Source organism: Hyperolius riggenbachi, chromosome 2 (assembly GCF_040937935.1).
Source record: "Hyperolius riggenbachi isolate aHypRig1 chromosome 2, aHypRig1.pri, whole genome shotgun sequence".
NCBI classification, from domain to species: domain Eukaryota; kingdom Metazoa; phylum Chordata; class Amphibia; order Anura; family Hyperoliidae; genus Hyperolius; species Hyperolius riggenbachi.
In genome coordinates, this window is record NC_090647.1 from 358907853 (window position 1) to 359196210 (window position 288358).

At 43.5% G+C, this 288358-nt stretch overlaps 2 protein-coding genes across 4 annotated transcripts; one reads left to right on the top strand and one right to left on the bottom strand.

Moving 5' to 3' along the window:
* Window positions 1-9253: 9253 nt before the first annotated feature.
* Window positions 9254-137622, bottom strand: LOC137546808 (bile acid receptor-like). The gene is made up of 11 exons (XM_068269682.1): window positions 137426-137622; window positions 46722-46851; window positions 42897-43256; window positions 27921-28061; window positions 26169-26308; window positions 24027-24134; window positions 23551-23650; window positions 22050-22178; window positions 17788-17907; window positions 12953-13066; window positions 9254-10152 (listed from the first exon to the last, which is right to left on the bottom strand). Exons 2-11 carry the CDS (start codon window positions 46813-46815, stop codon window positions 9914-9916), a joined length of 1545 nt encoding a protein of 514 aa, XP_068125783.1. The 5' UTR covers window positions 46816-46851; window positions 137426-137622; the 3' UTR covers window positions 9254-9913.
* Window positions 137623-225247: 87625 nt separating this feature from the next.
* On the top strand, window positions 225248-271248 carry SIKE1 (suppressor of IKBKE 1). 3 transcript variants are annotated; one of them, XM_068265569.1, is made up of 6 exons: window positions 225248-225320; window positions 255071-255231; window positions 257959-258064; window positions 260444-260586; window positions 266498-266611; window positions 270179-271248. In XM_068265569.1, exons 2-6 carry the CDS (start codon window positions 255073-255075, stop codon window positions 270278-270280), a joined length of 624 nt encoding a protein of 207 aa, XP_068121670.1. In that variant the 5' UTR covers window positions 225248-225320; window positions 255071-255072; the 3' UTR covers window positions 270281-271248. The 3 variants fall into 3 exon arrangements, with proteins under 3 accessions (XP_068121670.1, XP_068121669.1, XP_068121668.1); XM_068265568.1 differs by lacking the exon at window positions 225248-225320 and adding an exon at window positions 252826-252924; XM_068265567.1 differs by lacking the exon at window positions 225248-225320 and adding an exon at window positions 252919-253009.
* The last annotated feature ends 17110 nt before the right edge of the window (window positions 271249-288358 follow it).

The following is a 288358-nucleotide window of genomic DNA, read 5'->3' on the forward strand; positions in this document are numbered from 1 at the left end:
TCAGTCAGGGGCATCTCTAGCTACCTAAAACTTGGGGACACCTCAAGCTACTTAGTATTGAGTGTGCTTTTTCTTACCTTATACTAAGGGGTACCTGTGGCTACCTACACCAGGCAGGGGAAATAGAGGAGAGGTGAAAGTTGGGCCAGCAAGCACAATTGCTGTGAAGTGGAAGATGAAGTCTAGGGTGCCAGAACATCCGTGCCTATTGGCTCCTGTGATGTAAATCCAGGCCTGATTCCCGTTATGGTCTGATACAGCCTAGGTGAGGGTTACAAATCTCCTCTATCGTCTCTAATATCAGACAATTTTTAGGTTGTGGGGTCACTTTTTACAACCAATGTTCTCCCGTATTCTACAACACCATTGTTAGAAACTGCAGTTTTCACGGAGGAACAGAACCCCCCACCCCCATTTACAAATGATATTGTGATGATCTGCTCAGCTGGCTGCACAGGCAGACAGCTGTTTGTCCATTCCTCTAGTCTGTGGGCTGCAGGTCTCTGGAACAGAGACCTGTCTTTCCATTGCAAGTTTCTGGTCTGTTCTCTTGCTGGGGAATTTGCACACGTTCGTTATGCAAATCCCCTACCTGCCTTCTTGATGACTGGCACTATAAGAGCTTTATGTTTCCCAGAATGCTTTGCTGGTCATTTCCTTTCCATGGTCTGTTCCTGATGGACACTGCTGGAGTGTCAGCCATTGGTATCTAGTATAGTTAATTCCTGGGGGTTGCTTTAGGCTCCCCTTCTAGCCCAGTCAGGTTGTATTATCTGTATTGCCTGTTCTGTCTTGTCTTGCCTGTTGCCATTGTCCTGCCCCAATGGTGGTTGACAGGAAATGGTTCTGATCTCTGTTCTTGGAGTATAGCTGGTGCAGCGGTTGCTACCAGCTATCTCTTCTGTTCTGTCTCCTGGGATCGCGCTAGCTACTTTTCGCTAGCGCTGGGGATCCTTCTGTTCTGCTACTCTGTACCTGGATCACGCTAGCCACTTTTCGCTAGTGCTGTGGATCCTATCTCTCGTTTGTCCCTGTTTTCGTGTGTCTGTCTTGTCCGCTACGCTTGCTGCAGGCTCGGTGAGGTAACCGTTAAGCAAGCGCTCGCGTCCTCTGTTTCATGTTTGTCTGTTAATGGTTAGTTAGGCGTGCTTGTCTCTATTGTGCTTATCACGTGGAGATCGCGCATAACCACGTGCACTGTTGCGAATGAGTGCGGTGTTCGCGGTTAGCTAGCGTTTGTTATTTTCCGTATCTCCTTATTGTATTTGCTGTTCCTTTGCTACCCTCGTATTCTATTCTGATCTGCCTTGTGTCACGTCTGGCGATCGCACCTCTCGCGATCGCGTTCCTATTTCATATCTGCTGTTGTGTGTGCGCGGTCGCGGGGTGGCGACTGGATTGGCGCACACACATACAACCTGTCCCTTTGCTCAATCTCATTCGCAATCGCCTCTCTTGCGATTGCGTTCTGCGCTTCGTACAATTCCTGTCTGGCACTTGTGGAGGTACAGAGGATTGGTTCCTCTGCACTCCCCAGCGCCATCTGCCGACAGGAATTTCCCTCTACAGGTGCGTAGCACCTTTTGCTGGGTGCCTGCAAATATACGCTTGTGGAGGATTTCCGCCGTGTCAGCGCACGCGTTGTGCGCTGATCACGGAGAAAGTTCCACAATCGTTACAGATATATACATTTTTAACCATCCATATTTATTTGTATGATTATTTACATAAAGCTAATCTATTTCACATATATCTTAAACATTAAAAAAACTGTACTTCTGCTTTAATGTTCAAAAGCAAGCAACAAAGTAAAGACCATGAGGAGTCTGGGTTTTATTCTGAAAGACCAGGCAGCAGTCTCCATACTTTACTTGAGTGTTTGAGCTGCACACATTCCACAAAAGACATTATTATTATTAGAGCCATAACCAGTAAAGCAATACGGCCTAGTGCACACCAGAGCGGTTCGGCTGCGTTTTGCGATTCGCTTACGGCTGCGGATACGCTTAGGTAATGTATTTCAATGGGCTGGTGCACACCAGAGCGGGAGGCGTTTTGCAGAAACGCATACTCCCGGGGTGAGGCATTTTTTAGATTGTGGATGCGTTTCTGCCTCAATGTTAAGTATAGGAAAAACGCAAACCGCTCTGAAAAACGCCTGTTCAGAGCAGTTTTGCTGGAGTTTTTGTTACAGAAGCTGTTCAGTAACAGCTTTACTGTAACAATATATGAAATCTACTACATCAAAACCGCTACACAAAACCGAAAAACGCTAGCTGAAACGCTACAGAAAAAGAAGAAAAAGCGTTTCAAAATCTGCTAGCATTTTGCGGATCTGCTAGCAGTTTTTGGTGTGCACCAGGCCTACATGTGCATAGTTAACATTTTGCTACTTTATACAGATTTCATGTAGTTGCATTGTCTGTAATATTTATGGGCATGTTGAAGGTCTTCATCAATTTAAGTATAACATATAATTTAGGTGTGAATGTGTGCGTTTAGGTTGAATCATTCTGAGTTAATAGAGCATACAGAGTTGCACAGATATTCATGGGCGTCCGCAGAAAATTTTCCAGGGGGGGGCAAAAAGTGGGGAGTTAAAAATTTGGGCTGGAGTTGTGTGGAAAAAAATGGAGCTACGCCGAAAAATGGGTGTGGTCATGAACCAGAATGTGGGTGTGGTCGTGGGTGGAGACAAGTTTACATGAACTAAGCAATGGTGGGACATTAGATTAGGACAGTGGTGGCGAACCTTTTGGAGGTCGAGTGTCCAAACTGCAAAGTCACTTTACTATCACAAAGTGCCAACAGCAATTTAAACTAAATACAAACGTTTTAACTCATACATGAACATTATGGAAAATTAAGTTGAAAATAAACTGTGAAGATAAACAATTTCATCCATCGTACTCCTGAAAAAAATTATTCATTTTTTTTAGAACCTCCCAGTTTCATTTTCTGTTTTAAAAAGCAGAAAAAGTAGGTTTAATGCTATTGTCTCATATGATGATGATTCAGCTTTTTCCATAGTCTCGCAGTTAGCAATCATGTGACCCCCAACAAGACAAATTCAGCAATCATGAGGCCCCCCCCATCAAGACAAATTCAGCAATCATGAGGCCCCCAACATGACCAACTCAGCAATCATGAGGCCCCCAACAAGACAAATTCAGCAATCATGAGGCCCCCAACAAGACAAATTCAGCAATCATGAGGCCCCCAACAAGACAAATTCAGCAATCTTGAGGCCCCCAACAAATCATGAGGCCCCCAACAAGACAAAGTCAGTAACCATGAGGCCCGCAACAAGACAAATTCAGCAGTCATGAGGCACATAAATAGACAGCTTTTCACATAAATAGGCAGAATGCCCCCTTAATATGTAGACACCTCTCACCTGGCAGCAGTTCCCCAAAATACACTCAATCTGACAGCAGTGGTTCCCCAAAAATAGGTAGCCCCAGGTCTATAGGTGTCCCCAGAATAGGTGGCCAGCGGTATAGATGTCCCCAGAACTGGTAGCCAGGGGTAGAGATGTCCCCAGAACAGGTAGCCAGGGGTATATGTGCCCAGTATATGTAGGCAAGGGTATATGTCCCAGTATATGTAGGCAGGGGGTATATGTCCCAGTATATGTAGCCAGGGGGATATGTCCCAGTATATGTAGGCAGGGGTATATGTCCCAGTATATGTAGCCAGGGGTATATGTCCCAGTATATGTAGGCGGGGGTATATGTCCCAGTATATGTAGGCAGGGGTATATGTCCCAGTATATGTAGGCAAGGGGTATATGTCCCAGTATATGTAGGCAGGTGTATATGTCCCAGTATATGTAGGCAGGGGTATATGTCCCGGTATATGTAGGCAGGGGTATATGTCCCAGACAGTATATGTAGGCAGGGGTATATGTCCCAGACAGTATATGTAGGCAGGGGTATATGTAGGCAGGGGTATATGTCCCAGTATATGTAGGCAGGGGTATATGTCCCAGACAGTATATGTAGGCAGGGGTATATGTCCCAGACAGTATATGTAGGCAGGGGTATATGTCCCAGTATATGTAGGCAGGGGTATATGTCCCAGTATATGTAGGCAGGGGTATATGTCCCAGACAGTATATGTAGGCAGGGGTATATGTCCCAGACAGTATATGTAGGCAGGGGTATATGTAGGCAGGGGTATATGTCCCAGTATATGTAGGCAGGGGTATATGTCCCAGACAGTATATGTAGGCAGGGGTATATGTCCCAGACAGTATATGTAGGCAGGGGTATATGTCCCAGACAGTATATGTAGGCAGGGGTATATGTCCCAGTATATGTAGGCAGGGGTATATGTCCCAGTATATGTAGGCAGGGGTATATGTCCCGGTATATGTAGCCAGGGGGATATGTCCCCAGAAAAAGTGGCCATGTGTGCAGGAGGAGGGGAGCAGCGGAGAGAAGAGGGAGAGCTATGGGCACTCACCTTAGGGGGCTCTCCCTCCCTCTCTCGCTCTCCCCTCCGGAGTCCGGAATGAAGTGTGCAGCGGCTGGCGGAACTTACCTCCTCTCGTCGCACGCGCCGGATGGATTAGCCGCTACTCTGGCCTGATCCAGACCAGAGTGCGGCACCAGAACTTCCGGCGCAGGAGCGAGAGGAGGTAAGTTCCGCCCACCGCTGCCAGCCGCTGCACACTTCATTCCGGAGGGGACAGCGAGGGAGAGAGAGACCCCTAAGGTGAGGGAAGGGGGGGGAGACGTCCGCCCTTCCCCACTGTGCCCATAGCGCTCTCTCTCTTCTCTGCGTGTTCCCCTCCTGCTGGCTGCACGGGCACGCGGCCAGGGGGGGGCAGCGGGCGGCCAGGCTCGGGCAGATGCCCGGTTTTGCCATATGTGCGGATGCCCATGCAGATATTACAGAAGCAAAGCACCATCTGTATAGAAGTAGTGATCGGAAGCAGACTAGCTGACCTGATGTGGCAGTTTTGCAATCTCCTGGATAAACCCATTACAGTAATATCCCTTTATAGTAAACTCCAAGGGACCGGTCAAAGTAGTTTACCATATCAGAAGTTTACTATGTCAGAAATTGTCATACTCATGCACATAAAGTATACTTTAGTACTGTATCTTTATTCATTCAGAAATTGGGAGTCATTTTTTGCTTTCAATGCATCAGTAAGCAAGCACAGACAGTATCGAAACTAGATTCACAATGCACAATAATCATGCAACAGCTTGCACAGGACAGGAAGCATAGCTCTCACCAGTTAATGCAGGTCTAGTACTTATAGCGTGTTCCCCTGTGCTCATTTCTGTGCAGCCTGGATGATACTGAAGCGTTGCAGCCATGCACAAGCAAGCAGAGCCGGGAAAAGGTCCTCCAGCACCCAAGGCTGAGACACCAAAGTGCTCCCCTCCAACCCTTCCACCCCAGCCGTCACACACTGGGCTTGATTCACAAATCCGTGATAACTGATATCACGGCCGCGCTAGCGTTTTGTGTGCGTTACAATGCACATAATGTTTTTTCCCGCGCAATCACAAATTTTCACGTGAAATCGTGGCCGATTTTACACGAAAATTTACATAAAATGTTACGTGCGCCATAATGTGCGCAAAACGCTAGCGCGACCATGATATCAGTTATCACGGTTTAGTCAATCAAGCCCACTGATTGCTATTAAAGTAAGAGTCGCCCCAGGGCCCCCAACACCTTAATCTCTAGTTATCTAGCTTGCAGTCCCTGCTATGTATCCCTTTTTTATTTCTATTTGCTTCAAACACAAATGGGGAATGATAGCAGAGTGAGTTGTGCGCCCTCTCCTACACTGGACCCTGAGGCTGGAGCCTCTCTCGCCTCTGCCTCAGCCCGGCTCTGCAAGAAAGTCACAGATGCCAGGCAATTCCCTTAGTAATTAGGCAACAGCTTACACAGGAAGCAAAGGCCCCTTAGTAATTAGGCAACAGCCTACACAGGAAGCAAAGGCCCAGAGTAGTGTGCAGATAGTGAGCAGGCTACAAGCGGCTGCTAGCCTGCCCACTGACCATGGCCCATCTCCGACTGACATATGATGCATGCGCCCACCCACTTTCCACTATAGCTGGATACAAAATACCAGGGGACAAAAAACAAGTTCACATAACAGAAGTTCTATTATATCCGGAAGTTTTTATACCACTCCTATATACTTATAATGTTGCTTGGTAGGGACCTGGACATTTAGATAGTGATTTTAAAGCCCAGCTCCAGACAAACATTTTGGCATGCTAGAGAGCAAAGGTAGGTTTTTATTGCTGTCTTGGTTTGTGTTTGTAGAATTTCACTCAGTTCCCGTTCCTTTTACTGGTGTTACTAAAGTCAGAAAGCAAGTGAAATCTCCTCAGCAGAGACACACCAATAGAGAATATGTTTTCTTCAAGAGCAATGGTTTAGATTATCTGTCAGTTTTTTTTATTGCTTTCTGAGTCCTGGTTGGTGGTATTTTATAACTCGGTATACCAGGTTTATTATGAAGGTCAATAGCAAACAACAGGTACAAGTAGTCCCTGGTTAACAAATAAGCTAGGGACTCCAGGTTCATTCTTAAAGAATACCACAACTGACATGTGGCATAATGAGATAGACATGGGTATGTACAGTGCCTAGCACACAAATAACTATGCTGTGTTCCTTTTTTTCTTTCACTGCCTGAAAGAGGTAAATATCAGGTATGTAAGTGGCTGACTCAGTCCTGACTCAGACAGGAAGTGACTACAGTGTGACCCTCACTGATAAGAATGTACCCCTTTTTTATCTCTTTCTTGCTCTCAGAAGCCATTTTCTTCTAGGAAAGTGTTCTATAGTTGGAATTTCTTATCCGTGAAGGTCACACTGTAGTCACTTCCTGTCAGGACTGAGTCAGCCACTTACATACCTGATATTTACCTCTTTCAGGCAGAGAAAGAAAAAAAGGAACACAGCATAGTTATTTGTGTGATAGGTACTGTACATACACATGTCTATCTCATTATGCCACATGTCAGTTGTGGTATCCTTTAAAGAGAACCTAAACTGAGAGGGATATGGATGTTTCCTTTTAAACAATACCATTTCCTTGTCAGGCCTGCTGATCTCTTTGGCTGTATCAGACACCTGAAACAAGCATGCAGCTAATCCAGTCTGACGTCAGTCAGAGCACCTGATCTGCATGCTTGCTGAGGGGCTGTGGCTAAAAGTATTAGAGACACAGGATCAGCAGGAGAGTCAGGCAACTGGTATTATATGAAAAGGAAAAATCCATATTCTTCTCAGTGTAGATACTGAGCAGCTTTTAAAAACACAATTTTCACTTACCTGGGGCCTCCCTTCAGCCCACTGTGGGCTGCAAGGTCCCCCGGCGTTCCTCCTGGCTCCTCTCCCGGTCCAGCAGGCGGCTCCATTAATCGGCGTCTTCTGCCTGAAGTCGTCCTCGCCCCACACACTACGCATCATCGTGCCGGCCACTACGTGTCATCATGCCGGCTGGCATGAGAGTCCTGAGCATGTGCGGTTCAAAGTTTGAGAACCGTGCATGCGCATGACTCGCACGCCGGCCGGCTTGATGACGCGTAGTAGCCGGTGTGATGACGTGTAGCATGTTCAGCTGGGATTCATTTTGTGTTTTTAAAAGCTGCTCAGTATCCCTTTAACCTGAATCTGTTCCTAAGTTGAAATACTGTGCTATCTCTGTCCCCTGTACCCCCCCCCCCCCCCCTCTGTGCCTCAAGAGTCTCCCTCTGTGTCAGCTCTGTTACCTCGTGCCTTCAATGGTCCCTTTTGCCTCAGCTCTTTGTCACCTTTCTCCCCCTGTGCCCTCAGTGTGCAGCAGCAAAATGTAATTGTACCGGTTTTAAAAACCATTTTTTGTTAGAATTTTTTCAAATCAATTTTCTCAAAAACTACAGCCTTTTTGACAAAAAAAATTCACTTGTTACCACAGAAACAAATTTCACATAATCAGGCAGTTCGTATCAGCGGGTCAATCGTAAGTCGGGTGTTCATAAGTTGGGGACTATCTATACAGTGCAATTATCAAAGAAGGCACATAAATTTGACAGTAAGCGATGACATAGCAGTGTCTTGGTATGAACATAGTAAAAATACAATGAAAATAGAAAAATACAACAGTCTATGCCTTACCATCCCGTAAACGTCTCAGTAAAAGTAGGAGTATGGTTGGTGGCATTTTTGCTTCCTGTTCCGATCGTGGATGTCACAAAGCACAGAAAATTAAGGAAACTCTTTCTAAGAGGTACACAGACAGTTATAGCAAACTGACAAAAATACTAATCTTTCCTTACTTACACAGTCAAGAGTTCGGTGCCCAATGCTGTACAGATGCCTCGCTAACCTGCATGCTAGCAACGCATTCTGTTGCTATGTCGGATCTTTAGGTTTCAACTGGAGATGGGGGATCTCCTGTATACACGCTAGATCAGGCATGGGCAAACTTGGCCCTCCAGCTGTTGAGGAACTACTAGTCCCACTCCCACAATGCATCGCAGGAGTCTGACAGCCACAATCATGACTCATAAAGGCAAATGCATTGTGGGATTTGTAGTTCCTTAACAGCTGGAGGGCCAAGTTTGCCCATGCCTGCGCTAGATACTTGCCCAATGCCGTGCCTTTTGGCTGCCATGGCAGAGTTCAATCTAGTGTGTGTACATTGCTTTAGTACGAGGCTTTTCTCAATTCAGGCTTATATTGTCAGAGACCTGACATCCTCAAATCACTGCTACTTTTTAATGACAAATAGGTAATTTATCTAACTTGTCATTACATCCGAAGAATATCATATGGTGGCTGTTTACATCACTTTATAAACAGATTAATGACAGGGTAAGTAATCTGCTGTTTTGCCATTATAAAAAGGAAGATGTGATTCAAGAAGGCTACGTGACGTGGAGATGGGTGAAGTGAACGAGGCATGGAGGAGGCAGTGGAGAAGGTGATTGATGGCTGAAGGTGGGAAAAGGAGGCTAGCGACAATCAGATTGTTGCTAGCCTGTTGCTGGTTTTGTGGGGAACAGCAGAGCCCAGGAGGGACTGGCAGCAGTACCAGAAGGACAGAGAGAGAACATGCCTCTGTGTCCTATAATCTATTTACAATCCACCTTGGGTACTCTTTATGGTGCTTTTAAATATATTTGTTATTGACAGGAGAAAGAGGTGACATTCTAGGAAATGTACAGTTTCTGCTACCAGGCAGGGAACAAACATTGAATGAACTGATAACGGATCTAATGAAGCCTTTTACAAGTTAACATATTTTTTTAATTTGCCACTAGATATCTATTTGGTAGGCTACCATGGTTATTGAGTGATTTTTGCATTTGTCTAACATTTGCAACAAGTAAACATGGCTGCTACAATGTACAAAACTACACCATACATATGAACACAATTTGTAACCATTAATGCAAAATGATAGAATATGCTATATTTACAGTATTGTGCTCATTCTCATATTTAAATATGTAAAAATGAGAAAAAAAGTGTATTTCCTATCAATGTACTGTATATTTCAGTAAAAGTGAGGTACAGTATGTCAGTTCAGATCTATTCCTGGATTTGTTACCACTGCCAGGAAAACAACTATAACCATAGTTTTTGTATGCCATTTAAATGATTTTGGGTCTCTGTTTATTCACATTCTATTTAGCATTCTATAACCATTACAAATATTTTAAAGATGAAAACTTTTAGTGATGGCAGTGTCCTTTTTTTCATTCAACATTTTTTGGTCTTAAAAAAATAACTGCACACACAAGGTTATTAACAGTAACCCGTTTTCCTTTGCTTAAAAAAACGTGCTTATTCAAAAAAATGTTTTCATTGAAATGCCCAGCAGTTTAAGAGATAAATTAGCAACAGTAGGTATTCAGTCTAAAAGTAATCTTCACTCTGCAGCTCATTGTAGGTCCCAGGCACCATAAATTAGGGAGGCAAGTTTGCTGTCTCTCATTTTCCATGATATCAGCACTTCTGAGTGGTTGTGGTTAAGAGTCCTTAGTTCAGTAAGGCGACCAGTTAAACGTGCAAAATGTTGTGGATTATCAGGGTGATAGATTTTGGAATATTTGTGTAGGATTGATAGAAGGGGCTCCTGCAGTTTATCAACACAGAGTTTGTTTTTTAAAAATGGACGGTCTGTTGAAATAAAATGTCATTGAAAGATCATTAATAAATGTAAAATACAGCATACGGTTATATAAATAACCTTACTTGGCTATGGTCACTGTACATGTCAGATATGACTGAAGATATCACAGCTTTACAGCAACAGTGTTACTGCAGAAATTAAAAACATGATTGCTGCCTGAAGGAGGTGCTTTAAAGCTTATCTGAAGCAATGCTAAAAAGAAGTTAGTTGCTCACCTATATAGAGGGAAAGCTCTGGATCACATAGAGCCTTCCCGGTCCTCTGTCCGTGTTCTCTGTCCACTGCTCTCCCCTGACAAAGTTATTCAACTTGTCAAATACACCTATGAAGGCTTCAGAAGTAGGGATGGCCCTCATGGAGAAGCATGTGATCAGTTTGATCAGCTGATAGATTTGTAAGGTTCTGATTTACAGCTCCTGATCATGTGTTAAACCAGGAAGTCATCACTGCAAGTCAGTACCTTACAAATCTATCAACTGATCAAACTGATCATGTTTCTCCATGAGTTATCCTAATCAGGGCCATCCCTATTCAGAAGTACTCACTTCCCTGAGCACTTCTGAAAAAGAGTGGGTCTGTAGGGAGCATGTATGAGTACTTGGGGACGCCAATGCTTCTGAACCCTTCCGAGGAGTCGCAAAGACAGAATTTCAATGAGGGAGAGCAGTAGACCAAGGGCATGGAGGGAGGACAGGGAAAGATCCTTGGGATCCAGAGTCTTCCCTCTACTTTCATCCTCATTTCAGAATTGCTTTCAAAACTCAACCATGAATGTTTTTTTTTCCACAATTTGAAAGTATGTTTAATAACTTTTAACAAAATAAAAACGGGATTCTTTAGCAAGAAGGAAACACTTTGGTCAATGCATAGATTAAATGGGAAGTCTAGTAGCAAATTTGTTTGTTTTCAGGCTCTAAGGCTATGTTCAGATGACCATCTAAAATGGCATTTGCATGTATTTGCAAGGACTAATGAATGCTGTCTAAGCACCTCCATCAACTCAAATCTTTACAGGTAATGGTGAAGTTCAGACAAGTGTTTGTGTTTGACATTTTCAAGAGCAGGTTTGGAAACCATTGGATGCAATTAATATATTTGGCTCTGTTGAGAATGGAGCTGAATTTCTTCTAAAGTGTGAACTTATACTTTTATAGCCTTCTGGAGAGCAACTAAAAAAATGATCCACTGAGCATAAACCCTCACCATTAACTACTTGCTGTCCCTATGATGTAAAAATAAGTCTCTGCACTCTTCTTCCTACAAAATCTTTGATAACACTGTTTATTTATCTCTGACCTGATTAAATCACTACAGAGTTGTAATATAATGACAGCAAACCCCCTCTCCTCCTCCCAGGGAATACAAAGGCAGAGTTAATTAGTAAACAAGTGTAAAATAGACATTCCAGGAGAAGACAGTAGCAGATTGTATTATTTTATTACTTAATTGTTACATTAAATACATTATCAAAACAAATGAACTGTTTAAATAAACAGTAGGGATAGACAAAAAAAATGTGTGTGCTAAATGTACAATAGAACTGTTTACATTAAAGCTATAATGTATGAAAATGGATACATTGTGTATTTTTTCACTTTTTCTTCTTATTTTCCCTTTAAAATGCATAGAAAATAAGGTAGTTACTAATAACAAATATCAGCCACAAAAAGCCTTATTTGTCCTGAAAAAAAACAATATATAGATCATTTAGTTGTGATAATTATTGATGAAGTTATTGCCAAAGTAATCACAGCTGAGCTGAACTGTGAAAATAACCAGGGTAGTGAAGTGGTTAAACACTCAACAAATGTGGCAAACATTAGGGAAATGGTATTATGCAGGAGAACAGAGGCACCAAAAGGATAAAAGGAAGCTAAATGACCTTAAAAACCAAATTCTTGGTAAATAGAGGAGGTAGTGGTGGACTTACCTCCTCCAAGTAGACACACAACGACTTTAGTAAAGACAGTCAATATATTTTATTTATGAACTACAAATATGCAACGCGTTTCGCAGGTTGGATTCTGCTTCATCAGGCAATAACAACGGAGCAATAGCATATGTGGTCAGTAGAAGAGCCAGGCACCTCTGCCTGGCTCTTCTACTGACCACATATGCCATTGCTCCGTTGTTATTGCCTGATGAAGCGGGATCCAACCTGCAAAACGCGTTGCATATTTGGAGTTCATAAATAAATTATATTGACTGTCTTTACTACAGTCGTTGTGTGTCTACTTGGAGGAGGTAAGTCCACCACTACCTCCTCTATTTACGAATAATTTGGTTTTTAAGCTCATTTAGCTTCCTTTTATCCTTTTGGCGCCTCTGTTCTCCTGCATAATATTGAGTCCACCCTGGGTGGAGGGTTGAACCCCCTTTTTTCTCATCTACAGAGAGCGACTTCTTATTCCTGAGTGGGATCAGGAAAATCTCCCCACCTGCCTTTATAGTGGTTGCCTAATGGTAACCCTGGTTTATGAGTATATTAATATTTACTCTATCTAGTAACCATTTACCAGTACATATTACACTATTGGGGCTCTTGGTGTTCCTTGTTTTTATTAGGGAAATGGTGTGGGAATTTAAAACATAACATAATAGTCTTATGTCTGATACATCATGACATTTTGCAAACAACTCAATATGACAAAGCTTTTTGTGGTTTAGTAATTTTAAATTAAAACTCTTTAATCAACCAGTGTACCAGTTTTGTTCTTCCAGACATTACTTTGATGTCTTTATTATTTTGCAAAATAGAAAAGAAAAGAGGAAAACCTGTTGACGTACCTGAAAAGAAAACTGTTATTGCTGAAAGTAAAGCATATTCTGTTTCAGTCACATTAAGAGATCCCATGCTTCTAAAGAAATTAAACAATGGAGTAATAATCTCTTCTGTGATATCTAGAAGATAAGCACAAAACAAACAGCACACAAAAAAATTAAAACACCTTACAGAATTATGAAGAATAGATAATTTGTGCTTAAAATAGTTAAAGGAACACTATCGATTAACATGTTTTTTTCAAGATAGGAATTGTTTGGGAAGTGCTGCTAAGTACTGGTGTATACATTTCACTGGCAACCTCTTACGGTTATCAAAATACTTTCACATTTTACTGACGCCAAAACTGATGGCAGAATGAGCCATGAGGGGAGGGGGAATTCCCCTCGCACCTCATCTGTTAACCCTGTGTGTGAGAGAAAGGCACTTAACCATCATATACTATTTTTACTTTACAGCTACGTACAGATCTTTAGTGAATTGGTAAGGACTTAGAAGAAGGGCTGGCCCTACCATAAACCCACCTTAAAGTACCCCTGAACGGGGTTTTGAACAATATACTTTTATATTGTTAAATCTCTGGTGCTGTGATATACATCCCAGCACCATCATCCTCCTCTCCAACTCCCCTTCTGTCCCCTGCTCTACTAAGTCTTCGATGATGGGCTGGGTGGAATGGTCAGTACTTCCTCTCTGCCTGTTGTTAGCGCCGCCCCCTGCACTCGTAGCTTATCGTTCCAGATCTGAGTACCGCACACAGCGTGCAGGGAAGCTGCGCTAAGTGGGGGCTTGTGGTAACTAGGGTCAGAACACTAGGGTGGGAAGGAGGCCGCAGGGAGGGGGGAATCATGTAGCTAGCGCTAGGCTAGCTACATGCTAAAAAAAAAAATTAGGCTTAAAAAACCTCTCGCGGCCGCGCAGCCGCAGAACAATTGACCGCCAGGAGGGTTAAATGAATTTGATGATCTTGATGCCATGATACTCACAGTACAAATCCTTAAAGTGGATCTGAGATAAAGTTTTATTTATTGCATAATTGTGTTCCTTTCATATAGTTTATAGGGCATTCCTCAAGCTAAATACTTTTTTTTTGTTTTGTTTTAAAGAGAATCTGTACTGTAAAATTCTTACAATAAGACGCATACCATTCTATTCATTATGTTCTCCTGGGCCCCTCTGTGCTGTTTCTGCCTCTTCCTGCTGCAATCCTGGCTTGTAATTGCCATTTTTATGCATTGTTTACAAACAAAAGGCATAGCAATTTGATACGCTGAGAGTAGCTTAGTGTGTGAGTCATACAGAGTGTGCAGGGGGCCTGGAGAGGGTTTGTATAGCTTCTGCCAATGACAAGCAGTGCAGCACATTCCACACATTCCAGCCTCAGCCGACAGAAAAGAGAAGATTAGATCATATAACAGAGATAACACAGCCACTGTGCAAATAGGAAAGGCTGCATTAAGACAGAGCACATTAGAACAGCTATAGGAACATATAGGATAGAAGAAATATAGGATAGAAGAAATAAGGCTAAAAATTTTGTTACAGAGTCTCTTTAATACTCTAATTCCCTATAAACAAAACAAGCCTTGCCCACAGCTTTTTCACAATGCCTTGGCACTGTAGCAAAGGCTTGTGGGAGCTCAGTCTGGGCAGGAGGAGGTTACTAGCCATTGATTTCAGAGGCAGAGAGGAGGAGGAGAGGGGACTAAATTTACACACAGGCAAGCTGATAGCATCTCCAGCCCCCAGCCTGTGACAATGTGACAAACAGAACATGGCTGCCCTCATTGTATCACAGGAATAAATAATCATAAACTTTTGAAGCTGTCATTAGCTAGATTTGCTGTGTAAACTATCTAAACTTATATAGTTATATAGACAAGTTACTTGCTATAGTTAGTTTTTCATTTCGGATCCGTACATAGTCATGGTTTCAGGGCTGGTTTACACTGAAGGTGTTGCAGTGATCTTTAATGTACAACTTATGCACAGCACAGGTGAAAGCATTTCTTCATGTTTCCCATTGGGTCAGTTTACATACCTGTACACTTGTTTTAGCTGAAAGATTTTCACAACTCACTGCTGCATGTATTTTAGGGGCATCATGGATCCAGTACATACAAAAACAAAGTTTTCGGTTAAGGGGAACCTTAACTGAGAGGGATATGGATGTTTCCTTTTAAACAATACCAGTTGCTTGTCAGTTCTGCTGATATTTTTGGCTGCAGTAGTGTCTGAATCACACTCCTGAAACAAGCATGCAGCTAATCCAGTCTTACTTCAGTCAGAGCCCCTGATCTGCATGCTTGTTGAGGGGCTGTGGCTAGGCAACTGGTATTATATTAAAAGGAAAAATCCATATCCTTCTCAGTTAATTTGCATATATTCAGCAGTGATGCACTGGGAGACATCTCAAGCTCACTCCAACCTGAATTATCGCACATTCTTTCTGTTTTAAGAAAGCAAACTTTTTCAGTTTAGGTTCCCTTTAAAGAAATCCTAATAGGGCCCTTTTCCACTAGCAATCGCAATCACAAACGCCAGCAATTGTGATTTTTCATTCATTTTGTATTGCGATTTTTCATTTGCATTGCATTATTACTCTTATTAAAATCGCTCCAGGAAGCGATTGCGATTTGCAAATCAAATCACTATAGTGGAAAATATTTCTCATGATTTCTATGATAAAGTAGCAACCCCAGCGATTTAAAAATCACTAGCCATTTGCGATTCAGCTGTGCAGTGGAAAAGGGCCCTAGGAGGGGAAGGCTGTGGATCCTAATGAGGCTTCCCCACCCTCCTCACCCAGCTTGATCCTGTGCTGGGACCCCTGGACAAAAAACAAAGCAAAAACAATCTCCGTTGCCACTGTGTGCAGACGCAGTATCAGCCTCCTGCTTGGGCTCCAACGGAAATAGCTGTGTCCAATCGGGTCCGGCTATTTCCGCCAGGAAGCCAGTAGTGTGCGCACCCTGGCAAGGGACTGTGGAGATCTTTGGGGGACCCAGCACTGGATCCTCTCTACTGTGGAGCCCCCCTTTAGGATCGGGAGGCTTCCCACTCCCAAGGTATGGAACCCCCTTTTTTCACTATAGATTCATTTTAAGTGTTTATAGTATTATTTTATACAATGCGAATATGCAGTAAAGGCTAGTCCTTTACTATTTACTATACAGTATGTCCATCTGCGATTGACCACTAGGTGGTGGTATAGTAACATTACTCTTACATCTCAAGAAACTAGGTTTTTGATCACAAAGAAAATCATCTTGTTTATTTTGCTAAGAACAGTCATTTACTACTATTTTATCATTATTGTGTATAAAGAAACATCATGTTTGCTGTGACCCTAATTTCTAATACAATTTTGAGTGATTCAGTATTGCTTGTAGATAACAGTGTCTTAAAATGTTAAAATTAAATAACTTCATTTATCAATATTACATATGAAATTATTATCATATTGTTTATAAAGAATTAGCATATTAAACAGTTCTGTACCATAATTAATAGTTATATCTTATATTAGTTACAAATGATGACACAGGAAGAGCCTGTTTAACAGGGATTATAGTCTGAGACCTCATACCCATGATGTAATACAGGTGACCATGCGTTATACAGGAACAGCACCTGCATTTATCTCTGTTGTAGGACTGTCCAATTCACAGCACTGCACTGCGTTGGGGGCAATGCACTGCTGTATTCAGCAGTGCATTGCTATAACTCACTGCTGTGTAACATATAAAATTCTATATTGTTTACAACAGATACCATCTTTGTACTTGTTCTATGGGCTATATCCTAGGAGTACCAGACTGCCTATTTATCACTATATTGACACTCATATTTGTCCTTATGGCAGTATCCTAGAAGTGAGTACCAGGATCTGCCTATTGTTCCCTTCTGGTGTATAATAAATAATCCTAACATTTGTATAGTGCTTTTCTCCTGTTGGACTTAAAGCGCTCGAGAGCTGCAGCCACTAAGGGCCACCCTGTAGTATTAGGAAGTCTTGCCAAAGGACCTCTTACTGAATATGTACTGTTCCCAGCCAGTATATTAGAGATATCTTGTCTTCAACATTTGGTAATTACCGGTAGTGATTTTCATTATCCTCAGACTCAGTGTCTGACATTTTTTATAAAAGAATAAATCGGTAGTCGAGATAAGAGATTATTAAGGCCTGTACCCTCTACGCAGTTTTTCCAACGATGACCGGCAATTTTTTGAGCGACGAGTAATCACTTCCATGATCTTGCAACGTGGGTACAGGCATGCGATTATGCAAACGACATTTAGCAATACGAAGCAATAATGAACAGCTTGGATCTTTAAGATCCCCAGCATCTCCACATTCACTACCGCGATCGCTGGACTTCCCGTTTGCGCGCAAGTTACGACATGTGTACCCACCACCCGGAAGATATACCGTGGAACGCTCGTCGTCTGGGGGACGTCACTGAATCCATCTTCCTCCGTTGGGTGGTGAATATTCAGCTTAAGAGTTTGTAGCAGGAGATTGGGGCTTCCTAAAAAAGGAAGGCCTGCATATTGGCAATGATGCGCCAGAGGAAGAATCTATAGCTGTTCTGTAGAGAAAAAATGACTGCACAACAATACAGTTACATTTATACAAGCGGTTTCAAATGTGTGGAAGGTGGGGAAGTAAGACATCAACAGAAACGGGGTGGTTAAACAATTCGGTCTGATAGTCCTGACTGATTTTTGGTTAGGATGGCACAAAAAAAGACTACATCTATACTAAGATTGCTGAAACACTAGAGCATGTGTAGTCAGCCACAGGATTCTAAGTAGTAGCCACAGAATAATATCAAACCTTGGCTAATCTGTGGAATATTGTGTCGCGGTGGTACTTCTAGAGAATAAACAGGACATCTGTCAAAATCCTGAAGATTTTGGTAATATTCCGTTGTGTGGTTCTGGTATCTGACAACACCTGGAATAGAAAAATATGTTCATATTTATTTTCTTAAATTGGTTAAAGGAAACCTGACATCAATAAAAACAAAAATTATATATATAGATAGATAGATATACCTGGGGCTTCCTCCAGCCCCCTTCAGGCTTATGGGCCCCTTGCTGTCCTCCTAGGGCAGGGGTCCCCAAACTTTTTCGGTCAAGGCCAGGTCAACATATTTCAAACTGCTGGGGGGCCGGAACATACATAAACTGATGTTGAAAAACATGACATTGAATCTAGGTATTGATTCCCTTCCAGTCATGCCTGGAGGAGAACTCCCAGCAGCAGCCATTCAGTCATGCGGCGCCTGAAGAACATCTTTGTGCACCAGACAGTGTAGCATACCCAGGTGACAGTCTGCTGTCCAATTGGACAGCAGTGTCACCTGGTGCAGAATTGGTTGGAAGCCAGCAAATGACTGCTCGCTGGCTTCTACAGTATGTGGATGGGTGGTGCCAGCACTGCTATTCTATATGCAGGGCGCCAATATTTAAAAGGTGCAGGGAGCTGCATCTATAACTTATACATTTTGTGTTTGGGTGGCCAGTGAAAAAAGCCTCAGCGGCCGTAGTTTGAGGACCACTGTCCTAGGGTGTCCTCCGCTAAGATGCTCCCGGCGACGGGAGCGCGTGCAGCCATACTGCGCATGCGCCAACTGGACCAAACTGAATGAATTACCAGACCACCTAGCCGAGGATCCAAGTGGCCTGGGAGGACGGCAAGGGACCAATGAGCTTGAAGGGGGCTGGAGGAAGCCCCAGGTATGTATACATTTTTTTGTATTGATCTCAGGTACACTTTAAAAATGTATTCTGTAAGATTTCTAGTAGGAGAAGTAATATATCACATTTATTCTACCTGACTAATATAATGTGGAATGTTATGCTAAGCAAAACTGTTACCTTTCCCTCACAAGCTCTGAACTTTATTTACTGCCACATTATGGGAACATACCTTATACAGCAAATATTTGATCTGACGGAGGGCATAGTCATAGATGACAATGCAAGGATTCTTCAGGCTCAAATTGGGAAAGAGCGGTAATCTGCCTTTCTACAAACAAGTTCAACACTCAGTGAACAATTTCAAGGAAAAATGGTAAGAAGTTTTGAATCAGGGTGATACAATTTATTGGCTAACTTAGTGATAAATAAAAAGTGAGCTTTATCTCTTAGTTAGCCAATAAATGGTATAATCCTGATTCAAAACTTCTTGCTTTTACTGAAGGCTAACACGGTACAACACTCAACTTCTTCTACAAGGTAATATAGTGACTGGGTAAAAGAAGTGGGGTGAGCAGCAGAATACTGGTTTGATGCTGCATGACTGAGTACAAAGCCAGAGTAGTGGCAGAATCAATAGGCACTTGTTGAAGCCTACTTTGACCTAAATATTTGTACAGGTAGTCCCCGACTTACAAACGCCTGACTTACGAACAGATTCTGTGTTGCCATGAGAACAAGTCAAAACAATTTTCAAATTGGACTTTTAAAAAAATCAAAGAAAAAATGGTTTTTAAACTTGTGTATGCAGGTAGGCCTAGTGCACACCAGAGCGGTTCTGCTGCGGTTTGCGATCCGCTTGCGGGTGCGGATCCGCTTGGGTAATGTATTTCAATGGGCTGGTGCACACCAGAGCGGGAGGCGTTTTGCAGAAACGCATACTCCCGGGCTGCTGCAGATTTTGGATTGCGGATGCGTTTCTGCCTCAATGTTAAGTATAGGAAAAACGCAAACCGCTCTGAAAAACGGCACTTCAGAGCGGTTTGCCAGGCGTTTTTTGTTACAGTACGAAGCTACAGTCCCTATCTCGTTCGTTACCTGGGGACTACCTGTATTGTGGGATAGATATCTTTAGCTGTTACCTAATTTCTGTGAGCGTTTTAAGGTTTAACTACAAGTGATTTTATTGGTTTTCTTGACAAAAGTTTAAATTAAGTCAGTCCGTAGCACTTTAAAAAACGAACAATTTCGACTAACATCGATCTAATGCTCACATCTGATTAAACTATCTCATGTACAAAAGGGGCCCATACACCTAATGATTTTTCCGCTGATATACAGCAGATTCGATCACTGTGATCGAATCTGCTGTGAAGTCGTTCTGCAAACACTGACAGAATAATCGATTTCCATCCAAAATCAATCGTTCCCATCGATTTGTCCGAAGATTTTTCCTCAATCGCCGGCAGGTCGGGAGTGTGTCGATAGCGGCGTTCGAATGCCCGACGACCGAAGCAATACGGAGATACATTACCTGTTCCGGCCAGCACGACTCCCCTGGTCTCTGCTGTCTTCTTCTCCGCTCTGGGCTCCAGCACTGCAGCTTCACTGAACTTCCTGTCCCAGCAGGAAGTTTAAACAGTAGAGCGCCCTCTACTGTTTAAACTTCCCCTGGACAGGAAGTTCAGTGAAGCAAGCCAGCCGGACCAGAGACCAGTGTGGAGAAGAAGACAGCGGACACCCGGGGGAGTCGCGCCGGCCAGATCAGGTAATGTATAGCTGGTGGGCAGGCGGCAGCTCCACAGATTGTGATCGGTTTCATGCTGAAATCGATTCACAATCTGTTTGCAGTAAAGGCAGCCATACGATCCCTCTCTGATCAGATTCGATCATAGAGGGATCTATCTGATGGTCAAATCTGATAGCAAATCGACCAGTGAATGGCTACCTAAACAGTAAAAACTGCTCTGGGGATCACTAGGGTTGGTGTCACGTGGTGCAGTAACCCAGGGCCTGGCCAGCAAGTTTTTTTGGGGGGCTGGACAAACTAAAGTTATACACCTGCTCTCATCCTCCCACAGTAAATTTAAGTAACCTTTGAACAACCTCCCCCTGTAATCTTTGTGTGCCCTCAGTCCCCCCTAACCCTCTCCAAAATGCAATATCAGGTAAACTTTGTGTAAGCCCCTCCACCAGACACATACATGAAGTTATCCTGGTGATGGGGAGGGGGCCCCGACTTCTCCCTCCTGCAGTGAGTGGAGGACGTGATACACGGCACAAGTAATGGAAAACCCTGCATTAAGCACATCCACTGCGCTACTCTACCCAAAGAAGGGGGCCATAGGAGGAAGGAAGTTGGGGTCCCCCCTCGCTGTCTGCTTTCCTTCCCTGTCTGGGAATCCCAGTCACATTCTCAGGTCACTTCTGCCTTGCCTTGGTGTCACCCCTTCTGAGGTGACACCTGGATCGGCCCACGCCCCCGTACGACTTTTAGGATGCCTCTGTCTTCTCCCTATGCAGCAAAAGTTCCCTGTGTAAATTATGCACTATGCAGTCAAACTAGAACAAAATACTCTTTCAAACACATACAACTCCAAATGCTTTAAAAACATATTGCACACTACAATCAACATCTACATTCACCCTAGAGAAAGTCAGAAGTGGCAAGAACAGAGAGTGTATTAGTACCAACCTTTAAATGCTGCATGCTTAGCTGCTGTGCTGATCCTTTAGCTTATTCAGATGTGCAGTGCACAGCACTACTCAATGCATAGCAATGTATTATGTCAATTGCCTGTGCAATGCATTTTCAACCCACTCAATTAATAGGAAGTTGTACAGGAGTAGGAATACACAAAAAAAGCAGCTGACAGAAATACCTCTCAAGCCTTGTACACGTGTATGAGCAATGTTGTCAGCAAGGGATTGTTGAGCAACAGTGCAGGACCAACACTGTACAGGCTCTAGGCTACCTACAAGTTCTGTTGCTATGGGGGGAAAAGTGGGCTGATGGAGTGGTGTACAAGTAACACCACACAGTGTGGGGGTTGAGTGAGGAGAACAAAACAAATGGACATCTCGATCCACTTGGTGGCCAAGGTATCAGTGCCCTTGTACGCACACTAGATTCAGAGTTTTATTTAGCGTGTGTGTGAGGTTTTACTGCACAGTATCAGAAGCAGATTGCAATCATATAAACAAGCTCCAGGCTGAGCAATGGTTTTTGTGATGCCTTTGGGTTGAGTGACATCATACAACAGAGGTAAATGCAAGAAAAAAATGCAAAAGGTGAGCATTTTCTGTGCTTCTTGTAGGTGCATAACTCAGAAAATAAATACTGAATCTAAAAGGTCAGGGGGAGTGATTGGGATTTAGTAACTGTATAGTGCTTACCTTCATTATGTGGAAATAAACATCCTGATGCTTGCTGATTATACATTTGTGCTGCACGCAAGAAAGTTGCTTCAACTGTTGAACCCTTAAGTAGAGCAATCTGATCATTATGGTCTAGCATTTCAAAACCTACAATGAGAAAATATGTTTAGGAACACCACACTGACATAAATTGTTTTGCTTTCCAGTATAGGGTACGATGCATGCTTTAAGCTCACCAATAGTGTACATAAACTTTTTAAACTACTAGTAACCCTTCATAATCTACTTACCTTATTGTAGCTCTGTTGTTCTACACATGGCCTCCAGTCATCGCACTTGGTTCCATTTCCAAAAAGCAGATTTAACTGCGGGCATGCAACTCACCGATGTGACCATCTCCTGACCGCTGATGCAGACTTAAAACGGACCTGAAGTAAAGTATGCATTATAGTTAATGTAATCCTCATTGTACACTAACATAGGAATGTAGGATCGGTGATTGAATGGGTAAATAATTTGCCTATTTAGGCAATGCTACCATGCCGGTTTTTGCCCAAAGCCCACCAGAGAAGTCCGAAGCTCTGTGGCCATTCCCCTCCTGTGTTGCCATGGCCTTCCCCCCAACTCAGCAGCTGCCATCATGCAGAGGCTGCCAAGCTGGGAGCAGGCTATGGCACCACAGGTAGTGGTGGCCACAGATCTCCAAACTTCTTCAGCCAGGCTTCAGACATGACCACCATGGCAGTTTTGTCTCTGGGTGGCGGGATTTAAGAATAATGTCCATTTCCTGGTGAACAGGTGAGTTATTTACCGATCCTATGTTAGGGTACAATAAGGATTACATTAACTATAATGTATATTTTACCCTTAGGTGTCTTCAACAGTAGGACTTTGGGACAATCATGCACTTCTGCTACCCAAAAGAAAAGCAATACAGCAGCTCGTAGAGCACACAGAGTTACAGTTACATCTTAAAGGTGTTCTGATGGCTATTTTAAACAACAAAAACTGACACTTTCCTAGGGCTACTACCGGCCCCCTGCAGATAACCTGTCCTGCGCCATAACTGAAGAATCTGTTCCCCCGCCACCAGTCACCATCCAATTATTAATCTAACTAGACGAATGCAACTGATTCTGTGTGGCTGCCGCTCGCATCTCTGGGAGTTTCCTGCACAGGCGCAGTATAAGAAAACTTCGTATTGCGTCTGCGCGGAAAACTCCTGGAGGCGGGAGCAAGGATGCGCACGGCAGAGCAGGTGCAATTGCATTTGTCTAGTTAGATGAATAATTGGACGTTGACCGGAAGCGGGGAATGGAAGATTCTTCAGTGACAGCACAGGACAGGTTATCTGCAGGGGGCCAGTACAAGCCCCAGGTAAGTGTCAGTTTTTTGTTTTTTAATTTGCCCACAGAACCCCTTTAAATTACATGATCTCTAAATATCACCACCATTAAGGGCTTGATACCCTAGTTTATCAGAAACAGCTATGTCCCATAACATAAGAGGACAAACACACCTGGGAGTCTTTTGGTAAATTCCACAAGCATTTGCGCATGCATCACTGCAGCTTCTGAAATATAGTAGAATATTTCTTCTGGGCTTGAGGATTCTTCTAGCTGAGTCCAAATCAACAACAACAAAAAAGATGTAAAATGCATTTGTGTTTACCTAAGTGTAGATAATAATAATAAAAAATATTGTAAAAAACAAAACAGATAAAGCATGGGTAACTGACCAGGTAAGGTACTACTGTATTTTTACTCAGGCTATAGGGCAGGATGTCCCTCCTTGGATGATGTCACTGCCCTAATCAGGAAGTATTTTATTATCACTGTTCTCTGGAATCATCATTTTCCTACCTCTACATCAGCACTACTTGCTACCAAAAGCCAGGCAATACTTTTTATCCTATGTTGCGAGTTTAGTTATGTATACTAAATATCTTGCAGATAATGTCAGATAATGTCAGATATTATTATAACAAATACTTACAAATAGCTTATGATCATCTAGTGAGCTACCAAACTTTTGGTAGGCTGTAACTATGTGATCAATCAACTTGCAGTCCTCAGAGGTCAATTCCAAACGAGGTAGAACCTGCTGATTAAACACAATTACTTCATAAATATCTGCATATAATAATTACGGTAGCTATATGAAAATAACAAAATGCATACACCCACGGGGTAATAGTTATCGTCAAGTCAACTAAAATAATGGTTTGGACATTCCAATGGGACTGTGATTTTGGATTATTAGATTATAAACTCCTGTGGGGGCAGTTAATGACATGACTAGGAACTATGTAAATTACTCCACAAAATGTTGGAAATACAGTGTATAAATTATATCATACAGTAATCATAACAATAATGTAGTGGTGACGGACCTCTCTCCTTTATAGTACTTGCTGATAGATCTGTGCCTCTGTAGTCCAATACTCTTTATACTTCAGTTACCATTCATATGCTACACTACACAGCCCCAGCTGTAGCCCTATTTTATATCCAGTAGCATAACTATAGCAACCGCAGGGGCTATGGGAACCCACTCCTCCTCCTCCTCCTCCCTCTTCTGCAAAGAAGCACAGTGGAGGAGCAGTGTATTATCTTTACCTGCTGCAGTACTGATTTGGGTCTCCATATCTCCTACTCCTGATGCATGTCACATGAACAGGAGCCAGAGGCTTTGACAAAAGGGGATAAAAGGGGATCCTAGGTGACCCCAAAACAATTGTTGGTTCCTTAACATGATGAATATATGGTACGCTTTACTGCTACTAAGAGGTGTGTCAATGTTTTTGCATTTTTTTTGCCATCTTTCATAAAAGAGTGGCCCACATTGTATGCATTTGATGATAATGAATAGCAAGGAGCATTTTTAGAAAAAAAAGAAGGTTGTCACAATTTGGCATTCTAAGTTTTTCAACGCAGGAAACTGGTATCTTATTGGCTCAGGGAACATATATTCTCTTTCACCAATTAGTGCTGCAGCAGATAGTGCCGGATTTGTATACAGGAGCAAGGCCAATTGTGCAAGTTGTGCCTTAGCTACAAGACCTATATCTACGTCTTCATCGAAAGTAGAAGAAAAAAGTGTGTTCCTGCGCTGCTGTAACACTTGATGGCAGTGAAGATGCTCCCAGGTGCTGCTCCAAGCGCTGGGTGGCTCCAGCAATCTGTGCAAGTGAAGAGAAGAAACAGGAGCGCCTCTCTGGTGCATTAACGTTTAATTAGAGAAATAAGCGCATTAAAATTACACTTACAGTGTGTGAGAACAGATATAGCGTGTCTCAAAGCCTGCCGTCAGCTCCTCTCCTAGCTCTCTCGCTTGGCCAGAGCGAGAAGCGCGATGGTGCGATGTGGAGCGAAGGTCTGGTGGGCGGGGCTTCCTCACGCAATGGCGTCTGACGTCACGACGCGTTTCGGCGTTTGACCACACCTTCGTGGCCAATACTCTTTATACTTCAGTTACCATTCATATGCTACACTACACAGCCCCAGCTGTAGCCCTATTTTATATCCAGTAGCATAACTATAGCAACCGCAGGGGCTATGAGAACCCACTCCTCCATCTCCTCCTCCCTCTTCTGCAAAGAAGCACAGTGGAGCAGTGTATTTTAATGCGCTTATTTCTCTAATTAAACGTTAATGCACCAGAGAGGCGCTCCTGTTTCTTCTCTTCATCTACGTCTTCATGGCTTAGATTAAGTCACAGAGGACGTAGATATACTGTACTGGTGGATAAAGTGGTTAATGACTACATACATTTGACAGTCTGGCACCAGGGAATTGCATTGTATATTTACTCTCACCAGTGAATTGTGTTATACTTTGTTCCGATAGCAAAGAGTGAGATTATTGCTGACACAAAATAAGGGTAACGGACAATGCAACTTCTTATAGTGCCAAGAAACCCAGAAGCAGGAAATTTGGGCACCGGCTAGTTGCGGACGCTTGGGTGCCCACTGTTTGTAGCAAAAATTTGCATTACGAGAGACCCCAACTCCAATATTAATCTGCGGCCAAATATGGGCAGCTATGATGCCCAAATTTCTGAGCAGCCTTTTTTCATGTATGCAAAAACCTTCATCAACCTATTTATTAGTGCTGTAATAACGAACCTGGTACTTACTTTGGATGATTTTGTAGTTGATGTTACTTGTCTGCTGTCACTTCCATCATCTTCCACTTTCACATTACAGAATGCTGAATTGTTTTGCTTACAATTTTTCCGGAGTCTTTTTGACTTGCATTGCACTTCAGTCAACAAACCTAGCACAACATCCAAAATATTCTCATGATTAAAGTTGTAATTAAATAAGCACGCTGTAGCTCTAACTGTAGGCTGCCATATATTTATGACAACACGTTTATCAAGTTTAAAAAAAAATCAGTGTAAAGTATAATAATAGGGTTTAAATATTTAAGTATTCAGTTGACATATGGGGCTTGATTCACTAAGACAAATAGCATGCCTTATCAAAGTTAGCATGCTTTATCAAAGTTAACACGCCTTATCAGAGTAGCATAGCGAGTGTTACGAACCCGCAGGTGCTCAGGGCAGGATGAGTGGAGCTCTCATCATTGCCAATTAGTAGGCATAAGTTCTCTATGCTACTCTGATAAGCCGTGTTAACTTTGATAAGGCGTGCTAACTTTGATAAGGCATGCTATTTGTCTTAGTGAATCAAGCCCTCAATATCCCTCTGTCTTCCTCTCTTTCTCTTTGTAAAATTATAGTAGTAAAAAAATGTTTTTGTACCATGTTAGCCAAACAAATTATTTATTTGTAAAATGGAAGTTCAGTTCACAGCAATGTCCTTGCTGTCAAAGGGAAAAAACTGAGAAGAAAAAATACACATAACAGAGCACCAAGAAAAATGTTAATATTGGTACTGAACTTAACACCCCTCAGTCCATACTAAACTTACCACAACTCAGTCAAAGTTACAATTATTTTCTACCCTATTCTATTTAATATTTGTATTGAAGCCTATCTGCATCATTTTTCTCTACCTACCACTCTATCTAACATTATTCAGGGTCCCAACCCCCACCCCAGACACTCAATAGATATCTTTAGAGCTGTATTGATGACATCACACTTGGGCTATTTTTGGCAGGAAACGTTCCACATACGCCATTTATCCTTTTCTTTCAATGCTTCTTGGAAGGTGAGGGGCACTCATCTCATTTCTTTCAATGGTGGTGGGTGGGCTCAGTAGGGTTGATGCAGAAGACAAGGTACAGGGTTGTTCTGGACTTTCTGCTTGAAGTTGGATAGGATGCTTGCAAATCAGTCTCTCTCCTGATGTCTTTATGAAAGGGTGGCACGTGCCAGGAAAGAGGTGACATCAGGACATTTCAGTCTCAGTGCGGATGTTAATAAGAATAGGAGGGTGAGTATGTACAGGGTTTTGAGAGTGAGGGTTCATCTTTGGACATGCTGTCAGAGGCAGGAGGGAGGCTTAAAAAAAATTAAATTATATTGATATTATATGTCTAGTAGGGTAAGAAATGTTAGTGTTATCACTTCTTCCTCTATTAGGGTAAGAAATTCCCATACAGACAACAGTTTCTTGCCTAGTCCAACTCCATTCGGAATCGGAACAGCGTTATGAAGAATTCAGATCAGAACTCGAATTTGAACTGATGCAGACCGCAGCGGGCGAGTTACTGACTGTTGTTGCCGCCACTATGCGCTGCCTTCCGCATTGCTTTACAGCAGATTAGTCAGAACTCATTTTTATTCTAACTGGAGGATACACTGGTGGCTACATTAGGATCTTTCTGCTTTGCAACATTATAACAGTATTATAACAGATTGACCTTGGACCTTGTTTAATTTTAGTATATTTTTTATTTAATTTCTTTTGAAACTCACATTCCGCAAGCATGCCAACTGCCTTGCATTTCTTGAGACGACACTCTTGACACTTCCTTCTCATGTACATATCCATTTCACAGTGTCCACCATTTTTACATCTGTATACAGCATTTTTGGTAATACTACGACGGAAGAAACCTGGAATATTAAAATAGTTTATATCAGTCAAGCAACAATAGATAGATTAAATGTTTTCAAATGTAATTCCAAAGACATGTGCGCCCTCACTTGGGCTAGAAACACCCCTTTGGTTAACAAACACAGTCTTTAGCAGGCCGGCTACAGACATTACAAGTATTTTCACAAGCTGTATTATACAGACATATCTGTTTGTCCTGTAATCCTCTTGTTGGAGTTCACAGCACCCAGAGTGCATTACACCTAGCATTAAATCAATGAATACTGGACATCTTTTGTGTTTTATGCAATACAAATATATTGGTCATTAATCTTGTTGTCAGGAACACTGTTGCACCCTGCTTCACCGGCTGGTGTTATCACGAGTCACCAGCAGGTGGCTCTGCTATCCCTGCTATGTTACCTGCAGTTTCCAGTTTCACCACAAGATGGAGTATCACTGTCAGGAACACTGTTGCACCCTGCTTCACTGGCTGGTGTTATCCCGAGTTACCAGCAGGTGGCTCTGCTATCCCTGCTATGTTACCTGCAGTTTCCAGTTTCACCACAAGATGGAGTATCACTGTCAGGAACACTGTTGCACCCTGCTTCACTGGCTGGTGTTATCCCGAGTTACCAGCAGGTGGCTCTGCTATCCCTGCTATGTTACCTGCAGTTTCCAGTTTCACAACAAGATGGAGTATCACCTTTTGGGCATGTCTCTGATCAACAGGTGTTCTCCTAGCAGTTTACCATTTCCTATTTAAGACAACCACACCCCTTGCAGGCTTGTCAGATCTCCAGTTAGCTTGGCTTCTGTTGCCTGGTACATCTTCTGATACTCTGTTCTGCTATCTGTAATCCTGATCTGCCCGTGTATGACCTTAGCTTGTTCTCCGACTTTGATTGTGTTACCTGATTCTGTCTGCTCTGTACTCGTTAATCCTGATCTGCCCGTGTATGACTTTAGCTTGCTCTCTGACATTGCTCCTGTTACCTGATTGTGTACCTCAATTATATGAGTATTGTGATACTGTATATTTTGTATATAGTTTGCTAGTCTGCTGTGTGTTTGTGGGACAGATTACTGTTACTTATATGTATATAGCACAGTTCATTAAAAGCACAGTTTCACTTTGTATCCAGACTTTTGTACATGCTGCTAAACGTGATAACCATATATCTTGTCTACAGAAGTCGTAACACTTGTCTGTCTCAAAAGAGATCAGAGTATATAGAGCGAGCCTAGTAGTTAAAGGGGCACTACAGCGAAAAACTGTAAAATTTAAAATATGTACAAACATATACAACTAAGAAGTACATTCTTTCCAAAGAAAAATGAGCCAGAAATTACTTTTTTCCTATGTTGCTGTCACTAACAGTAGGCAGTAGAAATCTGACAGAAGTGACAGGTTTTGGACTAGTCCATCTCTTGATAGGGGATTCTCAGCAAGGCTTTTATTCTTTATAAATATATTCCTGAAAAAGTATTTAAATAATGATGCTGGCCAGCTTCCCTGCTCCCTACACAGTTTTTTTGGCAGTTGGACAGAGCAACTGCCATTCACTAAGTGCTTTCTTTTGAAAATAAATATATCCCTGAGAATCCCCTATAAAGAGATGAAGTAGTCCACAACCTGTCACTTCTGTCAGATTTCTACTACCTACTGTAAGTGACAGCAACATAGGAGAAAAGTAATTTATGGCTCATTTTACTCTGGAATAGAAATGTACTTTTTATTTGTATATGTTTGCACATATTTTAAATTTTACAGTTTTTCACAGTAGTGCTCCTTTAACCACTTGAGGACCTAGGGCTTTCTACCCCTTAAGGACCGGCCACTTTTTTTCCATTCAGACCACTGCAGCTTTCACGGTTTATTGCTCGCTCATACAACCTACCACCTAAATGAATTTTGGCTCCTTTTCTTGTCACTAATAAAGCTTTCTTTTGGTGCTATTTGATTGCTCCTGCGATTTTTACTTTTTATTATATTCATCAAAAAAGACATGAATTTTGGCAAAAAAATGATTTTTTTAACTTTCTGTGCTGACATTTTTCAAATAAAGTAAAATTTCCGTATACATGCAGCGCAAAAAATGTGGACAAACATGTTTTTGATAAAAAAAAACCCATTCAGTGTATATTTATTGGTTTGGGTAAAAGTTATAGCGTTTACAAACTATGGTGCAAAAAGTGAATTTTCCCATTTTCAAGCATCTATGACTTTTCTGACCCCCTGTCATGTTTCATGAGGGGCTAGAATTCCAGGATAGTATAAATACCCCCCAAATGACCCCATTTTGGAAAGAAGACATCCCAAAGTATTCACTGAGAGGCATAGTGAGTTCATAGAAGATATTATTTTTTGTCACAAGTAAGCGGAAAATGACACTTTGTGACAAAAAAAAAAAAGTTTCCATTTCTTCTAACTTGCGACAAAAAAAATGAAATCTGCCACGGACTCACCATGCCCCTCTCTGAATACCTTGAAGGGTCTACTTTCCAAAATGGGGTCATTTGTGGGGTGTGTTTACTGTCCTGACATTTTGGGGGGTGCTAAATTGTAAGCACCCCTGTAAAGCCTAAAGGTGCTCATTGGACTTTGGACCCCTTAGCGCAGTTAGGCTGCAAAAAAGTGCCACACATGTGGTATTGCCGTACTCAGGAGAAGTAGTATAATGTGTTTTGGGGTGTATTTTTACACATACCCATGCTGGGTGGGAGAAATATCTCTGTAAATTACAATTTGTTAATTTTTTTTACACACAATTGTCCATTTACAGAGATCTTTCTCCCACTCAGCATGGGTATGTGTAAAAATACACCCCAAAACACATTATACTACTTCTCCTGAGTACGGCGATACCACATGTGTGGCACTTTTTTGCACCCTAACTGCGCTAAAGGGCCCAAAGTCCAATGAGTACCTTTAGGATTTCACAGGTCATTTTGAGAAATTTCGTTTCAAGACTACTCCTCACGGTTTAGGGCCCCTAAAATGCCAGGGCAGTATAGGAACCCCACAAATGACCCCATTTTAGAAAGAAGACACCCCAAGGTATTCCGTTAGGAGTATGGTGAGTTCATAGAAGATTTTATTTTTTGTCACAAGTTAGCGGAAAATGACACTTTGTGAAAAAACACAATTAAAATCAATTTCCGCTAACTTGTGACAAAAAATAAAATCTTCTATGAACTCGCCATACTACTAACGGAATACCTTGGGGTGTCTTCTTTCTAAAATGGGGTCATTTGTGGGGTTCCTATACTGCACTAGCATTTTAGGGGCCCTAAACCGTGAGGAGTAGTCTTGAAACGAAATTTCTCAAAATGACCTGTGAAATCCTAAAGGTACTCATTGGACTTTGGGCCCTTTAGCGCATTTAGGGTGCAAAAAAGTGCCACACATGTGGTATCGCCGTACTCGGGAGAAGTAGTACAATGTGTTTTGGGGTGTATTTTTACACATACCCATGCTGGGTGGAAGAAACACCTCTGTAAATGACAATCTTTTGATTTTTTTACACACAATTGTCCATTTACAGCGGTATTTCTCCCACCCAGCATGGGTATGTGTAAAAATACACCCCAAAACACATTGTACTACTTCTCCCGAGTACGGCGATACCACATGTGTGGCACTTTTTTGCACCCTAACTGCGCTAAGGGGCCCAAAGTCCAATGAGTACCTTTAGGATTTCACAGGTCATTTTTGTTTCAAGACTACTCCTCACGGTTTAGGGCCCCTAAAATGCCAGGGCAGTATAGGAACCCCACTAATGACCCCATTTTAGAAAGAAGACACCCCAAGGTATTCCGTTAGGAGTATGGTGAGTTCATAGAAGTTTTTATTTTTTTGTCACAAGTTAGCGGAAATTGATTTTAATTGTTTTTTTTCACAAAGTGTCATTTTCCGCTAACTTGTGACAAAAAATAAAATCTTCTATGAACTCACCATACTCCTAACGTAAAACGTTTGGGTGTCTTCTTTCTAGAATGGGGTAATTTGTGGGGTTCCTATACTGCCCTGGCATTTTAGGGGCCCTAAACCGTGAGGAGTAGTCTTGAAACAAAAATGTACTACTTCTCCTGAGTACGGCGATACCACATGTGTGACACTTTTTTGCAGCCTAGGTGCGCTAAGGGGCCCAACGTCCTAATCACAGGTCATTTTGAGGCATTTGTTTTCTAGACTACTCCTCACGGTTTAGGGCCCCTAAAATGCCAGGGCAGTATAGGAACCCCACAAGTGACCCCATTTTATAAAGAAGACACCCCAAGGTATTCCTTTAGGTGTATGGTGAGTTCATAGAAGATTTTATTTTTTGTCACAAGTTAGTGAAAAATGACACTTTGTGAAAAAAAAAAAATCAATTTCCGCTAACTTTTGACAAAAAATAAAATCTTCTATGAACTCGTCATACACCTAACAGAATACATTGGGGTGTCTTTTTTCTAAAATGGGGTCCGTTTCTGGGGTTCCTATACCGCCCTGGCATTTTACGGGCCCAAAACCGTGAGTAGTCTGGAAACCAAATGTCTCAAAATGACTGTTCAGGGGTATAAGCATCTGCAAATTTTGATGACAGGTGGTCTATGAGGGGGCGAATTTTCTGGAACCGGTCATATGCAGGGTGGCCTTTTAGATGACAGGTTGTATTGGGCCTGATCTGATGGATAGGAGTGCTAGGGGGGTGACAGGAGGTGATTGATGGGTGTCTCAGGGGGTGGTTAGAGGGGAAAATAGATGCAATCAATGCACTGGGGAGGTGATCGGAAGGGGGTCTGAGGGGGATCTGAGGGTTTGGCCGAGTGATCAGGAGCCCACACGGGGCAAATTAGGGCCTGATCTGATGGGTAGGTGTGCTAGGGGGTGACAGGAGGTGATTGATGGGTGTCTCAAGGTGTGATTAGAGGGGGGAATAGATGCAAGCAATGCACTGGCGAGGTGATCAGGGCTGGGGCCTGAGGGCATTCTGAGGGTGTGGGCGGGTGATTGAGTGCCCTAGGGGCAGATAGGGGTCTAATCTGATAGGTAGCAGTGACAGGGGGTGATTGATGGGTAATTAGTGGGTGTTTAGGGTAGAGAACAGATATAAACACTGCCCTTGGGAGGTGATCTGACGTCGGATCTGCGGGCGAACTATTGGTGTGGGTGGGTGATCAGATTGCCTGCAAGGGGCAGGTTAGGGGCTGATTGATGAGTGGCAGTGACAGGGGGTGATTGATGGGTGGCAGTGCCAGGGGGTGATTGATGGGTGGCAGTGCCAGGGGGTGGTTAATGGGTGGCAGTGACAGGGGGTGATTGACAGGTGATCAGTGGGTTATTACAGGGAAGAACAGATGTAACTAATGCACTGGCGAATTGATAAGGGGGGGTCTGAGGGCAATCTGAGCGTGTAGGCGGGTGATTGGGTGCCCGCAAGGAGCAGATTAGGGTCTGATCTGATGGGTAACAGTGACAGGTGGTGATAGGGGGTGATTGATGGGTGATTGATGGGTAATTAGTGGGTGTTTAGAGGAGAGAATAGATGTAAACACTGTGCTTGGGTGGTGATCTGATGTCGGATCTGCGGGCGATCTATTGGTGTGGGTGGGTGATCAGATTGCCCGCAAGGGGCAGGTTAGGGGCTGATTGATGGGTGGCAGTGACAGGGGGTGATTGATGGGTGGCAGTGACAGGGGGTGATTGATGGGTGATTGACAGGTGATCAGTGGGTTATTACAGGGAAGGACAGATGTAAATAATGCCCTGGCGAATTGATAAGGGGGGGGGTCTGAGGGCAATCTGAGCATGTAGGCGGGTGATTGGGTGCCCGCAAGGGGCAGATTAGGGTCTGATCTGATGGGTAACAGTGACAGGTGGTGATAGGGGGTGATTGATGGGTAATTAGTGGGTGTTTAGAGGAGAAAATAGATGTAAACACTGCGTTTGGGTGGTGATCTGATGTCGGATCTGCGGGCTATCTATTGGTGTGGGTGGGTGATCAGATTGCCCGCAAGGGGCAGGTTAGGGGCTGATTGATGGGTGGCAGTGACAGGGGGTGATTGATGGGTGATTGACAGGTGATCAGGGGGGATAGATGCATACAGTACACAGGGGGGGGGGTCTGGGGAGAATCTGAGGGGTGGGGGGGTGATCAGGAGGGGGCAGTGGGCAGGGGGGGAGATAAAAAAAAAATAGCGTTGACAGATAGTGACAGGGAGTGATTGATGGGTGATTAGGGGGGTGATTGGGTGCAAACAGGGGTCTGGGGGGTGGGCAGGGGGGGGGTCTGAGGGGTGCCGTGGGCGATCTGGGGCAGGGGGGGGAGAAATCAGTGTGCTTGGGTGCAGACTAGGGTGGCTGCAGCCTGCCCTGGTGGTCCCTCGGACACTGGGACCACCAGGGCAGGAGGCAGCCTGTATAATACACTTTGTAAACATTACAAAGTGTATTATACACTTTGTATGCGGCGATCGCGGGGTTAACATGACGGATGACGCGATCGCTCCGCCCATGCCCTTAAATGGACCGCCGCCTCTGTGGGTGAGCCGGTCCTTAAGGGCTCCACTTCCCGGCCACCTCTGTGCGTTAGGCGGTCGGGAAGTGGTTAAAAGAGAGAATAAAAGAAGCACCCACTTATTTGTGCATAATTGTTTGTTCTGAATCCATAAAGGAGGGTAAAGCCTCATACACATGCTACAGGGAAGAGGCTGATAAACCTGGTTGGGGCTGTCTCTGCTGAGAATCTAACGTGTACAGCCTCGCTGATGCATTGCCAAAGACTGAGAGTGCAGCACCATCTCAACCGAGTGCCTTCCGCCATTGTCCCTCCTCCTGCAATAAGCAACAGAATGTGTGACAAGGCTGTAGCCTTGTGATGGGTCGGTACAGCACTAGTCCGAACTGTTGCCTGTGAGTGACATTCTTTGTGTACTGTATGTGTACGCACCTTAACTGTTCCTCTTACGTTTGGCTAAAATCAAAATAACTGCCTGAAAACATGTTACATCTAATTGTTTCTGTAAGTATTAGATCTGATTTCACCCCAAATACACTAGCACAAAATAAGCAAATTAAATGAAACAAAAACCCAACATTTTACAGCCCTATATTTGGGGCTTTGTCAAGGGTTTAAACTGCATACAATGAAAGGGTACGAGCATGACTTGCAGCCACACATTTTCATGCAATCCAATATCCCTACTACATTACAGGAGCAGTTTTGGGATAGAGGTCAGTTAGGCAATCACTATGTTTTTTTGGAATATGAGAGGAAACTGGAGCACCAGGAGGAAAACCGCACACGGGGGGGAGGGCACATGAACGCTGCACATAGGGCTTGAAGTATAATATCATTCTGCAAACTAGGCCTGGATTTAGCTTGCTTGCTACTTAAATGCAAAGGTTTGTTATCCTCTTCTGTGTCATATCTGACTGCAGTGAGTTTTGCTGAAAGTGAAATTGTGGTCAGCAGTAAAAAAAAAAGTGTTTTTCTAATAAATTCTGAATAGACTGAATTTACTTAGTATAGTTCTCAGTGTGAGCATGGGAATAGGAGTGCAGTCACATAAACACTAATATACTAAATTTCAGGAGCCCCTGTGATCCAATTTGACCAAGGTGAGACTGCAAATGTTTGTCTGCTTAAAGCAGGCAACTTTTCGTGCATCCAGGCAGGTCTGCAGGATCACTTACATTCTCCTGGGCTCTCCAGCTCAGAAGAACATTATTAAACTAGACCCTAACTATTTCTGTAACGATCGGTGTAACACAGAGCGGGTCTGATTATTGGTGATCTGCAGTATCACCAAGAATACAGATACATACCCGATTATTGATGATCTGCAGCATCACCGATAATCAGATATATTACTAACCTCTGGACACCTGAGAGATATGAGTGTTTGGTGCAACAGTAATACTTTGAGAACAATACCAGGAGGACAGGTACAAGGCAGTAAGGAATACTGCTGGAGTAGTATCTTTCCACAGCCTGAGACTCTCCCGTGGGGAGGAGTCAGACTGGGAGAGGGAAGGACCAGAGCGTGAGTGACACCAATAGAAGGATGCCACTGACTGATCTGTGAACTATCTCTTAACTGTAGACAAGATTCGGTACTTCGCTATATCTGATACTCTGTTGCCAAACCCTGCTTGCCTTAGGATTACCAAATCAGCCTCCTGTCTTTGTACCTTGTATGTCAGTGTGTTGCCGACCTGGCTTGCCCGACCTTGAGAGCTATCTCCCAAGGTCGGGCAAGCCAGGTCGGCAACACACTGACATACAAGGTACAAAGACAGGAGGCTGATTTGGTAATCCTAAGGCAAGCAGGGTTTGGCAACAGAGTATCAGATATAGCGAAGTACCGAATCAGTGAACAGAAGAGTGGTCAGGAAAGCAGAAGGTCATAACAGATAATAAACAATGCCTAGTCTTGGGTGTGAGCTCCGTGATCATCAACACCCTGGAACTAGTCTGAAGTATAACAGAATGGTAACACAAGTCCCTAATCTTTGGGTGTGAGGTCCTTGATCATCAACACCCTGGGACTAGTCTGAAGTATAACAGAATGATAACACAGATTCCTAATCTTTGGGTGTGAGGTCCTTGATCATCAACACCCTGGGACTAGTCTGAAGTATAACAGAATGAAAACACAGATTCCTAATCTTTGGGTGTGAGGTCCTTGATCATCAACACCCTGGGACTAGTCTGAAGTATAACAGAATGAAAACACAGATTCCTAATCTTTGGGTGTGAGGTCCTTGATCATCAACACCCTGGGACTAGTCTGAAGTAGAACAGAATGATAACACAGATTCTGACAATAAGGTCTGAGTGCTTCCACGTAGTGATCGCAACGGCAGACAACCAGTGAATGACCAGCACCCAGTATATATAGTACAGCGCTATCCAGCGCCTCCCCTAAGTGCTGGACCAATGGGAACTGGTTGCAATGTCAGCTGACCGGCTTGGTCAGCTGACTCTCTTCTGGCTGTCATAAAAGTTCTGCCTCTCAGCGCGCGCGCGCGTCCTTCTGAACCTGTGTGGACTATCAGTCCCAGCCACACCAGACATGTCTTGCGTACCACCCGCCGCGCTGGACGCGGAATCCGCCGCACCGCTATCAAGGCATGCGGTGGTTTCCCCGCGTTGGGCCATACTAGCAGTTGTAGGCCCACGCGTGCAGACCGCCGCGTTGGACGCGGAAACAGCCGCCTTACTCTGAGCGCACGTGGCGGCTTTTCCGCGTTTTCTCACAGTACCCCCCCCCCCCCCCCCCTTGAGGAGTGGACTCCGGACAGCTCCTACCCGGTTTCTCAGGATATAGGGCGTTGAACTCCCTCTTCAATTCATCCGCATGCATGCGGCACTCAGGTACCCATGTTCTTTCCTCAATGCCATAACCCTTCCAGTGAACCAAATACTGTACCGAGTTCTGTACAATACGTGAGTCTAAAATCTTTTCCACTTCATACTCAGGTTGGTCATCAACCATCACAGGAGGAGGAGGAGTGGAATCTACCTGCACTGCTGGCTTAAGCAGGGATACATGGAATGATCTCACACCCCGCATACTGGCAGGAAGATCAATGGCATAAGTAACATTGTTGATTTTCCTGGTTACAGGGAAGGGACCCACGAATCTGGGTCCTAGCTTGGGTGAAGGCTGTTTTAGGGCCAAATGACGAGTGGACACCCAGACCAAGTCTCCTGGCTGAAACTTCCACTCTATGGAACGTTTCTTGTCAGCTTGTCCTTTCTGACTCTGGAAAGCCTTCTCTAGATTCTTTTTTACCATTCCCCAAATGTCTTTAAATGACTTTTGCCAAGCCTCCAGAGCTGGAAACGGAGTAGAGGCCACTGGCAATGGGGAGAACCTAGGCAACCTTCCTGTTACCACCTGAAATGGAGAGAATCCAGAAGAAGAGCTTTTCAAATTATTGTGTGCAAATTCTGCGAACGGCAAAAACTTGACCCAATCAGTCTGTGCATCCGCCACATAACATTTTAAAAACTGTTCCAGAGATTGATTAATTCTCTCGGTCTGACCATTGGTCTGTGGGTGGTAGCCCGACGAAAATGAAAGTTCCATGCCCAACTGATGACAGAATGCCCTCCAAAATTTAGAAAAAAATTGGACTCCCCGATCTGACACTATATTCTCCGGAATACCGTGTAGCCGTAAAATATGCAGGACGAAAAGATCGGCCAATTCCTGGGCCGAGGGGAGTCCTTTCAGGGGCACGAAATGGGCCATTTTACTGAATCTGTCGACTACCACCCAAATGACCGACATGCCCTCAGACTTTGGGAGTTCGCCCACAAAATCCATGGACAAATGGGTCCATGGTTCACTCGGGGTGGGTAAAGGCTGCAATGTTCCCACAGGTGCCTGACGGGCGGGTTTACTTCTAGCACACACTGCACATTCTCTCACATACTCCTTGCAGTCAGTTGCCAATGAAGGCCACCATGCACACCTAGCAACAAGGTCCTGTGTTCTGGTGGCACCAGGATGTCCAGCATTTTTGTGGGAGTGGAACATCTGCAAAATCTGGAGACAGAATGGCAACGGTACAAACATGACCCCTTCAGGCTTTCCCTCAGGGACATCCTGTTGGAAAGGACTTAAGGTTTCAGTCGAGTTCCTCCAGGTCTCTGTGGCTGCCAACACCACTTTCTGTGGGAGAATAGTCTCTGGGTCTGAGGGCTGTGCTGTCTCTGGCTCGAAACATCTGGATAAAGTGTCTGCTTTAACGTTTTTATAACCCGGGGTATATGTGATTATAAATCTGAATCTCGAGAAAAACAGTGACCACCGAGCCTGTCGGGGACTCAATCTCTTAGCCCCCTCGATATATTCCAAATTTTTGTGATCAGTGTAAACTGTAATCGTATGTTCTGCTCCCTCTAGCCAATGAAGCTAATTCTTCAAAGGCCAATTTAATGGCTAGGAGCTCCCTGTTGCCTATATCGTAGTTTTTTTCTGCGGGTGAAAATCTACGAGAGAAATAGGCACACGGGTGTAACCTTCCCTGCAACCCAGAACTCTGAGACAGCACAGCCCCTACCCCAACCTCTGAGGCATCTACCTCCACAATAAAGGGATAGGAGATGTCAACGTGTCTTAAAATGGGTGCAGTACAAAACAATTCCTTCAGGGTGGAGAAAGCAGCAAGGGCCTCGGAGGACCAGTGGTTATTATCTGCCCCTTTCTTTGTGAGACTGGTAAGGGGTGCGATTACTGTGGAGTACCCCTTTATGAACCTTCTATAGTAGTTAGCAAACCCTAAGAATCTCTGGAGAGCCTTCAGACCCACAGGCTGAGGCCACTCCAGAACAGCAGAGACCTTGGCAGGGTCCATAGAAAGGCCCGAGGTAGAAATAATGTACCCCAGAAAGGTGACAGATGTTGCCTCAAAAATGCATTTCTCCAATTTGGCGTATAACATGTTTTGTCTTAGCTTGTGCAACACAAACCTGACATGATCCCTATGCTCCGAGAGGTTGGCTGAGAAGATTAGTATATCATCCAAATATACCAGGACACATTTGCCCAAAACCTCTCTGAACACCACATTAATGAGTTCCTGAAAGACGGCCGGGGCGTTACACAACCCGAAGGGCATCACCAGGTACTCGTAGTGCCCATCGGGTGTGTTAAAGGCCGTCTTCCATTCATCGCCCTCTCTGATCCGTACCAGGTTGTATGCACCCCGCAAATCCAATTTTGAGAAAATCTTAGCATTGGTGGCCTGAGTAAATAAATCGTCTATCAAAGGCAATGGAGAGCGATTTTTTTTACTGTGAATTTATTCAGGCCCCGATAATCAATGCACGGCAACAAAAAAGAAACCTGCACCAGCAGGCGACCGGGAAGGGTGAATGAACCCTTTAGCTAAGTTTTCACGGATGTATTCCTGCATGGACAACTTTTCGGGCCCAGATAAATTGTAGAGATGACCTCTAGGGGGCATACAACCAGACCGGAGATCAATCGGACAATCGAAAGGGCGGTGTGGAGGAAGTTTATCGGCCGATTTAGGACAAAACACGTCCGCAAACTCAGAATACTGATCTGGCAATCCTTCCACATGAATCTTGGTCTCACCTAATGTTACCTTCGCTAAACAATGATGAAAACACTGGGAAGACCAGCTCATTAGCTGACCAGTAGCCCAGTTAATCTGAGGTGAGTGAAGTTGTAACCAAGGCATGCCAAGAATGATTGTGGAGGTTGTCATACGTAACACAAAAAAAAACAAATCTTCCCTATGCAACACCCCGATAGCAACCCTGACTTCTGGAGTCTGTGACAGAGGACTGTTACTCTGCAAAGGGGAATCATCTACTGCAGTAACCTGTATCTGAGGTTCTACCGGGGTGACCGGAATACCCAATTTCTTTGCAAATTCAAAATCCATAAAATTTGCTGCTGAGCCTGAGTCAATGAAGGCTTCAGTGACTTCAGACCTATCTCCCCATGAAATGGTACAGGGAAGAAGCAAACGTTTATCATCTAGGGGTAACAATTGCTTGCCTAGGGTATTACCCCCGACTACACGTAGGCAGTAGCGTTTCCCGACTTCTTAGGGCAATTCTGTACTCTATGACCCCCCTCTGCACAATAAAGACAGAGACGCTCTGAGATTCTGCGTTTCTGCTCCACTTGAGACAATTTCGACCGACCAATCTGCATTGGTTCTGGTGGAGGTGAAGCGGGTGGAAGTGGAGTTACTGGGGGAGCAGTGTGGGACACCATTCTTACATGATTTTTACCCCGGGTCTGTCTCTGATATCGCAAACGGCGATCTATCCTGATGGCCGATGAAATAGCTTCATCGATGGACTTAGGTTCCGGCTGACTTAACATAAGATCGGAGACCTCGTCTGACAACCCTGATAAAAAACAATCTAAAAGGGCAAATGTGTCCCACCTGGCCGATACTGACCATCTCCTAAATTCAGCAGCATAATCTTCAACCGGACTCTTGCCTTGACGTAAAAGTTTGAGCTTCCGTTCAGAAGTCGAGGCAATGTCTGGATCATCGTAAATTATAGCCATAGCTTTAAAAAATTCCTCTACAGAGGTCAGGGCCTGATGACTGGTGGGAAGGCTATATGCCCAGGTCTGAGAATCGCCAGATAACAAGGTTTTAATAAAGGTAACCCTTTGGGCCACAGTTCCTGAAGAATTAGGTCTTAACTCAAAGTATGATAACACTCTACTTCTAAAATTTCGGAAGTCAGATCTGTGACCAGAAAATTTTTCAGGTACAGGCATACGTATGTCTGTGCTAAGAGGAGATCGCATATCCTTCACAGCCGTCTGGAGGGTTTGTAAAGATCCAGACAAAGCGTCCATTACCGTCTGGTGACTGCCCAGCACGATATTGATGTTTTCCACCGAAGTGGAAAGTGTGCCCAGACGGCTGGTGAGTGCATCCATTTGCATTTTTTGGTCTGCCGTTCTGTAACGATCGGTGTAACACAGAGAGGGTCTGATTATTGGTGATCTGCAGTATCACCAAGAATACAGATATATACCCGATTATTGATGATCTGCAGTATCACCGATAATCAGATATGTTACTAACCTCTGGACACCTGAGAGATATGAGTGTTTGGTGCAACAGTAATACTTTGAGAACAATACCAGGAGGATAGGTACAAGGCAGTAAGGAATACTGCTGGAGTAGTATCTTTCCACAGCCTGAGACTCTCCCGTGGGGAGGAGTCAGACTGGGAGAGGGAAGGACCAGAGCGTGAGTGACACCAATAGAAGGATGCCACTGACTGATCTGTGAACTATCTCTTAACTGGGGAGATAGCTCTCAAGGTCGGACAAGCCAGGTCGGCAACACACTGACATACAAGGTACAAAGACAGGAGGCTGATTTGGTAATCCTAAGGCAAGCAGGGTTTGGCAACAGAGTATCACCGAATCAGTGAACAGAAGAGTGGTCAGGAAAGCAGAAGGTCATAACAGATAATAAACAATGCCTAGTCTTGAGTGTGAGCTCCGTGATCATCAACACCCTGGAACTAGTCTGAAGTATAACAGAATGGTAACACAAGTCCCTAATCTTTGGGTGTGAGGTCCTTGATCATCAACACCCTGGAACTAGTCTGAGGTATAACAGAATGATAACACAGATTCCTAATCTTTGGGTGTGAGGTCCTTGATCATCAACATCCTGGGACTAGTCTGAAGTATAACAGAATGATAACACAGATTCCTAATCTTTGGGTGTAAGGTCCTTGATCATCAACACCCTGGGACTAGTCTGAAGTATAACAGAATGAAAACACAGATTCCTAATCTTTGGGTGTGAGGTCCTTGATCATCAACACCCTGGGACTAGTCTGAAGTATAACAGAATGATAACACAGATTCTGACAATAAGGTCTGAGTGCTTCCACGTAGTGATCGCAACGGCAGACAACCAGTGAATGACCAGCACCCAGTATATATAGTACAGCGCTATCCAGCGCCTCCCCTAAGTGCTGGACCAATGGGAACTGGTTGCAACGTCAGCTGACCGGCTTGGTCAGCTGACTCTCTTCTGGCTGTCATAAAAGTTCTGCCTCTCAGCGCGCGCGCGCGTCCCTCTGAACCTGCGTGGACTATCAGTCCCAGCCACACCAGACATGTCTTGCGTAGCACCCGCCGTGCTGGACGCGGAATCCGCCGCACCGCTATCAAGGCATGCAGCGTTTTCCCCGCGTTCGGCCATACTAGCAGATGTAGGCCCACGCGTGCAGACCGCCGCGTTGGACGCGGAAACAGCCGCCTTACTCTGAGCGCACGCAGCGGCTTTTCCGCGTTTTCTCACAATTTCCTTTTGATTGATCACTTACCTTTACATCCCTCACAAGTAAGTGCATTATAGTGATAGCCAGATGCTTTATCACCACACACCACACAAAGCTCTTCATGCCCTTTCATCCGGATATTGGAATGACTAAATCTGGGCCTCTTCATAGTAGGATACATTTCTTCTACACTGTGAGTCATGTTGGCTGGTTTACTGAAGTCACAGGTGCTAAGGACATACTGCCCATCTCCGTATGTGTTCTCCAGACTGTATGCACTGTAATGGCACTGAGATGATGGAGATTGCAACACAGGAGAGTAAGGCACATTGCTGTACTGACAGTATGGAGTTGCCTGGAAGTCTGAGTCCGGGAGTTGATAATTAATGTGCTCTGGAAGAACATCTGTAAAACAAAAATGGAAAAGTTTGGCAGTGCACTAATTTTACTGATCACATTTGGCATAGCCATAATTGAGATCCTACCCACCATTTTCTGTCAGCCAATGCAATAAAGGATGTGGGATTTTAAGCTGTCAAATTGTTCCAGATTTAGTTGCATCTCTTTACAATAGTAATGCGATTAAGCCTCTAGTCTAGTCATGTGTACCTCTCATCACATTGACCTGCCTATTTAACCTTTTTTTTTTAAAGACACTGGAGAGGATGTGGGAATGGTTAAATTCATTTTTTTACACTTGAAGCTCACCTGTAGTGCCGGCCACAGGGTGTTAAAAGCTGAACTAGATCTTTTAGTAGTAAAGAGCAATGATCCCTAAGAAAAACAATGTTCTATCAAAGCACCTTTATGTATTTCAAATATTTTCACAAGCTTCATAAAATTGACATACCAGCAATTACTGTTTGTGCAGATCCCTGTTGTTTTTCTCTCTCTCCATACACTTCACATTGTTACTAAGAAAGCTGCCTTGCTGAGATGGGAATAGTTACCCCAAACTGTTGTGTACATGTCTAAAAATCGCTTCATTTGTGAGCATTCCCCCACCCTGTGAAATAAATGTTTCATTTCTGTAAACTAGACAAGCTTTAGAGGTGTGGAAAATGCAACATATTTTGGCCCATATGCTATTCACTTTATCACCTGAGTTTTCTCCTAGGTGATAATTTTAAACTTGCCAATAAAATGCCTTTTTAAGCCACCAGAAGCCAAGAAAATACTCGAAATAATTTTGAAAGTACTTTTTCACCTACTTTTTGGTACTTTTTTAGTTGAAAAGTGCTGGAAAGTTATGTTAAATCGAAGATGAAAATTATCTCCTAGGAGATAACTCAGGAGAAAAAAGTTAATTGCATATGGGCCATGGGCTCATATTTAATTCACTTTTTCTCCTAAGTTTTTCATATTCGGTTTAAAAAAAACTTTTCAGCACTTTGCAATTGAAAAAGTACCAAAAAGTGGTTGAAAATGTATTACCAAAATTATTTTGGAGTATTTTCTTGCTTGCTGATGACTTAAAAAGCATTTAATTAATAAGGTGTGAAAATATCACCTAGGAGAAAACTTAGGAGAAAAAGTGAATTGCATATGGACCATGGGCCCACATGCAATTCACTTTTTCTCCTAGGTGATATTTTCACAATTTGTTCATAAAATGCCCTTTAACCTCCTTATGGTAATCACGAGTCCAGCTTGAGGTGGACAAAAACATGCCAGGAGCGGTAACCCTGAGCTGAAATCATGGTAGCTGCCGCAGGTCTATGCAGAGCAATGCAGCGGGCATTTTTCACTCACCTCACAGGGGATCCTAACATCTTCTTCCTCTCCTCCAAGGCTCTGCTTCCCTCCTAGTAAGATCGCCGTCTGTCATCATGACAACAGCCAGCAATCTCACTATAGGGTTACAGCGCCGCCTGGAAGATGGAGAAAAAATGCAGCACTGGATCCCAAGGAGGTGAGTTAGTGGGTATGGGTATTATACCATACAAGATCACTGTGGCAAAGTGCTAGTGATTTTTCTAGCGTTTTCTGATCCCTAGTGTGAATGGGCCCTAAGTGATGGTTTTTAGTGGCATCACCTATTTATTTTTGTCCTAAGCAGCCCAGTTGCCACATACAGAAAACATTTCTCATGGAGCTGTAACGCTGTTTTAATTCGATGTGAACTTTATACGTGTAACATGATTTCTTCCAGACCACACAAGCCTGTTTTATTTTTTATCTGTCTTTAAACTATGCATTTTCAGCTTCCAGAGGATAACACCAGAACATCTAAATTCCTCAGGAAGAAGCAATTAATGTTCCACAAAAATGCAGCTCTAGACACTAATCTAAATGTGTGCAGTACAGTTATGCCCTGTTTATAAAATAGAATACAATCTACAGTATAACCAGTGACATAAAAAACTGTACCAACAGTGCATTATTTCTTGTGGGGTGGCCAACCTCGGAAGCCATGGTATACAAATATAGGCAACATAGCGTATAATAATAGTCAATGAAATATTCGACCATGTCCCATTCTTTGCCACATTATTTGGAAACAAAATTGTATATTTTGCTCTTGAGCAAAATATATTCAGTATGGTATGATGTTGTTTTTGGTCTGCTTAAAGGGAATCTGAAGTGAGAAGCATATGATGACCATAGTTATCTCCTTTTAAACAATACCAGTTGCCTAGCAGTCCTGATGATCTTTCTGGCATCAGTAGTGACTAAATCACGCACCTGAAACAAGTGTGTGGGTAATCTAGTCAGTCTTCAGTCAGAACCATCTGATCTGTATGATTGTTCAGGGTTTATGGTTAAAAGTATTAAAGGCAGGACAGCCAGGCAATCTGCATTGTTAAAAAGGAAATAAATATGTCTGCCTCCATATCCCTCTCATTTCAGGTGTCCTTTATGGACACACACTTACCTGATAATGATGGACAGGTTGCGAACATGCAAAACCCACCTAGATAATAATCTTACCCATCTACTAAGACATACATGCTTATATGCCTTCAGGATGCATTTCTAAAGCTGGCTATGCATGGAACAGTCCTAGACTGGGTTTTTACAGCTTTGAGGATAACTACTGCGCCACCTGATTAAGCTAGAGGTCAAATACAGCCTAAGTAGACATCTGGCAAACATGAATTGAAAATAACACAAGCACATAAGTTCATGTTATTTGATTATTTGCATTAAATAACAGTAGGGGCAGATTTCATGGATAAGTGCATGTTTGTTTTTTTTTAAATAGGTAGAGCAGAAGAGGTAGAAATAACAAAGTGATCAGGTACTTTCTGCAAAAATGTCTATGCATTTCTGATGTTCACAGCAGATAGCAACTTTTTTAAAAGCAGTCAATTAAGGTGTCTACTGCACAGAATATACATTCCTTTCAGCATAACACTGAGACTGCATCACAGATACCACGGACCCTACTGGAATTGCAAAATGTTGTGAAAGAGGTGTCTGATGCTGTTCTGTTTATTAAAAAAAACTGAAGCATTTAAAGAACCCACTTGGTAAAGATCAATTAATCAAGTTCTTTTGATTAGCAGCACCTGGGTAATTACTTTAATAATCATTACTTACTTTACCGTGATAATTCTTAGGAAGTGTACTTAATTTTTCACACCTTGCTTCTGAATTTTAAATTAATGCTTGCAAAAGACATGATGAATCTGCTATGCGTATTTGTTCTTCTGAGTTTGTATTCCTCTAATGGACCCCAACATTTTTTTTTTATTACATTCTGATAGAAACCAAACCTTAGATTTGGAAGTGGGTGTACTTTCTTTTTTTTATCACGGCTATGTATACTGTATACACATATATAGTCTTATTTGCCAGCTTATAATTATACCACTTATCAAAGTGTCAAATGTTATCACATATTTCTTGTTTGATAAATTGGCTCACCATAGTAAGGCAGTGGTTCAGCAAGACAGTATGCATCAGAAACTGTTACATAGCTGTTTGCCATAGTCTGCTCCAGTCCTTCCCACTGTCTCATTAACCCTTGTTAATTCACCTTCGCTGTAGAGAAATCCTGAAAGAAATGAAATGTAGAAGAAATTCTAGTTTAATCCTTTCATTGTCTGAATTTATTACAATAGCATTACCATAGATCATCTGTCTAAGGTTGTTTTCCCTCATATGATTTCACTTTACATTCCACAAGTAACAAAAATAGCACAAGTAACCTCCCGTTACTCGTGCTATTTAATCAGTGTGCCTTAATTTTAAGACTCTACATGCTACGCGCACTAGTGGCAGCGTATCATGCGTAATTAACCTCAGCCACAGGAGCGCACTCTCAGTGCACGCTATGCTGCGGTGGTGCAGCATAGCGAGCGCTGGTAACTTACTTCTGCTATTTGCCAATAACGGGCGCTCCCCTCGTCCCGCCCGTGCTATTTGCAAGGTAATAGAAAAGACTGATTAAACTGGTTTAAACACTATGTTATTTTTATTATTTCAGCCTATGTTAATCCCACTCATTATAAGGTGTTCAGATTCACAAAAAGTCTTTACTCACAAAAAGTTCTTAAAGTACACCCACCTGTTCTTTAAATTTAGAGCAATTCACATCCTTAAAACATAAAATCCTAAAAGTTTCCAAAGCTCAGCATATTTCCAACAACTAACTCAAGTGGAAAGGTACTCACCAAACTCACATACTATTTTGTGGTTGATAAATAAATTAAGTACCACATTCTCCCACTCCCCTACATTCTGTTTTAATATTTTTATTGAATCTTTTAATTGTCAATAAACTGAACATTACATGACATAAACCAAACATGAGAGATACAGTCATCCAAAACCGTAATAATGAACCTCCAAATGCCTGTATGATTATAATACAATGATCAGGCAGAAGAACTGTCTCATATACCTGGCCAAGCTTCCGTTTTGTAATTACTAACTGAAACTCCCCCTTACCTACCAGCAAGACTCATGAGGGGAATATAGTACATAAGAACTTTATCATAAGGGGCCATTTGTTTTTTTTCTATGCCCTAACTATGATCTGTTTGGTGGCAACCAGAATAAAATGAGCAAGATGCATTTGGTTTCTTGACAGAGTATCTATATGGAAATGCAATAACGCTGTCCAAGGATCAAGTGGAATATCTTTATTGAACATATGAAGCAAAGTTGTCCGCACTCCTTCATCATATTAAAAATTCAGATCTTTATTCAATCGTCATTAAAAGGCACATGTACCATGTCTACATGGTACATGGTACATGGCAGCAGTAGCTACGACTAAGGACCCAGGAGGGTCGGTAACGCGTCAGCTCTTATGCTGGCATGTACCACTGTTGTACCTTTTAATGATGATCGAAAAAAATATGGATTTTTAATACAATGAAGGAGTACGGATAACTTTGCTTCATATGGTTGTTAGGAGTGGTGTTCCTGTCTCCTGCACCCTTCTACACACAGCACAGTGATATGTGGTGAGGTGGAGCAGCTTCTTTTTCTACTTATCTTCATTGAACCGCTGTTGCAGCAACCTGAAGATCCAACATCTGAAGGTGGCCACACACCATACAATTTTTTAAATATCTGTTCAATTTAAGAATTGCAATCAATTTTTCTGACTGATTGTAACATTTCAAAAATCTGACCAATGTACCACACACACCTATGTTCAATTTTTCCCCAATTATGATAAAAATGATTGGATACTCTGACAAAATTGCTAGGGTGTGTATATTAATAAACCGGCAATCTAACACACACCATACAATCTATAGAAAGATTGAAGAAAAATATCTGGCATTCCGGATCGATAAAAATCGAAGAAAACGAGAAATCCGATCGGATTTTTCAGTCGAATGAAAAAAAAAGCTTTCGATTTTTTCGGGAGATACGATCGTTTTTATCGAATTACTGTGAAATCGGATCATTTTATTGTATCGTGTGTGGCCACCTTTACAGCTTCAGGCATGACCGAGGGTGGAGCAGATCTCCCTTGAAATTGCAGAACTGGAAACAAGCCTAGAACCTGCGCCTGGCGGATGCATCAACCTGGGAGGCACCCAATACAATTGCATGAGCATTTTAAATAAGACCTCACTGATTGATAGGTTAACTGAAATATGAGAGACCGTATTCAAAACTTTTTGCCAGTCTTCCTTGGTATGCTCTTTAACATCTTTCTACCACTTAACGGGCCATATGCAATTCTCTTTTTCACATGAGTTTTCTCCTAGGAGATAATTTTTCATCTTTGATTTTAACCACTTCAGGATTCTGCGTACGCTTAACTACGCCCCTGAATCCTGAAGTGGTTCCATGTCAGTTCACGGAGGGTGTCTCCGTGAACACCCTGCGAGCCGCCAATCGCGGCTCGCAGGGTAAATGTAAACACGCGGGGAAGATCTTCCCCGGTGTTTACATATATACGGCGCTGCTGCGCAGCAGCGCCGTAGAGGAGATCGGCGATCCCCGGCCTCTGATTGGCCGGGGATCGCCGGCATCTGATAGGCTAAAGCCTATCCTATCCGGCGCAGGACGGCTTTCCGTCCTGCGCCGCACACGGGGGACGGGAGAGGGAGGGAAGGAGGCAGAGGGAGGACTAGTGCTGCGGAGGGGGGCTTTGAGGAGCCTCCCCTGCTAGGCACATGTGAGCGGCGGCGATCAGACCCCCCCAGCAGGACATCCCCCTAGTGGGGAAAAAAGGGGGAGGTCTGATCGCCCTGCCTGATTTCTGATCTGTGCTGCGGGCTGAAGAGCTCCCGCAGCACAGGTCAGCCAAACCACCCGGAATCCGGAAGTGGTTAAATAACTTTCCAGTACTTTTCAACTAAAAAAAGTACCAAAAAGTTGCTTAAAAAGTACTATCAAAATTATTTTAAGCATGTTCTTGCCTTCTGGGGGCTTAAAAGGCATTTTATTGACAAGTTTAAAAATATCACCTAGGAGAAAACTCAGGTGAAAAGTGAATTGCATATGGCCCAACATGTGAGGTGCTTACAATTAGAATCAGGGGTGATAAGGTGTAAATAGAGTGCCGAGGCTATGCCTTTTCTTAACCTGCTGGGCGGTCTGGACGAGCTCAGCTCGTCCAGTACCGCCGGAGCCTGCCGCTCAGGCCCTGCTGGGCCGATTTGGCTCAAATAAAAAGCAGCACACGCAGCCGGCACTTTGCCAGCCGCGTGTGCTGCCTGATCGCCGCCGCTCTGCGGCGATCCGCCGCGAGCAGCGGCGAAAGAGGGTCCCCCCAGCCGCCTGAGCCCAGCGTAGCCGGAACAAAAAGTTCCGGCCAGCGCTAAGGGCTGGATCGGAGGCGGCTGACGTCAGGACGTCGGCTGACGTCGATGACGTCACTCCGCTCGTCGCCATGGCGACGATGTAAGCAAAACAAGGAAGGCCGCTCATTGCGGCCTTCCTTGTTTATTCTGGGCGCCGGAGGCGATCGGAAGATCGCCTCCGGAGCGCCCTCTAGTGGGCTTTCATGCAGCCAACTTTCAGTTGGCTGCATGAAATAGTTTTTTTTTTATTTAAAAAAAACCCTCCCGCAGCCTGCCTGGCGATCTTAATAGAACGCCAGGCAGGTTAAAGAGTTCTCCAAACACTGCCTTTCAAAAATAGTAAGCACAATTGGGAAGCCGCTGGCGTTGTATACCAACGTAGAGATCCAATGCCACAGTTGTATGTCCCGTAAGCGTTCTGTTTCTAGTTTCTCTAAAATGTTCCCAGCTCAGATTATCAGTTGCATCCACTAGGTGCTTATCTAGGCAAATACTTTTGGACCCCCACCACCCAAAATTTCCAGGGGATTCCGCCCTCGGGGGAACATGAGATTGTCCATAAGTGGCAATAATGGGTGGGAAGGGGATAATAGTTTCCCAGAATATTTAAACAAATCCCATGCAGAGAGACAATGATGGAAAAATCACATGTAGAGAGACAATGACGGAAAATCACCCCAGAGAATAAGTCCTGTTCCAGGGAGGAAGCCAAATGGGGCATTGAACTAACTGGGGGAAGGGGTGGCTGTTACTGGGATTTCCATAATAGCTCAGTGACCATTCTCTTGCTTTCCATTGAATGATAGGATCCAAGACCACAGATGAGTAACCAACACAGATAACCTCATTCATTATTCCTCAATACCTGTGGTGCATTAACATAAAGATGATCTTTATCATTGAAAGCAATTGTAAAAAAAAATACTGGTTTCCCAGTAGTAACAGAAATTCAGTGTACTGCCCTCTGTTGCAAACATGTTGTACATAGGTCCTAAAGAGAGCAATGCATAATTTTTTATATTCTGGAGAACCTTGATGATACAGTCATAGAACCCATGTACTACAGAAGGATCTCTTCATAATTCCTAAGATTACCATCCTATATAGATAAATAATTCTTTAATGGATGGGATGTCTTGAGTTGTCCAATTATATTATATGGTATGCGCCTTTTTGTTGTGTTGAAAACAAAAAGTTGCATCCACTGGTGCTTATCTAGGCAAATACTTTTGGACCCCCACCACCCAAAATTTCCAGGGGATTCCACCCTCGGGGGAATATGGGATTGTCCATAAGTGGCAATAATGGGTGGGAAGGGGATAATAGTTTCCCAGAATATTTAAACAAATCCCATGCAGAGAGACAATGATGGAAAAATCACACGTAGAGAGACAATGACGGAAAATCACCCCAGATAATAAGTCCTGTTCCAGGGAGAAAGCCAAATGGGGCATTGAACTAACTGGGGGAAGGGGTGGCTGTTACTGGGATTTCCATAATAGCCCAGTGACCACTCTCTTGCTTTCCACTGAATGATAGGATCCAAGACCACAGATGAGTATCCAACACAAATAACCTCATTCATTATTCCTCAATACCTGTGGTACATTCACATAAAGATGATCTTTAAATAATTCTTTAATGGATGGGATGTCTTGAGTTGTCCAATTATATTATATGGTATGCGCCTTTTTGTTGTGTTGAAAACAAAAAGTTCAGTGATTACAAATGTATGACTTTATCTTTTGAATAAGATGCCCCATGGTATTAAATTGCAGTTGGAGGATCTGTATTTAAACCAAGGTTATATCCTATTTTGTGATCTACTAGGTGACCTCTTTAATAGTAGTGCTAACTGAAGAAGAATCTAATAAATAGATAATTGGATCCCTTTAAGTGGGTTCCTGTGCCTGCTCAGTCTACGATTCTCAGTCTAATAAGCAAGAAGAAACACAAGGACACCGAGAGCCCAATATGGTGTAGTATGTATTGGAATTGGGGGAGGAAGATTAAAGGTAAGTATAGTAATACTCACAAACCAGGGTTACCTCATAGGCAACGACTGTAATGGCAGGTGGGGAGAACAACCCTGTCCCCACTCAGGATTAAGACGTTGCTCCCTGTAGATAGGAAGAAACGTGAAGATTTCTGCCCTTCCACCAAGGGTGGACTGGTATCGAGTACAGGTGAACGGAGGCGCCAACAGGATAAAAGAGTATAAAAAGTTTAAAACATGGAAGTGGTGGAGGTGCTTTCCAAAGGACACAACAACAAGCACGTTTTAACATATAACAAAAAGATTTTTTCATACAGATTTTTTCAGGCAGTCAGACAATGAAATAAATATGGTAGCCTCCATATCTTTCCTATTACAGTTGTCTTTTAAGTGTTCAATAAATTGAATATTTCTTACTATCCTTCCTCTACCGAAGTAAGATTGTTTATTTTACACTGCTTTCCAGCTGTTCACAATTATTTGGGGTGCCTCCTCCTACCTATCTAGTTTTTTTTATTTTAATGTTTGCTATGCTATTTGAACATTTAGTCAGGAGTCAGAACTAACAGTATTACTATTGAAGTTAGATTCTATGCAGGAGAATCTTCAGAAGCTAATCATTGTGGAATTGTTGTTGCAGCCTTGCTGTGGGGGTGGCTGATGGTCATTAAAATTACAGTTTTGCAATTATATTAAAAGTCTGTAAATATCTTCCAGATAATAAGCCAAAGACACATTTTTGTACTCATGCCAAGATGATTTGTAATTCCGGCTTGAGAAATAGAAGCATGGAGGAAGTGGTGATGTATTTTAAAAAATGTCATATTTCAGATTTTTGTAAATAAAAAAAAAAATCTTTCCCCATGCATTAAGATTTTCACTGTTAGAAAGGTCTGCATGTTAGCTAGCTATAACATCTGTGACATTCTTTAACCATTTCAGTATTTTTCACCTTATGGACGAGAGGAATTTTCCCCTTTCAGTGCTCCTCCCTTTCATTTATCACTACTTATCACAAAGAAATGATCTATACATTGTTTTTTTCCGACACTTATTAGGCTTTCTTTGGGTGGTACATTATGTTAAGAATTATTTTATTCTAAATGCATTTTGACAGGAATAATACAAAGAAAAATGGAAAAAAATAATTATTTCTCAGTTTTTGGCCATTATAGTTTTAAATTAATACATGCTACCGTAATTAAAATCCACACATTTTATTCGCTCATTTGTCCCGGTTATTGCAACGTTAACATTATATCCCTAGTATAATGTATGGTGACAATATTTTATTTGGAAATAAAGGTACATTTTTTCAGCTTTACATCCATCACTAATTTTAAGCCCATTATTTAATAATAAGATGCCCTCTTGACATACATATTATTATTTTTTTTCCCTAAAGTCAGTAGGTATATTTTACTATCTGGCCACAAGATGTCCCCGTACTTTGTGTGCTACATAGGATACAATATATTGTTACATTGTAACTAGGGGAAGTGACGTAAGGTTTCACTGGAAACCTGCGTACAAAGTGCCGGCGGGGAGATTCATACATTTAACGATTGGGCGGCGGAAATTATGTAAGAATAAACACTGTTTTTGAACAAAAACAGTGTTTACTCTCGGCGGTAATGTACGGATTAGCACAGGGGACAAAAGTCCCCTGTGCTAATCCGTACAAGAGTAAACACTGTTTGTGTTCAAAAACAGTGTTTATAGGGGGAGATTTGCAGCCAATCTCCCCCTACTCCCGGTAACAGCATGATCACGGGCATTTGCCCGCACAATCGCCTGCAAACCCCCCAAATTGCAGGGACGTGACTAGTGTGTCCCTGCGCTCTAGCTGCTGCGGACGTGAAGATCACGTCTGCGTGGCATAAATGGTTAAATAAGCACCCTATTTTCAAAATGTAAAATCAGGATCACCTTAGTTTATGAGACATCAATTCTGCACGCTCATTCTTACTATTTACTTAAAGGAAAACCAGTGAGAGGTACATAAACACTGCCATATTAATTTCCTTTTAAGCAATACCCGTTGCCTGACAGCACTGCTGGTCTATTAGGCTATGTAGTGTCTGAACCATACCATAAACAAGCATGTGGCTAAGTTTGTCAGATCTGACCATAATGTCAGAAACATCTGATCTGCTGCATGCTTGTTCAGGGTCTAAGGCTAAAAGTATTATAGGCAGAGGATCAGCTGGACTGCCAGGCAACTGGTATTGCTTAAAAGGCAATAAATATGGCAGCATCCATATACTCTTACTTCAGTTTTCCTTCAACCACTTCAGGTTCCGGGTTTTTTTTAAGGTTCCTGACAATTTTGGCATATAAGCTGTGTGTCACTATTGATACAGCAAAAACTTTTTATTACTTGTGTCAACAAAGTGATACAAATATTGGGTTTTTTTTTCAAAACATTCTATGCTTTCCTAGGGTAATATTTTTCCCAAGTATTTTTTTATTTCACAGGCACTTTATTGAGGAAAATTAGGCGTAAATGCAAAAATTATTATAAGTTCATGTTTTTCCCTTCCTAATTTATACATGACAAGTGCCACATTTGTAAAACACCTCCAAATACATTACTCAGTTTGTCTTGGTTAAAACAATACCATACATACCATATTTCATCACTAGTTGGGCATGTAGCGTACCATTATCGCCAGCCTGTGCATCTGTAGAGATTGCATGCGATCTTTATGGAGTACAGTTTGGGGACACCAACGCTGTATAGATGCATTGCTAGACAACAACACCTCGATGCATCTATATAGCGTTGGGTCCCCGAGCTGTCGCCCTAGTGATCGCATCCAATCGCTGTGGGTGGCAGTCATTACAGGTATCCATGAATCTTAAAGAGAAATTCCGACCAAGAATTGAGCTTTATCCCAATCAGTAGCTGATACCCCCTTTTACATGAGAAATCTATTCCTTTTCACAAACTGACCATCAGGGGGTGCTGTATGGCTGATATTGTGGTGAAACCCCTCCCACAAAGAAATTCTGAGTACGTACTCTTGGCAGTTTCCTGTCTGTGAACCTTGCTGCATTGTGGGAAATAGCTGTTTACAGCTGTTTCCAACTGCCAAAACAGCAAGCAGCAACTACATCACTTGCCAGAAGTAAAAATGTCACCATGTAATAAATGTCAGGATGTTAATCAGGGATTTAAAATATTTTACAATGGGCAAACACTGACTAAATCATTTATACATAATCATTGTAAAAATGAAGCACTTTTTTTTATTACATCATTTGCACTGGAGTTCCTCTTTAAGGCCAAGTATAGGTGACACAAAGGGATTATTAGTCTGGGAGGGGTTAAAACTAAAAAAAAACCACTTTATTTTGTAAATGGGCTCATTGTCCATGTAATTAAAAAACAAACGAACAAACAAAAACTTTTTTTCCTCCTAACTTTTTGTGAATGATTGCTGGTTGCAGCAATCATTCAATATTGAAAGAGTGAGTCTCACGTCCCGGAACCTGTAGAGTAGCTAGTTTGGATGTGAGACTCACGTCCAGGAACCATAAGTGGTTAAAGTATATCATAAACATGTATGCCCACTGAATTATTACAATCTTAGCGCTAGACCAAAATTATTTCAGCTTAGGTTATATTGCTTCAATTAAAAAAAATAAAATCAAATAAAATGTGGCCTCTATAATGATGACATCTGTCACCACCTTCCTCTGGATCAATTCAGATATGTTATATGCACCGCTATACTGTACCATTTTTTTAAATTTCTGGTTGAAATTGATGTACAGATATATTTTTCTATGTAATTGTTGCCTTAGGGCTCTTTTCCACTATGAAATGCGATCGCGATTCCGATCGCGATTCCGATCGCGATCGCAATCGCGTTTCAATTTCCACCATGCGAATGCGATTGCGATTGAGCTACTATACTCATTATAGTACAGCTCAATCGCATACAAAACGCGGCAGGACGACGATTGCGCTTTGACCAAAATCGCATCGCAATCGGATCGCACTAATGGAAATTGCTGCTGCAGTTTCCATTAGTTTAATGTACCTTGCGATTTGCGATTAGAAGCAAATCGCAAATCGCAGGGTAGTGGAAAAAGGCCCTTAGGTGTCAGAACTCACTAGCTGACTTTCTACACGTTTTAATTATGTCCCAAAATAAAGGCATCTCTTCTTAAAATGTACACACCAAATTATTATTTACTTGGTATAATAGATGAAGATAAGGCTGTAATGTCTAACTATGACAAAATATTGATACATTTGTTATTTTTGTATGCAATCAAGTGGAAAGACCAATAAAGAATTTATGATTAGATGTAACATAGATAAAAAAAAGTATTCTCCTGTATAAAATAACATACAGTATAAAGTTGGAGGGTGTATAACCATATATCATAAAATTTACAATAAATTGTTAGAAATTTCTCAGGGTTGACAGATTTCAATGGATGTTTTGCCCATTGGTGTGACAATTGACTGCTGTTCAAGTATGCTATGTTATGACCTGATGTTGCTGAATGTACATCTACAGACACTGTTTTTTTAACTTGCCCTCAAGATTTGATTGTAACTCTTTCATAGTTAAAACTCAATAAAAATAATTTTTCAGAAATATGAATAAAACAGTAGGAGGAGCTTGACTGCCAGTGAGGTGTATTCACCAATTACAGTTCCCATATCCCAGTTATTACAAATTACCTTTAAGTTATATAACTGAAAAAGCTATACATACCTATTATTAGGCTGTATATACTACTTAGCAACTCCATCTGCCCACCTGAAAGTTGTCTGCTCTGTATGTGTTAAGGACACAATTACCTTTTATTGCACTGGAGGAACATAGCATAGAGTGACAGTGTACAGTACAGTTCTATGAAACTTAGCCTTTGGTTTGGAGAAGTGTGGCTGAGTACCCATGTAATTGAGATATATGTTGCCAGTATGGCCAGATTGTTGGGGTTCCCGGGGTCTAAAATATGCATCCAGAATTTGATTTTGTAATTACCAATGGAGACTAATATTTTGAAACCATAAAGCAGTGATAGAGTACCAAGTTCAATTCCCAAAAGGTACACTATGCATGAAATTTGTATGTTATCCCCATGTCTGCAGGGATTTCCTATTGCCACTCTGGTTTGCTACAGTATCCCAAAATACTGTCTTCTGTCTGCCCGGCACCTTCCACTTGCTTGCCACGGCAGATTCGACCAGGTAATTATATAAATATGTATATAAAAAACGATTTGGGGAAACTTAAACTATTACCGAGCAGAAAATATCCCACAATAGGTACCATAGTTTTCTAATGGCAGTTGCACCCTAATATATAATGATGTAGGTGCAAATGCTATATCTAAACTTTTTATATCTAAAATTCACAAAAAAGCCTACGTTTCACCCTAAGATGGGGCCTCACCAGGGGGTGTAAAGAATATAGTGCAAAAGTAATCAGTGAAAACATTACAAACACAATCAGTACAATGTCATTCTGAGCTGACTGACTCCTAGTATTCTGGTCCAGCTGATTTATATACCAGATTATACATTGAGATGTATGCCAGAACTAGCTTGTAGTCATCCATATCTTCCAGTTGTAGTGCTAATATTTTCATTCCAGAAATAAGCAATAAGTGATACTCTTTTTAATTAATGTGTATTAAAAGTTAAGTTTGAATTGGTCTCAGGTTCAGCCTAGTCTACATACAGGGAAATGTATTTTTTTTGTTTATAATTAGTCAGTCATGTGTGTGTTTGATAATTACAGAGTAGAAATTATAATCCTAAATATCTGTATGTTTAAACAGCCATCTATATAGTGTTGAACTCTTTTGCTAAATCATATGAAAGGAAAGGGTTTTATTACATAATAATGATTTTTTTAGCTCTGAAAAAACAAAGGGTAAATATTCTGGAGAGTTAGGGATACAAGGTGGACCAAATGGCAGTTATCTTCCCGTATTATGTTTATGTTTGAAAGCAGTCATATCTAAGACCCCTGAGAATGTTTATACACAACTCTTCTACTGTTGGCTAACTATGAGAAACACTCTTGAAATGGACAGCACCAATTAGACAAATGAACGGCTGTCCATTTGTTTTAATTACCAGCATTTATATGCAACATGATGTGCATCATTTTTAACCTCTTGCTGTTTGTCTTTCTGTTTCGCTGAGCTTCAGGGTTCCTCTGAACAATAAGGAATGTTTTTCTACCAGGAACATCTTCACTAATCAGATGACCTGATGGTAATGAATTCTCTTTGCCTCCTACTAACTGGCTGTTTAATCTCTCTTTATTAGATTATCCCTGAGGGATATTGGAAGCAGTTGTAGTTGCAGTTATAATGTTTGTAGAAGCAGAATACTTACAGTCACACATCCCTTGAGAATGGGAGTTATTTCAAAGGACATAATTCTGCTGAAGGCAGATTGAGTTAAATAACGATGTATTTGGCATTAAATAAAGTAAGGTTAAATAAGATGAACTGAGGATAAAGAATGTTCGTGGGGGGTCTTTTGTAATAAAACTTGGGTCAGCATCTTTTGAATGTGATCATTTATTTTCAAAATTCCCAAATACAAATACTTTGAACACAATAATTGTACCAATTTAGGATTGTTTTGACTATTTCCTATATAAATATAAATTATGGTACTAAGGCAATGAGAGCCATCATGAGGGATTAAAGTATATTGTGAAATTTTAGACATAGGAAAGCTTCAAAGAGCTAGAATAACCTAGACATGTCTTACATTATATGAAGAAATCTGTTAATGTGTGTAACGTAAAGGCCCATACACACGTCGGATTTCCGCGAACAACGGGTCGTTTGAACGTCCCGTCGTTCCGTCGTTCGCCCGCTAAATCCGGCGTGTGTACAGGCTGTCGTTCGCTTGATAAGGGCGAGTTTGAGCGATCTGCCGGGCGGTTCGCTCAAACTCACCCTTATCAAGCGAACGACAGCCTGTACACACGCCCGATTTAGCGGGCGAACGACGGGACGTTCAAACGACCCGTCGTTCGCGGAAATCCGACGTGTGTATGGGCCTTAAGTAAAAAAAACTACCGTGGCAATGACATCACGCTGTGGGAGGGGTTTCACCTCAGTATCAGCAACTCAGACCTCCCTGATGATCTATTCGAGAAAAGGTAAAGATTCTCGTGGGAAAGAAGGTATCGGCTACTGATTGGGATGAAGTTCAGACCTCAGTTAAAATTCCTCTTTAAAGCCAATGTAACCCCGCTGCTAAAAAAAGAAACCAGATACTTACCTAAGGAGAGGGAAGGCTGTGGGTCCTAATGAGCCTTCCCTCTCCTCTGCCGGTGCCCTCGGTGCAGCGCTGGCTCCCCCGTTCAAAGCCCCCGCCGCGGGGGACTTTGGAAGTTTTCGGGAGCTGAGTCCTCCCGAAGACAGGCGGCTCCATACTGCGCATGCGCGATGACGCGATAGAGGGCGCTCACGTGTGTAAAGTGTGGAGCGGGCCGTCTTAGGGAGTACTCGGGCTCCCGCAGAATTTCCGAAGTCACCTTCTCCGGCCGAAGGAGCAGTATTTGACCAATTTAGTCAAATACTGCTCCCGGGGACAGCACAGCACCGCGGGCACCGGGAGAGAAGAGGGAAGGCTCATTAGGACCTAGAGCCTTCCCTCTCCTTCGGTAAGTATCTGGGTTCTTTTTTTTAGCAGTGGGGTTACATTGTCTTTAAGAAGAGACATGTCAACAACTCAATTAGAATACCAGTAAGTCATATGATGAAGAATGGAAAGATCTCCAATATTTTATTGTGTCCACTGGAAATATTTCATTCAATCTGAGATCAATGAATTGACTACTACCTTCCTGGAATTTCATATCAATAACAGTGTTAAAACTTTGTTTGCTTTGTTATTGCTTCCTGCATATGGCATTCTTACTGTAGCTTTGGGAATCAGGCTAAAAGATACATAAATATGTTACATTTTGGTTGGCTTTCACAACTTTGAATAAATAATCTGGGCAACAGTTTTGAAAACAAGTGATGTATAAACATGTTGTTCAGCTATAAATGAGCAGCATGTGCTGTTCTATAACGAGGTGAGGAGGGATAACAAAAGGGGAGTGAATGAGCGGTGTCCTGCGGCATGGGAAAGTAAAGTACACAATACAAAATAAAATGCAAAATATTAGTATAATAATTCATACACTCAATTAGATGTGCTTAATTAAAATGCAGCTTAACCTTTCGAAAGTTTTACCATGGGTGACCAGCCCAACAATATTACTGGTATTTATAGCCTAGCTCTGATGGACAGCAGTTTTGGCCAATTAAGAGGAAAAAATCTTTGGTACGGGTATATTTCAAAAATTAGACCTTCTGTATGGTCTGTAATAGTACCAACCAGCAGCATAACTATGTGGACCTGAAGAGTTTCCCCACTTATGAAAGGCAGCTTCCTTGCATTGCTAAGGGGTTGATAATATCCCTATTATACAGCACAGTTCACAATCACAAAATAGCACTTTCAAAAACATTTTATAAAATTGATTTTTCCACAAAAAATCGGGCTTATTCTTAAAACAGATCACTTTCAAACAGTAGGTTGAATTGTTCTTGGTCTCTTAATAATGCCCCTATTAGTTTTTTCCCAGTGTATGTGCAGTGAAATATCTCTCATTATTCCATGTAAAAGACACATACGGTGATATGCAAATTACAGTGCTGTTGTAATAGTGGTACACTGTTGACCGTTCCACTGAGGCGAGCGTAACCCTTAGAGTGCAGAGTCTAATGCTGGGAATACACGGTACAAACTCGACCGAGCCATTACATGGCTCGATTGATAATTTCCGACATGTCCAATCACCCGCCGGATCGATTCCGCGCTCGAGACTGCGGGCGTGGAAAAAGATAGGGAAAATGAGCAGAAGATAAGAGAATCTCCCGCGGGGACGAGCGGGAATCGATCCGGCAGCATAATCGAGCGGTACAAACGTACCGTGTATCCCCTTTATTAGTGACCACAGGTCTTCACCAGATCACGCCACAAGGAATGATGAACTTTGCTGCCTAATGCCCACCAGGTTGCACTCCAGAGTTCCCTAACAGTAGTTAGGCGAACATGTGACATCCAAGTGTGGAGGAGGTTCAGCGGGATTTCTGTAGATGTAATCGTAGTCATACAATCTGATATCAGGGCAGGTAACAAGATTCACAAACCATTAACATGCCAGAGTCAGTACAGGCAGAGTTCAATCAGTGCCAGATACAATCAAGGTTCAGGGCAGGCTGCAAGGTTTAAATGTGATAGACAAGCTGAGGTTGGTACAAGCAAAGTTCAATCAGAGTCAGAAATGTCCTGTTGGGACGGCTTGTTCATGCTCTGTATGTCATCACGCGGATTAATGCGCGTGTACAGCACACTGGCGAAGCACGGTCACAAGCCGCCCTGAGAGAACATACTGCGCATGCACAGCACAGTATTTCCGTGGCAAAGGTTGCAGGAAAACCACTCAGAGCACAACGAAGGCATAGCAGTTGAACTGAGACTGATGCCAGGCCACGGGAGGTGCGTTAAGCCTATGCACACCTCCTCACATACACACAGAGCATAATTTTTAGAATTTAATAAGGACTAAGGTATCCATTAAAGTATATACATACCAGCATAATCAATAAGATCTCCATACACTATATGGCCCCTATTGTGCCTAGCCTCCCCTCTGTTTTGATGCTGTAGGCCCAGTTCACAGTTCTGAGTGGTTCCAGTTGCAGTGGGGTGCATACACTATCCACTCCATGCACCCTCTTGGATCACGCTTCCATACAGCTGTGCAGAGCAGCTGCAGCTGAGTGCATCCTGCTAATGCTCCTTTCAGAAACATTCGAAATGTAGACAAAGAAGCAGAAGGGTGCACCAATGTCCTCTGTGAAATCTCACCTTTTAATCCTCTAGATTAGATCCATACACAGGGGATTAACATCAGCGTATACATTGGTATCATTGCATATACATACTGATGCTGGTAGCGGTGGTAGCGGTGGTAGCGGTGGTCTGGTGGGTGCCTAGGGTGTGAAGGGGATCGGCGACGGCCGTTTCGCGTCCAACAGGACGCTTGGTCACGCTGCGTTCCACAATGTGAGCGCCCGGCGAGCCTCCGGGATATCGCGGGGAGTAGCCCCCTCCTGTACCCCTTACTACAAAGCTTTCCATCCTGAATTGACAATTTTAAATCCAAAAAAGCAATCTCTTCATCATTCATTTCTGCTGTAAACTGCATATTTATCTCGTTTATATTCAAGTACTGTAAAAACTGTTCAAATTGCTCATTAGATCCAGACCACACCACCAGGACGTCGTCCACGTACCTCGACCATTGTCTGACGTGTCCACGGAATGGGTTCTTGTCCGTAAGCACTGCAGACTCCTCCCACGCCCCCAGGAAGAGGTTTGCGAAGGAGCACGCCACAGGGGTCCCCATGGCGGTGCCAGCGGTCTGTTGATACCAACGTCCATCGAAAAGGAAGGCGTTGTGTTTAAGCACAAACTCTAAACATTCACAAAGATACTCAATATAGTCGTCGTCCTTATTTGTACGTTTCAAAAATTGTTTCACCGCCGACACCCCCAGGTCCTGTGGAATACGGCTATACAGACTGACCACGTCGATAGTGGCCAGTCTGTCGCCCGGGACCCATGTGGTGCGCTCCACCATACGCAAAACCTCCAATGTGTACCTCAAATAAGAGGGTACCCCCCTCAGAAGGGGGCGCAGGAGATGGTCGAGGTACCTGGACAACCTCTCAGTGAGAGATCCACAGCCCGACACTATGGGACGTCCCGTTGGAGCGGTCATGGATTTATGCATCTTCGGTATGTAATACCATACCGGACGTCTGGGAAAAGGGGGTAATAGGTCGCACCCCAATTTCTTGGGGAGAAACCCTTTCTCTACCCCTTTAAGTAAAAGGGATCTTAACTGGGATTGGAAACGAGGTGTTGGATCAGCAGATAGCAGGCAATAGGTGGATTTGTCATTAAGTTGCCTTTCAGCTTCCTGTCTGTATTGATCCACGGACAGGATCACAAGATTGCCACCCTTGTCTGCACTTCTGATGATTAGGTTCTCATTATTCCTCAACCACTCCAGTCCTGCCCTCTCACTCCCTGTCAGGTTTGATTTGATATCTTCATATATTTCGGCTTTGATGTCTTTGATTACACAATCAAAAAACAAGTCGATACTCGAACCAGGATACTCGAACCTTTAGACGTAGAGTCCGACGAGGAGGAAGGAATCGATCCAGAAACAAAACAGAGATCGGTCCATTGGGAGGGGATGCAGAATGTGAAACAAAAGAACAAGAAACGAAAAGCGATGAAATAGTTTGTCATACAAACAAGGACGAACTACAGGTTATTAATATATCCGGTTTTGACATTCCAGAATCCTGTACTTCCCTGCTCAAGAAAGGCCTGAAATGATGACGGGGAAACAAACTGAGACCTTGGGTTTCAGCCCATCGATTCAATGGGACCCCACAGATGAGGAACTGGCCCAGGCGATCGATGAGCTGTGGCCTGATGATGGCCTTTGGGGGCATTTAGACCCCATTAGTGGAGACTACTTGGAAATAGGGGATGTAAGCACTTTTAGAGCATGCAGATCGGTACAGCCTTTCCCAGTAAGTCCTGGTTCGAGTATCGACTTGTTTTTTGATTGTGTAATCAAAGACATCAAAGCCGAAATATATGAAGATATCAAACCAAACCTGACAGGGAGTGAGAGGGCAGGACTGGAGTGGTTGAGGAATAATGAGAACCTGATCATCAGAAGTGCAGACAAGGGTGGCAATCTTGTGATCCTGTCCGTGGATCAATACAGACAGGAAGCTGAAAGGCAACTTAATGACAAATCCACCTATTGCCTGCTATCTGCTGATCCAACACCTCGTTTCCAATCCCAGTTAAGATCCCTTTTACTTAAAGGGGTAGAGAAAGGGTTTCTCCCCAAGAAATTGGGGTGCGACCTATTACCCCCTTTTCCCAGACGTCCGGTATGGTATTACATACCGAAGATGCATAAATCCATGACCGCTCCACCGGGACGTCCCATAGTGTCGGGCTGTGGATCTCTCACTGAGAGGTTGTCCAGGTACCTCGACCATCTCCTGCGCCCCCTTCTGAGGGGGGTACCCTCTTATTTGAGGGACACATTGGAGGTTTTGCGTATGGTGGAGCGCACCACATGGGTCCCGGGCGACAGACTGGCCACTATCGACGTGGTCAGTCTGTATAGCCGTATTCCACAGGACCTGGGGGTGTCGGCGGTGAAACAATTTTTGAAACGTACAAATAAGGACGACGACTATATTGAGTATCTTTGTGAATGTTTAGAGTTTGTGCTTAAACACAACGCCTTCCTTTTTGATGGACGTTGGTATAAACAGACCGCTGGCACCGCCATGGGGACCCCTGTGGCGTGCTCCTTCGCAAACCTCTTCCTGGGGGCGTGGGAGGAGTCTGCAGTGCTTACGGACAAGAACCCATTCCGTGGACACGTCAGACAATGGTCGAGGTACGTGGACGACGTCCAGGTGGTGTGGTCTGGATCTAATGAGCAATTTGAACAGTTTTTACAGTACTTGAAAATAAACGAGATAAATATGCAGTTTACAGCAGAAGTGAATGATGAAGAGATTGCTTTTTTGGATTTAAAATTGTCAATTCAGGATGGAAAGCTTTGTAGTAAGGGGTACAGGAAACCCACAGCTACAAATGCCATTCTGCATGCGGATAGCTTCCACCCTAAACATGTGAAGAAGGCTATTCCTTACGGTCAATACCTGAGGTTGAGAAGAAACAACAAATTGGACGACGACTTTGAGAGGCAGGCAGATGAGCTTACGGACAGATTTGTAAAGAGGGGGTACGACCCAGGACAGTTAGAGCAGGCAAGACATCGAGCAATGGGTTCAGATAGGGCTAATTTACTTGCCTCACGTTCACCTTCGATTACTCACCAATGGCAGGGAGGATTAGAAAATCTATCTTTTCACATTGGGGAGTGATCTCGGGGGACCGCGACCTGGTACAGAAAGTTGATGGGCCACCAAGAGTGGCTTTTAGGAGAGCTCCCACACTGAGAAATCTGCTAACAAATAGTGAGTTTGCCCCCCCAAAGGGTACCACTTGGCTTGATAGGACAACTCTGAAAGGAAATTATAAGTGTGGTAATTGTGTATACTGTCCCATGCTCCTCCCCCGAAAAAATGTACAGGTGGGTAAGGAAATCTTCCAGATCAAATCTTTCCTATCTTGTCAGACCGGTTTTGTCGTCTATGTCTTATTTTGCCCCTGCAGATGTTTCTATATTGGCCAAACAACTCGCCCCCTTAAAGTTAGAATTGGTGAACATTTGAGTGTAATGAAGTCTGGGAAAGGCTGTACCAGGCTATACACCCATATGAATGAGTTTCATGGGGGTAAGTGTAACGATGTGAGGTTCATAGCTTTGGAAAAAGTTGAGATGCCTAGAAGAGGGGGAAATAGGGAGCTGATGCTCCTAAGAAGAGAAACCTGGATTATATTACAAACTGAAGCGATGGGCCCTCTGGGTCTCAACGATAGGATCGAACTTTCATGTATGTTGGATCCTTGATTTTTGAGTGGCAATTGGTTAGGATGTTCGAACATCTGTATTAATGCTCTGTACTTATGTATGTTCTGGCCCCTTCTGATGCTGGTTTCAGTGGATGTCCGTTATATGTCCACATCGGGGTCTCTTGCTGACATATTTGGCCCTTTCAGTTCCAAACCACAGGACACCCGTTGATATAGGGAGTCTATAATGACTAACGCTGGGTCAATTTTCCTAGTTGATTTTTTTCGTGTTTGGGTTTTTAGATTGGGACAGATCCCTGTGTTTAATCATACAGGGAAAGTCATCATGACTTTTTACGCTACCCTTTATAAATTATTTTTGGGAGCGGAGGTAGGCGGAGACCCCACTGTGGACATTGATGAATTGTGTTTAAAATCCTGGCCACTATCCATCTTAGGAAGTGTATAAACAACATGGTAAATATCTAGTCATCTGTTTCTTTATTGGCCGTCCTAGCTATTTGTTTTTAAAGGTGTGTTATTTTAATCACTACACTGCACATTTAATACACTTCTCTGAGACGTGGGGGGCGCTGGTGTTTCGAGTATGGGGAATGGATGGGCATGTACAATTCAACATGCCCATTGCATCCGTTTGGACGCACGAGCGCATTAGTGGATATGGACATAATGATGTCCCCATCTAGTGGTTGTTTTCTATATCCTTTGGATGCGTCTATTTATATGCATTACGTTTGCGCATGAGCGCCATCCCCCAGGCTGTTACCGGAAATGCTTCCCCCACGTCTCAGTTGAACTCCTATGACGCCGACGATTCCCCCGGAAGGGGCGGGGCTACTCCCCGCGATATCCCGGGGCTCGCCGGGCGCTCACATTGTGGAACGCAGCGTGACCAAGCGTCCTGTTGGACGCGAAACGGCCGTCGCCGATCCCTTTCACACCCTAGGCACCCACCAGACCACCGCTACCACCGCTACCAGCATCAGTATGTATATGCAATGATACCAATGTATACACTGATGTTAATCCCCTGTGTATGGATCTAATCTAGAGGATTAAAAGGCGAGATTTCACAGAGGACATTGGTGCACGCTTCTGCTTCTTTGTCTACATTGTTGTTATACCCTTCTTTCCATGAATATTGGTGGAGCACATGTCCCAGCATCCCTCGGATTCCTTTATAAGGGTATTGGTAGCAAAGAGAAAGGAGGCCAGGCTCAATAAGGCATCACACAGTGTCTAGAGATCTTATAAATTATGCAGGCATGTATAGTTATTAACAGTTTTTCACCTCAAGTTTTATAACTAAATAACACAAGATAATGGGCAAATAAGCAGATAACAGGTGCAAGACTTGCTCATGCGTTATTTGCTTTCTCACCAATTTTTACTTCATGCGTCATATAATTAACAGACTTTAAGTTACGATTATTAAGACTTTAAGTGTATAAAGTTTTACTTTCATGCATCCATTTTTCCTTATGTGTAAAATGTCATGAATAAATCCACAGCATAATGCTGGTTAAGGCCCATACACACGTCGGATTTTCCCGAACGACGAGTCGTTTGAACGTCCCGCCGTTCAGTCGTCCGCACGCCAAATCGGGCGTGTGTACAGTCCGTCGTTCGGGTGATAAGACTGATTTTGATCCATACCTTTTTGTGATGCTGAGATTGCACACACACATAGGCCTCAATTCACTAAGCTTTATCAAACACTTTATCAAACGTTTGATAATTTACCTCATAAGTAAAATCTACTTTTGAATTCACTAAGGTGTTATAGAGTTATTGAATGTTTTATCGATAAAACGTTTAATAAATCTATAACACTTTAGTGAATTAAAACTAGATTTTTCCCATGAGGTAAATTATCAAACTTTTGATAAAGTGTTTGAAAAATCTTAGTGAATTGAGGCCATAGCGGGAACTTGATTGATTTGAACCCAATACTCCTGATGATGCCTAACCTTAGCACCTAAGGACCCTGCACATTCATAACACTAAACACCTCCACCTCCTAAACCTAACCTCCAAAATTTTCGCTGCCATTAGTGGCAATACTAAAAACTGCTATTAGTGGCTATGAATGGTAAGTAGTGGCTATTAGCGGTTAAACAGCTGCTATAAGTGAATAGGGATGATCAATGATATGAAATTTGTATTCAAATATATGCAGCTTAAAAATGGACCAATCAATTTAAAAATGGGTGGGACTTGATTGGTCCATTTTCAAGCTACATATATTTGCATAAAAATGTACATAAATGTGCATAAACTCGGAAACAGTTGCATCTCATTGATCATCCCTATAAGTGACTATAATGGCAAATACCGGCTATAAACCTTGGGGACTTTCGGGCGCCCAAATGACCAATTATAGCTGCTAATCGCAGCTTTTAACATTGCCACATGTTGGTGGTGGTGGTGCCATTTTTAACAGGACAACTCTGGCATTCTTTCTACCTGTTGAAGGTATGCGATGGATGCATTGTTGAATAGAGACATTTACCAAAGACTTTACTGCTGTACTGGGGCAAAGCAGCTGGGAAAAGAAGAGAAGCAGCAGGGACAAAAGGGCATCTTCCTAGGGTTATACCACCTCTTCATCCTACAGGTCAGTTTGCTACAACTGTGGAACATAAATGAGCATGCAAATGTATCATCTAAGAAGAATCTGCATATTTCTGAAAACCCACTTGTCGCTAGCAGTAAGAACATAAACGAATGAGGCTTTGCATAACAAAAACATAACAATAGTAATACCTATACTTCTCATGTATATGTGGAAATCAGAAAAGACAATTTCGTTTTTAGCTGATCTGCTGTACCGATGTGAACTGTTTCTTTCATTACCAATCCTAGCAATGAAGCAACTTTTACATTCCATAACTTCAAACTTTTTTAGGTAAGGGCCCGTTTCCACTAGCGAATGGGAGCCAAAGGGATGCAACACGGCTACTCATTACTTCCGTTCCAATTCGCATCACTTCCACATCTCCAGAGGGCTCAACCCTCTTTCATTAGCCTGATGAAAGAGGGTTGAGCCCTTTGAAACGCGTTGCCTGGATAGACTAATATTTTTACTTTTGATCCGTACAGCAGCCTCTGTTTTTTCCCGCTTGCACACAGCCGCACTGGCAAATTGCTAAACCGATCTCACCGGCTGTGTCCCGCTTGTGTAAGTTCCACAGACTAATGCAGAGCCTCCTCTGACAGGTACATCACCAAGGAGCATCTTAGCTCCTGCTCCAGCCGCCTGCGATGTAATTATTTCACCTCGGCAGAGTGGTGTGGAGCCAACAGCAGCCTCAGCCATTATACGCACTCTTCCCACCCACGAGTGCCTGACAGTGCAGCCGCCTATAGCGGCATCACAGCACTCAGGCTAGGTGGAAAATATGCCAGAGCAGCGGCTTGCCAGTACAGTTCTGAAGGAGGCTATCATCTGCACGCCTTGCTGAGGAGGACTTCTGACAAGACTTGGTCCCCGGTCCAAGAGGGACAAAGCCTTTCTGCTGGCCACCCTGTATCGGACAGCCAGCCACAGATCCAGGTGAGAATATTCCTTGGCTGGCTGGCCATTTTTATTGGATGACAACCTGAGTGTGCTCTTCCCACTCCTTGTTTTTTCACCCATCCCTTCATCCCACTGTCTACTAACAAATATATGGAGGCATTTGACTACTCAAATGGTCAAAGCTTACCTGTCATGAAAGTAAAACAAACATCTTCCACAGTGCTTTACAGAGTACATAATAATGTCACTGTCCTCAGAAGAGCTCACAATCTAATCCCTACTATAGTCATAGTCTAATGGTCTTTAATGGTATTTATAATGGTATTTATATAGCAGTGTAGGTATTTTTATAGTACTGACATTTTCTATTACACTTTTAAGAGTAAATGTTCATGTTACTAGCTGTAGCTCAGTACTTCAGAGAAGCTCGTAATCGAATCCCTACCACTATCATAGTTAATAATTTTCCTTCATGACAGCGTGGTGTTAACCCTTCCGCATACTATTTAACAATAAACAATATGGTACTTATTTGGGAGCAGTTGGGCGTTAACCTTTAACAATGATTTTACAGTATATTCTTAGTTTCTGCTGCCAGTTTTTATAGGTTTGCATACACTATATTAAGCAATTGATTATTAGTTCTTTACTGAATAAATAAATGTAGCAGACTGGAAACATTTTGTAGCCACCAAAATGTAGGAGAGATAAATACCAAAAACTAATTGTTGAACAGGAAATACAGTGTTATAAGTTATAATACTATACTATAATATCTTAATATGAGGGCTTTCTGGAAAGGCTGAGTAGGCTATGACCTGGGTGCATTGTTAATAAACACTACCGTACCATAGTATGTTTCAGTAATCAATGGTCTACTGGAGAAAAAAGCCTAACCACCCATATAACCGCCTATATAGTTAAAACCAAGAGGGAACTAAAGAAACATATTAAAGAACATGTAAGCGACAAAAAGAACAGGAATACCGAGAACCCACTAGCTGAACACTTTATTATGGAACATGGTGATTCACTGGTAGGTTTCAAATTTGCTGGAACCCACAGACTAAACATTTCATCTCGTATTGGAGACTGTGATAGGATCCTTTACCAAAAAGTAGCATATTTGATGTATTTGCTCAATACAGTAGCTCAATGGGGCCTCAATAATGAACTTAAACTTAACGTTTTCTTGCAAAGTACTGCATTTACCCAGTTCCTGGTGCATTTGAACAATATTGTTGGACTCTCGCTAACAGAAGTATGAATTTCTATTGAATATATATTCTATGGCCATTTTTTAAAGTACCTGGTGATGTCATCTGTGTTTGATAGGCTGCCAGGTGACTAAGGGGTACATAGGCATCATATGGGTGACTCTGCCCACACCCTGACAAAGTTCAGGAAGTGACCGAAGCGTGCCCGTGAGTGGGACTACTGCTGCATGCTGCTGGCACCACCAATCAACCACATTCTACTTGGGCATCTGTGAAAAGATGCATCAGCTACACCAGCCATGGCCTCTACTGTTGGGCCTTGCAGGATGGGAGTGGTAAGAGTACACCTGCACAATACCTCAGCTGATTATAGCTTGTGCCACTTTGCTAAGTTGGGGATAATATCATCTCAAGTACCCCTTGACATATATTCACACTTGCAGTTGTTAGGAGTAATTAATACATGTGTTTCAAGGCTTTTCAAACATTTGTTTAAGCTTTTATTTAATAAAAAAACTTATTTATGCTTATTTATACCTAATTAATCATTTCCTAAAATATGTTGAGAACCTAGGGCCTAGAGGACACAATCCACATTAGAAGGTTGCTACAAATGGGAGAAGTGGTATCCTACAGATGGACGAGCAGGATAGCTGCACATGAAATAAAGAGCACATGGGTGGGGATCTGAAAATCGATATGCTGGCTGCACATGCAAAACCCTTATTATACTGTATATATAAAAAGTGGGCTTTTGCACACAGGGGGCTCCGCAATAAGAAAAAGGTAGCACAAGAAATTTGAATCTAATACACATGAATGTTCCAAATGGATCCATATGCAGTAGCCACGAATGGAAGGCTACTCTATATGAAAAATATGAAAAAAAAGGAGACCTCATGCAAAGGAAGCAGGAAGCTGATCTGTGTGAAAGAGGGGGCTGATGTACTTGAAAAAGTTCACTAACATACAAGGTGCGGGCGCTGCTGCAAAAAAAGAAAGACTATACTGTACAGGGAAGAAGCAGTGGCACAACGCAGGTCACCTAAGTTAGCAAAAATCTGGGCATGGTTCCAATCCTGACTTTGAAATGGAATGGTAAATGATTTATACACCTCAGCCAAACTTTTAGCAGTCTGTCTCTATTTATTCCTTAAATTTTGTACATGTAGCTCTGGAAAACCTTGTATGTAAATGAATGAGTAAACTTTAAAATGCTTTAGGAAAAGGAAGTTTTAGCATCAGTCAAGTTTATCACCACCATGCTGTGCACTGTAAACACAATGGCAAACTGGGAATCAATACAAGCTTAACTTTATCTGTCTGATAGGGAAAGTGGAAGGAGAATCAGACAAAAGTCAGTTTGCAAATTCAAATGACCACAGAGATACAATAATGTTAGACAGATAAGAAAGGCAGAGTTTGACACACTAGTATCTGAGCACTAAAATCTATAAGATTTAACAAACAAAAATAGTTGAAATAAAAAACAACAACAAACAATAACAAATTTTAACATTTTTGTAAAGCAATCCAAACAAAAATATATGTGGGAAGTTCTGTGTTTCCAAACAACACAGGAATGTGCACACCATCCAGTATGAAGAAGACTACAACAACAACAAGTAACATTTGTAAAGCGCTTTTCTCCCGTAGGACTCAAAGCGCATAAGCATGGCTCAGACCATCGTGGTACAGAGGAAGAATTTTATAAGTCCGGAAATGCCAGGCTAAACAGGTGGCTTTTCAGTCTGGATTTGAATAGCTCCAGGGATGGTGCTGTCTTTACTGTGTGTGGCAGGGAGTTCCAAAGAGTAGGGGCAGCATGACAGAAGGCTCTGTATCCAGATTTTTTGAGGTGCACTCTGGGAGTGACCAAGTTTATAGAACTTGCTGATCTGAAGTTGTGAGAGGTGTGGTGCAGCTTCAGCAAGTCCTTCATGTATCCAGGGCCCAGATTGTGCAGGGATTTGAATGTCAGCAGTCCAATCTTGAAGAATATTCTCCATTCTACCGGTAGCCAGTGCAGTGAGCGAGGGATCGGTGTAATGTGACAGTGGCGAGGCTGGTTTGTTAGCAATCTGGCAGCAGGATTCTGCACTAATTGCAGGCGACGCAGGTCCTTTTTGGGGAGGTCAGCATAAAGGGCATTGCAGTAGTCCAGCCGTGATGTGATGAAGGCGTGAACTAGGGTTGGAAGATCTTCTGGGGGAATCAGATGTTTAATCTTTGCAATGTTCTTCAGATGAAAGTAGGAAGATTTAACTACAGATGAAATTTGGTTTCTGAAACTCAATTCCCCATCGATTAATATGCCAAGGCTGCGCACAAGGTTGGAGCTGTTTATGTCTGAATTCCCAATCGTGATTGGTGTTGCTTTAGGATAAAGCTGTTTTGATGGCGAGCGCTGGCTTTGGACAAAAAGGACCTCAGTTTTGTCAGCATTCAGTTTCAATCAGTTATCAAGCGTCCATGCCTGTAGCTCAGCTAAGCTAATTTATCTAGAATAAAATAGCAGGTAGGGTAAACCGTCAAAACCAGATAGACCCTGATTGGGTGCTCCTACAGATCCTCCACTGTCTCGCTGTGGGCAGAAATGGAGAGACCATATGTGATAAAATCCTAAAATTGTTCCTTTAAGTCCGTATAGAATTCCTGTTTCGATACATCCAGACGTTGGGTTATCACTACATGGACTGGACTATGCGCACAAGGTTAAGCTCACCCTCCAATTGACTGTGATAGCTGACTCTCGTGGCTCGGTGATGTCCGGAACATATGCCACCCGCTGCCTGCTTCTACGATGCCGTTCCCAGCCACACACGCAGCGTCACACATAGACCGGTGGCTCACTTCCGATCGAGCAGTGGGTTAGCGCGACGTCACTTCCTCCTCTCTTCTGTGCTCCAACCCATAATCCAATTTACTTCCTTGCGTACCACTATAGCCCAGAGTCGCTTGATGAGTGTACATGCGGCGTTTAGAGTGGTTAGGAAATAAAAATATATATTCTCGTATCCAAAAGGATGATTGGGGCGCCCCACACTACAAGAATAAAGTTCAGATTGACATGTTTCGATAGAATATACGTCTATCTTCCTCAGAATCACTGGATTATCACTGACCAGAAGTCTTTTATAGTCCATCGCTGCAATCTCCTCCCTTCCATCACAAGGAGCATTCCTTAAAGTGATAGTATCCCATACTTGTTTCAGTCTCTTGGCATAGCAATTCTACCCTATATCATTATCATGCCCACCATGGGCTCTTCAGCTGTTACAATGGATAATAATATTATCGCAGAAAAAACAAAAACCTTACAAAAAATGTTATAAAAACATATAATATGATTATAATTATAATAATTATAATAAACTCACAATTACTATAGGAACCAGTATACTCATACAGGAACCAGGGTACTCATTAGCACTTACATACCAACTATACAGGTGGGACAATACAAGGGTTTCACAATAACCTGCCCTCATAAGGGTTAAGGTCCGTACACACGCCGGACTTTAGGCAACGACGGGTCCGTTGTTGCCTCCCGCTGGGTGGGCGTGCCAGCGACAGTCCGGCGTGTGTACGCTCTGTCGTCAGACTGATACGGCTGTTCCTGAGCGATCCGCCGGGCCAATGTTTATGAATAATCCTACTGATCTGTTTACTATGTGCTCCATACTTCAGGTTAAGTTTTAAGGAATGATCAACACTCAGTAGATCTTCCCCTCTATTCTTTTTAGTTAACAGTTCCTCTCGTGCCAACGATTCCACTTCCTTTCTAGCTACTTCGATAATTTTTTCATTATAGCCCTTATCTTTAAATTTTGATGTTAGGGCTATTACCTCATTTTGATATATTTTGTCTTCAGTGCAATTCCTTTTCAATCTTATAAATTGGCCTTTAGGGATATTATTAAGCCAAGAGGGCAAATGGCAGCTAGTAGCAAGAATATACCCATTCACATCCATAGGCTTTACGTAGGTGCATGTTTTTATAGATCAATCTTCTATGTAGATATTCAGATCCAAGAAATTTATATTCTCCTGACTGATCGTAGATGTGAATTGTAGATTCACGTCATTATTATTCAGGCCATTCACAAATGACACTAGGGAGCCTTCAGTTCCCCTCCAGACGAGCAGGACGTTGTCTACAAATCTTTTCCAGAGGACGAGGTCCGCGCCAGGCCCCCCACGGAGCATTCCCAATGGGCCATGAAGAGATTAGCATAACCCGGCGCGAACCTCGTCCCCATCGCCGTCCCGCTCGTCTGCAGGAAAAACTCCCCCTCATACTGAAAATGATTATGGGTGAGGATGAATCTAATAGCATCACGGATAAAGGTGGACTGTTCCTCCTTTATTGTACCATCTTCTCTCATGAACTGTTCCACTGCTCTTATCCCATCCTCATGTTGTATACTGGTGTATAGGAAACTGACATCTAATGTTCCAAGAAACCATCCCTTTTCCCACTTTATATCCTTCAGAATATTCAAAGCATGTCTAGAGTCCTCCAGGAAGGCCGGTGTAGTCCTCACATACTTTTGGAGGAACGTGTCTACATACCTATGTGCTGTGTGATTGTTAGTCAAGCAGAGGATTGACATTACCACGATATGGTCTCTTGTTTAACATACAATAAATATAAATAGTTTACTATATATACTCAGCGCTCCTATTTATTAGTTTTTATCAAAATGCTGGGTACAACCAAATGGGAGGCAATTCGCTTTATTGCAAAACTTGGTTGAACTGAAGATTTTGTCATTTCTATGGTCGTAGTTCTTTGTCTCTAAAACTGTCATCAAAAACTGAAAATTTCTACCAGCATTAAACCAACAAATGTTAATTCACATAATTTCCTTTCAAGTTTTCAGAATTTAAGTTTATTATTTAGGCATAATAAAGAAATGGATCAAGTATAGGTATCATCCAGTTCTGTATCATGCCTGAAGAAGAAACTTGATATTTTGAAAGCTTTCAAGAAAACTATGTATGGTTATACTTTCACTCAAAATATTCAATCTAGGCGGTAACCAGTTTGCAGACTCTGCATCCGCTTCAGACTGGGTATGGGGTTTTCAGGTTACTGTCAAATTGATCTCTGAATGGAGCAGTCAAGCTCTGCTTCATGGGAACCGATTCACTACTTTCCAGATACCCAGCTCCCATTTTGCTTTGCTTTGTAAGAACAGCAAACCTGACTGATGCCACTTGTGAAATTAGCAGCCATTATAAAAAGGAGTCTGAGGTCTGGTGGTCTGCACCAATTAACAGTTAGGACATTAAGGAATCATACATGTTTATAAGCCACAAAATACTCTTAGCTATAAAATTAACAACAACAGGACCATTTCATTTTGTTGCTCCCTGGACTTGGGTTACAAGGATTTGTAAGTTGTGTCTTTATGTTAATTAATGGACTGATAAGCTATGATATAGGTCGGACCATTGGTTAGCTTTAAAAAAAATTCTGGCAAATGCGTAGAAACATTTACAATGTGTGCATGATAAGAACGTTTTAGTTCTGAAATGACTGAATAAACAAACAGTTTGCACATAATGTTAAATTATGCTTTACCAGAAGCACATTCCGTGCTGTGGGTTGGTATCGAGGCAGAGATAAGACAAGGAATTTGGCTAGCTCCGAGGACAGCCTGAAATTATGGAATGGAAGCTTAATAGTGAAAAAAGTGCATTGCTGCTTTATGACTGGAATAGAGTTTCAATAAAATCACCTAAAAATGGACCTCCGTACCAAACTTTTTATAGCATACCCCTGTCAGGAAAAACATTCCCTCACTTCCTAGAGACTAATTCACTTATTGTCATTCACTAATGACTAGAACCGGATCACCCACAAGGCAACCTAGGCCCCATAGTGTTGCATTGCATCAAACAGCGCAATTCTGCAATTCAGTCAATTTTCTGTGGACTTCATGCTAAAAATCTATTTAATACCGATGTTGTGTGTGGTAGGAATTAATCCCTCTGCGATCAGATTCCGATACGAAAGGGATTGATTGTTTTCCCACATTGAGTGTATAAATGTATGACTAGTTTAAAACTGTTCATCGAGCAACCTGTTTCTCTTCTTCCCCCTCAGACTAATCAAATATAACATATGGGGCAAGGGGCTTCAAGAACAGTTTAAATGACAAAAAAAATTAAAAGGCAGAACTTTATTCTGTTCAGTGCCCAATTATAGAAAAAACAAGCACGAACAAAAAAAGAAACCATGAGACCACATTCACAGTGGTGTCCTGCACCACGGTGTGACGTTCACAGTGTGGCAGGAGCATTGCAGTATAATGGGTTCGTAACACACTGCATGTAGTGCATACTCGCTAAACGCACGTGTTAACAGCAAAAGTGAAGTATGCTTTTCATTGATTGCATGCTTCACTGTATGTGACGCAACCCGAGGATAACCTCTGGCACCACTTTCCCAATCTGTTGCATTGCGTACCTGTTGCTATGGGTAATGCAACACAATGGGCACTGGGAATATGGCCTTAAAGCCTGGGTGCCCAATAGGTCGATCGCAATCTACCGGTAGATGACGATTAACAAAGGTTGCCCAAACTTTTGCATCCCACTGTATTCACTAGGCTTGGAGCTGGGGGGAAGGGGAGAGGAAGAATACTGTGACTGCCTATGTTCAGTATGCTGCGGGGGGAGGGTGTTGTTAGGTAGATCTCATGGACGCAGCGGTTTTAAAAGTAGCTCGCGAGCCGGAAAAGTGTGTGCACCCCTGCCTTAAAGCATAATGTAAAGTAAAGTCTGCTTTTGGTGTTTGCTGCAGCTTGTTTTTGGTGTCCTGTGTTTTTTAGTTGCTTATTTTTGGTGTCCTGTACTTCCCATTTGCCAATGGCATTTTGTTTAAAGTGACTGTCATTTAACGCAATTCATCAATTGTAATGCTGATTATAAATTGCATAGAGAATACTAACAACATAATAGGGTTAATTTACTATGAAAGCATAAACTGATGTTTATGGATTTAATAAACAAATACCAGCCACATGCATCCATGCAGAGGATGTGTACATGGTCTGCAAATTGATTCCCTGCTATCACTATATTGCTGGCAATGACTGCCATGTTTGGCATTGCTTCTTTGTAAGCCCTTGTCACCAGTGCAGACTGATATTCCCCAGGGAATTCACAAGCATGGGGTCCCACTTGCTGAGCTATACATGCCCACATGGTCCATAATATTATAGGGTATTTTGAAATAGCTGTCACAATGTCAAATAGGTTGTTTACGATCAGGAAAATTATCAGATTCTCCCTGCTATTGATTGTTTTTCTGGTCTACTGTACTGCACCACACAATATTTCAATATCACCACAAATTACTCTGTAGTGCTGCTTGATACAGTACATGTACCACTTCTGTATATGGCCTCTCAACGCTCCCGTCATTCTCAATCATAATAAAAAAAAACGCCTTGAGGATAAAAGAAGAAGAGGATGACAGAGACATGTATAGCCAGCATATGTGAAGCCATGAACATGCCTATGCAACAGCTGAAAGAGGCAGTGATTGATAGACACAGCTGAGCGTGCAAAAGTACATATAGTCATGAAGAGTCTGAGTCAATTAAACAAATGAAGAAGAGGAGGAGAGATATTGGGGGCAATGTAAATAGTAGTGCTATAAAACAATCAGTTGCTGTATATGACACATGTTTTCTTCAGGTTCTTGCTGACATATGACGATAGTAACAAACATTATGTATACAGCAGAAGTCTGATTGTAGAGGTCATAGTTCAGGTTTCAAGTATTTAACAAAAATGTGTTGTTGTGTGTTTTTATTAATCAGTTCCATAAAGCTATCATGGTTTTTTGTTTATTAGATTTAATTATTCCATGATCATTTTCTGGTTAATTTTTGTCACAAACCTGGGAGTAGTGTTTGAAACCATGGAAATGCAGTTGTTCAAAGAGCAGCGAATTTGATTTGGGAGGTTAGTTTCCCTTATTTTGGGCTATATACAACTGCCATTTTACACTCTGACTGTAGCTGCTGTGAAGGAGAGAGCTGTACTGCTATTAGGGAAAGCGTTATTTAGGCCTTTGTTCTGTGTCGCCAGTGGAGTTTCTTACTGCCCCAGTACCAATTCACCATCTAAATAACCCCAAGAGCCTTTCTAAAGGTTGTTTTTTGATCTTGTGATATTGCTGTTCAGTGTGTCCACACAGTGCACTTTAGCTGTTGCAGACAAGTGCAGTCAGTGCTTAGTGCTACAGTAGTTTACCACTCTAAGGGCTGTTTTTCTTTTTCTTTCTATTGTTATATTGCATTTCTGTGTGTCCAGTGCACCTATCAGCTGTTAAAGACAAGTCTGGTGGTCCTAATAGTGCACTGACTTCATAAATCAATCACCCTTGTATGGGCTGTTTTTCTTGCTATTGTTATATTGCAGTTTTGTGTGTCCAGTGCACATGTTAGCTGTTGAAGACAGGTCTGATGGTCCTAGTAGTGCACTGACCATAACCCAATAATCCTTCACCAACACTACTGGCATCTAGAATCCACTACTGCCCCCTGTATACGGCCTCAGGGCAGAATCAGTGTTTATTTGGTCACCTAACTGTCATTGAACTACCTCAGCCCGACCAAAAGGGCTGGAAAACTGCAATATCCTGCACTCCCGTGAACGTGCGCACAAGCACGGTGGCCACTACAAAAAGTTTGCCACCGAGAGGACTAACATTTATGTCTTGGAGGTGTCAACTAGCAAAAACAAAGATTTGCTCACCTGACATCACTAAAGTTCTTTGCAGTTGTTTGCAGTGCATTAAACGCATTCGTCTGTCAGGATGTGAACTGGGCCTAACCCTTACACTAAAAAGGGGAGGAGAGGGGAGGAAGAGGTAGGATACCATCAATTATATCCTTTTAGACCAAAATATACCCTGACCCACACTATTGTTTATAGCAATCAGTCATGTGACAAGGGTCAATTGTGATCTAGAGATGGCCCGAACATCAGATTTTCGGCTCGCAAACTTCTGCAAAAAGTTCAGTTCGCAGGAACTTTTGCGAACCGCAATAGACTTCAATGGGGAGGCGAACTTTGAAAACTAGAAACATTTATGCTGGCCACAAAAGTGATGGAAAAGATGTGTCAAGGTGTCTAACACCTGAGTTTTTTCAGTGACTAGAAGAGGGGGAAAAATTTTCAAAAAGACCTTATAGTTTTTGAGAATAATTGATTTTAAAAATCTCCTTCTGACCGCCGACTTAAACACCCGCTGACTTTAGCGATTAATAGCAATATAGCAAAGCCCCTTAAAAAGCTAGAAACACCAAAATTGCTGGGAGTGTTAATTAGAACAGTGGGAACAAGAGGAAAACAATTTTTTTTCAAAAAGACCTTATGGTTTTTGAGAAAATCGATTTTAAAGTTTCAATGTAAATTCTCCTTCTGACCGTAGAAAAATAAACCCCCGCCAACTTTAGCGGTTAATAGCAAAGCCCCTTTAAAAGCTAGAAACACCAAAATTGCTGGGAATGTTAACCTCTTGCCGACCGCGTCACGCCAGTAGGCGTGGCCGCGGCGGCAGCCCCAGGACCGCCTAACGACAATTGGCGTAAAGTCCTGGGGCTCTGTTTTGCAGGAGATCGCGCGCAGGCTGCGCGCGCATCTCCTGCTTGGGGGGCGGAGCTCCGCCCCGCCTTCAGTCTCCGCTCGGGAGACTGTTAGACGGCGTGATCGCCGTCTATTTACTCTGTGCAGCGCTGCGATCAGCAGCAGTGCTGCACTGGGGACAGCCGTGTGACACGGCTGTCCCCCTGGGAGACAAGAGAGCGATCGGCTCTCATAGGCAGAAGCCTATGACAGCCGATCGCCGTAATTGGCCGGCTGTGGGGAGGGAGGGAGCGAGGGAGGGAAGGGATTTAAAGGAAGAGGGTTTTTTTTTTTAAAAAAACGGCAACACAAATATTTATTAAAAAAAAAAATAAACATGGGGGGAGCGATCAGACCCCACCAACAGAGAGCTCTGTTGGTGGGGAGAAAAGGGGGGGGGAATCACTCGTGTGCTATGTTGTGCGGCCCTGCAGCTTGGCCTTAAAGCTGCAGTGGCCTTTTAAACTAAAAATTGCCTGGTCACTAGGGGGGTTTAGCCCTGCAGTCCTCAAAATGTTAAGTGGAATAGTGGGAACAAGAGAATTTTTTTTTCAAAAAGACCTTATACTTTTTGAGAAAATCAATTTTAAAGTTTCAAAGAAAAAAGAGTCGATTCATTAAAAAAAGAACCGATTCATTAAAAAGAATCGGATGATTCATGAACTGTTAGTATAGCTTAGAATGCGTCCTGAGCAGGACGTATAGCTGCCAGCTCCTGCTGTCTCTCCCCATCTGCCTTCACCTGTCACCCTCACCTAGGCTGGCACCCGCTGCACCCATGGGGATTCAGGTTCCAGGTGGGGCAGTAAAGAAATGTCATATCTGCAAACATCAGAAACATTCCATGTTTGGGGCATTTTTATTAATCATTAAAGAATAAGTGACACTCATGCTTACCTAGAAATAAAAAACACAAATATAAGTAGATAAATACTAGTTCTACTTACATAACAGATGTGTTGCACTGTCCACGTTATGATTCCTGTGAATTTTAAAAGGGAAAGCATAGAATCCTATTCTAGACAGTTTCCATCTTGGTTACCTTTGTATAAAGCTAATCCTGACATCATTTCCTCCCTTACTCTTTTTTTCTACTCTTGCTAATTGTTTATTTGTTACCCGCCCTCCTCCCAGAGTCTTCAGACACTCCCACTGAGGTCTATACTTGGAAGTGCACAGTCTTATGTCATTAGAAGGCGGTGGAAATAAAGGGAAGAGGAGGAATATATTATAGATTTTTTTTTAAAAACAGCATGTAACTGTTTTGCCAGGCAATGGCAATTAAAGGGCCAGTGCTCCTAAGGTATGTATGGTATGCTCCAAACCATAACAGCAGAAAAAGTTTTGAATGCAGGATTAGCATCTTTATCACTTAATACACTCAGACCAGCTGCTGTTAAAATGTGATTTTTATGGTGACGATACCGCTTTAAGCATTAAATGAGGTGGGTGTGTAATATGAATGCGTGCTGTTATTAATCTCTGATATCTGTTATTCAAAATCTTTTGTTATCGAATGTTAGCAATTCACCAATGTAAAATCTTAATTCATAAGTTACAAACTGTCCATTTTCTATGTAGGAAAGTAATCAAATGTATATATTAGATGCTCATATATAATTACAATGTCCAGCATCTGAATAAGAGAATGAGAGTGGAGAGACTTGAAAATGAAGGAATAGTCTCTAACATATTTATAAAGACTAATAAAACCAGTGTCGGACTGGGAGTGGGAAAAACAGGAAATCCAGCTGCTGGCCAAGCAGCAGAAACCATGGGCCATATGCAATTCACCTTTACACCTGAGTTTTTCTCCTAGGTGATACACAATTTGTAAATAAAATGCCTTTTAAACTGCCAGCATGCAAACAAATACATAATTTTTACAGTATTGTTTCATCTACTTTTTGGTACTTTTTAAATTGCAAAGTGCTAAAAATTTTAAATAATCAAAGATGAAAATAAATCTCCTAGGAGAAAACTCAGGAGAAAAAAGGAATTGCATATGGCCCCATGGGTTATCTCTCACAATAGAAACCTGCAGTGAGGGCCAGTGCACACTAAAAACCTCTAGCAGATCCGCAAAACGCTAGAGGTTTTTGAAGAAAATTTTCAGAGTGATTCTAGGCATGTGTAGAGAGCTTTTCTAAACATGCCTAGCCTTTTTTTGGAGTGTTTTTGTGTAGCAGATGTCATATATTGTTACAGTAAAGCTGCTACTGAACAGCTTCTGTAACAAAAACACCTGGAAAACCGTGCTGATCTAGTATTTTTCCAAGCGGTTTTCCACTTTCCTATACTTTAACATTGAGGCAGAAACACCTCAGAAATAAAAAAAAATGCTGCAGCCCCCGAGTTTGCGTTTGTGGAAAAAACGAACCGCTCTGGTGTGCACCAGCCCATTGAAATACATTACCCAAGCAGTTTTCAAACAGCTAGTGTTTTTAAATGTGCTTCAGAACCGCTCTGGTGTGCATCAGCCCTAAGTCTTCACTGTGAGCAGCAACACCTGATTACTGCTGCTTGGCCAGAAAGTGGATTTCCTCAGCTTTTCCACCTACCAGTCTGACAATGAAAAAAACGACTTTGCCGTAGTTACCGGTAATAAGGAACAATTTTTGCTTTCTATCATGGTAAGTCACATCCAGAGTTGCTGGGGATTAGTTGGATGGATCTGTTGCTTGGTTATTGGGTAGGAAGCTTCTCAGCCGGACACTGTAGGGGAGAGATGGTGGACTGGGGAGGCGAAGGGGTAGAAGGGAGAGATAAAGCAGGTCGGGGTTGCTGAAGAGAAGATGAATTGGTGCAAGGGGCATTTTCTTGTTTTTTCACGTTGTAGAAACTGCATAATTCATTTAAAAAATATTTGTATATGCATATAAAACACGTGCCTGCACTACAATGTTAACATTAACACTGCAATAAAAATATTGTGAAGTTTGTTGTGGACCATTGCTTGACATTTATCTGGTGGTTAGCGCTTTCGCCTTGCAATGCTGGGTCCCCGGTTCAAATCCCAACCAGGTCAACATCTGCAAGGAGTTTGTATGTTCTCCCTGTGTCTGCGTGGGTTTCCTCCGGGTACTCTCGTTTCTTTCCACATCCCAAAAACATACAGATAGGTTAATTGGCTTCCCCCTAAATTGACCCTAGACTACGATACATATACTACTACACAATACATACATAGACCTATGACTATAGTAGGGAGTAGAGTGTGAGCTCCTCTGAGGGACAGTTAGTAACAAGACTATATACTCTGAACAGCGCTGCGGAAGATGTCGGCGCTATATAAATACTAAATAATGATAAAAAATAATAATAATTTAGCTCCTACTTTCAATATGAGAAACATGTTTGCCTTGCAAATTCTTTCACATTTCTGCAAAAGAGTAACATATTTTTTAATAGTTTACAAATTCTATGTTTAAATAACTGAATTATAAAACACTCACCATCTCAATAAAACATGCTGTTTTACAGCTTTATCTTGACAGCAATCCAAGCTGCTGGAATTAGGAAGTTGTAAATTCAAAAAGAGACGGTCTATTCAGGAACGTAATTTACATGTACTGAAGCAGTTGGTTACTGAAGCACTGCACTGCTTCTAACTTGCACCTAATACTGGATATAAACAGTACTACATAGAACACAACCAAAAAATATTTAAAAAATCTTTTTATTTTAACTTAAAGTGGACCTGACCTCTTGCACAGGACAGAAGGATAACAGAGAAATGCACCCTGTATGTATTAAGATAGTTTAGCCTGTCTAATTTCCCCTCATCTGTGTCTAATCACTAGTTGTAATTTAATCTCTCCCCAGTGTCACCTGAGTGCCACTGGCAAAGATGGCAGATAAGCTCATTTGAAAGCACAGGAAGTTAACAATATGTCTACTTCCAAAGCAGGAAGTAGAAACAGTGCAGATTTATTGCAGGATGTGTATCAGCTGTAACAAATGAGAGGAAGTTCTGAGTTCAGATCCACTTTGAATGCTGAATTTCTTTACCAAAATCATGATTGATTGTTAAAATGAAAAAGTGTCTTAGCAAGATTACAAACTATAGTACATATTATGTGAAATCATATCAAGCTGGTATTGGGAAGCTGATTTTGCGAATCACCAGATTAGGATTCATTAGTAGCTCCTGTTTACTGTGAAGTTGATAACTTCGGGCCAGATTTTGATTGTGTCTCTAAGGTAGAGATGTGCCAAGTCTTCCTCACCGGTGAAACTGGCTCAACTCCCAATATCTGGGCCCAATTTAACAAGAACTGGAAGTTCAAGTTCCTGAATATTTTAACATAAACATGTGAAAAAAGAAAAAGTGTTTTTGACTAATAAACTAACTGAATAAAGGAATTTAAATACATGTGCAGACATAAAGTGAGGAAATAGAGCACATGTATCCTTCCCATTGGTCTGTATTAATAAACCACGAGGCCGGGCTGAGGCAGAGGCGAGAGAGACTCCAGCCTCAGGGCGCAGTGTAGGAGGGGGCGCACAACTCACTCAGCTATCATTCCCCTACTGTGTTTGGAAGCAGAGAGAAATAAAAAAGGCGATACATGGCACTTTGGTGTCTCAGCCTTGGGACTTTGGTGTCTCAGCCTTGGGTGCTGGAGGACTTTGTCCCGACTCTGCAATGTTTGGGGTAAATTCAGATAAGCAACAGCAGATATTTTAAATTTGAAAAGGGGCTTATAAGGTTCTGTGGGGAAAGGACATTTAAAGGGAACCTGAACTGAAAAGTATATGGAGGCTGCCATATTTATTTCATTTTAAACAATACCAGTTGCCTGGCAGCCCTGCTTGTCTATTTGGCTGCAGTAGTGTCTGAATAAAACCAGAAACAAGCATGCAGTTAATCTTGTCAGATTTGACAGGAAAATTAGAAACACCTGATCTGCTGCATGCTTGTTCAGGGTCTATGGATAAAAGTATTAGAAAAAAGGGTCAGCAGGACTGCCAGGCAACTGCTATTGCTTAAAAGAAAACGTCACTGAGCCAGATACCGGTGCTGATTGCAGCTAAACGGAGGACCGTGGGAGGATGGCGAGGGACTGACATGTACTTATGGACCTGGAAGAAACCCTGAGTTAGTAAAAAAAAATTATCATGGGGGATCTCTGGTTATCTTTAACTGACCAAGAGGTCAAATACACCTTTGAGAGTCCACATGAAGGCTTCAAAAGTACTTGCATCCCTAAATACCAAAGACAAGACGGTCCGTACCCCACATGCGCGAGCCCAGGCTCACACATGCACAGTGCGGATCTTTGGAAGCAAGTGCTTCCGAAGCCACTTGAGGAGTGCTGCATCAGGCAGTACAAAGCTAGCAGATGCAATGGTGAGATCATTTAATATTATACTACTAAGACTAGCCGAAGACCTGGCGTTGCCCGGGTATGTATTTGGCTGTTGTTGGCTCTGCTTACTTTTTCTAACCTTAACACACAAACATACAATGACCAAGTTTGTGAGCTTTCAGGTTCCATAGCATCAATAATTTACATTTTACCATAGAAATAAAACAAATCTGATTGGCGGTTTGTGGCTTTGCCCTTTTTCTGAATTTGAACCCCAGTCACCCAATGACCGACAGTACCAGGTTTGAGGCCTCTGCTATTAACAGTGTAAGAATGGCAACAATTTAAATATTCCCCTTGAAAATCAATAGATCAATAGGTTAATTTTGATTGGCTGTTGTAGGCTCCAGCCACTTTCCTGGGTATTTATCCGAGTCACCCAATGACCAACTGTGCGAAGTTTAAAGAGAAACTCCAACCAAGAATTCAACTTTATCCCAATCAGTAGCTGATACTGAGAAATCTATTCCTTTTCACAAACAGACCATCAGGGGGCGCTGTATGACTCATATTGTGGTAAAACCCCTCCCACAAGAAACTCTGAAGACCGTGGTACTCCTGGCTGTTTCCTGTCTGTGAACCTTGTTGCATTGTGGGAAATAGCTGTTTACAGCTGTTTCCAACTGCCAAAAAAGCATGCAGCAGCTACATCACCTGCCAACAGTAAAAATGTCACCGTGTAATAAATGTCAGAATGTAAATCAGGGATTTAAAAGATTTTACAATGGGCAAACATTGACTAAATCATTTATACATAATTATTGTAAAAACGAAGTACTTTTTTTTGTACATTATTTTCACTGGAGTTCCTCTTTACAAACACTGCCATTAAAAGTGTAAGAATGGCTTCAGTTTACATTTTCTCAGTGAAATGTGTGTTTGGCTCCGCCCACTTTTTGTAACTGCGACACACAGTTACTCAATTACCAAGTTTGTGAGCTTTCAGGTTCCTGGCATCAAAAATGTGTGAATGGAAGCATTTTATCCAGCAAAAAAAATCTGACTGGCTGTTTGTGGCTCCACCCCCTTAGTGAATTTAAACTCCAGTCACCCAATGACTGACTGTGGCAGGTTTGAGGACTCTGGCATTAAAGAACAAGCGACACTCATGCTAACCTAAATAAAAAACACATATATAAGTAGATAAATACTACTTCTACTTACATAACAGATGTATTGTGCTATCCACGTAATGATTCCTGTGAATTTTACAAAGGAAAAGCAGAAAATCCTAGTCTAGGCAGTGGCCATCTTGCCAAGCTAATGCTGAGATCATATCCTCCCTGACTCTTGTTTCCCCCCCTCCCTTCTCTTGCTCATTGTGTATTCATTAGCTGCCCTCCTCCCAGAGTCTTTTTTTTTATTTACGCATCCAATCACTGAGTCACCTCAGCCTTGCTTGTAAACACAAGTGATCAGCTAGGCAGGGAAATAAAAGGAAGAGGAGGAATATATTATAGATAAAAAGAACTCCCAGCATTCAAAAGAACTCCCAGCATTTAACTTTTTGGCACTGTTTGGCACTAGGGCCAATGCTCTTAAAGTATGTGATAACTCCAAACCATAACCGCAGAAAAAGTTTTGAATGCAGGATTAGCAACTTTATCACTTAATACACTCAGACCAGTTGCTGTTGAAATTTGATTATTATGGTGACAATACCGCTTTAACAGTGTAACAATGGCAGCAGTTTAAATGTTACCCTGAAAATCAAAAAGTGAATTTTGTTTAACTGTTGTAGGCTCCACCCACTTTCCTTAATATTAATCCCAGTCACCCAGTGTTCAACTGTGCCAAGTTTGAAAACCCTGAAATAACAGTCTAAAGGTGCCCATACATTTTACAATTTTTCATTTTTTTTTCGATTACATAATTTAGTTCGATTATTCCGTTAGATGGAATATAAAGATTTTCCAGCATGTCCGATCAGATTTTTCTCGAAAAAACGGGATAATCTATGGAATTTCTTGATCGAAAAAAAAAAATATTTTCAACTTTCATTCAATTCGATCGTTTCGAATAAACAGGAAAATCTAAAGTTTTTATTGTACCGTGTATGGGCACCATAAGAATGGTTGCAGTTTACATTTTTTTCAATTTATTTATTTATTTATTTAAGTATTTATATAGCGCCGACATATTAAGCAGCGCTGTACAGAGTATATTGTCTTGTCACTAACTGTCCCTCAGAGGGGCTCACAATCTAGTTCCTACCATAGTCATATGTATGTATCGTGTAGTGCATGTATGGTCTAGAGCCAATTTTTTTGGGGGGGAAGCCAATTAACTTATCTGTATGTTTTTGGGATGTGGGAGGAAACCAGAGTGCCCGGAGGATACCCGCGCAGACACGGGGAGAACATACAAACTCCTTGCAGATGTTGACCTGGCTGGGATTGGAACTGGGGACCCAGCGCTTGCAAGGCGAGAGCGCTAACCACTAAGCCACCGTGCTGCCCCAATGAAAACAAATTGCTGAAATTTGATTGGCTGTTTCATGCTCATCCCACTTTCCCCAATTTTTCCCCCTCGGTCACCAAGTGACCAACTGTGCCTAGTTTCGGGACTCTTCATTACTGTAAAGGTGCCCATAGATGGTACAATTTTTCATTTTTTTCAATTAGATAATTTAGTTAGATTATTCTGTTAGATTGAATATAAAGATTTTTCCAGCATGTCCGATCAGAAAAAACGAGATAATCGTTAGAATTTCTTGATAGAAAAAAAAATATTTTCAACTTTCATTCGATTCGATCATTTAGATTGAATAAACGGGAAAGTCGAACGTTTTTATTGTATCGTGTATGGCCACCATTGGAATGACAACCTTTTACATTTTTTTCAATTGATGTGAATGGGTGAAATCTGATTGGCTGCTTGTGGTTCCCCACAGGTGTGCAGGGAGGACATGAGACCCCCAGAACATATCATCCCAGGTAGCAAGGGATCTGTAAACCAAGTTTTGTTGAAATTGGTCAAGGCATTTTTGAGTGATCGCGGCACATACATACATACATACACACACATACGTGAGAAAACGCGGAGAAGCCGCCGTGTGTACTGGCGGCAGGGCGGCTGATTCCGCGTCCAGCGCGGCGGTTTCCGCGCAGCAACGCATGTCTGAGTCGGCTGGGATCTCTGGTGCACCTGGATGGAGAGCTACGCACGCGCGCCAGAAGTCAGGACCTTTATGCCAGCAGGAGATGTGTCAGCTGATCAGGATGATCAGCTGATTCCTGCTGGACTCCTGATTGGCTGAGTGGCTCGGGCGGGGCGGCAGAGTCCTGCAACTATATATACAGCTTGCTTGTCAGTTGCTGGTGGACTGCCGTTGCGATCACTACGTGGAAGCACTCAGACCTTAGTCAGATCCAACAGTGTGTTTGAACCAGGAGGACCTGGGAATTCACACTGAGCCAGATTACTTGTGTTATTATTCTGTTATACTTCAGACTAGTTCCAGGGTGTAGAGACCACGGACCTCACACCCAAGACTAGGGAACTTGTGTTATTATTCTGTTATACTTCAGACTAGTTCCAGGGTGTAGAGACCACGGACCTCACACCCAAGACTAGGGAACTTGTGTTATTATTCTGTTATACTTCAGACTAGTTCCAGGGTGTAGAGACCACGGACCTCACACCCAAGACTAGGGAACTTGTGTTATCACTCTGTTATACATCAGACTAGTTCCAGGGTGTAGAGACCACGGACCTCACACCCAAGACTAGGGAACTTTTATTATCACTCTGTTATACATCAGATTAGTTCCAGGGTGTAGAGACCACGGACCTCACACCCAAGACTAGGGAACTTGTGTTATCATTCTGTTATACATCAGACTAGTTCCAGGGTGTAGAGACCACGGACCTCACACCCAAGACTAGGCATTGTTTGATATTTGTTATGACCCGTTGCTTTCCTGACTATCCCTCTGCTTTCTGATTCGGTACCACGCATATCTGATATCACGTTGCCAAACCCTGCCTGTCTTGGATACCGAATCAGCCTTCTGTCTTTATACTTTATCTGTCTGTGTGTTGCCGACCTGGCTTGCTCGACCTCGAGAGCTATCTCTCTCCACTTAAGAGATAGTCTCCAAGATCAGTGACTGACATCCACCTTCAGGTGTTACTCACTCTCTGGTCCTTCCTACCTTCAGCCTGACTCCACCCCTTGGAGAGTCTCAGGCTGCTGGAAGGTTGCTGCACTCTCCATAGCAGTGTCTTCTGTACTGCTTAGGGTCACCTGTTCATCAGGTGGGTTGCTCAAAGTCATACTGTTACACCAAACACTCACCATATATGTCTGGAGGTGTCCAGAGGTTAGCGCTATATCTGTATTATTGGTGATTCTGCAGATCATCCATAATCAGGTATAGATCTGTATTCTTGGTGATACTGCAGATCACCAATAATCAGATTCTCTCTGCGTGCGGACACCGATCGTTAAACACATATAATTTATATATATATATATATATATATATATATATATATATATATATATATATACAGGATCTTCTCAAAAAATTAGCATATTGTGATAAAGTTCATTATTTTCTGTAATGTACTGATAAACATTAGACTTTCATATATTTTAGATTCATTACACACAACTGAAGTAGTTCAAGCCTTTTATTGTTTTAATATCGATGATTTTGGCATACAGCTCAGGAAAACCCAAATTTCCTATCTCTAAAAATTAGCATATTTCATCCGACCAATAAAAGAAAAGTGTTTTAAAACAAAAAAAGTCAACTTTCAAATAATTATGTTCAGTTATGCACTCAATACTTGGTCGGGAATACCTTTGCAGAAATGACTGTTTCAATGCGGCGTGGCATGGAGGCAATCAGCCTGTGGCACTGCTCAGGTGTTATGGAGGCCCAGGATGCTTCGATAGCTGCCTTAAGCTCATCCAGAGTGTTGGGTCTTGTGTCTCTCAACTTTCTCTTCACAATATCCCACAGATTCTCTATGGGGTTCAGGTCAAGAGAGTTGGCAGGCCAATTGAGCACAGTAATACCATCGTCAGTAAACCATTTACCAGTGGTTTTGGCACTGTGAGCAGGTGCCAGGTCGTGCTGGAAAATGAAATCTTCATCTCCACAAAGCTTTTCAGCAGATGGAAGCATGAAGTGCTCCAAAATCTCCTGATAGCTAGCTGCATTGACCCTGCCCTTGATAAAACACAGTGGACCAACACCAGCAGCTGACATGGCACCCCAGACTATCACTGACTGTGGCTACACTGGACTTCAGGCATTTTGGCATTTCCCTCTCCCCAGTCTTCCTCCAGACTCTTGCACCTTGATTTCCGAATGACATGTAAAAGTTGCTTTCATCCGAAAAAAGTACTTTGGACCACTGAGCAACTGTCCAGTGCTGCTTCTCTGTAGCCCAGGTCAGGTGCTTCTGCCGCTGTTTCTGGTTCAAAAGTGGGTTCATGCTTCCATCTGCTGAAAAGCTTTATGGAGATGAAGATTTCATTTTTCAGCACGACCTGGCACCTGCTCACAGTGCCAAAACCACTGGTAAATGGTTTACTGACCATGGTATTACTGTGCTCAATTGGCCTGCCAACTCTCCTGACCTGAACCCCATAGAGAATCTGTGGGATATTGTGAAGAGAACGTTGAGAGACGCAAGACCCAACACTCTGGATGAGCTTAAGGCCGCTATCGAAGCATCCTGGGCCTCCATAACACCTGAGCAGTGCCACAGGCTGATTGCCTCCATGCCACGCCGCACTGAAGCAGTCATTTCTGCAAAAGGATTCCTGACCAAGTATTGAGTGCATAACTGAACATAATTATTTGATGGTTGACTTCTTTTGTTTTAAAAACACTTTTCTTTTATTGGTCGGTTGAAATATGCTAATTTTTTGAGATAGGACATTTGGGTTTTCATGAGCTGTATGCCAAAATCATCAATATTAAAACAATAAAAGGCTTGAACTACTTCAGTTGTGTGTATTTGAATCTAAAATATATGAAAGTCTAATGTGTATCAGTACATTACAGAAAATAATGAACTTTATCACAATATGCTATTTTTTTGAGAAGATCCTGTAGATTAGTTAATACTGAAACCTTGTCTAATACCTAATGGTGTAAAGTGGTAAAAGTGGTAAGATACTGATTTACCTCATCTGAATCAGCTTCTAAAGGTAATTTAACCCTCTATGCTACCAATAATCCTCTCCTGACAGATTCCCTCCAGTGTTCATTTAACACAGTAACAACTGAGTCTAAATTAGATGAAAAACACCATAATAAGTGTCCCATCAGATGCAGAATAACTGCACAGTAACAAAAAGAAAAGATCATCTGTATGGGCAAGGAATCAAACCAATCAGGCAAAAATAAAGCTGAACATAATCTTTATTTAATACACTAAGACAAAAAATGGATAAAAACATTTAAAATAGGGTGACACCCACTGGGAGACTCTGATACGATATTTGGATAACAATCAATCAAAACACCATGTAAAATACAAGGAGTTGGAATGTAGCACCAGACAGAAATAACAAATAGAGCAAGCTACACCTGCCATCCAGTGTAAGAAAATCTGTATACACAGGAGCAAAAACAATCTGAAGTAATAATTTAATCATACAGCGAAGCGATTACAAGGCACAAAAAAACCTCTTAATATAGTAATGCACAGTGCTTGTATTAAGCAAGGAAAAAGAACTGCCATAAGAGCGCTGTTTGATAAGATAAGGTGCAGCCAAGAAAAAATGTATATACGATTACCTGCTGGTGCTTCAGTATCAGTCAATTGGTCCCCGAGTGCGCCCCCTGAGGGGCGCACTCGGGGACCAATTGACTGATACTGAAGCACCAGCAGGTAATTGTATATACATTTTTTCTTGGCTGCACCTTATCTTATCAAACAGCGCTCTTATGGCAGTTCTTTTTCCTTGCTTAATACAAGCACTGTGCATTACTATATTAAGAGGTTTTTTTGTGCCTTGTAATCGCTTCGCTGTATGATTAAATTATTACTTCAGATTGTTTTTGCTCCTGTGTATACAGATTTTCTTACACTGGATGGCAGGTGTAGCTTGCTCTATTTGTTATTTCTGTCTGGTGCTACATTCCAACTCCTTGTATTTTACATGGTGTTTTGATTGATTGTTATCCAAATATCGTATCAGAGTCTCCCAGTGGGTGTCACCCTATTTTAAATGTTTTTATCCATTTTTTGTCTTAGTGTATTAAATAAAGATTATGTTCAGCTTTATTTTTGCCTGATTGGTTTGATTCCTTGCCCATACAGATGATCTTTTCTTTTTGTTACTGTCCCTCCAGTGTTCAGTCATCATCATATGCCAGAAAAGTACTTTTAGGGCTTGTTCACATTAGGGGCGATTTCGGGGGGTATTTTTAGCGCTGGCGATTTTAAAAATAACCTTAAGGCTCCCTGCACACTGCAAATCCGTTTTGCAATTCCGATTCAGCATGCAGTAACGATTAAAAATCGGAATCGGATGTAAAAACCGATTAAAAATTGGAATCGCATGCAGTGTGCAGGGAGCCTAAAAGCGCTAGTGCAACACTAACTTATGTGAGTATTCTCACATAAGCGATAAGCTTTCTATCCAATTGCAAACGCGGCTCCTGCACCATTTTCTGAGCGTTTGCGATTCAATAGAAAGGATAGGGAAATCGCTAAGCGCTTGAAAAAGTGCTTTGAAAAGCTATTTCCCCAGCGCTTTCAATGAATAAATACATTGTATTTATTCATTTCCGGGCAAAGAGTTTACTTCCTAACTGACGTCAGAAAGTGAAAAAAATATTAATACACAAAAGTGCTTAGAAAAGCGCTTTTTTAAGGGCAAATTGCTCTGAGAGCACTTAGAAAAGCACTTTCAAAATCAATCCATAAATCGCTCAGCGCTTGCAATAGCACTGGCGATTTATAATGTGAACAAGGCCTAACTCAGCTTGGATCACCAGTAGGTTTGTGCAGGAAATGAAATAGTATGTATACAGCTAAGTCACCACTGACATATGATAACGGCAAAGTTAGAATATTTCTGTGTGTAACTGCCACAAACGTTCAGTAGGAATTATACATCTCATTCATATGTACCATTAATTGCAGCGTATCTGTTAAGGAGTTCAGCATCAGCAAGACAGTGCATTACTCTACTCACTTCTGCAGGGGCGTTTTTAGGCATAGACATTCCAGGCCACTGCCTGGAGTGCCATTGGTCCTGTGAGGCGCCATACCCCTGATTAAGCCCCGCCCCAAACTAATCCTCACCCCTTCCAACTATACCACACCCACAGGTGTTTGTGCCTCTTTCTGTCCTCTTGTGCCACCTCCAGTCCCTCTGTGCCACGCCGGCCCCCCTGTGCATCCAGTGATGGATTAAGGTAAAGTGGTGCTCTAGGCAATAAATTACTTTGAGGGCCCACCCTTGATGGTCACCTAACTTTTTGGCAAGGTTTGTTGGGGCTAGCCTAGGCCCTAGGTACCTGCCTAAGTAGTCTTGTGGATGATTCAGCTCTCTGCTTCCAGCTCTCCCTCTGTGCTTCCCTCTGTCACACTGTGCCTCCTTCTGTCCCCCATTGTGCCTCCTTCTGTCCTCCTTATTGCCTCCCCCTGTTGCCTTGTCTCACTATAGTACCTGAGTATAGCGCAGCAGAGCTTAGAGCTGTGATCTAACCTCCCCTCTGGAGTCCTGTTCTGTGCCTCTGCAACCATCCTGTCTGTTTTCTGTTCCCTCTAGTACTGGCTCTCCTCATGTAGCGTGTAATCACACTACATGCAGTAGGAGATGCTGAGCACTAGAGCGAGTAGTGAGCGGAAAGGTGGAAGCAAAGCACTGGAGAGGCGAGTGCACAGCTTCTGCTGCGCTATTCTCTGCATTTACATACTAAGCTGGGGGAGTGCAAAAAGGGTGTGTGGAACGAAATGCGACAGGATAGGTAAGATGTGTGTATCTCAGGCACTCCTTGTATTATGCTTCCACCGTATACGACATGGTTTACATTCTTGTGCGTGTGGGTGTTTTTTTTTCTTGGCGGGGGGGGGGGGGGGGGGGGGGACACAGAACTGCTTGCCTGGTGTGACAAAAAGAAAGGCTAGAGGCACCCCTGCACATCTGTGCAACCAAAGTTGTGTGATCAGATACAGCAGTATCTTTGGTGACATTCTTCTGTAATGACCCATATGTGCTATAAGGAAGAATGATCTACTGTATGTGGATTGTATATATTTAGATTAGATCACAAAATACAACATGACACATGAGATTGTATGTCTGATGGCTCATTATTTCACACTGTCCTGGCTACTGCTTGGGTTTCACTTTGTACTACTAACTACTGCATTATTCACCACAAGAATGTGGAGAGTTTTTACTCTCAGTCATTAGTTTCCTGTAATGCCTCCTACTGAATTTCATCCCCCCTCATGTTGTTGCATCATGTTTCTTCTAACCTTTACGGTTCATCCCATGCTCTCAGATATGAATTCAGATGCCATTCATATAGTGTGTGTATTTTATTGTTTTATTCTTAGGGAATCACTGCCTCTAAGTGATACAGCTGTTTTTCACATATTTACAAGCATCAGATAAAGATACATTACATTAACACATAAAGCAGTAGTTGTGCATTTTCAGATGTACATGACTAAATTGAGATGTTTTTCTTTAGCATAGCTGCAGTGTTTCTTAGTTCAGCAATCAACAAATCAGTTTTACTCACCTGGGGCTTCAACCAGCCCCCCTGCAGCCATCCTGATCAGATCCTCCTGTCCCCCGCCGCCAGCTACTTTCACTTCGCCGACAGGCCTGGCCACGTGTCTCCTTCGTGTAGGAGACGCGTGCCCAGGACTGCACAGGCGCAGTAAGCCTGTCTGCCAAAAATGAATATAGCTGGTGGTGGGGGACAGAGCATCAGGGGGCGCTGTATGACTGATATTGTGGTGAAACCCCTCCCACAAGAAACAAGAAAAGTACGTACTCTTGGCAGTTTCCTGTCTGTGAACCTTGCTGCATTGTGGGAAATAGCTGTTTCCAACTGCCAAAAAAACATGCAGCAGCTACATCACCTGCCAACAGTAAAAATGTTCACTGGAGTTCCTCTTTAAGGATCCCTTTAATGCTCAAATGCGGGGATTCTTTTTCTGAATGTATTTATTAGTAAAGTAATTTATATTTTTAAAGCAAAAAAAAAAAACGCTACTGAATCTTGGATATGTGAGCTAAATCTTCAATCAATAGTTCAAAACAAGTCTGGGTTTTGGGCATTGGAGGCTTAAAGAGAAACTCCGACCAAAAATTGAACTTTATCCCAATCAGTAGCTGATACCCCCTTTTACATGAGAAATCTATTCCTTTTCACAAACAGACCATCAGGGGACGCTGTATGACTGATATTGTGGTGAAACCCCTCCCACAAGTAACCCCTCCCACAAGAAAAGTTCGAACTTTTGTGGGAAATAGCTGTTTACAGCTGTTTCCAACTGCCAAAAACCATGTAGCAGCTACATCACCTGCCAACAGTAAAATGTTCACTGGAGTTCCTCTTTAAGCTGAATACTAACATGAAGATGGATCGGGGAACCTCATAGTGATGCCTCCTGACAAACGAGCGCTTCCCAATCCATCTTCCTACTCATGGGAACACGTATCAGCACGCACGACGGGCGCAAATGGAAGGTCAAACAATTGTGGCACTTAAAAATCCAATCCTCCGTGACAGTCGTAGTTGCCGCATGTCACAAAGCGGTGTTCGGTTAATTGTGCGCATATACCCATGTCACAAGATCACGGAAATAATCTCTCATTGTGCAAAAAAAAAACCTCCGGTCATTGGAAGAATCACGCAGAAAGTCGCAACATGGGTACGAGCCTTTACAGAAACTTTGGCCATGGCATGTGTTAGTGTCTGGCAGCTCCAATCCGGTTGGGCTCTACACATACCTGTAGTGCAGTTCAGCACATTTGTTCTTATTTTAATAAATGGAAAGCACTTTCCGTTTGTGTTTTTTTTTCTATTGTTTTAAAGCATATCAAATTGTATCAAAAACATGGTAGTTTTGCAGCAAAATGTTTACTGCGTGGACCAGAAGTCTATTGTTCCTGGATCTCTTTACTGCAGTTATGCTACATTAACTGCACACTTCCTTCCCCTCATTACATTCAATTAAAAAAAAAGCTTTATTGGCAGGACCAAATACATTTAGTGTTGCCAAAGCAAAACAGAGAAATGCATAGGAGAGGGTGGTTGTGGGATTATGGGGGTGTGTAGTGTATAGGGGGCAGTAAATGGGATATACAATCCATGGGGTATCATGTTCCTCCCAGTTGGTGGCAGGTAGTGACATATCGGGCAGCTATTTGTCCCGTTGTTTCCTTTTCCCCCAATAGAGTTTCCTCTCCTCATCTGTGGAGCTGAAATCAAAGATGTGGGCAGAGAGACTCTCCAAGGTGAAATCAGAGATGTGATTGGAGAGTCGTAACTGCTGCAGTGTCTCAGGAAGTGGGCCTCATCCTCTAAACCCCCCTGCTTACACTGCCTGTGCAGTCTCTCCTCTTGGGGCTTCCCTGTCTGTCTGTGCCACCCTGACTCCATCTCCAGGCTGTGGGCGCTCAGGCAGTACAGACTCAGGGTCTGTCTTTCTATGGAGTAGTGTAACGTTTCCAGATATGGAGCCAGTGTTTAATCCCTCTGCAGTTATTGGTAGACGGTGAGTTTCTGGGAGTTTTTTATGTCGCTTCTCCATTCCTCTAGGTATTGCACCTTGTAGCTCTCTATAATCCCTTTTATTTGGGCTTTTTTTAGGATGTGTGGGATGCGCTGCTGATAGCGTGGCCTGGGCCCCATGACTCTGCAAGACTTTATGGTGGTATGTGCTGGGGCTGCTGCTCTGCATGTCCACCCAGTATGAGAGTGCTATATGCTGGACAGCCAGCCATAGTGACAATCAGCCCAGTTTTGCCCAACAAGTTTAGCATGAAGTGCTGTGATGGACTTGGAGGAGATACCTGCCAAACTCGAGCTGGAGGCGTCTGTTGGGCTGGAAACCCATTTTGATTGGTCAGGGTAGATGACCAGGGCCCATACCTCACAGCCATAGAGTAGGATTAGGGTAATGATGCTGTCAAATATTTTACCTATACTCTCACTAGTGGTTTCAGGTGGTACAGTTGCCTTCTGATTGCTTAAAGGTTGTTTACTTCAGGGCCTCTACTGCTGGCTTAAAGCCCCTTGATTGGTTGAGATCCAACCCTGTGTAGGTATAAGTGTTGATTGTCACCAGTGTGGATCTGTTTGATGTAAATGAGGGGATGGGGGTTTCATTTAGGTTCTTTCCCTAGAACACCACCTCTTTTGACTTTTTGGGGTTGATGGGCAGTGCCCATGGAGTTCAGAACTGCTAGGCTATCCTGTAGGCTCCTCTCTGTTAGGGAAAAGTGCAGGAAATCATCTGCATACAGCAGGCACGTTTCTCTCACTCTAAAGTCATCTCCCTGCTGATATGATTTTTAGGGTCAGGACACGACTGCTTTTCCTGAGAAACCACAAATTCCTCCTGATTACAGATACCACATAGGCTGTCAGTTGGGAGAGACAGTTGGGGGGTATGACCTTAGTGGAGAAAGCTGTTGCCTCATCCCTTCTACTGCTCTGACCCCACTCATATCTCATACTACTCATATCAACAGTGGGGTCATGTATTCTGGAGCCATGCTTGAGGAAATCACAGGACTGAAAGATGCAGATGTTATTCTATGAAAGCAGTTTGTTAAAATCAACATCTCGTTCTTGTCAACTAACATCAGCTCTTAGATATTGTTAGTGTGTATTTATATACGACTGACATCTTCTGCAGTGTTTTACAGAGTGTATACAGTATATCTCACTAATATTATAAATGCGAAAGTTCGGATGTTTGTTACTCAATCACACAACAATGGCTGAACGGATTTGAATGAAATTTGGCACACACATAATACATTACCTGGAATAACAGATAGGATGCTTTTTGTCCCCATAACCAAAAAGTGGGTGGAAACAAATACAAATTTTACTGGGAAAATGTAAACTGCAGCCATTCTTACACTGTTTATGGTAGGGTTCTCAAACTTTGCACAGTTGGTCATTGGGTCACTGGGGTTAATATTCAGAAAAGTGGGGGGAGACACAAACAGCCAATCACATTTGTTTTATTTCAATGCAAATTATTGATGCCAAAGACCGCAAAGCTCACAAACTTGGTCATTGAGTAATTGTGTGGTAGAATTAGAAAAAGTAGGTGCAGCCAACACCCACCAAATACATACCCAGGCAATGGCTGGCCATCAGCTAGTATAACGGAAAATTGTAAACTTACCTGCAGGTAATTTTCCTTTCCTGTTTAACTCCATGGCAGCATACTACGGGGTTAGTCCCGCCCCCTAACCCCATCAGGACTCGTTACTATAAATTTTTGCTCTGCCCCCTCCATCTTGCTTTTTTTACTAGTCCTCCTATACACTGTTATTTAACCTGGGTGGGTCCTCCGTATGCTGCCATGGAGTTAAACAGGAAAGGAAAATTACCTGCAGGTAAGTATACAATTTTCCGTTTTCCTGTCAAACTCCCTGGCAGCATACTACGGGGACTTGACTAGCTCATCACATAAGGGAGGGACAAAGCTTTGATGTATAATGTATTTATTCACAATTTCATCATGTGCAGACTAAACAATCTACTGTCCTAAGCTTGCAACGGAAGATAACACTTCTCTTCCAAATTGCGCCGTAGATAGTACTCCTGGATCAACTTTGTAATGCCTTATAAAGGTATTTGTTGAGGACCAGTTCGCTGCGCGGCAGATCATCTCCGGAGAAACTTTAGCGAAGGCCGCCCACGAGGAAGCAATTGATCTCGTCGAATGCGCTGTAAACTCCTGCGGTGGATTCCTGCCCATACTGCTGTATGCAACTTTGATCGCCCTCACCAGCCAATTGGAAATTGTTCTTACGCTTGCCGCCTGACCCCTTCTATAGCCGCCTGGGATGACAAATAGTCTCTTTGTCTTGCGGATGTCTGAGGTTCTGTGTATATATAACCTTAGAATCTCTGGAACGTTGAGAGACTCAGGTTTGTCACTGTCTGGGTTTAGGAACTGAGGAAGATTCCATTCCTGATTTACATGAAAGGAGGTTGCCACCTTGGGAAGAAATTCATGCATAGGCCTCAGGGTTACTCTATCGGTGAAGAATTCGATAAAAGGTGGCTCGCAGCCTAAAGCCTGCAATTCCGATACTCTGCGTGCTGACGTTATGGCGGTAAGGAATATAGTCTTTAGCGTTAGGTTCTGCAAGTTACATTCCGCGGATGGTTCGAACGGTCTGGTAGATAGTCCCTTTAAGACCACAGGTAGATCCCACTGTGGATACCAGTTTCTAATTGGCGGTCTGATCTTTGCAACTGCCTGTACAAACTGTACCACTAAGGGGTGTACAGCCCATCTTGTTGATGTTAAAGCTGATATTGCTGATATCTGTACTTTAATCGTTCTTAAAGCAAGCCCCAAGTCTAAACCCTTCTGCAAGAATTCCAATATGTTGTTCACCTGTAATGAGGCTAAACTAAGTTGACTCTCTCCTAAGAATTCGAGGAACTTTCTCCAAGTCCTGTGATATGTCACATTTGTAGAACCTCTTCTTGACTTAAGTAGTGTTTCAATCACTGCTGTAGAGCAGCCCAAGGAGACTAGTTTCCTCCTTTCAGCCTCCATGCCATTAAATTGAGAATCTTCGGGCATGGGTGTAAGAATTCTCCTTGGTGTAACATGTCTTTCGTGCATGGCAATTTCATGGGAGGAGCAGTTGCTAGGGTTCGCAGGAGCGGAAACCAGGGCCTGCGCGGCCAGTATGGTATCACTGCTAGAACTATTACTTGTTCCTTCTGGATTCTCTTTAGTAAACGATGGATCAGCGGAATCGGTGGGAACACATAATTCAATTTGCAGGTCCATGGTGCTGTCAATGCATCCCATCCAGCTGCTTGAGGGCATCTGTGCCTGGAGAAGAATAGATGACACTTCGTGTTGGAGGAGGTCGCCATCAGGTCCATTGTGGGGGACCCCCATTTGTCGCATATTTGTAGAAATATCTTTTGACTCAGTGTCCATTCCTTGTGATCTATTCGCTTGCGACTCAGACCGTCTGCTAGGTGATTCTGCACTCTCGGGATGCGAATTGCCTGTAGCAATGCTAGGTTGCGCTGTGCGTAATTCATTATGGGAGTTACTTCCTGCATCAGAGTCTTGCTGTGCGTTCCTCCTTGATTTTGGATGTACGCGACTGCCGTCGTATTGTCCATCTTCAATATCACATTCGCTCCCTTGATCTCCCCGTGAAAGAAGATTAAGGCCTTGAATGCCGCTCATAGTTCTATTATGTTTGCTGAAATCTTTTGCGTATGTGTGGTCCATTCTCCTTGTGCCACTCTGTTGTCCATATGTGCTCCCCATCCCCATTGACTGGCATCCGTGGTTATTACCCTTGCCTGAGGTGGTGTGATATTGTGATGGTTGCGTAGGTTGGTTTTGTTCCTCCAAGAAAGGTATCTGGAACTGTCTTACATTCCACTTCGCCCATCTCACCATGGGGATTGCTGCTGTCAGTGTCCCCAGAACTGACAGGCACTGTCTGGCCGAGAGTATTTCCCTGCTCATGGCTGTTTCCACTCTTCGCAGAATTGTTTGAATCCTTTCCTGAGGGAGTCTGACTGCATTTTGTACTGTGTCCAGCTCCGCTCCGAGAAAAATCAAGTTCTGAGATGGAATCAACTTGCTCTTTTTTCCAATTTACTAACCACCCGAAATACTCCAGGGTGTCTAGTAAAATTTTCCTGTGACTTAGCATTTCTTCTCTGGAGTTTGCGATAAGCAATATATCGTCTAAATAATGATGCGCCCGGAGTCCTTGCTGTCTCAGTAATGCTATCACTGTTATTAGGACCTTTGAAAAAGTTCTGGGAGCCGTACAAATGCCGAACGGCAGTACCTTGAACTGGAAATGGTCTTTTCCGACTGAAAAGCGAAGATATTTCTGGAAAGTGCTGTGGATAGGGATGTGCAGATACGCATCGGAGAGATCTATTGATATTAACCAGTCCTCCAACTGTATGGATGGAATTATACTCTGTAGTGTTTCCATTTTGAAGCTGTCTTGACGTATATGTACATTTAGTGACCTTAGGTCCAGCACTGGGCGCAGCTCCCCTGTTTTCTTGGTGACAAAAAAAAGGGGTGAATATAGGCCTCTGTATTCTTCCTCCGGTCTCACCCTTACTATAGCCCTCTTGAGAATCAACTCTTCGATGTATTGGATAAGAATGTCCCTTTTCTCTTGCGACCTTGGTATTTCTGTTTTGACGTAATGACGCCGAGGTGGCTGTGAGATGAACCTCCATGTATGACCTTTTCTTAATGTCTCTATCACCCATGGGTCCTTTATTTTCTCCGCCCAGAGATGGTAATAGTTCTGGAGTCTTCCGCCAACTGGCTCCAACTGGGTGGGCTTGTTCTCAGAAAGACTTTGTGCTCTGAGCCGCACCGCTTTCTTTGCGCTGTTTGTTAAACTTTGACAAGGTTGATTGTGCGGACTGCCATGGTCTACGAAAGGGCTAATTGCCTCTTGATGCTTTATAGTCCCTGGACCTGAACTGAAATTGTCTCTTGTCTCCAGGACGCGTCCTCCTTTGTTTCCTGTCTTGAGGGAGCAACCCAGACCTACCTCCTGTCACCCTAGATATCGCTGTGTCCATTTTAGCCCCAAATAAGTTGGACCCGTCGAACGGAATTTTACACCAGGCCGCCTTCGAATTAGGATCAGCATTCCAAGGCCTTAACCACAGTGCGCGCTTAATAGTGACCGTATTCTGGATACCTCGGGAAGCGCAGCGAATAATGTCAAACGCTGCCTCGCCAACAAAGTCTGAGGCTAAACGGAACTCATCTAGGGCTGCGAGGAGGGTCTTTGGATCCACCTCCGCCTGGATTGCTCCCTCCAGATTGTCTGCCCAGGTTCGAATGGCACGCGATACTGAGGTTAGAGCAATTGCTGGTTTGCATACTGCCCCTATGTTAATATGTGCCCTCCTCAACTCAGAATCCATTCGTCTGTCTAAAGCGTCTCTAAAAGAGATTGAATCCTCCAATGGGAGAGTCACATGTTTCGCTAGCCGCATAACGGCTGCATCGACTGTGGGTGGCGTTTCCAGTTGGGAAATTAGGTTCCCCTCTACCGGATATAGCTTCGATAGTCGATTGACTAAAGGGGCCTTTTTGTCAATCTTGGACCATTCGTCTAAAACTAACTCGTTCACCTCATTCATTATTGGAAATCCTAAAGGCTTCTTCTTGAGATGTGGGAAATAGCGTTTTTTACTTGGGGGTTCCTCTGGTTCCTCCCACTCAATTGCCTCTCTTACCGACTTTACGAAGGGAGGAACAAGAGCGAAATCAAATCCTACTGCTACTCCGTCTTCTGCTGTAAGGTCTATGGAAGTAGTTTCCTCCATATCTCTCAGGTCGGGTGCTGAACTAGTGCCTGGTAATTGCTCCTTTAATGATTGCTGTACTATTTCACGTATTAGTGTCGGTAAATCCTGATACTCTTCCTCCTCTGTGGGTATTGTGTAAAAACAATTTGCGCAGACTAGTTTCCCCGGTATAGTTGCGTCTCCACATGCCCAACATTCTTTTGGAGTTTTGTGGGGTTTGCTACTCCTCTCTCCCCTATGATCTCTTTGAGAAGACTTGGAGGATGCTTTGCGGCTACTGGAAGTTCCCTCTTCTGGCTGTAAGAGGCTAATGCACACAGAAGAGAAAAAGAGAAAAAGAGAAAAAAAAAAAAGGATTTGTTCATTATTTGAACTTTTCCCTGCCTCCAAAACTAAGAGGGAAAAAAAAATAAAAATCTCAAAAACCCTTACCTATCGTTAGGTTGCTGGTCATTTATAGGGGCATCGGACCTCTCCATATTTCACTGCAATTCTGTTAGAAAACATAACCGCAGAGAATACAGATGTGATGGTGTAAACGGGCAAGATACAGCAAAGAATCCAAATCCTATAATCTCACCTGAGGCAAAATGCCTTGTAATGTACTCAGGCTGGACGGCTGTTCCAGGGGCTGGACCTGTGCTAGGAAGCCTGCCCTGCAATACACAATATAAAGCTGCCATTGTAGCTTCTTACAATCTGTCCGCAGCCTCTCTTCCCCCTTACATGCCAAGTGTTTGAGACTCACCGCACCAGCGTCTTGCATCCTCTCCAGCCGCCAGCAACGCTCCATCGAGCCGCACGCTGAAGTAGTCTCCGGGCGGAACGCCCCTTCCGCGTGCGCATGCTCAGTGCGTCCGTACGGCAGGCGGAAGCGGTGGGGTTGTTGTTTCCGGAACGTCATCCAGTCATCCGGCGTTGAAGCGTCTAAGCGCTTCCGCGTTCCTCACCGGAGCGCACACCATCTACCCGATGCCCCTTCAAGTCTTCCGCCGCATTGCAGCGTACTTGCGCCCGATCTCCGCCCCAGAAAGACCAGCAGAAAGAGGGGCACATCCCGTATGGCTCTCCTTTAGAGGCACTTAGCGGGGCATCACGCCGGAGGCAGAAGCGTGGCGGCTGTCAGGAGAACAGCCAGGTAAGGTTAAAAAGGTATACAAAAAAAATATTCTATGCCATTCAAAAAAAAACGAAGAAAAAAGAAAAAATACGCTAAATAAAACGTAACAGTCCTGAGGGTAGGACGGAAAAAAAAAGCAAGCTGGAGGGGGCAGAGCAAAAATTTATAGTAACGAGTCCTGATGGGGTTAGGGGGCGGGACTAACCCCGTAGTATGCTGCCAGGGAGTTTGACAGGAAATATATATATATATATATACTGTATATATATATATAGTCATGTTTTTAACGGCCTCTGAAAGGAGCTCACAATCTAATCCCTACTATAGTTATAGTCTAGTGCCCTTATTAAAGTGGATGGTCAGTTTTTGCAGGAAATGAATTGTCTTATTTGCATGTGTATGGGATGTGAGAGAAAGCCTCCGTGCCCAGAGGAATCCCAGGCTAATACAGAAATGTAACAGTTTTAATTTAAAGGTGGATAAGTGGTCCTACTGTGTGGGAATATAGGATAAGCTCTGCCAGAAGCACCTGGTGCACCATGCCGTACAGGCGGTAGCCTGGAGCACTGTGCGGGGGTGGAGGCACATCCACGGGGGTGGGGACACCGCAGTCTAACCCCCCCCCCCCCGCCAGATGATGCCCTACCCCCCCGAGGTGGTGAACTGGCTTGCGGAGTCTGATATGCCAGTTCACCAGCCGCAGCCCGCAGCTCACCTCTCTAGCCTGCAAAGTCTGTGGGATCTGGCAGCAGAGCAGGGCTATGGGAAATTGGCGTCTGAAGACCTTGATTCACAAAGCCGTGCTAACTGTTTAGCACGGGTGTGCTAAACAGTTAGGACATGAAGTGCCGTTTGCGGACTTTTGCGCGCGCAAAGTGCTGCGATCCGCGCGAATCGCGGCACTTTGCGCGCGCAAAAGTCCGCAAACGGCACTTCACGTGCTAACTGTTTAGCACACCCGTGCTAAACAGTTAGCACGGCTTTGTGAATCAAGGTGCAATTTGCACGCGCAAAAGTCGGCGATCGCGCGATGTTTAGCACACCCATGCTAAACAGTTAGCTTTGTGAATCAAGCCCTTACTCTTCCTGGAAGCATGGGAGTTTTGCAGCAGGACTTACTTCAGGAAGATGATCAGGGATATAAGCGCTGGAGGCCTGGAGAGGAGTCTTCTGTTAGGTGAGTAAATATTTTTCTTTACAGGTGCCTCACTAGCACCAGGCTGATTTGGGGGCATTAATGAAGGGGGGGGGGGGACAAAAAAGAGGAGACTAAACATGCATAATTTTCTGCTGAAACTGCAGTAATGCTGCATTACAGTAAGTGTATTTTCTCGTGAAACAATACTGCATTATGATTATTTTATGGTGAAATGCTGCCACATTACAATTATTTTCTGGTGAAACGCTGCCGAAATTATGATTATTTTCTGGTGAAACGCTTCCACAATACGTGTATTTTCTAGTGAAACGCTGCCGCTTTACGATTAATTTCTGGTGAAACGCTTCCACAGTACGTGTATTTTCTGGTGAAACGCTGCTGCAATAATTGTATTTTCTGGTGAAACACTGCCGCATTACGATTATTTCCTGGTGAAATGGTGCTGCATTATGATTTTTTTCTGGTGAAACGCTTCTGCAATTAGTGTATTTTCTGGTGAAACGCTGCCACAATAAGTGTATTTTCTGGTGAAACGCTGCCGCATTACAATTATTTTCTACCAAACGCTGACGCATTATGATTATTTTCTGTTGAAAAGCTGCCACATTATGATTATTTTCTGGTGAAACACTGCCGCATTACGATTATTTTCATGGGGCGCCATGGTGGGGGGGGTGGGTGGGGGCGGGGGTCGGTTTTTTTGCGCCACAGGTTTTCTAACCTGGAGTGACAAAATGAATAGAGGCGCCCCTGAGCTCTGCAATTCAGACACTTGTTGCACTTGACAACCTACATATTCTGGGAACATAACTTTATACTGATCACGCTGGTGGCACTGGCAATATCATTTTGGGAAGATCTAACAACATAGTCTTTGATGACAAATTGATGGTCAAATACAATTATGGTTGTCTTATCACTACCTGAGCCGCCAGTTTCTTCTTCTTAACAGTATCATAAATTGTTGGGCTACCAAGCCTGATGACCCAATAGCAGCTACAAAGATCACAATAGTATTTGTGCCATGAATTCATGTTTAGTGAAAAACAAAGACATTCTATCGTATCTCAAATGCAAGACAGTGAACATGTCACTGCAGCAGAGAGATGCAGCACAGGGAAGCCTGAACAGCAACAATCAGAGCCAGTAATGTCACAAATCAACTTGATCTTGTATTAGATTGAGGCAGAAAGTACTTTGTACTGTGTAATATTTACAATTCCTGCACAGCAAAGTAAAGTGAGGGAGTGTGCGGAGGCAGTGCAGAAAAGTGATGGATTTTTTGGCATCCTGTTATCTTTAACAGCAAATATTTGTTTGAAACATAAGCAAGTCAGTGAATCATGACACTGTTATCTTGCTGATCAGCTACTCTAGCTGAGTACAAAGTCTAGATTTTTGCAAAAGCTAGTAAATGGAATTTTTCATTTGTAAAAATGGCCCCTGATTTCATAAGCCACTCTGTTTAATGATTGTTCTTGAAATGATCATCCTATGTTATGGACTCTATGATTTTATTTAGAAAGATAATACATAGAAGTGGCACAAACAGATACAGTATTTAACACTGCATTTGCATTGTACAAAGTCAGCATGATTTCTTCTGGATGTCATATATGACTTAGGAATGAAATAGTAAGGATGTATTTGTATTCTTAGAGCCCAGGTCCACACTGATAAAAATTACATCTGCAGAAAAAATGGATATTATTCTGTGTACTGAAAGAAATTCCTATGACAATAGCATTCTTGAATAGTAGTTAATTAGTTAGTACTCTAGTCTTGCAGCTCTACAGTCCTGGATTGAATCCCACAAGAGTCACTATTTGAATAGAATATGTATGTCCTGCCCATGTTTGGGTGGCGATTCCTGGCTCCTCCTACTACATTTCAAATACATACAAGTGAGTTAATTGACTTCCCCCTAAAGCTTGCCCTACGAAATCACAACTTTCCCAAGGAATGCTATCAATCAATAAATGAAAAAGGGCCTTTTAGTTTCTCATAGATTAGAGTCAATGTTCTTATAACATCTAATCAATTTTCAACTGTTATAGTGTATGGGCAGGATTGTTTTTGAATCACAACTTATTATTATTTAGTATTTACAGGGGCTTAGCAATAGGGGATGCAGAGATTGTGACCGGGCACTACCTCAACTACAGTATTAGCTCTCTATTGGTCACTTCTATAGATACTTTGAATAGCGTTAATCATTAACAAACTGTTCCCAATTCCCTTTTTGCACCTCTGACACTGTAGTTGTTATTGGGAGGTTTTGGTGCACCGTATCAATTGTTATGTATAGAGTGCTTGGGGGGGGGGGGGGGGGGCGCATTGTAAAACTTGCACAGCTCCTTAGCTACACCACTGAGTATTTATATAGGGCCACGACTTTCTGCAGCACTTTAAAGTGGCTGGATAGTGTACTGGTTAAGGGCTCTGCCTGTTCAGTAAGTCAGCACCTATTTAGTAAGGAGACCTTGGGCAAGACTCACTAACACTGCTACTGCCTATAGAGCGCATCCTAGTGGCTGCTGCTCTGGTGCTTTGAGTCCACCAGGAGAAAAACATGATATAAATGTTCTGTGTCTTGTCTTGTCCCTCTGGACCCACTGTCACTGCTGCTGAGAATGACTGAAATGGAGTGTCATGGTTGTCCTGCATGATCATGTGCACTACCCACCAGACCACTGCTACCCCTCCTGTTTTTCCACAATCTGAGGACAGATGTGCCCACATCCTTTCAAGTTCGGCATATGCCATGTTCAATAATGCTATAATGTGAGTGTATGAATTCCAGCCAGGGCACTATCGGCACTGAGTTTGTATGTTTTCCCTGTGTCTGCGTCACAAATTTCCATACACTGGCCCCTATTCAATTAATATTTTCTCCTGGGTTTTCTCCTAGATGATATTTTCCCATCTTGCAAGTAAAATGTTTTTTAAGCTACCAGGAAGCAAGAAAGTAATTTTGATAGTATTTTCACATACTTATTGCTACTTTTTCAATTGCAAAGTGCTGACAAGTTGTTTTAACTTCTTCCCAACCGCCTAACGCCAATAGGAGTCGGGAAGGTGCAGCCCCAGGACCGCGTGAAGTCCTGGGGCGGGGCTTTACAGGGGATCGCAGGGTTTTGTAGGGGATAGCTCCGCTTCGTCATCAGTTTACCATTTATCAGTTAGACAAAGACTGTTAGACGGCGAAACTGCTGCCATCTATTTACATTATACAGTGCTGCGATTTACGGCAGTGCTGAACTGGGGACAGCCGTGTCACTCGGCTGTCCCCTGGTGAAGCCCACAGAGCGATCGCTCTCATAGGCTGATGCCTATGAGAGACGATCGTGGGGATTAGCTGGGGAGGGAGGGAGGGAAGAGGGTTAAAAAAAATAGTAAATTTTATTACAAAAATAATAACAAATACATTTAAAAAATGTATTGTGTGCTAAGTTGTATAGCTCTGCAGCAAGCTATTAAAGCTGCAGAGCACTAAATTGTAAGAAATAGCCTGGTTACTAGGGGGGGGGGGGGGGGGGGGGGTTAAACCTATGGTCCTGAGCTGGTTAAAGAGAAGATGAAAAATTATCTCCTAGGAGAAAACTCAGGAGAAAAAGGTAATTGAATAAGGGCCACTGAGTTGTATCTTAAAATCAAACTTCAGTCAAAAATATATTTTGTTAGTTTCTTTATCATGGAGGAAATGTTATGGTTGTAAATACTGTCTCAGTTATGGAAGCCTGTCTTCGCTTCCAGCTCCTGCAACACCCAACAGTTTGAGGCAGAAATCAAAACTCTTGTACAGTCTACAATACAGCATTTTTATTCTTGACTCTGTGGCCCATATGCAATTTACTTTTTCTCCTGAGTTTTCTCCTAGGAGATCATTTGTTATCTTCTCTATAAAATTACATTTCAGCAATTTGCAATTGAAAAAAATACCAAAAATAGACAAAAAACAACTATCACAATTATTTGAGTATTCTCTTGCCTTCTGGTGGCTTAAAATACATTTTATTTACAACTTTTGAAAATATCCCCTGGGAGAAAACTCAGGAGAAAAACTTAATTGCATATGGGCCTGTATCTGTTGGAGCAGTTTACATCCAGATCCTGTTCCAGTGACCAAGTATTATTGGGACTTGTGACAACTGAACAAAATTCTAGCCCAAGTTTACAATTTTTCCTTCTGCTAGGAAGTTGCCTATCTTGGAATGTATGCTGTAAGCAGATGCTAAATTGAAAAGCTTGTATTGATTTCAATTAAAGGATACAAAAGAGAAATGGATTACACATAATGATGCCTGATTGCTGCATATAAACAAACAGGGGACGATATTCTCATCCTTATATTGAAGATAGGATTGTGCATATATAAATCCATGTCAGTCCTCTCTCCTAGCTTGATCAGACCAGTAAACTAACTAACTCATACACATACAATATAAACATGGAGCAGGTAATTGTCGCATGACAAAAATAGCACTAAATAGCGCTTGCTGGGGCTACCCGCTATGTGAATTGCAGCTACCAATAGCGGCCGTGAAGCACCCGCTATTAGTAGCCGCAGTTTGCATAGAGGGCGGCCCTGGCGCACACTATTTAGTAAGTGTTCATTTTTTGTTGCGGAGGGGTTTAAGGTTAGGTGCCAGGGTGGGGGTTTGTTGCAAGGGGCAATATTAGTTGCTGGGCGGAGGGTTATTAGTTGCCCAGGGGAGGTTATTAGTTGCCCACCAGGGGAGGGTTCAGTATGAGAGAAGGGAGAGGTTAGGTCATGGTGAAATATCTGCAAATATTACAGATATTTCACTATATCAGTTAAAGTGAACCTCCAGACGAAAAATCTACTCAGCAGCACTGAAAAGGCTTGGTGTTTCTTTCAACAGTTTTACAGCATCAGAACTTTGTTTTTTTTTTTACATAAGCCTTGTTTTTAGCTGCACAAAAGCTAAGCTCCGCCCCATCAAAGAAAACTGCCCAGGCATTTTTCCCCAGATGCTGTGCAAAGCATGATGGGATTTCCTATGTTGTTATTCACGTTGCCTAGCAACTGGGAGGGGTGATCAGCACACAGGACAGTTGGAACTGTGCCTCATGCTCCCTGTCACCTCCTGTCAACCAAAAAGATGGCTGCCCCCATGAAATCAAACATTTGTCTGTTTTTTTTAAACAGGATGGGTAAGAGATTATATTACCTATCTATTTTAATTAACTAATGTAACTTAATGACAGTATGTTTGTTTATGCTAAAGTTCCTCTTTAAGTAGTAGAATATCAGTAAATTTACCGATATTCTACTACCACTATAAAATGCTCCCTTAAAGGAGAACTGTAGTGAAAGGTATATGGAGGCTTCCATATTGATTTCCTTTTAAGCAATACCAGTTACCTGGCTATCCTGCAGATCCTCTGCCTCCAATACTTTTAGCCCTAGACCCTGAACAAGCATGCAGCAGATCTGGTGTTTGACATTTTTGTAAGATCTGAAAAGATTAGCTGCTTGCTTGTTTCTGGTGTGATTCACACTACTGCAGCCAAATAGATCAGCAGGGCTGCCAGGCAACTGGTATAGCTTAAAAGGAAATCAATATGGCAGCCTCCATATACCTCTCACTACAGTTCTCCTTTAAACCACTAAATAGACCAGTTTTATAAAAATTTAAAATGTAGAATACATTCCTCTGTACAAGCGCAGATTGTGTGAAATGGTCATAAGGCTCCTGTGCCCTGCACCCACCGCAACCGCCAGCCTGCATGGATTGGTATGTGCACACTATTCCTACAATTGTTCCTGCTTAGGTGAATTCACACTATGTGCATGTTGCACAATAAATAAGCCCATGCCGTTTCTTCGCATCCTTATTCCACAGATCATTACTCTATATCAGGGATGTCAAACTCAAATACAAAGTGGGCTAAAATTGATCACTGGAACAAAGTCATGGGCCAACCTCAATGTCTACTGGCCAACTTCCTCCCTAGTGTCTAATGCCCCCCCTCCAACCCCTATACAGTTCCCTGGTGTCTAGTGGTCCTTCACCCTCCCCTACACAGTTCCCTGGTGTCTAGTGATCCTTCCTCCCTCCCTTCCCTATACAGATCTCTTGTGTCTACTGGCCGTCACCCTCCTCGATACAGTTCCCTAGTGTCTACTGCTTTCCCTCTCTCTCCCCCATATGGCTTCAGTGGTGATCTAGTGCTTCACTTCCAATATAGCTTCCCTGGTGGTCTAGAATGGGACAAGCATAATGCAAAGTAGGGAAACCACTTGGGGGCCAAATTTTATGGCTCTGAGGGCCGGATTTGGCCAGGGGGCGGATTTGACATGTACGCTCTATATGGTCAGAGCATGCTGGGGCAGCCATCCAGCTCTGCAGGTATCAACAACTGCTATTCTAAATCAACCTGTCTGTAGCTGCAGTGCCAACAGTCTCTTAGTATCTATTAAGCCTTTATTTATTTTAAAACCTAGATATTTTTGTTTGTTAGAACTCCAAGCAATTCATCTGGGTTCATCAGGACCCCATAAATATAAACAAAGCTACACTGCAGTCATCACGAGACTGCGTCACCTTAGGACTCCAATTACTCCTCATGGAGCTGCTAGCTTCGCACCCATCATAACTAAAAGACTGACTGATGCAGGGGGATCTATTATGTAAACAGCAAAGAAAGTGAACACAGCTACTGAAGATCAAAAGACACATGACTTAATATCCACCTGTGAAAAGCTCCTAGTCAAGCAGACTGACTAACTCTGACATTTGTAGAGTAGGCTGCTGTGTAGACAGCAGTGTGAGATTTTAGGCGCATTTTCCTTTTGACGACCATTACTTTTATTAATAGGCATAAATTACAGTTATAATTTTTTTAAATAACAATATATATATATATAAATATATATTTCAATTATTCTCAAGCCACTTTATTAATTAGCTAGATGGTTAACGTGATGATTAGATGCTTAATTAGATGGTTAATGTGATCACGTATGAATACCTTCTATACCCGTGTAAACCCTGCCCCCTGGTCACATAAAACAAAATAGCATAGAAAACACAAAATAGCATAGTAAAAAATAAAAACACTGATATAAAACATGCAATGGAAAAATATATATATCTTGCCTATATGATAAAAAGTTGTCAGTTAGAAACAATTTCTTCATCTTCATTCTTACATCTTCGAAGGAATAGAAAACCTAGAGAAATAAGTTAAAAACCAAACTTTATTTGAATCCTTCAGGAAATAGGTCCCCAGCTCAAATTTCCAATATCACCCTCTCTCCTAGGCCCACAAATCCTCTTATAGCCCTTTCAGGGAACAAAATGTGATGTGGTAATGTATTGACATGTGTAATGTAATATTCACTTGGCAGGCGAAATTTCGCCTTGCTATTAAGAGACTTAGCCACTATAGAACCAAATAGGCGCACGCACTTGCTGGTCGCTTAGCAACCTATACACAGAGCGGGGAAACTTCTGGAAACAGTGTGAGAGGCCACGCAGGCGCAGAGGACAGCATGGCGCACGAAATAGGCTGAGGAAACTAGTTATAACCGGTTCTCCTCACATCGCAGTGAGTCAGTCAGGCAGCGGTGAGCGGAGGCCCGCAGAGCAGCAGCCATAGCAGCTACCTCAAGATGCCAGATAGGGACCCGGCGGCAGCTATCCGAACACAGAGAGAGGCAGCATATTAAAGAGCGAGAACATGGTGACAGCTGGAAACAGTTAAAGAGACTCTGTAATAAAAATAAGTTCCCCTGGGGGGTACTCACCTCGGAAAGGGGAAGCCTCTGGATTCCATCGAGGCTTCCCCCGTCCTCCTCCGTCCCACGGCGGTCTCGCTGCAGCCCACTGAATGCACAGCTGACAATTTGTCAGGTTGTGCAATATTTATCTGTCTCTGTTGCAGCGGGGGCGCTGTTGCAGCTCTCAACTTGGAAATAGGCGGAAATAGCCAATCTCAGTCGTTCTGCTGCACTGTGCAGGCGCAGGAGACTTGCGCCTGCACAGTAGAGCGGACCCGACTGGGGTCGGCTATTTCCGCCTATTTCGGAGCCAAGAGTCACTACTGCGCCTGCGCTGGAGCCGGGAAGGTAAATATTTACATGCCGCTGTTCGGAGGGGCAGCCGAAGACCACCGTAGGACACAGGAGGACGGGAAAAGCCTCATTAGGATCCAGAGGCTTCCCCCTCCTGAAGTGAGTACCCCACAGAGGAGTTTATATAGTTACAGATCCTCTTTAAAGAGACGCCCAGAGCCAGAACCAAAGATAGAGCAGAGAGAGGCTATAAGCCACATGAGTATGATTGTTGCTTCTTCATTGTGCCACAGTTCAGAATCAGAGTAGTAGTCCACAAGGACGAAAAGAGCAGGAATTCAGTGTTAATTGCCTGAAAAGAGTGACAGTTAACCACAGTATACTGAATTGTTTCCTCTGATCAAGGTGGCTGATTTAAATCTGCCTGTCTGTTATGAACTTAAAGAAACAGTAACCTCTTCATGATAAACAGTTTAGTTCTGCAATACAGCACTGTAATTGCCTGAAGAATTAAGACTGTACCCAGGTTACATCCCAGTTATTGTGAATTATGTTGCCAGAGAGTGAATAGCCTCCATGAGACCCCTTAGTTGATGTGTAAGCTCAGCCGCCAGTTGTGATTGGGATTCTGAGACATTTGCCTGTCAGCCTGTATCAGTCCCTCAGTCTCTGTACCAACAGCCTAATATTAAAGTGAATAATAAGTGATAAATGCTCTACCTAAGTGCAAGGCCTGTGAAGAAGAGAGAGAGAGCGTTTAAGATAAAGAAAATCTGTCAGTTAGACACAACAAGGTCTGTTAACCTCCCAGCAGAAAAAGAGATGTTACTCTGCATCCTGTGACAGTAAAAGAACTACAGTAAAAGGAAAATAGCACCTGATAGTGAGAAAGAGTCAAACAGGAATTTATATTCAAGTGTTACACTCGCATAAGCTGGAGCTTTATTTAAGTATGGAGTCTGAATAGCATAAAGAAAGATTTGTCTTACTAGAAGAAGATATTGGTGCTATACCTGGGTTCATTTGTTTACTTTGTTTTTTTATTTTTTTTTTATTTATTTGATCCAGTATTGGTTTTTTTTCAGTTATTTTTATTTTATTTCATTATTATTTTATTTGGGGCCATAGTAAAGAGAGAACGAGAGTCTGAGAAATCCTTTGAACCAAAGAGTGGAATTTATTTCAGTGCCATCAACAAAAAGTGGAAGTTGTTTCAATACCATAAAGAAAGAGAAATTCTAATACAGAAGGTTTTGCTGAATTTAGCTTGGACTTGGTAACAAGGAACAGAGACTGCTTAGAACTGAAGTTGCTCAGTAGACCTGTTTCTGCTCAAGCCCTATACACCAGCATATGGTACTGTGATAACCAAATGTTATATTGAATAGTGGTTGATGAATGTAAAAGAAAGATAGAACTGTTGTAGCTCATTCATTTGTAAAAAGTGTTATAAGTAACCTGAACTTCATTCTGCAGCTTCTACCGGTGCACCGGCTGTGAAGAGGAGAAGAGTTAAAGGGGTTCTTTCACGATAAAAGTAGGCAGTTAAAAAATGTGACAGATGACAGGTTTTGGGCCAGTCCATCTTTTTAAGGGGGATTCTCAGGGCTTTCTTTGTTTTCAACAGCATTTCCTGAACAGCAGTTTAACTGCCAAAATAGCAAGATACCAGCCGGCCTCCCTAATCACTTGCACACTATTATGTCAGTTAGATTTTGCAACTGTTGTTCAGGAAATGCTGTTGAAAACAAAGAAAGCCCTGAGAGTCCCCCTTAAAAAGATGGACTGGCCCAAAACCTGTCATCTGTCACATTTTTTAACTGCCTACTTTTTTCGCGAAATAACTCCTTTAACTGACACGTGATGTGAAAAGAATATATGTATACGTTTTGAGAGTTGTTACTGGTTGAGTGTAGCAAACGTTGGAGAAGCAGCCGAGGTGAACAGCGCTACCACCGCAGCTGCCTCTAGCTCCCTGTCTAGCAATGTATCCGTGTCTCAGGCATCTAGCACGCCGAGGACGGGTCTGTCAGTTGCACATAGGGTTGCTTTGTCGCGTGCGCGCACACAGATAGGACCTTTATGCGGGGAGGAGGCGCGTCAGCTGACCGGCCGGTCGGCTGAGTCAGAGGAGACGCTCACCGCTCCTCATTGGTTGATAGGAGGGGGCGTGCCTGAAGGGTCTCCTCTGCTTCAAAAGCCTAGCTGAATCACTCGCAACTTGTCTGCTGTTACGAATACTCTGTGTTAGCGCTCAGACCCTTAGATAGTTCCGGTGTGCTTTGATCCGTGAGGAAACCGGGGATTTCACACAAGATAGGAATTGTTTGATAGCCTTAAGAATCTAACGTTACTGTGTTATTATTTGTGCATGACTCTGGCTCGTTCTGACTACTCTTCTGCTCAGTGACTCTGTACCTCTGCCCATCTGATCTTGCTGCCGACTCTGCTTGCTTATACCTTCTGTCTCTGCCTCCCGATTTTGTACTGCATCTGTCTGTCTGTTGCCGAACCCGATCTGTCTGACTACTCTACTTTCACCAGAGGGCCTTTGACTCTGGTAAGAGGCACTGTACTGTTAGTACCCACCAGCTCCTCTGGTGAGGTATTGCCAAACCTATCAGTACTACTGTTGCACCAATCACTCATTGCGTATTGTTGTCACATCAGCTTCCTATATACCAGTATTATAGGTGATTCTGCAGATCACCATATAATCAGGTATATATCTGCATTATAGGTGATACTGCAGATCACCCAATAATCAGAATTCTGTTATTTGCTGACACAAATCGTTACATTGAGTAGTTACCAGTTGATCATTGTTTAGGTCACAAATAAATTCTTGATATTCGCATTTACGTCAGTGCTTGGTGGATTCCTCTCAGCCGGGGCAAAACAAGAGATAAATCAGGTTACACTCTCCTACCCTTGAAAAGGGAAACCACTAAGATCTTCCCCATGTGTTCTCAAAAATGTTTGGAAACATTAGAAAAGGCTGCTGTATCCCCCTGTAGTGTTCAGCAATTGTCAACTTTAATTGATAAGTCACACAACCAGTGGAAGAGAATTCCAGGTGAACCTGTGAAGCTCTAGTGAACTCTGGAAAATAATGGTGGGCATCCATAATATTGACACTTTGGCCACAACTTTGTCATTCTTCACTTAGGGGTGTACTCACTTTTGTTGCCAGTGATTTAGATATGAATGGCTGTGTGTTGAGTTATTTGATGGGACAGCAAATTTACACTGTTATACAAACTTTACACTGACTACCTTACATTAAAAATATATAATAACATGTTTACAAAAATGTGAGAGGTGTACTCACTTTTGTGAGTCACTGTATATATATGTGTGTGTGTGTGTGTGTTTTTAAGCTACTGGAAGGGTTAATACTCTATATACACTCACAAGCTAAATGATAAGATTCCTGTTGCCTACTGAAGTTGTCAGACTGTGTTCAGCTAATATTAAGCTGTGTAAGCAATGCACAAAATATTCTGCTGTATTGAGGGATGAAGCAGAGAACTTTCTCTACTTTGTTTGCTCAGTAATTGCTTAATTGCAAGGTATTCTGATCATTTGTGATGCTGCCAGCAACCTTATCAATTAGTTGCAGTGAAATTTAAATATGCCTTGGAATGACAATAAACCAGTCTTTTTATGATCAGAGCTCCAACTGGTTGCTCTGCTTACAGCCGCAGAACTGCCCTTAGTGTGAAAAGTAAATCTTGAATCTGATCAGTGGTAAACCAAGGGGGAGGGTGTACCTCTGTACTTCTGCCATTTTTACAGCAGTTTGGCTGAGAGCTAATAGCTGGCCACTATATATATGGTTGGTCTGTAAGTAGTGAAAGGGAACCTTAAAGTGGACCCAAACTAAAAATACAAGATTTCAGAAATAAAATCTATTTTCTAAATTATAATAATAAATAGCAGCCTTTTTTCAGCTGCATGATGACAAATATAAAATATTTTACATTTATTGGAGAAACCCCTTCCATCCTTTCATATTGCCGGAAAATAATCTGGCAAACTGGTGGAGTAGATGGTGTCCAGCAAAGGAGGAATTGCTAATGGCTGCCACCTGTATAACCCTAGTTATGCAAAGAGGTGGGTGAAAAGCATGCACTGAAATGCTCATAGGCTTGAAGGAGTGTTTATTTATATTTGTATGTGTCAGAGTGGTGCAACTAAATATTTTGAATTAAAAAAATTTTTGGTTTGGGTCCGCTTTAACTGTAAAAAAAATGAGTAAAATTTTACGCATTACACCTGTAACGCGTAAACATGTACTTGTTGGTGTCTGCAATAGCTTCCTGCACCAGCAGGGATGTGTAAAAACTTGGCGGCCGGCCGACTCCCAGTCGGCAAAAACGAAACTAGCTGGCAGCGGGGCACCAGAGGAGCAATGAGTGACTGCGGCTGCAGGGGGCTGGTAGATGCCCCAGGTAAGTAAAACTCATTTTTTTTTTACAATTAAGGTTCCCTTTAAATGCATGATCATGTTCCACACAGATTACCCCACCAGGATTCTTAGGTTTCTTAGAAATTTGTCTCACTGAAATAGATATTCTGAAATAATATTCATCATTTGTATATAATACAATGTTTAATGTTAAAAGCAACACATCACTTCAGTGCTACATTTGTTACAGGTGTATTTCAGTATAAATAATAGCATCACTTAAAGGGCACCAGACATGCTAGGCAAATGGAGCCTGCCTTATTTATTTCTGTCAGTCCTGCTGATCTCTTTGGCCGAAGTAGTGCTCGAATCAAATACCTGAAACATGCATGTGGCTAATCTAGTTAGACTTCAGTCAGAGCACCTGAGCTGCATGCTTCTTCAGAGTATATGGCTAAAAGTATTAGAGGCATAAGATCAGCAGGGCATCTAGCAGGCCATTTGCAATGTTTAAAAGGGAATATATTGTATATACAGTATATCAGCCTCCACAAGATGGCACCGTGAGGCTGCCTCGGCTCACAGGGCTCCTGGAACTTTTGGGGTTTTTTTGCTCCTTTTTCCTTCATTTTCCTTTATTTCTTTCACCTAGTCTTTTGTGAGCTCGGCTGTGGACCTTGCTGTTTGTGGAGGTTCGTCAGTCGGCCCGGCTCCACGTGGCCCCAGTCACCTGACCACCGGCCCGGCTCCATGTGGTCCCAGCAACCCGACCACCCAGCCGCCCGCACCTGTGTCCCCCTCTCCATCAGCTCACTCTGCCGTCGCCGCTCGCCCTCTGCTGCAGCTACGTGTTGTACCACCAAAAATCTGCAAACACTACCCGAACGGCAAACCTTGGTTCTCCAATAAACTTCTGCATCTGCGCAAAAGCAAGGAACTGGTGTTCAAGTCTGGCAACCAGGAGGAGTATAGGAGGGCAAAAAACATCCTAAACAAGGAACTGAGGGCTGCCAAAAGGAACTACACTGTAAAACTGGAACAGAACCTCTCCTCAAGAGACACACAAACTGCCTGGAAGGGGCTCAAGGATGCTACGAACTACAAGCCCCCTCCGCAGCATGCAACTCCCAGCACCGAGCTCGCTGAGAACCTCAGCAAGTTCTATTGCAGATTTGAGAGTCCAGCAAGGTCCCCAGAGCCTCCGGCCACCTCCTCTGACTTAGAACCCCCACATCCAAGCCCACCCCCCCCCCCTCCTAGCGGTGTATGAGGATGACGTCAGGAAACACCTGTCAGGGTTTGATGCAAGGAAAGCCTCAGGCCCAGATGGAGTGTCACCAGCCTGTCTGAAAACCTGTGCACAGCAGCTTGCTCCCATTCTCTCATCCATCTTCACCAAGTCCATACAGGAAGGCAGGGTCACTGCTTGCTTCAAGAGGTCCACAATCATCCCGGTCCCCAAAAAACATGGTGTCTCAGACCTCAACAATTTCAGGCCGGTGGCTCTCACCTCGGTCATCATGAAATCCTTTGAAAGCTTGGTTTTGCCTTTCCTCAAGCAATCGACTGAGTCCCTGCTGGACCCGTTTCAGTTTGCATATAGAGCAAACAGGTCTACTGACGACGCCATAAATATCTGCCTGGAGCTTATAAATGAACACCTTGACAGACCTGACTCATACTCCAGGATCCTTCTACTCGACTTTAGCTCGGCGTTAAACACCACCAGCCCCCTAATACTTCAAGAAAATCTTGCTGCCCTTGGGGTCCACCCCACCCTCCGCCTCAGGATCATGGACTTCCTAAGTAATAGATCCCAGGCCGTCAAGCTGGACACTATCATCTCCCAACCAAGGACCACCAATACAGGGGCCCCTCAAGGTTGCGTACTGTCGCCGTTCCTATTCTCCCTATACACTAACAATTGCAGGTCCACCGCGGACTCCGTCAAAGTCCTCAAGTTCGCTGACGACACCACCATCGTTGGCCTCATCTCTGGTAATGATGAGCAGGAGTATCGCCACCAGATTGACAGAATTTGCCACTGGTGTAGGGAGAACGGGCTGGTCCTCAACACTACAAAAACGGTTGAGATGATTGTCGATTTTAGGAAACGCGCCACCACCCCACCCCCGATCAGCATTGATGGCACGGTAGTTGAGAACGTCCCCTGTGCACGCCTCCTTGGCACGACAATCTCTAAGGACCTGACGTGGAAAGCCAACACTACCTCAATCCAGAAAAAAGCCCAGCAGAGGCTATTTTTCCTACTCCAACTAAAGAAGTTCGGTATGGCCCGCGAGCTTCTGACGAGCTTCTACACTGACACAATTGAATCTGCCCTCTGCTCCTCCATCCTGGTCTGGTATGCTGGCTCCTCCGCCAGCGACAGACACAAACTGCAGAGGGTCATCAGATCAGCAGAGAGAATCATCGGGAAACCACTCCCCTCTCTTGACCAGATTTTCAACTCTAGACTGCGCTCCAGAGCTCAAAAAATCGCTAATGACCCGTCCCACCCAGGTTTCCGCTTCTTTAGTAGGCTCCCCCTAGGCTGGAGATTCCGATCCATCTACACCAGGACCACAAGGCACAGGAACAGTTTCTTCCCCTCAGCCGTAAACTATCTGAACTCTTAGAACCCTCCTCATCCAACCACGACAAGTGGTGTCTGGTAGCACCCAGCCTGACCGCACGGCTGCACACTTCATATATACGTGTTCAAATGTGTCCAAATGCTGTAACTGTATCCTTTATATTGTCTGTCTGCTTACATATATGTATCGTTATGTCCTGCTCGTTCTCACACTAGCCCTGTACTTGCCAAAACCAATTCCGGGCATGGCCCAGTCGTGCTTGGCGAAATAAAAGATTCTGATTCTGATATCCCATCACTTGCAGATCTTGCAGAATATCTTGCATTTGCAGTGGTGTAGCAATAGGGGGCGCAGAGGTTATGACTGCATCAAGGGCCCTTGGGCAAGAGGGGCCCAGATGGGCCCTCTTTTAGCCATAGTATTAGCTTTTAATTGGTTTTGTGCTGGTAATAATCCCTTCTAGATATGCTTTGAATAGTAGTAATCATTAAGTAGAAGCAGAAAATCTATTCTACCACTTGTCATGGTTAAAAGGATACCCCATACATGTCATCTGATAACTTTCTGGGCATCTAGCATGCCATTAATGACATTAACAAAGTGTCCAGGTGGCTTTGGAGAGGCCATTTCAAGGATTTTAGCGCTATACTTTGTTTGCATGGCCCCAGAAGAGTCTGGACAGCAGAAAAGGGACACAAATGTCACCATTATGGAAAGCTAACAACCAAGGCTAGTCAAAAGTGGGTATTTTGTAAACTACCCACTCATATAATTTTGCTGAAACTTTCCCAAGTTTGATCATAATTTTAAAAATTATATTTTTTTTTCATATTGGATTGAGCTTGTCACTACCTATTTTTTATGTGACAGGGGTTCAAGCTTTAAGGCACATCAAAATTTATTCTACAACTCATTATTAATAAAAAGAGGTCATATATACGTCATTTGATAACAAACTGAATGCACAGCAAACCATTATTCTCAAGGTGCGCCTATGGATTTTTTGCAAGCCATTTTTGCAGTAATTGTTACGGCGTCATTCTTTGTTTGCATAGCCCAGAAGAGTCAGGGCATCAGAAAAAGGCCACAAATGTAATCATTGTTGAAAAATAACAATCAGAGCTATTCAAAAGTGGGTATTGTGTAAGCTACTGACTGGTGCAGTTTTGCTGAAACTTTCCCAAGTTTGATCATAATTTTGAAAATTATTTTTTTTCATGATGGATTGAGTTTGCCCCTACTTATTTTTTATGTGACATTGGCCCAAGCTATAAAACACCTCAAAATGTATTCTACAACTCATTATGATTAAAATGAGGTCACATATAGGTCATTTAAAACAAAGTGGATGAACAGCAATCATTTATTCTCAAGGTGCGCCTATGGCTTTTTTTGCAGTTCTTTTAGATAGGGACTGGTTAGTGTTAGGAGTAGGTTGTGGGTGTTTAGGGTTAGGAGTAATTGAGGGGTGGTTAGGCTAAGGCATAGTTAGATGGAGAGTTCAGGTGAGAGGGTATGGTGGGTGATAGCAGAATATCACTTAAATTATTTATATTTTACTATAGTGGATAAAATAGTAAAATTACTGATATTCTATTACCATTATTTAATGCCCATTACCGTCATTTCTGCACCAACTTTGGTGCGATTATAGATATGCCCTGATTATGCTTAATGCTAACTTTCCCCTATCTATGCTGGATAGTGTACTGGATAGTGTACTGGTTAAGGGCTCTGCCTTTGACATGGGAGACCAGGGTTCGAATCCTGGCTAGGTCAAGTACCTATTCAGTAAGGAGTTCAAGGCAAGACTCCCTAACACTGCAGGGTGGCCTCTCGAGCGCGTCCCAGTGGCTGCAGCTCTTGAGCGCTTTGAGTCCGACAGGAGAAAAGCGCTATATAAATGGTCAGATTATTATTATTATTATTATTATTATTATTATGCCTAACCCCAGCCACCCCACACAGACTCCTAACACTAATCCTCCCCAATCTATAACTAACAATAATAGGTGCCTCCATAGGCACCCATGTAAAATGATGCTAATAGCAGCTATAACAGTAAATTTGGTTGCCAGAGTCACCCAATAAAATAACGGGCACCGAGACTGCCCACTATAGAAACTGAAGTTATAAATAGCGGTTGTTGTGGCGCCCGCTATTTTTATATTTATAGCGGCTGTATTTATAGCAGCAGTTTCTAGAGGGGGCGGACCCGTCGATATTTTATTGGGCGATTTTTGCACCCAAATTTACTGTTATAGCCGATATTAGCGGCAACTTACATGGTGCCTAAGGCAGCACCCAAATTTATCTTTATTCAGATTTGAGGTAACAGAGAACTGCTGTGAGAGAGACACAGTTAGAGAGAGGCCACACTTGTGTCTGTGGAAAACACTGGCGTTTTCCAACGGTCAATTTTTTACGTGCTTTTCGCGTTGTTGCACCAGCGTCATCCACCATAGACTGCCAGCACCTGCTAGCAGTCTATGGGAATTGTACGCGCGTTACGATTTGATGTGGCCAGGAAGCTGTTTTTTTACTCGTGCGAATTGCGGCCCAGAAAACGAAAGTGCGCTTTTACCTAACATTGTTGCTTGTTTTTATGAATGTTATTACTAGCTTTAACAGGCGCCATTCAAATATAAGCTAACTACTGACGTGAAGATGGACCGGGTATTAGTGAAGAACAGCGATCGATAACCGATCCATCTTTACCACCATAGTAACAAAGGCGCAAAGAATCATTTAATCGCAATGAAATTATCACGGTCGCTCAGTGATCTGTCATGACAGTTGCAAATGCTGCACGTCGCTAAACATTGTTTAATTAATTTTTGTTAAACGATATTATGCAATATTGCAAAAACTATAATTCAATGCTAAAAAGTGATAATCTGCGCTGACTGTTACTATCTTTATTACAGTAATGTGAAGAAATCGCCCGCCACGAAAAAAGTGGCCGCAAACATCGCAGCGTGGGTACGGATATTCAGACAGACCAATACCAGATACACAACAGGAATACAAAGTACAAGGCACCTTTTCCTGTGACTCATCTAATCTGATATACCTGATTATGTGTGCAAAATGCCCCAAAGGAATTTATGTGGGAGAACCAAGACAAACTCTATGTGAGTGCATGAACCACCACAGGTTTACTATTAACAGCAAAAAAAAAAAAAAGATAATAAAAATATACTGATCTCCCATTACACACACATTTCTGTTTATGTGGACACAGTTTAAGCAATCGTCTTGTCACTGTATTAATGGGTGGCTTCAATTCGCACAAAGAGAGACTAACACAATAAATTAAATTTATATATTGGTTCAAAACTGTAGAAGAAGGTTTAAACAAGGACTCTAAATTCTTGTGCTGGTTCGATGGGTTTTAAATGCCACAATTCTTTTCACTTTTTCATGTTTTATTTTATATGCTGGTAAGATGGTGTTTAATGCCACTATACATTGTATTTTATATGTTGGGAAGATGGGTTTTAAATGTCACAATTCTCTTTAGTTCATAACAAATAGTGTATGTAACCTGCCCTGTCATGTTTGAACTCTGGATTTACGAGTTCTCCCCATCTCCCTGAATCCGTGTTATGTGATGGTTTAGCAAACTAGGAGTCTTATCTACTTGTCATAAATAAGCCAGCATGCCTGTTGTGAGACCCTACTGAAGGGACAATTAAGGCATCTAATTACATTTATTTATGTTTGCAAAATGTTTCTCCTCTGCATGCCCTGTGTGTATAAGCTGTCTTTTTTTAACATCTTGTTAATATGCAGGAACTAAGTTCGATGAAGGCTTATTAGCCGAAAGCTTACTTTTTATTTACCTCTAAGTTAGCCAATAAATGGTACCGTCCTGATTTAAAACATCTTGCTAGTAATCATTACCAAACTGTCCTCCATCCACTTCTTGCACCTCTGACACTGTGGTTAGTAGGTTTTGGTGTGCCGTATCATGTTTTATGCACAAAGTGCTTGGAGGTGGGGGTAGCAATGTACTATTTGTACTGAGGCCCAAAGTGCCTTAGCTACACCACTGTGCACTCGCCTCAGGTATCCTTTAAGTTCAAACACTAAGTTACTGCAACCACTGCATGGATTGGTTATTGTACTTCAATTTGTAATCCACAGAGTGTGCTGTTCAATATACCAATACACATATTGTTAGAACTGCTAAAGGTTTCTTCCAGCAAGCTAATTATCTGCTACATATGATGGGTGCTACATAACTGTAATATTTTAAATGTGATTAGTTTTAAATAAGAGGTAACAACATTAATTGAAATATATAGTTGACAAATGTAACAACATACAAGGAATTCATTGATTAATTCATTCCTTAACCACTTAACCCCCCGCGGTATGAATTTCTCCGTCCCTTTTTTCCCCCCTAAAAAACCAGGGACGGAGAAATACGTACTTTCCGCGCTACCGCCGCTGTCTGCGCTCCCACCGTTCGTGCGCGCGTTTCTGCCGCTCGTGCATGCCGCCGCCTGCTCACCCGGAGATCAATGAACGGGAAAATCCATTCCCGTTCGTTGATCTAAGCCCCCGCAATGATCTGCTGCTTCTTTGAGAAACAGCGCGATCATTGTGATTTACCCAGCCTCGTACTGCTTCCTGTAAGCGTCCTTCTGGATGCTTACAGGTCGCATGTAAACAAACACACTGTGGCCATCTTGTGGCCAAATAGTAAAACTACACCCTAAAGAATTTTACATATACAAACACATTACATTTACACAATAAATTAACTTATTACCTCCCACACTCCCCAATTTATATTTTTTTGTGATTAAAAAAAAAAATACAATAAAAAAAAAACATAAATAGTTTAATAGGGACTGAACTTTTTTAATATTTATGTCAAGAGGGTATAACACTGTTACTTTATAAACTGCGGGCTTGTAATTAGGGATGGATGCAAAACTGAAAAAAATGCACCTTTATTTCCAAATAAAATATTGTCGCCAAACATTGTGATAGGGACATAATTTAAACGGTTTTATAACCTGGACAAATGGGCAAATACATTTCATGGATTTTAATTACAGTAGCATGCATTATTTAAAAACTATAATGGCCGAAAACTGAAAAATAATAATTTTTTCCCAAATTTTTTCCTATTTTGCCATTAAAACACATTTAGAATAAAATAATTCTTGGCATAATGTCCCACCTAAAGAAAGCCTAATTGGTGGCCAAAAAACAAGATATAGTTCATTTCATTGCGATAAGTAATAATAAAGTTATAGACGAATGAATGGAAGGAGCTATGAAAGGTGAAAATTGCTCTGGTGTTCAAGGGGTAAAACCCCTCAGTGGTGAAGTGGTTAATTGATGTAGGCTTCTCTGTGTAATCAGTCAAGTGTCCCTTATTACCATCCTTTGCTACCTACCTACTTACTCATTTCATTAAAAAAAATATATTTTTATATTTACACAATAGATATTGTGTCCAGTAAGTTGGCAGAGGACACCTGAAATAGGAAATTAATGTGTCACCCGATTGGCTCTGCAATGCACAAAAGTTGCCCCCATGACAAGATTGGTTGAAGTGAATTTGAAATTCTTGAATGGCTCAAATCTTTGTTGCTGAACTGCGCATTTAGTCTGTCTGTAGTCTAGAATTCACTGGTCTGAACATTGCAACTTCATTTTTGTACTTTTTTTCTCCCTAGCTGTTAGACACATGAGAGTCAAAAGCCCTATGCCTGAATATCAACTAAGTGCTCAACTCAAAATCCAGAGATTTACTTTAATTACATACTAGTAATCTTCCATATAATATCAGGAAAAAAGAAACAGCATATTTTCCAAATCACTAAAATGCATTCATGGAACATTTTGTTTAAAAATAAAACACTTATTTCCTATATTAACAATAATGCCATACTTGAATAATTGAAATAAACATTCTTCCATCAGCTTAAGCAGCTTGTTTACATGGACAGTAGCAAAGTATTATGGATAGTATTTATTTAAAAAATGAATATCTAAGCCCAATTGTTTACACTGAATGAGACTTAACATTTATGTTATCATCATATAGACAGAGAGAGAGAAAGGTATCCTGGAAAACAAGTCAACATAAAAATTACAAGAGAATCCCAAAAACAAATTGATTATGTAATTTGTTTCCCCCCTCTAAAAAAAATGGCCTGAGACTATAAGGACATGGGACTATGACTATGCTAGAGATTGGATTGTGAGCTCCTCAAAGGGACTGTTAGAGACATGATTTTTCTCTACAATTGCTGTGGAAGATGTCAAGGCTAAATAAATGCATAATAACTATACTTCTTAAACAATTGGTTTAGCAGATTATTTATAGAGTTAAAATCTATTAACCCTTCGCACTCTCGCATGCAAATGTTCAAACAAATGCATTCACAGATTCACTCATCCAGGCACCAGTGTTATCCCTACAGCTAAGTTAAAAGCCGGGGTCTTAGTTCACAGAAGAATGCATTCTTATGCTTATTTGCCTATACTGCGCAGAAGTACCCAGGTAAACATAGGTGTCCTAACTCTGGCCCTGTAACATGCATAGTGCAGACATGCAAACATTCATTGCATCAAACCTATCTAGGGATTAGGAGTACACATCCTGACGTCCTCTCCTGGGACAGATAGCGCATCTTACCAATCGCACAAGGGAGCTAACAAGCATGCACACACCCCTTTCAGCACCTCCCTTTCTTTAATAACTTATTTAATGTCCTAACTAGAGGCGATGTACCTGGATATATATGTTTTTTTTTCTTATTTATAGAGTTAAGTTACATTTTTTGTCTGAACCCAGATTCTTATTGGATCAGGCCTGTTAAAAATGACAGAAAATTACTCTAGCCTTCAGAAGTCTAACTATAACTCAGTTGGACTTTCATTTAACGCATGTTCCTGCAGGTTCTGGTAAATATTGATTGGTCTCTTGCACAGGTACACATCGCAGCATGCGCAGGACCAATCAAGATTTTCCAGCATACGCGATCGCTCAGCTGTCAATAAAAGCATTGTTTAGTGGTTATGTTGGTCACATTGCAGAAGAATTCTCCTCTGTTCATTTACTGGGAGTTAGGCCTGGTTCACACTGGCACAAAAAAATGGTCCGTTAGCGGATCGTAAAGGAACGGATCCTAACTGATCCAATGTTAAACTATGGATCCATTCACAATGGTCCGTTCGAAAGGATTTTTTGGTTCTGCATCGATTTCTCTGGAAAGTGAAATTGAGGCTGAAGCATTGCATGGGAGGCAATGAGAAAACGCATGTACATAGCACATTAGCTATAAAAACAGACCTCTGTAGCCTGAAAAAAAATACTTTGGAGATGGAGGTCTGGAGGGGAATGGGGGTCTGGAATGCAGTAATCAATGACGAGAGGGTAAAATGTATATACAAAATGCACAACCTGCAGACAGTGCAAAACGTTTTACACATGTAGATACATCGTTTGTAGAGTGGCACTCCCTATCATACAGACTGCTGGTGCAAAAATGTAGAGATTGACAGGCAAATAAAATGTTTCTCTCACCCTTCCTCCGATATCCCTCTGATGCTTTTTTATAGGTTCAGACGTGTGCACATCGGATCAGCAACTTGAAGAAGAAAAAAACACTACTATTGTAATCAGGAAGAAAAAAGAGGACATCCGGGCACCTTCCGTCTTCTATTTTATTGCCAAGTGATCACATCAATTCGGGTAGCATACCACTGGTGCGTTCAACTGGTGGTCAGTTGGGTGGTGGTGAGTAGGAGGTGGGGGTGCCGGGCATCAGTTGGGGCTTGCGACGGCCGTTTCGCATCTTGCTAGACGCTTGGTCACGCTGTGCTCCAGTGCAAAACGTTGCCTCATGTCCACCAATTCAGTCATGTGGAAATAGATTGGCATGATTTGCCTTTACCTATTGCGTACAGCAAAAATGCTTTTGCTTGATTATCGGCTTCTGTCAGTATTGCTAGCACATACAAATGGAACGGAAATGGATCCGTTGGAACGGAAATCAGATCCGTTTTCATGGATCCATTTACCAGAAAGTGCCAGTTTAAACTGGCCCTTAGTATTAGATTGTGTGGATTCCTTTCAGTGTTCAGTGTTGTTTATAAAGCCACTGCTATCTCACACCCGGCTTGCGTTTGTATGAATGCCCAGTTAGTAACTATGAGATTATGCTAGCTATATTGGTATCTCACACTAGACTGCCTATAGTGCTGACAGGCTGGGCCAACTAAGCCAGCTAAAAAAAAAAAAAAAAAAAAGATTACCTGTTTTTGGATGTTACCACTTGCCAGCTAAAAAAAAAATAAAAAGACACATAAAGCTAGGCTCCCACTTGGGAAATGGGTTCCCTGTAAAAACAGGATTGTAACACAGTGGAGAAAAAAAGTCACACTGTGCATTGGGTGCGTGATGGGATACATACAGTGAATCACGCAGTCATTGAAAAGTATGTTTCACTTAAACTGTAAACACATGCGTTGACTGTGAAAGTATCTTTACCATAAAATAGCATTGCATTAGTAATGTGATTGTATTTTCTGACTTAATGTACAGCAATGTCCCAGTGTGAATTAACCACTTGCCAACCGCGTCACTCCGATGGGCGTGGACGCAGTGGCAGCCCCAGGACCGCCTAACGCCGATTGGCGTAAGGTCCTGGAGCAGTGGTTTGCAGGATCGGCACACATCTCCGCTTACATCTCCCAGTGGATTGCCGCTCAGAGACTGTTAGACGGCGAAATCACCGTCTATACAGCGCTGCGATCTAAAGCAACGCTGTGCTGGGGACAGCTGTGTGACACGGTTGTCCCCCTGGGACACAGGAGAGCAATCGGCTCTCATAGGCTGAAGCCCATGACAGCCAATCGCCGTCATTGGCTGGCAGGGGGAGGGAGAGATTTGAGTAAAAGAAATAAATAAGTAGTACATTTTATTAAAAAATAAACAAATATTTTGAAAAAAAAAAAAACACTGGGGGAGCGATCAGACCCCACCAACAGAGCTCTCTGTTGGTGGGGAGAAGGGGGGGGGGTCACTTGTGTGCTGAGTTGTGCGGCCCTGCAGCTAGGCCTTAAAGCTGCAGTGGCCCATTTAGCAAAAAATGGCCTGGTCTTTAGGGGGGTTGAACACTGCGGCCCTCAAGAGGTTAATGAACTATTTTTGGAAGTTAGAGATTTTTATTCTTGTGTCAAATTCATTTTTAACCAACCAATCACTTACTGTCCTTTGTTAACCTTTGCACTGCACAATTATGATTATTATTATTTATTGTATTTATAAAGCGCCAACATATTATGCAGCGCTGCATAATAGATAAATGGGTTAACATACAAAGTAGGACATACAGGAAACACAACAAAATAAGATCATGCAAATGATTAGATAACAATACAGTGTCATATGTCAAAATAGAGACTGTTCTAGTCCACAAGAGGGGTGATTGTCAGTAAGATTGCATAATCAAGCTGGAAACACTAGGGAGGAGGGCCCTACCAGAGGCTTACAATCTAAAGGGTGGGGGTGGAGACAATAGGTGCATCTGTTGAGAGGGTGTCTAATGCCTAGTACACACCATACAGTTTTGTGTTAGATTTCACCATACAATTTTCTGTTTAGAGGTTTCTGTTAGGTTTTCTGTTATGCTGGGTCTACACGTGCCGATGTATCTTATCAATCGAGCCGCTGATGCGGCTCGATTGATAAAATCCGACAGGTCTGATCTCGCTGTGGCCGATTCCCCGTTCGTTCCCCACGAGCGGACAATAGCGAGGAATCGAGCGGAAGATAAGCGGCGCCGGCGGGGACGAGCGGGTATCGAATCCGACGCACGCGCGGACAGGCGGGTACGCGGCGGGTACGCGTGGGGATGCGGAAGAGTCGATCCGGCGGCTAATCGAGCCGCAGGATCGCTCCGTGTAGATTAGGTTTTAGATTATTCTGTAGAGAATGGTCATTATCTCTGGTGCATTGTCTTCTGGTTATCTCCTGCTGAGTAGAACAATGCCTAATTGCTAGGCAGATAAATGGTTAGATAGATAATTTCCAACATGTTGGAAATTATCTATGTGGCAGGTAAATCTAACAGAAAATGTAACAGAAAATTGTATGGTGTGTACCTAGCATAACAGAACATATTATGGTGCTGGTGTAGGGGGGTATGCGAGCATGAAAAGGTGAGTCTTGAGAGCTTGCTTGAAGGTATTAAAGGTGGGGGCGAGTCTAATAGCTGGTAGGAGCAACTTCCAGAGAGTGGGGGCAGCCCTGGTGAAGTCCTGCAATCGTGCATGCGACTGAGATATGTGTGGTGCAACTAGGCGCAGGTCATTGGAGGATCGGAGGGGGCCGGCTGGTATGTGCCTGTGGACCAGATCAGAGATATAGGTCGAGCAGGTCATATCTATGAAATTATTCATGGTCTTTTGTGTCTCAAAAATCTCACTGTATTAAAACATTATTTATTATAACTGTAGTTGCTTCCCTTCAGCCACCAATATGATTGAAATTAGTTCTTAAAACATCAAATAAACATTGCAGTGCTATTTCCTATAGGAAAAATGCAGTGACAGGAATACATGGGCTTCTTGGGTTTCAGTGGTTTCTGAGATAAAGCATTCAGTCACATTTGAGTCAGAACAGCCGATCTACATTCTAAGTCTACGTCACTGTCTACGAAAGTGTTAGAGGAAGACAATCAGCTTGATGGGCAGACAAGTACCACTTATTAATGAATAAATATGGCAGCCTTTAAATTCCAGCTACTATAGGTTTCCTTTAAAGTAGATTTAAATTGGAAACACAAAAAAAATCAGTGTCAGAGCTAGCACCATTGCCCACTGTGATATACTGTATATTGTTCCTGTATATTAAAATGCATACACAAACAATTACTATCATCCTCAGGCATCAGAATGCGATGCCTCAGGCAACAGTTCAGGGCCAACTCATGAACAGATAAATTGCTTGCCTGAATGCTAACATTTCTTTCTGTTGTTATGAAGGTGAGGGGAGAAATGACAGCATGGTGCATGAGAGTTGTTTAGAGTGAAAGGTGGTAAGAAGGAAAACAATGCGCTTAGCAGAGACGATCTGACAACTCAGAACTTTTGGTGGAAACTTGGTGGGACTGTTGAGATGGTCCATCATTCTGTTACTAGTAAAAAGGCCTACCCATTAAATAATGGGCGCTAGGCCAATAGATGTGTTCCTTAACTTCGCACGCTCAGCCGTGACTCCCACCCAATGTGGGCATGGCTGTGACCCCCAACATGTGCCCTGCGCCCATCCCGACCACTGCCTGAAGCCCACCCACGGCCGTGGGCCATGCATGCACACCAGGAAGATGCATTGGTAACATGGTGAAGTAGTGGCTAGCACTCTTGTTTTGCCGCACTAGGGTCGCAGGTTTGATTCCCAGCCTGGACAACATTTGGTTTGAAATGTAATGTTCTTGTTGTTTTTGTGTGGGTTTCCTGTGGGAGTCCTGTTTTTCTCCCACATTCCAAGAATGCAGTATACCCATAGATTGGGTAGACTATATACCTACCTAGACTATAGAGCAAGGGTATCAGACACATACACGCAGCATAAACCTGATCCCCAAAATACAAAGCACCGTCTCTATACAATGATATACCAAGAGCACAGGAGGAGATTTATTTATTTATTGTATTTATAAAGCGCCAACATATTACGCAGCGCTGAGATTTATTAATATCTCTGCAGTCTGCCTTCTCACTGAAAAGTATTTTGCTGTTAACATCTTACCAGTGCAGACTGCTTAATACATCTCTCACCCATTTACGCTCCTAAAGTTAAAAGTGCTTTGTATGCATTATTTTTGCACATCTGTCACAGCCCTTTATAGTAACATGGTTTGGTTGAAAAAAAGAAATCCGTCCATCAAGTCCAACCAGGAACCCAACACTACCAAAAGCACATGTCACAAAGTCACTGGAGAAACACTCAATATTCTAGTGCTACTCAAGTAGTTCTTTGAACCTTTTATTTTAGTTGTTTTTTTGACCATGCATGGTACATAGGTTTGTTCACACTATGAGTGTTTGCGTATTTTTTTAAGTGCTGCCGATTTTAGAAATTGCCCTAAACGCATTTGTGCAATGATTCCCTTTGAGAGTGTTCAATTGTGTTCCACTTCCAAAAGCGCTGCCTGTACCATTTTCTGAGCGCTTTGGAAGGTATAGGGAAATCGATAAGCGCTTGTAAAAGTGCTTTGTAAGGTGATTTCTTGAGCGCTTTTCAGAATAAATACATTGTATTTATTGTTTTCTGGGTGAAAGAGTTCACTTCCTGACTGACGTCAGGAAGTGAAAATCTCAATCGTTGATCAAAAGCACTCAGAAAAGCGCATACACAAAATAGCTCAATGCTCAGAAAATGCCGGAAATCATTTGAAACAAATCGCGTACAAAAGCACTCAGAGCTTGCGATTGCGCTTGCAATTTATAATGTGAACAAAGCATAATTATTTACATTATTTACTTCATATCACAAATCCTGCACTAGTTAGTGGTTAGCTGTATGTAAATCTATGTTCTTCAAAGAAAGCTGGTTATACACAGTGGAGGAGCCATTGCCCTAGGACAGTGGTTCCCAACCTTTTTGAAGTTGTGACACATCACACCAAATGCTCAGATCTCCTTGACACATCACACATGTATAATAGAAAAATACAAATAATATCCCTGAAATACATGGAAAGAGTGCATTATCCTGAATACACTTAAAAAATAAGGCTAGAACATTTCAAGAATATTAATAAAAACAATCAGTAGGACATTTAGCGCCCCCCCCCCCCCAATATGGAATGATTGCACAGCACCGACAATTTGCACCACACCTTATAGCCATGGTCCGCCCCAGCCCCCCACCTCCCCCCAAAAAATGTCTTCAGACTCAGTATAGGTAGGCAGGAATACTCCCATTATAGGAAGGCAGCTGTAGTTGCTCCCAGTATAGGTAGCCAGGTGTAGGTGCCCCCAGTACAGGTAGCCTGCTATGGGTGCCCTCAGTATAGGTAGCCAGGTGTAGGTGCCCCCAGTATAGGTAGTCAGCTATAGGTGCCCTCAGTAGCATGTGCTGGTGGTAGCGGTGGGTCACTCACCAGCTCCACGCTTTCCAGCAATAACGTCACTCTTCTCTCCCCGATTCTCCCGGCCTTCACTCCATCTGTAGATAGGGCAGGGCTGCAAAAAAAATGGTTGCCATGTCCACATGTGTGAGAGTGGGAGAGCGGGACGGCAAGCAGCGAAGCATACCCCATGCTGCATGTGTCGCGGCACACGGGTTGGGAATCAGTGCCCTAGGATGTTATGCAGATAAATTACATTAAAGTCTTCTAGTGAATAGTGTGACATAACCGGGTCATGTATGGTGTTTGTGTGATAATTTTATGCTGAGTTTTGTTTCTTTCTTTAAGACTTGCATCATATTTCCAAAACCCATGGCACAACCTTTTTACTTACTATTATACTCTGGTATTTAGATTACTCTACTTAATAATGAAAAAATTCAGGTTGAGGCTGTGAGGGTTACCACTACACTGTGATTTACTGCAGTAGGTACTCATAAGGGGAACTTAAAGTGAGATGAATATGGAGGCTGTCATATTTATTTCCTTTTAAACAATTCCAGTGGCCTGACACCCTGCTGATCCTCTTCCTCCAGATCAGATGTTTCTGACAATAATCTAACAAGATTGGCCACATGCTTGTTTGGGTATGCGATTCAGATATTATTATTATTTAAAAGGAAATAAATATGGCAGCCTCCATATACCTCTCCCTTTAATTTTCAGACTACTAAAAATGTTGCTATTATATTTTAATAGGGTTGTCCTGAAGTGCTTAGGACTTATCTGAATTACATCTTCATGGATACTTGGAGCACTTGGGCTACACCCTAACTGACCGGAGGCGTTAATTATTTGGTGTACCATGTAAAGTACTGTGGAAGATGCATGTTCTTTATAAATCCATAATATTAATTATTCTACATATTCATCCTAGAGGACTGATGCACTCTTGTCATCTACTGCTTGGCAAAACTAGTCTTTGGGGGTGCCATGCAGCTTGACAGCTGCTTGTAGGGCATTATTGTTTGGAATGCCTCGAGCCTACCAGCTAGCCAAAGCATTTCCCTTCTGCATTGTTTCCTTTCCAGTTTTAAAACCATACACCAAGTTGAAAATAGCTGCACATGACAAGGTAGGATTACTTAATGCAGCCCCTAAACACCCATGAATATTTGCTGCATTATTGCATGCAGTCCACCTCTGTCCATGGTAATTGCTTTTCCTGTTTTGGAAGGTAACGCACTAAAATAGGCATTCAATGCTTACTGCTTTGGTGTCATTGGATGTGTAAACAACCTTCAATGTTCATCCTTCATTAAGGCCAACTTTAATTCCCCTGTTGCTAAGTAGGTCAAATAATAGGCTCAGTCTAAATCATTGCTGTACAATTCTTGTAAATTCACTTAAAAAAAATAAATAATAATTTAGCTATGAATATTTGCACAAAATGAAGATGCAGCATTAGACACATGACAGTAAATGGTTCACAGTTCAGTGATGTGCAATAGGTAGCTCAGATCCCAAAAGCTGTAGATCACAATAAAAATGTATGTGTTATTAGTTATTTTTTTCTACCTCTCACTATTTTCTTTCTTTTGGAGCATAGGAAAGTAAAAGTGAGGGCTTGTATGCACGTCAAAGGACTAGTTTGGTACTCAGTCTACTGTAATGTCTAATGTAGAACATTGAATGCATTTTGTATACTAAATGTTAATTCAAATTATTTAACAGGCAAATTCTTAACTACCACATGTAGGCCTCTGAGGTAGTTGCCACCTGCCACTGCTGCTAAATTAATTCTAGATTAAAAATATCACACAGCTTGTACACAAAATGGCAAAACAGAGACTGTTACGCACTGCATAGCGAATATATAGTTATAGTAGACATTTTTCATAACCACAAAAGTCATGAAGGGCCAACTTGCCTACTGCTATTAATGTTCTTTATGTACTCCTACCCTCTGTTGATAAAGAATTGTCATACACTTGACCATTATCCATAAAGCACTTATGATGAGCAAAGAATTCTGTCAATATGTAGATCCTCAAAGATCCACCCAAAGTAAGGTATTAAATGTAACCAATCAAAGCCTCTAACTGCTCTTTAATTTACTAGCTACCAGCTAATTGATCAGCATCTGCAGACTTTAAACGGCTTAATTTCTTTCTTCAAAACAAGGTGTTACATATACCCAACAAATTACTCTCTATAACATACAATGGTATTATTACTCTGTTTTTTTGTGTTTATCATTTATTTGTGTATTAATTAAATGAAATCTAGATCCATTATAAGCATGATATACTAAATAACTACAAAACCAACAAAGAATGTTGAAAACACCTTAGGTCCATGCTAGCACTATTTTTGCAGTACAGTCTGGATGTAATAATAGTAGATTTGGGTATTGGCCTATAAAAACAACTAAAAGTTGATAAAAAACCTAAATGCCTCCAACATTAAAGTGCATTAAAAGGACATGTATATAAAATTGCAAAATTGCTGACTAAGTGGTTGCATACATACCAATACTAAACACAGCACGAGACACCTACTTCTAAAACCTGATTGCAGCATGGAAATCTAAAAAATATTATTTTGATATTATATTATCTAGAGACATATGTAATATTAAAACTTACTTCATGCACTGATATATGATCTTTGTCAGAGGTAATTTAAATGATAAACTCAAAAATGATGCAGCCCAAGCAATAAATGCTCGTCACATAAACATTACCACTTCTGTCATTTCCCAATACACTAAGGGCTTGATTCACAAAGCGGTGCTAACCTACTTAGCACGTCTAAAGTCTTTAGACGCGCTAACCAGGGTGCTAAGTAAGTTAGCACTGGATTTCTCAATCAGATCGCGCGCTAACTTTGCGCGTGCAAAGTTTTACGCGCGCAAAGTTTTATGCGCGCTAAGTCCCATAGGCTTTAATGGGCACTTCGCGCGGTGCGCCCTGCGCTCTGTGCAGTGTGCGCGTAAAGTTTTACGCGCGTAAAGTTTTATGCGCATAAAGATTTATGCGCGGAAAGCTGGTTTAGACGTGCTAAGGGGGTTTTCACAGGCGTGCTAACAGTTAGCACCGCTTTGTGAATCAAGCCCTAAAGCTTTAAACACAGATTAACCAACAGTTTGTACAGTATATAGAAAATGTAATACACTATTATGCCTGCTGCGGTGTATTCAGTCTGTCTGAGCGCTGCGTAATATGTTGGCGCTTTATAAATACAATGAATAAATGAAATAGATCTGCTCATTAGACAGTGTTAGCTTTCCATTTCAGTGTTCACTTTTATTTGATGACTTCAGAATGAAAAACTCTGTGCTTTCCATATATTGTGTAGAGTAACAAATCAATTATCTCAGTAACAGCTGCAGACTCATTCAAGACAGCAACAATTTGTAAGTTATATTGATTACTGATAGCAACAACTAAGAAGATTGATTAAGTACACCACAAAACCACAGTAATCGCTACTAGGAGTTGCTAAGAGACTGTTCTTTATCAACACTCGTATATTATCATGTACAGACTCGAGGCCTACTGGAAATAATGTACTTTGCCTTTAGCTAAAAGAATGATTAGTTTACCTATATTGGCAATAAAATGTATAATCCATGCACATTAATCAACATATATACATAGTGATATAAGAAACCACTGCATCACTATGTTTTTTATTAGTATGTTTCTAGAGTCAAAATACGTAAAATGTTTGATATGTTCCAACCACACATACAAAAAAGGAACAGTCACGTAGTGTTTATAAGGCATTTCAAAGTAAAAAAACTAAACAAAACATACACACACTAACAAAATATTACATATTATTATATATATTTTGTGATGTATCATAAATAAACTGGTTTAAAATTCAATTGTGCCATTCTGTATTTTTATACAAAACAAACACACGTGTACTAAGTTATTAAAAAAAAAATTACAAAAATGTTTTTATGCTGTGCTAAGTGGATTATAACTTTACACTTAGAATGCACTGTACTTACATAAAGCATGAGTGAGCACTGGTATCTCCAGATGTAGGCACCACAGCAGGCTGGAAAGCCTAATTAAGCCTGATGTCTTTCTCGTGGCTATTTATCAGTCTCTGTGCATATACTAAGGCTCCAGACGTTCTGCAAAGCCTACAGCTTCAGCAGCCCTCTCTATAATCTCACACACCAACTTCCCACACAGCCCTCCCTCTGGGTCACTGCAAGGGCAGTGAAACAGACATAAATCAAATAATAAGTGGATAGTTGGGGACAGAGGCTACAGGGATCCAAACGTCACACATTCCCATAGTCCATTTGCTTGGAGTGAAGAAATAGTTATGCTCTTTTGCCCAATTGTTGCAAAACTATCGCCTACTCAATAAAACAGTAGCAACATAGAATAGTTAAAAGCCTAAAATGTACACTAGTGGTCCTACACAGCAAATGTGTTATATATACATTATCCTATATTATCATCCTTACATTTCATCACTATTGTTACCTTCTGTAATATCTGGAAATTATAGCACCTCTTTAAACAGGAAGGTTTAAAATATTGCCAGAAATATAGATGGGTCAAAGATCCTCTCTCTACCAACATTTTTTATTGTTTTCTCGCTTGAGCTTATTTGTCATTTACATTGGCATGGCAAATTTTTCTGAAACTTAGACAAAGCAAACAAGAGACTCCCCAACTTTAGTAATAGCACAATGAATGCCATGTAGTGTTGGTTAAATGGTTAATGCTCTCACCTTATAGTGCTGGGGTCACCCATCACATGCATAGATTGTTTTAAAGCTTTCTGATTTCTTTTTACATCCTGAAATACTAGCAGGTGAACTGCCCCTCCCTCAAAAATGGGCAAAACTTGCTGCTCCCAAATCCTGTTCTGCTCCGCTTCCTTAACCTCATCATCACAGGTGAACGTGAACATGACCTGCCTTAGTAAAAGGGGTGAATATGTTATAATTGCATAGTGCCAGATCTGTGCTGCAAGGGGTATGTGGAGTACATTTAAACCACAGCTATTCCACTGCCTTCACAGTTACAACTGCTGCATTGGGTATGTGCAATGTCATGTTGTACCTAAACTATATTTGACAGCATTATAATTCTTCCGCAGTGAATTGCAGGTATCATCTTCCCCAGCATGCATGCTTATTTGCCCATGATCTTCTGTCCTGTAGACCTTCTCCTTCTATACTCCATCCTCCTCCCTTCTCCCTTACACGTACTGTCCACATTTACATTCCCCCTATAATCCTATCCTGGCTCCCGTACAGCTCCACTGTCTTGACACTCATTTCCAACTTCCTTGACAGCTGGTTTGCCTTTCCAGCTCCTAGTCAGGTGCTGGCTGTGAACAAACGTCCACTACCATTGCTCTCTCTCTCTCTTTGTTCCCCACCTTTCCAGAAGTTATTGTCCCCTTTAGCTTCTCACTAGATAGCAAATGCTGCCTTTACCTTTCCTCAGATCCCAAGTGTTTCCTACTGGCCCCCTGGTAGTTTACCTTCAATTCTACCCGTAGATGTCCTTTTACAATACATGCATCTATTAGAACCATTCCTGTGCCTGCCTTTTTCTCAGAGTTTTCTCACCTTATCCGTTTTTCACCAAAACTATATAACTAACTTACAGCACCCAGAGCACAATATAGTGCTGAAAATAATCTGAGAAAAGTAATATCAAAATGAATTTAATCAGGGACAACATAATTTAAGTAATGAAACAATTGGTAACACAAAGGCACCAACAAGAATAAAATACACAAAAAGTTTAATAAGGAGGTAGCAGTGGACTTACCACCAAAACTCTGTGTAAACTCTTTCCACACCCTGATTAACATTCCGGAATGTATTGCAGGTGGCAACATCTTTAGTGCTGGCAGGAGCATCACTGCTGAATATTTGTTTGTTGTGTGTTCCAAATTAAATAGGAAGAACACCTGATCTACCAGAGTGCACTGGGAGAAAACATTTCACATAATAAACAGCCTGGGGTAAACATCACTGTGAGGGTGGGGGTTACATACCAATATACAGCAATATGTAGATATAGGAAGTGTTTATGATGCTAAAACCAGGATACGTAATGTAAAAGTGGTATTAATAATCTACTGCATTTTACTATATGTCACTGGAGTTCCACATTAACACCATCTAGTTAGCACTACAATCAGCCTTTAAAGGGAACCTTAAAGGACACCCGAAGCGAAAATAAACAAATGAAATAAATGTTTGTATCTATCTTCCTTCTCCTAAAAAAATGACTTTATAAGATATTCCTCTGTTTTATTTTATGTTTAAATCTACTTTTTATGTTTTATCTGTTTTATTGTTTTTTGGGCAATGGCACATTCATTGAAGTATTCCACAGCTAAAATCTATGAACTGTTGACCCTTTTTATCTCTTTCCTACTCTCAGAAGCCATTTTCTGCTAGGAAAGTATTTTATAGTTGGAATTTCTTATCAGTGAAGGTCACACTGTAGTCACTTCCTGTCTGAGTCAGGACTGAGTCAGCCACTTACATACCTGATATTTAACTATTTCAGGCAGAGACAGAAAAAAATGAACACAGCATAGTTATTAGTGTGCTTGGCACTGTACATACCCATGTCTATCTCATCATGTCACATGTCACTTCGGATATCCTTTAAACAAGAGGCATATGAAGGCTGAGATATTTATTTAATTTTAAACAATACCAGTTTCTTGTCCTGCTGATCCTCTGCCTCTAATACGTTCAGCCATTGACACTGAACAAGCATGCAGATCAGATGTTTCTGCCAAAATCTGAATAGATTAGCTGCGTATTTGTTTCAGGTGTGTGATTCAGACACTGCTGTAGTCACAGAGGACTGCCAGGCAACTGGAGTTGTTTAAAAGAAAATCCACCATGGGACCAGCAGCAACCAGGCCAGCACAAATAAGTAGCACCAGTGTCAAACTCACCTGCCACATTTATCCTGCGTGTCCTTGCAAAGCATTGCCACCATGTCATGCACACACACACTGCTACCATAGCATTATGATCTGGACTGGGGGCATGTGCCTTTCTGTGCATTCAAGTGCTAGACTCTGCATGCGTATGCATGGAGTTTGAGGATTGCATTAGTGCATGTGTTGTGCACAAACAAGAATTCATGCTAAAAGTGTGAAACTATTCCCAATAATAATAATCCCTTCCAAACAGCACATATTGCTGATAGTTCTTTCAGCTAGTTTTTGCATTCTTGACTTTGGCTAGTGTGCTCTTATTATTACCCAACCTGGCTGGTCATTCTCAGACTGTTACTCCTGTTAATGACTTAGCTTGTCTAAATATCCTTGACCTTAATATGCTATTTGCCTGCCCTGAGACCTGAACATTTTCTGATGTCTTTCTGCCTGTAACCAAAATATTGCTCAATTTCTACCTGCCCAACTTTCAGCTTTGATCTTGACTGCCCTATGCTCCAACTTCATACTACTATCTCCAAACTGCAGGGTCTCGCTAAGTCATCAGCAGGACTCAATGAGACTTCTGAAGGTGTCCTGTGGTATGTGCCACCAAGTCAGTAGCAGAAAATCCTTTAAATTCTGCAAGTTGTAAGAAAAGGCAGACATGGATCGAGTTTTGGCCAGTACATCCTATAGAGGCTTCATTAGACTGAAATCTGGGTAAATTTAATCTGAAAGAAAATTTGATTAACCAGACAAGGACACCTTCCACTGGGCCATGGCTTAGATGTTATGCTCACATGCCCGTTGCAGGTGATCTTGTTAATGGACAGTGATTAACACAGGCACTCTGATTTGTCTGCGCTTACGCAGCCCTATACGCAGCAAGTTGCAATGCACATTTTCTTTTGACATTTTTCTGTCATTGTCAGTATTAAATTATTTTGCAATTAATATTACAGTATGTGAGATCAAGTCAGATGGGCTAACATTCGCTCCCCACACTCATCAGTGACCCTGTTTTGGGTTCACAGGTTGTCCTTTCTTAGACCACTTTAGTAAGTAGCATCCACTGAATGCCACTCAATACCCTATGCCATTACAGCCAATATTTTTAAAGGGTGTCAGTGTGAGAGTTTGAAGTCCTCTGAAAACATTGGCTTGTAGCTAATTTGTCCATTCCATTTAAGAAAGGTTGTCCTTTAATGATGTGGCTGATTGGTATAAAAGCTGTTAATTATTCTCACTTTTCTTGTGTCACGCCTTCTTGAGGCCATCCAATATAGTAGAATTTGGTACTGTGTTAGCCATCATAAATTAGAAAGATTTGAATTAGGATTATACAAATATTGGCTAACAAAAAAAAATCAGAGTGCGGTTTTAGCAAATGGTGTTTTAGTTTATCTACTTCAAATCTAATTCTGTATACTTTAAATCTTTCAAACTCAACCAATAAATTGTGTTGTCCTAGTTTAAAAACTTTCTGCTGAGTCCATACATAACAGAAATATGTTTTTAAAGCTCTTTACATAGAATAAGTAAGAAAAAAAGAATAAAGCAGGAAAATAAACAGCAGAAGGCAGCACTTAAAAATAACATTCATACACTGTTCTCTCACAAAACAGAATCATTCGTTATTCAAGGGAAGCTACCAGAAGTAAAAGGGAAGCTGAAATATGTATGTCCTTTTGAATGATGAACATTGCCTGGCTGTCCTGCTGCTCCTCTCCCTCTAAAGGCCAGCACACACCTGTGACTGATGTCACCCGTCAGGGATCGGGACCCGATTCCTCAGGTGGCATCGCTGGGCCAACACTGTACAGACCTTAAGTCAGCTGTATAGCTAACAGCGTGTTCTGTCGGTATGTGGAAGAGTGGAGCACCGATGAAGCGCCATATGAGTGTGACGTCACGCGGTGGAACAAAGGAATCTGCCACCACTATGAACAATTTGGCCACCTGGCAGATCACTTACAGGGCGGCATTCAGGGGCCGGATTATTGGCTGAGTCGGTTCGTTATCGGCTGCCTCAGCCGACTATAATCAAGCATGTGTATGGAGATTAATACTTTTAGCCATAGACCCTGAACAACCATGTAGATCAGAAGTTTCTAAATAAAATCTGACTAGATTATCCTTGAACTTTTTTCAACTGTGTGATTTTAGACATTTCCGATGCCAGATTTTCTCAGAAACATCTGATCTGCATGCTTGTTCAGGGTCTATGGCTTAAAGCATTAGAAGCAGAGGATCATCAGGACTTCCATGCAACTGGTATTGTTTAAAAATAAATAAATATGGCAGCCTCCATATCCCGCTCTTCTTCAGGTTCCCTTTAAGCAGTCTCTGTCCTTTTGTAAGCAGTATATATAAAGTTTATTTATGATTTTTAGATATCATTTAAAAGAAAAACAGTGCATAAATATTTACAGGAAAAGGAAAGGGCTTATAAAACGCATATAAGCACTTGTTCACTACATAAAGCGCTTCCCACCATTTCAGACAGGTGTTTCCAGAGGGTGTCGACAGGTTCTTTTTATATATGCAGTGGTAATGCCTACTTATAGCCACATTCATGCCTGATTGGCAATGTTATACAGACCCCCTTCCTAACAAATGCCTCAGTGTTGTTACTGGATGATAAAAAAAAAAAAAGAATGAAATATCTCATCACCTAATCAAATTTATTGTCATAACCTCTAAAGTTTATGTAGCGTCCCAGTGGAAATCTAGCAGCCTTATCATATCTCCCTTTATCCAATGAATCCACCAAATAATGGTGCTGTCTGTCACCTACAACCAATCACCAACATGGTATCCATGGTTACACTATGCAAGCAATGCTGGTCTGCAATGTATGGTTTATTTTACACAACAACATAGATTTTCTTAAGTCTTAAGTTTTTTGCCTTTTGTTACCTTTTTCAGTTGGCTTAATTAATCATTTATTTCCTGGACAGTCCACTTTACACTGAAAAGCTGTATTGTATGTGACTTCCTATGAATTTCTGATGCACACTTGATGGTTTTCTCTTGGCACTAAATAATAATAAAAAAATGAATCTAAAACAAATGTAAGTAACGGTATTCAAATAAATAGGAGTTTAAATTAAATCTTAATCTACCTGGCATCTCTGTGGATTAAAGTTCAATCTCTCACCGTTGTAGGGGCCTTTGTCACATGGGAACCTGAGGGGGGTGAATTCACCACCTGTCAGCTGCTTCTGTGCACAGGCATTTGCTCGTGCTTAGCACATGCATTGGAGTGGGGGCCTCCAATCCTCCCCTGTGTGTTGGCAAGAGATCTAACTGATGGATCATCTTGGCCAAACGCAGGCTGACCCTGCTGTTCTCCTAATGATTATGCCTGCTCTGTGCCACCCTGTCATGCACCACGTCATTGGTGGGCAACTGTGGGGCGGACCAGTCACTTCTGGAAGGCGGACTCGCAGCCAGCCTGTGACAACAGCCTCAGCTTCTATGAGGGTTGCAATTTTGTAACTCTGAGAGATGAGTGCAAAGGAACATGTGCTTTGCCTATCCACACGCCAGTGTACATAGCATGCTGTCAGCTGTGGGGGCATGTCAGGAAGTGAGGCTGGGTGCCTGATTGGTGGATGATGTGTGTGGTCTGCCACTGATTGGTGAGTGCTGGTATAAAATCTTACTTGTACTCAGAATTCTCTAGCAGCTGGGTGTGCTATAATTACCTTGATCTTCCATTGTGAAACTTTGCTTGGACTTTACCCACATAGGAGATTGCCCCAATCTAGGTACTGATACTGAAGGCAGGAGATCCCCACATATCTTACATTATCACGGGCTAAAAAAAATTATGGAGCTGCAAATAGATCAGCTGACTGAAGCTGTAAAACATCTCACTGAAGTGGTTACCACACAAGCCACTCCTCCTACTGTTAATGTGCCTGAAAATACACCAAATACTTGTAAAGCAGTAACCCTTGAAATGACTATAAAAAGGTACCTGAGCCTAATTTACCCCTGCCTCGAAAATTTGCTGGTAACCGTCCAAAGTTCAGTAACTTTATGGATTCTTCCCTCCTCTATTTCTATGTAAAACCTAAAGCTTCTGGGACTGAATCCCAGTGGGTAGCACTGATCATCTTCCTACTTCAAGGAGACCCACAGGTTTGGGCCTTTAGTTCACCACAAGGTCATCCTGCTCTAACCTCAGTGGTCAAGTTTTTAAGGCCATCAACGTGATGTATTCAGACCCAAAAAAATTGAAATTTAAAGGACTTACGAGCTGAAGCAAAGAAAAAAAGTTAATTACCTTAGCTGAATGTCAGACCTCAGGGCAGACGATCAGTGCCTCCCTTGCTATTTTCAGACCCTCTGTTATGTTAATCCAGCTATCATTAGTGGCCCCGATCCGGGCCAGGGTCGCCTTATCTCATGACGATTAGAATCGCCGCTTTAAAACTCCTCTGCCTGCGCAGTACTGCGGCTGCGCAGGATTACAGCCCTGGGAGCGCACATCGCCGCTCGGTATACTGTTATACGTGATGTGGGCATCACCACATGACAGCCCACATGACTGACTGCACTTCGAGCCAGCCGCGCCCCCTCAGCACAGAATACCAGCGCTGAGCGAGGGAGGACGTTACCTATCTACAGGATTTGTTTACTGCAGATTTGAATAAAATAACGTACTCTGCAAATCTGCAGTAAACAAATCCTGTAGCTAGGTAACGTCCTCCCTCGCTCAGCGCTGGTATTCTGTGCTGAGGGGGCGCGGCTGGCTCGAAGTGCAGTCAGTCATGTGGGCTGTCATGTGGTGACGCCCACATGACGTATAACAGTATACCGAGCGACGATGTGCGCTCCCAGGGCTGTACTCCTGTGCAGCCGCAGTATTGCGCGGGCAGAGGAGTTTTAAAGCGGCGATTCTAATCATCATGAGATAAGGCAACCCTGGCCCGGGTCGGGATCGCTAATGATAGCTGGATTAACATAACAGAGGGTCTGAAAATAGCAGGGGCGGCACTGATTGTCTGCCCTGAGGTCTGACATTCAGCTAAGGTAATTAACTTTTTTTCTTTGCTTCAGCTCATAAGTCCTTTAAGACAAGAAAACAATTCTGCAAAGGAATATGCCACAGAATTTACAGTTTTGCATGGTTGTCCAATTCTGTCAAAGATCATTTATTGAGTCATCCTCCACCTAACAGCTTAGATGGGCACCACCATAGACGTAATTGTTACTACGTTTATAGTGGAGCAGGAGCTTTTAAAGTGTAATTCGGGTCTCCGGCGAACACCAGCCCCTGAATTACTTCTCGCTCTGAGTTGCTATGACTTGGAGGGGGTAGAGCCGAATGACGGGGCAGCTGAATAATGCGTACACCTTAGATGACGCTATCACTTTGGCAATCAGGGTGAGCTGTCAACTTTGCCAGTAGCGATATGAGAAATCCTCTTTCAGGGCCTTTTCACACTAACGCAGTGTGTCGCAGAAATTTACTGCACCGCTACCGCAGGGCAATGAATGACTATGGGTGGTTTCATATTACCTTTTCATATTACCTGCGGTGCGTCGGAAGTGCTCAATCTGACGCGATTGCAAAACGACGTTGCAGCGCATATCTTTGTTGAATTGTGGCAGACTGGGAGTCATGTAAGGCTATGGGGACACAGGGATTTCTAAAATGTTGGCAGTGGTGGTGAGGCAACGTTGCTATGCGCATGCGCAGAAACGTATTTTTACAATATGCTTCTGTTCGATTCCGTATTTCCAAAATAGGTGGTGCCTGCAAGCGTCACTTCCTGTTTGGCTGGATGACCCAGAAGGGGAATACATCATAGTAACGCGGTATTCCCTGAAGGCCTGTTTTTGGCGGTGCGGTGGACGCGCTGCAATGTTACGCCAATCCACAGTGCGAAGCCGGTCTGAGGGATCTAAGGTATCATTCGGTCCACCTGTGAGTACGTCATTTCCTGCAAAAGAACGAATGCAGATTGAGTGCCGTTACCTTTCAACATTGTATGGAATGATATGGTTTAGAATGATCAAGCCTTTGTGGATAGTGAGGCAGCTGGCAATTTCATGGATAGCATGTTGGCTGAAACTTTAGGTATCTCTACATCAACTTTGCCAGACAATCTCTGCATTATAGCTATTGATGACTCCCAACTAAAGTTGAGTCCTGTCACACCAGACATTTTGAAAAAATCTGTTTCTTTCTGTTGAAATTGCCTTCTACACCTCTGGTTCTAGAACTTCCTTGGCTTGATTGGCAAACGGGCAGCTTGTTCATTGGTCTAATCAATGTAAAAAAAAATGTCTGAAGTTTTTACCAGTGCATAGCATAGATTTAAGTTTAAAGCAACTCCTTGACTGGTGCCTGGAATTGTGGTGTATTTTCCACCAAAGCAGTGGATAAATTGCCTCATTGTTCTTATGATTCTGCTATTGAATTGTATCCAGGCACTTTGCCACTTTGTGGTCGCTTGTTTAATCTTTCTGGTCCTGTAAAACAGGCCATGACAGATTATATCAAAGAAAATTTAGCCAAGGACATTAGCCGTCCATCTAAGTCCCCAACTGGGGCTGGATTGTTCTTTGTTGAAAGAAAGATTGTGGTCTCTGACCTTGCATTGACTATAGACAGTTAACCCCCTTGGCGTTATGATTCTTTCTGGATTTTAGGGTCTAAAAGCGGTGCAATTTTTTTGCACCCTTTTAGACCCTAAATCCTGGAAAAAATCATGCAGCCAGGGAGATCTGCAGCAGTTTTTGAATCACTCACTTCCCTGGCTCCAGCGCTACAGTTAAGCCTCCATCCTCCGGTTGGCGCTGCAACTCTAAAGTGAAATTGCCAGCTGTCGTCATGACGACAGCCGGCGATCTCACCAGCAGGAAGCAGAGCCCCGGAGGAGAGGAAGAAGAATGCCGGCCGATGTCGGGATCCTCGGGAGGTATGTAGAAACGTTCCCGCTGTGCGCATTGCTCTGCATACAGCCTCCGGCGGCTACCCCGAGGAGAGGTCGGGATAACCGCTCTTGCGGTTTTCCGCCCTGACCCTAGCTCGGGATAACCGCCAAGGAGGATAAACAAAACAAAAGTAAAAAATCACTATCATGTTCCTTTGATTGATGAGTTATCTAGTCAGATTGCAGGGGCTCAAGCATTTTCCAAACTTTGACCTAAGGGTAACAGAGTTTTATATGCATACAACAGGGGGATGAGTGTAAAACTGTATTTAATACACAAGACAGGCATTATCAATATCTGTTATGCCTTTTGGTTTATGCAGTGCTCATGCAATGTTCCAGGACTGTTATGATATTTGCCTTAAGAGTAGATGCACACATAACATAACATGAACGGCAGCGTTTTATGTCATGTTTCATTTTATGTTGTGTGCATTTTTGCTGCGTTTCTGGTGCGTTTGCGGTAGCGGGTTTTTCTACCACAGATGCGTCTTTCAAGTGTTTTGCGTGCATTTTAATGTGTTTGCAGTTCGCATATACAAAACGCATATGCTTTTGCGTTTTATGCAAATCACTAGGAAGACAACAGGAATTGGAAATACAACAGAAAACATTTTTTTTTACAAAAATGCATGAAAAACACATTCCACTGCGTTTCCATTGACTATAATTATGTAAGTTTTTGATGCGGTTTTTCAGATTATGCAACAAAACCAGAGTTTTTGAAAACGCACGCATTAAAAACACATATGCGTTTTTTCCCTGCGGCCCATAGACTTCCATTAGCGGCAAAAACGCAGCATTTCTGCAACGCTAGCGTTTCTGCTAAGTGTGCACCTAGCCCCAATATTCCTGCTGGTAGCAGCATTAGGCCTTGTTCACACTAGGGAAGTTGCTGTATGCTTATCACAGCGCATTACGATGTGTGTTTTGCTAGGTGCAACTTTTTCTATTAATTCTGATGTAACAAGTTCACATCTATGATCTTTGTTACTGTCCGTTTGAGAAACGTAGTGTTGCATGCATTTCTGTACGTGCGCTGTGATGTACACAGCAATGTAAGAGAATGGGTGCGCTTTTTGAGCGCATAGAAGCGCATAGCAATGTGATTTTGAGATTTAATAACAAAAAATTCAAATGAAAATAAATCTTTATTGACAACTGCTACATCAAATAAGCAAAACGTGCTGAACAAAAATTCATTCAAGTGCGTTTAAGCACATGTAAAATGCATGGGTCTGCTTAGAAAAAAAGCACAATGCACTGAAACGCGCATCAGTGCATGCGGTTTTTATCATGCATTGTTTATAAATACGTTTCTGAACACACCCAATGTGAACAAGTAATTAAGGTCTTTATATGGACTTCTGCTGTCCAGCAGGTGTCTCTCCTTGTACTGGAAATTCTGCAATTCCTCAGACCACCTGAAAAGTCTGAAGACTTTTCTGAATTTTCATAAGGGCATTGCTAAAAAAAATGTTTGGAATCATGTATGATTTTCGTTCCACTTCTCATGTGTACACCACTTTGTATTGGTCTTTCATGTGGAATTCCAATAAAATTGATTCATGTTTGTGGCAGTAATGTGACTAAATGTGGAAAACTTCAAGGGGGCCGAATACTTTTGCAACCCACTGTATTGTGTGATCCATGCTCTTGAATTTTTGTTATTGTATATATTAGTTTAGATAGTTAGTCAGGGTGGTTAAGTTGGTGCACCATGTGTTTCTGGTTGTTGATTGTAAGCATATTGTTGGGTGTGTATATGTATATAAATTGCACTGTTGTAAATAAACACATTTATTCACTTTCAATTCTATTGAACAGCCCTCAGGGCTCGTTTCCACTATCGCGAATCTGCATGCATCCAACGCATGCGCATTCGCACATGTAATGCAAGTGGATGGGCCTGTTTCCACTGTAGCGTTGTTGAGGTGCGTTTTTTTTCAGCGGTGAAAAAACGCACAAAAGAGCCGCTAATGTATTTAATAGGAAATTCGCATGCTGTTTTGGTATGCAAATTTTCATGCGAATTCGCATGAAATCAATGGAACAGCACACTGGCATTGCCATGGTTAAATTCGCATACATCGTCATCCATGCAAATTTTCATGCAAAATCGCACAAAAATTCGCATCCGCATGCGAATTTTGCCACAGTGGTTTCGCAACGCAATAGTGGAAACGAGCCCTCAGTATTTCCTTGCACGTTATCTCCTGTTCCTGTCTTGTCACAATAGCCATCTGCATGTGCAGATCATTGCAAGGACTTCATTCATTTTGTTTTCAGAGATCTCTTTGGCAAATTCATTGTAGTGTATCTTGATGACATTTTGGTATATTCCCCCTCACTCGATGAGCATCGACTGCAAGTGAAGGCAGTATTGTAACAATTGAGGGAGAATATTCTCTATGTCAAAGTGGAAAAATATATTTTTGATGTCCAGCAAGTGTCTTTTGTGGGTTATGTGATCTCAGATTTTGGGTTGACCATGGATTCTGCCAAACTATCAGCATCCCTTGACTGTCCAAATCTTTGCAACAACTTTTGGGTTTTGCCAATTTGTTATTGAGGTTGATGATTCTGAGCTTGTCATGGGGCAGTTATCTCCAAGTATTCTGGTAACCTGGAGAAACTTTACCCTGTTCATTATTTTTTAGAAATGTTCTCTTCTGAAAAAAAAAATTATGACATACAGTAGGTAACAGAGAACTTTTAGTAGTGAAGGGAGCTTTGTGTCCCATTACAGTGTTTACTGACCATAAAAAATCTTGAGCATATTGAGAGTGCTAAGAGACTCAATCCCCGTCAAGCTCTTTGAGCTACAAACTAAATTCAAAGAATGTAAAGGCCAATGCTTTTATCTTGTTCTTCTGAAAAAGTTCCCTCCAGCCCAAAGGTTCCAGAGTCTAGCCTACCTACTCGATGCATACTGACAGCATTAACCACTTCTACCTTGTCAGTTGTCACCTTTTCAGAAGGATTGTCCTCCAGGAAAACTACCAGACAGATTGTTTGTACCACTTCAATTCAAAATGTAAGTTACAGCAATTTAATGAAAGTAAGTCAGCTGGGCATCCTGAGAAAACGAAGACTTTGGAATTGCTTTCTCGTCATGTCTGGTTGCCCTCCATGGCAGTGGACTCTACGGCTTTTGTAAAAAACAATTGTCCTGTATGTGCTTGAAGTAAGGCTCCCCGGTCTGCACTCAGGGGGTTAATTTTACCATTGCCCATCCCAAATAAGCTTTAGATAGATTTATTGTTTGTGTCATTTTCTGGTTGTCACCAGAGTAAATCCCATATTCACTTCTCTGTCTTATCCACGCTCAAATTTTCCTGTATTAGAAAACTGGTTACAAAGTATTTTTACGTTGTGGAAAAAGGTACAATAAAATTTGGAAGTGGCTGTCACAAGTCAAAACAATTTTTCTGATTGTCACTGTTCTGTGGAACCCAGGTCTCACCCAGGGGATTTGGTCTGGGTTTCCTTTAGATTTCTATTCTATTCTATTTAGATTCTGTTGAATCAGCCATCAGCCACATTGGGACCCCAGTACATTGGGCCTTTCCCTATCATTGAAAGAATAAACAAAGTAACATTTAGAGTACAACTACCTCAGTCTGTTAAAGAGTTGTTTCTTTCCATATGTTATTATTAAAATCTGCAGATAATGTTAACCTCTAAGTCTCCTCCTATATAGTTTGATGGTGAATATAAATATGAGGTTGATAGGAGTTCCAAGGTGAGAAACGCATTACAGTACCTTATTGATTGGGAGTGATACGGTCCAGAAGAGATGTTGGGTACCTGCACACCAAATTCATGCTGATTAATTAATTAATACATTCCATTCTACTCATCCTGCTAAACCTGGATTGGAGTGCCCAGAGGTCACTGGTTAGGGGCGGGGTAATTTCATGAACTCACCTATTCACCACCAGTGACTTCGGACGGAGCTGCATGACTCGCAGTCAGTCTGTGACGACAGCCTTGGCGTCTCTGCAGGAGTGATCTGGAAATTCTGGGAGAAAAATGCATAGGGTCAAGCGCTCAGCCTATGCACTCAGACACCAACGTGCGTAGCATGCTGTCAGCTGTGGGGGCATGTCAGGAAGTGAGACTGGGTACCTAATTGGTGGATGGTGTGTGTGGCCGGCCACTGATTGGGGAGTGCCGGTATAAATGCATGCTTGTACTCTGAATTAACTGCCTGTGATAGCGTTAACTTCTCTAGCAGCTGGGTGTGCTATAATTATGTTGATGTTCCACTGTGACACTTTCCTTGGACTCACACTTTTCTTTTGGATTGCTGCCTGGACTGATCTTTTGCCTGGACATTACTACTCTTGTATATTGCTGCCTGGACTGACACTTTTACATAGTTACATAGTTATTTTGGTTGAAAAAAAACATACGTCCATCGAGTTCAACCAGTATAAAGTACAACACCAGCCTGCTCCCTCACATATCCCTGTTGATCCAGAGGAAGGCGAAAAAACCCTTACAAGGCATGGTCCAATTAGCCCCTAAAGGAAAAAATTCCTTCCCGACTCCAGATGGCAATCAGATAAAATCCCTGGATCAACATCATTAGGCATTACCTAGTAATTGTAGCCATGGATGTCTTTCAATGCAAGGAAAGCATCTAAGCCCCCTTTAAATGCAGGTATAGAGTTTGCCATAACGACTTCCTGTGGCAATGCATTCCACATCTTAATCACTCTTACTGTAAAGACTTTGTCTGGATTGACCACTTTTCTGATATCCCCTTGTTTTGTAACTTATTTCTTTGTGTATGACCCTGGACTGTCAATAACTCTTGTCTGTGTGTCTGGTTTGGTGGCACGTCTGCCTTCTAGTTATCGGTGTCTATATCTTGCTCACTTAAAGGCCTGAGTGTAACTGAATATTGGGATGACACACTAGTCATCCCCGGGCTGAACAGGTACGCACCACATAGAGTAAAGCATGTGGAGGAGATTGGGGCATGGGTACTGACATTAAAGGCAGGCGATTTATTTATTGTATTTATAAAGCACCAACATATTACGCAGCGCTGGACATTAGTTAATGTTACAGACAATATTTAGAGGTGACATACAGCAATAACACAATACAAAAATCCATGCAAACCAGATCACGCAGAACAGTATGAGTACCAGGTAATGCGTTGCCAGTCACTGGATGGAAGCATGGAGATTAGGCAAGTTGAGCTCACTCAAGAGTTCACTCAGATCCATAGGATGGGTGTATGGTAATGGGGCATGAACAGGTAAGAAACATAAGGAGGAGGACCCTGCCCGAAAGCTTACAATCTAGAGGGAGAGGTAGGAACACGAAAGGTAGGGGACCAGAATTCAGCTGCGGGTTTAGAGCTTCAGTGAGGGGGGTAGGCCAGAGTGAAAAGGCGAGTTTTAAGGGCCTTCTTTAGGAGGTTGAAGGAAGGATAAACACTAATGGGAGTTCCATAGTGTTGGAGCAACTCTTAAGAAGTCCTGGAGGCGTGCATGGGATTGGGTGATGTGGGGGGCAGTCAGGCGAAGTTCATTGGAGGAGCGGAGTGAGCGGCTGGGTGTGTACCTCTGAGTAAGATCGGAAATGTAGATTGGGCAGGTTTTGTGGACAGATTTGCAGGCCAGACACAGTATCTTGAATCTGGATAGGAAGCCAGAGGAGATCCTCCATATCTTACATGTACACACCTTAAATACTTGCCGACCGCTCCACGCTGATTGGCGTTAATGCGGCAGCAGCCCCAGGACCGCTCCACACCTACTGACTATTGTCAGTTTATACTGATCACCGTGCTGTGTTGCGGTCCCCATGATCGGCCGCAGTCGGTGTCTCCAGGTGGCGCTGGGAAGAACCCACTCTTTGGGGATGGGTGACCTGATGTCATACGGTGGATGCAGACTGTGGCTGATGCCGCTGTCTGCCGCTGGTTTACCTACTCACAGACCTCGTGCGCCAGTCCGAGCGAGGCTACTTAGCAACGCTTGGCTTGGTTGCTGGGGTGTGGGTGGGTGGGACTGTGGCGGATGACGTGTCAGTGGGGGAGGCACACACATCGCGACGATTGGTCGCTTCTCTCTGGCCAGCTGCCAGAGATGACGTGTCGGTTCTCCTGTCCCCCATCAGGTCCGTGGACTTGGAGGTGGAGACGGAGATATGACGAGCGGCAGAAGGGCGTGCGCTCCTGATGGAGTTGTCACGCCTTCTCTTCCCCCGATACTTCCTGGACGGTCACGAGGTCTAGTGCAGACGCTGTGAGTGGCTCTTCTCTTTCAGCTTCAGTTCCCCATTAGGTCCGCAGACTTATAGATACAGGGCCGGCGCTACCATAGAGGCAAAGAAGGCAGCTGCCCCAGGGCCCCAGAGCTTGTAGGGGCCCTCAGTGACTACAAGAGGAAAAAACATTTCAAATCGACCTTATAGTTTTTGAGAAAATCGATTTTAAAGTTTCAAAGGAAAAAAAATACACATTTAAAAACCAGCCGAATTTAATGGTTAATAGCAAATCCACCTTAAATTCTAGAAACCCTAAATTTGCAGGATATGTTAAGAAGATCATTGGGAATAAGAGGAAAAAACAATTTTTCAAAAAGACCTTTTTGAGAAAATGGATTTTAAAGTTTTGAAGGAAAAAAGTATACTTTTAAATGCGGTAAATGTCACTTTTAGTACCTAACGGTAGTGTAATTTTACATGCATCAAAAGAAAGAGCAATAAATTTCCTGACGGGGTTTCAAGGGGGTCCATACGCAGCCACATCGCTTTGGCCAGGGATCGCTATACAGCCGCAATATGGCTGTATGAAGATCCCTGGCATTTTTTTCCTATTTTCCCAATTTTTTTTTTATGTTTAGAGTGGGAATTTTTTTTTTTTAAATGATGTGGAGTCCCCCCTACTGAAACTTTTTAACCCCTTGTCCCCCATGCAGGCTGGGGTAGACAGAATGTGGAGCTCCGACCGATTGGGGCTTCAAACCCTGACTATACCAGCTGCAAAAAAGGTCCCTTAATGCCAATTTTTGCTCCGGGGTATCTGTTGGGGGGGCCCCCCAGGTTTATTTTGCCCTGGGGCCCCATTGTTGCTTAAACCGGCCCTGTATAGATAGAAAGTGATTGGATGATTTAAATATAGATAGATGATTGGCTGTACTAGTTAGAGTGAGGATATAAAAGGAATGTGATAATGTGAATATATGTCAGTCTGTCTTACACTTGATAAAGGAGGTTACTCCGAAACGTCGTGGCTTTTTACCTATGACATGACTAAATAAAAGAGCTTAAAATACAGATGGTGCCAGCGTATATACTTCTGTGATTGATGGAGTGGTGATTCCATTGCTGGGCACATCCAAGATTATTAGTGACAGGGTGCATCTCTGCAAGACTCTATGTAAAACGTATTTAAAAAATAATCAAATAAATATTTATGAAAAAAAATAAACACTGGGGGAGCGATCAGACCCCACCAACAGAGAGCTCTGTTGGTGGGGAGAAAAGGGGGGGAATCACTTGTGTGCTGAGTTGTGCAGCCCTGCAGCGAGGCCTTAAAGCTGCAGTGGCCCAATTTAAGAAAATGGCCTGGTCTTTAGGGGGGTTTAACACCACGGTGCTCAAGTGGTTAAAGAGGAACTGTCGCGGAAATCTTAAAATCTAAAACACATACAAATAAGAAGTATACATTTCTATTCTATGGAAACAGCGCTCAACAACCCACATATTAATACACAAAATTCCACATTTAAAAAGTCCACAACACCCTCAATAGGTGTGATCCACAGGTATCCAGTTAATAGTCCAACCAATAAATCTTCATATACAGTTCACTAAAATCCGGATTTCTGTAACTCCTATCAGACGGACTACAAATGGCAGCATATTGAACGGATTTCCGCATTCAAAAACTGAATTCCGCATTAAAAAACGGATTTCCGCATAAAACGGAAATCCGTTTTATGCCGAAATCCGTTTTTAATGCGGAATTCCGTTTTTGAATGCGGAAATCCGTTCAATATGCTGCCATTTGTAGTCCGTCTGATAGGAGTTACAGAAATCCGGATTTTAGGGCGGAATTTGGAGGGGTGGAGCCCTGAGGGGCCTGTGACCCTAACCACCCAATTGGAGAGTATGGGATAGATCTGATCCTAGGGAATGATGGGTAATGTAGTCCCTGATAACACACAAAGTAGAGCCAATAGACAGTGAGGTTAGAAATGAGCTAAAGAGCTCAGCGAATGGCGCTCACTGAATCTTATGGTCATGTGATGTGGAAACTGTTTAAAAGCATCTGCAGGCCCCTATTAGCTAAGCTCCTGATGAGTCCAAGTGACGAAACTAGTCGGGCGGCGCTGTAGGAGCTGGTCAGACGCTGGATCACCTCGAGGATTGTTTTATATGCGCATTTTAACTGGATGTTTGTAAGTGCACTTGCTCTTTTTAATATATTTTATTAAATGGAATTATGCTATGGTACACCTGTTTGAGCCCTAGATCATTTCTTTGCTGACACAAGAGAAAGTCATCACAACAAACTAGAGCTGCTGGTCTGTGAAGGGTCGGCCATATTATCTGGTGAGAGGCTTGAGTGCATAGCATTTTAGGCACTTTATGGTGACCCGTGAGTGGAGTGGGAGCACTGGTGGTGCTGGATAGTGTATGCTCTGTAAACAGTATCACACTATTGTTGTGTCTCTCTTTTATATGACATGTATACACACATCTGAGGAGTCCTATATCAGTGGAGAAGTTCGTGTGCTGGCATGGTCCAAAAAACGCGATTGCTAATCGTTAGTGGTTGGCCTATTGTTCCGGTGAGAATATATCATTACTGCTATGAACTGTATATGAAGATTTATTGGTTGGACTATTAACTGGATACCTGTGGATCACACCTATTGAGGGTGTTGTGGACCTTTTAAATGTGGAATTTTGTGTATTAATATGTGGGTTGTTGAGCGCTGTTTCCATAGAATAGAAATTTGTACGTAGTGTGACACACACAATTGAAAAATAGCGATCCGACCAGACAGAGATTTATTAAGATTTATTAATATTTAGAATATCTATTGAGGAGCGCACTGATCAAATATAGAAATAAGAAGTATGTTTCTTCCTCAGTAAAATGAGACATAAATTACTTCTCTATTATGTTACTGGCATATACAGTAGGTAGTTGAAATCTGACATTACCAACAGGTTTTGTGCTAGTCTATCTCTCCATAGGTTCTCAGCATGGCCTTTATTCTTTATAAAGACACTCCCTGAAAAAGATTTATACAAAGATGCTGGCCAGCCTCCCTGCTCACCATACGCTTTTTTGACAGTTGGATGGAGCAACTGCCATTCACCAAGTCATTTTGAAAATAAAGAAATCCCTGTGAAACCCCCCTTGAGAAGATGGGCTAGTCCAAAACCTGTTGGTTCTGTCAGATTTCTACTAACTACTGTAAGTGAAAGCAACATAGGAGAAAAGTAATTTATGGCTCATTTTAATCTGGAAGAAATGTACTTTCTAATTGTACATGTTTACATATATTTTAAATTTTAAGATTTTCGCGACAGAGGTCCTTTAAGGAAGGGTAGGGCTTGGTACAGAGATGAGTAGATCTTAGCACACAGTCTGTGAAAGTCAGAAAATAGTTTGAGACCATATACAATTTTTAATATAATTTAGAAAAATAATTTAAAAAGTCAGATTGATAGGCTGCCTAATTTCTGTGCTGTTGTGTACAAAGTGTAATACCTGTGGACAGCTGAGAATTAGTTTTCTGGCAGGAAACTTCAAGGATAGAAACTGTAAGCATGAAGGTCCTCTTGCTCTGTTTACCAGTTGCCCTATGGGTGTCACTAGTGGCAATGGGCCTTGCAAAAGGGGATGACAAAGCCCTTCTCTCACAAAGCACTGTGCCCACTGCTGGTCATAATAAAACACTTGACAAATAAAGCAATTAAATACTTTCCAAAGCAATTAAATACTTTATTAAAATTCACATACAACTCTAAATCTATAACATAGTTGGTTCAAACCACACACAGACATCCACTGGACTCTTCCAACACACAAGCCAGCCAGCAAATGGGTGATGTTCTGCAATCATTTAGCTACAATTGGGCTCAGTAAAGTAGTTACAGTGTCCATGAGATATGGAATAGTCAGCCAACGTCCACCTAGAGAGTTCTCCACACAATTAGCAAGACAGTCAAACCATTGTTAGGGCACTGAGAAGCTGGCTCATTAGTAGGGCAGCAGTTGTAGCAACAGCTATGAATTGACATTTGCTACTTGTAATACAGGGTTTTTCCTTGGCTGCAGTCCATTGCTGATAGGTAACGGCTTCTTCTTCACGTTTGGTGTCGCAAAAGGGAAAACATACATGTACACTACTGTTATCTTGGGATATTTGTTTTTATTAGTTAAAAAAAGTAAGCAGAAAAAACCCCCAAAAATGATAAAATGTAGTACTGATCCTATAAAACTTAAGTACTTAATTAGAAATGCTGAAATTGGCTAAGTGTAAAGAAAATGCATTGGCTGGACAATTGAAGTAACTAATTTTGAACAAGAAAAGTTATTTTCTGCTGCTTAGAAGTTAGAAGTAATTATTAGGAAATGGATTTTATCTTCATAATTTGGGTGGAATAACTCATGAGAAAACTAACAAATACTAACACATTAACACATTAAAAAACAAGAATGCCTTTAGGGCTATATCTATTAATAACGAGGTAAATAAAGAAAAATGTCTGCATTATTTTTATTATTTAAACCTTTATAAAATGTGCCCTAGGACTTTTTTTTCCTTTTTAGTAAAAAGCAAGAACCCGTGGGTGAGAGTCTTCTTGATGGCAGCATTTCCTGAGGATTGTTAATGGGTCAAAGGGCTAAAAGGAATTTTGGATTTTCAACAGTTAAAGGAAATAATTTCAGAAGCAGCTGGTTTGTGTCTGAATAACTGTCCCATCCCTGCTTGATCCTAGTTCACTCTGTTTACTCCATCTCAGTAATTAGTTCTTATCTTGTCTCATTAATGAAACATAAACCACCTCGTTTTCTTGTTAATAAGAAACTTTGACAAATAAATGTTAAACATGGACTTCTGCAAAGAGCTACCTGGGATTAGGCAGCTAGAGCTATTTTAAGCTGTTGCTTCCATCACTTATAATACACAGTATTATGCAGAGGATTATGTACTTGTGAAAAAAGCTGTAAGGCAAGGATGCTAATTTTCAAAAAAATGTAATTTAAGTAGTTTTTAATTTATCAATTAACCTACAACGTGCATAAAGAGGAACAGACTTTAAAGTCACCACAATTTGATTTATAAACAGCATTAGCTCTTGTTTTATGGGATTCAGCAGGTAGCTTGTTCCAAAGGGTTAAGGCTGGGATGTCAAACGCCAGTCCTCAAGGGCTGAGGTCCTCACACATTTTTGGTTCAACTCAAATTAACTGATGGGACTGAATGAGGAAAGGTGCTGTGAATCAAGTAGAACACAAGTCTCCATTTCTCAGTCCATCCTAAAAACTGGCATGGATATGGCACTGAAGGACTAGAATTCGACACTTGTGGTCTAATACCACATATCTTCTGCTTCTGTCTCTTCATGTAATCTTGATGTTGGGATAAGGGCTCTGTGTGGGCCATACTATCTTGTCTTGTGCTCTCTTTTCTTCTTCTGCTGAAGATGGCTCTTCATCATTTTTAATTTCATGTTTTGGTTGAATGTTTTGGGCAATTTTACTGCTGAAGAATTAATTTTGGATTGATAAGATGCCTTAAAGAGAACCGGAGGTGGGTTCCAAGAATCCAATTAGCACACAGAGGCTGGGTCTGCATGTTGCTATACTGTTTCCCCAGTCCCCCCCCCCCCCCCCCCCGTGGTCTGCTGTCCCCCATAAATCAAACGCCTTGCTAGCGACACGCAGCGTGTCCCCAGCAGGCTGTTTAACTCTGAAGTGACACTCTCGCCGCTCCCTGGCCTCCTCCATAGCACCGCTCCCTGCCTGTGTGTCTTCTCTCCAATCAGCGGGGAGGGAAGGGACGCAGGCAGGGAGAGGCGCCATGGAGGAGGCGGGGGAGCGGCGAGAGTGACACTTCAGAGGTAAACAGCCTGCTGGCGACATGCTGCGTGTCGCTAGCAAGGCGTTTGATTTATGGGGATTAATGTTTTATCGATGAAATGATCAATAAATCTATAACACCTTAGTGAATTCAAAATTAGATTTTACCCATGAGGAAAATTATCAAACCTTTGATAAAGTGTTTGATAAAGCTCTGTGAATTGAGACCAAAGTTACTTATCACACTGAAATGATCTATATGTTGTTTTTTTTCACCACAAATTAGGCTTTGGTGGTACTTTTTGCTAGGAATTATTTTATTTTATATGCATTTTAAGGGAATAATAAGAAAAAAATGAAAAAAAATTATTCTCAGGTTTTCAGCCATTATACTTTTAAAATAAAATGTGCTACAATAGATCAAACCTAAATGTTTTATTTGCCCATTTGTCCCAGTTATTACAACATTTCAATTGTGGCCCTAGTACAATGTATGTGCATAACATTTTATCTGGAAATAAAGGTGTATTTTTTTGTTTACTGATTTTTAACATTATATCAATAATTACGAGCCTTCAGTAGCAAAAATAACAGTAATGTACCCTCAGGACATACATATTAAAAAGTCTTCCATAAGGTAACTATTTATTTTTTATTTTTTTTAATGGTGTCATTTTTTAAATATTTTTTTTACAAGTGTTTTATTTTTGGTAACTATAGGGTAGGGGTGTAAGGGGTTTAAAAATTAATAAAAGAAATATGTATTTCTGTATATAATACTGTATGTGGGTGTATTTTTATTTTTGGGCCACAAGATGGCGCCACACTTAGTTCACCTTTACTGCAAACATTACACAGGAACTATTACATGTATCTGTTCACTTTCACTTTGTTAATGAATGCCGGTGTCACACTGAAGCCTGCTTTCATTCATCACAGGCACTGTGATCGGGTTTGGGAACAAGCTGTTCCTATTCCCTGTTCACAGAATGGTGGGATTGCAACGGAAACAAACAGCAGCAGCGCGGTGATCGGGAATGATGTAGTAAATGAAAAAAATATGCATATCTATGCCCCTGGTGCTGAAGTGAAGTCTACAGGGGCGTAGATATGCGTACCAGCGATCCAGGAAACCGGTTAAACTATGAAACAGAGCAGAGCAAATGACCTTTTGAACTTTCCTCCAGTAAAGCCATAAACAACCAAGAAACAGTGAGACACGGGTTGAGATAAGTGCTTCAGGAAACAGGACAGTCTTCACCCAAACTTGGGTCAAAGACCTCAGAGAAGCTCTTTTGCATTGATAACAACCAACGTTTCTTAACATTTCCTGAACTGCAAAACAATATGAGACTATTTTCTTTGCTACTGGTGTTCTATTTCTTAGCTGTACTACACAAGCAATTCATTATATCATAAGTTTATTTTTGCTTAAGGTTTGCTTTAACCTAGGCAATGTACCAAGATGAAAGGTCCAAGACAGATATTTATATGTGTGAACAATACTGATTCTTGGCAACATTGGTAGTTTATACTCTGATAATAGCAGTAGTTTGTAATGTAGGTGAAAGTTATTCTTTAAGAACTCATGTACTTAGGGTGTTCTGTCCAATTTCTTTGACAGATGCTAAAGTGTGCCTGTTGGGTCCTGCTCTGTTTTTCTACTTCAATGCCCTTCAAAGCATCTTGTATATAAAAGGAGGTGTATTCTGTACAGGTATAATATCCATCTTACATCCTGCTGTGCTTTCCAATGGCATGGTCTTTGGTCAGTGCAGAAGAGAGCAAATCACTGTAACAAGCCCTAACCACCAGCTGTATGATACTTGCAACACTCAGATCACACAAGTCACACTGTCATATTATTAGACATATTTTTAAATGTCTGTTCAATTCAAGAATAGCAATCAATTTTTCTTAATGATTGTAACATTTCAAAACTCTGCCCATTGTACCACACACATTACATGTTTCCCAAATTACAAAAAAAATAGTTGGAAACTGAGAAAATCGCTTTATATGTATATATTGATAAATAGACAATATACCACACACCATTCAATTTTCATAAAAATTGATCAGAAAAATCCACCTTTCTGGATCAACTTTTATCAAATAAAAATGGGAAATCCAATCGGATTTCTTGCTAAAATAAAAAAAAAAGCTGTCGATTGTTTGGGAAATCCGATCTTTTTTTATCGATTTGATGTAAAACCGGATCGTTTTATTATATCATATGTGGCCACCTTTAGATGTTTCTCTTAATTAGCCTTTGGTTTATGCAATTTAGTTTAGTTATTTTCATTATTTAGTATTTTTCCCATGAATACATCTTACATCATTTTACAATAGTGTTTCAAATAAATCAAGAACATTCTTTGTGATAGGACAAAGTGAAAGTTTTTTCCCTATTGAAATATCTCAGTACTTTTCATGGAAATGTTTAAAATATTGCAGTTGACACATGCTATAAGCGAAATATAACCAAGGACTTCTGTACATTTTCTTCACACATATATCAGTAGAGTTCTAACACAGCTTGATCTAATCATGTCTGCCTGGACAGATTCCTAACTTCAGCTGGAGAATATTCTAAATATCTCTGGAGGTCTCATCCCATGATTCAACACTAAACTTACAAGAAAACAAAACATGTTAGAGCTTTAGACTTTCTACAACTTTTTGTTTGCAGAAGTTTTTAGGTCTCCAAGATTTCTATGGGCCCGATCCAATTCACTTTTTGTCCTAAGTTTTCTCCTAGGAGATAATTTTTCAAACTTTTCAGCAAAAAGCAGCAAACAGTAGGTGAAAAAGTGCTCTCAAAATTATTCTGAGTATTTTCTTGCTTGCTTGGCTATGGCCCATACTCACGAGCTACAATTGTCACCGCAACATGCGGCGCGCGCGTGTTGCGGCGACAGGTCGCCCGTGAGTATGCGGCGTTGCACGGGCGCGCACCCCGAACTGTCGCCCGTCGCTGATGTCGCCGGGCGATTGGTACGGTCAATCGCCTGGCGACAGTCGCCGCCGCAACACCGCCGCAACTGTCGCTAGTCCGCGTGAGTACGCGGACTAGCGACAGCAACATAATTGCAAATAGCAAATGCAAAAGTTCCAGGTCGGCACACCAATTCAAAATTAAGTAGTTTTCAATTTATTGCTTCATGAGCACACAAAATGACAATTGTTTCGGGGCCACGGCGGGTCCCCTTCTTCAGATAGTGCAGACAAAACGTTTTGTCTGCACTATCTGAAGAAGGGGACCCGCCGTGGCCCCGAAACAATTGTCATTTTGTGTGCTCATGAAGCAATAAATTGAAAACTACTTAATTTTGAATTGGTGTGCCGACCTGGAACTTTTGCATTTGCTATTTAATACTGGATGTTGAGGCTCAGCACCCACAGGTTGCAGCACCCACACCTATGGGCAAGGTGTGCCATCTCCACAACTGAATTTCTCGACCATAATTGCAAATAGACGGCGCTTCCGGCGGGGGGAGGGACAACAGCGACAGCTTCCGCCGCATCAGTTGCCAGGTCCCTCCGCCGTGTGTATGCGGAGGGACCTGGCGACGAGCTGTCGCCGGCATGTCGCACACACGCTCCCGTGTGCTAGCGACATGCCAAAAAGTTGCCCGTGACTATGGGCCATTAAAGTGTACCAGAGATGATGTAAACTTATTTTTATTCATACCTGGAGCTTCGTCCAGCCTCATTCCGTCCGATCGCTCCCACGCTGCCTCAGTCCTCAGTCTTCTGCATCACCAGTACTGGGTCCCGTAACTTTGGCCAGTCTGCGCAAGAGAAGTGAGCCCTCTGTTTCTCTCCGGCAGCCGGTACCGGCAATACAGAAGACTGAGGACAGCGTTGTGGGAGCGATCCATGCACATAGGGCTGGAGGAAGCCCAAGGTATGTATAAAACTTTTAGTTTAAATTGTCTCTGGTTTTCTTTAACCCATTCGTGTTCCGTCGTTTTTACGTGAGAAATGTTCACCTCCCATTCATTAGCCTATAACTTTATCACTACTTATCACAATGCACTGATCTATATCTTGTTTTTTCCGCCACCAATTAGGCTTTCTTTGGGGGGTACATTTTGCTAAGAGCCACTTTACTGGAAATGCATTTTAACAGGAAGAATAAGAAAAAAATGGAAACATTCATTATTTCTCAGTTTTCAGCCATTATAGTTTTAAAATAATACATGCCTCCATAATTAAAACTCACATATTGTATTTGCCCATATGTCCCGGTTATTACACCGTTAAAATTATGTCCCTATCACAATGTATGGCGACAATATTTTATTTGGAAATAAAGGTGCATTTTTTCCATTTTGCATCTATCACTATTTACAAGTTTAAAATAAAAAAAAATATAGAAATATTTCATCTTTACATTGATATTTAAAAAGTTTAGACCCTTAGGTAAATATTTACATGTTTTTTTTTTTTTATTGTAATGTTTTTTTTTTTTTATAGTAAACATTTTATTTGGATACTTTTGGGAGGGTGGGAGGTAAACAATAGATTTATAATGTAAATGTGTGTTAATTCTTTTTTTTTATTTTTTTTTCAGGTGTAGTATTACTTTTTGGCCACAAGATGGCGGCCATGAGTTTGTTTACATGACGTCACTCTAAGCGTAGCACACGCTTAGAGTGACACATCGGGAAGGAGACAGCCAGAAAAAGCACAGCTTCCGAGAGAAGCTGTCGCTTTTTCAGCGGGGGAGAGGAATCAGTGATCGGGCTCCATAGCCCGATACATTAATTCCTTGGCTACCGAATCCGCGGCCGGGAGTGCGCGTGCACGCGCACGATCGGCCGCGGGAGCACGCGGTAGCGCGCATGGTTCCTGGATGTAGAAACTACGTCCAGGAACCAAAATAGGTTAAAGGGAATTTTATTGATAAGATGTGAAAATATCGCCTATGAGAAAACTTAGGAGAAAAAGTGAATTGGATTGGGGCATATGTGTTTAACATCATCATGAGAACATTTTAATTAATTTTTTTTTTAATTTTACGCATGCAGCTATACCTCCTGTTAAAGACAGAAAGGATATTTCCACCCATGAGGGGAAGTTTAATTCATTTTAAATGGACACCACTGCTAAATAAATGATAAATGTATTGAGAAACAATATATGCAAACACTAAAGCCTGCTACACACAGCTCTTTATCCGATTCATTTTCTGATAAACAGTGTGTACATCTGGCAGTTACAGTATCTTAACAATAATCTATTTTAATTTGTGCTTTCCTGTGAACCTACTCATTATTACCCATCCTAGTATCTTGGTCCTCTTCCTGGCTGAAGTATCACTTTTTGTTTCTCCTATTTAAATTGTAACCTCCTTTATTAATTCAAAATGTGGAAAATTATATTTTTGGGGGTTATAACAAACAAACTGAAAATAAACTTTTCAGATAATTAATGTTATGTGCTGTACCAATGGTAATCAGAGCATCAGCAACATATAACAGAGTCTCATATTTTTATTTGAAGTTGAAAATCTGAATTTTTAAGACTTATTCTAAACAGCTGCTATGATAGACAGATGTAAATGCTGCTTTATTGGGCTGCAAAACAAACAGAAGTAATGATCCTTGGAACTATTTTGCACTTAAACATTATCAACATTGTTTTCTCAGCCAAATAAGTGTTTCACCTTCTATTTACTTTTCTGGGCATGGATTAAACTAAAGTAAACCTGAAATGAGAAAAATACTTTTGATTTGATACTTAAAGTGGAATAAAAAACTCTGACATAACATTCAATAAAAATGTTTGCTTTTGTGTACAAATAATATTGTCCATTTACAAATAACAAGATCCCATAATACAGTTTATCTGCTCTGAAAGCTGCCATTGCATTGTATTCAGTTGCTGTAACTCTATATTAAAATCTTCTGGTGAGCTCTTCTGAACTGTGTGCATGTTTAAAGGGAACGTAAACTGAGAGGGATATGGAGGTTTCCTTTTAAACAATACCAGCTGCCTGTCTCTTTGCTGACCAATTTGCTGCAGTAGTATCTGGCTCTCACACCTGAAACAAGCATGCAGTAAATCCAGTCTGACTTCAGTCAGAGCACCTGATCTGCATACTTGTTGAGGGGCTGTGGCTAAACGTATTAGAGACACAGGATCAGCAGGAGAGTCAGGCAAATGGTATCATTTTAATAGGAAAAATCCATAGCCTTCTCAGTTTAGGTTCCCTTTAAAATGGAACTCCAGTGAAAATAATGTAATAAAAAAAAGTGCTTCATTTTTACAATAATTATGTATAAATGATTTAGTCAGTGTTTGCCCATTGTAAAATATTTTAAATCCCTGATTTACATTCTGACATTTATTACATTGTGACATTTTTACTGTTGGCAGGTGATGTAGCTGCTGCATGCTTTTTTGGCAGTTGGAAACAGCTGTAAACAGCCATTTCCCACAATGCAACAAGGTCGCAGACAGGAAACTGCCAGGAGTACTACGGTCCTCAGAGCTTCTTGTAGGAGGGGTTTCACCACAATATCAGTCATACAGTGCCCCCTGATGCTCTGTTTGTGAAAAGGAATAGATTTCTCATGTAAAAGGGGGTATCAGCTACTGATTGGGATAAAGTTCAATTCTTGGTTGGAGTTTCTCTTTAAAGAGAGAAATCTTATTTTCAGCTCAGCTAGGAATGTAAACAAAATATAATGTTATCTCCTCTTCGCATGTGGATCATAAGCTGAAGGGGTTTTCTGCTGCAGAGCAAAGTGTTGTGTTTAACTGTTTGAATGCTGTTCTGCTACACCTTTTTTGTTATAGTATGTTTAATGCTGTAAGTCATCTTTTAGAGCAAAGAAATGCTGAGTTTCAGACCACTTTAACTACTTAAGGACCGAGCTAATAGAAATATACGCCCTGTTCTGGTGGTCACCTGGCTGGCAGGGTGTAGATTTCAATTAGCCGCCGCTGTGCGCATCTTCCGCCGATCTCACAGATTCATGCCCGCCGTCTCCCGCTGCAGCTCACTGGGTCTGCCTGTCTCTATGATGGCAGAGCCCTGTGAGCAGGTCAGGAGCCAATTTCATTGGCTCCTGGCCCTGTCTTTCAATTTAATCCGTTCCCATTGGCTTACATTGACAGGGTCAGGAGCCAATGAAAACGGCTCCTGACCGGCTCACAGGAACTCTGCAGTCATAGAGAAAGCAGAGTGGGTGACCGAGGATCCGACGTGCGGTGGTGACGGCGGTTGTGATGGGTATGTGCGGCGATTCGTCGCTATTCTGTCGCGATTCCGCCGTTTCTGTTCCAGTGGTCTCTGGTCCTTAAGGGGGCAGAGACCGCTGGTACTTAAGTGATTACATTAGTAAGGGAAGGCTCTGGATGGCATAAACGCTACACGTTCCTCTGCCCGCCCCCTCATTCCAGTGCTGTGCACTGGTCTAGCTATTTGACCCACAAGGTCGAAGAGGTCTTCATAATTATTCACATTTCTAAGTAGTTCCAGCCAGGGACAAGCGCATCCCTATTTGCTCAGGCACAACTCCAGTCCATGCATGTGCAGTAGGGATGTGCTCATCTTCAGAATTACTCTGGGATGAGATTATCTCCAAACAGCTCTCCAGCTAAATAGCTAGACTGGAAGACAGCACTGGAATGAAGGACCAGATGGAGGAATGGGAAGGATCTATGCTATCCAGAGTCTTCCCTCTAACAACATTAGTGTCAAAACTGAAGTATTTTTTCTCTCTTCAGGTTTGCTTTGAACTTTGTTTGACTGCCTAATTTGTATAGCTTACAGCACTACTTTTTATCACTTTCTTTTCAGGAAAATGGAAAGGTACTTCAGACAATTTCTTATTGGGACTAGTACTATAAATACCTGTCAGGATCTCTCCTGTAGCAAGTTCTGCTCGGTTGCAGTGGAACTGCAACCGCGCAGTTCTGACTTATCTGCTTGCATTCGGTTGCGCATTCGCAATAAGTCTCATTGTCATTTGCAATTACTCTGCAGTTCAGAGCAGCTCAGGATGCTGTCATGACTCCTCCTATTGCTTGCTGCAGTTGAACTGCAGCCAGATAGCCCTGGATTCCCTACATGCATGTTGTTGTATAATATTGCATGTATTTGTTATGAGAGTCCTTCAGCTAGCAGCTTGTAATCAAGCTGGCTCAGGATTGAGTAATTACCATTCAGCTGTGTGGGAATTTGCATGCCTGCATCCATTGGCTAATGTCGACATAAAAGTCTGCCTCCCATTTCAGACTCCACCTGACATAGCGTACAGCTCCCCAAATTGTTGCTGGGTCATTCATGTGAATTGTATTTTGCATTGTTTAATCATGTTTCTTGCTTGGACATTTGCTGTATCCGCGGGGATACACTGAAGTCCTTCTGATCCTGATAGCTTGGATTCTGCCATCACCACGTTGGTGACTGGTAGTATTCCTTCTTGCCTTGTTCCTGAGGACGTAACTAAAGCAGTGGTTGCCATTAGTTACGCTCCTACCTGTTAGTCTTGTCTATGTCAGTATGAATGTTTGCCATCGCTGGGGCAGCGGTTTGTCTTGTTAACCTCCCTGGCGGTGAATTTGTGTGTGGAATTATGAGTCAAAAGCGGTACCTTTTTTTCTAGCATTTTCGGCATCCAATTCTTAAGTCGTAATTTACCAAAATATGACAGAATAAAAGCCTGGTAGACATTCTGCATATAAATAAAAGACTAGAACACACATTTTGTGAATTAATTAAATTTATGTTGAAACTGTACAAATAAGAGAGTAGTCAAAATCAGGGCAGAGGTCGTGCATGCGGCAAGCAGAAAGTAGTCAAAATCAGGGCAAAAATCGGTATAAGTATGGCAGAAGCACTTAGCTTAGAAGCAGTTGGGAACCAAATGGCTATATTGTTACCATCCTGTTCTTTCAAATAAGCTTTTCTGCTATCTCTGCCATGGCAATCAGGTGACACAGGGGAGAGATCAAATTACTGTTATTGTGATTAGACACAAATAAGGCTAAACTCATACATACATGAACGCACGTACATGCATGTACATGCATGTACATGCATATATATATATATATATATATACATATATACACAGTGGGTTGCAAAAGTATTCGGCCCCCTTGAAGTTTTCCACATTTTGTCACATTACTGCCACAAACATGCCTCAATTTTATTGGAATTCCCCATGAAAGACCAATACAAAGTGGTGTACATGTGAGAAGTGGATCGAAAATCATACATCATTCCAAACATTTTTTACAAATAAATAACTGCAAAGTGGGGTGTGCGTAATTATTCGGCCCCCTGAGTCAATACTTTGTAGAACCACCTTTTGCTGCAATTACAGCTGCCAGTCTTTTAGGGTATGTCTCTACCAGCTTTGCACATCTAGAGACTGAAATCCTTGCCCATTCTTCTGTACAAAACAGCACCAGCTCAGTCAGATTGTATGGACAGCGTTTGTGAACAGCAGTTTTCAGATCTTGCCACAGATTTTCGATTGGATTTAGATCTGGACTTTGACTGGGCCATTCTAACACATAGATATGTTTTGTTTTAAACCATTCCATTGTTGCCCTGGCTTTATGTTTAGGGTCATTGTCCTGCTGGAAGGTGAACCTCCGCCCCAGTCTTAAGTCTTTTGCAGTCTCCAAGAGGTTTTCTTCCAAGTTTGCCCTGTATTTGGCTCCATCCAACTTCCCATCAACTCTGACCAGCTTCCCTGTCCCTGCTGAAGAGATGCACCCCCCGAGCATGATGCTGCCACCACCATATTTGACAGTGGGGATGGTGTGTTCAGAGTGATGTGCAGTGTTAGTTTTCCGCCACAAATAGCGTTTTGCATTTTGGCAAAAAAGTTCCATTTTGGTCTCATCTGACCAGAGCACCTTCTTCCACATGGTTGCTGTGTCCCCCACATGGCTTGTGGCAACTGGCAAACTGCAAACGGGACTTCTTATGCTTTTCTGTTAACAATGGCTTTCTTCTTGCCACTCTTCCATAAAGGCCAACTTTGTACAGTGCATGATTAATAGTTGTCCTATGGACAGAGTCTCCCACCTGAGCTGTAGATCTCTGCAGCCACCATGAGCCTCTTGACTGCATTTCTGATCAGCGCTCTCCTTGTTCGGCCTGTGAGTTTAGGTGGATGGCCTTGTCTTGGTAGGTTTACAGTTGTGCCATACTCCTTCCATTTCTGAATGATCGCTTGAACAGTGCTCCGTGGGATGTTCAAGGCTTTGGAAATCTTTTTGTAGCCTAAGCCTGCTTTAAATTTCTCAATAACTTGGGTCCCTGACCTGTCTTGTGTGTTCTTTGGACTTCACAGTGTTGTTGCTCCCAATATTCTCTTAGACAACCTCTGAGGCCCTCAGAGCAACTGTATTTGTACTGACATTAGATTACACACAGGTGCACTCTATTTAGTCATTAGAACTCATCAGGCAATGTCTATAGGCAATTGACTGCACTCAGATCAAAGGGGGCCGAATAATTATGCACACACCACTTTGAAGTTATTTATTTGTAAAAAAATGTTTGAAATCATGTATGATTTTCTTTCCACTTCTCATGTGTACACCACTTTGTGTTAGTCTTTTATGTGGAATTCCAATAAAATTGATTCATGTTTGTGGCAGTAATATGACAAAATGTGGAAAACTTCACGGGGGCCGAATACTTTTGCAACCCACTGTATGTGTATATATATATATATATATATATATATATATATATATATATATATATATATATATATATATATATATATATATATATATATATATATATATATATATTTGATGTACAAAAATATTAAGGGGTACAAATTACAAGCTCATATACACAGTAAATATGAAAAGTGCCACAGGACGAGAGAGGACCTTTCCCAATCAAGCTTAGAATCTGATAGTAAATCCTTTGTTTCGTTCATTACAGTGTAGCACTACAGACCCCCTAGATCATTATCAAGCACAATAGCCACATTGAGAAATTTAAAGCACACCCCTTTCCTGATTTTGAAATGTATAAGGTTGATTCATTAAGGTGCGGTAAAGCAGGAGCGCGAGGTAAAAATCAGCGTGCCAGCTTCCGGTCCTAATGCGTAGCGCGCGCTCCGAAGTTACACGCTCCTTTAATTTGCTGTGTGATGTTTAGTAGCCCAATCGCGATACTTCATTAGCAAAGCCGCTACTATGTTGATTAACGTAATAGGGGGTACATGTTAATTCTGTTAAACAAACAGCTACTGCTACAGGGAGAAAGTAGATTAATCCGACAAATGCAAGTTACATTACACTGAAGATCAGCTTACATCGCCTTTGTATTTCTGGGCTAGGCAAAGTGTATACTCTAGTATACTTTAACACAAATACATTAGAGAAGGGCACTGGAAACATGGCCAAAGATGGGAAGTGGCCATAAGTATACAAAAGCTGTATTTTTGTTATCTAACAAAAGTTTATACCAAACATAACTAAACTATGTAAGACCTTGTACTTAAATCACTGATGAAACAGTACTCATATTATTCAACCACAACATTAATGATGTCAGTAATAAATAAAGAGAGACTGGTAAGCAGGAGTGAGCAAACATTCATTTTACCAGCTTTTCACTCAGTATGGAAATTCTGCCATCAGTCATTTGGACCACTTTAACAATTCGCATTCATAAACTTCCACTTTAAAGTATTAAAGCGTACCTGAACCCAGAAGTCCTCTCTGCTCTAAAAGATAAGAAACAGCATAATAACCTTTAAACAAAAACATTTTTTGCTACAGCTGATACAAATTCTAAAATAGATCTGCAGTTTTTCTACTTCCTGATTCATGGAAGCAGACATATTGTTTACAGCCTGTGCTTTCAAATGAGCTTATCTCCCGTGGCAGTCATGTGACACAGGGGAGAGATTAATTTACACCTTGTGATTAGACATAAATGAGGAGGAATTAAACAGGCTAAACCTTCTAAATATGTGCAGGGTGCATTTCCCTATGGTTTCCTTCTGTCCTCTGCAAGAGTTCAGGTCCACTTTAATGTTCTTGTTCGTAAGTGTGATTATGGGGCACTACTCAATAGTACAATATGCTTGCATTACTAATTCTACACCGCTTTAAAGCCTTAGTCCAGGCGCCATTTTGCATTTTTTGAAATGTATATCATGTGGTATACAGTATGTAATAAATATTTGTTGGCTGCTATGGGCAACAACACTACACCTTTGTTTGCCACCATATCACAGAGCTTATGATAACTTGACACTTGTCACCGCAACAGCAAAGGAGATAGAACTGTTAGACGTCTTCAAAGTTTAAGGAGTTTATTCGGCAGAACAGACATACAGGTGTGTTCATCAGCAATCTTCATTACATGTTCATTACCTCAGCGAAGCGATCAATCTGTAGTAAGTAAGCATTTCATGCTCTTGGTCCATCCCTTGTGAATCAACCAAGCTTTATCTTACGAACATCTATGCTACGTTGTGCTAAGACAGCACTTGGCTATATACAGCATACAGATAAATGACGTTACAAGAAGTTAGGAATAGAAGAAAGTGGAAGTGGAAGTGAGCTCTGTAGCTCTGGCCTAGATTTATATACTAGCCTCTAAAGAGTTAAATGTGACATCACCCAGTAGGGACAGACCAGTCACCCCATCGCCTGCAATTGGCTGATAAGAGCCTGTGATGGATGATGCTGTACACGCCTGCTCAGATGAGAAAAACCAAATATGGCGTTTCTGCCCCTAATACCCTGAAAATTAGGTAATATTTCCAAAGACCATTGTTTAATGTACTGTGAGTATGTTTTCATAACAATGGCTCATGTTTTCTAGTTCTTGCCGTCAGCTAGTCTGGCATATGCACTTGATAACTCTTCTACTGTCTTGTAGAAGACACACAGAAGATTCTACATTGGGCTTCTATAAATGCCTCTATTTCTCTCCAAGAGAAATCCTCTTTAAAGTGAAACTCTGCAGAGCAAGTCCTTTTATTAAAACTAATTATCTAAAGTAAGTGAGGGCTCCGAATTCAAGAATATCATACTTAAAAGAACCCTGAGCAGTATTTTAAATCAAAACTTTCACTTACCTAGGGCTTCCTCCAGCCCACCGTAGGCTGTGAGGTCCCCCGGCGTCCTCCTGGCTTTTCTGCGGGTCCCGCTGGTGGCTCCATTGCCGGCGACACTCGGGCCAGGTGTCGGGCCAACACTTCCTCGATTTAAATGCTTGCTGCCCACTTCGCGTCATCACGCCGGCCGCTACGTGTCATCACGGCGACCGGCGTGACAGTACTGTGCATGCACGGTTCAGTTAGAAAAACATGCATGTGCAGTACTCTCACGCCGGCCGCCGTGATTACGCATAGCGGCCAGCGTCATGTGGCAAGCATTCAAATCCAGGAAGTGTCGGCCCGACAACCGGCCCGGGTGTCGCCGGCAACGGAGCCGCCAGCGGGACCCGCAGCAGAGACAGGAGGATGCTGGGGGAGCTCGTGGCCTACAGTGGGCTGGAGGAAGCCCCAAGTGAAAGTTTTGATTTAAAATTCCAACAGTCCCCCCCCCCCAAAATGACTTGATCTCTCACCTATGGTTCAGATAGCACCTATAATTCTGTTTTTATGTTTCACTTTTCAATGCTCGTGCCCACACACTCTCTCTGGTCTAGGTGGTTGTCCCTGGGAGAGAGAGAAAAGACCTCTTGGCCTCCTTTAACCTGGCTCTCTGGGGGTGCCCTACTTCTAGGTTGCCATTTCCCCTCATCCGCTCACATTCACATCACATGCTTATCACTTCCAAACTTACATGTTCAAGGAAAAGTGAAACTTTTTTCGTCTGTTAAGCAAAGGAGCAGTGACAGGTGTCTTCTAAAAAATGCCTTCAAACAATCAGCTCCTTCATAGGTACTGCTGAAAGCTAGAAACCTAACCTTGTATAATGTAGCTTAGCTTGGAAATATTGGCTTAGGAGATCTGAGTGCATCTGACACCAATCTTCTAACCATGTGGATTTGTTTGCGTAATTTCAAACACAAACTCACCTGTGTAATGATGCATATGATTGTAATCCCCATCATTCCGACCAGTGGGTGTAGAAAAAAGGTTTTGAACTGCAGAGGCCCAATCTGAGTGTCTTTGGAACATCGCCAGAAACCTTTTCTACCAGGTCATACTGGAACTCACCTGAATGTATTTGTGTTCAACCTCTTAAAATCTCTTTGATCATGGTGAAATATCACCTCTAGTTTAGTGTTCTGTTCGTTTAACCTTTGTTACAAAGTATGGTTAAAACCTGTGCCCATCTTTCCCATGGTGTGTTAGCTCTCAGGATGGGCACTTCCTGTGGAGCGTTGAACTTTAGAGTTCTCTTAATTTGAGGAATAACAGTCAAATCTCGACGTCTGGATCAATAGGTTTACATATACATTACAGTTTGCAATGCATAAACTAGAGGATGCAGAGAGAGGAGGTGGGCATGGTCAGGTGATGTGCTGTGTGCAGAGGAAGAAACTTTAATTTAATGGCAACTCTACAGTTTAAGTACAGATTTCATAGGACTTTTCGGAAGGGAATTTCTCTGAAGCAGGCCTGGAACCCACTTAAAAGCGCAAAGCGATATCGCAATCCCTAACGATTTGTGATAGCGTTTTGCACGCGATTTTGGGAGCGTTTTCCCTGCTCCTATACAATTCATTAGAATGGAAACGCTCTCAAAATGCTGCATGTCCTGCGATTGTGATTTACCTAATCGCAATCACGCTAGTGGAATCTGTCCCATCCATTTACATTGTCAGAGTGTCAGAGTGTTTAGGGAAATCGCTAGCGATTGAAAGCGCTCACTAAACTCTCAAAAAAATGCTCTAGTGGGTTCCAGGCCTAAGCCATAGTCCCCTACAGCCTTTTCTGACAATTAAATATCAGTGTGGCAAATATCATGCTCTTCTAGTAATTATGCAATGGGAACAGCATAATTTTCTCCATAAAGTTTGCATGAAAATATTGATTAGAGATTCCATTATAGAATATCTGTCACCTTTTCTTCCCATTGGTACAGATGTTTTTCCAATGAGTATTCCCTTCCTCACTTGAGCTGATGTAACTGCTATCTCTCTCACTGTAGCCTCTCCGCACAGTCTAATTTGTAATGGAATTTCCTTCTGCACAAAAACTTCTGTTAGGGCCCTTTTCCACCAGCGCGTTTGCGCTGGCTGAATCGAAAAGTCGCAAACCGCTAGCGATTTTACAATCGCTACGGTTTGCTTTTTAACATAGGAATCGCGATAGGTCATTTCCACTACCGCGATTCGTTTTCAGGAACGCGAACGCGCGGCGGAGCGATATTTGCCGCGATTTTGCTATGCAGTGCATAGCATAGCAAATTCAAGGCCGCAAACATCGGGAAATCGCCGGTAATTATGATTCAGCAATCGCTAGCGTTCAGCGTGAACGCTAGCGACTGCTAGTGGAAAAGGGCCCTTAGAGTTCTGTGTTATTCTGCTGCATTATACTTAGAGATAGAAGCAATCTATCGAAATTATCAGGAAGTTTAATTACTGAACAAGGCTGTTAACTACAAAATTCGAGTTGCTAGCTCCTCGTAATTACTCGTGAGCACATCCCTGAAAGCATGCATCACTGTTCTTCTTCAATGATACACATCTAGATGTAGACCTATACAATGTAAATTAAAATAGATAATAAATAATAACATACACAATAAACCAATAACACATACCAATGACATGCAGATATTAGCAATTATACAGTAGTTAGATAACAATGACATGTAGATATTACCAATGATAGGCAGATATCATTGACATTTTGATATTACTGACAATAGTATCAATGGCATCCAGATATTAATGTGTGTACCAGGCATTATCTACAATGATCTGAGACACACTGACAGACAAACGAGCTGTAGAATGAAATGTGACACCATAACAGATATGAATGTGGGGCAGCTACTCTATCACCTTACGGTAAGGTTTGAGCGAGTAAGTGATAGAAAAAAAAGAGACACATACACACTAAACAGCATAGCTATATAAAGGGCAGGAGAGGGTTGGTTATGTGCACATTCACACATGTATAGGCAGCAGAAAAGCATCATGCATTGCCTGCAGATTGCTACTGTGCTGCTTCACATCAGTAGTATTAAGGTTCACAGCCAGAACATTAGTGCACACTAGACACTACATAGTGCCACCTTGGCCAAGTTAAATACAGCACATGTATGCAACTTAAGTCACTTTTGGCCTGATGCATGAAAGGGCAGTAACTTTGCCATATGCAATCAGCGCACTGCAACTTTACCAGTCCTAATGACAGGGGAGCATGTCCGTTACTCTATTAGCATTACATGTGTTACCAGGTTAGCACGCATGTTGCTATGGTGTGGCAAAATCCCTTAAACTACAACAACAGCAAAAAAATGTCTCCCATAGGACCCAAAATGCTTAGGTTTGTCTCAGATAAATACATACAGGAGTTGCGGATTGTGATGTGTTACACGGGGAATAATTATGTGACCATAAATGCCAGACTAAACAGGTAGATTTTCAGTTCTGACTTACATGCCTCCAGGGTTGAAGCTATCTTGATTGGGTGTGGCAGGGTGTTCCAAAGGGTAGGAGCAGCAAGACAGAAGGCTCTGTCCGCAAATTTCAGTTTACTGCTTTAATGTGGTTTTCCTAAAAAAAAAAACAAAAAAATACTCAGCTGTAATAGCTAGGTCCATCAGTGAAGAAGAGCTTTGAGCCAGAAAGATCTGGCGCTAGAAACTCAAGCCATAACTATATAAAAACTTTTAATTTTGGCGCAATCCACTAGGTGGTGCATGTTATCCTCTTTTATTCTTTTAAATCAACATTCTACATGCAAATGGAACCAAAAAGACCAGGCATATGGAGGATATTGAACATGAATATCTCATAATAATCAGGCACCATAACCCCCAAATAACATTTGAATACAGTGACACCCAAATAACATAATTAGGACTATGACCCTATATGGCAATCAGGCACCATGACAATTAGGCTGAAAAAACACTTGTGACACCCAAATAACCTACTTAGGCACCATGACCGTCAAATAACATATTTAGTCAAAAACTATTCCCAAATAACATAATAACATTATGCTAAGTTTTGAGCCAACTTGCCAATACATGCAGCTTGTTTCTTACTAATGTCTCCTCACATTGAACGCTACACTAGCACACAGCTACCTCCATAGTATAATCTGCTGGTTGCATGTGAACCTTGCTTACACATCTAACTTGCTGCCTTATCACTTGGCAGACCTGACAGTTCACAACCCGCTTTACACAAAGCTGCCCACTTTTGTAAACTGTTTCCTTTGTTTTTTTTTTTTTTTTTGCACTGTGCAGTTGGACTGAATAGGTGGCTGTTTAAGCCAGCTGTTTTTAGTTCTTGAGGCCAGTTTCACATCATAAACAAGCAATTTGGTTGAGGTGCGATCGCATGGTCGCACTGCAACGTAAAATATAGTCTTTGGAGATTACCGCTGCAACCTCACTTCAGCCTGCAAGCCAAGCAAGAAGTGAGACTCTAGAGCTCACTTCCTGTGGCTGAAAAACAAATTGCACGCAAGTGTATTGAAAAAATATGCTTCAGCCTTCAGAGATTACTATGTGAGCTTGTATAACCTTCCTTCTCCCTCTGGCTCATCATCATTAGAACTCAAGAGACATAAAATATCAGAATATTTGACAAAGTCTAGCATGCCTTCCTTATCTTCCAAAGCAAGTGAAGCGTTAGATGAACCATTTACGGAGGGCGAGCTCTTGATAGCTCTATCTCAGCTCCCTGCAGGAAAGGCCCCTTTCCCAGATGGCTATACCTCCGAATATTACAAAAAGTTTAAAGCTCTATTAACCCCATATATGCTACAAGCCTCTAATGCCATCTTGGAACTACAAGGGGATAGTTTAAATTTTCCACCCACAATGCTGGAAGCCCATATCTCTGTTTTACCCAAAGGGGGAAAGGATCCGTCTTTGTGCCAGAGCTATCGGCCAATATCTTTGCTTAGTGTGGACCTGAAAGTATATGCGAAGAGGCTTGCTAATAGGTTGACACCCATCCTTCCCAATCGAATTTACCCTAACCAAGTGGGTTTTGTCTCGGGCTGAGAGGCACGGGACAACACCATACGTACCCTTAATATTATACAATGGGCAAGGTCCCAGTCCGCCCCGGTTTTGCTTCTCTCTACTGATGCGGAGAAGGCTTTTGACAGGGTGGACTGGGACTTTATAGAAGATACTCTTCAACATATTGGCTTATCAACAAAGCTGTGCAAACGCATTATGGCACTCTACTCTTCTCCCAACGCTAGGGTAAAAACTAACGGAGTCCTGTCAGAGTCATTCAATATCCGTAACGAAACGAGGCAGGGTTGTCCCCTTTCCCCCCTGATTTTCGCCCTGTCTCTCAAACCATTCTTATGCACAATCAGAGCCAATCCTGACATCCAAGGAGTATCCCTAACGAAATCGTCTCATAAGGTTGCTGCATATGCAGATGACATGCTTTTTTATCTAACAAACCCACATATCTCCCTACCTAACTTGTTGTCAGAATTTCAGGTATATGGCCTTCTATCTAACCTGTCCCTCAATTATGACAAAAGTGAGGCCTTGGGCGTGCTGATTCCTAATATACTAGAGAGCATACAAAGATCTAATTTTCCATTCGGATGACCAACCAATGCTCTTAAATACTTGGGAATACATATCACCTCCCACCCAAAAGACCTGATGGCTGCTAATTTTCTACCCGCCTTGCAGTGAGTTAAAACAGATTTACAAAAATGGGACAGGCTGCACTTCTCATGGTTCGGGAGATCGGGCATCATCAAAATGACAATTATGCCTCGATTACTCTAACTTTTTCAAACCCTCCCTATTCAAATCCCGGTTAAATATTTTAGCCAGCTGATCAAGGTTTTTTCAAAATGTATCGGGGAAGGGGGAGGGGGGGGGAACGTAAGTCTAGGCTGAAATATTTACTACAAACTGCTCCTAAAGAGGCGGGAGGCATGGCAATTCCGAATCCCAAATTATACTATGCTGCAGCGGTCCTAATTAGGATGATAGACTCAGACTGGCACAGGCACGCATGACAAAAAAAGATGGGTTGGGGTAGAGGAGGACATGGTGGGTGAAAGTCTTTGCCAAATCTCTTGGCGAGCTAAAACAATAAGAACTATACCTCCTGCAGCTGCAATGGTGAATATATTATCTAAATATAGATAATTGTATTATCTAAATATCGATCTCACAAGCTCGTCTCCCCTTGGCCTTCTCCCCATTCTAGATAACCCAGCATTCCCTTTAGGAGTCCATTCAAGGAGCTATCCTCCATGGCATACTAATACACTACTGTGCGCTTGACATCTAATCTCTGATGGGGAGTGGATCTCTCTACCTGATCTGAGGTCCGCACTAAACTCTCCTATGCTGGACCATTGGCGTTAGACTCAATTCAAACACTTTTTATTGCAGCAGGGTTCCAGGGCCGATTTGGGAAGATCTCTTACTCCATTTGAACAAACTTGCCTAGGCTCTGGCCCAGTGAGGGGCACTATCTCGCTTCTATATTACCCGCTTAACAACATTGATGAGCCTCCCACCGATCTGAAAGTAAGGTGAGAATCTGATCTTAACATCTCCTTTTCAGAGCGACAATGGGAGAAGATCTTAATTTTCGCTCATAAAACATCGATCTCGTCAAGCAGTCAGGAAGCAGGATATAAAATTTTCACTCGCTGGTACCTTACTCCAACCAGACTCCATAGCATGTACCCAACTTCCTCTTCGCTGTGTTGGCGATGCAATCAGGATCCAGGCACCCTGCTGCCTGGAGAGGTGCGCACCCAGATGCAGGTCTTGACAGAGTTTCTTCCCCCTGACTCTCCTGAGTTCTTTCTACTCCATCATAACTCCTGGTCCATCAACAAAAAAAGTCTCTCACCAGACACCTGGTGAACACAGCTAAAGTGCTTATTGCCAGGCGGTGGAAGTCACAGGAAGCACCTAATATAAGAGACTGGTTAAAAGAGGTGGATAGAATCTGTCGCCTGGAGGATCTGACTGCTACTAAACATGATAGAGGAGAAATATTTTGGAAAACATGGTTCTGGTGGTTCGAATACAAAGAACCATCCCAATATGCTACATTACACTAAACAGTATTCACAGTGCCTCCAGCATTTTAAGGACATTCCTATTGTTTGTTTTTCATCTTTTTGGGGTTTTTTTTTAACAAACAGTTTTATCTTTTAGTTGATATTCTAATATTTAAGATTACTGATAATAACCAGTGTTATGTACATAAATAGAGCATGTTCTTTTAAGAAGCAAATTTTAAAAAACAAACTGCAGTGAAGAGAAGACAGACAGTATGGCTACGTGGACAAGCACCACGGCTTTGAGCATCAGCTATTCATCAAATAAAGAACAGTTATTAGCAAGATCCAGCACTATATGTGCAGTTTCAGGATACTTGTTTGAGGCTGACACTGGGAGATGCATGATTCCTTCTCTATTCTCTGGACTTCGTCCAATGGAAGTTTATGTAAAGAGCAGAATATATTACACAGATCCATAAACACAAATTGCATGGTGTCACTAGTGTATCTTTCTAGTTTGTCAAATGTGGTTAATTAGGATGATAGATGAATTAATGCATTAAGCTACCCATTCTTCTTGCTCTCTTTTACTCATTATAGACTATTCAGTAAAAAATTTGAGCAAGAAATCTTTTTTTTTTTTCCTTTCATTTCTTGATTGTTGAAGGAGAAGATTTTGCTTTTTTTTCTCCATCATAAAAAGAGAACCTGAAATAGTATTTGTAAAGCAGAGCTGCCAGGGCTCTCAGCAGTACTGCTGCATAACCCCTTGCATACCAGCAGTCTCTGGCCCCTTAAAGAGGAGCTGTTAGGTATAAGGTCTCAGAGAAAATAAACACATATATCAGTAGCTAAATATTGGCTGTACTTACATTACATATGCATTTCACTGTCCACGTTTGGATTTCACAGAATTTGTATATAGTATATGCAGAGATAGATGCTCCTGACAGCTCATGGCAGGCTCCATGTTTTTCTGTCAAATGTGTCGTCATGTCCTGCCTGCTTCCTGATCACAGAAAAGCTCGTACTGAATAACACAGTGTGCAGTGAATATTAATGAGCCATGTGGCTAGGAACAATAGCTGACTCCTGCAGTGTACTCTGCCCGGAGATTTATCAGTGCTACACGCTGGACTGATTACAAGCTGCTGTAACGTCTCATTAGCAGCCGAGGGGAGGGCCCCAGAATGCTTTGCAGTATAGTATGCGGCTTGCGTCCTCTTGGGTCTAATTAGCTTTTCTGATAAGCACACATCAAAAGGTAAGAGAGATTTTTATCTTCAATAATGCCTTTCTGGCTTCCTTCTAAACTGTTTAACACAGGAGAATAGAGGTTTAAATTAGCTTCTGCAGCCTGACAGTTACTCTTTAAGGACCAGAGACTGCTGGTATCAGAAAACGGGGCTCACAGACGAACCGCCGCATGGACCCACCGCTCTTGCCGCTCACCCATCGCCACATGCCCCTCCCTCTGCCGTCGCTATGTAATCTGGTCAGGAGCTGATTTCTTTGGCTCATGACCCGGTTATCAATGTGAGCCATTGTGATTGGCTCACAGTAATCACAGGGTCAGGAGCCAATAAAATTCGCTGCTGACCGGCTCACAGAGCTCTGCCATCATAACGACAGCAGAGTAAGGGGCCTGCAGCAAGGGAGAGATTGGCGGGAGTGGCGAGAACGGCCTGGCAGGAATAAGTAGTCACAAACTGGGTGTATATTTCAGTTTCGGTGGTCTGGAAGCAGTTAATGACTAACTGTTCAATATTTCTTTGCAAGCTTTCAAAACTGTAAGTTTTTTCTTCAGGCATAATACAGAACTAGATCAGAACCGTGATATGCAAGGAAAACAAGCAATAACGGTATTTGTGCACAGGGCTGTTTGTAAGCTAAATTGCACCCAGGGCGAGGGTGTAAAAATCGCAACCCCCTCCCTATAGGTGCCCGCAGTATTGTTAGCCAGCTAGAGGAGGATCTAGTTTCTCCCAGTATAGGTTAGTTAGGTAGGTGCCTCCAGTATAGGGTAACCTGCATAGGTAGTTAATCAGCTCTGCTGAGACACTAATTACCTCACCTGTGCATATTTGTGGTTTTCTGCAAAACATGTACTGTTGGTGGGCCTTGAGGACAGAGTTGGGGAACTCTGCTGTATAGGTTAGATAGGTAGGTGCCCCAAGTACAGGTTAGATAGGTAGGTGCTCCGAGTATAGGTTAGATAGGTAGGTTCCCCCAGTATAGGTTAGATAGGTAGGTCCCCCAGTATAGGTTAGATAGGTAGGTTCCTCCAGTATAGGTTAGATAGGTAGGTCCCCCAGTAAAGGTTAGATAGGTAGGTTCCTCCAGTAAAGGTTAGATAGGTAGATGCCCCCAGTATAGGTTAGATCGGTGGGTGTCCACAGAATAGGTTAGATAGGTAGGTGCCTCGAGTATAGGTTAGATAGGTAGGTGCCCCAAGTACAGGTTAGATAGGTAGGTGCCCCGAGTACAGGTTAGATAGGTAGGCAGTTGGCTGATAGTGTAATGGTTAAGGGTTCTGCCTCTGACACAGGAGACCTGGGTTCGAATCTCGGCTCTGCCTGTTCAGTAAGCCAGCACTAATTCAGTAGGAGACCTTTGGCAAGTCTCCCTTACACTGCTACTGCCAATAGAGCGCGCCCTAGTGGCTGCAGCTCTGGCGCTTTGAGTCCGCAAGGAGAAAAGCGCAATATAAATGTTATTTGTCTTGTCTTATTTGTCTTGTATAGGTTAGATAGGTAGGTGCCCCAAGTACAGGTTAGATAGGTAGGTGCCCCGAGTATAAGTTAGCTAGGTAGGTGCCTCCAATATAGATAGCCAGTATAGTTGCCCCAGTATTGGTTAGATAGGTAGGTTCCCCCAGTATTGGTTAGATAGGTAGGTTCCCCTAGTATAGGTTAGATAGGTAGGTTCCCCCAGTATAGGTTAGATAGGTAGGTTTACGCCAGTGTAGGTCAGATAGGTAGGTGCCTCCAGCGGCGGGGGGGGGGGGGGGGGGAGCGGGCATAGTAGTTACAACTCACCTTCCACCGCTGATCCCATGCAGCCTCTATCTCCTTCTTGTCCCGGCATCTGTCGCATTTGTAACAGCGCCCCCTATGACATGCGGTCACATCATCACATGGGTCGCTGTTACCAATGCGACGGACGTCGGGGAGAGGAAGAAGAAAAAGGCTGCCTGCAGGGATCATGGCAGGTGAGTTGTAACAAAGCTATGCCCGCTCCCCCTGCTGCTGCGCCCACCCTCCTGCCGTTCAATCCGGCACCCCAGGCGATTGCATACTTTGCACTCCCGAAGAAACGGCCCTGTTTGTACATACCAAATAAGAACATTTAGGACAACCAGAGTTAGCAGTACGTTTAATTCTAGCCATGCGCATTGGGATCAAATATATCTGTTGTAATATATAAAATTGGATAAGCTTGCCAGCAGAAGAGATGGAGGAAGCCGAATGCAAGATCAAAACATCCTCATATTTCTCATCATCCACCTCAAGTGTTTCCCCCGGCCACCTGGCTTTCAGCAACTCAGGAGAGGACCTAGGATCATTTTTAATAACAATTAATTACAAAACAGCGTATTCAGCATTGAACTGAAAGTTTTGAGAACGCCAGAAATACTGGTTTTCACAAAGTTTGCTGATTCAGTGTTTTTAGATCTTTTTTCAATTGTTTCTGTGGTGTATTTAAAGTCAATGGGAACCGTTTTATTTTTTGTATTTTTATATAGAGCACCACTTACCTCATTGTCCTCTAACGTTCTGTCCCCATTTCGTTGGTCTTTCTGCAGGCTGGCCCCCAAAATCTCTGTTTTCATTTTTTGACCAGTTCGGTCAAATATTTTAACAGGAGAGAGGAGGCAGAGCTTCTTTTCCCTGCTCTGTCACTCCTCCGTCATGCGCAACCATCTCCTCCCCTTTCTCCGCCCTCTGTTGCGCTCCCGCTGATGCGCTGCTCCCCTGCTCTCACTACAAGAGCGCGCAGCGCTGCAGGCAGGTCATCATGCGTGGCTCCCTGCTTGCACACAGTGATAACACAGATATATATATATATATATATATATATATATATATATATATATATATATATATATACGCTATTGAACATATCTGGGGCAGTGGCCGCTTCAATTTGTATAAACTATTGGCCAAGTGAAGGTGCTATCATACCTTCACATGTTTAGTTCAGCCGGCAGCTCCTTTGACTGTGCATCACGAGTCACAGTCACAACGTAATGCGTGCGAGCGCGCTGTTTTATCCATGTGCGCGTGCGCACGCGCTCATGGCCACGCACCTGAAAATCTCATTCTCTCGTGCTATTTTATCGGCGCTTGAGAATGAGAGATATTTGGAAGGAAGAGGCTGCCGACCCAGAAGATAAAGCAAAGGTCTGCGGCCATCTTGGATTTATAAGTCACGGATTTTGGGCTGTATTTACCGAACCAGGGGCGGGGGAGCGGCGAAATTAAGCAGAGGTAAAAATATTTTTAATTTACAAGTCAGCCATGTCATTTAAAAAAAACAACAAAATATTTTTGATTCCCAATGGCTTTAAGTATAATTACAAGCCTGTCATAAGTTTAAAAGGTTTTTATTGCCAATTATATCGAGTTTGTGCAGAATTAATATTTGCAGTGCTAGTCCTCCTTTTTTAAGACCTCTGTAAATAGCATAGTAAATGGCCAGGACTGTATGTTATATCACTACTTTATCATTATCATTATTTATAGGCCAAGTCCACCCAGTGCTAAACATTTGTTATACTACTTTTGTGTTTGATGTACAACCACGGCAACATGAACTGAAGGAAATCTGGCAGGTGATGTCATACTCTGAAAGTGTAACAAAATCGCTGTTCTGGATGCCTTTCATTGAAGGCACACTGTCATGTGACCAGTAACCACTGGTTGATAACCGCTCTGAATATAACACTATAACAAGACTGTGCTCCTGCCTTCCACTACTTTCCCTGTTTCTTCTTCTCTTCCTCTCCCTTCCTTTTTGTACTAAATAGCAATTTGATGCCTTTGAAATATTTTATCCATTTTGTTTACCTGTGAGTTTATTACTTAAGCAGTATGATCATGATTTGGATCATCAATAAGCAGCAGTATAATAACACTGCCTGAATCATGAACACAAGGGCCACATTCACAGTGGGACATTGTGTTGTGTTCCCTGTGTAGCAAGAACGCAATGCAACACAACAAAAAAGTTGTACTGCACGTTACGGCCACATTGCGTCTGGTACAGTGAAGCATAGAGTCAATGAAAAGTATGCTTCAATCCTACTGTTAACGTGCACAGTGCGCTACCATACTGCAACCAGTTATACTGCAACACACTCGCCACACTGTAAACGTCGCATAGGTGGTGCATTACAGTGCCGTAAACCATGTTACACCACAATGCAACGCACAATGCACCAGTGTGAATAGGGCCAAAGTGCAATAGAGTCATCAACTGCTAAGTTTAATTTAAATGCCACACAATTTTCAATCCAATATTACAGGGTTACTTAAGTCAAGAAAAAAAATCAGTTTAACTTACTTAGGGCATCTCGCAGTCCCCTGGAGTCATACTGTGCCCATGATGTCCATCCGAGTTCCTCCGGCAAGCAGCGGCGACCCCCGCAAAGCTGGCTGGTAAGCACCAGCTGTTGGCTACTGCGCATGTGTGGCCCCGAGATGCATTCACCCCGATCATGCTCCCGTGGTCAGCGCAGAATGCTCCTGGCCACGGGAATGCAGTAAGGAGGCGCATGGCCTCAGGACTCAGATGGATGTCATGGGCACAGGATGACTCCAGGTGGCTGCAAAAAGCCCCAGGTAAAGTTTAAACTGATTTTTTTATCTTGGCTTAAGATTTTCTTTAAGTGTGCATGATGTGTAATGCTGCAGGATTTAACACAGATGACAACACATACACACACACACCTGTGAGCTTAGCCATCCTGGACTATACCAGCCTATATGAGGTAAAGGGTTTAAAAAGGCTTGAGGGGACTACTATTAAAATAATAATAATAAAATGAAAACAAAGATTCAGCTTAACTAACCATTCTTGGACCTTGCTAACTGAAATCTACGCCCTGTTTGGGACCGGTTTTCCCTGGCAGGGCGTACATTTCCACACACTCGCACCCTCCCACCCATCTTGCCGCTCTCCTGCCGCTGCAGCCCACTCAATCTGCTGTCGGTATGACAGCAGAGCTCTGTGAGACGGTTAGGAGTAGATTTCATTGGCTTCTGACCCTGGCATAACTGTGATTGGTTCACAGTGATCACAGGGTTAAGAGCCAATGAAATCGGCTCCTGACTGGCTCACGGAACTCTGCTGTCATACTGACAGAGAGATGGGGGTCCATGCAGCGTGATGACAGTGGGCTCACCATTTTCTGACCAAAAACTATCTGGTCCTTAAGGGTAAATTAAATGTCCTCCAATTTTCCAACAAGAAAAATGTCTTTATACCCGAATTCAGCAGCTGAAAAACTTTTCCTAATTTTTCCTTATTTTTTATGGTAAGGGTACTTTCACACTATGCACGTTGCATTGTGGCTCCTAAAAACAAGATTGCAATTGAGTTGAAAAGTTGCATCTCAGCTTATGAGAGTGATCCGATGTATAAAAAGAAGCATACGGTACACAGAAGTATGCTTCACTGCAACTGTAAATGCACAGCATGCTGCACGTTATTCCAGTGGAATATGCTGTGCCGCACCACTGATGCATAGATGTGACCGCACAGTAATGGTGCCCACACACCATCCAATTTTCCATTTTTTTTCAATTTGACTATTTGATTGATTTTTTTCACTCCAATGAAAAGGCTGATTTTTTTTTTTTTTTTGGGGGGGGGGGGGGGGGGGGAACTGTACTACACACATATTGTACATTCGATCTTTGCATATTTTCAACAAAAACAATTGAATAAAGAGAAAACAATTGGTGTAATGTTTAACAATGACATTGTTAGGTCGAATGATTTTCATTCCACCCAACACACCCCAATCAATTCCTGCCCACTAAAACTTTGATTGTTTAAAAACTTTTCTGATCGATTTATAATTGCAAAAAAACAACAATTTTGATTGAATTCATTGATCGGGAGAAAAAAAAAAGTCTTCAGTTTTTTCATACAATCGATCACAGAGTAAAATCGGACATAAAAATTGGATCGCGTGTGGCCACCATAAGAGTATATTAAAGGTGGTGAATTCACCACCTGTCATCTTCTCCCATTCACTGTCCAGATGCTTTCTAGCAGTCGGCACAGGCGGTGGACAGCCCCCCTCAATGAAGTTACGACTGAGCACAACAGTTCATGTACTCAGACACAGCAAGTCATTTTTTTTGCCGCCATCTCTTACCAAACATGCGTGTGTTAAAAATGCTGCCATTCGGCTTCTGCAGGGATCCATGCCAAAAGTCCCACGGAAAATTACGTAGTTGACGCAGAGTCAGGTTTTAATCGCTAAAGGGCAGAGATCACATCACATGTCTAAATGGGTGGCATGAAGTGCATTAAAACGCCCAGTGTGTCCACCCTGTGTATTCTTTACACGGACTCAATAGGAGTGTGCGTCCGTGTGTGACGTGCAGCTCAGTATACACTAGACAGTGACTGGACACAGAGGTCTGCAATAGGACACAATCAAAATACAAAAAAAAGCAGAATAGCACTTAGGATCTTGGGGTGTATTCTGTACACTGAGTCGCTAGGAGTGACTGGATGCAGTGGGTGCTCCGTCAGGACACTGTACAAACACAACCTAGGCTATTTGATGCTCAGTCAGGAGTCAGAAGTCTGTACAAAGGGCCCTTTAATGCTTAATCTGGACGCTGTGGAAACACAACCTATGAACCAATACCAGTCCTGAAAAGGACTCTTTCTGCCTGCTCAGGACACTGTAGAAACAGCTAGCAAAGCAGTGGTGACACAGAATAGAGGCCCAGCTAATGCTTTCCCTATGTGCAGCAATGTTCTGACCCTTCTCTCACGAACAGCAGCCACAGAATGAATCCAATATGGCCACCATCCTGGCGTTTTTATAGGGGGGGGGGGGGGGTCCAGGAGGGTTGGTAGCTGAATGACTGCCATGGAGGGGGTCAAAGTTTAGCCCAATGATGATGTATAGGGGGCTAACTCAAATCCGCTGTGTATTCGCTTGAGGAGGCAAATGCAAATACTCGATCTTTGCTGCGAAGTATTTGCCTGGCGAATACTTTGGCCCATCTCTAGCAATGAATTGCTGTATGACAAAAACAAAAGGTTATGTTACAAAAATCTTTACATAAAATACTTAAGGTGGCCACTAACAGTCCAATTTCTAGCGAAAAATCGTTCGAGCGGTCAGAAATTCTGATCGGACGAAAAATCGTTCACTACACCATCAACTAACCAATCATTGCTTCCTATCTATCACGACCACCAAGTAAATCCAAATTTTCGTTCGACGAAAATTCATTCGGGCGACATTTTTTTCACTCGTTCATAATCGATTGTGTCCACCAATGGAGATTATTTTCAACCAATCCGATCAGAATTTCTGATCGCTCGAACGATTTTTCGCTTAAAATTGGACCATTAGTGGCCAGCTTTAGGAAAACAGAGACGTTGCATGATGCTACACAGTAACTGGCATCTTTACAGCTAGGAGCACATCTGTATACATTAAGTACAAAGACTTATTTTACTTAGAACATGACAAGAACATGAAAATGTGCTCTGAGATGTTATAGGAACATCAGTCATTTCTTATAGCAAACAGCCCTTCCTCCCACTGACCACAGCAGTTTGGCATTAAAAGCATTAGAACATTAACCCTTGGTGACCTCATTTTTTAACGCTGTACATTAGACTTTTCTAAGTGGTTTTAATCTGTGAGATATAAAGTGACTTGTTCAGTGCAAAACAGTGGTCAAAAGTAATGAGACAAATGTATGGATAGGTGATAAAACGCAATACAGCAGATAATTAAATTAATCAACACAGTTAACCAATTATGCAGGGTATATAGATTGATGCACAGGAACGTGGCCATTCAACTCAGTGCAGCTTACCAGAATCAAGTAGCAGTATGCTAGCTAGAGACAAAGCGGCAACGCACATCTGAATAAAACTTGACTTTTATTTGTACCTTTGAAATCGGTTACAGGCAGTTATAGCGCATGGTGGAGAGAGGTACAGCCAGTGGGAGGTCTTCGGCCTTACCAGTGTGGCGTTTTGTAAGCCCCACAATGCACAACCTCTTAAATACCGAAATACCCCAAACACCTATTCCAAATTGTAGAGGATCTGGTAGGCATCTCCGCCGTAGTGTCCGGGCACTATGGAACACACGCCAGAGAGTGAAGCGCAATCACTTCCGCCACTGTGTTCTGCACAACATCCGGTTTGTGTAATTCCGCATGAGGCGCACAGAAGATAATGCCGTAGCATCACCAAAACCACCTCCTCACATCCCTGGAATGCTCAAGGGGGAGGAACCATCATGCGCAACCTGGCAAAAGTAGAGCCCCACCCACTGGAGGCAATCAACAGGCTGTCAGCTGATGAGCAGAGCTTTACCTGAATTAGGCCTCTTTTCCACGGACTGTTGATAGGCAGTGAAATGCCTCTCAAACTCTCACAACTGCCTGCTGCTGCTTGTCGCTGTCTGGTAAGGCCTCTTTTTCACGGACTGTTGAGCTGTGTGCTCAGCAAGCAGTTACCAGGCAGCAGTGAACAGTTGTGAGAGTTTGAGAGGCATTTTGCTGCCTATCAACAGTCCGTAGAAAAGAGGCCTAACTGCTCGCTGCTGCCTGATAACTAACACAGCTCAACAGTGGAAAAGAGGCCTTAAAGAGGAACTCCAGTGAAAATAATGTAATAAAAAAAGTGCTTCATTTTTACAATAATTATGTATAAATGATTTAGGCAATGTTTGCCCATTGTAAAATATTTTAAATCCCCGATTTATATTCTGACATTTATTACATGGTGACATTGTTTCTGCTGGCAAGTGAAGCAGATGCTGCTTGCTGTTTTGGCAGTTGGAAACAGCTGTAAACAGCTATTTCCCACAATGCAACAAGGTTCACAGTCAGGAAACTGCCAGAAGTACCTCGGTACTCAGAGCTTCTTGTGGGAGGGGTTTCATCACAATATCAGTCATACAGCGCCCCCTGATGGTCTGTTTGTGAAAAGGAATAGGATTTCTCATGTAAAAGGGGGTATCAGCTACTGATTGGGATAAAGTTCAATTCTTGGTCGGAGTTTCTCTTTAAGGACCGGCCACTTTTTTTCCATTCAGACCACTGCAGCTTTCACGGTTTATTGCTCGCTCATACAACCTACCATCTAAATGAATTTTGGCTCCTTTTCTTGTCACTAATAAAGCTTCCTTTTGGTGCTATTTGATTGCTCCTGCGATTTTTACTTTTTATTATATTCATCAAAAAAGACATGAATTTTGGCAAAAAAATGATTTTTTTAACTTTCTGTGCTGACAGTTTTCAAATAAAGTAAAATTTCTGTATACATGCAGCGCGAAAAATGTTGACAAACATGTTTTGGATAAAAAAAAACCCATTCAGTGTATATTTATTGGTTTGGGTAAAAGTTATAGCGTTTACAAACTATGGTGCAAAAAGTGAATTTTCCCATTTTCAAGCATCTCTGACTTTTCTGACCACCTGTCATGTTTCATGAGGGGCTAGAATTCAAGGATAGTATAAATACCCCCCAAATGACCCCATTTTGGAAAGAAGACATCCCAAAGTATTCACTGAGAGGCATAATGAGTTCATAGAAGATATTATTTTTTGTCACAAGTAAGCGGAAAATGACACTTTGTGACCAAAAAAAAAAAAAAAAAAAAAAAAGTTTCCATTTCTTCTAACGTGCGACAAAAAAAAATGAAATCTGCCACGGACTCACCATGCCCCTCTCTGAATACCTTGAAGGGTCTACTTTCCAAAATGGGTCATTTGTGGGGTGTGTTTACTGTCCTGACATTTTGGGGGGTGCTAAATTGTAAGCACCCCTGTAAAGCCTAAAGGTGCTCATTGAACTTTGGACCCCTTAGCGCAGTTAGGCTGCAAAAAAGTGCCACACATGTGGTATTGCCATACTCAGGAGAAGTAGTATAATGTGTTTTGGGGTGTATTTTTACACATACCCATGCTGGGTGGAAGAAATATCTCTGTAAATGACAATTTTTTAATTTTTTTTTACACACAATTGTCCATTTACAGAGATCTTTCTCCCACTCAGCATGGGTATGTGTAAAAATACACCCCAAAACACATTATACTACTTCTCCTGAGTACGGCGATACCACATGTGTGGCACTTTTTTGCACCCTAACTGCACTAAAGGGCCCAAAGTCCAATGAGTACCTTTAGGATTTCACAGGTCATTTTGAGAAATTTCGTTTCAAGACTACTCCTCACGGTTTAGGGCCCCTAAAATGCCAGGGCAGTATAGGAACCCCACAAATGACCCCATTTTAGAAAGAAGACACCCCAAGGTATTCCGTTAGGAGTATGGTGAGTTCATAGAAGATTTATTTTTTGTCACAAGTTAGCGGAAAATTACACTTTGTGAAAAAACACAATTAAAATCATTTTCCGCTAACTTGTGACAAAAAATAAAATCTTCTATGAACTCACCATACTCCGTACGGAATACCTTTGGGTGTCTTCTTTCTAGAATGGGGTCATTTGTGGGGTTCCTATACTGCCCTGGCATTTTAGGGGCCCTAAACCGTGAGGAGTAGTCTTGAAACCAAATGTCGCAAAATGACCTGTGAAATCCTAAAGGTACTCATTGGACTTTGGGCCCCTTAGCGTACTTAGGGTGTAAAAAAGTGCCACACATGTGGTACCGCCGTACTCAGGAGAAGTAGTATAATGCGTTTTGGGGTGTATTTTTACACATACCCATGCTAAGTGGGAGAAATATCTCTGTAAATGACAATTGTTTGATTTTTTTTTACACACAATTGTCCATTTACATAGAAATGTCTCCCACCCAGCATGGGTATGTGTAAAAATACACCCCAAAACACATTATACTACTTTTCCTGAGTACGGCGGTACCACATGTGTGACACTTTTTTGCAGCCTAGGTGCGCTAAGGGGCCCAACGTCCTATTCACAGGTCATTTTAGTGGCTGGATAGTGTACTGGTTAAGGGTTCCGCCTTTGACATGGGAGACCAGGGTTCGAATCCTGGCTAGGTCAAGTACCTATTCAGTAAGGAGTTCAAGGCAAGACTCCCTAACACTGCAGGGTGGCCTCCTGAGCGCGTCCCAGTGGCTGCAGCTCTTGAGCGCTTTGAGTCCGACAGGAGAAAAGCGCTATACAAATGTTCGGATTATTATTATTATTATTATTTTGAGGCATTTGTTTTCTAGACTACTCCTCGCGGTTTAGGGCCCCTAAAATGCCAGGGCAGTATAGGAACCCCACAAGTGACCCCATTTTAGAAAGAAGACACCCCAAGGTATTCCGTTAGGTGTATGGCGAGTTCATAGAAGATTTTATTTTTTGTCACAAGTTAGTGAAAAATGACACTTTGTGAAAAAAAACCAATAAAAATCAATTTCCGCTAACTTTTGACAAAAAATAAAATCTTCTATGAACTCGTCATACACCTAACAGAATACCTTGGGGTGTCTTTTTTTCTAAAATGGGGTCACTTGTGTAGTTCCTATACCGCCCTGGCATTTTACGGGCCCAAAACCGTGAGTAGTCTGGAAACCAAATGTCTCAAAATGACTGTTCAGGGGTATAAGCATCTGCAAATTTTGATGACAGGTGGTCTATGAGGGGGCGAATTTTGTGGAACCGGTCATAAGCAGGGTGGCCTTTTAGATGACAGGTTGTATTGGGCCTGATCTGATGGATAGGAGTGCTAGGGGGGGTGACAGGAGGTGATTGATGGGTGTCTCAGGGGGTGGTTAGAGGGGAAAATAGATGCAATCAATGCACTGGGGAGGTGATCGGAAGGGGGTCTGAGGGTTTGGCCGAGTGATCAGGAGCCCACACGGGGCAAATTAGGGCCTGATCTGATGGGTAGGTGTGCTAGGGGGTGACAGGAGGTGATTGATGGGTGTCTCAAGGTGTGATTAGAGGGGGGAATAGATGCAAGCAATGCACTGGCGAGGTGATCAGGGCTGGGGTCTGAGGGCATTCTGAGGGTGTGGGCAGGTGATTGAGTGCCCTAGGGGCAGATAGGGGTCTAATCTGATAGGTAGCAGTGACAGGGGGTGATTGATGGGTAATTAGTGGGTGTTTAGGGTAGAGAACAGATGTAAACACTGCACTTGGGAGGTGATCGGACGTCGGATCTGCGGGCGATCTATTGGTGTGGGTGGGTGATCAGATTGCCCGCAAGGGGCAGGTTAGGGGCTGATTGATGGGTGGCAGTGACAGCGGGTGATTGATGGGTGGCAGTGACAGGGGGTGATTGATGGGTGGCAGTGACGGGGTGATTGATGGGTGATTGATAGGTGATTGACAGGTAATCAGTGGGTTATTACAGGGGAGAACGGATGTAAATATTGCACTGGCGAATTGATAAGGGGGGGTCTGAGGGCAATCTGAGCGTGTAGGCGGGTGATTGGGTGCCCGCAAGGGGCAGATTAGGGTCTGATCTGATGGGTAACAGTGACAGGTGGTGATTGATGGGTGATTGATGGGTAATTAGTGGGTGTTTAGAGGAGAGAATAGATGGAAACACTGCGCTTGGGTGGTGATCTGATGTCGGATCTGCGGGCGATCTATTGGTGTGGGTGGGTGATCAGTTTGCCCGCAAGGGGCAGGTTAGGGGCTGATTGATGGGTGGCAGTGACAGGGGGTGATTGATGGGTGGCAGTGACAGGGGGTGATTGATGGGTGATTGACAGGTGATCAGTGGGTTATTACAGGGAAGGACAGATGTAAATAATGCCCTGGCGAATTGATAAGGGGGGGGGTCTGAGGGCAATCTGTGCGTGTAGGCGGGTGATTGGGTGCCCGCAAGGGGCAGATTAGGGTCTGATCTGATGGGTAACAGTGACAGGTGGTGATAGGGGGTGATTGATGGGTGATTGATGGGTAATTAGTGGGTGTTTAGAGGAGAGAATAGATGGAAACACTGCGCTTGGGTGGTGATCTGATGTCGGATCTGCGGGCGATCTATTGGTGTGGGTGGGTGATCAGTTTGCCCGCAAGGGGCAGGTTAGGGGCTGATTGTTGGGTGGCAGTGACAGGGGGTGATTGATGGGTGATAGGTGATTGGCAGGTGATTGACAGGTGATCAGTGGGTTATTACAGGGAAGGACAGATGTAATTAATGCACTGGCGAATTGATAAGGGGGGGGGGGTCTGAGGGCAATCTGAGCGTGTGGGCGGGTGATTGGGTGCCTGCAAGGGGCAGATTAGGGTCTGATCTGATAGGTAACAGTGACAGGTGGTGATAGGGGGTGATTAATGGGTGATTGATGGGTAATTAGTGGGTGTTTAGAGAAGATAACAGATGTAAACAATACATTTGGGAGGTAATCTAATGGCGGGTTTGCGGGCGATCTAATGGTGTGGGTGGGTGATCAGATTGCCCGCAAGGGGCAGGTTAGGGGCTGATTGATGGGTGGCAGTGACAGGGGGTGACAGGGGGTGATTGATGGGTGATAGGTGATTGGCAGGTAATCAGTGGGTTATTACAGGGGAGAACGGATGTAAATATTGCACTGGCGAATTGATAAGGGGGGGTCTGAGGGCAATCTGAGCGTGTAGGCGGGTGATTGGGTGCCCGCAAGGGGCAGATTAGGGTCTGATCTGATGGGTAACAGTGACAGGTGGTGATTGATGGGTGATTGATGGGTAATTAGTGGGCGTTTAGAGGAGAGAATAGACTGAAACTGTAATGATAGCGTACCTGAGGTACAGGAGACCAGTTAGCTGAGGGCAGCAACCCTTGCGGCTCACCGACTGGGGCCCCTGAAGATGAAACAGGGGAGTCCAGTAAGCAAGGGGCAGGAGCGCTTGTGAAACCAGTAAGAAGTCCTGTTTGGAAACACAGCACTCCCGCAGGCTGAGTCTGGTACTGCAATGACTCAGCAACCAGGTAGGCTTGGACGTAGTCACCAGGCTGGAGAAGGCGTAGAACTTGAAACAGGCAGAGGTCGGCAACAGATCGGGTATTCGTACTAGCCGGGGTCTGGCAACAAATCGGGTCCTCAGGCAAGCAGTGGTCGGCAACAAATCGGGTAGTCGTACAAGGCAGAAGTCGGCAGGTAATCGGGTAGTCAGGCAGGCCAGGGTCAACATCCAAGAGATCAGGTACGGGCAGAGCAAGGCTCACTCACAGGAGTGTAACACACACACAAGCTGCAATACTACAGCACCCGAGTGTTGCACTCTCCAGACTTATATAGGCCGTTTTGGCGCGCATGGCGTAACGCGTCACACGCATGCGCACGCGCACACACGCGCATCACACGCGCGCATGCGCACGCGCACCCGCAGACGCGCACAACCGACCGCGCATGCGCACGCGCACGCACGCGCGCACACGCAGACGCGCGCAAACAACATTATGCATAAAACAGAACATCCCTCACGCGCGCGCGTGCACAGCATCAACCGTCAACGTTTTACAACGCCAACGTCCACGCCGCGCAACGCAACGCGCATGGGCAAGCACCGACAGTCCACCACGCCGGGAAGACCGCCGAGACCCACCAGGACGACTGCCAGCATCCGTGTGTGCAAGCCGCCTCGTCTGGACAGGTAACTGACCGTGACAATGCCCCTCCCCAAGGGGCAGCCTCCGGATGCCAACTGGAACTGGTTTATCTGGATATTTCTCATGGAAGTCCTTAATTAGCCGGGAAGCATGAAAATTTGGAGCAGGTTCCCATGTGTTCTCTTCTGGGCCATAACCCTTCCATTTCACGAGAAATTGGACCTGACTACCTCTTTTTCTAGAGTCCAAGATTTCTTCCACCTCAAATTCTTCTTCTCCATCAACCATAATTGGTGGAGGTGGAAGAATCTCCCGATCTGGAAATGGATCCGTGAGAGACGGCTTCAAAAGAGAGGCATGGAACACTGGGTGGATCTTTAGATTTGAGGGTAAGTCTAGTTCATAGGCCACTTGGCCAATCCTCCTCTTCACTAGGAATGGCCCAATAAATTTGGGACCCAATTTTTTTGACGGACAAGATAGTTTCAGATTAGTAGTCGACAATAACACATTATCTCCAGGCTTGAATTCCGGTTCACCCCTTCTATGACAATCCGCCTTCCTCTTATACGTGGCTTGAGCTTGGGCCATGACTTGTTGTAGAAGTTTGTTATTTTCTGAAAAAATTTTTGCAATGTCCGTAACAGCTGGCACCGTAGATTCAGGGATGAGATCTGGCAGGAATGCTGGATGGTAACCGTAATTGGCAAAGAATGGAGTTTGTTGAGTGGAGGAATGAATAGAATTATTGTATGCAAATTCAGCTAAGGGGAGCAACTGTACCCAGTTGTCTTGAGCGGCAGAAGAAAAGCACCTAAGATACTGTTCAAGGGTTTGGTTAGTGCGTTCCGTTTGGCCATTGGACTAAGGATGGTATGCAGATGAGAAATGAAGTCGTATATCAAGTAGTTTACAGAGAGCTTTCCAGAACCGTGAAGTAAACTGCGACCCTCGATCAGAGGTAACATCGGCTGGAACACCATGAATGCGAACAATTTCCTTGATGAACATTTCTGCAGTTGTTTGGGCAGAAGGAATACTGTGCATGGGCAAAAAGTGTGACATCTTCGATAACCGATCCACTATGACAAAAATTGTAGTAAATCCCTCGGATATAGGCAATTCGACAATAAAGTCCATTGAAATGGAATACCATGGCCTGGGAGGAACAGGAAGGGGATTTAGCAATCCTAATGGTTTTAACTTGGATTCTTTAGAGCGATTGCAAACTAGGCATGTAGTTACATATGTTTTGCAGTCTTTTCTGAGATCCGGCCACCAAAAGTGCCGTTGGACCAATTCCTGGGTTTTAGCGCACCCAAAATGACCTGCCATCTTATGATCGTGGAAGAACTTAAGCACTGAAGAGCGACTATCCTCAGGTACAAATATCTTATCACCGTTAAGCCAGAGACCATCCTTTTGTGTTAATGGCAAATGAATTTCTTCAACAAGAACTGATGATCCATGACGGATCTGATCAACTAATTCTGATTGTATCAACAGGAAGTTGTTTTCAGCTAAAATGGTATCAGATGTGGCTGGAACTTCATCATCTGGGAACATACGGGACAAAGCATCCGGTTTTGTATTCTTTGATCCTGGTTTGTAGGTAATATGGAATGTGAAGCGGCAGAAAAAGAGAGCCCATCTAGCTTGTCTGGGGTTTAGTCGTTTGGCTGTCTTAAGGTATTCCAAATTTCGATGGTCTGTGTATATTAGAATTGGATGAACCGCCCCTTCCAGCAAATATCTCCATTCTTCTAAGGCACACTTAATTGCTAGTAACTCCCTGTCACCCACGCTGTAGTTACTCTCAGCGTCTGATAATTTTCTTGAAAAGAAGGCAACTGGATGGAGGGCCGCTTTCAGACCTTGACGTTGAGAAAGTATTGCCCCCACCGCTGTTTCTGAGGCATCCACTTCAAGAGTAAAAGGTAAGGCTGGGTCCGGATGCTTGAGGATAGGAGCCGTAGTGAAAAACCGTTTGAGTTTGTCGAATGCTGCTTGAGCCTGTGGAGTCCAAAGAAAACGGGTCTGTTGACGTGTAAGCTGTGTAATCGGTAGTATGACTGCTGAAAAGTTCTTGATAAATTTGCGATAAAAGTTTGCAAAACCTATGAACCTCTGGACTGATTTCTTGTTGGTAGGGGCTGGCCATTCCAGGATTGCTTGCACCTTTTGGGGATCCATAATAAATCCATCAGGAGAGATAATTAGTCCCAGAAACTGAATGGAATGTTTTTCAAACTCACATTTTTCGGCCTTCACATACAACTGGTGTAACCTAAGTCTTGCGAGAACCTGTGAAACTTGATAACGATGTTCTTCTAAAGATGTGGAATATACTAGGATGTCATCCAAATAGACAATTATAAACAGGTCGATGAAATCTTTAAGAACGTCGTTGATGAAGTACTGGAAAGTAGCTGGAGCATTACAAAGTCCAAAGGGCATGACGAGGTATTCGTATTGCCCGTAACGAGACCTGAACGCTGTCTTCCACTCGTCACCCCTCCGTATACGTATCAAGTTATACGCCCCTCTCAGATCCAACTTCGTAAAGATGGTGGCGTCTCTTAGTTTCTGGAATAATTCCGGCATTAAAGGTAATGGGTAGCGGTTCTTAACAGTCACTTTATTGAGTTCCCGGTAATCGACACAGGGGCGGAGAGTCTTATCCTTCTTCTCAACAAAGAAAATACCTGCTCCTGCAGGAGATACAGAAGGGCGGATAAATCCTTTTTGTAGATTCTCCTCGATGTATTGCTTCAAGACCTTCTGTTCGGGTTCAGATAAAGGAAACATACGGCCAAAAGGTATAGCCGCACCAGGCAACAGGTCTATGGGGCAATCGTAGGGACGATGTGGAGGTAGCTGATCCGCTCCCTTCTTGTCAAAGACATCCAAGAACCCATGATATTGGGAGGGAATGAGTTCGGTCAGGTTTGCGGTGCATAACAATGGTCCGGAATCCTTTGCTTCCTCCTGCGAGCAGAAGTCAGTACAGTATGAAGAGATGAATGAAATCTTCCCAGTAATCCAGTTAATTGCAGGGTTATGAGCGCGAAGCCAGGGCAGACCCAAGATAACTGGGTACAAGGGGGATGCGACTAGATCAAATCTAAGATATTCCTGATGGGTCCCAGATATACATGTACTAATCGGAGTAGATTCCATAGTCACGGGTCCAGAGCTGATTGATGTTCCATCAGCCAGATGGATATGAAGAGGCTCCTTCCGAGGTTGGATGGGAAACTGGTGAGTTGTGGCAAAGGATATGTCTAGGAAACAGCTGCAGGCTCCGGAATCAATAATGGCAGTGGTTCTAAGGACTCTTCCTGGGAGCTGAAAAGAAATAGGAATAATGAAATGATTTGAACTGAACGAGGGACAGGTTGGAACTAATACTTTGGTAGCAGGATCCTTACCCGTAGGTCTTACTGGGCAGGCACGAATGAAGTGACCAGTGGCTCCGCAGTAGAAACATAGGTTGCTCTGCCTCCTTCTTGTTCTTTCCTCCATGGACAATGCAGGACGAATCACTCCTAATTGCATGGGTTCAGGCGAATCCAGAGAGGAGGCGGATGTCGTAGCTGGAGAAGAACTTGAGGGTACCCAAACTGGACGGTTAGTACCAATTGATCTCTCCAATTGACGTTCCCTGAAGCGGCGATCAATCTGAAGAGCCGTTAGGATAAGGTTATCCAAGGTGGCTGGGGGTTCCATTCTTGCCAATTCATCTTTTACGTATTCGGATAAACCTAAACGGTACTGATGACGAAGAGCTGACTCGTTCCAGTCTATGTCGGCTGCCCAGCGGCGGAATTCCGAGGTATACTCCTCCACCGGCCGCCGACCCTGGCGAAGATTATGTAAAGAAGCTTCAGCTGTAGCACTCCGCTGCGGGTCATCGTAGAGGACCGCCATGCTCTCAAAAAAAACATCAAGGGAGGCTAAACACTGATCTTTCTTCTCCATTAGCTGGTGTGCCCATGACTGAGGTTCCCCTTGTAGTAAAGAGATCACAAAACCAACCTTGGTTTCTTCGAAGACGAAGGTGCGGGGCTGAAGGGAGAAAAACAGCTGGCATGCATTCTTGAAGGCCCTGAATCTGGTTCTGTCTCCCGAAAAACGCTCAGGTGTTGGCACACGAGGTTCAGGTGCGGGCAATACCACGGCCGGACCCAAAGGTGCAGGAGCAGGAGGAACAGCGGCCGGGGCAGGAACTGGAGCTGCAGTAGCAAATCCAGTGGGCTGGGTTGCAGTGGCTAGAGTGTTGATACGTTCTTCCAACTGATTGTGTGCTGCTTGAAGTTCCTTGATTGCTTCCGTTAGGTTACTCATCTGCTTGCATAGAGTGCCCAGCACACTTGCTGCCTCAGCGGTCTCCATTCTTTGGCTGTAGTATTTTGTAATGATAGCGTACCTGAGGTACAGGAGACCAGTTAGCTGAGGGCAGCAACCCTTGCGGCTCACCGACTGGGGCCCCTGAAGATGAAACAGGGGAGTCCAGTAAGCAAGGGGCAGGAGCGCTTGTGAAACCAGTAAGAAGTCCTGTTTGGAAACACAGCACTCCCGCAGGCTGAGTCTGGTACTGCAATGACTCAGCAACCAGGTAGGCTTGGACGTAGTCACCAGGCTGGAGAAGGCGTAGAACTTGAAACAGGCAGAGGTCGGCAACAGATCGGGTATTCGTACTAGCCGGGGTCTGGCAACAAATCGGGTCCTCAGGCAAGCAGTGGTCGGCAACAAATCGGGTAGTCGTACAAGGCAGAAGTCGGCAGGTAATCGGGTAGTCAGGCAGGCCAGGGTCAACATCCAAGAGATCAGGTACGGGCAGAGCAAGGCTCACTCACAGGAGTGTAACACACACACAAGCTGCAATACTACAGCACCCGAGTGTTGCACTCTCCAGACTTATATAGGCCGTTTTGGCGCGCATGGCGTAACGCGTCACACGCATGCGCACGCGCACACACGCGCATCACACGCGCGCATGCGCACGCGCACCCGCAGACGCGCACAACCGACCGCGCATGCGCACGCGCACGCACGCGCGCACACGCAGACGCGCGCAAACAACATTATGCATAAAACAGAACATCCCTCACGCGCGCGCGTGCACAGCATCAACCGTCAACGTTTTACAACGCCAACGTCCACGCCGCGCAACGCGCATGGGCAAGCACCGACAGTCCACCACGCCGGGAAGACCGCCGAGACCCACCAGGACGACTGCCAGCATCCGTGTGTGCAAGCCGCCTCGTCTGGACAGGTAACTGACCGTGACAGAAACACTGCGCTTGGGTGGTGATCTGATGTCGGATCTGCGGGCGATCTATTGGTGTGGGTGGGTGATCAGTTTGCCCGCAAGGGGCAGGTTAGGGGCTGATTGATGGGTGGCAGTGACAGGGGGTGATTGATGGGTGGCAGTGACAGGGGGTGATTGATGGGTGATTGACAGGTGATCAGTGGGTTATTACAGGGAAGAACAGATGTAATTAATGCACTGGTGAATTGATAAGGGGGGGGTCAGAGGGCAATCTGAGCGTGTGGGCGGGTGATTGGGTGCCCGCAAGGGGCAGATTAGGGTCTGATCTGATAGGTAAAAGTGACAGGTGGTAATAGGGGGTGATTGATGGGTAATTAGTGGGTGTTTAGAGGAGAGAATAGATGTAAACAATGGATTTGGGAGGTGATCTGATGTCGGATCTGCGGGCGATCTATTGGTGTGGGGGGGTGATCAGATTGCCCGCAAGGGGCAGGTTAGGGGCTGATTGATGGGTGGCAGTGACAGGGGGTGATTGGCGGGTGATTGACGGGTGATTGACAGGTGATTGACAGGTGATCAGGGGGGATAGATGCATACAGTACATTGGGGGGGGGGGGGGGGGTCTGGGGAGAATCTGAGGGGTGGGGGGTGATCAGGAGGGAGCAGGGGGCAGGGGGGGGGATAAAAAAAAATTGCGTTGACAGATAGTGACAGGGAGTGATTGATGGGTGATTAGGGGGGTGATTGGGTGCAAACAGGGGTCTGGGGGGTGGGCAGGGGGGGTCTGATGGGTGCTGTGGGCGATCTGGGGCAGGGGGGGGGGAAATCAGGGTGCTTGGTGCAGACTAGGGTGGCTGCAGCCTGCCCTGGTGGTCCCTCGGACACTGGGACCACCAGGGCAGGAGGCAGCCTGTATAATACACTTTGTAAACATTACAAAGTGTATTATACACTTTGTATGCGGCGATCGTCGGGTTAACATCCCGCCGGCGCTTCCGTATGGCCGGCGGGATGTTGCGGCGGGTGAGCGGCGCCAGGCGGAGGCGGAGGATCGCGTCACGGATGACGCGATCGCTCCGCCCATGCCCCTACAAGGACCGCCGCCATTTGTCTATACGGCGGTCCTTGCGGCTCCACTTCCCGGCCGCCTCTGTGCGTTAGGCGGTCGGGAAGTGGTTAAGCCCCTTTTCCACAAGCAGTTGATGGGCATGTGAAAAGCCTCTAAAACTCTCACAACTGCTTGCTGCTGCCTGGCAACTGTTTGTTACTGCTGTATGGCAACTGCTTGCTGAGCACACACAATTCAACTGGCCATGGAAATGAGCCTTTAGACATAGGATGGTTGTCACAGGTTGTCCTAATGTGGGTATATAAGACAAAATAAATTACATAACAATTCACAAATATAACCTGATTCAATTTTTACATGGACCACACAATCACAATTAGGTTCTTACAGGGACTTATCGGTCTTACGAACTCACCACCCATATAGGAGGAGGAGCCTGGTAAACAGGGACCAAGATTCACACCTGCAGACTAAATTTAGGCCCCGTTCACACTGCACGCGTTTCCAGCCGCATTTTGGAAACGCGTGCAGGTGGCCGACACGCACGACATCAGACATTGCATAGAGTGCAATGTCTGATGTTCACACTGCATGCGTTCCAGACCTGTGCGGTCCGGGAACGCATGCTGCACGCATTTTTTGTAAAAACGGATGGCTGTCCCATTCACTTTTCAGTGATGGGATCAGCCACGCAACGCATACGAACGCGGATGCGGTCTGCGTTCTGCAGTCTGAACGGGGCCTAAATGTCAACTGAAGAGAAAGGAATATGGAGGCTGCCATATTTATTTCCTTTTAAGCAATACTAGTTGCCTGGCAGCTCTGCTGACCCTCTTCCTCCAATACTTTTAGCAATAGACACTAAACAAGCAAGCAGCAGATCAGGCGTTTCTGACATTATTGTCTGGATCTGACAAGATTAGCTGCATGCTTGTTTCAGGCGTTATTCAGACACTGCTAAAGCCAAAAAGATCAGTAGGGCTGCAACTGGTATTGTTTAAAAGGAAATAAATATGGCAGCCTCCATATCCCTCTCACTTCAGCTGTGCTTTAAATTGAACAATGATTATAAATGCATATAAAATCAAAAAGGATCATGTACTAAATAGAGAGATATTAACCACTTAAGGACTGCAGTCATAAATCCCCTTAAGGACCAGACACTTTTTTTCCATTCAGACCACTGCAGCTTTAACGGTTTATTGCTCGGTCATACAACCTACCATCTAAATGACTTTTACCTCCTTTTCTTGTCAATAATACAGCTTTCTTTTTGTGCTATTTGATTGCTGCTGTGATTTTTAGATTTTATTATATTCATCAAAAAAGACATGAATTTTGCCCAAAAAATGATTTTTTTTTAACTTTCTGTGCTGACATTTTTTAAATAAAGTAAAATTTCTATATACATTTTTGTGCAAATTTATTCTGCTACATGTCTTTGATAAAAAAAAATCCAATAAGTGTATATTTATTGGTTTGGGTAAAAGTTATAGCATTTACAAACCATGGTGCAAAAAGTGAATTTTCCCATTTTGAAGCATCTCTGACTTTTCTGAGCACCTGTCAGGTTTCATGAGGTGCTAGAATTCCAGGATAGTATAAATACCCCCCAAATGACCCCATTTTGGAAAGAAGACATCCCAAAGTATTCAATAAGAGGCATGGTGAGTTCATAGAAGACTTTATTTTTTGGCACAAGTTAGCGGAAAATGACACTTGTGACAAAAAAAGAAATAAAAAAAAAGTTTCCATTTCTGCTAACTTGTGACCAAAAAAAAAATGAAATCTGCCACGGACTCACCATGCCCCTCTTTGAATACTTTGGGATGTCTACTTTCCAAAATGGGGTCATTTGTGGGGTGTGTTTACTGTCCTGGCATTTTGGGGGGTGCTAAATTGTAAGCACCCTGTAACGGAGCAGTGCTTTTCAGCGCTGCTAGCTTTGGGCGCAGCCAGCGCCGCCATAGACTGTAATGGGAATCAGTCTATAGCGGCGCTCAGTGAGGAAGGTCGGCTCCGTCAGAAGACGGAGCCGAAGTTGTTTAAAAAACACAATAATTCGGCCTCCAGCAATCGCTGGAAGCCGAATTATTTCATTCCCCCACTATCCATGTCGGCCTGGAGGGGGAATAGTAATTAAAACGCCCCGGACTTGTGCAGAAGCAGAACCAGCCATTTAACAGCTGGATCCTGCGCCCAAGTCTACCAGCGCCGTATTCAAATGTACGCCCCCTGTAAAGCCTAAAGGTGCTCATGGGACTTTGGGCCCCTTAACACACCTAGGCTGAAAAAAAGTGTCACACATGTGGTATCGCCGTACTCAGGAGAAATAGTATAATGTGTTTTGGGGTGTATTTTAACACATACCCATGCTGGGTGGGAGAAATCTCTGTAAATAACATTTTTTTATTTTTGTCACAGGTTAGCAGAAAATGACACTAAAAATCAATTTCCGCTAACTTGTGACAAAAAAATTTAATCTTCTAAATGGGGTCATTTGTGGGGTTCCTATACTGTCCTGGCATTTTAGGGGCCCTAAACCGTGAGGAGTAGTCTTGAAATCAAATTTCTCAAAATGACCTGTGAAATCATAAAGGTACCCATTGGACGTTGGGCCCCTTAGCACACCTAGGCTGCAAATAAGTGCCACACATGTGGTATCGCCATACTCAGGAGAAATAGTATAATGTGTTTTGGGGTGTATTTTTACACATACCCATGCTGGGTGGGAGAAATATCTCTGTAAACGGACAATTGTGTGTAAAAAAATAAAAAAATGTCATTTACAGAGATATTTCTCCCGCCCAACATGGGTATGTGTAAAAATACACCCCAAAACACATTATACTACTTCTCCTGAGTACGGAAATACCACATGTGTGAAACTTTTTTTTGCAGCCTAGGTGCGCTAAGTGGCCCAACGTCCTATTCACAGGTCATTTTCAGGCATTTGGTTTCTAGACTACTCCTCACAGTTTAGGGCCCCTAAAATGTCAGGGCAGTATATGAACCCCACAAGTGACCCCATTTTAGAAAGAAGACACCCCAAGGTATTCCATTAGGAGTATGATGAGTTCATAGAAGATTTTATTTTTTGTCACAAGTTAGTGGAAAATGACACTTTTTGAAAAAAAAAAAACAATAAAAATCAATTTCCGCTAACTTGTGACAAACAATAAAATCTTCTATGAACTCACCATACACCTAACGGAATACCTTGGGGAGTCTTCTTTCTAAAATAAGGTCACTTGTGGGGTTCCTATACAACACACACAAATGCTTACTACCAGTTCAGGCATTTTCCTACCTCTATCTGCCCAGCAGGTGCCAGTCAGCCAATCAGGTGCACTGTCATACACCCTTTGCCTGCCATACCGATCTAGCAGGATCTGCACAAATTAGCATTCAGGTGGGAGGCTTGGTTGGATGTAATCATTGATTTTACAGGGACCGCCGCGTGTAGGCATCTCCCACACAGTCCCCTCCCTAACCACTCACCTGTCAACCGCATCCTGGTAGCTGCAAAAACAGAAATTTAAAATCACAAACACTGGTTCGCACGACAGCCCGGGGGCCCTAGCTTCTCTCACTTGCTGGAGCCCCCAAACCACCATGCGATACCCAGAGGGAAATGTGGGCAAGCCCTGGCTCTCTCACCTCCAGGGACTTCACCCCCATCACCTCCAAACTGAATGCCAACTGCAACACACACAAATGCTTACTACCAATTCAGGCATTTTCCTACCTCTATCTGGCCAGCAGGTGCCAGTCAGCCAATCAGGTGCACTGTCATACACCCTTTGCCTGCCATACCGATCTAGCAGGATCTGCACAAATTAGCATTCAGGTGGGAGGCTTGGTGTTAGCTCAATCTCATCGGAGGCAGCTACAAGATGATTTAGCAGAATCCAGATCTGCAACCCAGGTTAAATTTCTCCCCCTTCCAAGTGAATACTCTCTCTCCAGCTAGGAGACACAGAACCACAAACACTTAAGTTGGTGAAAATGCATCTAAAAAGTTTATTTACAACTGAATCTTATATACACACTGATGATGGGGGAAAAACAGATTTAGGGCCCTTTTCCACTAGCAATCGCTAGCGTTCACGCTGAACGCTAGCGATTGCTGAATCGCAATTACCGGCGATTCCCCGACGTTCGCGGCCGCGATTTTGCTATGCTATGCACTGCATAGCAAAATCGCGGCAATTATCGCTCCGCCGCGCGTTCGCGTTCCCGGCAAAAATGAATCGCGGTAGTGGAAATGACCTACCGCGATTCCCATGTTAAAAAGCAAACCGTAGCGATTGTAAAATCGCTAGCGGTTTGCGTTTTTGCGATTCAGCCAGCGCAAACGCACTGGTGGAAAAGGGCCCTGAACCAGAGTGACCATGTGAATTATTTGAGACAATAGTACAGACTGCTTAGACAATAGGGTTTGTTTTTCTGTACACAATGGCAGAGGTAGACTTTGTTACATGTGTTAATTTTCAACACCCCAGGTCCTGCTCTTCAGATCTCTGTTAAAGAGCTTTTATGGTAATATACCAAGTGGGTATTCAAATACAGGTTTGTCTCCTGTATGGCACAAGAATGTGTTTCTGGCCACACAAGAGACAAAATGAAAATTTGAGGTGCTGTATATCTTTTAATACCAGGGTGGTTCAAGTAGCACATTAATAAAACCTTTCACTTGGTTGGACCTAATCATTGATTACATCTTTTACAGGGACCGCCGCGTGTAGGCATCTCCCACACAGTCCCCTCCCTAACCACTCACCTGTCAACCGCATCCTGGTAGCTGCAAAAACAGAAATTTAAAATCACAAACGCAAACAAGCATGGCCAGATAGAGGTAGGAAAATGCCTGAACTGGTAGTAAGCATTTGTGTGTGTTGCAGTTTGCATTCAGTTTGGAAGTGATGGGGGTGAAGTCCCTGGAGGTGAGAGAGCCAGGGCTTGCCCACATTTCCCTCTGGGTATCGCATGGTGGTTTGGGGGCCCCAGCAAGTGAGAGAGGCTCAGGCCCCCGGCTGTCGTGCGAACCAGTGTTTGTGATTTTAAATTTGTTTTTGCAGCTACCAGGATGCGGTTGACAGGTTAGTGGTTAGGGATGGGACTGTGTGGGAGATGCCTACACGCGGCGGTCCCTGTAAAAGATGTAATCAATAATTACGTCCAACCAAGCCTCCCACCTGAATGCTAATTTGTGCAGATCCTGCTAGATCGGTATGGCAGGCAAAGAGTGTATGACAGTGCACCTGATTGGCTGACTGGCACCTGCTGGGCAGATAGAGGTAGGAAAATGCCTGAACTGGTAGTAAGCATTTGTGTGTGTTGCAGTTTGCATTCAGTTTGGAGGTGATGGGGGTGAAGTCCCTGGAGGCGAGAGAGCCAGGGCTTGCCCACATTTCCCTCTGGGTATCGCATGGTGGTTTGGGGGCCCCAGCAAGTGAGAGAGGCTGGGGCCCCTGGCTGTCGTGCGAACCAGTGTTTGGGGTTCCTATACAACCCTGGCATTTTAGGGGCCCAAAACCGTGAGGAGTATTCTAGAAACCAAATGCCTCAAAATGACTGTTCAGGGGTATAAGCATCTGCAAATTTTGATGACAGGTGGTTTATGAGGGGCCGAATTTTGTGGAACCGGTCATAAGCAGGGTGACCTCTTAGATGACAGGTTGTATTGGCACTGAAGTGCAGGAAGCGCAGGATGTTCTCAAATCGTGGCCTGGACATGGCAGCAGAGAACATGGGCATGTGATGTATTGGGTGCGTAGACCAATAAGACCGCAATGCATTCTTTTTGACTAGACCCATGCTAAGGAGAAGGCCCCAAAAAATGTTACGTTCAGAATCTTGGAGTGGCTACCACCGTAAAGGCTGGGCATAGCAGCTTCTTGGATTGGCGGTTGCATATTGTGTGGCATAAGGGTTGGTCTTGCCACAATTAAGTCGTACCGGCAGTGATCAGAAAAAAAAATTCTGTCACTGCGGTGGGGCGGGTGAGGGTTTGACCGGGTGATCAGAAGCCCGCAGGGGGGCAGATTAGGACCTGATCTGATGGATAGGAGTGCTAGGGGGTGACAGGTGGTGACAGGAGGTGATTGATGGGTGTCTCAGTGGGTGATTAGAGGGGAGAATAGATGCAATTAATGCACTGGGGAGGTGATCGGAAGGGGGTCTGAGGGGGATCTGAGGGTTTGGCTGAGTGATCAGGAGCCCACACGGGGCAAATTAGGGCCTGATTTGATCGGTAGGTGTGCTAGGGGGTGACAGGAGGTGATTGATGGGTGTCTCAGGGTGTGAATAGAGGGGGGAATAGATGCAAGCAATGCACTGGGGAGGTGATCGAGGGGTATCTTGAGGGCGATCTGAGGGTGTGGACCGGTCATTGGGTGCCCGCAAGGGGCAGAAGAGGTTTTGATCTGATGGCTATGATGGGTAGCAGAGACAGGTGGTGACAGGGGGTGATTGATGGGTGATTAGAGGGGAGAACAGATATAAATAATGCACTAGGGAGGTGTTCAGAGGTGTCTGGGGGGCTATCTCAGGGTGTGGGCGGGTGATTGGGTGCCCGCAAGGGGCAGATTAGGGTCTAATCTGATGGGTAGCAGTGACAGGGGGTGACGGGGTGATTGATAGGTGATCAGTTGGTGATTACAAGGGAAAATATATGCAAGCAATGCACTGGCGGATTAATCAGAGCCGGTCTGGGGGGCTATCTGAGGGTGTGGGCGGGTGATTGGGTGCCCGCAAGGGGCAGATTAGGGTCTGATCTGATGGGTAGTAGTGACAGGGGGTGACGGTGTGATTGATAGGTGATCAGTAGGTGATTACAAGCGAGAATATATGCAAGCAATGCACTGGCGAATTGATCAGAGCGGGTCTGAAGGGCTATCTGAGGGTGTAGGCAGGTGATTGGGTGCCCGCAAGGGGCAGATTAGGGTCTAATCTGATGGGTAGCAGTGACAGGGGGTGACGGGGTGATTGATGGGTGATCAGTAGGTAATTACAAGCGAGAATATATGCAAGCAGTGCACTGGCGAGTTGATCAGAGCGGGTCTGGGGGGCGATCTGAGGGTGTGGGCAGGTGATTGAGTGCCCGCAAGGGGCAGATTAGGGTCTAATCTGATGGGTAGCAGTGACAGGGGGTGACGGGGTGATTGATAGGCGATCAGTAGGTGATTACAAGCGAGAATATATGCAAGCAGTGCACTGGCGAGTTGATCAGAGCGGGTCTGGGGGGCTATCTGAGGGTGTGGGCAGGTGATTGGGTGCCCGCAAGGGGCATTTGGGTCTAATCTGATGGGTAGTAGTGACAGGGGGTGACGGGGTGATTGATAGGTGATCAGTAGGTGATTACAAGCGAGAATATATGCAAGCAGTGCACTGGCGAGTTGATCAGAGGGGGTCTGGGGGGCTATTTGAGGGTGCGGCGGGTGATTGGGTGCCCGCAAGGGGGAGATTAGGGTCTGATCTGATGGGTAGCAGTGACAGGTGGTGACAGGGGGCGATTGATGGGTGATTAGTGGGTGTTTAGAGGAGAAAACAGATGTAAACAATACACTTGGGAGGTGATCTGACGGCAGGTCTGTGGGCGATCTGAGGGTGTGGGTGGGTGATCAGACGCCCGCAAGGGGCAGGTTAGGGTCTGATCTGATGGGTAGCCGTGACAGGGGGTGATTGACAGGTGATTATAGGGGAGGATAGATATATACAGTACACAGGGGGGGGGGGGGTGATCAGGAGCCCCCAGGGGGCAGTTAAGGGCCTAATCTAAAAAAATAGTGTTGACAGATAGTGACAGGGAGTGATTGATGGGTGATTGGGTGCAAACAGGGGTCTGAGGGGGTGGGCAAAGGGGGGGGGTCTGAGGGGTGCAGTTGGCGATCAGAGGGAAGGGGGGGGGGCAGGATCAATGTGTTTGGTGCAGACTAGGGTGGCTGCAGCCTGCCCTGGTGGTCCCTCGATCACTGGGACCACCAGGGCAGGAGGCAGCCTGTATAATACGCTTTGTATACATTACAAAGCGTATTATATGCTTTAGTTGCGGCGATCCAGGGCGCTTCCGATCGGCCGGCGGTTTGACGTCATGGGTGGGTGGAGCCTATTGCCGGCGGATGCGCGCGCATTCCAGCGCGCGATCCCCGGCAACACAGTGTCCCTGGACCCGACGCCAATGTGTGTTACGTGGTCCTGGGGCTGCCACTTTGCCGCCGCCAATCTACAGTGGGTGGTCGGCAAGTGGTTAAAAATGGTTATATTCAAATCTACTTACCGATATCAATCCAATATTTAAATGAATACATGTAAAATGTTTCTCTCATTTAAACTCAACAAAACAAATAAAAAGAAACTTAAAAAAATAAAACAGTCCAGCAGAATCAAAGTTAGGTCTCCTTTCCACGGACTGTTGATTGGCAGTGAAATGCCTCTCAAACTCACAACTGCTCACTGCTGCCTGGTAACTGCTTACTGAGCGCACAGCTCAACAGTCCGTGAAAAAGAGCCCTAAAAAAATCCAGTGGTTTTCCCTCTGAAGAAGCTTCCTATGCCATTCCCCACCACTCATACCTCTTCTAACTTGCTTGATGCCAAAGAACCTCAGGCCTCTTTTCCACAGACTGTTGAGCTGTGTGCTCAGCAAGCAGTTACCAGGCAGAAGTGAGCAGTTGTGAGCGTTTGAGAGGCATTTCACTGCCTATCAACACTCTTTTCCATGGACAGTTTATAGGCAGTGAAATGCCTCTCAAACTCTCACAACTGCTTGCTGCTGCCTGGCAACCGCTCACTGCTGCTTGGTTACTGCTTGCTGAGCACACTGTTCAACTGCTCGTGGAAAAGAGGCCTTAGGCCTCTTTTCCACTGACTGTTGAACTGTGTGCTTAGCAAGCAGTTACCAGGCAGCAGTGAGCAGTTACCAGGCAGCAGTGAGCAGGGGTGGAGGCTGCATGGTGGATGTGGCTTTCTAGTTTGGGAGGAAATTGGTTGTTCGATGGTGGTGGTGGTGGGGTTATGCAATTCTGTCTGGGGGGGGGGCGGCTTCCGGGTTGGCGGTGTCCAGAGCTTTCTGTTATTGCCAGGCTGGAGATGCAGGGGGAAAGTGCTGCTGCTGTGATATCTGGCACCCTCTTTACAGGGGTGCCCCGAGTGACAACGTCCCGGCCATTCATCTCTCCCTCTGCATGTTGGCGCTGCTATTCCGTGCATTGTGCACCCGCAGAGCAAAGCGGGCTGTTGCCCATAGCAACCAGTAGAGCGGCTGCCCCAGTGTGTCAGGCATGTTACTGTGCACACAGCAGCTGCATCTTCCCATTCTAATATGGGGGGGGCCCCAAATCAGTTACTTTGCTTAGGGCCCCATTTAGCCTTAATCCGGCTCTGGTCCACACACTCTAATGTACCAATTCCTGTTTTATTTAATAAACGTGACACGTAACCATTTCAAAGCCAACGAGTCGTGTCGGGGGCCCCGAGGGGTCCCCTTTGTCAAGGCAACATTACAGAATGGTAACGATGGTAATGGTAATGTTGCCTTGACAAAGGGGACCCCTCGGGGCCCCAAAATGACTAGTTGGTTTTGGAATGGTTATGTGTCACGTTTATTGACTAACACAGGACTTGGTACATTAGAGTGTGCGGACCCCTTGGAATTTCTTGGATTACGCTATTGGTCCATATCAAAAGCCAGCTTACATACATTGGCCGGGAATCGAACCCAGGTCAACTGCTTTGAAGGCAGCTATGCTCACCACTAATAAGGGCCCTGCCGTAACATAGATATTACGGTAGCTAAGACTAGTCCTGGGACTTTCTTATAGTTGAAGAGATGAGTGAACTGTGACACACAGAAGCTTCCCCATATTGGAGCATTGGATTTGTTAAAGTCTTAAGCCAATGTGTTGTTATACACAAGTAAGCTTAATGCTTCATACACACTTAAGATAAAAGTCTTTGGAAAATGAAAGATCACAGACCAATTTTACCCCATTCCATGTAGTATGAGAGCCATACTCTACACAGTCTATTCTATGGAGCTGAGCTCCCCATCAGATAAAATCTTTGCAGGATGCTGCACACAAAGATGCCCGTACACACTCAAAAGATCATTATCTGCAAAATATCTGTTCCTGCAAAAGATCCATTCCATGCAAAATGCATTATAGTCTATGAGATCTGCAGATCATCATACACACTTGGTTTAACAGACTTCATCTGCATATCTGGCAATCATCTGCAGATCTGAAAATCCACCCTGTTGAATCTGATCTGCAGATGATCTGCAGATGATTGTCTGTTAAACCAAGTGTGTATGATGATCTGCAGATCTCATAGACTATAATGCATTTTGCATGGAATGGATATTTTGCAGGAACAGATCTTTTGCAGATAATGATCTTTTGAGTGTGTACGGGCATCTGTGTGTGCAGCATCCTGCAAAGATTTTATTTGTTGGGGAGTGCAGCTCCATAGAATAGACTGTGTAGAGTATGGCTCTCATACTACATGAAGGGTGGTAAGATTGGTCTGTGATCTTGCCTTTTCCAAAGACTTTTATCTCAAGTGTGTATGAAGCATTAGGCTAGCAGGAATGGTTGCATGGCCACCTAGCTTTTCATCCTTCCCACCCTTTCCCTGGAATCTTCCAGACTTCAAATTGCTGTCCTTTGCTGTGTGTGTTACACCAGCTTCATCCAGGAGGGCACATGATCTTTCTGAAGTCTTGAATTGAAGCCTGTAAGCAGTATCACCAAGTGTCCCACTGCTTTCATCTAGCAGATTAGACAAATAAGCAAGCTCATTTTTCTCTTGGGTATATTACAATGGTAAATGCTAGGCTGGCTTCAGCATGTAGTGTTGGTGTTATAGTGGTGAGCATAGCTGCCTTCAAAGCAGTTGACCTGGGTTCGATTCCTGGCCAATGTATGTAAGCTGGCTTTTGACATCCTACAAATCCCTGGAAGACAAGACAAGGGGGAGGAGGGTGGAGGGTATAAAAAAAAAATCTTTCCCTATGAGAGTCTGCCAGCAGCTTTCCCTTCACTAATTACTACAGGGACACGAACGACTATAATGGCCGGCGCTGCCTGCCTTATATAAGAGGGGGGGGGGAGTGGTTCCAGGAGATAGTGTAGCCTGATGGCTACAACGGGCCTGCTGACTGTGATGTAGAGGGTCAAAGTTGACCCTAATGGTGCACTATGGGGGTGAACTACCCAAAGTTCGCCTGGAACCCTTCGGGCCATCTCTAGACTCCTTCTCTGTGTACTGCAAGGCATACACAAAGCCGCTAGTTTTGCAGTTAATTAGTTGTTTGGACCTACAGACCTGGCCCAAATGGACAAAGGTATTACCCCCAGACAAAGTTACAAAATGAGCATTGATTGCATCTAAAATTGCCACCCAACCAATTAGGCAGGGGTCTTACTTGCACAAATGTACATGCGTTCTTCCTTCCCTATAGAGAATCTCAAGGAAGTGGGGGGTAAAGTGCATATTCCCACTACGGAGGAAAAAATACTGTCTGTTGTTTTTTTCTCTCACAGCATGTGATTTCCTAGTGCGGACCAGTCAGCTCGCTGTCTGCCAAAAGTGTCCTGAGACTGCAGAATCATCCATGGAAAAACTCCTTTCCACAAACTGTTGATAGGCTGTGAAATGCCTCTCAAACTCTCTCAACTGCTCACTTGTGCCTGGTAACTGCTTGTTGCTGCATGATAACTGCTTACTGCTGCCTGGTAACTGCTTGCTGAGCACACAGCTCAATAGTTCATGGAAAGGAGGCCTTAATTGGGACCCCAGCTTAAAAGGACAACTGAAGTAAGAGGGATATGGTGGCTGTCATATGTATTTACTTCTATACTATACCAGTTGCCTGGCATCCTGCTTATATATTTGGCTGCAGTAGTGTCTGAATAACACCAGAAACAAGCATGCAGCTAATCTTGTCAAATCTGACAATGTCAGAAACATCTGATCTGCTGCATGCTTGTTCAGGGTCTATGGCTAAGGGCCCTTTCCCACAGGCGGCTGAACTGCACGTTCAGTGAGCAGTTACCAAGCAGCAGAGAGCAGTCACCAGGCAGCATCAAGCAGTTGTGAGAATTTCAACACTGCTCGTGGAAAAGGGCCCTTAAAAGTATTAGAGGCAGAGGATCAGTAGGACAGCCAGGCAACTGGTATTGTTTAAAAGGAAGTAAATATGGCAGGCTCCATATTCCTCTTGCTTCAGTTGTCCTTTAAGCCCCATCTTAACCGAGGGACATTGTAGCGATCCGGCGGCTCGATTAGCCGCCGGATCGCCTCTTCCGCATGCCCGCCGCGTCCCCGCTCGCGCTGCATTCAATTCCCCGCTCGTGCCTGCTCGTCCCCGCCGGCGCCGCTTATCTCCCGCACGATTCCCTGCCATTGTCCCCTCGCTGGGATCGAGCAGGGAATCGGCGGTACGGAGATCCGCCCTGTCGGATCTTATCAATCGAGCCGCATCAGCGGCTCGATTGATAAGCAGCATCGCGGCCGCATCTACTCATGTAGATGCGGCTTTAAAGAGAACCTGAACTGAAAATAAAAAGTAAAAATAACCACAAACAGATCATACTTACCTCCCACAGATCATACTTACCTCCCGTGTAGTCTACTCCTCAATCTCTTTCTCCTCTCCTGCATCCCATTTGTCCACTGATCAATGGAATTCTCTGTCCTCCATTTTAAAAATGGCCATTACCCCATAACAGCTTCCTGGTGAGCACACTGTTAAACTGTAATATCACCCACTTGAGCCATAGGGGAACATGGACATTACCTTGCACATTCATTTGTAACTGACAGCTGCTGATATATAACTGACAGCAACTGGTATATATCAGTTCTGACAAAATGTTGTCAGAACTGGAAGGGATCACTGTAAGAAGGAAATGCTGAGCTTCTGAGAGGAACTGATGTGGAGGTTAGGATATAATATTAATTTGCAGCTACATCATGTGCTTATTTTAAATAATTTGATTCACTTCATGTTCCCTTTAAGCTTTAGGGCCTTAAAGCGGATTCGAGATGAAAAACTAACTATAACAAGTAAAGGGGCCCATACACCTAATGATTTTCCCGCCGATATACGGCCAATTCGATCACAGTGATCGAATCGGCTGTGAAATCGCTGCGCACATCGCTGACAGAACGATCGATTTCCATCCTAAATCGATCGTTCACGTCGATTCCCGTCGATCCGTCCGTGTGGAAGCTTTTTCTTGATCGCCGGCGGGTCGGGAGTGCGTCGATAGCGGCGTTCGAATGCCCGACGACCGACGCAATACAGCGGGTATACATTACCTGTTCCGGCTGGCGCGAGTCCCCTGGTCTCTGCTGTCTTCTCCGCTCTGGTCGCCGGCATGCTTCACTTCTTCCTGCCCGGCAGGAAGTTTAAACAGTAGAGGGCGCTCTACTGTTTAAACTTCCTGCCGGGCAGGAAGAAGTGAAGCATGCCGGAGACCAGACCAGAGCGGAGAAGAAGACAGCAGAGACCTGGGGAGACTGGCGGAGCAGGTAATGTATGCGCGGGGGGGGGGAGGGGGGGAGCGGCGGCAGCAACACCACCACCACAGATTGTGAACAGTTTTAGCCTGAAATCAGTTCACAATCGGTTTGCAGTAAGGCAGCCATACGATCCCTCTCTGATCAGATTCTATCAGAGGGATCTATCTGTTGGTCGAATCTGATGGCAAATCGACCAGTGTATGGCCACCTTAAGTTGTCTATATATCTTATCTAAAGTTTAGATAGATTAGGTTTTTTTGCTCAAGATGCAGATAAGCCTGCCTCTGTTTAACCTCCTTGGCGGTCTGATTCTTTCCAGATTTTAGGGTCTAAAAGCGGTGCAATTTTTTTCCACTCTTTCAGACCCTAAAACCTGAAAAAAATCATTCTGGCAGGGAGATCTGCAGCAAAAAAAAAAAAAAAGTACCTTCCTGGGCTCCTGTGCTGCAGTTTTCTCTTTGCCCACAAGATGGCGCTAATATACATATAAACGAACTTCTCTATATTTCTCTAATATAGAGAAGTTCGTTTTCAATATTAGCCCCGCCCCCGATGACGTCACGCTGCCACCACCGCTCTGCTGCTGCCACCACGGCTGCGCTGCTCCAACTGGCTGCCGGGTCCCCGGAAGAATAGCGGGGACATGGGGGATCCCGGCGGCCAGGGAAAGACCCCACACTGCCGGGGAGAGAGGCTGGAGTCCCGCTGCGCAGCGAGATCGCGCGCGGGACTCCAAAACTACAGGTAAAGCTCTGCAATGCCTACCCTGACCTGAGCTCGGGATCACCGCTAACAGCTTCTTTTTTCTACCCCGAGCTCAGGTCGGGAAAACCGGCAAGGAGGTTAATGTTTAGATTTAGATGTGTTACACAGCAAATCTAGCTGCAAACAGCTTAAATAGAATATGGTCATTTCTTTCTGTGATACAATGACAGCAGCCATGTTGTTTGTAAACATTAAACAGAGGCAGGCTTATCTGCATCTTGAGCAAAAAAACCTAATCCCCCCTCCTCCTCTCTGCCTCTTAAATCTCTGGCTAATACTACCTCCCGCTCCTCCTGCCTAGACTGATCTCCCATGAGCCCTTGCTACTGTCTGAGAGTGCCTTGGCTCTCTGAAAACCTGTGGGTGTGGCTTATTTAGTTTATAGGTAGAGTATTAAAACAAAAACAAAAAAGTATTTGGCTTGAGGAATGCCCTATAAACAATAGGAAAGGAACACAATTATGCAATGAGTAAAAGTTCATCTCGGATCCACTTTAAAGAGAACCCAAGACATAAAAATTAGTTAGGTACTTACCTGTGAAGAGGAAAGCCACTGGTTCTTCCAGAGGCTTCCCATGTCCTCCCGGGCACTGCAGCTGCTGCCCGGGACCCTCTGGAAGGTTGCGGATGCACTCCTTTTCATGCACAGGTGCAGCTTTACTGCCTCTGTGCAAGTACAGCAGTGCCTGCTCAGTAGCATGGAGCCACTTGTGTATGAGCAGCTTCGGCTTGCCACTAGAAGCTCTCGTCAAATATATTCCGAGGGTCCAAGTGTGGCAATGGTGGTCTCCACTCTCCAAGAGGATGTGGGAAGCCTCTGGAGTAACCAGGAGAAAGATGTAAGAGCTATATAAATACTAAATAAAAATAATAATAATAATAGAAATCATGTTGTGATGCGTTATATTGTGTGAAAGGAGCACCGTGGTCCTTTCATAGTGAATGCATTGTGTACTGTCGCAATGGACAATATAATAGCATCACAATACAATGTAATTATGTTTCAATGGTACATTCACATCAGTGGTACAGTGGTTTCTGTCAGAATTAAGAGCAGTATGCTGTGTATTTACTGGACAACATGCACATTTACAGTTGCAGTAACACATACTAAAACAAGTATTAAAACGTTTTTTTTTATTGACCCTGTAGTGAGAGGAATATGGAAGCGGTTATATTCATTTTTCCCTTAGGGCCTGTTTCCATTGGCCGCATTGCCACCATGCGGTGCGATTGCCGCACTGCATATATCCGCACGTACTTCCAGTTGTGCCGCGATGCGTTGCAGCTAAATACAATCCCCATGGGTCCCCCATGCGGACTGTGGGAAACTGCAGCATGCTATCCATAAATTTAGCCACACCGCATCCTATTGTGGCTGAAAATACAAGTCAATGGAAACGGTCCCATTGACAATGCATTGACAGCAGTTTCAATGCGGTGCGGCGGTCGCACCGTGTGTAGTGGAAACAGGCCCTAAAGCAACGCCAATCACCTGACTATGCCTTCTGTTTTCACTAGTGTCTGGATCACCCATGAAACAAGCATGCAGTTAGCATAGTCAAACTTAATTCAGAGAACTTGATCTGCAGCCTCATTCTGGATCAGCATTATGCTGGGTACATACAGTAAGATTTTCCGTGCGATTTTGCGACCCAATCCTTTTTCTCGCACGATTCCGCACTCGATTCTCTTATATTTATTTGTTTTCTTATTTTTTTCCATTCACCGCTATGAGAAATTGAGCACGGAAACGATCGGGAGCAACATTGGATGGATGATCAGGCAATTGCCATTGTTTAAATGGAAGTAAATATGGCAGCCTCCATATACCTCTCACCACAGGGTCACCTTAAGGTCCACATCAACTGAAGGGAAAGATGTTTACAGTAAAACAGGCAAATTGTAGATAAGAAGACAGATCAACTGGCTGCTTCCATAACTTATCAGGAGGGGAGTTTGCTTAGATAAGACTATCACCTGGGGTCAAGGATAAATCAATAACAAATACTAAAATGCCTATACTGATGGACTACTGGACAACATACATATTGATTTTTTGAAGGCAAAGGTTATAACCTAGACCTTTCAAAATTGTTTAATATTAATTTCTCAGTCAAAAATAAATTTAATAGTAAACATACTGCTGATCTTAAACCAAACAAAGGAGAACAACTACAGAACCGATAACAATTCATTCAAATAGATGATTGTTGCTTGTCTCTATTGTCATCGTCATCGCTATTAATATCTGTTGGGATTCATGCATATTTGAATTGTAGTTATATGTCAAAATTTTCATTAAGCATGTTCCTTTCTTTATTTGCTTGCAATATTTTTTAAAAATCTAATAAAAATGATATATATATATATATATATATATATATATATATATATATATATATATGTTACGGCCAGAACCCGAAGTGTGGCCACTTCTAGTTCTGGCCGGCCACTTCGGGTTCTGGCTGGCCAATGTGCGAAGTGGCCGCAGCGCAGCGGCCAATGTTAGGAATGGAATGTTTCCTTTGATTATTAATGTAGTTTTCCGGCCGTCTCTGGCCGAAAATGTAGCAAAACAGTTAGTTCATTGAATTAAATGAAGCTGGCGGCAATGTAGAAGGATGAAGCCGCCCGGCTTCTGCTCCGCCTCCTCTCCTCCGCCCCTGCCTCTCTCTCCTCCCCCGATACTGGCAGCGGGGGACGTGCCTGTCCCCTCCAGAGTCGTTCGTCGCGGCAGGCAATCCTGTCGTTCGTCCCTGCAGAGCGGGTGCTGGGAGAAGCAATGTCTGCAGCCTCCCTGCTCTGCTTTCCTGCCGCCACGAACGACTCTCGGGGACACGCGTGTCCCCGCCGGCTGCCCGAAGAAGAGAGAGAGAGGCAGGGGCGGAGGAGAGGAGGCGGAGCCGCCAGCTTCATTTAATTAAATGAACTAACTGTTTTGCTACATTTGCGGCCAGAGACGGCCGGAAAACTACATTAATAATCAAAGGAAACATTCCATTTCTAACATTGGCCGCTGCGCTGCGGCCACTTTGCACATTGGCCGGCCAGAACCTGAAGTGGCTGGCCAGAACTAGAAGTGGCCACACTTCGGGTTCTGGCCGTAACATATATAAAACAAAACATTGAATTGAAAACTAAAAAAATATTTTTTTATCTGCGTGAGCAAAACTACAAGCAATCATAATTCTCATTCACTAAAAAACTCCCAAAAATAAAATAGTCCTCACCATATCAACTGTGTATGATGAAATAAGTAGAGGCTGTTGGGGATGTTGTTTTGCTGCAATTGGCCTCTTACCTACTGTATGTTCACATTATAAATCGCCAGCGCTATTTCAATCGCTGAGCGATTTATTGTGATTTTTTTAATCACCTTTCCCTGCACTTTCTACGAGCTTTTTTAAGTGCTTTTGCAGAGGAATTTTTTTTTTACTTCCTGACGTTAATCAGGAAGTGTACTCTTTCACCCGGAAATGAATAAATACAATGTATTTATTCATAGAAGCGCTCGGGAAATCGCTATACAAAGCGCTTTTTGAAGTGCCTTGCGATTTCCCTACACCTTCCATTAAGCCAAAGCGCTCAAAAAATGGTACAGGCAGCGCTTTTGGAAGCCGATCGGAATCGAACTGCTCATATGTGAACACTCTCATAGGGAATCATTGCACAAGCGCTTTTAGGGCGATTTCTAAAATCGCCAGTGCTTAAAAAAATACGCAAACACTCATACAGTAGTGTGAACAAGCCCTAAGTGCCACTTCCTGTCTGAGTCAGGACTGGGTCAGACTACAGTGAACTTTAACCACTCTACGACCACCTAATGCTGATCGGCAGCCACAGAGTGGTATCCCCAAGTCCTGGGTGAGGAGATTAGCGGGGAGTGCACATTCCCACTGAGTTACGGAGCTTGGCTGAAAAAGAAAAAATGGCCATAAGTGCTTGTACAGCGCTGCGATCTAGTGCAGCGCTGTACAGGGGACAGCTCTGTCACTGAGGCTAACAAAACAGATTGCTCTCATAGGCTGATGCCTATGAGAGACGATCTCACTGATAGGCTCCGGGGGGCAGGAGGGAGGGTGGTAAACAAAAAAATAAAGACATTTTTATTTAAAAAATAATACAAAGAAAATGAAAAAGAAAGAAGCAGCAGCAGTCAGGTGCCACCAACAGAAACCTTTCTGTTGGTGGCAAGAAAAGGGGGCAAGATTCATTTGTGTGCTAAGTTGTATGGCCCTGCAGCGAGCTGTTAAAGCTGCAGTGGTCAAAATTGTTAAAAATGGCTTGGTCACTAGGTGGGTGTAAGCCTGTGGTCCTCAAGAGTATAAAACATTTTCCTAGCAGAAAATGGCTCAGAGCAGGAAAGAGATAAATAGGGGCAAGAGTTCATACATTTTAGCTCTGGCATACTTCAATGAATGTGTCATTGAGCAAAAACAATAAAACAGTAAAAACTTTAAAAAGTAGTTTGTATAGAATGCCTAGCAAATGTATGTAACAACACAGCTATTTCATACCTTGCCCCAAACCTCCAGGCATTGTATATATTGCCTAGGCATTCTATACAATGCCTGCTTTTCACACATTGCCTGTAACATACCTGTATACATGTTAATCAGGGCACCTCTCATTCACATTTTTCCAAGTTAAATAAGCCCAGTTTGTCCAACCTTTCATGGTAAGGAAGATCTTCTATCCCTCTGATGAATTTAGTGGCCTGTCTACCCATTCTAGGGGGTCAATGTCCTTTCTATAGTGTGTTGCCCAAAACTGTATCCCATACTCCACATGTGGCCTGTCTCCCATACACCAGATTTATACAGAGGGAGTAGTGTACTAGTATATCAAGATTTTATTTCCTGTTTTACGCATTCCAGAATTTTATTTGCTTTAGCAACCGCTGCTTGGCATTGTATAGGATTACTTAAATTGCTATCAACCAGTATTCCCAAGTCCTTCTCCAAGTCTAAGGTTCCCAGCTGTGTGCCATTTATTTCATATGCGCCTCTACCATTGGCACGTCCAAGGTGCATGACTTTACATTCATCAACATTAAATTTAAACTGCCATGTGCCTACCCATATGGCCATGTTGTAATATGTCACTGTCCGTCTGTTGATAATTCTGCATAATTTTTACATCATCTGCAAAAGACAGCTATATTACTCTATATTCTGCCTACTAAATCATTAATAAATTAATTGAAAAATACTGACCCATGAGGTACCACAACGCTAACAGTTTGCCATTTTGAGTATGATAAGTTCACCCCCACTCTTTGCTTTCTATCCCTTAACCTGTACCCTACATACACACATTTTCTCCTCGTCCCTGTATACTCAGCTTCTGAACCAGGCTGTGAGAAAACTCAGGAGAGAAGTTAATTGGATGTGGGCCGTGGACTCTGATTGGGTGCGGGTGCAGGGCCGCCACCGGGGGGGGGGGAACCAGCCTTTACAACAGTGAGGGGCCCAGGGCCCCTAGATGCCCCCCTCTTCTGAAACGCACTGGCATTACAGCAAATCCCACATCCAACCTGAATTCAATACTCGTCCCGCCCGCTCTGTGTTTAATCTAAACTTTACCCCCTCTAAGGTGCCATTCTGCACGATAACGGCACTTGTGTCTCCCCGCAGAATGTATCTGCCCTCTTGTTGCAACTTGAACCTGCTCTGTTTACGGAGCTCCGAGCAGGAAGACACTGCTCCGCCCCTCCTCACGTCCCTTCTCCGTTTCTGGCTGGCAGAGCTGATCAGTGGATGCAGAGTTTGAATGGGACAGCAGCTCAGCGAGTCATTCAGCATGCCTGCCGCAGACAGCCAGAAAGAGGGAGATAGCAGGGTCCCTGCTGTGAAGATCATCCCGGACCCCCTGCTCAACCAGCCATGCAACAGGTCTCATTTCATGACCTTTCTTCCTGGCCTCCATGGCTCAGTGAAATTGAGCTTTACCAGTATAAACTAGTGTAAATACAATTGCCACTCACTGAATAGCCAGCAAGGGAGATGTGCCACCTTATCAATGACATGCAGCCTTACTTTCAGGTATTGACACTGCTCCCAACTGTCTCTTGTTTGGAGGGACCAGTGATGTAGCTAAGGAGCTGTGGGCCCCGATGCAAGTTTTACAATGCCCCCCCCCCCCCAAGCACTCTATACATAGCAATTGATACGGCGCACCAAAACCTGCCAATGTCAACTACAGTGTCAGAAGTGCAAGAAGGGGATGGGGAACAGTGTGTTAATGATTATCACTATTCAAAGTATCTATAGAAGTGATTATTACCAGCACAGGATCAATAAAGAGCTAATACTGTAGTTGAGGGAGGGCCCTTCGGGGGCATACATTTGAAATCGGCGCCGGTAAACTTGGCCGCAGGATACAGCCGATATATGGCTGATCCTGCTTCTGCACAAGTCCGGGCCATGTTATTTACTATTCCCCCTCCAGGCCACCATGGATAGTGGGGGAATGATATAATTCGGCTTCCAGCGATTGCTGGAGGCCGAATTATTGTGTTTTAAAAGCAACTTCGGCTCCGTCTTCTGACGGAGCAGACGTTACTCACTGAGCGTGCTATAGCTGTAACTCTTATGACAAACTATGGTGGCGCCGGCTGCACCCTAATCTACCTGAGCTGAAAAGCACTGCTCCGCCTTCGGGGCCCCTCTGGCCCAAGGGCCCCGATGCCGTCACTACCTCTGCAACCCCTATTGCTATGCCCCTGGGAGGGACAGTCCCTCTTTGGGAACCCTGTCCCTCTTTCTTCCTCATGTGTCCATCTTTCAGGACAAATCTCTGTAAATATATTTATGTTTCTATTGAAAGATATGTTTGACTCTAAACTTTATTCCCATCCTTTAACTATATATATTTCTTGTTTTCAAATGTTAAAATGCAGGGATGGACTTCCGAGTAGCTACGAGTTCATAGCTACTCGGATTTAAAATGCTAATTAATCTTAATAAATACAGGTGTGGAGAGACAGGGGTTAACTTACCCAGAAGTCTTTGGGATCCTAAGGTTATTACTCCCCTTACATGCAATGTATGTGACGCGTTCCTCGACTCACTATCGCACTTCCTCCTTCAAGCCGGAAAGAGGATGTGCAGTAGTGAGTGGTGGAATGCGCCAAGTACGTTGCGTGTGAGGGGAGTGATAACCATAGGATCCCATGCACTTCTGGGTAAGTTAACCCCTGTCTCCCACGGTCACACCTGCATTCATTAAAATTTTGAATCTGAGTAGCTATGAACTCATAGCTAGTCAGAACCCCATCCCTGTTAAATTGAAAGAAAATGAACTAGGATAGAAAAGACCAGTGTGGTTTGAATTATAAAACACCATATTATTCTTATGAAATCCTTATGGTATGCGTGATTAGGGGTGGGGCATGGGCATGGCTTAAGTGTCCCTCTTTCTTATCTCAAAGAGTTGGGAGGTATTTTAAAGGATACCTTAGTGGAAAATAAAATGAAAAACAGGGAGCAGGCATGTTTAGTGAGCTCTCCTCATGGCCACCCCTCCTCCGCCCCCCCTTCGTTAGTCAGTAGCGGTAGCGACCCCCTTAACTTAGTTCCGGGTCGGGGTGGTCGCGGCTTATTGCGCAGGTGCTGCTTATACTTGTACTCGTTCATGCGACCGGGAAGCAGCGCTCTGCGCAGGCGAACTACATAGTTGTGAAATCACAACTACATGGGCCTGTGCAGATCGCTCTTGGTCGTTTGAACGCGTACAAGGATACGCTTCGCCGGGCAGCACCTGCACAGTAAGCCGCAACCCGGAAGTAAGTTTGGAGGGTCACTATTGACTGACAGAGGAGAAGGGGGGGGGAGATGAAGGTGGGCATGAGGAGAACCCACTAAACATGCCTGCTCCCCCTGGTTTTCATCTTAATTTTCATTAAGGCATCCTTAATCCTACCCTATGAAAGCACTTACTGGTGGGCACAAGGTGGGGTGGCTAGTGGGTGGGCACATCAGCCAGTGGGTGGGCCCGGGGGGCCCAGGCCTGATGATGTGTGAGGGCCCCCAAAATTTCTGATTGCGGCCCTGGGCGGGTGTCTACAACACATGAAAATCTGTAAGGGTTACTTATTCAAAAAACAGAACAGCCCTATATCCTGGTCCAGCAATAAGCAGATCTTAGTGAAACTGGCAAAAAGGGCGCCTCAATCCTGGTGGTGTCTAACCCTTAAGGTGCGTACACACATGCAACTATAGTCGTTTGTAACGATCGTTCCCCGATCTTTACCAACGACGATCGTTACAAAAAACAAACCACCGACTATTAAGGCAAACGATGAACGAGCCAAATCGCTACAAAAGAAAGTTCTGTCTCGGCAGATTTTAAGCAACGACGATCGTTTGCAAAAGTAGTACATCGTTGGAAACGGTCGTTCGTACTAGGCTTGACATGCGCATTTCACAATTTCTCTGTGAAACTTCTCATTTTTATGCGCAGGCGCAATAGTTGCTTTACGTGATGCAACGTTCGTTCTAACGATCAGATCGTTACACACCTTTTAAAACTAACTTTACTTAGGTCGTTCTTTCATCAATTAAAAGTTCGTTCGTCGTTCTCAACGAACGATCGTTGTCGCATGTGTGTACGTAGCATCAGGCATTGGTAGAGGAAGGATTAAAGGAGAACTGTAGTGAGAGGTATATGGCGGCTGCAATATTGATTTCCTTTTAAGCAATACCAGTTGCCAGGCAGCCCCGCTGAGCCATTTGCCTGCAGTAGTGTGAATCACACCAGAAACAAGCATGCAGCTAATCTTGTCAGATCTGACAAAAATGTCAGAAACACCTGATCTGCTGCATGCTTGTTCAGGGTCTAGGGCTAAAAGTATTGGAGGAAGAGGGTCAGCAGGTTAGCCAGGCAACTGGTATTGCTTAAAAGGAAATAAATATGGCATCCTCCATATACCTCTCACTACAGTTCTCCTTTAAGGATCGGTAGGCTCAAGGGAGGGTTCTTTGTGAGAATAGAGTTTAGTAGTTGAGTTAGGTCACAGTACAATAGATTACCGCTATTGTACTATCGCAATTAAAGGGGCACTACAGCGAAAAACTGTAAAATTTAAAATATGTGCAAACATATACAAATAAGTACATTTTTTCCAGAGTAAAATGAGCCATTAATTACTTTTCTCCTATGATGCTCTCACTTACAGTAGGCAGTAGAAATCTGACAGAAGTGACAGGTTTTGGAATAGTCCATCTCTTCATAGGGGATTCTCAGGCATATATTTATTTTCAAAAGCACTTAGTGAATGTCAGTTGCTCTGTCCAACTGCCAAAAAACTGTGTAGCGAGCAGGGAAGCTGGCCAGCATCATTGTTTAAATCCGGATTGAGGTGGCGGTGGCTGCAGACACCATCACCGGACAGCGGAGGGTAATGTAAACGCCTCTGTGATTATACCAGTGTACCAGTATCTACGCTCCAGTGCATCCAATTATTGGCATCACATTTATTTTCAAGGAATTGGACATTTGAATACATCCATTGTGCATTGCATTCACAAGTTACGGATTTGCATATACTGTATCATGGACACATGATTCTTTATAATCAGGAGATTCATTTTTTATTTTCTCAGCAATATTTTTCACAGTGAATTTTACTTGATTTTTTTCTGGGATTACATACATTTTAACCATTTTTTGCCACTCACTGCTGTGAGAGTGCATGTGTTTGTATGCATGGAGGTAATTTGTGGTTTTAATGGGGACTGGTGCTAATATCATTATTAGTTTAAAGGGAACCTTAACTGAGAGGGATATGGATGTTTCCTTATAAGCAATACCAGTTGCCTGGCAGTCCTGCTGATCTCTATGAGGCAGTAGTGGCTGAATCATACACCTGAAACAAGCATGCCGCTAATCCAGTCTGACTTCAGTCAGAGCACCTGATCTGTATGCTTGTTGAGGGGCTGTGGCTAAAAGTATTAGAAACACAGGATCAGCAGGACTGCCAGGCAACTAGTATGGTTTAAAAGGAAAAATCCATATCCTTCTCAGTTTAGGTTCCCTTTAAGGTCTGTGATTTTTGCTGTAGATTGCAAGCAATAAAAGTGGTATTACTTTTAATTTTAGCGCTGTGGACATTTATTTACTGATACAATTATTATTGAAGCTACAACAAACCAGGGGCGGACTGACAACTCATGAGGCCCCCGGGCAATAGGAGATTATGGGGCCCCCATACCAGTTTTCCCACCTTTCACGTTATATTTTTACAGACTAAGATATAATAATTTATTGACAACAGTTAATATGTTACATTGTGATATTGTATACTGACAAGAACCCCTGCGGCGCGCCAAAAAATGGGTGTGGTCACACAACAGAATGTGGGCGTGGTCATGGGTGGGGCAAAATATACATGACCTTAGCAGTGGTGTAAAAGGTCTGCCTGGGAAGTTTGAACTCTGCCAATTTCCCCCCAAAATACATGTAATCTGGCAGCCTTTCACCAAAAATCCATGCAATTTGGCAGAGGTTACTCCAAAATACAGATAATATGGCAGTCGTTCCCGTAAAATAGACGTTATCTGGGAGCTGCGGTTCCCCCGAATACACAGATTTTGGCAAAATACACAGAATCTGGAAACAGCAGTTCCCCCATTATACACAATCTGGCAGCGGTTCCCCAAAAATACACATAATCTGGTAGCTGTTTCTCAAAATACACTTAATCTGGCAGCAGCAGTTCCCCTAAAATAGGTGCCCCCAGTATAGGTAACCAGGTCAAAAGGTATCCCCAGTAGAAGTATCCAGGTCTATAGGTTTTCCCAGTGCAGGTATCCAGGTCTATAGGGGTCTCCAGTATAAGTAGCCTAATCTACAGGTGTCCCCAGAATAGATAACCAGGTCTATAGATGTCCCCATTTAAGATAGCCAGGTCTATAGGTGTCCCCAGTATAGGTAGCCAGGTCTACAGGTGTCTCCAGAATAGGTAGCCAGGCCTATAGGTGTCCCCAGTACAGATAACCAGGTCTATAGGTGCCTCCTGTATAGATAGCCAGGTCTTTAGGTGTCCCCAGTATATGTAGCCAGGTGTATAGGTGCCCCCAGTATAGCCAGGTCTATAGGTGTCCCCAGTATATACAGCCAGGTCTATAGGTGCCCCCAGTATATACAGCCAGGTCTATAGGTGCCCCCAGTATATGTAGTCAGGTGTATAAGTGCCCCCAGTATATACAGCCAGGTGTATAGGTCTCCCCAGTATATGCAGCCAGGTGTATAGGTGCCCCCAGTATATGCAGCCAGGTGTATGCAGCCAGGTGTATAGGTCTCCCCAGTATAGCCAGGTCTGTAAGTGCCCCCAGTATATGCAGCCAGGCTTGTAGGTGTCTCCAGGAGGGGAGACAGCCAGTGAAGGAGGGCGATGGGCATAGCAGCAGAGAAGGAGGGACGTTTCCCCCCCTTCTCTCACCTTGGGGCCCCCCTTCCTGGCTCTCGCTTCTCAAGCCCACACTAGCGGCACACAGATCAGCGCTCCCTCCGGTGGCTGAACAGCGGTAAGTCTCCGCCCGCTGTCAGCCGCTTCCAGCTGTGCGACACTTTGCAGATTACGGAGGGGAGAGCCAGGAAGGGGGGCCCCAAGGTGAGAGAAGGGGGGGACTTCCCCCCTTCTCCGCTGCTATGCCCATCGCCCTCCTTCACTGGCTGTCTCCCCTCCTGCTCAGGGTTCTCTGGCGGGTGGCGGGCCCCCCCCTGACCACGGGCCCTCGGTCCGTGCCCGAGTGCCCTAATGGTCAGTCCGCCCCTGCAACAAACACACTAGCAAGAAATAGATTTGTGTATTTGACATAAAAAACTGGGCCAGACAAACAGTTGTTGAGTGAAAATGTTAGAATATAGATCTGTATTTTATAAGCAGTAACAATAGCAGTACAGTATTGTGAATGTTTCTTGTCACTAGATGGCAGTACTCTAGCAAACAGGGATGGATCACTATTTTGTGTACGCCGATGTTCTGTTAAAAGTTATTCTCTTTTAGACGCTAGTCTTGCCAAGAATTCAGTGAAAGCACTGTCAGAAAGTGTTAGCTTTGTTTGTTCATCCAAAATAGCTTTTTAACAAATAAACCAGAAGGGAATGTGTGCTGCATACACACAAGCTGTACACTGTATGCTTTACATGCACATGATGTACAATTACCCATGCTGTACACATACAGGTATGTGCGATACACTAAGCAACACTCTACACACCAGCCCAAATGCTACATATATGTGTCATGTATGGTTAGGGCTGTTTTATACTACACACAATTTGCTGCATTAATTTTAATTTGGTTTCCAATCGCATGCAAATCACAAAGACATCAGCAAAATAATGCCTGATCACAAATGTCCTGCAACCTTCAATTCTTCAGGAATTCTCCTTGTGTTCCTAGTATCCAGTAGAAGGAAGAGGAAAAACTGTGGAGGGCCTTGCGCCTGTGCCGTTAGCCATGATTGTACACGGAGGGGAGCTGTTAAAAAACAGTAAATTGTAATTTGATCCCTCAGCTGTGTCAGCAAGGAAATCTAGGCAGTCCTCCGCAGCCTCAGCTAGTTTGTAAACATAATGTTAATCCTTTGTCTGCTTCCATGAAAGCAGAAAGGAAGCAGACACACTGCGGATTTATTGCAGGAGTTCTGTGGGCTGCAACAGACACTAGTTACTTACGGTAACGTCTTTTCCGGGAGTCGGAAGGACAGCAACCCAGATGAGAGATGATCCCTTCCATTCACTGCTGGACAGGAAAAGGTTAAAAGAAAACATACAGCACCAATAGAGCGTATATAAGGATACTCCATCCTACCCTAATCAGTAATAACAGAGATGACCACATAATGCTTAATTTATATCCTAATACTAATATCCTACAAATGGGTGGGTAGTTTGGGTGCTGTCCTTCCGACTCCCGGAAAAGACGTTACCGTAAGTAACTAGTGTCTTTCCCAGGGTCGTCTCCAGGACAGCAACCCAGATGAGATACAGAGATTACCGTATCAGGGAGGGACAACGGCTTGCAATACCCTTCTACCAAATGAGAGATCGGAACTTGCTGACACATCTAACCTATAATGCTTTACAAAAGTATTTTTACTTGACCAGGTGGCTGCTCTACAGATCTGTTCAATAGAAACACCAGCTTTCTCTGCCCAAGAGGCAGAAACTGACCGTGTAGAATGAGCTTTCAATAAGGACGGAACCTGAAGACCCTTGACCTGATATGACATGGAAATGCATTGTCTTATCCATCTAGAAATGGATGCTTTTGATGCCTGCTTACCCCTGTTTGGACCTGAAAACAGTACAAATAAGGCTCTAGTCTTTCTCCATGCTTTAGTCATCTCCAGATACTGAAGTACACAACGTCTAATGTCTAAACAATGCAACTGTCTTTCCTTTTCATTACTTGGATTATCACAGAAAGATGGTAAGTATATCTCCTGACTTCGATGAAACCGGGAACATACTTTAGGAATAAAGGCAGGATCTAAACGGAGTGTAATTCTGTCATCAGCAATTATTAAATAGGGTTCTGATATGGACAAGGCTTGAATTTCTCCCACCCTCCTGGCAGAGGAAATAGCCAGTAAAAAAGCAGTCTTTATTGTTAGAACCTTTTCTGAAATTTCATCAATTGGTTCAAAGGGGGGTTCCATTAAAGTTTGCAGAACCATGCTTAAATCCCAAGGAGGGACAAATGTCTTTACAAGTGGTCTAATCCTCTGAATGGCCCTGAGGAATCTAATGAAGAACTCTTCCTCCGCCAGTTTTCTTTGTAGAAAAACAATAAGAGCTGATGTTTGCACTTTCAGCGTACTTGCACTCAATCCCTTCTTTAGTCCAGCCTGAAGAAACTCTAAAACAGAAAGGGACTGCTGTCTGTCCATCCTATTTTCCTTACACCAAGAACAATAAACTCTCCAAACTTTCTCGTAGATCTTTCTGGTCACTAATTTCCTGCTTTGAAGAAGTGTGTCTGATAAGTCTCTTGAGAACCCCTTACCTCTGAGAAGTTCCCATTCAGTTTCCACGCTGCTAGGTGCAGCATGTTTACCTGCGGATGACATACTGGTCCCTGCGTCAACAGATCCGGCCTGATTGGGAGTATAAATGGATCCGCTACAGCAAGCTTTTTCAGTAGAGAAAACCAGGGTCTCTTTGGCCAGAATGGGGCTATCACAACTGCCAGAGCCTTGTTCCGCATAATTGTCCTGAGTGTCCTGGAAATGAGATTGAAGGGAGGAAAGGCATAGAGAAGAGGATACTCCCACCTTAGAGAAAACGCGTCCACTGCCCATGGTTTCTCGAGAGGACACAGAGAGCAAAACATTTGACATTTCGCATTCTGTTTTGTTGCAAATAAGTCTATTTACGGATGCCCCCACTTGCCTACTAGCTCCAGAAAGATCTCTTGATTCAGGGACCACTCGTCCTGACTCAACTGTGACCTGCTCAGATAGTCTGCCAACTGATTTAAAGTCCCCTTTAAGTGAACAGCCCTTAAGGAGATCAACTTTTTCTTGGCCCACAGAAGGATTCTTTCCGCCTGTAAAGAGAAGGACCTGCTCCTTGTACCCCCCTGATGATTCAGGTGGGCTACTACCGTATTGTTGTCTGACCTTATTAGCACATGGTGACCCATGTCTGCCTGAAAATGCAACAAGGCTCTTCTTACTGCCTCCAACTCTCTGAGATTGGAGTGTCTCCTCCCCATAGACCTGCTCCAAGCGTCCTGCACTGGGTTTCCGTCCATGTGGGCCCCTACCCCCACATGCTCGCATCCGTGGTAATCACTCTTTGAACAGGGAAGTCCCATAGCCTGCCTTCTGAAAGATGAATCCTGTCTGTCCACCATAGCACAGAGGTCTTTACATAATGCGGGATCAACACCCTTTTGTCTAAAGAGAGCAATTTCTTGTTCCAAACCTGTAGGATCCAGTGTTGGAGATGTCGTGTATGCAGTTGGCCCCACTGGACAGCCGGGAAGGAGGATGTCATAAGACCGAGTAAGGACATAGCTCCCCTTATAGAGATGGAAGAAGCCTCCTGGAAGGAAAACACATTTGTAAGAAGCAGTTCCTGTTTCTGTAAAGGCAAATAAACCCTCTGTTCAATAGTGTTCAACTGAAATCCCCAAAAAATCATAGACTGGGATGGCAGTATAGAAGATTTTTTTCCAGTTAATGACCCAGCCCAGGGATTGCAGAACGCTCACTGAGGTCTGAATCATAAGGGAAACCGATATAGGGGAGCTACCCCAAAAGAACAGGTCATCAAGGTAGCCGATAACTTGAACCTCGGAAAGTCTTAAGTGGGCTAACACTTCTGACATTGTCTTAGTAAAGAGCCAAGGTGCTGAGGACAACCCAAATGGCAAGGCCGTGAATTGATAATGTCTTACCTCCCCTGACTGATGAACCGCAAACCTCAGGAAAGCTTGTGACTCTGGGTGTATTGGTAGATGAAGGTAAGCGTCCTGAAGGTCCAGTGAGGCCATGAAGGAGCCCTCCTGCAAAAGACTTAGGACCGACTGGATGTTGTCCATTTTGAATTTTCGATGTTTGATTGATCTGTTGAGAATCTTCAAGTTCAGAATTAGTCTGAAATCCCCCTGATGTTTCTGAACTAGGAACACTGGAGAATAAAACCCTCTTTTCTCCTGACATAATGGAACTCTTTTTATCACCTGTTTGTTGAATAAATCTGTTACTGCCCTGTCTAGAGCTGAGGACATCACTGGCGACACTGGAGGTGGGGTCACAAAATATCTTAGCGGGGGATTTTCTGTAAACTCTAACCTATAACCCTCCTGTACAATTGTTATGAGCCATTTGTTGTGGAAAAGAGTCTGCCAATTTTCTATAAAGTGAGCCAACCTCCCCCCCACCGGGATCCTGGCGTCATTGTTTTTTAGGTTGGTTAGAGGAGTTGGGGAGAAAGGAAGATTTTCCCTTCTGCTCTTTTTGGGACCTCCACTGCCTTCTACCTGACCGAAAATTGGAATCGGGGCCTCTGGAGGAACGAAAGGAGCGTTTAAATTTAAACACACGCTTTTTCTCAGGAAAATTCTTTTTAGAATCGGCTGACCTTTCCAACGTTTCCGTTAATTTGGAACCAAATAGAAAGGTACCTTCACAGGGAATACCACATAACTTTACTTTGGAGGACATATCACCATCCCAAGTTCTCACCCAAATACCCCTTCTAGCTGAATTGGCAAGAGCCGATGTTCTGGCTGTAAGCCTAACTAATTCATCGGCTGCATCACATAAATAATTTATACAGTGAAAAATGTTAGGAAAGGATTTCAACATAACCTCTCTGGCCGTACCCCCTGCAATATGAGCCTCCATTTGCTTGAGCCAAACTTTAAGAGCTCTAGAAAAGGCAGTAGCTGCAATAGTAGGTTTGAACAATAAGGTAGAGGATTCCCATGTGCGCCTTAGAATGTTGTCAACCTTCTTATCTAATGGATCTTTTAGAACTCCAAAATCTTCAAACTGTAGTGCAGTCTTTCTAGATATTTTAGATAAGGAAGGATCTAACTTTGGCACGGGACCCCAATTCTTTTGATCGTCCGTTTTATAGGGAAAACGCTTATTCAAAGCTCTAGGCCAAAAAGCTCTTTTTTCAGGAACTTCCCACTCTTTTTTAATCATATCTTTCAATGTAGAATGGACGGGAATTAATTTGTATGTTTATCAGCTAAACTTTGATACATCTTGTCTAGGGCAGAAAGCGACTTTTCCTCCTCTTTTATATCCATGGTCGCATACATAGCAATTAATAATTCTTCCATATGATCCGTAGAGAACGCAAATTTTTGGGATTTCGTATTTTCAGCCACGGGCACTGTCTCTTCCTCTGAGTCAGACATTTCCTCAAGAGAAGAGATTTCACCCTCAGACAGCTCAACTTCTGAATCACCTCCACTGCGCCTCCTTTTAGATACTTGCGCCAAATGCCTGTCGGTCAAGCCAAGAGAGACAGACTCCCCCGGGGAAGGAGGGGGCAATCTAGAAGGAGACGAGGGCGCAATAGATGCCGCGGGGAAAGAGCCGGGCACCGCGGAGGATGTGGAAGCCATATTTGAGGAATCTTTTAACGATTGAAAGGTGGAGGCTATCTCTGATTTCATCCATCCTAGTAAATCATTGAACACCGCAGGAGACTCTTCTTTAACAACCTCCTGGGTACAACCCTTACAGATAGGCCTTGAAGTATCAGCAGGAATTTTGACACCACAAAAACCACATTTGGATTTAGTTTTAGAGGCAGAGGGAGCAGATTGGCGGGAGGAAGATGACCCAGAATGAGGGACCCCCTGAGTATCCTTCTTGGGATCCTTCCCCTTTGCAGACTTCACAGTCTTTAGCTGAAAAAAAGGGAAAGAATCTATCAGAAAAAAAACCCCAATGTGCCAACCTAACATTAGCCCCATAGAAGCCTCACATACCACAGACCCAGCAGGGGTAGGAGCATCAGCTGTAGCGGCAGCAGCAGCCTCCTGACCTGCCTCTGTCGACTCCATCATGCACAATGATCGACAGGGCAGGCAGGCTTTTAAAACCAGTAAAAGTGTCCGTACAATATCTTCCGTTGGACACTTGCCCCCAAACATCAGTTCCCCTGTGCTAACTATCACCCTTCAGCGCTTCCCAGCAAGCGCTGAAGGAGTTACCTGCATCTCGCAGCACCGGAAAGTAACGCCGACTAAACTTCCGGTCTGCGCTGAGCCGAGTCCTGACGTCACTTCCTAGTCACCTGACTAGGCAGCAACCAATCACCATCATCCGGCTTCACGTGCGCGCGCATATCCTCTTCAAAACCGCAGACAGAACTCGGCTTCTGCAATCTCCGGCAGCCATCCCTCCGCGCTGACTTCCTCTGACCAGCCGCATACAGAGGAGGAATGGACTACCCAGGACCCTGCCGCCCGGCATCAGCCCTTCAGACCGCTTTGGCAGCAGCCTCCAGTACCTTCTCCTTCCGTGGACAGGAAACAAAACTGATTAGGGTAGGATGGAGTATCCTTATATACGCTCTATTGGTGCTGTATGTTTTCTTTTAACCTTTTCCTGTCCAGCAGTGAATGGAAGGGATCATCTCTCATCTGGGTTGCTGTCCTGGAGACGACCCTGGGAAAAATAAATGTTTTTCTATAAAGGTTATTATGCTGTTGCTTATCTTTTAGAGCAGAGAGGAAGTTCTGAGTTCAGGTCTGCTTTAAGACAGTGGTCCCCCTCATAGTTCCCCCCCCCCCCCCCCACACACACACACACACAGTTTTCCCTGGTGATCTTTGTGGTTCTTCCTTCCTCCACATAGTTTTACATAGTGGATATTCCTACTTCTTATAGTCTTAAATAACCTCTCATGGTCTATTGGTAACCCTCTCCCCTTATATAGCTTTCCGTTGGTTTACTTTTCCCCCTTACGTAGCTTTGCCTGGTGGTCTAGTGGCCCTAACTTATATAGCTTGCCCTGTTGGTCTAGCGCCTCCATCCTCACCTTATATAGCGCTCTCTCTAGTTGTCTAGTGCCCCCACCATCTGCTTTTACTGCTGATCTAGTGGTCCCCCATATAGCTTTTCATTGTGGTGTACTGTCCCCCTTTTATATAGCTTTCCCTGGTTATCCAGTGGCCCCCCCTTCTATAGTTTTCCCTTGAGGTCTAGTGACTCCCTTCGCCACAGATGGTTTTTCTTGGTGGTCTAGAGGTCCCTCCTATACCCATATAAAGCTTGTAGTTACCCCCTTACGCCTATGTAGTTTTCTATAGTATTGTAGCGGTCCCCCTCCACCCCATATAGCTTTCCCTGGTGGTGTAGTAATACCTTCATTATATAGCTTTCCAAGGTGTTCTACTGGTCCCCCCTTGTATAGTTTTCTCTGGCGGTCTAGTGATTCACTACTCCCTTCCTTATATAGCTTTGCCTGGTGGTTTCCTCCTTATTTAGCTTTTCCTGGTGGTCTAGTCATTCCTTCCCCACTTCCATCTTCATCTTTGCCAGCGGGTCTTCTCTGTAACCCGGCTGTATGTTACGTGAGTACATACAGTACATGCCGCTGGGTCATGGAGAAGAGGCGCCCACGAGGTTGAAGAAGGAATGGCACAGACTGAAGGAAGTACACCCGGCCAGACAATTCACTTGGGAGTAGACAGGGCCGACTGATGCTAGCATCTTGGGAGGGCTTGACCACCTAATTCTGCATTACATTTGGGGAGGGGTGCAGGTCAGGGGGCTCCATATAATTTTTGCTCAAGACCCATTTTGGCTAGAGCCAACCCTGTTTATATGTGGGTCCCCATATGGTTTTCCCTATTGGTCCTGTGGTTCTTCCCTATGTAGCTTTATCTGATGGATCAATGGTCCCCCTCCCTCTTTATCCAGCTTTTCCTGGTCCCCCTCTATGCTTATATAGCTTTTCCTAGTTACCCCGCCTTCCCTTTTGCTTTTTCCTGTTGGTCTAATGGTCTCTCCTTAAATAACTGGTGCTTACTTATTTTAGAGGACGCAGCGGGAAACCTCATAGTGAAATTCCGCCAATATGATAGGATGGACATCATTTTCTCGAACTCTTGGATTTCGGATAGGTTGTAGTAAACTATGCCCACATTATTAGTCAAATTACAGGTGCAAGGTCATGACCAGCGCCGTGCTAAAAAATGGAAGTGGCCATGACATGAGGTGGAGCTAACTAATGTAACAGTAAGGGCCTTTTTACACTTAATCAGTTGGTATGCGTTAGTACGCGTTAGTGTGCGTTAGTACGCGTTTTTTCCATAGCAGTGCATTGGGAAGAAGATTTCAGTTAAACGCGTTAAGTGTGAAAGGTGCCATAGGAAAACATGGGCATTACTTTGAAAATCAGTTTTCTTTCCGTTTTAACTGAGAGCAACTGATTAAAGGATACCCCAACTGAAATGTGACATAATGAGATAGACATGTGTATGTACAATGCCTAGCACACAGATAACTGTGCTGTGTTCCTTTTTTTCTTTCTCTGCCTGAAAGAGTTAAATATCAGGTATGTAAGTGGCTGACTCAATCCTGACTCAAACAGGAAGTGACTACAATGTGACCCTCACTGATAAGAAATTCCCCTTTTTTACCTCTTTCTTGCTCTCAAAAGCCATTTTCTGCTAGGAAAGTGTTTTATAGTTGGAATTTCTTATCAGTGAGGGTCACACTGTAGTCACTTCCTGTCTGAGTCAGGACTGAGTCAGCCACTTGCATACCTTATATTTAACTCTTTCAGGCAGAAAAATAGAAAAATAAAAAAAGGAACACAGCATAGGGATCTGTGTGCTAGGCACTGTACATACACATGTCTATCTCATTATGTCACATTTCAGTTGGGGTATCCTTTAAGGGCCTGTTTCCACTACACGCAGATTGGATGCAGAATGGATGCAGAAAAACTGACTCCAATGAAAGCCTATGGGTCTGTTTCCACTAAACGCGATTTTTCTGATGCAGATTTTCCCATAGGCATTCATTGGAGTCAGTTTTTCTGCATCCAATCTGCGTGTAGTGGAAACAGGCCCTAAGTGTAAAAGGGCCCTAAGTCTAGGTTTCCACTTTTGCATTTTGTTAAAGATTTTTCGCTTCGAAAATTTGCAATGATTTGGCAACAAATGGTAAAAAAGCTGTTTCCATACAATGCGAATTTTCGTACGCGAGAAAACCTGAGCTTCTGCTTCATGTTTTCGGACATTTTACGTATATCAGTCATGATTTGTTATTTACGCAAACATTTTCATTAAATGCATGGTTACAAGAAGTTGTCAGCAGTCCTGACTAAGCTGTTACTAGGCAGATTATGTTAAATTTGACTAATAAAATTTGCATAAAAACGCATACAAATGTATATGCATATTTTCACCAATCAAAAAAATGTGCACGATTTTTTTGGACACAAAAATTTTACACTACCGTGGAAACACAGCCCTACTCAAAGGCAGTGGGCCAGAGTTTCCTCCCAAATAGTTAGGCAAAGTGACCCTAAAAGTAATTAGCAACATCCCTCCCACCATGATATGGAGGCACAGGAGATTCACATCATGGATGTGCACATGATAAAGCTGCAGAAACTGTGTGATCCTTTCATGTCAATGTGAACCAAAATCTAGGAGGAATGTCATGAAGAATAAGGCAAAGGTTCTGGAGGCAAAAAGAGGTTGAACGCAGTACTGGAAAAATATACCTAATAAAGTGGCCAGCAAAATATGCATCAAATGTTACATCAGACATAAATACATTATGGGCTGGAACCCACAAGAGCGTTTTTTTGAGCATTTTGGCAGCGCTGCGATACGCTAGCGTTTTGCCAAAACGCTCAGCTGATGTTAATGGATGGGGCAACTTCCACAGGAGCGTTTGCGTTTCCCAGAAACGCAAACGCAGGACCTGCAGCATTTTGGGAGCGTTAGCGCTTCAATGTAAAGTATTGAAACGCTAGCAGAAATGCTCAGCAAAACCTAAACTGAGCGGTTTTGCTAGCGTTTTGCGGTTCAGCACACTGTAACAAAATTAAAAATAATTCACAGGACCAATCATGATAAAAACGCAAAACGCTACACAACCGCTGAGGAAAAAAAATACACTGTTGCAAAACGCAACCGAAAACTCGCATGAATCCGCTTGCAAACCGCTCAGGCAAAATGCTAGCGGTTGCGTTTTGCGTTTGCGGATTTCAGTGGGTTCCAGGCCTAAACGTTTCCCCCACTGTGTGCAAGGATGACACTGGGTGGGAAGATAACTTTGGATGGGAAGGTGTGACAAATCACCTGCCAATCCCGTTGCCATGCAGGAGACCTAATCATTCACTTAAGACTTCTGGAAGTGAATCCACTGTGAGCATAGAAAATGTTTAACAACTTAAGCCTACAGGATTGTTTATTTTTTGCATCTGAGCAACTTTCACCTCCCATGCATTTGCCAATAACTTTATCACTACTCATCCCAATGAATTGATCTATATCTTGTTTTTTCTGCCACCAGTTAGGCTTTCTTTGGGTGATACATTTTGCTAAGAATTAATTTATTCTAAATCCATTTTAACAGGAATATTAAGAAAAATGTAAAAAATCATTATTTCTCAGTTTTTGGCCATTATAGTTTGAAATTAATACATGCTACCGTAATTCAAACCCACGTATTTTATTTGCCCATTTGTCCCGCTTATTACACCATTTAAATTATGTCCCTATCACAATGTATGGCGCCGATATTTTATTTGGAAATAAAGGTGTTTTTTTTTTAATTTGCGTACATCACTATTTACAAGCCCATAAAAAAAAAAAAAATTAATATATTCCTTTGACATGCATATTTAAAAAGTTCAGACCCTTAGGTAACCATTTATGTTTTTTTTTATTGTAATTTTTTTTTATTAAAAATTGTATTTGGGTAATTTGTAGTGTGGGAGGTAAACAGCAAATTTTAAATGTAAAATAATGTATTTGTTTAATAAAAAATAGATGTGGGTGTAGTTTTACTATTTGGCCACAGTCAAAAATTCCTGAAAGCGTTATCGTACACTTCCAGGAAGTATTAGGAGGACGGGAAACTTTTTGTAACACTCTCTGATAAGAGGCTGTCGGCTTTTCTGCGGGGGGCTTTGATCAATGAATCGGATCTATAATCCCATTTATTGATCGCTGGGCTAACGGCCGGCGGCGAGAGCGCACAGCCCATCTGGACGAGAATGTTCGTCCAGATGGGCTTAAGTGGTTAAGGTTGGTCAGTGTGCCCATACATGATACAATCCAAATTGTATGTACAATCGGTAAAATAAAATTATTGATTTAGCTCAGGATATTGATGGTAATGCTGCCACCACCCTTCATTTGAATTTGGGGCAAAGGGATCCGGCAGCTATTCCTAAAGGGAAGAAACAGTGATTTGCAACCTAGCTAACAAATCAACAATTTATAAAAATAATATGTGATAGAGTGTCTCTTTCTGAGGACATGGAGATCTTAGCATAAATCAGAATAATCAGATACAAGGAGCAGAACTGGATCAATTCAATCATTAGTTTATTATAAATCTATACACAAAAATATACATTAGCGCTAGCGGATAAAGATATCTGTGAACTTGAACGGATTGGTTGGATAGAATGAGGAAAAGATGAGAAAAATAAAATATCTGAAACAAGTTCTAAATACCAGATTTGGCTGAGTCCAGTAAAGCAATAAAGTCTTTGTGAGGAATAATCCAAGATTGCGGATGCCATGTGGCCAAAGACCTTTGTGTGAAGCAATCCAAGAATGCGGCTTGCCAGAGTCCACCTGGCCTGTTGATAATGAAATTTGACAACAGATGATGAACAAGGACTAGGACCTGAATGCGTTGCTGGGTTTTAACCACCTCTGTAGCTGAGAGTGGTTATTACACACACAAGTCCAGCCTTGTGTAATAGAAACAGTAGGCAGTTCACCCTTCACAGAGAGATTTTGGCACAATTCCTGTCTTGCCCATCTCTCTGTACTCGTAGCTCATTTTACGAAGTGGAATGCATATTCACATTCAGTAGAACTTTATAAATCTGCAGATATGAAAGATGACCACAAAGTATGCCTGAGAACCTGTATCTCTCAGGACGGCAAAGTCCCATTTGTGCGAGGATCTCCTGGAACATGTGTCAGAATAGCCATAACGACTGAAAAGATGGTTCCTCTAGTATTTTTCGAAAGACTAGAAATCCCATAAAATATGAAAACTATGGATTATAAATTATAAAGATGCTGTGTGGAGGGAAAAAAATGTGCCCCTGTGCTTTGAAGATTCTACTCAGGTCTGGAGGTGTGAAGACTCCTGCTGGTTTGGATACTGCAGCTCTGGGAAACTGTACTTTTTACGATTCCTGTCAACCTTTCTCTAAGATTGATGGCCACTCAACCTGGCAGAGGGTCATGTGCTCCAGGAAGGATCCTCTGGCATGACCTTGCTAATTGTACCCCGTCCAGTTGGGTTGGGAAAGTGTGACTGAGGGAATTTTATGATTTTGTAATCAAAAGGGGTGTATGGCTCAATGTATTCGATATGACATACCGAAGGCGTCACAGAAGTTAATTCTGGGTGCTGCTGGGTGGGAGGGTAAATCAGGGTGCTTCTGGTTAATAGGTTGACTTGGGGTATTGTTAGGTGGGAGGGTGACTCTGGATGTCGATGGGTGGGTGACTCTGGGTGCTGCTGGGTGGGAGGGTGACTCAGGATGCTGCTGGATGGTACCTTTGCGCGCTGTCCCTCCTCCTGACTGGCTCGTCGACCTAGAGTGACGGTGACATCTCTGCCCATAGGCAGGCAGCACGTTGGGGGCAGAACTGCTATAGTGTATGTGGCCATGCCTTTAGATTACAGTACTATCTCATTATAGTAGACTCTGATATAGTAAACATTCAAGTATAGTAAACTAAATGTCCAGGGCCTGGCAAAGCACCATTATAAGTATATGGGAGCAACACCTGGTATAGTAAACCCTGATATAATAGAACTTCTGTTATAGTAAACCTGTTTTTTGGCACTTGAGGTATTCTGTATCCATCTATAGTGGAAAGTGTGCTGGCGCATGTGTCATAAATCAACGGATCCGCTTCAACAAATCCGTAGGCTTGGTCCAAACGGATCCGTGAAAACTGATCTGATCACTGGTCAATCGGATCCGTTTTTACTCTGTTGCCACTCCGGTTTGCTGAGCGGGTGGGTGAGGAAGGGTTTCTTACCAAGGCTTCCGTCTCTTGCCCTTGCGTACCACGTTGTGTCATGTGACTAACACGCTTCCTCCTTCAACCCGGAAGGAGAAAGCGTGGTAGTCACATGACATGACGTGGGACATAAGGGGAAGAGACAAAAGCCTGGGTAAGAAACCCTCCCTCCCTCCCTCACCTGCCCGCTCAGGTGCAGTTTAGCATCCCCACATCGCCCCCAGACCCCCACCCCCATTGGAGCGTCCCCACATCCCCCCAGACCCCCACCCCCAGTGGAGCGTCCCCACATACCCCCCAGTGGAGCGTCCCCACATCCCCCCCTCCAGACCCCCACCCCCAGTGAAGCATCCCGACATCCACCCCAGACCCCCAGTGGAGAGTCCCCACATCCACCCCAGTCCCCACCCCCAGTAGAGTGTCCCCTCATCCCCACTCCTACCCCCAGTGAATTTTGGCCCTTAAAATGGTCCGTTTCTTCTCTAGTGTAAAGAAACATTCCAATCTCTCATTGCTTTTGACCTGCAAGAAAGTTGCGGTCCGTTCATATGAACGGACGGACCGTATCCGTTCAAATTGACGCATGTAAACGGTTTCATAGGTTAACATTGGATCCGTTCGCATCAGTTTCATTTGCACAGTATACAGTACATTTCGTTCCGCGAACCGGCAATTTTTAAACGCAAGTGTGAACCGGGCCTAACTGGTGAGACCTATGCTTCCTGTGCAAGCTGTTGCATGATTATTGCATGCAAATCCCTGCATATTGAGCACTGTGCATTTTGATCTAGCTTAAAGGAGCACTATGGCAAAAAATTGTAAAATTTAAAATATGTGCTAACATAGACAAATAAAAAGTATGTTTTTTCCGGAGTAAAATGAGCCATAAATTACTTTTCTCCTATGTTGCTGTCACTTACAATAGGTAGTAGAAATCTGACAGAAGCGACAGGTTTTGGACTAGTCCATCTCTTCATAGGGGATTCTCAGGGGTTTGTTTAGTTTCAAAAGCACTTAGTGAATGGCAGTTGCTCCGTCTAACTGCCAAAAAACTGTGTAGCGAGCAGGGAAGCTAGCCAGCATCATTGTTTAAATCCTTTTTAGGGAATATCTTTATAAAGAATAAAAGCCTTGCTGAGAATTCCCTATGAAGAGATGGACTAGTCCAAAACCTGTCGCCTGTCAGATTTTCTACTACCTACTGTAAGTGACAGCAACATAGGAGAAAAGTAATTTATGGCTCATTTAACTCTGGAAAAAAAAATACTTCTTATTTGTCTATGATTGCACATATTTTAAATTTTACAATTTTTCTCCATAGTGCCCCTTTAACGGACAACTGAAGCGAGAGGTCTATGGAGGCTGCCATATTTGCTTCCTTTTCAGCAATACCAGTTGCCTGGCTATCCTGCTGATTCTTTTAGCCATAGATCCTGAACATGCAGAAGATCAGGCGTTTCTGACATTATTGTCAGATCTAACAAGATTAGCTGCATTCTTGTTTCTAGTGTTATTTAGACACTACTGCAGCCAAATAGATCAGCAGGGCTTGCCAACTGGTATTGTTTAAAAGGAAATAAATGTGGCAGCCCCTATATTCTTCTTGCTTCAGTTGTCCTCTAAGGCTGGATCCACACTATGGGCCTTTTTTCACTACACAGCTAAATCACAAAATCGCAAATCGCTAGTGATTTTTTTAAATCGCTTGTGTTGTTACTTTATCATAGAAATCATGGGAAGTAGTTTTCCACTATAGTGATTCGATTTGGAAATTGCAAATCACAATCGCTTTCTGGATCGATTTTTAGAGTGATAATGCAATGGAAATGAAAAATCGCAATAGCTGGCGTTTGCGATTGCTAGTGGAAAAGGGCCCAAGCGCTTTTGTGAGCACTTGTGATTGCTGAGCGCTTTTCCCGTTTACTTTCATTAAAATCACAGTAAAAAATCACGTAAAATTTTTATCTTATGTATCTTGTGTATTTTATGTGATTTTTACCGAAATTGTAATGAAAATGAAAGGGAAAAAGCACTCAGCAAGCGCTCAGCAACAGTGGTGCTCAGCAGAGCTCGAATATTCGAGTAGCTCGAATATTCGAGCTCTTTTTCAGCTATTCGAGCTCGGTATTCGAGCTCCGAATAGCTGCAGCTATTCGAATGGGCTATTCGAGTAAACGCGAATAGCCCATTCACTATTCGAGCTATTCGAGCAAACGGCGCTATTCGAGCTCGAATACCGAGCTCGAATAGCGTCATAGCCCAGATTGATGTCCTTAGAGCCAATCAGAGGGCTCCCAGGCCCTCTGACGGCAGCCAATCACAGAGGGGAACCCTGGCCAGCCCCTACCCTATAAATAGCGGCCGCCATGTTCCGTTTCTCCGTCCTTGCCTGAGACTTGCATAGAGAGAGAGTTGCTCCTTTGTGCTTTGGCTTAGCAAGAGCTCTATTGTGGTCATTTACCTAGCGTTTTTGCTCACATACACCTCCTATACACACCTATATTGTTGTTAGTTAGATAGACATTGTATTTTAGTTAGTAGCTTTTGTGTTACATAGAGACAGGCCAGCTGCTGCAGGCTTACAGCTTTAGGCCTCAGGGCCTGCCTGTGTGGGCAGCTGTCCTCCTGTCCTCTGTTATTTCTCATTAGTATTAGACAGTATTAGACAGTATTAGATAGTATTAGACAGTATTTCTGCTGTCCTTTACTACTTAGTGATTGTATTTTGTATTGTAGTTATATACTGTAACTGTACTAGGACACTCACTGTCACTGTTCATAGGCTACTAGCTCCTGCGTGTGCTTGCACTCACTGTCTGTGTACACACACTCTATTTCCTTCTGAATAGTTATATACTGTAACTGTACTAGGACACTCACTGTCACTGTTCATAGGCTACTAGCTCCTGCGTGTGCTTGCACTCACTGTCTGTGTACACACACTTTATTTCCTTCTGAATAGTTATATACTGTAACTGTACTAGGACACTCACTGACTGTCACTGTTCATAGGCTACTAGCTCCTGCGTGTGCGTGCACTCACTGTCTGTGTACTGTACACACACTCTATTTCCTTCTGAATAGTTATATACTGTAACTGTACTAGGACACTAACTGACTGTCACTGTTCATAGGCTAGCTCCTGCGTGTGCGTGCACTCACTGTCTGTGTACTGTACACACACTATTTCCTTCTGAATAGTTATATACTGTAACTGTACTAGGACACTCACTGACTGTCACTGTTCATAGGCTAGCTCCTGCGTGTGCGTGCACTCACTGTCTGTGTACTGTACACACACTATTTCCTTCTGAATAGTTATATACTGTAACTGTACTAGGACACTCACTGACTGTCACTGTTCATAGGCTAGCTCCTGCGTGTGCGTGCACTCACTGTCTGTGTACTGTACACACACTCTATTTCCTTCTGAATAGTTATATACTGTAACTGTACTAGGACACTCACTGTCACTGTTCATAGGCTACTAGCTCCTGCGTGTGTGTGTGCACTCACTGTCTGTGTACTGTACACACACTATATTTCCTTCTGATTACTGATTGATTATTGTAAATTCTACTTCCTGACAGTTACTACTTACTTACTGTAGTAGGGACACTCACTCAGTCACTGTTCATAGGCTAGCTCCTGCACGTGTGTGCGCGTGCGTGCACTCACTGTCTGTAGTGTACACACACTCTATTTCCTTGTGATTACTACTGATTATTGTAACTTCTAGTTGTACTTCCTGACTGTTACTACTTACTTACTGTACTAGGGACACTCACTCACTCTCTGTTCATAGGCCAGTTCCTGCGCGTGTTTGCGCGTGTGTGCACTCACTGTCTGTAGTGTACACACACTCTATTTCCTTGTGATTACTACTGATTATTGTAACTGCTAGTTGTACTTCCTGACTGTTACTACTTACTTACTGTACTAGGGAGTCGGGACACTCACTCAGTCACCTCACCCACCAACCCACTCCATTAAAGTACCCCACTTTTCACCCGCCCTTTTCAAAAACTTTTGTGTTTACGCCCAAAACATCGAAGATGTCTGGAAGTGGCAGCCAGCGCCGTTTGGGCAAGGGGAAGGGCAGCAAGGGAATCAGGAGGAGAGGGAGCAGCATTGTGGCAAGCCGCGGGCGCGGCCGCGCCACCATGCACAGTTCCGCAGCAGCAGCGTCAGTGGCTAACATTCCTCCCATAGCCACTGGCCGTGGACGCCTTGGGCGCCGCCCAGCAGGAGCATCTGCAACTCCCGCTGCAGAGACACAGCAGCAGCAGCAGCGTGTAGCACCTGCTCCGATTTTCCTCCAGCCGGGTCGAAAACGTCCCATTGAGGAAAAGGATGCAGACACTGTGGTGCAACTGATGACGGAGGATGAGCAGCCCGCCATCAGCTCTGCATCCGAGGCCTCCACCCTCACCACCACCCCTGTTCGCAGCAGCCGCCCAGCAGGGCCTGGGGAGGAAGCCAGTTCACCGTCAGTCGCCGACCTGTCACTCAGCACTCTTTTGACCCCAGGCATGATGCGTCAATTGTCTGCTGTTGTTGGCGATTTGGAGGAGGAGATGCTGATGGGCACTTTGGGGGATGAGGGATTGGACAGCAAGACTGTGGCGACAGTCAAGCAGCCCATCCATGCATCAGGAGAGGAGTTTGGGGGGTCATCATCCCAGCAGGACATGTTTCAGGAGGGGGAGGCTGATGATGACACGGTGACAGACAGAGACTGGGTGCCACCACCTCCAGGGGATGTCGTCCTCAGCAGCTCTGAGGAGGAGGAGGAGGATGCGCTTGTGGGCCTTGCAAGGAGGCGCATCATTGCAAGCATTGGCAGCAGTAGGCAGGTCCCACAGCCTGCTGGTGTCTCAGGCTCAGCAGCAGCAGCAGCAGCATCTGCCAGTACCACCACCAGCCGCACCCAAGCCCCCCCCCCCCAACCACCACAGGGAGACAGGCAGCAGCGGTTCCATGCCGTAGGGGGTCGTTTTTGTCACCAATCTGGCGTTTTTTCACCATGCCCACAGTGTACAGCAAGTACGCCACTTGCAACCACTGTCAGCGGAAGTTGAGCAGAGGTGCAGACCCCTTAAAGTTCAGCACCAGCTCGCTCATCAACCACCTTGCTGCGAAACATTTCCACCAGCATGAGGAGTTCCAGAGGCTGAAGGCATCTGGTGCTGGCAGTGGCACCACACCCATCACTGCACAGCCTTCAGCAGCAGCAGCAACAGCAGCCACCCGCCCTCCTGCTCCTCCAGCAGCACCAGCAGGAGTGCGGAAACGCACTGCTCCTCCCCCCTCTGCAACTCCTGCCGCCGACACTGAGGCCTGTTCTGGCAGCCAGTCCTCAGTGGCCTCCTCTGCTGTGTCTGCTGATTCCCGTGCCAGCAAAAGGCCACGCCAGAGCCTTTTGAGCGAGTCCTTCCAGGGGGTGGTTAGGGCTCTGCCTCCCAGCAGCCGTCGCGTGCGGCAGCTGAACGGCTTGCTGGCACGGGCCATGTGCTCCCAACTCCTGCCGTACACGCTTGTGCAGGAGGGGAGCGACATGCGTGCGCTGCTTGCTTGTGCAGCCCCAGACTGGCAGCTCCCCAGCAGACACTTCTTCGCCCGCAAGGCCATTCCTGCACTGCACCGCTTTGTGATGGCCAATGTGGAGCGAGGGCTGGAGCATGCGGTTGGTGAAAGGGTCCACGTCACCATGGACTCCTGGAGCAGCCGCTTCGGGACAGGCCGCTACCTGTCTTTCACTGTCCACTGGGTCAGCTTGGTGGAAGGGGGTGAGGATGGGAGAGCAGCAGCGGGCACAGCAGCAGCAACACAGTGGGTGGTGCCCCCCCGCAGGGTCAGGGGAACTGCAGCAGGTTCCTCCGATCCTCTGCCATCCTCCGGCACACCTGGCCAAACCCCCCGCCTCAGCAGCAGCGTGAAGGCCCGCCACTGCCAAGCGCTGCTGCACTTGGTCAGCCTTGGGAAGACCAAGCTGACGGCAACCCATGTGTTGGCCAAACTCCAGGAGCAGGAGAGGATTTGGCTGACCCCCAGAGGCCTCAGAGTCGGAGAGGTGGTGGCCGACAATGGGGCCAATCTGGTTGCCGCAATAGACATAGGAAACCTGACCCACATCCCCTGTCTTGCCCACGTGCTGAACCTGGTGGTGCAAAAGTTCTTGCGCACCTACCAGGGGATGGGCGAACTGCTGGAAACGGCAAGGAACGTTGTGCGTCACTTCCGGCGCTCGGCTGCAGCCTGTGCAAGCCTGGAAGACGTGCAAAAGGAGCTGGAGCTGCCACGCCATCGGCTGATCCTTGACGTTCCGACTCGCTGGAACTCCACCCTGGCGATGTTGGAGCGTCTGGTTGAACAGAAGCACGCTGTCAACCAGTACCTTGCCCTGGCCACTGTTTCCGCCGCTCAGAGAAGGGACAAGACCAGCAACATCCCGTCCATCGTCCCCGATGATGACTGGAGGCACATGCAGCAGGTGTGCTTAGTGCTGGCTCCCTTTCTGCAGGCCACTAACATGGTGAGCAGGGACCATGCTATGGTCTGCGAGTGGGTGCCCCTGGTTTGTCTGCTGAACAGGGCCCTCGATGCTTTGCTGGAACAGGGAGCGGCAGCCTTGGACCAGCAGGAGCGGCAAGCAGCTGCACAGTCCACCTCTGAGGGGGAGGACGACTTGGTGGAGGTCCCTGACCTTGCTGCTGATGAGGGGGATCAGCACAGCGCAGCTGAGTTGGTGCGGGGGTGGAGAGAGGATGAGGTGGCAGAGGAGGAGGATGAGGAGGACAGCACTGCCGTCGATGTGCCAGCACACGTGGCCCGCCTCTTCCCAATGGCAGCGCACATGCTGGCGTGCCTGCGCAAGGACCCCAGGGTGATCCAGATGAAGCAGAGGGAGGACATCTGGATCAGCATGATGTTGGACCCACGCCTCAAGGGGAAGTTGAGCCAGTTCCTGCCGCCTGCAGGAGGAGACCCAGCGCAACAAATAAGGAGCTTGCAGCAGGCCCTTGTTGAGCGCTTGGAGGAAGCCTTCCCCCAGCCTTCCACCCCCACTGTCCAGCAGCCAGCGCAGAGGCAGCAGCAGGTGCCTGCATCCAGCAGCAAGCGCCCCACAGACCTGCTGTCTCTCAGCCACGAGCTCTACAGGACTGTAGAGGCTCCGGCAGCAGTGACTAGAGAGGAGGTGCATGATGCAGCAGCATCCTCCTCCGGTCACAGCCAGCGCCTGACCCGCATGGTGGCTGACTACATGGGGTCCTACAGCGGGCTTGACAGCGATGCCCCTGTTGATCCCATGGAGTATTGGGTCAAGCACCTGGAGATCTGGAGCGAGCTGGCGCAGTACGCCCTGGAAGTGCTGTCCTGCCCCCCTTCCAGCGTGCTGTCCGAGCGCTGCTTCAGTGCAGCTGGTGGCGTGGTCACCGAGAAACGCTCACGTCTGTCTCACAAGTCTGTGGACAGACTGACGTTTCTCAAGATGAACCAGGCGTGGGTGGAAGGCGAGTTCCTGGCCCCTGTTGTCGGCGAGAGGGGGACATGAACTGGCTAAGAACCATCGTTTATGTGCCTTACAACCCTTTACCACCTCCTGGCTCCTGCTCACTAAGCCAGCCTGGTTCAGTTTGACTATTACGTCGCCTGCAGCCACACATTTTACACCTACAGTGGGCTGCTGTGTACTGCCCTTCTGCTGTCTGTCTGTGTTTCCCACTGCCAGGGTACACAGAATTACATTCTGCTGCCACTCTGCCACCAGCTATTACGTCAAACAATAGCTATATATCTGTGTAATTGGTTGTACAAACAAAACCAAAAAACCATTAAAAAAAAAAAAAAGGTTTAATTTTTCTGAGGTGCCCGGGTTGAAAACTGTGTTGTCCCAGTTGTGTATTGGACACGATGTGGGCTGCATGACCGCTGTCTGGGACCTCCTGTTGTGTTTTTTTACAGCCCTGGTATCACCGCTAGGTACCAGGGCTATTATGTCACGCTGCCTGCCTGCTGCCACACTCACACTACTCCTCCATTCCTCCTGCTGCTGCTGTCTGTCTGTGTTTCCCACTGCCAGGGTACACAGAATTACCTTCTGCTGCCACACTGCCACCAGCTATTACGTCAAACAATAGCTGCTCACATTACTCCTCCATTCCTCCTGCTGCTGCTGCTGTCGGTCTGTGTTTCCCACTGCCAGGGTACACAGAATTACATTCTGCTGCCACTCTGCCACCAGCTATTACGTCAAACAATAGCTATATATCTGTGTAATTGGTTGTACAAACAAAACCAAAAAACCATTAAAAAAAAAAAAAAGGTTTAATTTTTCTGAGGTGCCCGGGTTGAAAACTGTGTTGTCCCAGTTGTGTATTGGACACGATGTGGGCTGCACGACCGCTGTCTGGGACCTCCTGCCTGCTGTGTTTATTTACAGCCCTGGTATCACCGCTAGGTACCAGGGCTATTATGTCACGCTGCCTGCCTCATTGACTGCCTGCTGCCACACACTCATCCTCCTCCTCCTGCTGCTGAATTTACCTCCTGCTGTCTGTGTGTTTCCACTGCCAGGGAGCACATACAATGGCGCTTCCAACATGCGTGCGCCACCAGCTATTTGTTACGCTCAAAAATAGCTGCATTTCTTTAAAAAAAAAAATTGAAAAGAGAAATAAGTGAAGAAGAAGACGATATAGAAGAAGAAGAAGAAGAAGATGAAGATGAAGAAGAAGAAGAAGATGAAGATGAAGAAGAAGGAGAAGAAGAAGATGAAGAAGAAGGAGAAGAAGATGAAGATGAAGAAGATGAAGATGAAGATGAAGAAGATGAAGATGAAGAAGATGAAGAAGAAGATGAAGAAGATGATGAAGAAGAAGAAGATGATGATGATGATGAAGAAGATGAAGAAGAAGAAGACAATATAGAAGAAGAAGACAATATAGAAGAAGAAGATATAGAAGAAGAAGAAGATAGAAGATATAGAAGAAGAAGAAGATAGAAGATATAGAAGAAGAAGAAGATAGAAGATATAGAAGAAGAAGAAGATAGAAGATATAGAAGAAGAAGAAGATAGAAGATATAGAAGAAGAAGAAGATAGAAGATATAGAAGAAGAAGAAGATAGAAGATATAGAAGAAGAAGAAGAAGAAGATGGAAGAAGAAGAAGAAGGAAGAAGAAGAAGATGGAAGAAGAAGATGGAAGAAGATGAAGAAGAAGAAGAAGAAGAAGAAGAAGAAGAAGAAGAAGAAGAAGAAGAAGAAGAAGAAGAAGAAGAAGAAGAAGAAGAAGAAGAAGAAGAAGAAGAAGAAGAAGAAGAAGAAGAAGAAGAAGAGGAAGAAGAAGAAGAAGAAGAAGAAGAAGAAGAAGAAGAAGAAGAAGAAGAATATACAGTACTGAACAAAATTCTGGACACAACTTCTCTTTTCACCTTTTTTTTTTTAAAGGAACATCCCCACATAATCACTTGCTGTTGTTACTTGGAAAAAAAAGATGTTTCTTGCATCATTCACCCTCAAAACAAGTGTTGGAAGCTATTTAAGGCCAATTCGAATAGTCAGCTCGAATAATGAGCTCAAATACCGACTCGAATAGTAAGCTCGAAGTCCGAGGTCGAATCGAATAGTAAAAATTATTCGACTCGAATATTCGACTGACCTCGAATAATTTACTATTCGAATTCGACCAAACTCGAATTTTAAAAAGGGGTATTTGAGCATCACTGCTCAGCAATCACAAGCGCTCACAAAAGTGCTTATAGTATGGATCCAGAGGGCTCATTCACACTTTGTGCGCTTCTGTTCGCTTTTTTCAACACATCATGTTACAGATACATGTTGCTAAAAGAAGCGGACAGAAGCGCACTGGTTTGGGTCTGTGCTCACTTGCTGAAGCATAGACAAGAAAAAATTACTAACAATTATTGACTGAATTAACCTCCTCCCAACCGCGTCACACCGATGGGCGTGGCCTCGGCGGCAGACCCAGGACCAGCTAACGCCGATTGGCGTAAAGTCCTGGGGCAGCAGTTTGCAGGAGATCGCGCGCAGGCTGCCTACGCATCTGCTGCCTGGTGGGCGGAGTTCCGTCTTCAGTCTCCGAGCAGTTACACAGCGAAACCGCTGTGTATTTACATGTACAGCGCTGCAATCAGCAGCAGCGCCGTACTGGGGACAGACGTGTGACACGGCTGACCCCTGGGGCACATGAGACAAACAGCTCTCATTGGCAGAAGCCTATGACAGTTGATCTCCATTATTGGCTGGCTGGGAAGTGGGAGGGATCAAAGAAAAAAAAGAAGAAAAAAAGGTAAAAAAAATACTAATAACATAAATTTTTATTTTTTTAAAAATAAACAAGGGGGGTGGCCATCAGACCGCACCAACAGAGAGCTCTGTTGGTGGGGGGAAAGGGGGGGGGGGGGGAAATCACGTGTGTACTGTGTTGTGCGGCCCTGCAGCTTGGCCTTAAAGCTGCAATGGCCATTTTAACAATAAAAGGTCTGGTCTTTAACCTATTTTGGTTCCTGGACGTAGTTTCTACGTCCAGGAACCATGCGCGCTACCGCGCGCCCCTGCGGCCGATCGTGCGCGTGCACGCGCACTCCCGGCCGCGGATTCGGTAGCCAAGGAATCAATGTATCGGGCTATGGAGCCCAATCACTGATTCCTCTCCCCCGCTGAAAAAGCGACAGCTTCTCTCGGAAGTTGAGCTTTTTCTGGCCGTCTCCTTCCCGATGCGTCACTCTAAGCGCGTGCTACGCTTAGAGTGACGTCATGTAAACAAACTCATGGCCGCCATCTTGTGGCCAAAAAGTAATACTACACCTGTGAAAAAAAAAAAGAATTAACACACATTTACATTATAAATCTATTGTTTACCTCCCACCCTCCCAAAAGTACCCAAATAAAATGTTTAGTATAAAAAAAAAAAACCATTACAATAAAAAAAACAAACAAACATGTAAATATTTACCTAAGGGTCTAAACTTTTTAAATATCAATGTAAAGATGAAATATTTTAAAAAAATAAATTTATTTTAAACTTGTAAATAGTGATAGATGCAAAATGGAAAAAATGCACCTTTATTTCCAAATAAAATATTGTCGCCATACATTGTGATAGGGACATAATTTTAACGGTGTAATAAACGGGACATATGGACAAATACAATACGCGAGTTTTAATTATGGAGGCATGTATTATTTTAAAACTATAATGGCTGAAAACTGAAAAATAATGAATTTTTCCATTTTTTTCTTATTCTTCCTGTTAAAATGCATTTACAGTAAAGTGGCTCTTGGCAAAATGTACCCCCCAAAGAAAGCCTAATTGGTGGCGGAAAAAACAAGATATAGATCAGTGCATTGTGATAAGTAGTGATAAAGTTATAGGCTAATGAATGGGAGGTGAACATTTCTCACGTGAAAACGACGGAACCTGAATGGGTTAAAGGAATACTTAAGTAAAAAAAAAAATGACATTTACTCACCTGGGGCATCCCTCAGCACCCCGAAGCTGGATGGTGCCCTCGCAGCCCCGCTCCGATCGTCCTGTCCCCGCCGGCGGCTACTTCCGGTTCGGCGACAGCCGCCGACAGGCTGGGAACGCGGCTGATTTTCCGCGTTCCCAGCCGCTGCTATCACTCTCTATGCTGCTATAGCGTATATACGCTATAGCAGCATAGAGAGTGATAGCAGCGGCTGGGAACGCGGAAAATCAGCCGCGTTCCCAGCCTGTCGGCGGCTGTCGCCGAACCGGAAGTAGCCGCCGGCGGGGACAGGACGATCGGAGCGGGGCTGCGAGGGCACCATCCAGCTTCGGGGTGCTGAGGGATGCCCCAGGTGAGTAAATGTCATTTTTTTTTTTTTGACTTAAGTATTCCTTTAAGCAGTCCTCAAGAGGTCAAGATACAGTATTATAGTATTCTTTATGTGCTTGAGTATAACAATTTCTGCTATATTAAACCACTTTTCTGGTCCCTTGGAGTTAACTACTGTATAGCTAACAGTCCACCTAGCTTTCCCTGATAGCTTAGTGGTCCCCTGCGTCTCCCATGCAGAGATCTGGAGTAAGAAGCGAGGCTGGGGTAAGAATCTCACCTCCTGCTCGTACCAGCGGCGATCCCAGTGCTCTGCTTCTCCCGTTTGTGCTACAGCCGAACTTCTCTCTAGGGGGCAGCGGAGATCTCTGCGCTTTCTAGTGACTAGGCTGTCACGTGGGCGGCGGTAACATGACTGCATGACATCACTAAGGTCCTTTACCCAGGTAGGATTTTGCTTCTGCCGTATGACTGTTGGATCGAACTGTGTATATTCCACACGGGAGGACGGGTAGAGCTGGCCTAGTAGGGGTAAGAACTGTTCATTAGTGCAAGTATATGGCTTAGTAGGCTGCCACGGCACAGTCACTAAATGACGGGAAGGCAGAGGATTGCACCCCATATGATTCATCCCACGGAAGTAACTGTAAGGCCATTACAGGACTCTACAGTCCACCCCTACACCTGTGTGGTATAAGCTGAGGAAGACTGTACATAGGCGGCTACTGCAGTTTGGTGTGTTTAAATAATGTGTCACTTCGGAATTAGCGACCTGCACTTTTCCTCTGCCTACACTAATAGCCTCCCCTAGCCATTGCCTAATATTAACCTTCCCTCCTCTCCGCTGCCTGACGCCAGCCTTCCCTCCTCTCCGCTGCCTGACGCCAGCCTTCCCTCCTCTCCGCTGCCTGACGCCAGCCTTCCCTCCTCTCCGCTGCCTGACGCCAGCCTTCCCTCCTCTCCGCTGCCTGACGCCAGCCTTCCCTCCTCTCCGCTGCCTGACGCCAGCCTTCCCTCCTCTCCGCTGCCTGACGCCAGCCTTCCCTCCTCTCCGCTGCCTGACGCCAGCCTTCCCTCCTCTCCGCTGCCTGACGCCAGCCTTCCCTCCTCTCCGCTGCCTGACGCCAGCCTTCCCTCCTCTCCGCTGCCTGACGCCAGCCTTCCCTCCTCTCCGCTGCCTGACGCCAGCCTTCCCTCCTCTCCGCTGCCCGACGCCAGCCTTCCCTCCTCTCCGCTGCCCGACGCCAGCCTTCCCTCCTCTCCGCTGCCCGACGCCAGCCTTCCCTCCTCTCCGCTGCCCGACGCCAGCCTTCCCTCCTCTCCGCTGCCCGACGCCAGCCTTCCCTCCTCTCCGCTGCCCGACGCCAGCCTTCCCTCCTCTCCGCTGCCCGACGCCAGCCTTCCCTCCTCTCCGCTGCCCGACGCCAGCCTTCCCTCCTCTCCGCTGCCCGACGCCAGCCTTCCCTCCTCTCCGCTGCCCGACGCCAGCCTTCCCTCCTCAGCCTTCCCTCCTCTCCGCTGCCCGACGCCAGCCTTCCCTCCTCTCCGCTGCCCGACGCCAGCCTTCCCTCCTCTCCGCTGCCCGACGCCAGCCTTCCCTCCTCTCCCTGATGCCCGCCTTCCCTCCTCTCCGCTGCCCAACAGCCGCCTTCCCTTCTCCCAACAGCCGCTGCCTAACGGCCGCCATCCCTCCTCTCCGCTGCCCAACGCCAACCTTCCCCCCTCTCCGCTGCCCAACGCCAGCCATCCCCCCCTCTCCGCTGCCCAACGGCCGCCATCCCTCCTCTCCGCTGCCCAACGGCCGCCATCCCTCCTCTCCGCTGCCCAACGGCCGCCATCCCTCCTCTCCGCTGCCCAACGGCCGCCATCCCTCCTCTCCGCTGCCCAACGGCCGCCATCCCTCCTCTCCGCTGCCCAACGGCCGCCATCCCTCCTCTCCGCTGCCCAACGGCCGCCATCCCTCCTCTCCGCTGCCCAACGGCCGCCTTCCCTCCTCTCCGCTGCCAATCGCCCGCCTTCCCCCCTCTCCCGCTGCCAATCGCCCGCCTTCCCCCCTCTCCGCTGCCCATCGCCAACCTTCCCCCCTCTCCGCTGCCCAACGCCAACCTTCCCCCCCCTCTCCACTGCCCAACGCCAGCCTTCCCTCCTCTCCCTGATGCCAGCCTTCCCTCCTCTCTGCTGCCCAACGCCAGCCTTCCCTACTCTCTGGGTTAAGAATACATTTTACAGTGGGCAAACAGACACAAAGTATAAATTACTTGCTTATAGGAAACTTAAGCACAAAAAAAGGTTTAACTTAATTGGGGCTCCTTTTGACTTTCTACAGTCGTCCTGTGCAGTAATAATAGTTGCCTGGCTATCCTGCTGATCCTCTGCCTCTAAAACTTTTAGCCATGGACCCTGAACAAGCATGCAGCAGATCAGATGTTTCTGACACTATTGTCAGACCTGACAAGATTAGCTGCATGCTTGTTTGTAATGTTATTCAGACAATGCTGCAGCCAAATAGATTAGCACATTGACAGAATCCAAAACTATTAAGTTTGTTTTTTAGAAGTTATTATTTCTCATGTAATGCTTTGTCCTTGGCAGCAATGACGTGTACCATAGACAAGATCTTACAGGATGCCAAAACTCTGCTAGAGAGACTGAAAGACCATGACAACGCAGCAGAGTCATTGATTGAGCAGTCCAGTTCTCTCCATAAGCGTGTTGAATCCATGAAAGAAGTTGGAACAGCCCTACCAGAAAAGGTTGGTGCTTCTTATTTGCTGCTTAAAGTGTACCAGAGCTGTTCTAAATAAAAATGTTTTGTACATACCTGGGGTTTCCTCCAGCCCCATACGCACGGATCGCTCCCACACCGCCACCCTCAGTCTTCTTGCAGCTCCAATACCGGGTCCCTGCACTTCCATCAGCCGGAGCCAGTCTGACGTAAGTGAAGTGCACTGCTTGCGTATCTCTCCAGCAGCCTAGTTTCAGGAGGCCATTCCTCCTTTCCTCAAGTTTTGCCAGAGGAAAGGAGGAATGGCCTCCTGAAATTAGTTGTATTTGTTACATTAATTAAAGAATCAGTTACTTCCAGCACGGGTCTCCTGTGCTTTCTTTTACCCACTTCAGTGCTACTGCTCACCACCCAGCCACCTCTGTGGTGTATATGAACAGAGCAGTGTGTGGATTGCTAACTTTTCATGAAGGAGGCTCTCCCTGCTAAGGGATTGAGTCTTACAGCCCACAGGTGCCTGCAGCTCTGGTGTTACAGCCAGTGCTGGGACACCAACGGCTACAAACCAGACCACTGCTGCTCCTGGTATCCTGCTTCAAGCCACAGGATCCCTTTGGACAAAGAGCCTGCTTCTGACCTGGTCCCTTGTCTGAGAGGGACAAAAGCCTGCAAGCTGATAATACCAATAAGGGCACATCAGCCACCACATCAGGTGAGATCTGTCTACGACCGGCTGGTCTCCCTTTCATCATCGGTCTTCTGAGTGCGCTCTTTTGTCCCCCCCCCCCCCCCCACCCCATGTCCTTTATAGATCTCAGAAAGAAGCCTCTTCTAAAAATGATGCACAAAAAAAAAAAAGCTCACAGTTTGCTGTAGACAGACTGAGGACATGGGTGACTAGAACCATGTACTATGATCTGATGAGACCAATATAAACGTATTTGGTTCAGATGATGTTGTGTGTGCAGCGGCAACCAGGTGTGTCTTGCCTACAGTCAACCACAGTGGTGGGATGGTTTGGGGCTGAATGAGTGCTGCCGCCACTGGGGAGCTGCACTTCATGCAGAGACCCATGAATGCCAACATGTACATTGACATTTTGAAGCAGAGCATAATCCCTTCCTTCAGATGCCGCAGGGCAGTATTCCAACATAACGACTCTCAAATATACCTCCACTACGCCCATTGCCTTGCGAAAGATGCTTGGCGTAAGGTGATGGACTTGCCAAGCATGTTTCCAGACCTAAACCCTATTGAGCATGCGTGGGGCATCCCAAAATGGAAGATAGATGCATAAAAAGGGCTCTAATATACATCAGCTTTATCACTGAGGAGTGGAATAGGATTCCAGTGGCAACTTGTGGCGCTCTAGTGAACTCCATGCCCAAGTATGTTAAGGTAATGCTGGGAAATAATGGTAGGAACACAAAATATGGAAACTTTAGGCACAATTTTGACATACTTCACTTATGGGTGTACTCATTTTTGTTGCCAACGGTTTAGACTGTGTTGTTATTTTTGATGGCAAATTTACATCATTAAACAATCTGTACACTGACAACTTTAAGTGGTATCAAATTATATTTTCATTGTTGTCCCATGAAAAGATATAAAATATTTACAAGAATGCGAGAGTTGTATTCACTTTTTTGAGCTATTGTTTATGAAGACGTTTGTTAGGTCTGTGGGTTCTTTTACACCAAACACACCATGCTTTAGGCTATGTTAAAACTCTACATAAAAACTGACCATTTTCTGTAACATAAACAAGTGGAATAACGGACATGTCAACAGATTATGTGTAACAATAGAATTCTTTCACTCATGTCCGTTTTTCATTGTATCTGTTGAGGTAGCAGAATGCAAAGTCCCATCTTGCATGACTCTTCCAGACACCACATGGAAAACGCACTTAAAAAAATGCATACATTGTACTAGCAACATAATTTAAGTGTGATGATTAACTGGATAAACAGTTACTGTATTTTTTTTGGACTATAAGACTCCCTTTTTCTCCCCCAAAAGTGCGGGGAAAAAGTCACTGCATCTTATAGTCCAAATGCAGGGAGTTCCCGACTTGTGAACGCCTGCCAATACGAACCTCCAACCCTCCGCAATGTCGGGGACTCTCCCTGTACTGTGCCCATGCAGAGGAAGACACAGGGAAAAATGAGGGACACAAAGGGGCATAGAGGAGGACACAAGAGGTACAAGGGGGCATGAGGTACAAAGGAGGCATAATCCACAATATTCCCCTTCACCATGGACGCACCAGGTTTAGTATATATATATTTTCCCCTGGTTTTTGTCCTCTAAACCTAATTGCGTCTTATAGTCAGGAGCGTCTTATGGTCCGAAAAATACGGTAAATACAAATTCTATTTTTTATCTACTGTAGTAAGATTATAATGGGTAAAACTAAGAAATGTGTGCATTTCTTTTCCTTTAAAATACCTAGAAAATGAAATAATTATTGTGGAAAAAGAACACTCAAAGTCTAGTTTGCCTGTATACGCTTAGGTGTCATAAGTAATACCAATGAATTAAAAGCTGCTCTTGTCAGTCAGGTAAAAACGTGCTGTACCTCTGAAGTAGTACATTTCAGCGTACTGATGATTAATATATATGTCCTTTGTTTTTTGTTTTTTTGTTTTTATCAGTGACCAGCAAAATGTACATACATTTACATTATACATTTTTTAAATGTTTGTCACAAGCCTTGTAGATTGAATTTTTGTTGCATTTTTTTCTTCAGTACCAGGAAGATTTGTCAGAACTAAAAGATGCATCAAAGTATAAACCACATGTTCTTTTGTGTCAAGAAAATACTCAGATAAGAGACCTTCAACAGGAAAATAAAGGTGATATTAATTTTCTCAGCTCATTGTATTAAATTTGCATGCTATTTAGTGTGTGTATTTGTTTTTGCAAGAGAAATTGTGAAATTGAGTAAACATTTGTGTATGAATTATATTGTTGCAAGACCCCTGATCTGCTTTCCTATAAAGGTGGCCATACATCAGGCAACTTGGCGGCAGATCGACTGTCCAATTAAAATCAGAAGAAAATTGTTGCCACCAAATGCATGCCCGACCTACAATGGGGGAAACCCAGCAGTTATGGGGGTCCAATCCTCTATCCCACTTCAGCAGAGTAGCAGAGCAGTATAATATTTACCTGCTCCAGCGCTGTCAGATCTCCCATCCTTCCTTGCAACTGCATGATCTGTGCTTTAATATTGCCAGCTCCTGATGAATGTTGTGATCGGGGAGCCATAGGATGGCAGCATAGAGCATGTGGCTGCCAGGAAGGAGAGGAGACCCCACACAGAGAATTTAGCAGATAAATATTACACTGCTAAGCTGCACATACTTTGCTAGCAACAGCAACCTCCATTGAGGTATGCAGAGCTTCCGGCGGGGGGAGGAGGAACGTCGGCGACAGCTTCCGTCGCGCCGCTGGTCCCTCTTCCGCGTGTGTATGCAGAGGGACCTGGCGAGGAGCTGTCGCCGGCCTGTCGCCCACACGCTCACGTGTGCTGGCGACAGGCTACTTTTGCAGCCCGTGAGTATGGGCCATTAAGCTTAGAATTAATGGTGCATGTAACCAGCCCAGTTACAATTTGAACTCGGAATTTACGATGTCTCCCCATCACCAGAGTCTGCTTCATGTCATGTTGATATTGATCTTATCAATTTAGCCAGGATGGCTGGGAAAGCCTCCTCAGTAACAGTTGAGACATCTAATTACATTTATGTTTGCTAAAGAATGTTTCTCCTCTGTATGTCAGTGTATATAAGCCAGGGGTCTCAAACTCACGGCCCGCGGGCCATTTGCGGCCCTCGGTACAATATTTTGTGGCCCGCGCCGGCAAAAGAGACACGGGAGCGAACTATTTTACCTTATAGTTCGCTTCAGTGCTCCCAAGTAATCCGCCGCATCCCCGCTGCTAAACGAGGGCTGCAGAGCCCCCAAATCTCCCGGGCAAACATCCACGACTGCGCTGAGGGGCAGAGCTTCCAGCTGTAGCTCTGCCCCTCCTGACGTCAATCGCCGCACGGATCACCTCCTCTCCTCGCCCCTCTCAGTGAAGGAAGAGTGAGAGGGGTGGGCAGAGGCGGCGATCCGCCGCGATTGACGTCAGGAGGGGCAGAGCTGAAGCTGAAAACTCTGCCCCTTCCAGGAAATGCCAGCGGATTGCGATTTAGGGGCTCTGCAGCCCTCGTTTTGCGGCGGGGACACGGCGGATTACTTGTAATGGGAGCACTGAAGCGAACTATAAGGTAGGACACTTCATGTTCAGAAAAAATAGTTAAAACTGTTGTTAATGACAATTGAGGACTTTTTTTGTGAAAATCCCTTATGCGGCCCAGCCTCATCCTGACTTAGCCTCCTGTGGCCCCCAGGTAAATTTAGTTTGAGACCCCTGATATAAGCTGTGTTTTTCAGTTCTGGTCAGGAACCAGTCCGACGAAGGCTTTTTATAAGCCGAAAGCTCACTGTTTATCCATCTCTAAGTTAGCCAATAAATGGTATCATCCTGATTCAAAACTCCTTGCTTTTACTCATGGCTAACACGGTACAACACTCTACTGCTTCTCTTATGAAAGGGTGATGGCCTAAAAAGAGTGTTTCATTTGCAGTTCCATAAACTGTAGTATTCAGCCAGTTTTTACAGTATGCAACAGTGGGCATGGTGTACACACTTAAGGAACAGTGCCGGCTATGTTAGGAGGATTTTCCCTGGACAAGAGCATTTTTCCCGTAACAGGAAGTGTCTGCTTCTTTAAGCTAGCATATTGGCCGCCACCTCACTTGGTAATGATATAAAAGGTTGCAAGAAATAAAGCTAAATGAGATTAAACATAACCGTAAGTAATTACAAAGTAACATCTGAAGCACACAGCCCCCGCACCATTAGATAATTCACTTCAAGCCAGCGAATGCTGCTGTACCCTCCATGGTTGTCCACTGATAGGCCCTGCCCCTGTTGTATGATTGGTTCTGGAGAAACACAAAGGGTGGTCATGTGTGTCAGGGGTCCATGTACAAATACCGTATACTGGAAATGTCTGTTTACATGCAAGGGGGATGATGAGGATGCCACAGCTGGTTGTTTAATGTCTTGTCTACTTTGGTCTGCAGATGTCACTTGATTCAGATAGATTTTTACTTGTTGCTGAAATGTTCTTGAATTAGTACATTGAGTGTGCTTTCATCAGCAATTCCATCTGTTGCAGAATTATGGCTGTCTTTGGAAGAGCATCAGTATGCGCTGGAGCTGATCATGAGCAAATACAGACGGCAGATGCTACAGTTAATAGCTAACAAAAAGCCTGCTCCCACAGAGCCAGTTCTAGAGACTCATGAAACCTACTCATCTGTAAGTTATCCTGTTTGTTTTTCAGGACAGCTTCACAATTCTAAAACAGCCAAGTACTGTGTTTGTGTACCAAAAGCTGAACCCGCGATATATTGTCTGTAGACTTTCAAATGCTTCATGTGACTTGTCTGACCAGATTGACAGTCCTAAATACTGAATTCTGCGTATTCAAAAATATTGGTGTTCTATATTTTAAAGGGATGAATTTAGTCCTTCCAAATGCATTTGAATCCTTTTCCAGTTGCTACACCAGGAAGCATGTGTATAATGGTGGCAGTCACCCTGCACTCCGTTAATGTGCAGTTATTTCTGTAAAAAGTAACTCTACTTTTCAGATTGCCATGTTTAAAAGTTACAGCGTGCAGAGGTAGAGCAGGCACACCATCATTGTAGTCCTGGGTGCTTCACAATGTCACATAGGCTTTGTCACTAGCAAATGCAGGAACAAAGTTTGTCACCACCCCGGGTTTTTCTCAAATGCAGCATTCTTTAAAGGGACTCCGAGCAGTGCAGAAACTATGGAAAGATGCATATCATTTTAAAGCTCTCTTTCTCCTCTTTCCAATGATATATAAACCACCACCCTACGCCTTTTAGTTTTCGCTATTTTCGCGATTGAAATTGCCGCGGCCGCGATTTCGATCGTGAAAATAGAGAAAACTAAAAGGCGTAGGGCAACGATTTAGGTGTCGTCAGAAAGAGGAGAAAGAGAGCTTTAAAATGATATCCATCAAGCCATAGTTATATTGTATTACACAGGACGACACTTTCCCCAGTGTCAGCAGCTCCATTCTGCTGAATGCAGCTGCTGACTTTGACAAAAAGTCGCCCTGTGTAATACAATATAACTATGGCTTGATGGATATCATTTTAAAGCTCTCTTTCTCCTCTTTCTGACGGCACCTAAATCGTTGCCCTACGCCTTTTAGTTTTCTCTATTTTCGCGATCGAAATCGCGGCCGCGGCAATTTCAATCGCGAAAATAGCAAAAACTAAAAGGCGTAGGGTGGTGGTTTATATATCATTGGAAAGAGGAGAAAGAGAGCTTTAAAATGATGTGCGTCTTTCCATAGTTTCTGCACTGCTCGGAGTCCCTTTAATTCAAAATAAATCTACATAAGAACTGACCATTATTTCAGGAGCCTCGCAGGGTCCCGCTTTTATCAAGGCGTGTGGCATAACATGCAACCATGTTCACAACAAACTTAAAAATAACTGTAAACCACAGTACCCCACCCCAAAAGTGACCTCATCATGACATGTTCCCTCCATATTTAAAAGTTGCAATCAGCAGAAATGGGCCTTTCCAGAGAGTTGGTTTTTTTTGTAAAGGAAATACTGAAAATCCCCCATTAGGAAATGGACTTATCAAAATTCTTTCAAATCTGTCAGATTTGTACAAACTACTGTAAGTGACAGTTGTAGAGAAAAAAATTCATTTATAGTGCATTTTACATAGTACATTTTTACAAATGTACAAATAATACATGTATATTACATTTTACTTATTTTTGCGATAGTTGTTCTTCAAGTCTGATTGTCATTTAAGCCTCATTTAAAGAGGAACTCCAGTGAAAATAATGTAATAAAAAAAAGCTTCATTTTTACAATAATTATGTATAAATGATTTAGTCAGTGTTTTTCCCATTGTAAAATCTTTCCCCTCCCTGATTTATATTCTGACATTTACCACATGGTGAAATTTTTACTGCTGGCAGGTGATGTCAGTGGAAGAAGATGCTGCTTGCTTTTTTGGCAGTTGGACCCAGCTGTAAATAACTGTTATTTCCCACAATGCACTGAGGTTTACAGACAGGAAACTGTCAGGACAATGGTCCTGACATCCCACTGTGGGAGGGGTTTCACCACAATATCGGCCATACAGAGCCCCCTAATAATCCATTTGTGAAAAGGAAAAGATTTCTCATGGGAAAGGGGGTATCAGCTACTGATTGGGGTGAAGTTTAATTCTTAGTCACGGTTTCTCTTTAACTACCTAAAGACCGCTCCACGCCCATGGGCGTGGCCACAGCGGCAGCTTCAGGACCGCCTAACGCCAATTGACGTCAAGTCCTAGGGCCAGCTAATGCAGAAGATCGCACGCAGGCTGCGAGCGTGCATCTCCTGCTGGGGGGGGGGGGGGGGGGGCGGTAACCATCTTTACACATGGTACAGTGCTGCGATCATCAGCAGCGCTTTACTGTGGACAGCCGTGTGATGTCCCCCTGGGGCAGAAGAGAGTGATCGGTTCTCATAGGCAGAAGCCTATGACAGCAGATCGCCAGGATTGGCCGGATGGGGGGAAGGGATTTAAAAAATAACAGAAATAGTAAAAAAAAAACATTAAAAATATAACAAATATTTATAAAAATAAATAAATAAAAGGGGGGCGAACAGACCCCACCAACAGAGAGCTCTGTTGGTGGGGAGAAAATGGGGGAGGGGGAATCACTAGTGTGCTGTGTTGTGCGGCCCTGCAGCTTGGCCTTAAAGCTGCAGTGGCCAATTATGAAAAAAATAGCCTGGTCTTTAGGGGGGTTTACCACTGTGGTCCTCAAGTGGTTAAGCCCTTTCTCTCAGCCATCTAATGTCAGCAATTGCTATATTTCTAATTCAGTGATGAGATATAGATCTTCATAAAATATTTACCACTGTCAAAGGTAAAAATGTCACAGGCTGCAATGGAAGACACATTTTTTTATTTTTAAACACCAGACTCTCCAGTTTTCTGCAGGAATCAAAGTAGAAGTATATGGCTACAGTGAGAGTTAATGGACTGCATACTTCAACTTCTAAGGTACATACACACGTCAGATTTTTCCAAACGACCCGTCGTTTGGACGTCCAATCGGGTGTGTGTACAGTCGGTCCTTCAGCTGATAACGCTGGTTTTGACGGATCCATCTGGCGGATCCGTCAAAACCAGTGTTATCAGCTGAATGACCGACTGTGTACACGCCCGATTTGACGTCTAAACGATGGGTCGTTTGGAAAAATCCGACGTGTGTATGAGCCTTTGTACTGTATTTAGAAGAAGCGGTCATGACCCGATCCATTAGTCTGTTCAAGCTATTGCTTCTGTTTGCTAGCTGAGGTTTATAACAGTATAGCCATCAAACTACTGACTGCTACCATAATAGATAGCAGTGCTGTTTTATAAACATGGAGTTATAAAAGTGATAAACAGATTTCCAAAAGTGTAGAACAAAGCAAACGGCTTTGTTTTATTCAGGTAATATATATTCCAGTGGATGTCACAATGCAGATTGTTGAGTAACTTTTAAAGAGCCCATACACTGGTCGATTTCAGCCATCGATAGGTCGATTCTATAGAATCGATTGGAAATCAATTTTTTTCAAATCGGCCAATCGATCAATTTGCGATTGATTTTGACCAAATTCATCTATCTGACAGGATGGAAAATCTAGGTCGATCTGCTGCTGGCAGCGGATCGATGGCCCATAGATTTGCATTAGATCTAATGGTGCAATAATGCATTTAGATTGATTCTTCAATAGATTTCCAATAGATTTAATTCTGAAATCTATTGGAAATCTGTTCCTAGTGTGTGGCACACATCAGATAGATTCCTGTCAGATTCAACTTGACAGGCATCTGACAGAAATCTATCTGATGGTCGAATCTGCTGCAAATCTATAAGTGTATAGCCACCTTTAGTATTCCAGCAAACTTTATGGCAGCTTTTCCAAGGATATTGAGCTAAGTTGTTAAAGTGCAGGTGTTCAATGTTTCCAAAATAAGTGTTAAATGGGAGGCATAACCATGTAATCAGTGTTTGCATATCTGGAATCCAGTTTAATCTTTACATGCTGTACATGCTAGATGGGACTTGAGCAAGGTAGTTCAGAGTTTAGCATGTATAAAGGTGTCCCAAAAAGATCAAGCACACCTACAGTGCTGCCCATAATTATTCATACCGCTGGCAAATTTTGACTTAAAGTTACTTTTATTCAACCAACAAGTATTTTTTTTTTGGACAGGAAATGACATGGGTATCTCCCAAAAGATAAGACGATGTACAAGAGGCATTAGTGTGGAAAAAAAGAAGAAAAAATTCCCAGCTTTTATTTACATTTGAGCAAAACATGTCCAGTCCAAAATTATTCATACCCTTCTCAATAATCAATAGAAAAGTCTTTGTTGGCTATTACAGCAATCAAATGCTTCCTATAATTGCAGACCAGGTTTTCGCATGTCTCCACATGTATTTTTATCCATTCATCTTTAGCAATGAGCTCCAAATCTTTCAGGATGGAAGGTCTTCTTGCCCTCACCCTGATCTTTAGCTCCCTCCATAGATTCTCAATTGGATTCAAGTCAGGACTCTGGCTGTGCCACTCCAAAAACGTTAATGTGGTTGTCTACTAACCATTTCTTCACCAATTTTCAGCATGACAATGACCCAAAACACACAGCAAATGTCTATTGGTGCCCAAGGCCAAGTTTCTCTGCAGACTGCCTGGTGATGTCGTTGAGAATCCTCATGTATTGCTCTTTTTTTCATGGTGCTGTTTACTGTGATTAGGTTCCCTGGTCCATTGGCTAACCCCCCCCCCCCCCCCCCCTTCCCAAAGCATTAGGTTCCCACCACCATGTTTGACAGTGGGGATTGTGTTCCTTGGGTTGAAGGCTTCTCCTTTTTACGCCAAATGAAGGAAACACCATTGTGACCAAACAATTCATTTTTTGTTTCATCTGACCATAACACAGAAGTCTTCTTCTTTGTCCATATGAGCATTTGCAAAAGCTAAGCGAGTTTTTGTGTGCCTTATCTGGAGAAGTGGCATCCTCCTTGGTCTGCATCTGTGGAACCCAGCAGTGTGCAGTGTCCGTTGTATTGTCTGCCTTGAGACATTGGCACCAGCAGAGCCCAGATTCACCAGGATGGCCTTGGTGGTGATCCTTGGATTCTTTTTCACCTTTCTCACTATCCTCCTGGCCAGCACAGCTGTCACTATTGGCTTCCAACCACGTCCTTTGAGATTTTCCACAGTATGAAACATCTTGTATTTTGTAATAATACTTTGCACTGTAGCCACTGGAACTTGTAGCCCTTTCCTGACTTGTGAGAATCCACAATGCGCAGCCGCAGGTCCTCATTGAGCTCCTTTGTCTTAGCCATGTTTGTCCACAAACCAACTGCAGAGAGCTGCTGTTTTTCACATGTTAAGTTGATGAAAACAGCTGTTCCCAATTAATCAGGGTAATTAGAATGCTTTAGAACAGCTTGGACTATTTGGAATGGTATAGAACTTTGGATTGTTCCCACAGGCTGTGACAGTTTGTGAAGGGTAGGATTAATTTTGGACTGGACACATTTTGCTTAAATGTAAATAAAAGCTGAAAAATGTTTTTTTTCCACAATATTGCCTCTTGTACATTGTCGGATTATCTTTTGGGAGACACCTGTGTCATTTCCGTCAAAAAATGATTTTCTGGTTGAATGAAATTAACTTCAAGTCAAAATTTGCCAGGGGTATGAATAATTATGGGCAACACTGTAAATGAGCACATACACAGTAACACAGCACTACCCACCCACACCATTTTCATTTCTGTAGGTTGTTGTATGGGGGCTGGGTGATGGTATTGTTTTGGAAAAAAGTGCTATTCTCATCAAAATAACAGCAGCACAAATCTTAATCTTTGCAGCACAAATGGGCACAAACGTAGCACTAACCAAGCATGATGACATTTTTATTTGTTTTGATTGTAGGGATGCCAGCTTCACGGGGCTGCCCCCACACAATATATCACCCATGGAAATTCCAACACACAGAGACTTAGCCCAAAATTTGCATATAAAAGTTGGCTTATCAGTGGTGATATACGGTATATTCTTCTGCAAGCAAATAGTACTGGTACAAATTATATATTTCTTTGTTATAGGAAATAGAAAATTACATTGAAAAAATATGTTCTATGGGAGATGTGATGAAAAAAGCCGTTGAAGTAGATGAGGATCAAACCTACAGTGTTCAAGAGAGACTTGCCCAACTAGAGGTAAGGATTTTTTTTTAAATTAATGTAAAGTGACAATTATCTCTTAACGTTGCTTTCTCATGATCCTCCACAGTATCAACCAGTTTACATCCTGCATACAGTATATTCACGTCGTTGCAAGTGGCTCCTGAAAGCCACCCGACGTGAATATAAGTTGCTGTCATTAAATGAGCACAGCGGGCGTGCTAGCACGCTCCTGGGCTCATTAAACCCCCCACCCCCTAACTACACTACATAAGCATCCCTTCCCAGGGCTACGATTTCTCCCCCCCCCCCCCCCCCCGATCTCCTGTAATAACCCCCCTCCATGCTGCGATCGAGCAGCATGGAGGATTACAATGTAACAATCTTTACCTGACCTTGTTCCTGCGGCTGTCACGATCCTCTCCCTGCAGTCCCGCTGTCAGCCTCACTATGCTGAATGAATCGGGTCCCGGCTTGATGACGTCATGAAGCCGGGACCCGATCCGGTCAGCATAGTGAAGGTGACAGCGGTAGTGCAGGGAGGAGATCACGATCGCCGGTGGAACAAGGCTAGGTGAGAGATTGTTACTTGTGAAGCTTCCCTGCGCCCAACTCTGCATAGAACACCTGGCATTTGGGGGTGAGAAGGGCATCTTAATGGGCCAACACCTGGCTATCCATGGGGAGGATTAAAGGGGCACACACCTGGCAATGAACAGGGGTAGGGGGTAATAAAAAAAAAAAAAAAACACATCTGGCTGACTGTGTGTGTGTGTGGGGGGGGGGGGGGGTGTAGATCATTTATGTGTGATAAGTTGTGATAAAGTTATTGGCTAATGAATGGGAGGAGTGTGAAATGTATAAAATCGCTTTGGTTTTTAAGGGGTAAAACCCCAGGGACGCGAACTGGTTAATGCACTTCTGTTAGTCTTTCAAAAGAAATGGTTAGTGAGTGGTTTTGGCCAACAAACGGTTCCTTTGAAAAACACAACTTTTTAAGGCTGGTGGGGGCGCTTAACCTAGATTTCTACTCATGGAATCCTAGGAATATTTTTGGATGCTCTGGTCATAGTGGGAAAGAGCTGTGTCAGGTCTTTCTTGCTCTGTGTCCTCCTGGAGAGAGCCCCTCTTATTTCCTTAGAAGTCTTGAGTTCTCTGCTTGAAGACTGTCTTGTACTTTCCTACCATACACAAACTACTGGGGGGTGTACCTCAGCTGCCAAGAACAATACTTTAAAAGGGAACCTGAAGTGAAAGGGATATGGAGGCTGGCATATTTAATTTTCAACAATACCCCTTGCCTGCTGATCATCTGCCTCTATTTGACCCTGAACAAGCATGCAGCAGATCAGGTGTTTCTGACTATTTTTTTTTTTTTTTTGTCAAATCTGACAAGATTATCTGCATGCTTGTTTCAGGTGTGTGATTCAGACACTACTGGTGCCAGAATGATCAGCAGGACTGACAATCAACTAGTATTGTTTAAAGTGAATGGGAACAGTTTTATTTTTTGTATTTTGCTATAGAGGACAACTTACCTCATTCTCCTCTAACATTCTGTCCCCATTTCGTTGGTCTTTCTGCAGGCTGGCCCCCAAAATCTCGGGTTTTTTATTTTTTGACCAGTTCGGTCGAATATTGTAGCAGAAGAGAGGAGGCAGAGCTTCTTTTCCCTGCACTGTCACTCCTCCGTCATGCCCGGCCATCTCCTCCCCTTGCTCCGCCCTCTCAGTCGCGCTCCCGCTGATGCGTGGCTCCCCTGCTCTCACTACAAGAGCGTGCGCATATCGGGCAGTGGTCGAATGTCATTTATATAGATTATTTGCAGAGTGAAGGTAACATACCTTCACAGGTTTTGATCAGCCGGCAGCTCCTTTGACTGTGCATTCAAGAGTCACAGTCGCAATGTACTGCGTGCGCACGCGCTGTTGGATACATGTGGGCGCGCGCGCTTGTACTCACAGCAGCGCACCCGAAATTCTCATTGTCTCTCGCTATTTTATCGGCGCTTGAGACTGAGATATGTGGAAGGAAGAGACTGCAGACCCGGAAGATAAAGCAAAGGTCGGCAGCCATCTTGGAATTATAAGGCAAAGATTTAGTGCTACATTTACCAAACCAGGGGCGGGGGAGCAGCGAAATTAAGAAGAGGTAAAAGTATTTTTTATTTAAAAGCCATGTCATTTTTTTAGAAAAAAAAAATCTGATTCCCAATGGCTTTAAAAGGAAATAAATATGACAGCCTCCATATGTCTTGTGCTTCAGATTCCCTTTAACTGACTTGTGGATGGTATTAGAAAATGGGGCTATGCTGTGCGGATGGAAGAAAAGGCAAATCTGCTTGCATTCTTTTTATGGATTTTTTTTCTTTAAACATACCTAAAGAAATGTATATAGAAGCCTTTTATAAATCTCGGGGCTCAATTTGCAAAGCATTTTTACAAGGAAAAACTTACTTGTCAAGTCCTCAAACAACCCATAAGATCACAAACTGTTCTTTGCTGCATGGACAATATTGATTACTGGATATTTTTCACCTTTCTAGCGTTAAAGACGAGCCTGACTCGTCCATAAAGAACTAGCTAAGAACAGTAAGGAGTCAGGCTCGTCCAGCAATTACAAATACTCTTCTGTGGTGTTGCTGGCTGCATGATCCCTCGCTGACACCTCGCAGCTTCCCTGAAAGTGCATTCCTGACTTCTTCTCAGTCATCCCCGGCGGCGATCCCCATTTTTCCGTGTTTGTCGCTTCCTGTCCCTTGGCGATCACTTGTCCCCAGCATGTTCCTCTCATGATGCTGCGTGTGCCCTCCTATTTTTTTTATTTTAGAATTCATATGGTATTTCATTCTTTACGTATTATTCCCCTATTGCAGTACATTAAAAAATTAAAGCCAGCTGCGTTATAATTAACATTTGTTATAAACTGTATTTCTTAAAGGATACCTGAGCTGAAACATACAGTAAAAATGGGGGGAGCAGGCATGTACATGAAGCAGTCCTTATGCCCACTGCTCCCTCCATCCTCCCCCGTCCCCCTCCTTTCTTTCTCAAATGCCCCCTGCTGCTACTTCCTGGAAGGACATTTAATGTGCTGGCCTGGCTGTGGTGCGTCCTTGATTGCGTGGCCGGAAACACTCTGCACATACACACAACGTAGTTGTGATGTCATAAGTGTACTGCGCCTGCAGGGGACGTGGGTGCATATGAGTGCTTGCGCAGAAGATGCTGACCCTTCAGGAGTCGGCAATACAGAGCTGCGGCGTGGGACACTCATGACTTCTAGGGGCTGAAAGAACCCCCAGGAAAGTAAAGCTAGTTTTTATCCGTTGCTTCGGATAACCTTTAATGATTTTCTAAGCAAATGCAATTTTGTGATTAATTTCTAATATATCTATGCTTGCTTTTATGGCATGTGTATGAGAAATTTACCTTGGCAGTCTAATTCCCACTGGGACACAAATACCAATACCTCCTTTTTCCTTACCCTTTTCTCATCTCTCTTTCTCCTCCTTCTTCCTCTCTTTACTCCTTTTCATTTATATTGTTGTGACGACACATCTCATACAATAACCTGTTTGTTTCCATTTTCCCATTTGTATAGTTGGAAAACAAGGAACTTCGAGAAATCTTATCTGTGAGCAAGGAATCTTTACATTCAGAAAAAAATGAATCCGAATGGAATTCCTTAGAGAAAACTCAATGATGCCTTTCAGACTCTTGCTTTTGTTTTATACATTCACTGGACATTGTAAAATGGGTGCCATTTCCTTTATACTCCATTACCCCATCCAGCATAACCAATTTTTTGCACTGCTGTAAAAAGTAAATATATCTTGCAAAGGAGAAAATTATGATGTTGTTATTTTGAGGACATTGGCTGGCATCCGTGAACATCTATTGCATATTTGCATTGCTTCAGAACGGGAAAAAAAATCACATTCTGGACTTAAGCCCTACTTAAACTCTGGCATCAGTTTTGTCCCTCTGGAGATTTGTTCAGCCAAGCAGACCTTACCTTCTAAAATTTCTATTGTGCTTTTCAATTACAAAAAAAAAAAAAAAGGGTCAGAGCTGGGGCAGAACAGAATCATCTGGCTGTTCAAGTCGTTTTGCAGGTCAATATTATTATACATTATCTTTCCATTTCAATATGAAACCAACAGAGAATTTGCTTGAATTCAGTGACTGGCGGCAAACACTGACACTCCGGTCTCCAACTTTCTGTTAGAAACAGTGAAATAACATTGCCATTAATCCTTGCAGTATATTGGACTAAGATAAAAATTTTCAGCAAAGGCAGAATGATTGGAGTATTTGGAGTAATGTGAACCTGCTCTGCTTCCATTCACTAGCAATAGGATGCTACTAACTTGCACAGGAGTCCAGTCACTCTCATAGTCAGCTACTTCTGTTATTTCCCATCCTGAGTAGTAATTTGTTATTAGGTAAAACTTAAACCAAATCTCCTGAGGGCTAACCATATCCGTAAAATTGCTGCCAGCGTTGAGATGGATTTTACTGCTTTTACTCCTCCTTCTTCTTCTTCTTCCACCTTTTTTTTTTTTCTCTTCTGGAAAGTGTATAAAAAAAATAGGTGTTTTATTTAAATATATATGTTTATATGTATAAATAAAAAACGATCCATAATGATTCCTTTTGATAACCTTGCAATCCTGTGTTTTTTGTTTTGTTTTTATGGTTTTGTTTTTTGTTTTTTTCTTTCATGCACAAGTGATGAATTTCAATTTAAAAATTGAGTATTTTGCAAATAATGTTCAGTTAAATATAGGCATTTAGGGCCTGAGTCCACTAACGCAGTTGTGCGCAGGTGTGTCTGCTTTTCAGCAACACATCAATGTTACAGATGCTGAAAAGCAGGCACAACTGCACTCAACTGCGTTAGTGGGCTCAGGCCCTTAGGGCTAGTTCTCCCTATGAGCGTGTTTCTAAGTGCTTGTGATTTGAAAAGTGCTTGCTTATTTAATGCTATAAGTGATTATTAAAAAAAAATCACATCGCTCAAGTGAGAACACACATAGCATTACATTAGCAAGGGCTTTTCAAGTCACTGGTGCTTAGAAAAGAGCTCGTAGTGTGAATCATCTCTTCTGTTCTTCACAGACAAAGCTGGCCACTTCATCATCATAGAACTTCAGTTGGGAACACATATCAGAACCCTGATCGTCTGTCACTGGCTGTGCTCAGAGATGCGCACTGTCTTCGCTTTTGGTTCTGAGGTACTTAATATAATTGCTGAGACCTTTTTAGTGAGTGTAGAGTTGAAGTATCTGTGGGAAGGATGGGAAGACTATTCTTAAAGTCGATCCGAGATGAACTTTTACTCATTGCATAATTGTGTTCCTTTCCTATTGTTTATAGGGAATTTCTCAAGCCAAATACTTTTTTGTTTTAATACTCTAATTCCCTATAAACTAAACGAGCCACGCCCACAGGTTTTCAGAGAGCCAAGGCACTTTCAGACAGCAGCAAGGGCTCATGGGAGCTCAGTCTGGGCAGGAGGAGGGGGAGGTATTACTTGCCAGAGATTTCAGAGGTAGAGGGAAGGAGGGAGGAGGAGGAGGGGGGATTAGGTTTTTTTGCTCAAGATGCAGATAAGCCTGCCGCTGTGTAATGTTTACAAACAACATGGCTGCTGTCATTGTATCACAGGAAGAAATAATAATTTTCTATTAAAGCTGTTTGCAGCTAGATTTGCTGTGTAAACTATCTAAACTTTACATAAGACATATAGACAAGTTACTTGTTATAGTTAGTTTTTCATCTCGGATCCGCTTTAAGGAGGCTACGAACGGTCCAATTTCTAGCGAAAAATCGTTTCAGCGATCAGAAATTCTGATCGGATTGGTTGTAAATAATCTCCATTGATGGGCACAATGGATTATGAACGATTATAAAAACAGTCGTCCGATTGGATTTTCGTTGAACCAAAATTTGGATTTTCTTGTTGGCTGTGATGGAAAGCAAAGATTGGTTCATTGATGGTGTAGTGAACGATTTCACTTCCGATCAGAATTTCTGATCGCTCAAACGATTTTTCGCTAGAAATTGGACCATTAGGGGCCACCTTTATTCTAGGATATCACACTTAGATAGGGCTGTGCTGCCTAATTAGCTCACACCACTCTGTGATGTCACCAATTCCTATTAAAACCTTGTATTACCTTATCAAGGTCTAAAACTTGTTATATTATACCAACAATAAATTGTTCAGAACTATACAGTAAAAACGTCTGACACATTTTGAACACCTCAGTGCACCCAGACTTTACTTAAATAGTCCCGTATAGTTTTTTTCTATAATCACACAGGAAATCGGCCAAACAGTTCATTAAATAGAAAAGTCACTTGTTTGGGATTGCTGCTTCACTTTTCCAGAGTTTTGAAATCATATAGTTCGCTGAGCTGCGCTCACCAATAAAGCCTATAAAACACAAAATTGCTGCACATAGTGTGATTCTGTCAAAATATCATGAACACCCAGGTGATAGTAAAATAGTGCACTCCTTGTGAGTCCACTCCCCAAAATAGATTGCGCTCACCAAATTGTTGCCACTTCAAAGACCAGGTGGATCTAGCGTTTTATGGTGTAAATCACCCCACTGGCACTTTCAATCTTCAATGCTGCTTTAATACTCAGATAAAAGATTCCAACACATATGAAACATAAAAACACATAAGACCATCATAGCTTATTATGCCTTAAAAATAAAATGCCGCCCACGCTACAATTGCGCACTCGCATAGTTTGTCTTGAATTATTGCACATCATATGTCTTTGGCAGTGGGGTCTGTCCTGGCATCCGGCTAGGTACGGCGTCCCGCACTCCCTCTAACTCCGTCCGCCTCAGGTTCCCGACTCCCCGCTCACCAACAAGATCGCTTCGGCTTCACTGGGTTAGCTGGTCTTTCAAATTCATCAGACCACGTTTTTTTCCAAGGACTATAAAGGAGTCAGATGCAGGTGATTAGTTCCAGCATTTTTCCCATGCTCCAATGAGAGTAGAGCTGCTGTCTGTCATTCTCTCAGCAACAGCAACCAGGATTCCCGTTATTCAGTAACTGTGATGACCAGTCATTCCTCTCTGGTAATGTCCTGATCTCTGTCTCCCTGGCCCTGCTCGCTGGCTCCTGGATTTCTCAGGCTGCTCGTTACCTTCCCCAGCCAGCAGCATCACTGTCAGAGGAATTACAGGCCTGTAACTCCCCATCAGACAGAAATCTTTGCAAGATGCTGCACACAAAGATGCTGTAGACATTCAAAAGATCAGTATCTGCAAAAGATCCGTTCCTGCAAAATGCATTCATAGTCTATGAGATCTGCAGATCATCATACACACCTTGTTTAACAGACATTCATCTGCAGATCAGATCCACCAGAATGGATTTTCAGATCTGCAGATGATTGTCTGATCTGCAGATGAATGTCAGTTAAACAAGGTGTGTATGAGGATCTGCAGATCTCATAGACTATGAATGCAATTTGCTGGAACGGATCTTTGGCAGGAACAGATCTTTTGCAGATACTGATCTTTTGTGTCTGTACAGCATCTGTGTGTGCAGCATCTTGCAAAGATTTTTCCTCCCTTCGTCCTCCAGGACGGCCCCTCCTGAGATTGTGTAAGTCCCCCCTCCCAAATCGGAAACACCTTAAGAGAATTAAAATAATTAATTGATGCAGTATAAATCCCACCTCCTCACAATCTCCCACAGTTTTTTGTTTGTTTCCCAGACCTCACCACGGAAGCACCAGGGAAGGTTGTTCCTTTCAGTAGGGGAGCCTGTTGGCACCTGCTGCACCATTTTTATTGTTTTTTTTATAAAGTATAATTTAGGGCCCTTTTCCACCAGCGCGTTTGCGCTGGCTGAATCGCAAAAATGCAAACCGCTAGCGATTTTACAATCGCTACGGTTTGCTTTTTAACATAGGAATCGCGGTAGGTCATTTCCACTACCGCGATTCGTTTTTTACTTGATCGCGATCGCGCCGCGGAGCGACTTTTGCCGCGATTTTGCTATGTAGTGCATAGCATAGCAAAATCGCGGCCGCGAACGTCGGGGAATCGCCGCTAATTGCGATTCAGCAATCGCTAGCGTTCAGCGTGAACGCTAGCGATTGCTAGTGGAAAAGGGCCCTCAGGCTTGTTACTGGTGTGCGGCCTAGAATAGGAAGCTAAGCAGGAGGTTACCTGTTTTTTTCCTATTTTGAATGAAGGGGACTAGAGAGGTTCCCTCTCTTCATTATACTTTCTGCGGGCATGGCGGCGGTAAGCAGAGATGCCGGATTTTCCGCATGCCCGAATATGACGCAAGTTTGCATGATAGGTCGCATGTATGCATCATTGGATACGCGTGAGCGCGTGGTGCGTACGGCGTCATGCATAAAACGTCATGCGTACTGATCGTGTTAGACGGCTGAAAGTGCGAGTTTTGTAAACCGCCATGGCCACGCTATACACGCAGACGCTACAGCTCTGAGGGGGTCATGGTGCAGTCAAGTGGGCCCACCACAGAAGCTCAGGAGAGTGCTGCAACTGGTGAAACTGAGCAGTCAGGTCACATCCACCGGTAAGCAAACACATTTCAGTGTTTATTGCAGACTCCTGTCATATTGTTAATGGGTACATGTTAGTAAGACTCTTGGTGTTTGAGTTGTTTTGTACTACAGAAACTCAAAAGCACTTCAAAGTCTAGCTGATGTACTAAATGTGGTTGCAAGTTGCCTGAAGGAACCTCTAAGACTTTGGTCTGTTATATAAAGTCTAAAGGCTCATACACACATCAGACTATAGTCTTTGGAAAATGAAAGATCACAGACCAATCTTACCACCCTTCATGTAGTATGAGAGCCATACTCTACACAGTCTTTTCTATGGAGCTGAACTCCACATCAGAAAAAAATCTTTGCAAGATGCTGCACACACAGATGCTGTACAGACACAAAAGATCAGTTTCTGCGAAAGATCTGCTCCTGCCAAAAATCCATTCCTGCAAATTGCAATGATAGTCTATGAGATCTGCAGATCATCATACACACATGATTTAACTGACATTCATCTGCAGATCAAGCAATCATCTGCAGATCTGAAAATCCATCCTGGTGGATCTGATCTGCAGATGAATGTCAGTTAAATCATGTGTGTATGATGATCTGCAGATCTCATAGACTATCATTGCAATTTGCAGGAATGGATTTTTGGCAGGAACAGATCTTTTGCAGATACTGATCTTTTGTGTCTGTACAGCATCTGTGTGTGCAGCATCTTGCAAAGATTTTTTTCTGATGTGGAGTTCAGCTCCATAGAAAAGACTGTGTAGAGTATGGCTCTCATACTACATGAAGGGTGGTAAGATTGGTCTGTGATCTTTCATTTTCAAAAGACTATGGTCTGATGTGTGTATGTGGCCTAAGTCTTATGCTCCTAGACCTGAAAGTACCACAGTAGCTTTATTTGACCTGATGAAACCCATGAAACAGGAAAAGGCTACAACTTTCTCAGCTTTCAGGGCAGCTTTACTCTCTTGCCCTATGCAGGCTACACCTTTTTGTTCTGGCAATTCCCTCGAATTCAAGCGTTCATACCACAGGGGAGCAGCCATATACATAATCAATTGCTTGATTGTTGGAATCATTTAAATCTGGGTCTCAAAGTAGATTTTTCCACAATCAGGGATTGTGCATTTTGATTGAAGCATGGCTGATTACAATGAATGGCTGTGGTGCGGATTATGCAAATACATGCATACATATTTTGGTTGGCCATAATATTCTGAAAGCAGTTATACTTTCATGTAATGATTTGTGCACAAATGTTATAACAAGTTTGGGTTTTCTGTTAATGATTTGTGTGCATACATTTTCAGACAATTATATGCATGCTTAGTTTATCTGCCAGCAGGTGTGCTTTACAGATCCTGAATGCAATGCTACTTATCAGATAAGAATTATGTGCAGGGTTTAGCACATGGATATTCTGAATGCAATGGTGCATTTCAGATAGGAGTTATGGTCATGGATTGGCACATAGTCTGAATGCAGGGTTCTGAATGCAATGCAGAATTACATGCAGAAAATATGCACAGAAACCTTCAGTTTGCAAAGCTAATTTTCAGATAACAATGGTGTGTAATAATTATACACAGACATTCTGTTTGCAATAGCAAGTGCTCTTTTCAGATAATGATGCTGGTAGCAGGTGTGCTTTCAGAAGATAATTTGGTACTTATCCGTTAGCCGGGCGCATCCGGCAGGTGGCGCTAATTACTATTCCCCCTCCATGCCGACATGGATAGTAGGGAAAGATGTAACTCTGGTGGAGTTTTGTCGCCACCTAGAGGATGCGCCCGGCTAACGGATAAGTACCGATAATTTTGTGCAGGGAATATGCACAGGAGTCAAGCTATTAGCAGATGTGTTTTTACTTAATTATGTGCAGGGATTCTGCACATAGACATTTGAATTGCAACACTGTTTTTTGCATATAAATAGATGCAAGGTTGATGCATAAGTTATTCTGATGGCAAGTTTGTTTAAAAAAAAAATAAATTTTTTTAAAGGGACAGTGGCTAGTGTGGTGGTTAAGGGCTCTACCTCTGACACTGGGGACTGGGATTAGTACCTTAGCTCTCCCTGTTCAGAAAGCCTACACCTGTTCGGTAAGGAGTCCTTGGGCGAGGCTCTTTGGAACTGCTACTGCCTACTGAGCGTACCTTTAATGGCTGCAGCTCAGACGCCTTCCGTCCGTCGGGACAGAAGCGCAACATAAATGCTGAGGCAGCAATTCAGGATTCAATCCCAAGTCTTTTTCATTTGCAGTCCTGAGTACTTCCTTGATGGGTTACAAGTGTTCCCAGGATCTTTATGAAAGAACATGATTTTAATAGCAGCAATCTGAGTATACAGAAGATATTTTTTATCTTTACCTAGCTGTGAAAATGAAGGAAGACCTATGATAATATGCAAGTTGTTTTACAACTGTAGAGTATTTAGGATGGATCTGCAGAAAGGATTGGATCAAAAAAACTCTGATAGTTTTTCAGAGCAAAGGCGGTCACAGACAAGCTATGTCTTTCATTTTGCCTGTATTCCAGTTGTTGCTTATGCACAAGCTGTCTACAAAATATTTCAAACAGCAATTCTATGTCAGTGGTTGGATAGAGAAATCGATCTGGATGTCAGATCCAGTGACACTCACCCTAAAAATGGACTTCTCAACCAAATCTGCAATCCATTCGGTATTACGACAGATGCAAGACTATGGAGTTGTACAGGGCATCTGAATCTCAATTAAATGCATGACAGGTGTACTTCACTGGAGAAAATATTCTCTTTAATCTACTGGCAGTCTGGAGTACTCTCCAGAAATGAGAGAATCGGTTGGAAAACAGATTCCTGAATCTTCACACTGGGAATTACACTTGTGACTCAATTTAAACTAACAAGTGGGACTTATAGTCCACCCATAATCTTAAACTTCCTATGCTCAGACATTCTGCTGGGCAGTGAACAAGGTGCTTCCTTGAGATCAGCTTATCTCAAAGGAAGGGATATTATTCTAGCATGTAGGTTGAGTTGCAAACAACCATCTCAGAACTGGCGTCCAAACAAATATGTTTGACAATTTGCAGCTACCTGGTTTCTGCTCCGAACAATGTTGTTCGTTTTTTTTCTCCAGAGAGTGTGAACACTTTTTTTGCGGCACAGGGGGGGAGCATACGTTTTTGTTTTTTCCCGCTTGAAGGGTACTTCGAAAAGGGATGTAGGATCAGACCACAGGTATTCCTTTTGCGTCAGACTGACCAAAACAGGTTTGGCATCTGCTGTAGCCCTACCTTTGGTAAAGGTGCCATTGTTCTTGCAGATCTTGGGTGATCTTTGTGAAGCAGGGTCAGGCCATTTTATAGTGGCCTCTCGATATCTGAAGGCATGGTCTGTGTAAGAATTTATATGCTGGTTGCCATTGGCAACAGCACCACACACCTTTTGCTCCGGCACCAGAAACTCATCAGCATACAGGGGATAGAGCGGAGACAGCCTTCTTAACCTTTCAAAGGGCTTTATTAAGCATTCTTGTGTTGGCATGGGCATGTGACCCACCTCATTAATTAATAAGTCATTGGTTTATAACCTAGTTACAAAGAATGCAATGTTTTGTAAATATCGGCTTTGTGTACGGTGTCCGTCGTCTGTCGGGGGCAGTTAGACCTGATAACCCATTATGTGGCCTTCCAACAGGGACATGTTCCTGGTACATGACTGTATCATTTCTCTCCGGGAAACTCTGCTTAAAGAGACCCTGTATCTCAAGTCTTTAATAGACTTCAGTACCCGAGACTAGAATTCAAGTATACTTACATTCCAACAGTCTTCTCATCCTAAAGTGAGGCTGCCATTCGTCTGAATTAGTAAGGCTATCACTATACAGACTTAGTCCTTAGATGTTTGTTGGTGGTGACAGCGGTGGCCAGGTGTATTGGAGAAATACAGGCCCTATACATTAACCACCATCCATGTCTGTCCTGAAGAATAGAATTGATTTCAGGTTACCGCTCTTATTTCTACGAAACTTAGGTCTGGTTTCCACAAGGATCAGGTAATCTTTATCTCTTTCTTATGTGCTAATTTCTCAATTAAAAAAGAGGGAAATTAAGCTCACTGAATATGAGGGTGAAGCTACCACATGGGCCTCTTATGTCACATTCATAAAGCTCTATCGTTTTGGATCTACCAAGAAATCAATCCTTGGAGTGGTCCTATCCTGAGAAGAGGTTATATTCTAACTCTCATTGGTCACCTATGGTGGAGGCAAGCAGAAGCCAAAAAGTATGGTTACCGGTAATTAGTTTTCCACGTAGCCTCCACAACAAATGGATATACCCACCTAAATCCATTGCTAAATCTCCTACTGATTCAAGGTAATATTCAATGCACTCAGGATAGGTAGAATGAGGTGGTACTTATATTGCATCTTAGACTTCATGTCCCATTGGGAAGAACCAAGGACTGGAAAAATTCAGCTAACCTTCTGATAGCTTTCGGAGGTTCTAGAACAGGAGTTCAGGTCTCTAGAGCTACGGTGTCTAGATGGATTAAGGAGGTTATTACTCTTGCTTACTCAGAAGCTCAGGTAATAGCACCTGCTCATATTAGCACACTCGACCAGATCTTTATCGACGTCATGGGCAGAAAGGTCGGGAGTCTCTTTGGAACAGATTGTCGGGCTGCGACATGGTCCAGGCATTCGACATTCGTTAAGCATTACGGAGTTAAACTCCTCTCCATTCAACACCAATCTTTTGGTCGTAAAGTTCTGCAAGCAGTCATCCCACCCTAGGGTAAATTTCTCGCTAAATCTCAGGAGGGGCCGTCCTGGAGGACGAAGGGAGGAAGTGCCGGCTGCTTACCTGGTAGCAGTGTTCCGGCGAGTCCTCCAGGACGGCCGCCTAGTTCCCAACCCTGACTTTTAACTTTTATTTATAAGGGGAGTGTGGTTCGTTATTCTTCTCTTTGCATAAACTGTGGGAGATTGTGAGGAGGTGGGATTTATACTGCATCAATTAATTATTTTAATTCTCTTAAGGTGTTTCCGATTTGGGAGGGGGGACTTACACAATCTCAGGAGGGGCCGTCCTGGAGGACTCGCCGGAACACTGCTACCAGGTAAGCAGCCAGCACTTTTCTGATGGGGAGTTCAGCTCCATAGAAAAGACTGTGAAGGTATGGCTCTCATACTACATGAAGGGTGGTAAGATTGGTCTGTGATCTTTCATTTTCCAAAGACTATAGTCTGATGTGTGTATGAGCCTTTAGGTACACACCAGCCACCAAGAGACTGATTAACCCCAAACAAAGTTCAGCTGTCTTAAGATTTTCCTGACATTGAGGCCTGGTGCACACCAGAGGAGTTTTTCTGAGCGTTTTGAGTTTTTAAATCTGCTGCTAATGTTCTCCTATGTGTCTGTGCACACTGGAGCAATGAGGTTTTGTAAAAAAACCCATAGCATTACATTGGGAAGAGCTTTTGAAACCTCTAAAAGCTCTTCCCAATGTAATGATATGGGGTTTTTTACAAAACCTCATTGCTCCAGTGTGCACAGACACATAGGATAACATTAGCAGCAGATTTAAAAACTCAAAACGCTCAGAAAACTCCTCTGGTGTGCACCAGGCCTTACTCAGTTGCCTTCTACAGAAAAAGCCATGGTTCACAGAGCTCTTGCATAGCATCGCAGGGATTTCTTTGTTGTAATGTGTCCATCAGGAAAAAGATACAAAACATTTCACAGCATTGCATACACCACAGAACACGGTGAAGATGGTCATCAAAAACTGGAGGCCATATGGAGTGACGTTGCCATTTTTATATGTCTGGACTATGAGTTGGTGCAAGATAGAAGCCTTTCTGATGACACAACAGTGGCATACTTGCTAAAACAAGGGGATACTTGTACTTTGTTTTATCAAAAATAAATAAAAAATAAATAATTGAAAATGTCTCAATCAGGGATGGTCACCCCAACCTGCTTAAAGAGAATCTGTATTGTTAAAATCGCACAAAAGTAAACATACCAGTGCGTTAGGGGACATCTCCTATTACCCTCTGTCACAAATTCGACGCTCCTCGCCGCATTAAAAGTAGTTAAAAACAGTTTTAAAAAGTTTGTTTATAAACAAACAAAATGGCCACCAAAACAGGAAGTAGGTTGATGTACAGTATGTCCACACATAGAAAATACATCCATACACAAGCAGGCTGTATACACCCTTCCTTTTGAATCTCAAGAGATTATTTGTGTGTTTCTTTCCCCCTGTTCTCATGCACTGAAGTTTCAGGCTGCTCGTTTCTTCTTGCAAACAGTTTGCCCTTGTCTGTAATTCCTCAGTATGTGAAAGCCCAGCCAGCTCAGAGGACGATTTATCCAGCTTGTAAAAGATAAGAGAGAAGCTGCCCTAATCTAAATAATACACAGGCAGTATGCATAGAGGGGCCTGGAAGGGGGAGTTCATAGCAGAACCACAACACTGAAGAACTTGGCAGCCTTCCAGACACAGGCCGACAAGTCTGACAGGGGAAAGATACATTGATTTATTACAGAGACTGTGATAGTAGAAAGTGCTGCAGTAAGCTAGAACACATTAGAATAGCTTTTGGAACTTGTAGGATGATAAAAAACAGGATGCAATTTTTGTTACGGAGTCTCTTTAAAATGTGTAAAAGAGAGGAAGTGTTACAATGTCTCCCAATGTTAATTTCTTGATCATAAGTGGTTTTATATTATAACGGAAAAGTGTATACTTACCTCTCGGTAATTTTCCTTTCCTGATGCATCCATGGCAGCACCTATGGGTAGTGGCCCGCCCCCTAGCCCCTATAGGACAGGTATCTAGTATAAATTAAAGGTAGCCTGACTCCACCCGGTCTATAACTTTCGGACTTGCCGAAACCCGGGTGGGTCCTATGTGCTGCCATTGATGCATCAGGAAAGGAAAATTACCGAGAGGTAAGTATACAATTTTCCGTTTTCCTAATGCCTCCATGGCAGCACCTATGGGATCTAACTAGTCACAAGTAACAGGAACAAAAATTGGGCGGGAGACGGTCTGCAAGTGCATCAAAGAAAATATTTATTATTAAAAGGTACAAGTAAATATTCACGTGTCAAACGAATAACACAGTCTTCCCAAAATTCACAGTTGAATTTACAGCGGGATCTGCTTTGTAATGTTGCATTAATGTGTTTATTGTCTTCCAGTTTGCCGCTTGGCATATCTGGTCTGCTGGAATTCCAGCGTATGCTGCCCAGGATGTTGATACCGAACTTGTAGAATGAGCTCCCAGATCGGTAGGGGGTTCCAGATTGGACAGCTTGTAAGCAGTTTGAATGGCCTTAACTATCCATGATAAAATTGTTCTAGAGGTTGCCGGGTACCCCTTTCTATAGCCTGTTGGAATGATAAAGAATCTTTCTGTTTTCCTGATTTCCACGGTCATTTCCAAGTACTTTTTTTAGAATACGGCCTACATCTAGTGTGTCTGGTAGCTGTGTACTTTCTTCTTGAAAGGTGGGAAGCGTCCAGTCTTGGTTAAAATGATATGATGTCGCCACCTTAGGTACAAAGTGAGGCATGGGTCTGATGACCACTCTATCCGGAAAGAAACACAAGTACGGTTCTTTTGTGCCCATTGCCTGGAGTTCAGAAACTCTTCTTGCCGAAGAGACCGCTGTTAGAAAGACGGTATTGATGGTTGTATTCCAGAGATTACAATTATCCAGGGGTTCAAATGGAGGTTTCTTTAGTGCTTCCAAGACAACCGCTAAGTCCCACTTTGGAAACAGTTTCTTTTTTGGAGGTTTGATCTTTATAACGCCTCTAAGAAATTGTATTGCCAGCGGGTTAAACGCCCATCTGACATTAGTCAGAGCAGAAAGGGCTGTAACCTGGATCTTTAATGCCGCATAACTTAGGTTCTTCTCCAGACCTGTTTGTAAAAACGCTAAGATGTTATAAGCCTCTGGCTTTGCGGAGTCAAAACCATCCTCAGCTTTGTATTGAATGAATTTTTGCCATATACGATGATATGTTTTGTTTGTGGATGGTTTGCGGGCTTTGAGGATTGTGCTAATGACTTCATCCGAACAACCAGCCAGTTTTAACCTCTCCCCCTCAAAAGCCAAGCCATCAAATGAAGTCTCTGGATGGCAAACTGGGCCCTGTGATAGAAGATGAGGGGAGACTGGAAGCTTCCATGGAGCTGTTATCTTCAATTCCCACAGTAGCGGAAACCACGGGCGGTGTTTCCAGAATGGTATAATGGCTATTACTGTTATGCTCTCCTGTGCCAATCTCCTCAGTACCCTGTTTATCATTGGAGTCGGTGGGAATATGTATCCCAGTCTGCACTCCCATTTTGCAGTTAGAACATCCACTCCCTCCGCTTGTGGACAGTAAGTTCTGGATATGAAGCGGGTACACTTCGTGTTGTCCTTCGTCGCCATCAAATTCAGGTCTGGAACTCCCCATTTTTTGCAAATCTTCTGGAAAATGTCCGGGTGTAAAGACCATTCCTTGTCTATCTGATGCCTGCTGAGATAGTCCGCTCTCAGATTCGATTGGCCCCGGAATGTAAACCGCTCTCAAGCTGAGTAGATGAGACTCCACGAAGTGCATAATCGGTGCAGTCTGCTGGAGTAATTGTAGGCTCCTTGTTCCTCCCTGCCTGTTCATGTATGCGACTGCTGTCTTGTTGTCGCTTCTGATTAGTACTGCCTTGCTGACTTTAAAGGTGGCCATACACTGTCCCGATTCGCGGCCGATTCGACAGCAGATTCGATCCTGGGATCGAATCTGCTGCCAATCGTTTGCGCTAAACGCACCCGCCGATCCGATTTCCTCCCGAAATCGGATCGGTCCGTCGATCGCGCCGTGCGGGAAATTACCCTCGATCGCCCGTGGGTAGGGAGCGCGTCGCTAGCGGCGGCCGATCCGATCAGGTATACATTAGCTGACGCTGGCTCCCGGGCGTCTTCTCCCCATCTTCTCCGCATCTTCTCCGCGCTGCACCCGCTCCATCCCGGCGCTTCCTGTCACTGCAGTGACCAGGAAGTTCAAATAGAGGGCGCTCTATTTGAACTTCCTGGTCACGGAGTGACACAGGAAGCGGCGGGATGGAGCGGGTGCAGCGTGGAGAAGATGCGGAGAAGATGCCCGGGAGCCAGCGTCAGGTAATGTATGCGCGGGGGGGGGGGACAGGCGGCAGCGGCGGCTCCACAGATTGTGATCGGTTTCAGGCTGAAATCGATTCACAATCTGTTTGCAGTAAAGGCAGCCATACGATCCCTCTCTGATCAGATTCGATCAGATAGGGATCTGTCAGCTGGTCGATCTAATGGCAAATCGACCAGTGTATGGCTACCTTTAGAGTTTGAAAGTGCTCCAGGGCACATTGGATTGCTTTAAGTTCTAGTATATTTGCAGGTTCCGCTGTTGTCTGTGACCAAGAACCCTGAGAGAACCGATACTCCAGGTGGGCCCCCCAGCCCCTCGTACTCGCATCGGTGGTTATCAATATTTCCTTTTGTGATTTAATCTGTTGATGCCTGTTCATGTTGTCGGAGTTCAGCCACCAAGTCAAACTGTTCTTCATTGTAACATTTATGTAGATCCATTGACCCATACTCTTCTTCTTCTTCCATTGTGTCAGGAAACCCCACTGGAATACTCTGGTATGCCATTAAGCCCATTTGATCATGGGAATGGTTGATGTTAGCGTTCCCAACAGGCTCAGACACTGCCGTGCTCGAAGTTTGGGTGAATCTATCGTGAGCCGTACTTTCCTGAGTATGTTGTCTCTTTTCTCCTCCGGTAACTTGACGGCGTTCTGGGTGGTTAGAAAACGTGCGCCCACAAATACCATATCCTGTGTGGGGGTTAGCTGGCTTTTCCTCCAACTTATCAGCCATCCAAAGCTTTGTAGCTTGCTCAGCAGTAGTTCCCTCTGTTCCAGAATCTTCTCTCGACTCTGTGCTAGAAGTATGATATCATCGAGGTAATGGTATAGCCTCGACCCCTTCAGTCTCAGAAGAGCTACTATCTGAATCAGAACTTTGGTGAAGGTTCTGAGTGCTGTATTTATTCCAAAAGGAAGGCAAGTAAATTGGAGCTGTAAGTCCCCTATGGCGAAGCGTAGGTAGCGTTGGTATTCTCTGTGTATTGGGACGTGTAAATATGCGTCCTCCAAATCCACTGATAGCATCCAGTCTGATATCCTGGTTGCTAGTACAATGGACTGGAGGGATTCCATCTTGAACCTGGGTAGTTCTATTAATTTGTTGAGGAATCTGAGGTCCAACACAGGTCTCAGGTCTCCCGTTTTTTTCATTACAAAAAATAAGGGAGAGTATATTCCGGTTCCCCTCTCCTGGACTGGGACAGGGCAGACTGCTCTCTTAGTAATTAGGCCTTGGATATATTCCTCTAGAATATTGATCTTGTGTGTATTGCTTGGTATTCTTGTTGGTGTGAACTGGTATTCTGGTGGTTCCCTTTTGAATGACCATTTGTGACCGTAACAAATCGTCTTTACCACCCAATGGTTCCAACAGTCCTCTGCCCAAATGTGTCCGAAGGATTGTAACCTTCCGCCCACAGGACACACCTGAGCAGACAAACCCTCAAAAACACTTGGATGCGCTACTAGTAGCGTTGGAGGACTTCTGTTTGTTAAGTTTGCTTAGTGTTGCTTGTCCTCCCTGCCATGTTCTTCTATAGTCCTTTCCTGGTCGGTAAGATCTAGAATTCTTGAATCGTGCCTGTTGAGTTCTATTTTGCTGAGGTGGAGGATGTCTCCTTGGTTTACGGTCATTAGGTATAAGTCCGGATTTTCCACCCATAACTCTTGTGATGGCTTTGTCCATGAGTTCCCCAAAGAGTTTTTTTCCATCAAATGGGATTTTGCACCAATTCTGCTTTGAATTCATATCTGCCAACCAGGATCTCAGCCATAAGGCTCTTCTAGTGGTAATGGAAAAAAACATTGACCTGGCTGTGGAACGGATAATATCTATGGAGGCTTCCCCTATATAGTCAGCTGACAACTTGAATTCCTGTAATGCATTAATTAAGGATTCTTTGTCCGCGTCTTCTGTTATTGCCATCTCTAAGTTGTCTGTCCAGGCACGTATGGCCTTTGCGACCGCTGTTAGTGTAACTGCCGGTTTCATTGCTCTGCCTGACACTGTGTATGTCTTCTTAAGATCCATGTCCATCTTCCTTTTGATGGGATCACGGAAAGATATAGCATCATCTAAAGGCAAAGTAACGTGTTTAGCCAACCTCATAACGGACGCGTCCACTACCGGAGCGTTATCTAAGCTAGCCGACTTCTTTGTTGGCAGGGGGTACAGCTTGGACAACCTGTTGTTTAAAGGAATCTTCTTGTCTGCTTTTTCCCATTCTTCTTGGATGACCTCCTGTATCTCTTCCATGAATGGAAACGTCGTGCAACTTTTTTTTTTAGATGTTTGTAATATGTCCTTTTCTGTTTTTTCTCCTTGATTGACGCGTCTTCTGAGTCGTCTTCCCACTTGATGGTCTGTCTAACGGCATTTACGTATGGTTGCACCAAGGCGAAGTTGAAACCCACTTCCATTTCGTCCATCTGGGAGTCAGATTCCTGTCGTGAAGTGGATGGAACAGGTTCCGTAGCTGGTAATGGTTGTGGTAGACCTGCAATGTAATCCGCCATCGATTCTTGTACGGCCTGTCTAATTAAGTGCGACACTTTGACTGGCTGTTGCTCTTCACGTGGCATTTGATTGAAGCATCCGTTGCATACTAGTTTCCCTGGTAATGTAACTTCGCCACATGCCCAGCAATTTTTGGAGGGACGTTTGTGGTGATGTTTCCTGGGTGAACCGCTCTTGGAACGATTTTTCCTCTTAGCGGATCCTGATCGTTCCGGGGAGCGTGATCCTGAAGGATGCTCATATGGGACCGTAGTGGGGCTGCCAGGAGACATGAAACAAGCATGTCTTTTAGTCTTCGCTGTCTTTTGTTAGCTAAAAAAAAAACGTACCTGGTGATCTGAGGTTGGTCTGTGTCGGGCATAACGGGCTCCATCTCTGCCTGTGACATGCTGAAATATAAACACAGCACTTTAGAATGGCTGCGGCCATGGGATCGGAAGGAGATGAGGAGAGCTGTTATAGATTCCTACACCTAACTTCCAGGGGCAAAACACACTACACAGTGATTTGCAAGAGGCAGGGACCGGCACCCGCAGAGTCCACGCTGAATTTCGGCGAAGACGCCGATCCCCGCCATCTTACCTGCTTAAATAGGCCAATCCTGGCCTTACCCTAAGCGTCCCCTCCCTCCTGCGCTTGCTCCGAGTCTTGGAGCGCATAGAGACGCTCGGAGACTGCTCTACTTCCTACTTCCGGTCTGCGCGGAGCGCAACCGGAAGTGACATCACCGAGTACCCGGCCGGCGAAATCTCCATTCTCTGAAGCGTCGGCAGCAGGAAGATCAGCCGAAATGGATCCCGGCCCTGCCAGCCTTTAGCCAGCATACACGTAAGAGTCACACAGAAGGGGGAGAGTTTATCTCCCCACCTTACAGCCCCAGAGACTGTGTGGCCCAATCGCCCCCAAGACCAGCAGAACAGGGCAGCCATGAAAAACTCTATTAGAGCCTAGGCAAACGCCAGGAGAGGCAGAACCTGGCGTTACTTGAGATAAGGGTGCACGGAGACCAGATACACTGTCGAGGCGAGGGCAAAAAACATACACAGGGTGGAGTCAGGCTACCTTTAATTTATACTAGATACCTGTCCTATAGGGGCTAGGGAGCGGGCCACTACCCATAGGTGCTGCCATGGAGGCATTAGGAAAAGTATATATATATATATATATATATATATATATAAGTCAATGCAAAACATGTCTGATGGTGTGTAACACATATAGCAAAAAGCCACACCCCTACTTGTTTAGCTGAAGACACACCTGAGTGGGGAGGGTCTGACATAAAAAGGAGGGAATGACCCCCTACAATATATATAAAATCAAGTCAAACAAAAAGCACATAAGAAAAGGAACATAAATGCAGCAATTTGTTAATAAATGAAACGCATAAGGAAAACGAAAAAAAGGAAGGCACTACAAAATAGTGTTACCAACAGGTACCACCAAATCAAAAGCTTTAATGTACCTTTTTTCGTGCTTTTTGTTTGACTTGTTTTTATATATATTATAAGGGGTT

Coding starts and splice junctions, on each gene's coding strand:
- LOC137546808 (XM_068269682.1), bottom strand. CDS start 46,815: ATGAGACAGTGGGAAGGACTGGAGCAGACTATGGCAAACAGCTATGTA. Junction 28,062..42,896: donor TACTTGTGAGGGATGTAAAG/GTAAGTGATCAA, acceptor TTAATATTCCAG/GTTTCTTCCGTCGTAGTATT. Junction 26,309..27,920: donor AGTTGGCATGCTTGCGGAAT/GTGAGTTTCAAA, acceptor ATGTTGTGCTAG/GTTTGTTGACTGAAGTGCAA.
- SIKE1 (XM_068265569.1), top strand. CDS start 255,073: ATGACGTGTACCATAGACAAGATCTTACAGGATGCCAAAACTCTGCTA. Junction 255,232..257,958: donor GAACAGCCCTACCAGAAAAG/GTTGGTGCTTCT, acceptor TTTTTTCTTCAG/TACCAGGAAGATTTGTCAGA. Junction 266,612..270,178: donor AGAGACTTGCCCAACTAGAG/GTAAGGATTTTT, acceptor CCATTTGTATAG/TTGGAAAACAAGGAACTTCG.